The following is a 232,095-nucleotide window of genomic DNA, read 5'->3' as shown; positions in this document are numbered from 1 at the left end:
GGACGTTATTCCAAATGTATGTTACAAACATAAATTGTTCACACTGGCGTGTGCAAAAAAGGTCACAGTGTGCGTATTACATGTGCAAATATTACACATACACACGCCTGAATTACATACTATATACATACAGTACAGTGCACATCATGCAGTCTAAAACACACTCATAGTCCACATTACGTTTGTGCACGTTTACCTGACATGCATGTGCACAAGCATATCCATGACCACTTGTATTAGTTGACATACAGTCGACATCGGGAACAAAGAAATAAATTAAAAAGCTGTTGTTTGACATCAGGTCACTACAGTATGTACAAAAAGAACAGTGTCATTTGCAAAACATAATTAGAGTTATTAACTCATTCCATATTGGAAAAGCCAGCATTTTTCCATGTCGTAATTCTGTAGAAAAGGCACAGAATGGAAAAACCAAGACATTTTTGGCTTTTGGAAGTTGTATCAGAGCCGTAACAGAGGTGGGAAGATGGCTGTGTAGTTACACTTTTTTTGTGTGTCTCGGTTCGACAAAAAAAGAAACCGAAACCTGTCAATTTTCCACCGAAATACTGGAAAGGCAAGACACCTGACACTCACTTGTTCCAAGCTTGGTGTCTTGAAAGTAATGTTGCTGTTTGCCAGGTATTTTTTATTTTGATTTATAAACAGACATTGCCATTTCAATCAGCCCATGTCTTCTTCTATTCATCAAGCATTTTATTTTCCTGTCATAGTAATTTCTCAATTGTATGTATCTAAAAATAATCGTTTTCGCCCAGGTCGTATATTTGTTGTAGTTCTTGGAAGCTCATGAATTTCCCCTTGTTTACTATTCTACACCATGCGGTTATAGTACCTCTTGGGATCCATTGTTGAAAGGTCTTATAATGACTGTTCGGAACAAGGTTATAATCATAAGCTATGCATTGTAACAGACGGATGTCATAATCTAATTTAAGTTTCCGTATTAGACTGAACAATAGTTCTAGTGTAAAACTGGTCACGTTATCGGCACGGTCATACCCGTCTCCCTCTCTTGTCGTCCGCAATGTTTGCCAGGTATTTTATACATCACACCATACACCACAAATCGGATGACTGGACTCCAGAATACGGCTACAACATCCTGTTTCACTTGATTCAAAAGGTGGATGAACACCACATTTCCTGTTACGGCTCTGATATGGCAATTTTTGCGGTATAAAAAAAAAAAAAAAATCCCGGTTTGGGAATAGGTGCTGACTTGTGCTTCTTTCAAATAAAGACCAATGGACTCATTCACCCTCGTAAAGAAGAACTACTATCCAATCTGGATGAATCATGTTTCATTTTCAGTGCATTTTGCAGAACATACAATGACAGTTAACAGGCTGTGCAGCGGTGTAAAAAAAAAAAAAAAAAAAAGAGCATCTGCTGCTCTTTGAACCTAGAAAAGGCTTGTGCTGTTAAAGTTCAAGCTGAAAATAGTCTATTATACACACAAGCAATCAAAACAACCACCTCAAGTTCATTTTCTCTGCAGACGCTGATGTTTTTGGACTAAAAAGTGATGTGACATCGTTACAGTATGCATTCAAGTCAATTTGGGTCGGAAGCCCACGCTATGATACTGTGATAATGTGACAGAACAGCCCCCCCTTCTGATATTGCAAAGTAGCTTCTCCTACAGACAACATAAAACAGACCACTGCAGTTAAAGGGTATCGTCTTCATCCACAGTGTACCAATGCTTGGTAGCTAACAGTGCTGAGACCTTTACTGATGGGCAGCCCTCACCTCACACTAGGGGTGGAAGAAAATATCGTTTCGGCGATATATCACGATACTTCGTTCCATGATACTGTATCGATATTAAAAACGTTTGATATCGATATTTTTAGGCCTTTATCATAGACCAGGGGTCTCAAATACGCGGCCCGCGAGCCAAATGTGGCCCGCAGGACACTAGTTTGAGGCCCCCGCCTTGATATGAAAGTTTAATGTTAGTGCGGCCCGCGCAAGTTTGATATGGATGCTGTATGGTATCATGTACCCAGAAAAAATTATTACGTTTGATGAATGTTCATGTTAAAGGTTAAATAACTGTTAATAGTTATCCTCCCTATCCGTGTGGAAGTGGTAAGTTTTTGGCTATTTAAGTTTAAAGGAAATAACTTGAAGGCTACCGTTTAGGTCGCAATCTCTCTAGTTTGCGAGTTAGCATGTGTCTCAAGACCCTGCAGTTGCGCAATATGTTGTAAATAAAAAGAGTATCAATGTGACTATAGTCGTGTTTTGTCATGTCTACAGGGCTCTAATAATGCTTTGTTCATTTTAATCTGAAAAAAATAATTTGTTGACCCACCCACTATATGTGGTTTCTTAAGTTTTTATTATTTGCCGTTTTATTATATTATTATATTTATTTATTACTGATTGATTGATTTTCTTTATTCTTGATTTGTTTATTTATTTTTCACCTTCTTTTGTGCAGAAAAATTTAAAATATATTATATTTGAGAACAGTGGAATGTTTTATCAGAGCTTTTATTGTAGAAAATCGGAACCAAAGCACTGAAAAAGTTTGTATATTTTTCTGTTTTTAATAAATGCGTTTTGTTTTTTTTTTTTTGGAAAACCTGATGCGGCCGAGCCTTGCCCAGACCCTAGCTCCAGTGGCCCCCAGGTAAATTGAGTTTGAGACCCCTGTCATAGACTGTATATGGTATTTATTCAAGTGCAGACACGGCAAAGGTTCATTTGTGAATTGAATTTAAACCTCCGATCGTTAGGTGGCAGCACTTACGTAGTCAATTAGGCAAGGACGTTGAAGGAGATTGACGAGTGAAACGTCCTCACACATAAACACAGTTCAACATGGCAGAATGCCAGCACATAACAGCGGCCCCTGTGGCGTACAAGGCTGAAGTGTGGACACATTTTGGATTTCTACACAAAGTAGGGTGTGCACAAATTGCTAAAAACCCATGCCGTTTGGGAAAATGTGTCGTGCCCCAATAAAGTATTTGGGAAAACACGACAAATCTGCGAGACACCATGAAGACCTGCCGCTAGCAAGCAATGCGAAGGTCCTTTTGTATACTACAAAAGTAGTACTGTGATATTGCAGGTATTTTGTTTTTCAAATTGATATCACTATTTTGTTAAATAATGGTTATTTCAAGCATCCTAAAAGGACTTTTTACTGATGTTAGTTACTTTGTTCCACAAAAATACTGTTCTATGGTGGATAAGTCAGGGACTGTATACTCTGCATTTTTTCACAGCTAATAGAATGTCAACATTTGAGCAGGATCTTGACACATAATTTCATTTATTTGTTTTTTATGGTTTTTTTTTTTGTAAATTTAAAGCTGGATGTTAAAGCTTTATTTATCCAAATGCTACACTTAGGAAAGTTTGTGATACAGCATAACATACTGTTCTAATGGAATAAAAATGTGTTTAGTAAGTGCATATTGCTGGTATAATTCAGTTTTTCCAGGAAATAATCTTTAACTACAAGAAAAACAAAAAATATATATCGCCTTGTTAACAGTATCGTGATATATCGTATCGTATCGCCAGATTCTTGCCAATACACACCCCTACCTCACACAGCGTGTCAAATTGTCACCTGTGAGGAGCAGCGGGGTGGCCATCCTCCTCTGACTATCAGGTAAGCTACATGATATGTGATCTGTGCCGAGATGCTCTGCTGAACCTGTATCGTCCTGTAAAAAGTTGAGTTGCATAATAGCTCCTAAAAGCCCAAAAGCAAGGAAAGAACATACTATTGGGTGCTGTAGTTATATGGCAGACTTCAAGTACAGTACAGTGATAGCGGTGCTGTTATGTGTTTGGTCCCTGGGACACAAGCTACTGCGGGACATGTGTAGCACATTAGATTGTTAGCAGGTTTCGTTATTTGTTGTTAAAACAAAAAAAAATAAAGAAAAAATACAGTTTCAAGAGAAGGAAGCTCTGAATTAATATAACAGTTTGGTTTAGTAGGAGAGTATCAGGAAAAAAGTTAAATAATGTGTACTCTGGAGGGGTACAACTTAGTCAAATAAATAAAAAATATTCCTTCTATTGCTCCTTATTAAGTGAAGGTTATAAATGGCTTCATATTAAAATCATTTCTTTGTCAGCTTCCTCCCCAGAATCGGAGGATTTTTTGCCTGTTGTTTTCTCCTTCTCAGCATTTGGAGATGGTCCCTTGGTCTTGGAGGGGCCGTGATCATCAGAATTTGTGCGCTGATGGGTTGAACGCTGAGAAGAATCAGACCCAGAATTTCTCCCTAAAAGAGACACATGATGATGAGGTGAAAAAAATATATAAAAAAGATTAATCCCTCCCTCCCTGGTAATACACAAATGTGACAAGTGAACTTAAAGGGCGCATACTATGCTTTTCACGCTTTCATGACCTATAAATACAGTGCATCCGGAAAGTATTCACAGCGCTTCACTTTTTCTACATTTTGTCATGTTACAGCCTCATTCCAAACTGTATTAAATGAATCTCTTACCTCAAAATTCTACACAAAATACTCCATTATGACAATGTGAAAAAGTTTTTTTTTTTTACTTTTTTTGAATTTATTAAAAATAGAAAACAAAAAAATCACATTTACATAAGTATTCACAGCCTTTGCCATGAAGCTCAAAATTGAGCTCAGGTGCATCTTTTTTCCACTGATCATCCTTGAGATCTTTCTACAGCTTAATTGGAGTCCACCTGCAGTAAATTCAGTTGATTGGACATGATTTGGAAATATAATAACTGTCTATATAAGGTCCCACAGTTGACTGTGCATGTCAGAGCACAAACACCAAGCATGAAGTCAAAAGAACTGTCTGTAGACCTGAGAGACAGGATTGTCTTGAGGCACAAATCTGGGGAAGGATACAGAAAAATGTCTGCTGCTTTGAAGGTCCCAATGAGCACAGTGGCCTCCATTATTCGTAAATGGAAGACGTTTGGAACCACCAGGACTCTTCCTAGAGCTGGCCGGCCTTCTAAACTGAGCGATCGGGGAAGAAGGGCCTTAGTCAGGGAGGTGACCAAGGCCCCGATGGTCACTCTGTCAGAGCTCCAGCGTTCCTCTGTGGAGAGAGGAGAGCCTTCCAGAAGGACAACCATCTCTGCAGCAATCCACCAATCAGGCCTGTATGGTAGAGTGGCCAGACGAAAGCCCCTCCTTAGTAAAAGGAACATGGCAGCCCGTCTGGAATTTGCCAAAAAGCACCTGAATGACTCTCAGACCATGAGAAACAAAATTCTCTGGTCTGATGAGACAAAGATTGAACTCTTTGGTGTCTCCCAGACGTCTCCCATCCAACCTGATGGAGCTTGAGACTTATTGCAAAGAAGAATGGGCAAAACTGCCTAAAGATAGGTGTGCTAAACTTGTGGGATCATATTCAAAAAGACTTGAGGCTGTAATTGCTGCCAAAGGTGGATCAACAAAGTATTAAGCAAAGGCTGTGAATACTTATGTAAATGTGATTTTTTTGTTTTCTATTTTTAATAAATTCAAAACATGTCAAAAACAAAATTTTTCACATTGTCATAATGGAGTATTTTGTGTAGAATTTTGAGGTAAGAGATTAATTTAATTCAGTTTGGAATGAGGCTGTAACATGACAAAATGTAGAAAAAGTGAAGCGCTGTGAATACTTTCCGGATGCACTGTATATTTAGAATGTTGTATTATCATAATAAAAAGTTTCAGATAATGAGGTTTGTGCATTTGGAAGTGAGTCCTGAAAGAAGTTTGGGTATCCTTGGTATCCTCCTGGACCCCACCCTTTCATTTGAACCCCACATCAAACAGTTAACCCGGACTGCATTTTTCCATCTTAAGAACATAGCCCGACTCCGTCCATCACTTACATTCTCTGCCGCTGAATCCCTGATCCATGCATTCATCACAACCAGAATGGACTACTGCAACAGTATTCTCTACGGTACACCTTCCAAAACCCTCAACAAACTACAATATATTCAGAACTCCGCTGCCCGCCTCCTCACCTCCACCAGCTCCCGTGAACACATTACCCCCGTCCTCCAAAACCTCCACTGGCTTCCTGTTCCCCAACGCATTCACTTCAAAATTCTTCTCATCACCTACAAAGCCCTCCATGATCTGACCCCCCCATATCTCACAGACCTGCTCCATCCACACAATCCCCCGCGTCCCCTTCACTCCTCAGACTCAAACCTCCTGGCACTCCCTTGTAAGACCAAGCTCCGAAGCTGGGGAGACAGAGCCTCCTCCATCGTTGCCCCCACCCTCTGGAACTCTTTGCCCCATTCACTTCGTGCTTGCTCTGACCTTCCCAGTTTCAAAAACCAACTAAAAACCCACCTCTTTAAACCTGTTTTTAATGTCTAACTTTTTATATCTGACTGCTGTGCCCCGCCCCGCTTTTACTCATGTTTTAACTGTGTATTAAGAAACATTAGAAACCTGAGTGGGGGGGAGACAGTAGAGAGAGAGACAAAAACAGCAGCGACAACAACAGTGACAAACAGGACTGCATCAGTTAAATGTCAATGATGGCTAAGAATCACAATGGAGATGATATCAGTGAAATGAAACAGTCCAACTTACCAGTAGCAATAGTAACAATGAAGACATGAACCGTTATAGTAAACACAATTACAGCCATACAGTTGCAGTAATTACAATCTCACTGCTTGACATCATTATTACTGTAATAATAGCTTACCAATAGCATAAAGACATCAAGGATAAGATGGTAGATTGTGTAGAGAAGCACCCATATGGAGGTGTGAACTTCTGTTGGTGTGCATATTCATATATGTGTGTGTGCGTGTGTGTGAATGTGTAATTGTCACTGAGAATGACAAAAGGAGAGGGACTGCCTTCTAACACCCAGTAAACCCCGCCCCGCGCAGCCAGGTCACCGCCAGAGATCCACCAGCCCCGTGGGTGCAGGCAAAGCCAGGGCTGACTCCCCAAGCCCCCCCCCCCTGAAGAGACGAGCAAGCTGCCACGGAGGGGCAATCCCGACCAGCAACAGGGCGCCAGCAGGCCACACACACCCCCAGGAAGCGGAGCCCGGCCCGCCCCAGGTAACCCCATGCCCGACCACCGACACAGGACCAGTGTAGAATGTTACATCATTCACAGATATCTTTGTATACGTCGTTTGAACGCCTTACATCTACATTTTAGTTCATTTAGCTATTTTTATGCTTGAAAATGCTCAATTTAGGCAAAAAATACTTTTGCTAATAATAGACCGTATTCACCCAGGAAAACAGCACAATTTATGAATTACAGTAAAGTCTCGTTATATCGATATCGGTTATAACGAAGTACTACTTATTACGATACTATTTTCATTTCCCGGCAAATTTCTAGTCTTTTATGATATAATTAGTTCCGTTAGTACGATACATGGTTATTATGATAATCCGGTTACTAGGATGCCCTTTTCATCTCCCGCCAGCCAATTTGGTCTGCTTATATCGATACAAAAACACATGCCTGCAACAGAAGAACCAACTGACATAGCATACACACCTATTCCAACGAAGACACAAGCGTACAAATACATGTATTTAATTGTGTTGTATTCAGATATCTTTTTATCGCTTGCAATAATCACTGTTTTTTCATATGTAGTACATGCTGGAATAGAATCTATACACACGAGAGAAACCATGAACGCAGTTGGTTCTTCTGTTGCAGGCATGTGTTTGGCCAGCTATGTGGGGCGGGTTGAGCATGACCTGTGAACCAGGAAGTGCGGGAATCGGTGTGTGTGCTGTGCTCTGGTGGTGGAAGTGTGAAAAATAAAGTTGACTGGAAGCAGCCGTTCGCCGTGTTCTTTTTTGGTATTGAAATCCTTAAGCAAAGATTGATTTAAGCTGCTCGACATTGTTCTATACTATAGAACAATGTTCTATACCATAGAACAATGTCATGTGCATTATTGCCCACTTTTAATGCAGTTCGGCACAGGATCAGATATATGGATAGTCCGGTTATATCGGTATTTTTTCCGACTCCCGAGAATATCGATATAACGAGACTTTACTGTAATATATTTTTCAAAAACCATGTGAAGCTGCAAAATTTGAACATAGTGGCATGCTACCACCCAATGATTCAAATAATAGCACATCTTTCCTAACCCCCCTTCTGTTGTAGTGTCTATTAAGGTCGTCCCTCGCCACTTTGCGCTTCAAATGTCATGGCTTCACTCCATCACGTTTTTCAGACTGTATTTATGAATAAATTGTTATTGTTTCTCGGCTGACTACGGCCATCAGCTACATAATGCTACATTATGTAGCTAACAGCTGATGAGCTAACAGCCACCGCAGGAAGAACTGTCCAGAAACCAGAAAAACAACAAGGAACTTTCCCAGTGCTGAGATGTGAGTCTATATTATATGTTGTGTCATGTCTTTAGGTCAAACACATTAATAATTCATACGTTTCATAAGTTAGTTAAAATGAAAGTAATAAATAGCCAAAAGTCCTAATAAATATTGTTAAAAACGCTAAGGTTAAAAAGTTTACAGAGTGAGACATCTTCTCTAGAAAGTATCGTTTTCGGCCACTAGAGAGTGCTCTCGCATATAAACAAGCTTTGTCGTTTTCTCTCGGTGAAAAGCAGGCTTGCCTCACGGGAAAACCTCATAAACACGCTGAAAATTGCTCTAAACGCTTGTTCGGAAATTATCGTCTTTGTAAGTATATTGGAGTATAAAGCACTTACATTTCAAAAGTTGTACTTGTTTTGTCAAGTTCGCTAACTTCATGCTACTGCTAGTTTGCCTTTGCAGTTGATGTACGTGTGTTAGCTAACTGTTAGCTGATGTGTGATTAGCCTGCAACATGAGCAGTATTGGAACTTCATTTGATTTTTTTCTGTGTTTCTATGTTTCAGTTACTACGTATTTTTACAAGAAAGCTTCATGAACAAGAAAAGCAAGCCTTGTTGTGAGTGTTGTGTTTCCATTATTATTTTGTATTTTTTGCATTAGTTCTGGTAACTAAAATTTCCTCTCTTATTACAGTGTCAAAATTCCTGCTGTGAAAAAGAAAATTAATTAGAGGTAGACTTGTGTTTATTTTATGAGAGGGATTTTTTGATGATAAATGTCATGTAAAGTGAGAAACAACCCACACCCAGACTCTGCTCACCTTCCTGAGTGGATTTATTGAGAGATGCTCCTGGTTGCAGTCTGCTGTTGGCCTCCTTGTCTTTCTCTGGTAACACCTTCTTCAGTGATGGAGCTTTAGGAGACACGCCGCCACCATTGGGGGAATCCAAGTTCTCATCTATTGAGACACGTGAAGAAAAAGCAAATTATGAAAAATCCCATCTTGACCGAGGTGTGCTTTTCAATTTTTCGTAGCAGTTTAGACACAGCAATGGCTGGCACCTGTGCTCCTGCTGCTTGCCGTCCTTGGCTTCTGCGGTAAGGAGGGTCGGGCAGATAGCGCGGGTTTCGCTCCCTGGGGCATTAGTGGTTTGGGACTCACTGGTCCGCCTGAGGAGCTTGAGGAAGATGGAGCCCTGGCACGAGGAGCAGGATCAGGTTTGGTTTCAACACGAGCTGAAGTCTTCTCTGGAGAACCTGTAAAAGAGTAAGATAGTTAATGAAGAACGACATGCCGAATAGCAATCATATTTTTTTCTTAAGAAACCATATACCATTTTGACCCGGATATAAAGTATTTTTCCCTACAAAGCCTGAAAAAGAAACGTTGTGTAGAGTCCATGTCGAGAGAGATTTACATGTGCAAAGCAACAGGTGGCGCCAAATGACTTGTCTCCCATTAGCTACACACATTATGACCAAGTTATTTCTTTATACAAATTATCAACAACAAAGAGCTGAAATTAAGGTTGTTTTTTCTTAAAATATATTGTACTGCATTGTCTTTATTATAGACAGTTTGTGTTCTGAATGTACAGCGTAGCAATCTATGGTAATGGTTTTATTTTATTTGAACATGCATCAGATTCCAATTGAGTGCATCCCATAATCAGTTCACAGTTCCACATGTCCAAAAGCAGTAGGAAGAAGCAAAGCTTATTAAATCCTACCCCTCCATCTGGTACTTTTACAATCAGTAACTGTTATATTTGTTCACTTCCTGCTTTCCTAATATAGTTTAATTTTTTTATTTTTTTTATTTTTTGTCACGTACCGAAGTACGAGGTGATATGACCATCCAATGACATAATGGGTACCATAGTAAGTGTCAATATAGTGATATGTATAGCACATCATGACTGGTTCAAGACTCTTCATCCTTCATCAACTGCTTGTATTGTTTCTTGAATTGGCTCATCATTGTGCATTGTTTGAGGGTCTTACTCAATCCATTCCATAGTTTGATTCCACATACTGAAATGCTATGGCTTTTTAACGTAGTCCTAGCATAGAAGTGTTTCAAATGTACTTCTTCCCTGAGATCATATTTCTCCTCTCTTGTAGAGAAGTATTGGATGACATTTTTAGCTAATTGGTTATTTTTAGCCTTATGCATTATTTTAGCTGTTTGAAGATGAACTATATCAGCAAGTTGAAGGATTTGTGATTTTAGAAATAAGGAGTTAGTATGTTCTCTGTAGGCGGCATTATGAATTATCCGTACTACCCTTTTTTGCAGTACATTTAGCGAGTGAAGATTGCTTTTATAGTTATTAGCCCATATTTCCACACAATAAGTAAGGTATGGTAGAACCACAGAGCAATAAAGAGTGTGGAGTGATTTCTGATTGAGAACAAATTTAGCTTTGTTCAATATTGAAATATTTCTGGCCACCTTATGTTGTATATTTGTAATATGAGGTTTCCAGCTCATATTTTCATCTATTGTAATCCCCAGAAATGTATTTTCCTTCATTCTTATTCTTATTCTTATTATTTAACTTTTATGCTGCAGGGACTCAAGACAGCTGCTAGCTAGAAAGCTAACCAGTTGGCCTCAAGTGTATTTGTTCTAAACTTAGAACGGCAAAAACGTACCACTTCCACTAGGAATGGGAGGAGACCATGTTGTCCTCTCTTGTAGAGAAGTATTGGATGACATTTTTAGCTAATTGGTTATTTTTAGCCTTATGCATTATTTTAGCTGTTTGAAGATGAACTATATCAGCAAGTTGAAGTATTAGTGATTTTAGAAATAAGGAGTTAGTATGTTCTCTGTAGGCGGCATTATGAATTATCCTTACTGACATTTTTTGCAGTACATTTAGCGAGTGAAGATTGCTTTTATAGTTATTAGCCCATTTTTCCACACAATAAGTAAGATATGGTAGAACCAGAGAGCAATAAAGAGTGTAGAGTGCTTTGTTCAATATAGAAATATTGAACAAAGCAAAATCCAAGACATTCTACTGCACAACTCACCTGTGCAATTGCTGTCAGGTCTGTCAGGGCTGGAGGACTGGAAGACATAGAATGATTTGTTTATTATTAAGCATAAGCATAATTATGAGCATAATTATAATTACAAGCATAATTATAAAAAAGGTGCTCTTTGTCTCCCTCTAGAGTCTAAAGAGAGACAAGGAGCACTGTTTAAAGTGTCTGGAGTCACATAGGCAATTTAATAACACTGCATGTGCAATCTAAAAATATATAGTTACAATATAACAGTCAGGCATTATCTTGGCATGAGGGCTCAATTAAATGAAAAATTTAATTAAATGCAGTTTTTTTCCAGTTTGAATGACACCATCTCACCTTGTATGCTCTCCTCTCCTGCTTGGCCTTCATCTCTGCCAGGAGCCCACTGCCCATTATCTGCATTCCCGGGTACCGACGTCCTCCCTGGGGACTCCCTCGGCCGTCTGAGCCCTCCCACGGCTCATCTATGGAATCGGGTGTTCTGAGCTCCTCTGAACGATCTGAGCTGCTGCTGTAGTCCGCAGGCTGTGAGCGACAAGAAGAATCTCTGCAGGATGGACAGAAAAGATTGGAAAAAGAGGAATGCAAGATAGTAGACAACCACAATGTAAATCTTCCAATTGTGTATAAGACTGTGCCATACGAGTTAAGACTGATGGATGGATAACATTGAATCTATGGATCTATGTACCTGGACTTTGGCTCGGGTGCTGGGCTTTTTACTGTTGACTTTGGAGAGGAAGGCTCCTCAGGGATGATGGAGGCTGAGGCTAAAGAAGCCGTGGATGTAGCTGAAGATGGAGGGGTCACCTGATTTTTCTCTGACTTATCAGATTTGTCTGATTTATCCGATTTGGAAGAGCGTTTGATAAGGTTGAGGAAGCCTCCTTTACTCTTCTTCTTCTCTCCATCGTGAGATTCAGAGGTTTTCATGAAACGTCTGAGGAAAGAAACAGTTCAACATCATAGCAACAATAGTGAAAATATACTACCAATGAAAATAATGTTAACCACGTGAGAAGAACATAAATGGGGCTTACTTTGAATCCATCTTGGTGACTTTTTTCGAGAAGAATTCGTCCACACCCTCATCCACCCTTCCCATGAGGCCATTCTGCTCCCCGTCCTGGGATTGAGCACTGCTCATTTGCTGTGACAAAATGGCTTCATATGATACAACCCATCATAACAACACCTAAGAAATCTTCAAAAACAAGAAAAACTCACTGGTATTTTGCTGGAGTTTGTTTTTTTGTTTCTGCGTGGTCTTTGTTTAGTGAAGTGCTGCAGCTTTTTCTCCTCCTCAGACGGAAGCTCCACAATCCCTCCCTCCCGCTGCTCCGCTTTGGGTAAAGGCTGAGATGAAGTTGGAGGAGTGTGAGATGGGGCCGGCGTGTCCTCCACATGGACCGGTACATCCTCCAGCGCCTTGTCCAGGTCAAACTCCATCTCTGTGAGTAGTTTTACAACAACATTCACTACAATCTATGTTGATCTCATACAGGGGACTTTACAAAAACAATAATGCACACTTTTGTTTGGCACTGGCACAGAGGATTTACTTTACAATGTGATTATTAGAACTTTAATGCATCTTACTGAGAGCTGGTAGTTACGTTCCGTCAGAACCTACCAAAAGCACGTGAGACGGGTCTCAGCATTCGGGTATGGATGCTTTTTCTCTTGGATTTTGGCGTCATCTGTAAGAGAGGAAGATATATTTGCTTAAATTACGACTTTTGGTAATGGTTTTATTTCATTTGAACATGCATCAGATTACAATTGAGTGCATCCCATAATCAGTTCCCAGTTCCACATGTCCAAAAGGAGTAGGAAAAAGCAAAGCTTATTAAATCCTACCCCGCCATCTGGTACTTTTACAATCAGTAACTGTTACATTTGTTCACTTCCTGCTTTCCTAATATAGTTTAAGTTTTTATTTTATTTTTGTCACATACCGAAGTACGAGGTGATATGACCATCCAATGGCATAATGGGTACCATAGTAAGTGTCAATATAGTGATATGTATAGCACATCATGACTGGTTCAAGACTCTTCATCCTTGTATTTAGCAAACATCAACTGCTTGTATTGTTTCTTGAATTGGCTCATCGTTGTGCATTGTTTGAGGGTCTTACTCAATCCATTCCATAGTTTGATTCCACATACTGAAATGCTATGGCTTTTTAACGTAGTCCTAGCATAGAAGTGTTTCAAATGTACTTCTTCCCTGAGATCATATTTCTCCTCTCTTGTAGAGAAGTATTGCATGACATTTTTAGGTAATTGGTTATTTTTAGCCTTATGCATTATTTTAGTTGTTTGAAGATTAACTATATCAGCAAGTTTAAGTATTTGTGATTTTAGAAATAAGGAGTTAGTATGTTCTCTGTAGGCGGCATTATGAATTATCCTTACTACTAATTAACTTGAATTTTCTGAAAACATCCCATAATATTTCTCCAAAATATATGACGTGAACTGTGATTGGACCTTGTGGGGAACAAGTTCCCGTATGAAAGAAACCAAATCAAATCACAAAATAAATTCCACAACATACATTTTTCACTGATATACAGAATTCATATTTTGCCAGTCGTGGTACGAGTGAAGAAGCAGCATTCAGACAGACTATACTGTGGGAGAAGGTGATGGATTAAGTGTCTTCTGTATTTATTAGGATCTAATAACCCTCATTCTTCTGCGCTAAAGCCTTATTTTACTGTGGAAGGTCTGACTGAACATCTGTGTGAATTTAACATGCAAAGTGAAAATACATTGACTTAACCTTGCATTTACAGTATGGTGACAAATGTCTTGGTGCACACCTCTAGATGAATGTGTTCATCGGGGGGGTTGAACTGGACAATTGATCCTGAATCTTTTCCAGACACTTGAATGTCATGTATCCAAATTTGAAAGAAGAATGTGCAGTAGCTACATATGTATTACCTACATAGGGAAGACCTTTGTCCATATAGTACATTAAGGGGGAAACGTCATCTTTCTTCAACACTTCTAATCTAAAATCACACCTCAAAAAGAATCAGATGAGTCACATGCAGCGTTGTGGCACTTTTTTGTACAATTTTGTGAAATGCAACCAGTGGTTGAAGCGTAATAACATACTAACATACTATAATAACAGTAGAAGAAGCATAATGTGTTGATTTATGCGTTCAGTTTGAGGGAAGAGCTGCTGTATATAACGGTAATGAAGCGTTGAGGCCAAACCACAAAACCAAACCACAACTGTGAACTAAGCATTAAAATTTCACTCCTTTCACAATCATGTAGAGTATGTGAGTATTTATACGACTACTTTTCTTCTATTCTGTTGATCACAAACATTTTTATATTTCCTAGTTTTGGACTCCAATAGAAAAGTTGTACAGTTTCAAATAAGGTTTTATGAGGCAGAGGGATGCACCAAGGTATTAGTACATGTTAGCCGTGAACATTGGAGAGGCATGAGTATATCCAGCAGACCTAACGCAGCATTCTCTAGGTAACGCTTGAACGTAGAACACTGCAGGATTTTTATACTACAAAGTATTGGAACAGACGACCATCAAGCAGGCAGGTTCAGTGGAGGGAGGGCAAGGACTGACCAACATTACTTACACTGGTGCAGCACAGTGTCTCCATGGAGCCAAGGGACAAGAGGGTGAACAGAAGAAATGGGGGGGGGGAAAGAAAGACAGCACACAATAAGGCCTTAAAGAGGGGAGAACAGCCATGATGGCAATGAGCTCTAACAAGCCTTTTCAAGAAGAGAGATGAGGATTGAATAGATGGCAGAGGGGAAGTAACAATGTATTCAAGGCGAAAGACAGGAGAAACTAACAAAAAGTACATGCAGCAGCATCATCTTGCTGTTACATCAATTAAACTAATATTACTAGTACAAAAGTCTTGCTATTTTAAATGTACGAGGAAGTTAAAGGTAATGGTTTTATTTCATTTGAACATGCATCAGATTACAATTGAATGCATCCCATAAACAGTTCACAGTTCCACATGTCCAAAAGGAGTAGGAAGAAGCAGAGCTTATTAAATCCTACCCCTCCATCTGGTACTTTTACAATCAGTAACTGTTACATTTGTTCACTTCCTGCTTTCCTAATATAGTTTTTTGTTTTTTTTAGTACAAGGTGATATGAGCATCCAATGACATAATGGGTACCATAGTAAGTGTCAATATAGTGATATGTATAGCACATCATGACTGTTTCAAGACTCTTCATCCTTGTATTTAGCAAACATCAACTGCTTGTATTGTTTCTTGAATTGGCTCATCGTTGTGCATTGTTTGAGGGTCTTACTCAATCCATAGTTTGATTCCACATACTGAAATGCTATGGCTTTTTAATGTAATCCTAGCATAGAAGTGTTTCAAATGCACTTCTTCCCAGAGATCATATTTCTCCTCTCTTGTAGAGAAGTATTGGATGACATTTTTAGGTAATTGGTTATTTTTAGCCTTATGCATTATTTTAGCTGTTTGAAGATGAACTATATCAGCAAGTTTAAGTATTTGCGATTTTAGAAATAAGGAGTTAGTATGTTCTCTGTAGGCGGCATTATGAATTATCTTTACTACCCTTTTTTTGCAGTACATTTAGCGAGTGAAGATTGCTTTTATAGTTATTACCCCATATTTCCACACAAGTTTGTTCAACTCGGAGCCCATGGGCCAAAATCGGCCAGAAAATGACATTAGATCCTGAGATTATATATTAGATTATATCCTGAGCAGGTTCCTAAAAACAACTGGGAAATCCTTCGATATGGAGGATCTTTGACCAGCATGTTGCAGTAGGCTCTAAAAACCAACATAAATGACCTTTGGCTATTACCTTTGCAACAGATCTTTAAGCGCTTTTAGTGCTCACATGTCACTTTGACATGGATCTTTGACTACTGTTTTCGCAGTAGAGCTTTTAAAAACGGGAGAGCACTCATTTACAGGATCTTTGATACAGGTTTTTGCTGTAGGTGGATCCTTCACAGGTGATAATATACCTGTACAGTTTTTGTTTTAGTCTTTATTGCTTTATTCTTTACTTTTTCATCTTTTCATCACTTTTTTTTGCTCAAGTCCTAGCCTTGTGTTGATGTTGTGCTGACACAAAGAGGTCCCCCGGAACAATATCATTGAATAGCACTGTTCTAGAGTCAGCAGTCTGTTCCCGAGTCCAATCCTACCATGCATGACTCCAGGTCATCCAGTCTCTCGCCCTCCAGGATCTCAGTGGATGCCCGTTTGGGAATCCTTTCCTCTGGAACATCCATGTCTACTGACTCTTGCTGCACCAAGGGGCGCCCTCTTCGTACCAGATGGTCTGCCTGAGTAATAGCAGGAAGCAGCATGACTTTAGTTTTACTTAGTTTCACGGACAATCTATTATCATCAAACCATGTTTTCTTCTCTGACGGTGTTACATTCATTTAAAGGTAAATAAATTAAGAGCATATGATTGATTCACGCACCAAAGTGTGTTGCGAAGTGGAAAGAGCCTCTAAGATATCGTCAACAATATGATCAGACAGGAAGGAGGCAAGACTCAGCTTCACCTCACTGACAAAAAAAGAAAAGAGAGGTTAAGGTCTGAAACGACACAATATGGTATATTTTCTCCACAGCACTTATTTCAAAAGTAAGACCACTAACCTGATCTTATTGATGATGTCAATACCAGACTGTTCCAGGAGAGTTGTGGTGACAAAGCTTCTGGGGACAACCATCTTGGCTGAGCTGGCCTTTATGAGGTCCGTGCGTAGATTACTCCTCTTCATCACGTGAGGACACAGAGACTCTGCTGTATCCATCATAGACTCCAATAAGGTCTGTAAAGATTGAAGAATTACTGACCGTAACACGTTCATGTTTATGTGCTTATAGACTTCACTAATCCATAATACCATAGGAACTGCATCAAGCATCCTTCTTTTACAGAAATAAAGCTTGGATCATTTGTGATTATTAAACTGTTATTCAGTATATGAAATGAATTTATGCTGGCTACAAACGTGGACAAAATTGTTGGTAGCCCTCAGTTAAAGAACGAAAATCCCACAATTCTCACTGAAATCACTTGAAATTTACAAAAGTAACAATAAATAATAATTTATTGAAAATTTAACAATCAAAATCAGCCATCACTTTTGAATTTGAATTATTTAAAAAAAAAAATAAACTAATGAAACAGGCCTGGACAAAAATGATGGTACCTGTTCAAAAGATTTTTTTGAACAATTTGACCAGAGTCACATGATTATCTCACATGTGTCCTTTAATTGACATCATAGGTGTCTTCAAACTCATAATCAGTCAGTCTGCCTATTTAAAGGGTGACAAATAGTCACTGTGCTGTTTGGTGACTAGGTGTGTACCACACTGAACATGGACAACAGAAGGCGAAGGCAAGAATTGTCCCAGGACATTCAAAAGAAAATTATAGACAAACATCTGAAAGGTAAAGGCTATAAGACCATCTCTAAGCAGCTTGGAGTTCCTGTGACAAGAATGGCACATATTATTCAGAAGTCTAAGGTCCACGGGACAGTAGCCAACCTCCCTGGACGTGGCCCCAAGAGGAAAATTGATGACAAATTGAAGAGACGGATAGTCGAATTGTATCCAAAGAGCCCAGAACAACCTCCAAAGAAATTAAAAGTGAACTCCAAGGCCAGGGTACATCAGTGTTAGATGGCACCATTAGTCGTTGTTTGAGTCAAAGTGGACTTCATGGGAGACGACCGAGAAGGACACCACTGTTGAAAGCTAATCATAAAAAAGCGAGACTGGAATTTGGGAAAATGCACATTGACAAGCCACAGAGCTTCTGGGAGAATGTTCTATGGACAGATGAGTCAAAACTGGAGCTTTTTGGTAAGGCACATCAACTGTATGTTCATAGATTGAAAAATCAAGCATACGAAGAAACACAGAGAAGGCTCTGTTATGTTTTGGGGCTGCTTCGCTGCATCTGGCACAGGGTGTCTTGAAGTTGTGAAGGTACAATAAAATCTCAAGACTATCAAGGCATTCTGGAGAGAAATGTGCTGCCTAGTGTCAGAAAGCTTGGTCTCAGTCGCAGGTCATGGGTCTTTCAACAGGACAACGATCCAAAACACAACCAAAAGCACCCAAGAATGCCTAAGAGAAAAGTGTAGGACTATTCTGAAGTGGCCCTCTATGCGCCCAGATCTGAATCCCATTGAACATCTGTGGAAGGAGCTGAAACATGTCATCTGGAGAAGACATCCGTCTAACCTGAGACAACTGGAACAGTTTTGCACTGATCTCCTCAAAAGGTTGTGCAACAAAATATTAAGTTATGAGTACCATCATTTTTGTCCAGGCCTGTTTCATTAATTTTTTTTGTAATAATTATGTTAATCAACAATTCAAAGATGATGGCTGATTTTGATTGTTTAATTCTCAAAAAGATTTTTATTTATTGTTACTTTTGTAAGTTTCAAGTGATTTCAGTGAGATTTGTGGGATTTTCTTTCTTTAACTGAGGAGTACCAACAATTTTGTCCATGTGTGTATTTTATATTGTCTGTAGAGGGCGCCCATGCCCATAGTTTTCATCTACTACAGACACACACAATAGAGTCCATTGTCTGCTGAGAATTATGACTATATTGTAACACAAAAACCGTTTTGGCTTTGCATAATTCAGTTTAAACCCAATTCCCTGTGTCGTCTACCTGTAGCTGTTGGTCCATGACAGCGGTCACCTCTCCTGCCATCGACTCCAGTTTTTCCTGAATAGGACCCACTGAAGCCCTGTGAACCTCCTCTCTGGAAGTAGAACCTAGGTGGTAGAGGTTCGGGAGGAGCTGTGGAGATACAAAGCAGAGGATGGTAAAATAATTATATAGAAAACGGAAAAAGTAATACGCAGATCAACGGTATTGACATCTGTTCTCACCGTTTTCGAGTTCCTTGCGTCTTTGATGAGGCTTTCCGCAGACCTGACGTCTTCCAGGATGGCGTCAGTCTCCGAGTTCCTTAGAGAATTAAGGTGGTCCTGTACCTTTACACAGATCCGGTCCATCATCTAGTAGCAGAAATCAGAAATTAAAAAATTCTAATCAGTTGGGTGGTGTACACTTTACCTGGCAAATGGTTCAGATTATGTACAATTTGTGTTATAAACAATTATATACAGTACGGGTAAGATGTAATTGTTGTGCAGTTACATGCCTGCTGTGTGGTTGTGGTCACGATGCCCTGTTGAAGGCGATATGCCTGCTCTTGTTGGTATTTCCTGGTTTCATGGTTTCTGTAAAGATAATTTTCAATCTGTGGATGGTGGGAGAACAAAACAATACTATTATAAGGATAAATGAAGAAATAGTGACATATAACAGTGTTTTGTCTGTCTATTCAATTCCAGCATTCCTAACAGTACAGGCAGTTTTTTTTCTCTCCATCTTGTGTCTACGTCACTCCACGTGAAAACACATGAGACGGATTGTGACTGATAGAACTAATGGAGCTTGTTACAATACCTTAAGCAAGGCGTCCTCTGTCTTCTCTGGACTGGCCTTCAGAGCCTGGGAGGCGTCGATGATGGGGATGGGCATGAAACGAATAGTGAAGTTTCTGTTGGGCAAAAAGCCAGAGGACATCATGGTAAGGGCAAGGAGAGAACAGTAATGCAGTACAGTACTACCAATGACAGTCACCAATGATAGTACCTCTAAATATTACTTATATAATACTTACTATTAGCATTGTGTCTGACATGCTGGGAAAGCTACAAATGCATGGTTGTAGTCAACCACAGTGAATCCATATAAGACATTTGACAGATTTTCCCTTCATTCCATTTAACACAAAACCCATGAAAACATAAATGTGTAATTCTGTCATGTTCAGTTAGTAAAAAAAAAAAGTTAGTAAACCTCTGACAAAAAATTGTACTGACCAAAAGTAAAATCCCAAGAAATAAATCACACACAAAAATATTTTTATCTTCTGTTCCCAATACAGTAGATGAATATGACTACAATTCTAATAGTATTTACACAATCGGGACCATGAATATGACACTACATTATTTTTTTCTCCCATCAAAATAACTATAAAAGCAATCTTCACTAGCTAAATGTACTGCAAGAAAGGTCAGTAAGGATAATTCATAATGCCGCCTACAGAGAACATACTAACTCCTTATTTCTAAAATCACTAATACTTAAACTTGCTGATATAGTTCATCTATATAGTTCAAATAATGCATAAGGCTAAAAATAACCAATTAGCTAAAAATGTCATCCAATACTTCTCTACAAGAGAGAAGAAATATGATCTCAGGGTAGAACTACATTTGAAACACTTCTATGCTAGGACTACGTTAAAAAGCCATAGCATTTCAGTATGTGGAATCAAACTATGGAATGGATTGAGTAAGGCCCTCAAACAATGCACAACGATGAGCCAATTCAAGAAACAATACAAGCAGTTGATGTTTGCTAAATACAAGGATGAAGAGTCTTGAACCAGTCATGATGTGCTAGACTTATAGGTTATCACATGGTCGGGGGCTGATACTGGCACGCGGGGGCATGATACTTGGCCAGACAAACCATGTGATGATCTTATTATCACATACTATTTAATCATGAGCTTATTATCACTTACTATTTAATCAAAAGACCATTTTGTTTCCAGACATTTTTCAGTTTATTACATGTATTATATCTAAACGGTGTAAACTGTCTGTTCACACTTGTGCGCTGTTCTCTGATTGGTTGTTTCACGGGCACGATACCAGCTGTCCACTCGGAGTGGACAGCTACGGGGGCTGATACTGGACATGGTTAAACTCTATATTTTATCAGTATCACTGCCATGGGCATTGACACAGTATCATTTCGGCCTTTTCCCGTATCATTCATGGGCGGTTTCTAGGGTACAGGGCCAATTAATACTGTAGTATGTGATAAATATCACTATATTGACACTTACTATGGTACCCATTATGTCATTGGATGGTCATATCACCTCGTACTTCGGTACGTGACAAAAAATGTAAAAAATAAATATATACAAAATTTGACTATATTAGGAAAGCAGGAAGTGAACAAATGTAACAGTTACTGATTGTAAAAAATGAAATAAAAACATTACCATTACCAAAATCTAAACCCCTGTTTTAAATATTACCTATAACCGCAACTAGGTATCAAGACCTAATCTGCACTCTGTGGCAAGTGAAAATATTCAATAATTCAAAATTCCAGGCACTACTACTCATGATTTGGCATGGGATACAGGCTCAGGCTTGATCACCCTGGAGTTGGCCGCCTTTGATGAGGGTGTCTAGTGTTGACAGGCCGAAACACCCCCGGATTCTAAGGTACACGACTGATGATGTGTCACTAAATTGACATCCTTCCCAAGGCTGAGATAAGGTTCCCACTAAAGCTCTACTACACTTCATGTGATTACCATCCATTGACACAAAGGACAGTTTCCATCAAGTCCTGTGCATTTATAAACTCCAATGGGGGTTGGTTACTTTTGGTTCAAACAGATCTGACACGATGATTTTTTTCCCCTCAGTTCCAGTGCATGACATTGTTACCCATCGGATCAACTCAAAATAAAGGTGAGTGTGACAGTTTCCTAGTTAAACTTTCATTCTGTTTACATATTTCATCCTAGATCACCTGTACTGGAAAGTGGGTTTAAGATTGTTCAAAGATCCATATCTAAATACAAAAGATGATAAACAACCACGTTACAAATACAAAAAACACTCATTGGTATAAATTATCATCAATGTTAAATCTACACAGATATTTTTGAGCAATGACATGTCAAACCTTATAAATGATTTTTTGTGAAAATAATGGAATTGCACAAAGCACACACAGAACAGCGACAGGGAAAAACTGAAAACAGTAATTTCAATCATGAAAAACAGAAGGGAAAGGAAGTGAGGTGGCAAGGGTGTGTACCCTTAAGGGGAGAAAGAAAGGGTGATGACTGCAAAAGTGCTTTAGAGATGTGTCCCAGATGACAATTTTCCCCATTCACACGCCCATAATAACATCATTCTCAGTCAGAAGAAACAAAAGCCTGCTGGATTCCATCTCCTCTAAGACTCATCTACAGCTTATTATCTCTTCTACCGTTCTTATTTCTCAGCTGTTCAAACTCTGCTTTCCTCCTCCTGTCACTCTTCATATTTAAGACTCTATTTAAGACTCATGATGTGCTATACATATCTCTATATTGACAGTTACTATAGTACCCATTATGTCATTGGATGGTCATATCACCTCGGTACGTGATTAAAAAAAAAAAAAAAAAACTTAAAGCTAGATTAGGAAAGCAGGAAGTGAACAAATGTAACAGTTACTGATTGTAAAAGTACCAGATGGAGGGGTAGGATTTACAGTATTGACAGTTACTATGGTACCGATTATGTCATCATATGGTCATATCACCTCGGTACGTGATTAAAAAAAACCAAAAACTTCAACTATATTAGGAAAGCAGGAAGTGAACAAATGTAAGTTACTGATTGTAAAAGTACCAGATGGAGTCGCAGGATTTAATAAGCTTTGCTTCTTCCTACTGATTATGGGATGCATTCAATTGTAATCTGATGCATGTTCAAATGAAATAAAACCATTACCATTACCATTACCAACATCCCAAAGCGCTCATACTGCTGCATTCACACACAGATGCCTATTCAAGAACCGTACTTCTCCAGTGCTGCTGCTACATCCTGCAGGCCTTGAGGACCAGTGTTGTTCCTATCCCAGATCACTGTCCTGCAAAGGTAAGCACAATGTTACTCAAGCTGTTTCGGTACAGCATGTACATACCTAAACGACTATTATGGACACTCACCGAAGTTTGGAGTTGATCTGCAGCGCCTTAGCCAGCATTTTGGCACCCATGTCACCCATGGCGTTGCCGCTGATGTCGAGCCTAGTGAGTGACGAGTTGCTGCCGAGTGCGTTCAGAACGATGGTTAGATCGCTCTTTAGCCGGGAGTCGGCGAGAGACAGAGAGGTGAGGGGCTGGACAGTGAAAGAAGAAAAGATGATTGATGCACGGTCATCCTGCATTCATATGTTTTTGGGCCACCTATGCATTTTGAAGCAGTAATAGATGTGCAGTATTCAGCCAATAACATATTAGACATGATACATTTTTAATGAATCTCTTGTATGCCCGTGTGATTTTGTTTATAATACTGTAATTTCCATGTGTGTGGTGTTAAGCCAATAGAGAATTAGAATCAAAACAGACGCAGCATTATTATTTCATGTCTTGTTTGAAGAAAGGGTGCAGAGCGAATTATTTACAGCCTGCATGTGCACACAGAGGACATTAGATATGCAAATTTCAGCAGCTACAAGTCTCATTAGTTGTCCCATGTTGTAAATGATGCCGTTTTATATCGCTTTTGTCCTAATTGTTTCACAATATTGCCTCTCATTTGTGCAGGGCAGCCAAGAAAGATCTGATTTTGTGTTACATGCCTGGTAAACAATAACGCTCCAACCCATGTGTTTACCATTAAGAAAGAATCACTTAGTTTAAATGGTGTTTTTTATTAAAAATATGGCTTAAAATATAGCAACACCATCTTATTTAACAGCTAATTCTTGAGGAAAGGTGCCTGTGTCCACAAAATGTAGTTATAAGTCTCGTTTGTGACCTCCGGCAAAAGCAATTGACTCTCACATTTCCTAATTAATCACCAAAATTAAGAAATCACCGCTCGGGGTTTGCATACACGCACGCTCTGTTTAATTAGAGTGAGGAAATGAAAAAATGTAAAACCTTACACTGGCGCAAAATTAACCATTCATTAAAAAGATGGGTTGTGCTTAATAATGAAACAGAGAACAGAACAGAACATGTGGAAATACGCTTTATTTCTGGATTCCTGCCTGATCTATGAATATAGATATTTTTATTGCATTTCCCCCCCAACACATTGTAATTGTTTCATAACTACCTTGCAGGATTAGAGGTGGCCAGAAATATTTCAATATTGAACAAAGCAAAATTTGTTCTCAATCAGAAATCAACTCCACACTCTTTATTGCTCTCTGGTTCTACCATATCTTACTTATTGTGTAGAAATATGGGCTAATAACTATAAAAGCAATCTTCACTCGCTAAATGTACTGCAAAAAAGGTCAGTAAGGATAATTCATAATGCCGCCTACAGAGAACATACTAACTCCTTATTTCTAAAATCACTAATACTTCTACTTGCTGATATAGTTCATCTTCAAACAGCTAAAATAATGCATAAGGCTAAAAATAACCAATTAGCTAAAAATGTCATCCAATACTTCTCTACAAGAGAGGAGAAATATGATCTCAGGGAAGAACTACATTTGAAACACTTATATGCTAGGACTAAAAAAAAAACTATATTATGAAAGCAGGAAGTGAACAAATCTAACAGTTACTGATTGTAAAGTACCAGCTGGAGGGGTAAGCTTTGCTTCTTCCTACTCCTTTTGGACATGTGGAACTGTGAACTGATTATGGGATGCACTCAATTGTAATCTGATGCATGTTCAAATGAAATAAAACCATTACCATTACCATAGATTCATATTTTTGTACATTTAGGTGTGTTTGCAGATTGTACTGTTTATATTCATCATTAAATATGCTAACAAACAGCAAAATGTCAAACCGTCCCTGTGGAAAAGGAAGCTAGTGTTACACAATACTGGATATAGTGTTTGCATATCACTTATTTCCCTGTAATCTGAGCCTTCATGCTCAGATCCCCACACGTCTATCTCCTACACCCAATGAAGCACCCATATACACCGCTACACTATGACCATGTGACACATTCAGTAGTCAAAAAAGGACCAGCACTCCTTATAGCAGGCATGGGCAAACTTTTTGAATCATTAATAATATTGTGAAATTTAATTACTTCTAATTGTCCATATTGTACTAAGCATCTAAACCATTTCCTGTCTAAACCATCATAGTTCATTCTGAGTTCCAGACAAACCAGGAAATGAAAGACTCACCAACTCTTCCTCCTGGATCATATGGACCAAGCTGTCCAACACTGGAGCGAGGTTTCTAAATCAGATAGACGACAAAAGGAGAGGATGAAATCACACACCACATACAGTATAAGTCTAGCAATATATATCTGATCACATCATCACACTTTTTTATTAGTGTAAAACCCTGGTCTCCTTACTTGGACTTGATGTTGTTGAAGTTCTTCCCCAGAGATAAGTGTCTTATGGAACGGTTTCTAGCCAACCATATTAGCAGCGTGGACAGATCTGAGTCCAGACCTGGATTTAAAAAACAAACAAACAAAAAACATGAGAAATGTTCCATTAACGGAATAATTCCTTTTCCAGCTGGCAGGTGCCTCACCATTGTCAGAGATATCTAGGCTGGAGATATTTGGAATCTCAGCAATGCAACCTTCAAGTATTTGGGAGCCTCCAGACCGCAACTGTTGTAATAAGAGTACAAAGTGAAGTCATACAATTACACAGCCACACATAATGCACCAGACAAGGTTGAACACTTCACTACAATCTGCACAAAAACTTACACTAAACCAACTGTGACTGTTAATCAAACTCACAAAACTACTGCGAACATGCAACAGATGACAACTGTAAATAATAATGATATTTAGAAAAATATGTATTTTGCATTTCTGTGTGGAGTTGGCACGTTTTCCCCATGCATGTCTGTGTTTTTTTCGGGTACTCAGGTTTCGTCTCATATTCCAAAAATATGCATGTGAAACCTGGAGACTCCAAATTGTTCATAGGTATGAATGTGAATGTGATGGTTGTTTATCGTATGTATGAATGTGATTGTGAATGGTTGTTTGTCTTATATGTTTTAAATTAAATTAATTAAAATATTAAATGGATATAATTTGGATGGATGGATGGATGGATAAAATATGTTTTTTTAAATAATTATTGCAATGACAGGCTGGCTGAATACACTCTGGCCACAAGAGTAGGTACACTAATGTCTTAGACAACAATCTCCACTGATAAACATTTCTATTTCTCACTGACACTGTCAGAGAAGTAAAATAGTACCATCAGTAGTATCGTCTTCGTAAAGGATGAGTCTTTACATTGATTCTCATTTGAATAGGTTGGTGTACCTAATGCCGTGGCCAGCAATTATAGATACAAGGGACATATGATATAAAATAATGACATGGACAATGGAGCACCACCTCGTTGAACCAGTTCATTACACACAAAATGATGGAGAACGTTTTCAGAATGAGGATGAACACTATTAAGGAACAGTAAACTTACACCAGATGTTCAAAAAAATGGTAATGGTAATGGTTTTATTTCATTTGAACATGCATCAGATTACAATTGAGTGCATCCCATAATCAGTTCACAGTTCCACATGTCCAAAAGGAGTAGGAAGAAGCAAAGCTTATTAAATCCTACCCCTCCATCTGGTACTTTTACAATCAGTAACTGTTACATTTGTTCACTTCCTGCTTTCCTAATATAGTTTAAGTTTTTTTTTTGTTTTTTGTCACGTACCGAAGTACGAGGTGATATGACCATACAATGACATAATGGGTACCATAGTAAGTGTCAATATAGTGATATGTATCGCACATCACTATATTGACAGTTACTATGGTACCGATTATGTCAAAAATGAAGAGCGATGAGAACTTAATGAAGTAAGCAGGAGCACATTGGTACTTACACAATGGCCAAGCTTATAGAGGCATTAGGGGAAAGAAGAGGGTGTCAGACGGAAGCCAACGACGAGCAACAAAACACACAAATGCTTAATGACCATACAGTCACACTAAACACCGCTGACACACACAGATTTGGGAGTCATGCAAAAGGGTTCGTTAGAAAACATGGATACATCCCTGTTGTTTCAATGTGGGAATATTTCTATTGGCATGTGGAATTGAATTTCGGCAAATAATAATAGTCGGCAAAAGTTCTATTTTTTTGTTCCAGCAAGGATGAAAATGATGTGTGTGTGTGTGTGTGTGTGTGATACAACAATTAGAGAGGGAAACTGAACACTCCCCGCACCACCACCACCACTACCCACCTCCACCCCGCCTGCTGTCTGCCAAGTATTTCATTATACAGCCTCTTAATAATACTTGCCAGCATGTCACCAGCCTGTCAAATGGTTTTGGAGGGGCTGCTAAAAAGATGATTGCATTGCGGGAAGATCAGCTTAAAATGATTACGTACCACATGCGCCACACTTTGGTTTAAAAGGGTTCTTGAACAAAGGCTTCAGTGTAAGTCCATTTGCAAATATGTGCCTGCATTTCCATTATTATCAGACTTTTACTTAACAGTATAGATGCCTCCTCACAATAAATGCTCATTTCCATCCTTAATGCCTTATTAAATTTAGGTAAAAGATAAATGGTATGTCGGCACTGACTTTCACACAGATGTCAAATTATCAAAATGTACATTCAGATTAATCACAGTTTTCACATAAATTAACTATGATTAATCACTATGTGTATGTATTTACAGCTTCATATGAACATTCATTCATTCTTTTTCTATACCACTTATCCTCACTAGGGTCGCTTCGTATGAACAGAAAGTTGAAATCAAGCAAGTTCGGTTTTGCGTTTGCGTTTTTTCTTTCTTTGAGGGGTGTATTTTCAACTTTGCGACAGACGTTTTATCAGAAATCAGAAAGAAATTACCAAAAATCAAGGATTTTTTTTTATCAAGGATCATAAATGTTTTTAAATAATCAAAAATGTTTTTAAATTAAAATTTGGAATATTAGGTTATTTTTAATATTTTCAAGTTACAAGTATAAATGATTACTTGACAGTCGGTTCAAGTCCCAACCAGTATTTAAGCTTGTATTCGATTACAATATTTCTTTTCCCAAATATTAACAATGGCATTAATGACAAAAATAATCTGCAAACATAATAATGATTTGGAAAATGAAAAAATATGGCTTTCCATTTCTGTTGTGGTTTAAAAAAATAAAAAATTAAAAAAATAAATCAAGCTAAAAGATACCGCACGTCTGAAAAGCTATTTGCTTAGCATCGTTGTGTTAAATAGGAGAACATTTGAATCACACTTTGACCGTGCTAGGATGAGCAATACAGGCTTGAAATGCACCACATAATTCAAGTTGAATTCACATGTTTTTGTCGCAAACTGTACTTCCACATTACGACTGATGCAGTGATCTTGAATGCATCATCATGTAAACAACTCCTGGACCGCACTGAGAGCTGGTTATGTCCTGCTCTGACACAAATACAATAAATTATGGGGATGTGCATTACATGCACCAATAATTGAGTTTTGAGTGTGAGTGATAAGAATATACAGTTGTTGTTTTTCTTTGTGTAATAAAGATGTTGTTGTTAAGAGGGTCCGTGAATGCACCTTGCGCGCATGTGGTGAGGGTAAGAAAGTGATGTTCTGAGGTTGAGATGTGTGTGAGTTGCATATGGTGTCGGAATTGAGCAATGTTGTTGATGTAAGTGTCAGACTCTGTGTGACTCTGTGGGGACACTACACGGTGCCTCAGTCTGCCATCATAACAGAGACATGTTGCTTGTCATGATGTGCATGCATTAATTACATCAAATATTTTTTTATTAATTATGGTGATGGTAATGGTTTTATTTCATTTGAACATGCATCAGATTACAATTGAGTGCATCCCATAATCAGTTCACAGTTCCACATGTCCAAAAGGAGTAGGAAGAAGCAAAGCTTATTAAATCCTACCCCTCCATCTAGTACTTTTACAATCAGTAACTGTTACATTTGTTCACTTCCTGCTTTCCTAAAAAAAAATTTTTATTTTTTTATTTTTTGTCACATACCAAAGTATGAGGTGACATGACCATCCAATGACATAATGGGTACCATGGTAAGTGTCAATATAGTGATATTTATAGCACATCATGACTGGTTCAAGACTCTTCATCCTTGTATTTAGCAAACATCAACTGCATTGTTGAACACCAAATACAGCTTATTGATTATTGACTGTATTGTTTCTTGAATTGGCTCATCGTTGTGCATTGTTTGAGGGTCTTACTCAATCCATTCCATAGTTTGATTCCACATACTGAAATGCTATGGCTTTTTAACGTAGTCCTAGCATAGAAGTGTTTCAAATGTAGTTCTTCCCTGAGATCATATTTCTCCTCTCTTGTAGAGAAGTATTGGATGACATTTTAGCTAATTGGTTATTTTTAGCCTTATGCATTATTTTAGCTGTTTGAAGATGAACTATATAAGCAAGTTTAAGTATTAGTGATTTTAGAAATAAGGATGTATGTTCTGTGTAGGCGGCATTATGAATTATCCTTACTGACCTTTTTTGCAGTACATTTAGCGAGTGAAGATTGCTTTTATAGTTATTAGCCCATATTTCCACACAATAAGTAAGATATGGTAGAACCAGAGAGCAATAAAGAGTGTGCAATTAAATTATTTAGTTACCACCGTTAACAGGTTATTTTTGACAGACCTACATTGTATAAAAAGATAAACAACGAGAACAGCGTAGTGGGGGAAATGCAAATGTACAACATTTACATCCAAGAGATGCTATGTGTCATGAACAGGATGATTTGTAGGTAGAAATGAATGATGGAGAAAGGTCTCACCTCACAGCAGCTGAGGTCTAGAGATACATCTGTCACGTTGGGGTTACTTGCCAGACCAAGCAGGAGAGCTCTACAAAAAAAAAAAAAACAATTACTTTGAACTAGAAATAACATTTAACAGCCATGTTGTTGTGGTTCGCTCACTTGAGGACATCTGGCGCCAGCTTTGTTCCAGACACATTGATGGAGCTGAGAGACATGGCACTGCTGAAGAAGTGCTTAAATGATGGCGGCACCTCTTTGCCTTTCCTATGGGAAAATATTGCATGTTGTTGTTAATGTAATGTTTAGTAAAGGCACTGTTCAGGGCAGACTTGGGTTTGTACCAGGCAACTTGCGGGGCAACTAAGGGGTCCTCAGTAGGACCACAGCTAGCCATTCGGTACGTCAGAAGGCTTGCTGTTGTACCGTATATGCCTGTCTGCGTTTGTGATAAAGCTAAGTTAATGGGCTGTTAATGATCGACCATTATTTATATGCAAATTAGGTGGCAAATATCGCCTATTTTGTGTGCGCTAGTGTATTGTACTGACAGTTCAAGTGCTAGCTAACCTGTTGCCGCCCTTTCCTTTTTATTTATTTTTTTTATTATTATTTTTTTGCCACCCTTTCCAAATACAGTATATGTGTGTGTGTGTGTGTAGTATATGTGTGTGTGTGTAAATTAGCATGCGCTGTTCTAAGCTTGTGACTTGCATTTATGCTAATGTTCATTAATTACAGAAACCAGACCTATTAAGACATACACACGCGGACAAAATTGTTGGTACCCCGCAGTCAAAGAAAGAAAATCCCACAATTCTCACTGAAATCACTTGAAACTTATAAAAGTAACAATAAATAAAAATGTATTGATAATTAAAAAATCAAAATCAGCCATGTTCAGTGTGGTACACACCTCGTCACCAAACAGCACAGTGACTATTTGTCACCCTTTAAATTGGCAGACTTACTGATTATGAGTTTGAAGACACCTAATTATGATGTCAATTAAAGGACATGTGACTATGGTCAAATTGTTTTGAACAGGTAACATCATTTTTGTCCAGGCCTGTTTCATTAGTTTATTTTTTTTAATAATTATGTTAATCAACAATTCAAAAGTGATGGCTGATTTTGATTGTTTAATTTTCATTCATTCATTCATTCATTTTCTACCGCTTTTCCTCACAAGGGGGGGGTGCTGGAGCCTATCCCAGCTGTCTTCGGGCGAGAGGCGGGGTACACCCTGGACTGGTGGTCAGCCAATCACAGGGCACATATAGACAAACAACCATTCACACTCACATTCATACCTATGGACAATTTGGAGTGGCCAATTAACCTAGCATGTTTTTGGAATGTGGGAGGAAACCGGAGTACCCGGAGAAAACCCACGCATGCACGGGGAGAACATGCAAACTCCACACAGAGATGGCCGAGGGTGGAATTGAACCCTGGTCTCCTAGCTGTGCGGTCTGTGCGCTAACCACACGACCGCCGTGCCGCCGTTTAATTTTCAATACATTTTTATTTATTAAGTGATTTCAGTGAGAATTGGGTGATTTTCTTTCTTTAACTGAGGGGTACCAACAGTTTTGTTCATGTGTGTACGACTCACAAATTAATCTGTTGGATGGAAATTGGACTGTAAAGTAATACATTTCACACAGTTCTGCTCCTGTGTCCGGACTTGGAGTTCTGGTGTGGATGAGGAGCTCTAGCGAACCTACCTAAGCTCTCCTACCCACAGCGCATGACATCAACTTTAGAACTCCACAAAAGACTCCAGAATAGTCTTCCTTCAGTACACATTTATAGCTGATGCAATGGCCTGAAACCAGTGATCATCATTTCGACATAACCATTCTCCTGCCAGCGTGTCATTCCCACTCTCCACTGACAGATCTCGTCATGCTTTATTTGTCTGCTCTTTCTCTCCTCCTCCGCCTGTCTTTGCTCATGGTTCACCTTCAGTCAACCCCCCCCCCACTCTCATTCTCTGCTCTACTCACCCCTTGATAAAAACCTCAACTCCCCTGAGACTCAGGAGAAAGAGACATAACACTATGGGGCCAAAACTCCAGCCTTTACCATCTGTTACACACATCATGAGTGCAGATATATTATACACCTGACAGTCTTCATTGCTTGCTTGTCATGACACCCAGTCACCAGCAGGTGTCACACAGCAATGTACTGTAGCCATATTGATGTTATTATGGCCTTGAGGGAGCAGACCGACCTCACAGCTAGGAGACCAGGGTTCGATTCCACCCTCGGCTATCTCTGTGTGGAGTTTGCATGTTCTCCCCGTGCATGCGTGGGTTTTCTCCGGGTACTCCAGTTTCCTCCCACATTCCAAAAACATGCTAGGTTAATTGGCGACTCCAAATTGTCCATAGGTATGAATGTGAGTGTGAATGGTTGTTTGTCTATATGTGCCCTGTGATTGGCTGGCCACCAGTCCAGGGTGTACCCTGTCTCTCGCCCAAAGACAGCTGGGATAGGCTCCGGCACCCCCCGTGAGTGATCCTTGTGAGGATAAGCGGTAGAAAATGAATGAATGGCCTTGAGCAGGTGTCTCAAACACGCGTCCCGCGGGCCAAATGTGGCCCGCAGGACACTAGTTTGAGGCCCCCGCCTAGATATGAAAGTTTAATGTTAGTGTGGCCCGCGCAAGTTTGATATGGATGCTGTATGGTATCATGTACCCAGAAAAAATGATTACGTTTGATTAATGTTCATGTTAAAGGTTAAAGGTTAATAGTTATCCTCCCTATCCGTGTGGAAGTGGTAAGTTTTTGGCTATTTAAGTTTAAAGGAAATAACTTGAAGGCTACCGTTTAGGTCGCTAGCTCTCTAGTTTGCGAGTTAGCATGTGTCTCAAGACCCTGCAGTTGCGCAATATGTTGTAAATAAAAAGAGTATAAATGTGACTATAGTCGTGTTTTGTCATGTCTACAGGGCTCTAATAATGCTTTGTTCATTTTAATCTGAAAAAAATAATTTGTCTACCCACCAACTATATGTGGTTTCTTAAGTTTTTATTATTTGCCGTTTTATTATTATTATTATTATATTTATTTATTTATTACTGATTGATTGATTTTCTTTATTCTTGATTTGTTTATTTATTTTTCATCTTATTTTGTGTAGAAAAATAAAAAGTAAGATATTTGAGAACAGTGGAATGTTTTATCAGAGCTTTTCTTGTAGAAAATTGGAACCAAAGCAAAGTTTTTTACATTTTTTTGTTTTTAATAAATGCGTTTTTTTTTGGGGGGGGGGGAACCTGGTGCGGCCCAGTCTCACCCAGACCCGAGCTCCAGTGGCCCCCCAAGTATATTGAGTTTGAGACCCCTGGCCTTGAGGGAGGGAGTATTACATACTATGTAAGGCAAGGTACCTATGCTATGTTCAATCAGTGTATATGTATTTGAACATGTACAAGTAACATTGACAGAGTTAGAAATGCCACAAGGGTTCTCACCTGTGAGGAAAGACGCTCTTTGAAACGTTGAGAACAGACAGGTGTTGAACCGAGCCTCGCAACAGAGCAGAACAAACCTGAACAACAAAACAATTACAATAAAAGATAATATGTGTAACATCTACCAATCATTTACCTCCTACTTACAAGCCAGTACACCGTTTAAATGGCTTTGAAGCTGTCATTTTAGGATACAATTACTACACATTTTAGTGTTAAAGCTCAGTATCAATATCTCCGTTGGCTACATATCAAACAAATCAATAAGCTGTATTTGGTGTTCAAAGACCCTCAGTAATACATCACACACAATACAATTCAAGTATTTTCTGTTCATTTGATTACATCTTATGTAAAGACACAAACAGTCACTACAACTTCATATGTATGTTATGTTATATAGTATATCTAGAATGATGTATGTCTAAACAGTTTCTATATGTATCTCTACTAAAGTATCTCTAAACAGGACTCACATGGTCCAATGAGCAGTCAGTGTTGGAGAGGTCGAGAGTTGTCAGGTGGTTGGGCTGGCTCAGGAAATGGTACAAATGCTACGAATAAAAAATGAAACACATACACACTATTAGGGATGAAAATGTAGACTGATTTTCAGCGTTGATCTTAAAATGGTAATGGTTTCATTTCAATTGAACATGCATCCTATTACAATTGAGTGCATCCCATAATCAGTTCACAGTTCCACATGTCCAAAAGGAGTAGGAAGAAGCAAAGCTTATTAAATCCTACCCCCTCCATCTTTTACAGTCAGTAACTGTTACATTTGTTCACTTCCTGCTTTCCTAATATAGTAAAAAATATATATATATTTATTTTTTACATTTTTTTGTCACGTACGGAAGTAGGAGGTGATATGAGCATCCAATGACATAATGGGTACCATAGTAAGTGTCAATATAGTGATATGTATAGCACATCATGACTGGTTCAAGACTCTTCATCCTTGTATTTAGCAAACATCAACTGCTTGTATTGTTTCTTGAATTGGCTCATCGTTGTGCATTGTTTGAGGGTCTTACTCAATCCATTCCATAGTTTGATTCCACATACTGAAATGCTATGGCTTTTTAACGTAGTCCTAGCATAGAAGTGTTTCAAATGTACTTCTTCCCTGAGATCATATTTCTCCTCTCTTGTAGAGAAGTATTGGATGACATTTTTAGCTAATTGGTTATTTTTAGCCTTATGCATTATTTTAGCTGTTTGAAGATGAACTATATCAGCAAGTTTAAGTATTAGTGATTTTAGAAATAAGGAGTTAGTATGTTCTCTGTAGGCGGCATTATGAATTATCCTTACTGACCTTTTTTGCAGTACATTTAGCGAGTGAAGATTGCTTTTATAGTTATTAGCCCATATTTCCACACAATAAGTAAGATATGGTAGAACCAGAGAGCAATAAAGAGTGTGGAGTGATTTCTGATTGAGAACAAATTTAGCTTTGTTCAATATTGAAATATTTCTGGCCACCTTATGTTGTATATTTGTAATATGAGGTTTCCAGCTCATATTTTCATCTATTATGATCCCCAGAAATGTATTTTCCTTCACCCTTTCAATGTCTACACCGTCTATTTGTATTTGTTGGTACGTGTCCTTTCTGCTGTTACCAAAATATGATAGAAATGTTTATTCCTCAGACTCTGAAAAAAGAATACATGCTTTTTCTCAGAAGATTAATGAGATCAGTGTTGTCCTCTGTCATTGGTAGGGTACAGAATCTATCAGAAACATAATTTGATGCCTAGCTACAAATGCATAAATTAATGACATGGATGTGTATGTATCCTGTAGTTTTGAGTGTTCCTCCATTGAGCGAAATGAGTGTAGTTTATGAAATGTCAGTGCAAAAAGGAATAAGTCTGCATGAGTTTCTTTGTATGAACCTGCATGTCATCTCCTCTGAGGATGTTCCCTGAGAGGTCCAGATGGACGAGGCTGCTGGGGATGGACGGGTTGGCACTCAGTGACTGGCAAAGGCTGTTCACCCCTGAAACACACACCATGCAGAAGCAGCGTCAGCATATTTCACGTCCCTTATGTCTCCACTTGATGTTTTGCCTGCATATTGGTGAAAATATCCGGGGAAATGAAAAGCAGGAGACCACCAAGTGAATGCATTGAGAGGGAACTTCTATTGGTTAGCTTCTATTGGAAATACTACAGCTTATGTCATGATTGACAAGCAATTTAAAAATAAGATATAAAATCAGTGTCATCATTAACCTCTAGACAACATACTGAAACCTGCAACAGTGATTATGATGGAATAAAACCCATTTATGTAGGTCTATGGGTGTGCATGACACTGACATATGACATATGACATATGACATATGACATATGACATATGACATATGACATATGACATATGACATATGTCATGTCTACAGAATGACTCACATCCTAATTTATCTAGGGTTTTGAGTCTGTGAATGTATTAATTTGACAGTTTGTTACATACATAAGGGGTCGGTAATGGTAAATATTGAAAATAAAGAACAAGGTAAGTAAATGTTTGACATTGAGGACATACCACAAATCAATTTTGAAGAATTCCAGCAAGCTACACTTTTGGTAAAATACATTTAAACATACAATGGACCTTATTATACAAACTATTAGTTTACAATTTCACATAAAAAGCAAAGATAAACTATAAAAATAATTGTTTCAGGATATGACAGAACATAAATAAATAATAATATAAATAATATATTATATACTGTATATATATAATATATATTATATTATTATTGTTATAATATAATAATATAAAAATTAATAAATGTATTATGTTATTATTAAATATTCAAAGTTTGACAGAGGATAAATAAATAATAAACAGTATATTATATATATAATTATAAATATATATTATTATAGTATGTATATTATATTATTATATTATATATATATTATATTATTATTATAATGTATATATTATAATATAAAAATAAATAAATGTATTATTATTCATTCATTCATTCATTTTCTATGCAAACATGCCAACTCCACACAGAGATGGCCGAGGGTGGAATTGAACCCTCGTCTCCTAGCTGTGCGGTCTGCGCGCTAACCACTCGACCGCCGTGCCAGTATATATTATTATATTATATTATTATTGTTATAATATATATATTATAATATAAAAATAAATACATTTATTATTATTATTATTAAATATTCAAAGTTTGACAGAGGATAAATAAATATAAATAAATAATAAACTGTATATTATATATAATTATAAATATATATTATTATATTATAGTATGCATATTATATTATCATTATATTATATATAAAAATAAATACATTTATTATTATTATTATTAAATATTCAAAGTTTGTCAGTCTGTCTGAAACAGTCTAGTCAGTCCAGTTAAGGTTTAATTTGGTGTAATAAAAATTATATTTAAGCAGCTTGAAGAAATGGAATCACCTGTGGGCACCCTGGATATTGTTCTTAGCACACTGGCTCATTTGGGAGTTTGGCTTATAGATCAAGGAGGGCTTCAGCTTCTGCAGCTGAGCTGAGCTGGGCTTTGTGGAAGCAACACTACCCTGCGGAAAATGACAGCTCTTTATTGATTGGCGTCTGGCAACGCTGTTTATAGTGCATGACTATAGACTGTCTTGTGCTACGGCGGTTACTTTGATGGTTTGATGGCAAACAAAGATGAAATTTTACCTGTGAGTCATTATTGACAACACTTGGATTTAATCTCAAAATTTGCATCGCTTTTGTTATGGAATACTGAAAACGACTTCATGGACAGGACTGTGATTAGTGCAGCAATTTGGTGTCATTAGCATCACAGCAGTGGGAGCAATTAGATGAAACTGTGAAATGCATCTGATCACAACACGCATGTTAATAAGAAGTAACTGCAAGAACACAACCCCCCTCCCCCCAACCATTAACTATGGCGGACAAGGATAACACATACCTTTGGGTGACAGAGAGGTTTTCGAGAAGTTTAAATGCGTGAGCCCAATACGAAGTTTGGCAAACTGATTACCAAGGGAGGCGATACCTGCAAGATCACACACAATCACAGCGGATGCAATTATTATTATTTAACATGTGACATGTCACTGATCTTATTTCATGTATTTTATGTAGTTTCACTGTGTGTTAATAGTTAAAATAATGTTTAGACCAGGGGTCTCAAACCTGCGGCCCGCGAGACGCTAGTGTGAGGCCCCCACCTTGATACCAAAGTTTAATGTTGAAATGACAGCTTAAAGCTGTGTGCACACCGGGCACAATTAACATGATTTTGCCCCACCCATACTGTTACCCTACCCTGTTACCCCGCTCTGTTTTGCTTTGGATTAGCAATGAAGCTAAAGGCTTATGACGCTGGGTACAAATAAATGCAGGAAATGATTTGGAATAAAACGGAAAATACACGTCAAGATAAAGCATCTCATCAAACTTGTTGTTAAAGTTACGATGGTGCTCCCAGATGGAACTGAGTACGATGCTAACTTGCTAATTGGGTCAAATTATTAAGTTTCATTAATGTTCATGTTAAAGGTTAAATAACTGTTAATACTGTACATTTGAATTTGAAAAAAATATTTCTCTACTAACTGTATGTGGTTTCTTACGTTTTTCTTATTTGCTGTTTTATTATTATTTTACTTATTTATTACTGACTGATTTATTGTCTTTATTCTTAATGTGTTTTTTTTTTATCTCATTTTGTGTATAGAAAAATAAAAATTAAGATATTTGAGAAGAGTGGAATGTTTTATCAGATATTTTGGTGTGGAAAACCGGAACCAAAGTACTGAAAAAGTGTAGGGTATAGCAGAAGCAAAAGCATTGAAGATAGTTTTTTTATTGATTTTTTTCCCAGTTTTTAATAAATGCGTTTTGGGTTTTTTTTTTAAACCTGATGAGGCCCACCTGATTCACCCAGAACCTAGCTCCGGTGGCCCCCAGGTAAATTGAGTTTGAGACCCCTGGCTTAGACTGATACTGCAACTTGGTTTCAATTTATTGGTAACTGTATAATTAAGGGAATTGTTTTGTGTGTATTATATAACTCACAAAACTGCATCCAAATATTGTATATATACCTACGATAAATGTAGCCAACAGATAAACTGAAAATAATACAATATACTATAACAAACTGCCCCTTTTGTGAAGATCCTGAACATGTACAGCATATTATTGTATATAATTCACTCAATACATTCACAAAATACAAAACAACATTACAAAATACTTCAACTCATTCAGTGTCATTTTAAAATAACATTTAAAAATATATTCAAAAATATTTTAAATATAGTCAACAGTCAGATTGATGTAAACATTGTTTAAATATAATACCTCTGTCCTCCAGTGGGTTGTTGGCCAGATTGATGGTGGTGAGTCCTGAGTTGGGGTTGTGTGCGAGTGCAGTCGCAAGCTTCTGGGCAAAATCACTTCAAAGTACAAGAGATATTATAAGTGTGCTTGAATTTTGGCAACAACATAAACATTGTAAAAATTGTACGTGTAAATGTACAGTAACTAGTTCATCAACAGTATTACCTAAAAACATTAGACGTATTTAGTAACTAGGGGTGTAACGGTATATATGTTTTCGGAATCTGACTTTTCGGTAAGGAATATTCGATATTCGAACTACAGAGGCAACAGGAAGTACAATATATCTTGCAATAGAGTCAAGCGTCTACTTTATCTAAATACAGTGGAGCCCAGTATTTACTCCATTATGACAATGTGAAAAGGTTTTTTTTTACTTTTTTTGAATTGATTAAAAATAGAAAACAAAAAAATCACATTTACATAAGTATTCACAGCCTTTGCCATGAAGCTCATAATTGAGCTCAGGTGCATCTTTTTTCCACTGATCATCCTTGAGATCTTTCTACAGCTTAATTGGAGTCCACCTGCAGTAAATTCAGTTGATTGGACATGATTTGGAAATATAATAACTGTCTATATAAGGTCCCACGGTTGACTGTGCATGTCAGAGCACAAACACCAAGCATAAAGTCAAAAGAACTGTCTGTAGACCTGCGAGACAGGATTGTGTTGAGGCACAAATCTGGGGAAGGATACAGAAAAATGTCTGCTGCTTTGAAGGTCCCAATGAGCACAGTGGCCTCCATTATTCGTAAATGGAAGACGTTTGGAACCACCAGGACTCTTCCTAGAGCTGGCCGGCCTTCTAAACTGAGCGATCGGGGAAGAAGGGCCTTAGTCAGGGAGGTGACCAAGGCCCCGATGGTCACTCTGTCAGAGCTCCAGCGTTCCTCTGTGGAGAGAGGAGAGCCTTCCAGAAGGACAACCATCTCTGCAGCAATCCACCAATCAGGCCTGTATGGTAGAGTGGCCAGACGAAAGCCACTCCTTAGTAAAAGGAACATGGCAGCCCGTCTGGAATTTGCCAAAAAGCACCTGAATGACTCTCAGACCATGAGAAACAAAATTCTCTGGTCTGATGAGACAAAGATTGAACTCTTTGGTGTGAATGCCAGGCGCCATGTTTGGAGGAAACCAGGCACTGCTCATCACCAGGCCAATACCATCCCTACAGTGAAGCATGGTGGTGGCAGCATCATGCTGTGGGGATGTTTTTCAGCAGCAGGAACTGGCAGACTAGTCAGGATAGAAGGAAAATGAATGCAGCAATATATAGAGATATCCTGGATGAAAATATTGCTGCATTCATTTTTCCTTCTATCCTGACTAGTCGAATAATGGAGGCCACTGTGCTCATTGGGACCTTCAAAGCAGCAGAAATTTTTCTGTATCCTTCCCCAGATTTGTGCCTCAAGACAATCCTGTCTCGCAGGTCTACAGACAGTTCTTTTGACTTCATGCTTGGTGTTTGTGCTCTGACATGCACAGTCAACTGTGGGACCTTATATAGACAGTTATTATATTTCCAAATCATGTCCAATCAACTGAATTTACTGCAGGTGGACTCCAATTAAGCTGTAGAAAGATCTCAAGGATGATCAGTGGAAAAAAGATGCACCTGAGCTCAATTTTGAGCTTCATGGCAAAGGCTGTGAATACTTATGTAAATGTGATTTTTTTGTTTTCTATTTTTAATCAATTCAAAAAAGTAAAAAAAAACCTTTTTCACATTGTCATAATGGAGTATTTTGTGTAGAATTTTGAGGTAAGAGATTAATTTAATTCAGTTTGGAATGAGGCTGTAACATGACAAAATGTAGAAAAAGTGAAGCGCTGTGAATACTTTCCGGATGCACTGTATTAATCATTTTAAAATGATTAAAGCTTTTGTTCCCTTACTGTACCTTGTGACATTAAAACCGAGGTGTGATTATAGCATACCATTACAGCCCTACTGGTAAGATAAAAACAGTTTATTTGAACTGCACTTGTGGAAACTTTTACAATAAAATCCAAAATTGGACTGTAAAAAAAGACATACATACAAGGGTGTCACGAGATGAGAGTATACAATAGGCACTATGAGAACAAGACGAGATCTAACAAGAGTACAAGGAAGACTACTTCCGACAAGATTTTGGAGTGAGTTCATTCATCCAAAAAAAAAAAAAAAACTTAACAGGGATGAAGATTAAAGATTGTTTTTGTCTTTTTTTCTATTTTTATGGGACGAATTAAACGACAAAGACAAACAGCTCCACCCCTAATTTATTATTTAATTACAAGATGTGTCCCAAGTCTTTTATTTATGGTGTTTACATTTATACTCACGTTTTAAGCCCTGCGTTATCTAGCACCAACTCCTCGAGTCTACTGGAGCGAGACACCACCCGAAGGATTTGTTCGCACACATCTGCAGACTTGGAACAAAAACACAAAAAATATAATGTCAGTAACACATGACCTTGGAGGTTGTATGGTATTGTATTGCCTTTAATGCAAGTCAGACATTCAATGCATGTTTCCAACTTTGCTGCTATATTTAGCAAGAGTATTCAAAAACGTGACCAGTGACAGATCGAACAATTTTCTGGCATTATCGGACACTTTCAGTCTTCTCAACAATCAGCGGATCCTGATTATTTGTGAAGCACACAAAAAGAAGTGACAGAAGAAAACGACATTTTGGTTTTGGTTTTCATGGACCCACAAAAGTTACGTGTACACGTGGTAATGGTTTTATTTCAATTAAAAATGCATCAGAGTACAATTGAATGCATCACATAATCAGTTCACAGTTCCACAAGTCCAAAAGAAGTAGGAAGAAGCAAAGCTTATTAAATCCTGCCCCTCCATCTGGTACTTTTACAATCAGTAACTGTTACATTTGTTCACTTCCTGCTTTCCTAAAAAAAAAAAATTAGATTTTTTTTTTAATTTTTAATTTTTTGTCCCATACCGAAGTACAAGGTGATATGAGCATCCAATGCCATAATGGGTACCATAGTAAGTGTCAATATAGTGATATGTATAGCACATCATGACTGGTTCAAGACTCTTCATCCTTGTATTTAGCAAACATCAACTGCTTGTATTGTTTCTTGAATTGGCTCATCGTTGTGCATTGTTTGAGGGTCTTACTCAATCCATTCCATAGTTTGATTCCACATACTGAAATGCTATGGCTTTCCAACGTAGTCCTAGCATAGAAGTGTTTCAAATGTACTTCTTCCCTGAGATCATATTTCTCCTCTCTTGTAGAGAAGTATTGGATGACATTTTTAGCTAATTGGTTATTTTTAGCCTTATGCATTATTTTAGCTGTTTGAAGATGAACTCTATCAGCAAGTTTAGAAATAAGGAGTTAGTATGTTCTGTGTAGGCGGCATTATGAATTATCCTTACTGACCTTTTTTGCAGTACATTTAGCGAGTGAAGATTGCTTTTATAGTTATTAGCCCATATTTCCACACAATAAGTAAGATATGGTAGAACCAGAGAGCAATAAAGAGTGTGGAGTGATTTCTGATTGAGAACAAATTTAGCTTTGTTCAATATTGAAATATTTCTGGCCACCTTATGTTGTATATTTGTAATATGAGGTTTCCAGCTCATATTTTCATCTATTGTGATCCCCAGAAATGTATTTTCCTTCACCCTTTCAATGTCTACACCGTCTATTTGTATTTGCTGGTACGTGTCCTTTCTGCTGTTACCAAACAGCATGATTTTAGTTTTATTTAGGTTCAAGGACAATCTATTATCATCAAACCATCTTTTTAGTGTGACCATTTCTACGTACTCACTCCAGATGATAGTTGTGTCATGGCAGATTATGCAAATTAGACAATGATGTCATCTAGCGCCCTCTGCCACAGTTAGATTGCAGTGTTGTGGTAAACAAGAGTTGAACCTAATCAAAGGCCTCACTCTATTAATCCCAAATAATTATCACGCTAATCAACAAAGTAAGCTCTGAGGCAATAATGTAATTATAAAAATTAAAATGCAATTAAGCAGAATAACAGAAAATGGAAGGATTCAAGGTCAGAAAACAAGATACATCCTAAGAGTGCCCCCAGGAAGTGCTACCCCGTGTTTTTAATAATTACCAGTTTTTGGCCTACAGAATGATCTGAAGTCTACACTCACCTCCTGATACGACACCCCTTGGGACACATGGTTTCCTATTCCAAATTGCAGAGAAATCTGTCCTTCTCGGTTAATTAAAGCAGTACTAAGCAGTGAGTTAAAAATGTGGTACTTTAATGTGGTAAAGTAGCCTTACACCAGAGGAGACACCCAGGCGGGAGCTAAAGCACTCATATTTAGACAGAATGAAATATTCAGCAGTGGGATGTACATGCCCTACCTAGATGTTCACTGACCCACTTCACTGTGTGCTGTCTACCCACACTTGTCATAGAGATGCTTTAATACTTGCTTTCAAAACAGTTTTCACAGTCAATCACTAATTATCTGCATCGATACAACATTTTCCATCAGAATACCACAATTGTGGTGTTTGGTATTCTTGGTAAACAGTCCTGCTATTAGAAACTGCTTCTCCGGGGGCCAGCGGAGGCCAAAAACACTGGCAACATTGTCCCGCACAGGGCGAGAGCAAAGTGGGCAGGAAAGGAGGAGGGCGGAGAAAACAGAGTTGAGGGACAAAAAGATGGAACAAAGAGCCTGTTGTACCACATGTTTACGCCATGAAGCTGTGTTTTAGACGGGAGGATTGAGAGCGGTAGATGGCGGCAAGCACTACCTCAACTATTTAGTAATCGTTTAGTAAGATATTTTCCTTGGGCGCTGGTCTGAATCAATGACATCATACATGCAAGTCACACTTTGTATGCATGCTGCTCCACCTATCATGAGGTCATCTTTTATCTGTTGTCCTCCTACCCTCTTCTTATATCTCTGGTTCAGATCAGCAATCTGACTGCAACACAAAATAAACACTGTGATTGTGTAAAGGGCGAGCATTGTAATTACCCATTGTGATGCAGATCATACGTAAATGTGATGGCAGTAGTTGACAAAACTTCTCTTATTCATTTTCAAATGTATGTTTTGATGTTTGCAGGTATTTCATTTGAAATAAAAGGCTAATCATGTTGTGGTTACAAAATGACAGCAGTGGGGGGGGTCATGCTGTCCTGTGAATAGATTTATCATGAACATCAATTCTGATTCAGTGAGGAGAAGGCTTGTGTTTCTCTTCGATCTGATCTGCTTCCTGAAACTGACCCCCCATATGGAATGGATTGAGTAAGACCCTCAAACAATGCACAACGATGAGCCAATTCAAGAAACAATACAAGCAGTTGATGTTTGCTAAATACAAGGATGAAGAGTCTTGAACCAGTCATGATGTGCTATACATATCACTATATTGACACTTACTATGGTACCCATTATGTCATTGGATGGTTATATCACCTTGTACTTCGGTACGTGACAAAAAATTAAAAAAAAAATTAAAAAAAAATTAGGAAAGCAGGAAGTGAACAAATGTAACAGTTACTGATTGTAAAAGTACCAAATGGAGGGGTAGGATTTAATAAGCTTTGCTTCTTCCTACTCCTTTTGGACATGTGGAACTGTTAACTGATTATGGGATGCACTCAATTGTAATCTGATGCATGTTCAAATGAAATAAAACCATTACCATTACCATATTTCTGATGTTTAGTACTTCTTGCTCTCTTTCCCTTTGTAGTCTTTTCTTTTTACTATATTTACTGGTATAGGTGCATTATACTGATACTATTTGGCTACAGGCACTGAAAATATCACTGGAACCGCATCCATCCCGTGATTTTGTATATGTGTGGTATTTTTTGTTCAATTTTGTCCATTCATCCAGATGGTCTTGATGGGTGCATTCATCCATACTGCTTAAAGAGCTAAAATGATTCTACACTTAAGAATGCCTTTATGGACCAGTGCACAAGAGAAAAGAGCCTTCCTCACACTGGTTCCAGGAAGCATAGCGGGATTCAGGAGGTAGTCTCCGTTAGGTGTTTGTCTTGTCAATGTCATAACAAAGTATAAACATAGTAAATTAGCATAAAACAATACAGAACCGGCAAAATATAGGCAATATGTAAATATGTAAAGTATGCATACCTGCATAACTGACCAGTAAAAAATTGGTATTGGTATCAGCTAGAAAATTATATCACATATCACAAGTGAACATGATAAGAATTATGTATACATTTGATCTTTGACCTCCTTTACCTTAGAAGTTAAGATAAGCTGTTAAAATATGAGCTGGAAACCTCATATTACAAATATACAACATAAGGTGGCCAGAAATATTTCAATATTGTACAAAGCTAAATTTGTTCTCAATGAGAAATCACTCCACACTCTTTATTGCTCTCTGGTTCTACCATATCTTACTTATTGTGTGGAAATATGGGCTAATAACTATAAAAGCAATCTTCACTCGCTAAATGTACTGCAAAAAAGGTCAGTAAGGATAATTCATAATGCCGCCTACACAGAACATATTAACTCCTTATTCCTAAAATCACAAATACTTAAACTTGCTGATATAGTTCATCTTCAAACAGCTAAAATAATGCATAAGGCTAAAAATAACCAATTAGCTAAAAATGTCATCCAATACTTCTATGCTAGGACTACGTTAAAAAGCCATAGCATTTCAGTATGTGGAATCAAACTATGGAATGGATTGAGTAAGACCCTCAAACAATGCACAACGATGAGCCAATTCAAGAAACAATACAAGCAGTTGATGTTTGCTAAATACAAGGATGAAGAGTCTTGAACCAGTCATGATGTGCTATACATATCACTATATTGACACTTACTATGGTACCCATTATGTCATTGGATGCTCATATCACCTCCTACTTTGGTATGTGACAAAAAAAAAAACAAAAACAAAAAAAACAATTTTTTTTTTAGGAAAGCAGGAAGTGAACAAATGTAACAGTTAGTGATTGTAAAAGTACCAGATGGAGGGGTAGGATTTAATAAGCTTTGCTTCTTCCTACTCCTTTTGGACATTTGGAACTGTGAACTGATTATGGGATGCATTCAATTGTAATCTGATGCATGTTCAAATGAAATAAAACCATTACCTTTACCAAGAGTGATGCTTTAACAACCCATGAAAATGCATGAGGAATGACTGAGCTGACCTTTGACCTGAGCCATGACACATTCCATGTCAGCTATTACAATTGCTTTAACGTTGAACAATAATTATAATTGTGTATAACTGGTAGAGTGATAACTGTCGGGGAAAAATAGTATACATACCGTATTTTTCGGACTATAGGTCGCACTTTTTTTTTCATAGTTTGGCTGTTCCTGCGACTTATAAATGAAAAAAGTGTTTATGTTACATAAACACTGGACACCTTTTCTGTTCATGTTTATTTTTCGTGTAGCTGAATAAGCATTGTGTTAGCATATCTTACACCTATTCAGCCTGTTCTCTATTATTTTATTAATGTTAGAACTTGCTTTGGTCAAGTAGTTTGTAAAATAAATTACCCGCAAAAAATGCGACTTATACTCCAGTGCGACTTATGTATGTTTTTTTTCTACCTAATTATGCACTTTTGGCATTGTGCGACTTATTCTCCGGAGCGACTTATAGTCTAGAAAATACGGTAATATAAGGCAAAAGTTGTGTAACTGCTTCTTGGTAATATATTGTCGAAATACAGTACATAGTAGATGATACTTCCTCCCAAAATGTGTCCATTGGAATAATTGAAAAAACACTGGCTGAAACACAAAAGGTCTTAGTGACCATCTAATACCCACTAATCCGGGATAGAAAAGGCGCACGTTAAACTCTTGAGCCCCCGCAAGCGTTTGAGCCTAAATACGCGCATGGCAGGGTGGTGAGGAAAGGGATTAAAAATTCAATAGAAAAGGAACTGGCAATGACAGAGGCTCCAGATAATGGTTTGGACCGGGGGAAGCCGAGTGTGGTAACTGGTGAGATGGCGTGAAGCCTGAAGACAAGACGGTTGGTAATGGAGGCCTGGAGGGGGGCAAGCAGCCTGAGACATGAAGCCCCTTTGTCTCGTTCTGATTTTGGAGTCTTATCACATGGGAACATTGGACTCATCCTCACAGTCAAACAGCATGGGGGGGGGGGGGGGGTGATGTAGGGAAACAAAGGACACATAACCATACTGAGTGATGCTTTTAGCTATGCACAATGTTTTGTGCAGTCAAATAGGTTGCAGAAAGAAAAACAAGTATGAAAAACAAGTTAAATGTGGAGATGTGTTGTGAAATTATTTTTTACTTTCGTCCAACAAATTGAATTCATGTATTTTTCCTTCTCAGAGGAGAAAACCCAAATAAATCCTTAGAATTAAATGCTACGTGCAGTGAAAATCATTCCAGCAGTTTCTGCTTAATCCTGCTGGAAGCCACACCGACACAGACATGAGTGAAATTTTAACCTTCTTGGCAGGGATGATAATACTTGTATATAGGCTAGGACTGGATAAACAGCCATGTCATAGCTGCAACTCTTTTGGAATACAACATTTTTTATAAATAGACAAGGCAAATAGCTAAAAAAAAAGTAAATAAAACAAAATCTTATATCTGCATCGAATTATATAAATGTTTAAATAGCTGCATAGCTACAAGTGTGAGCACAAGGACATTTATAAAATTGACTGAAAACGCACATTTCATATTTCAATTTGACTAGTTAAACTAACCTAGCAATCTTGTGACAACCAATAATAGTGGTGAAATATATGAAGAACTACCAGGACGTGATAATAAACCTAAACAATTCAGCGGCACGGTGGTCGAGTGGTTAGCGTGCAGACCTCACAGCTAGGAGACCAGGGTTCAATTCCACCCTTGGAAGTGTGGAGTTTGCATGTTCTCCCCGTGCATGCGTGGTTTTTCTCCAGGTACTCCGGTTTCCTCCCACATTCCAAAAACATGCTAGGTTAATTGGTGACTCCAAATTGTCCATAGGTATGAATGTGAGTGTGAATGGTTGTTTGTCTGTATGTGCCTTGTGATTGGCTGGCCACCAGTCCAGGGTGTACCCTGCCTCTCACCCGAAGACAGCTGGGATAGGCTCCAGCACCCCCGCGACCCTCGTGAGGAAAAAGCGGTAGAAAATGAATGAATGAACGACAGTCTGTCACGGTTTTACCAAAACACAGAATGCTATCATCTCCACCAAGGCGGAGCTGCAGCACTAGACTGTGAGCAGAGCCAGAATCCCAAAAACAAAGTCCCACTTCACCACATGATTGCCGCCTTTTCCACTATTTGTGGACATAATGGAAGGGCACCTTAATTTATAGTCAGCTAGCAAAAACGAATGAATTGTTGTTTGGAGTCCTTGGACCAACAAACGCATCATCAGTGACAAGAGAAAAGGACCTTACCAGTTTGTAGTCCTTAGTGGCGAGCTTGGTGAACCACTGGTTGAACTCGAGCACAGCAATTATGGCCACCAAGTCTCTAAGGAGCAGCGACGAAAAAGTCATATTCATATGCTGAATTTTGCACATTGAACATGATTCTAAAAAAATCACCTGTTCTCAAGATGGCTGAAGTCCTGCAAGTTAAGTTCTCTGGTGTCCTGTGTCAAATAGATGGTATCAACGTCCTGGCATACAAAGGACATGAATGCATATATTAATACAGCTATCCTACTTGTGAAATATTTGACATTGTGCAAACAAGAATGAATACTCACCCACTGAACCTCTTCTCTGTATGGCAGCGACAACCAATCACAAACACACCTGTACATCTGTGAGAAGCCACCTACACCACAAAAGTCAGAATGAGCAAAAATGCAGAAAAAGACAAAATATTTTTCCACAACCTGACACACAATTTCATCAAAATTCATGATGTAGAAGCTCTTTGACATCCTCTACTACTTACCACATGGTCCAGGGTCAGGTTTATTAGTCTCCCACATGGTCTGGAGAGAGGTCAGCCTGTCTGCAGGCTCCACACTGAGTTTCTTCATCACTTTACTGAAGTGAGAAAAGAGCAACATTATTATTCGGTATGACATTTTTTCCATTCCGTTTTCAGTATATTATTTACGGGACGATAAAATGACAGTACAGTCTGAATCGATACTGAATCCATCCCGATCCAGTGCCAATCTTGACTTCATATTATTTGTGAGATTTTAGCTGGGTGAGCATCTAAAAGGATGTTTTGGTTGTTGGTTTACCAAAGATGGTAAAGAACCAGAAATGGAACTTTATGCAATGTGGGAAAACGATATTTATGTATGTCTCTGACTGGCTGCTCAGTTCATTCATTCATTCATTTTCCACCGCTTATCCTTACGAGGGTCACGGGGGTGCTGGAGCCTATCCCAGCTGTCTTCAGGCGAGAGGCACCCTGGACTGTGGCCAGCCAATCACAGGGCACATATAGACAAACAACCATTCACACTCACATTCATACCTATGGACAATTTGGAGTGGCCAATTAACCTAGCGTGTTTTTGGAATGTGGGAGGAAACCGGAGTACCCGGAGAAAACCCACACATGCACAGGGAGAACATGCAAACTCCACACTTCCAAGGGTTCCAAGCTCAGTTCATTATGGCTTAATCAACAATCATAATAAAAGAACAGAATTAAGCTTAATTTAGTGTTTATGGCAATAGACTCCATCAATTACATTATTAGACTCCACTACAGGGGTCTCAAACACGCGGCCCGCGGGCCAAATGTGGCCCGCAGGACACTAGTTTGAGGCCCCCGCCTTGATAGGAAAGTTTAATGTTAGTGCGGCCCGCGCAAGTTTGATATGGATGCTGTATGGTATCATGTACCCAGAAAAAATTATTACGTTTGATTAATGTTCATGTTAAAGGTTAAATAACTGTTAATAGTTATCCTCCCTATCCGTGTGGAAGTGGTAAGTGTTTGGCTATTTAAGTTTAAAGGAAATAACTTGAAGGCTACCGTTTAGGTCGCTAGCTCTCTAGTTTGCGAGTTAGCATGTGTCTCAAGACCCTGCAGTTGCGCAATATGTTGTAAATTTAAAAAAAGTATAAATGTGACTATAGTCGTGTTTTGTCATGTCTACAGGGCTCTAATAATGCTTTGTTCATTTTAATCTGAAAAAAAGAATTTGTCTACCCACCAACTAGTATATGTGGTTTCTGAAGTTTTTATTATTTGCCGTTTTATTATTATTATTATATTTATTTATTTATTACTGATTGATTGATTTTCTTTATTTGTTTATTTATTTTTCATCTTATTTTGTGCAGAAAAATAAAAATGAAGATATTTGAGAACAGTGGAATGTTTTATCAGAGCTTTTATTGTAGAAAATTGGAACCAAAGCACTGAAAAAGTTTGTATATTTTTCTGTTTTTAATAAATGCATTTTTTTTTGGGGACAACCTGATGCGGCCCAGCCTTGCCTAGACCCTAGCTCCAGTGGCCCCCAGGTAAATTGAGTTTGAGACCCCTGCTCTAGTACTTTATTACAATACTTTTAAAAATTGTCTCAATACTAATCTAGCCAGATACATTAAAGAACCCTACTGTTCCTATTCTGACACTAGATAGCAAACAGCAAAGGGTAATTCTGTACATAACGCTCTGCCGACCATGTGTGACAGGAACCCTTAAAGCTTAGCAATTTAACACGGCCCATCTGCGTTTTATACCCTGTTTGAATTTAAAAGTGATGCTATCAATCACCTAGGAGGAGAAAGGAAATGTATGACATGTTAGCTTCTTTCACGCTGCCCATAAAGGCTGGCTTTTTGTACGTGGTGGCAAGAGGGTTTAAGGTCCTGTCCACAAGGCCTTAAATGTATGTATGTATGGTGCTGTAAACATTCAACTTTTATATCAAGGCGGGGGCCTCAAACTAGTGTCCTGCGGGCCACATTTGGCCCACGGGCCGCGTGTTTGAGACCCCTGTACTAGAGTCTAATAATGTAATTGATGGAGTCTATGTATTGTCATAAACACTAAATTAAGCTTAATTCTGTTCTTTTATTATGATTGTTGAATAAGCCATAATGAACTGAGCAGCGGCTGCACGGCGATCGAGTGGTTAGCTCACAGACCTCACAGCTGGGAGACCCGAGTTCAATTCCACCCTCGGCTATCTCTGTGTGGAGTTTGCATGTTCTCCCCATGCATGTGTGGGTTTTCTCCGGGTACTCCGGTTTCCTCCCACATTCCAAAAACATGCTAGGTTAATTGGCCACTCCAAATTGTCCATAGGTATGAATGTGAGTGTGAATGGTTGTTTGTCTATATGTGCCCTGTGATTGGCTGGTGACCAGTCCAGGGTGTACCCCGCCAGTTGGGATAGGCTCCAGCACCCCTGTGTTGGCTAGTCATCAGAGCTGGTCATGTGACCGCCCAATGACAACATTGTTGTCGGCTTCCACTGTATATGTTTACTTTGGATTTTTTTTCTATGATAATTTAGTAAATACATTTCACGCTCAAAGGATACAAACACAAGGCAAACGGAACATAATCACTTAAAAGTAGGTCGGACTTACCTGGGTGGAAGACTGGGACATATTCTAAGTAGACAGTTCCCGACATGGGCAACAACCTCATTCACCTCGTCTGTGGAGAGCAGCTTCAGAGAGAAGGAACCTCGCTCATATTCTATAAACAGCTAAAGAGACACAAAATGTTCATTTAAAATTTCAGATAGTTGACAGTATAAGTAATGATAAGAGACAAATCTATTATATGATTATGTCCATTTGAATTTTATAAGCCTTCCTATTACTATGCGCTGAATCTATCCACACTAATACTCTATCCGTGCAGCTACAATTGAAGTAATGACCTTTACCAAGATGGGCTAACCATTACAGGGTTGACCGCAATTATGCAAATGCACAGGAATGCATGTCACCTCTGCCGGTCGAGATTAGCATAATCCTTGCAAGATTGTATTCAACATCCGTTTACGATGCCGCTTATTCTCAACAGGGAAGATCATTACTCCAAATATTAAGAGGACTGACATCTTTTCCAGATGAGTAGTAAAAAGGTTGAGCTGCAAGAAGTTGGTTCATTGACAGATTATCATATGCTATACAGTAGATCATCCTAACAGTTCAAAGCCAAACCAAAGAGGATCTGCAGATGAAGAAGGTTTTACTCTCACAATCTTTACTCGTACAATCTGAGCAATATATTTTTGGTGGAGTACTGTAGGATACAACCTGAACTTTCACATGATAAGTAGTATATATGTTTTTTTTCCGCAAAAGTTTTTTTGTTTGCATTGCTCTTCCATGGACAACGATGTGTTTGGTGCCTTAGAGCCTTGGGGATTTCTGCACAACTCCCAGTGAGAAATTCTCCTGCCTCCAAAGCCCTCGCACTTGTGTGCCAATGGTTACAGAGTTCAAGTGAGCAAGTAAGCTCCATACAGACATACAAAATGATCACACAATCCGCCCTGCTCTCAACATAGCATCTAAACCAGGGGTTTTAGTTTGAGGCCCCCGCCTTGATATGAAAGTTTAATGTTTGATATGGATGCTGTATGGTATCATGTACCCAGAAAAAATTATTACGTTTGATTAATGTTCATGTTAAAGGTTAAATAACTGTTAATAGTTATCCTCCCTATCTGTGTGGAAGTGGTAAGTTTTTGGCTAATTAAGTTTAAAGGCAATAACTTGAAGGCTACCGTTTAGGTCGCTAGCTCTCTAGTTTGTGAGTTAGCATGTGTCTCAAGACCCTGCAGTTGCGCAATATGTTATAAATAAAAAAAGTATAAATGTGACTATAGTCGTGTTTTGTCATGTCTACAGGGCTCTGTTAATTTTAATCTGAAAAAAATAATTTGTCTACCCACCAACTATATGTGGTTTCTTAAGTTTTTATTATTTGCCATTTTACTATTATTATTATATTTATTTATTACTGATTGATTTTCTTTATTCTTGATTTGTTTATTTATTTTTCATCTTATTTTGTGCAGAAAAATAAAAATTAAGATATTTGAGAACAAAAAACCAAAGCACTGACAAAGTTTGTATATTTTTCTGTTTTTAATAAATGCGTTTTTTTTTGTGTTTTTTTTTTTGAAAACCTGATGCGGCCCAGCCTTGCCCAGACCCTAGCTCCAGTGGCCCCCAAGTAAATTGAGTTTGAGACCCCTGATCTAAACGCTTCATTTAGACAATTTAGGGAATGCAGACTGGGGCCTGCCAGAAATATATTTGAACCGCCACAAATAGGTTTGGTGCTCACTCATAAACACATTATAATGTAACTGGTCTGCCAGAGAATAAGACGACAGATATAGTGGGATCAGTGTTGAAAACGTTGTGTGCTATGTCCTATGCAGCGATCGTTTTGAGCTGAAAAATCGGAGGTACAGTGAAGAAAATAAGTATTTGAACACCCTGCTATTTTGCTATTTCTCCCACTTAGAAATCATGGAGGGGTCTGAAATTTTCATCGTAGGTGCATGTCCACTGTGAGAGAGATAAACTAAAAAGAAAAATCCAGAAATCACAATGCATGATTTTTTAACAATTTATTTGTGTGATACAGCTGCAAATAAGTATTTGAACACCTGAGAAAATGAATGTTAATATTTGGTACAGTAGCCTTTGTTTGCTATTACAGAGGTCAAACGTTTCCTGTAGTTTTTCACCAGGTTTGCACACACTGCAGGAGGGATCTTGGCCCACTCCTCCACACAGATCTTCTCTAGATCAGTCAGGTTTCTGGGCTGTCGCTGAGAAACACGGAGTTTGAGCTCCCTCCAAAGATTTTCGATTGGGTTCAGGTCTGGAGACTGGCTGGGCCATGCTAGAACCTTGATATGCTTCTTACGGAGCCACTCCTTGGTTTTCCTGGCTGTGTGCTTCGGGTCGTTGTCGTGTTGGAAGACCCAGCCACGACCCATCTTCAATGCTCTGACAGAGGGAAGGAGGTTGTTCCCCAAAATCTCACAATACACGGCCCCAGTCATCCTCTCTTTAATGCAGTGCACTCGTCCTGTCCCATGTGCAGAAAAACACCCCCAAAGCATGATGCTACCACCCCCATGCTTCACAGTAGGGATGGTGTTCTTCGGATTGTACTCTTCATTCTTCTTCCTCCAAACACGCTTATTGGAATTATGACCAAAAAGTTCTATTTTGGTCTCATCTGACCATAAAACTTTCTCCCATGACTCCTCTGTATCATCCAAATGGTCATATGCAAACTTAAGACGGGCCTTGACATGTGCTGGTTTAAGCAGGGGAACCTTTCGTGCCATGCATGATTTCACATCATGACGTCTTAGTGTATTACCTACAGTAACCTTGGAAACGGTGGTCCCAGCTCTTTTCAGGTCATTGACCAAGTCCTGTCGTGTAGTTCTGGGCTGATTCCTCACCTTTCTTAGAATCATTGAGACCCCACGAGGTGATATCTTGCATGGGGCTCCACTCCGATTGAGATTGACCGTCATGTTTAGCTTCTTCCATTTTCTAATGATAGCTCCAACAGTGGACCTTTTTTCACCAAGCTGCTTGGTAATTGCTCCGTAGCCCTTTCCAGCCTTGTGGAGGTGTACAATTTTGTCTCTGGTGTCTTTGGACAGCTCTTTGGTCTTCGCCATGTTACAAGTTAAAGTCTTACTGATTGTATGGGGTGGACAGGTGTCTTTATGCAGCTAACGACCTCAAACAGGTGCATCTGATTCAGGATGATACATGGAGTGCAGGTGGACTTCTAATGGGCAGACTAACAGGTCTTTCAGGGTCAGAATTCTAGATGATACACAGGTGTTCAAATACTTATTTGCAGCTGTATCACACAAATAAATTGTTAAAAACTCATGCATTGTGATTTCTGGATTTTTCTTTTTAGTTTATCTCTCTCACAGTGGACATGCACCTACGATGAAAATTTCAGACCCCTCCATGATTTCTAAGTGGGAGAAATAGCAAAATAGCAGGGTGTTCAAATACTTATTTTCTTCACTGTAAGTGTAGAACTGCGATGAAAAAACTCTGATGAAAAAAAGATCTCACGTCTCATCTTCGGAGCTAACGAGTGACACTTGGAACATTGGAGCAAGGTTTATAGTGTGTCAAAAAAATCCACTATGACCAATGGGTTTCAAAAGGCTGGACTACTTTGTGATAAAGAGGACGGCTCAAGCTAAAGGGCTTATTTGGCTAGTGACAAATGGTAGCGATGAAGGAGAGAGAGACTGACAAAGTGTGTGACAAAGGAATTATGAGGGTATTCAATTCTGATGCAGAAGAAGACAACTTTAGTGATTTAAGTTGAGGAGGAGGATGACTTAACTGCGATAAATAACTTTTCTGGTAGGCTACTATTTAACTAGCCTATTGGATACACCGTTTGCCGTTGTTTAACCAGCTGTCAAAAGTTTAAAAAATATTTCTGTGTACTAAATATATTTTATGATGTAGATGATGATGATGCAGTCTATTTTTTCTCTGTAAACGGTGAGCTCTGAAGTCCAAAAATTACAGTAATCTAATCAAAAAAAAAAAAAACCTGTCGATAAAAAAAAATAATAAAGCGACAAATTCAAGAGTATGCCATGAATACATTGCAATCCTTTGGGAAACACTGAAAGCTTCTGTACCTGTGTTGGCTTGTTGCAAGCAATTCCCTGGATCTCCAAGTAATTAAAGGAATGTTCCACCTAAAATAAAAAAAAAACAGAAATTCTGATGAAAATATATTCTGACATTCAAAAATTATTTGACCATACATTAAGGGCAAAAGAATAAAATATTCATGTGGATGCTTGTAAATGCACCGACTTGAATTGTTTCAAATGTTTGCGTGTGTGACATAATGAGTATGTACTGATAGCAAATTGTTTCTAATAACAAGACTTGACAATCACAGTGTCTGAAGAATGTGATCAAAGATGTCTGTTCCATAATTAATAGGTTGAGATAGTCACTTCTTGTTTCTCTTGGGCACATTACATTAACCATGAAATAAAACACGCTTTAATGGATAGAAGGTAATATAAGATATGCCTTTATTCGTCCCTCAGTGGGGAAATTTGCAAGAAGGCACATTGTATGTGTAAAGCAGAACCATAATTCAGTAAAATGATTTGTTAAAAAGGGCAATTCAGGAAAGACAAAAGACACTTTGACAGCACTAGAGAGCTCCTTCAGCGATAGACTGCTTCACCCCAAGTGTGTGAAGGAGCGATATCGTAGGTCCTTTCTTCCTGCAGCTGTCAGACTGTACAACCAGCACCGCTCCCAATAGTCAGGTCTCGACAATAACGATGTACCGATGGCCAGGGGCAAGTTAAAACAAAATTCAGGCAAGTAAATCCAATCAGTGATATTCCCGTCGGGCAAGTGTACTTTGGCATACCATACTGTAAAGAGGTTTTTTAAAAGCGTTTTTTGTTAGGCGTTGGTAAAACACGGACTGCGTAATTCCGGTGGTAATTTGCAAACCAATCCTTGCAAATCTTGAAATGGACCAATCAGAATCGTTTATTTAGACCGTGATCCGTGTTTTACCCACACCCGTTCTTGTTCGCAATCAACCAATCAGCGATGGTTTGACTATGAAAACATCTATCATGGCGTCCCTGCCAACATGGTCTAATTCTTCAACAACTTGTGAAGGAAAACAGCAAAAAGTGATGAACCAGTGCCTCCTAAACAAGTATTTTATTAGCGGCAGCAAATCAAATGATGGCACAGGTGAGTGAATCACATTGCTGTGACAATTTGAAGTGGTCACAATGAAACACCACCCATTAGATCCAATACCAAGTGCTGATTTTGCACAAGCTACAAAATCTAGCGCTTCCATTTCTCTGTGTATTTTTCTCACCTTTGCTTCACAAATTATTGTTTGACCGTTGAGCATTTTTTTCTGGATTAAAAACACTTTACTAGTACACAAATGTGTCTATTCAATAATGTTTCATTGTGGTGCACAACTTATAAATATCACTGCTTACTACGACTACGATGTGTAAGGTAGTATGGCATGCCATGTTAACATATATCTCCACATAACCACAAGAAATGATAATCATTTAATCTTTATTTGAGATTCTCATGTGATGCCACAAAAATTAGATGATATCATTATGGCAGTCTTTTCATTTTACATGGGGCAAGTTCGGGCAAGTAGTTCTCACCTTAAGGATTCCCCATGGGCAAGTCATTTTTGTTTTTAATGTAGAGCCCTGAAAAGACTTTTTACTGCAATACATTGTTTTTTATATTCAGTATAGTTACTCCAAACTCCATTAACTGTGCAATATCTGATCAAGCTCCACATGCAATATTAAGTGCAATATATTGAGTTCTAAGTGAAGTATTTCTATAATGCCTCATATTAACTCACTAGCAAGATATCATAGTGTATAGACTGGTCATATATTTCATCTCATTTAATACTTGGGTTGTTTATATTGTTTATTTTTTTATATTGTGTATTTTGTACTGCTAAACTGATTCAGTACTGCAAATTTCCCCACTGAGGCATGAATAAAGGCATATCTTATCTTATCTTAAGGACAACACACAATAATGTGACAGTGGGAAAATCCCTGTGTCTAGAAAAATGCCTCAGACTGTTTATATTACTGGAAGTAAGCAATATTCCCGCACTTCCATCTTCCACATACACAGTGCCTGAAAGCAGGCCAGGCGAGGGCAGACAATTCCAGGTGGGAGCTGACTTTCTTAGGATTGGAAAATAGATTTTTTTCCTAAAAAAATATGCTGTGTTTTTTTGACCAAAAACACTTGTATTTGGTAATGGTTTAATTTTACTTGAACATGCATCAGGTTACAATGGAATATATCACCTAAATCAGAGGTAGGGAACCTATGGCTCGGGAGCCAGGTAGGGCTCTTTTGATGACTGTATCTGGCTCTCAAGCATTTCTTACCACAATAAAAATGTATTTTTGCTAACATTTTAAAGTAAACCATCACAGAAATGACTGTTAAAAATAATATTCAAAATCAACAACTTTCTTATGCATTTTAATTCGTCCATCTATATTCTGCTGCAATACGGCCGACCATATCTATCTTTCCTGATATTTTCCAGGTCAAACACCATAACTCGATTATTACTGGGTAATGCGGTAGTCTACCTCGGTCATTGAGATGTCAACATGTAAATATAAACTCTTCTCCTTTAGTCAAATAGTCACCTCGCTAAAGCTGCAGAACCAAGCCTTCTGGCAAAGATGGCCAAAAGAATGAAATATACTGAGTATGGTGCAAAATTATGCAGCAGCAGAAGTTGTATTAATGGCAACAAGTATTTGATTTATTATTAGACACTGCGCTGCACGTGTGCTGGCCACACCCCATTGGCGTGCAGTAGTGTGCCTGGTCTACGTAATTAGAGCCCATTATCTAAAACTGTTGGTCTTACATAAAAATGCACACATTTTATTGCATTCAATGTTTAAAAAAATGTGTATGGCTCTCACAGATACACATTTTAAAATATCTGGCCTTCATGGCTCTCTTAGCCAAAAAGGTTCCCGACCCCTGACCTAAATCAATTCACAGTTCCATATGTCTAAAAGGAGTAGGTAGAAGCAAATCTTATTCAATTCTATTCCCACCCCCTTTGTTTGTTTAATGCTGTGGCTTTTTAACGTTGTTCTCGCACATAAGTGTTTCAAGTTTAGTTCTTCCCTGAGGTCATCTTTCCCCTCAGTTGTAGAGAAGTATTGTTTTTGTAGAGAAGTATTGAGAAGTAAGACAACTGCAGGGTCTTGAGACACATGCTAACTCGCAAACTAGAGAGCTAGCGACCTAAACGGTAGCCTTCAAGTTATTTCCTTTAAACTTCAAAAAAAGCCAAGAACTTACCACTTCCACATGGATAGGGAGGATAACTATTAACAGTTATTTAACCTTTAACATGAACATTGATCAAACGTAATAATTTTTTCTGGGTACATGATACCATACAGCATCCATATCAAACTTGCACGGGCCGCACTAACATTAAACTTTCATATCAAGGTTGGGGCCTCAAACTAGTGTCCTGCGGGCCACATTTGGCCTGCGGGCTGCATGTTTGAGACCCCTGAACTAAATCATCCCAAACTCTACAGCCACTTGTCAATGAACTGCTCTGCTGGGAATAATGCATAATGGGAAGAAGTTAAAATAGCTGCATTTTTTTTACTTTAAACTCGTATTGGTATTGTCTTGTATATTTCTGAGCTACCTTTTGAGTGTTAAGTTGTTGTGCGATGATTTTAGCCTCATGATGAGTCAGACTGTTATATTGAGTAATGACCTTCTGCAATTGACGATGTGTTGACAAGCTCATCATGAGTTCCCTTATAGCTTGTGACTAGTTCCTGCCAAAGAAAGCCCTCCCATTTTCTCACTGACTTGCGAGAAAATGGTAATGTTATATTTGAGCACTTTGGTTGTGCTTCATCTGTGTTTGTCTGTGCAGGAAGCAGCTGATTGGCCCCACCCCTTTCCGGAGCATATCAATGGGTGCAGGTGTGCGCTGCACAGTCTCCCCCCCGTTTCCCGGTTTCCACCTTGCCATGCTCCAGGGTCTCTCAGCTGCTTCTTGCTGTCTGCCGGCTTCATGCTGAGCAGCAGGCTAGTTTTTGTGCGTTCTGCTTAGTTCTTTTGTTCTAGTTTGTCCTGGTGTTACCGGCTGTCCTGTTTTTGGTTTTCGTTCTGTTTAGTGGGTGGCAGGACGGCAGCCCTGTACAGGGTTGACCTATTCACCTCACCGTCCTTTTGTTTGTTTGGGCCGGCACATCACAATGTTTTCTTTGGGCACGGGATTCTCATTTCATAAAATTTGATTAACTTTTTTCCACTTCCTGTGTCCTCGTTAAATATGTTATGCAACAGGTAATACATTAGTTAAATTAATAAAGTTTACTAAAAAAGTAGCGGCTTATACACCGAAAACTACGGTACAAACTAGTTATTGATTATCTGCTAATCAACTACATTACACACATGCAACTGATTTGCATAATCACACAAGCGCAGCCAATCAGTAACAAAATATGAGCTCAGATTTTTGTAAGCATTCTATCAAATTCCTACCAATCTATGAGACAGAACATCTTTTTTCAGGAGATGATGCATACCATATGGCACATATTATTGTGTGTGATGCAAACATATCTATTTTTGCCATGGAATCGCAACTGATACTCTGCCAATGTTGCAGCAACATGCTGACACATCCTACGTGCCCATGCCAAAAGCAAAACATCATGCTGCGAGATGACCGAATGCATTAGTGTTTGCAAGGCTCATCCATTTGTTCATTGTCCACCTGTCACTTTACTAACAAGGGAAAAGATACATGAAGATGAAGACTGCACAGGTATATGTAACATATATGTAACATATGTAACGTGGAAGAATAATTGTGTTTGGGTATAGATCAGGGGTCTCAAACATGCGGCCCGCGGGCCAAATGTGTGATGTGGATGCTGTATGGTATCATGTACCCAGAAAAAATGATTACGTTTGATTAATGTTCATGTTAAAGGTTAAATAACTGTTAATAGTTATCCTCCCTATCCATGTGGAAGTGGTAAGTTTTTGGCTATTTAAGTTTAAAGGAAATAACTTGAAGGCTACCGTTTAGGTCGCTAGCTCTCTAGTTTGCGAGTTAGCATGTGTCTCAAGACCCTGCAGTTGCGCAATATGTTGTAAATTAAAACATAAAACATAATTAAAACATATAAATGTGACTACAGTCGTGTTTTTAATCTGAAAAAAATAATTTGTCTACCCACCTTAAGTTTTTATTATTTGCCATTTGTTATTATTATTATATTTATTTATTTATTACTGATTGATTGATTTTCTTTATTCTTGATTTGTTTATTTATTTTTCATCTTATTTTGTGTAGAAAAATAAAAAGTAAGATATTTGAGAACAGTGGAATGTTTTATCAGAGCTTTTCTTGTAGAAAATTAGAACCAAAGCGAAATATTTTAAATTTTTTTGTTTTTAATAAATGCGTTTTTTTGTTTTTTTTTTGAAAACCTGATGCGGCCCAGTCTCACCCAGACCCGAGCTCCAGTGGCCCCCAAGTAAATTGAGACCCCTGGTATAGATGCAGTCAGGCTGTAAGGCCTTGAGAGCTACCAAGAGCAGTCGCGGAATCTACTGTAAAACACACAAACATAGAATCTCATCAAGAAAATGGGGAGAATAAGGGAATCCAAGTATAGAAAGTGAATGAGATTTTAGACACTCCAATCAAAGGAGCAACCAACACCCATTAAATTCCACCAGCAGATGGTTTTCCAGATACTTATCAAACATGTAGTGTTCTTTCTCTTATGTACTGTTCTGACTCCTCTTTTATTTGATCAAAGCCTAACAGCTAATCTACATTTGTTGTTGGCTCATCAGCACTGCAGTAAAGATTTCTCGTTTACAAAAAATAAAAAATAAAAATACATTTTACAAGATGCTTTTGTAAATCAGAATGGCGGGTGTCGTCTTCTATGGCTGACCAGCAAAAAGCCACATTGTATATTCAATCTTAATAAAAAAAATCTGATATTGGGATGTGGGCTGCACGGTGGACCAGTGGTTAGCGCGCAGACCTCTCAGCTAGGAGACCGTGCATGCGTGGGTTTTCTCCGGGTACTCCGGTTTCCTCCCACATTCCAAAAACATGCTAGGTTAATTGGCCACCCCAAATTGTCCTTAGGTATGAATGTGAGTGTGAATGGTTGTTTGCATATATGTGCCCTGTGATTGGCTGGACACCAGTCCAGGGTGTACCCCGCCTCTTGCCCGAAGACAGCTGGGATAGGCTCCAGCACCCCCGCGACCCTCGTGAGGATAAGCGGTAGAAAATGAATGAATGAATGAATATTGGGATGTAGCACAGTATTTGTATGGCTTAATATAGAAGACAACAAATTATTTGGAATATGTGGTCACACTTTAATGTGCTATCCTTCCTTGGCTCCAAATTACACCTTTTTTACCCCCAAAATTAGCAATGGTGATCTTACAGAACAAATTGCACAAGAAAACGTCTAAATTCTTCACAATCTTGAGTTAAAATTAACTAAATTATTTCCGATTCTGTCTAGCCAGAGAAAGCTGGGAACAAACCTGCTTCATTCATTCATTCATTCATTTTCTACCGCTTTTCCTCACAAGGGTCGCGGGGGTGCTGGAGCCTATCCCAGCTGTCTTCGGGCAAGAGGCGGGGTACACCCTGGACTGGTCGCCAGCCAATCACAGGGCACATATAGACAAACAACCATTCACACTCACATTCATACCTATGGACAATTTGGAGTGGCCAATTAACCTAGCATGTTTTTGGAATGTGGGAGGAAACCGGAGTACCCGGAGAAAACCCACGCATGCACGGGGAGAACATGCAAACTCCACACAGAGATGGCCGAGGGTGGAATCGAACCCTTGTCCTCCTAGCTGTGAGGTCTGCGCGCTAACCAATAGACCGCCATGCCGCCCACAAACCTGCTTATTATATGTAATTCTATATATCCGTTTAGTTCAGCTGGGGTTGCAACTAGTCACCGATCATTATTGTTTTTGCTCATACTCCATTTTCATCTTCATTGTTTTTGCTTCACTTATCCTGGAGCTCTTGTTATTTGTATGGTGGATGCATTGCATTCATCTTCGATAGCTGTTATCTTGTTGCCAGGTATTATTCTCCTGTCTGGATGCTTTTCCTCTTTCCACCTCCTATAGTGAGCTGTGCCTCTTAGCCTATTTGTTTTTTTTTGGTGCTTTTCCATTTTTGTATATGAAGCACTCCGTGTGAGCAGACATTGATTTAAATAAAAGACTCTATCGAACGGTTATTTCTGTGTTTAACGCTGACTCAAACAACAGCAAAACACAACATCACACAATATGCACAAAGCAGAAACTGGATTAAAACAAATATTCAGCTGCAGGGGGGACATCCTCCTTTGAAAGGCCACGTTAAGAACGAGACATTGTAGGCTATGTTGACCTTTGACACAGTGTGGAACGGAGGAAGGAATGACGAGACCAAAAGTAATCTGCACTGAGCAAAGGGTGAGAGTGAAAATGCTGAATGGAGGGCTTAAAAGGACAGAAGAGCAAAGGTAACTGTGGAAAGAGTGGAAGTGGATTATGGATCTGCTTCTTTCCTGAGTGGCCCATAAAGCAGGTGTCTAAAAGAACGCACAGAGAGAAAAAACTTGCACTGCTCAAATAAACAAATTTTTGATTCACGACGAGCAGAAAATAGGATCAAACTTGACTGTTGCAGGTGTATATATATCACTTGTCATGGAACAAATCAATCACTTTGAATTGTCCCTGAAGGCAACATATTGACCGGAAAGAATACAGCTGTGTGAGGCACCGCTGTTGAGTATTTCCTGGAAATGGTACAAGCCATGATGCAATGGCGATGTCATCAGTTGACCCAGTATGCTTATCAACAGGCAATTTGAAAATGAACATCATAAAAAAATACAGAGAAAGAGAAACAGCAACCAATATTGGCTGTGCAGCTTTCATTAAGGATGAAGACTATTGAATGCTAAAGGGGTCATGGATTCAGTGCACTGTTACAAGGAAATATGAGAGGGGACAAGATAGCTTATCTTTCCAGACCAGCATGGGACAATATTTTAAGAAGATAGAAATCTTGCGTATTGTGAACCCAGTGTCCGGTGACACCCTATGTCCAGGAGTTATTTAGTTGCTATACTTTTCTCTTGGACATGATACTATGTCTAGGATTCTGCTAACTACTTCAGGGCTCTACATTAAAAACCAAAATGACTTGCCCATGGGGAATCCTTAAGGTGAGAACTACTTGCCCGAACTTGCCCCATGTAAAATGAAAAGACTGCCATAATGATATCATCTAATTTTTTGTGGCATCACATGAGAATCTCAAATAAATAAAATAATACTGTAGCGTTGCGTGTGTGTTGTATTCCGGGCTGTAGTTTCATGCATGGACGCTGGGGGGCAGTCATGTTCAGCTCGCGGTCTTGGAGCGGGCGTTTTGGGACCAAAGAAGAGGAACGAGAGGGAAAAAAAGAGAAGTTCGGTTGCCGTGCGCCCAGCTAGTTAGTTAAGTCTGCAACAGGCCAGTAAGTTGTTTTTCATGCTGCCTTGGAAATAAAAACCATGCAACGATAGAGGTTCATCACTTTTTGCTGTTTCCTTCAGAATTAGACGATGTTGGCAGCGACGCCATGATGGATGTTTTCGTAGTCAAACGATCGCTGATTGGTTGATCGTGAACAACGGGTGTGGGTAAAACGCGGACTGTTGATTACGGACCGCGGTCTAAATAAACGATTCTGATTGGTCCATTGCAAGGATTGCTTTGCAAATTACCACCGGAATTACGCAGTCCGTGTTTTACCAACACCCAACAAGAACCGCTTTAAAAAAAACTCTTGGCAGTATGGCATGCCAAAGTGCTCTTGCCCGACGGGAATATCACTGATTAGATTTACTTGCCCGAATTTTGTTTTAACTTTCCCCGGGCCATCGGTACATCGTTATTGTCGAGCCCTGTACTTGTCAGCCTTATATATGCGCCCACCACTTTACCGAGGACAGCTTTGCTACACATCTTCAAATCAAACCTGGACTTAATAATGTTTTGTGCTTTTGACGAAGATGCCTTTCATGCACATACTAACAATAAATAATATGGTAATGGTTTTATTTCATTTGAACATGCATCAGATTACAATTGAATGCATCCCATAATCAGTTCACAGTTCCACATGTCCAAAAGGAGTAGGAAGAAGCAAAGCTTATTAAATCCTACCCCTCCATCTGGTAAAATCAGTAACTGTTACATTTGTTCACTTCCTGCTTTCCTAATATAGTTTAAGGTTTTATTGTAATTTTTGTTCACGTATCGAAGTATATACGAGGTGATATGAGCATCCAATGACATAATGGGTACCATAGTAAGTGTCAATATAGTGATATGTATAGCACATCATGACTGGTTCAAGACTCTTCATCCTTGTATTTAGCAAACATCAACTGCTTGTATTGTTTCTTGAATTGGCTCATCGTTGTGCATTGTTTGAGGGTCTTACTCAATCCATTCCATAGTTTGATTCCACATACTGAAATGCTATGGCTTTTTAACGTAGTCCTAGCATAGAAGTGTTTCAAATGTACTTCTTCCCTGAGATCATATTTCTCCTCTCTTGTAGAGAAGTATTGGATGACATTTTTAGCTAATTGGTTATTTTTAGCCTTATGCATTACTTTAGCTGTTTGTAGATGAACTATATCAGCAAGTTTAACTATTTGTGATTTTAGAAATAAGGACTTAGTATGTTCTCTGTAGGCGGCATTATGAATTATCCTTACTGACCTTTTTTGCAGTACATTTAGCGAGTGAAGATTGCTTTTATAGTTATTAGCCCATATTTCCACACAATAAGTAAGATATGGTAGAACCAGAGAGCAATAAAGAGTGTGGAGTGATTTCTCATTGAGAACAAATTTAGCTTTGTTCAATATTGAAATATTTCTGGCCACCTTATGTTGTATATTTGTAATATGAGGTTTCCAGCTCATATTTTCATCTATTGTGATCCCCAGAAATGTATTTTCCTTCATCCTTTCAATGTCTACACCGTCTATTTGTATTTCTGCTGTTACCAAACAGCATGATTTTAGTTTTACTTAGGTTCAAGGACAATCTATTATCTTCAAAGCATCTTTTTAGTGTGACCATTTCTTCTCTGACCTTTCTAATGATTTCGTCTGTACTCCCTCCAGATATATATATATATATATATATGTAATATAGACACTTTTAAATAGGGTGACACCAATGGAACTATCAGCAGTGACGTAAAACAACCCACTACTCGAGAAGAGTCATAAGCATAAACTCTAGTCCAGGGCTGTGCTCTGTCATTACAGCTTTGACCATGTCATACATGAGCATGCCCAGACTGAACACTGATGATATGATGTAATAACAGCCCTTGAGACCCTGAAACACCATAGTTAAATTTGCAAAACACAAGTACAAATGTAGAAAAACGATGTGATGGACAGACTTCTGAATGCATTTGTTCTTAAGTTCAGATGAAATTTTTTTGTTTTTTTGTGTGTATATTTAAGGTTCAACGTCACCTTACCTTGGTGGGAATACGTGCAGTCAGGAGGTATGCTCGGTGAGACGCAAGAGCCTAAGAGGGAACAGAGGGGGGAAATAATGAGGGGCTGTAAATATACACTCTGTAGCAGTAAATACACAGTGCGAACAACAGTAAAAAGGAAGTGACACAGATTACAAGAAAGCTCCTTCTGTTGACTCATCAGGATGAAAATGCTTGTGACTTGGAAAAATAGCGTCAGAGAGAAAAGAGCAGATTTTTCAAATCAACATTGTCTGTCTCTTTGGCTACGTTCACAGAGTATTATCATAAGGCTGATTTAGATTTTTTTTATTTAAAAAAACAATTCATTTTATGTGGTCGTTCAGATTACAATGTACAATGGAACTCAATATTTTCTTTAAGAGATTAAGAGGGAGGCGGATAAGATTTTGGCTAGAGGTTGCAAGAGATGTGACTTGACTGTTCAGAGTGCAGTAGCTCAGATACTTTAATATATTTATATCCATATACAAACAAGACCTGAGTTGCATTTGGAAAAAAATCTGTTCATACCGACATGAAAAAAATCAGATACAGGTCAAATATGAGGGAAAAAAAAAGCCATAATTGAAGAGCAGTGTGAACATACTGTAGCTTGAGCTAATCACATATAATTTGCATATTTCATGTGTATTATAGCATAACAAAGAGCAGAAACAATTAATTAATTGATGGTTAATTAATCGATTAACTAAATAATCAACATTTTCGTAATAGTTATTTTTGTATATAATTATGGAAATCTTTTATTTTATTTTATTTGCTCAGTTCACGGCGGTCGAGTGGTCAGCGCGCAGACCTCACAGCTAGGAGACCGGGGTTCGATTCCACCCTCAGCCATCTCTGTGTGGAGTTTGCATGTTCTCCCCATGCATGCGTGGGTTTTCTCCAGGTACTCCGGTTTCCTCCCACACTCCAAAAACATGCTAGGTTAATTAGTGACTCCAAATTGTCCATAGGTATGAATGTGAGTGTGAATGGTTGTTTGTCTATATGTGCCCTGTGATTGGCTGGCGACCAGTCCAGGGTGTACCGCCTCTAGCCCAAAGACAGCTGGGATAGGCTCCAGCACCCCGCGACCCTCGTGAGGAAAAAGCGGTTGAAAATGAATGAATGAATGCTCAGTTCATATCTCTTTCTGAATTTCTGAATTCTAAAAGGCAGAAATTAAAAATACATTTTTAAATCCATGATTCATTGATTAATCAAGAAATGTTAAACTGATTAATCGGTTATTAAAATAATTGTTATTTGCCGCTCTAATGACAGCTTTGGTTATTTACACATTTGGTCAAAACCTCTGTTTGCAGAGGTTCATACTGGAATTGAACATGCCTCAGTTGCCAGACTGCAGAGGAAACACAAAGGGATGAGCAAGCAGAAATGGAACTCATACACTTAACATTCCAATGCTGAAAATCAGCCTTGAAAGGTCGCCATATGTTACTGAGATGTTGACATTACGGCATTGTTTCAACTACGGTAGTCTCTATGTCACATGTGTCACATAGTCTCATGAGTGACATTTTGACAGAAAATTACACTAATGTACCATAAAATAATTCACAAAGCTCCCACAAAGGATTTTGACATTTGAAACCATTGAAAATAAAACACTCTGTGTGCAATGATACAACCCTAAATGTATGTAGAAGTCGCTTTATCTCAGCCTACCAGATTTTTTCCTTGTCATAACAAACTGCCATACCCCACGATGACCTTTAAATCAATAATAGAAGAAGAATCCGCATACAAAAAAAAGACTCCCGACAGTAATTCTCTTTGAGAAGTTCATTTTCACTTTTCCACAGTCATTTAAAACCCATTTGGAAACCCTCAAAGATAGAGCAGGAAATCTTTCAAAACAGCAAAGTACATCCATGATGCCAATGCTTAAAGTGAGTCATATCCATTAGGAATAACTGGTAACAGAAAGGAGGAAAATAAACAAACATAAAAGCAGATTAGATGGCAGGTAGACATTAAAGTATATGAGGAATAAAATATAGAATAAAAGAGAAGACAAACAAAATAAACATCAAGAGGAAAGCGAAAACAAAAATCTGTCACTGTCTTTGTGAAGAAAGAGAGAAGTGCAAAACAAAAAAGGAAATACAATAAAACAATAGCGGCACGGCGGTCGAGTGGTTAGTGCGCAGACCTCACCCTCGGGCCATCTCTGTGTGGAGTTTGCATGTTCTCCCGGGCATGCGTGCATTTTCTCCGGTTACTCCGGTTTCCTCCCACATTCCAAAAAACATGCTAGGTTAATTGGCCACTCCAAATTGTCCATAGGTATGAATGTGAGTGTGAATGGTTGTTTGTCTATATCTCGCCCAAAGACAGCTGGGATAGGCTCCAGCACCCCCCTTGTGAGGAAAAAGCGGTAGAAAATGAATGAATGAATGAATAAAACAAAATATTGTGTCCCTTCGGGGCAGAGCTCGACAAATGGTAAGGTTTGATGTGATGAAGACAGACAGTCAGGGCTGTGTGGCCAAATGTTTCTTCAACAAAACGGCACCAGTCGCCAAAGCTTTGTACCAATCCACCTTTCAATTTGCTCTTTCATTTTTGAACTACAGTCTTATTTTCACTGAATTGATGGCAGTTTCTACAGCACAGAAGAACTGTGTGTGCAAATGGGTAAGTCTGCTGTCAAACTTCTTTGCCGTGATTTAAGACGTAATCGACGAATCTACACAATTTGCTATGACGGATTTGCAAAAAACGAGTAAGAAGCATGAAAAGCAAAACATATACGTATACAGTTCTTCTCTTTCCGAATGACTTTTCCAAAAACAATGGTATACATGGAAAGGAATATTCCAATGGCGTGTCTACATGCGCCGCTATAATCAACCAGAATAGTCAATGGGGCATGCGCAGTAAAGCGTAAACACCAACATCACGTGATACCGACTTCCTCCAGTTTTTCTTTCACTTGTTGGAATAACTCCGTATTGCCAGTTTTTCCTTCGTCCAGTCTTGAAATTTAGTTTGAATCAAAAACAAACTTTCCGCAGCAGTCCAGTGCCGATTGCTCGCCTCCATTTTTTTAAATGGAAGAACGTCTGGAGCTGCGTGTTACGTCATATCTCAGCATTCGCTGAAAGAACGCACCCGGGAACAGGAAAAGATAAAGTTCAATCTTGCTAATATTTTATAATTAAGCTCGGCACATGTTTTATATAGATATGTATTTTCTTTTTTAATAAAACTGGACTTGTGAATGGCGTATAGAAGGGTTTAGATTCTGTTCCACAGATGGCGCTAATGCATACGAAAGCTGCTTGCCAACCGCCAATAAACAACAGAAGAAGAAGAACGCAGTCTGACAACTTTCTGTTTGAGCGGGTACAAGATACCTCAATCGGATTGGGGAAAGGATTATTCCACCCCTGTGAATCCCATTATGTATTTATTCAGATTGGCACCTTTTCTTTCGGAATGAGGTGTATACAAAGGTTAGATTCTTTCCGTTTGAGCAAATAACCCGAATGGAATTGGAATATTTGGGTCCATGTATACGTGGCTAATGATACGTCAGAGCGGGAAATCAAAAGTGCCCCCAAAATCATTCTTTTTTTTTGTATATACAGCCCTCTATGGACAATGTTTGAACACCCCGTAACGAGACATAAACAGCCCAACAAGTCTCCGTCGATGTAAGTAACATCTGTTCTGTTCTTAAACGCACTAGAATTCTGAACTCTGAACTCCAAGCAATCTAAATCCTCAATCAGTAGTACTACATAATAATCCGTACTACAGCTGATCACTACATTTGGTGTCACAGTCAATAACTGATACTTGTGAGGTATCAACTAAAGGTTAAAAAAGCCTCCACTTAACATTAGCGAGTATGAGGGAGAGCATAAAAGCGTGATTCTCTCAGCGCTGACTCCTCCTCCCACCGATGCATGACTGCCTCCCTGCATTCCCAGCAACATACTTACTCCATCTGCCCCTTTGAGTGGACAAAGCCATAACACGCAGCACGTTCCCGCAACCCCCCCCGCTCTCTTACTCTACTCTTCTTAAGTGAGAGCTTTGCGCCTCCCCGTCACTTCACACTGGCCACCATGCTGCCTTCAGCGCCACTCAGCCAACCAGATGGTTGCAGAACTGAAACATGGCTGCAAGATCAGAGGGCATCTGCCATCACGCTGTCTTATTTCCCCAACCTGACACAAACAAAACTGGTGGTTGACATTCTCTTTGGCCTATTACATAACTATCATATTCCTGTAATTTTGTCGCAATATTATCTTTAGAGCTCTCCTGATAACACTTGCAGTCAAATATTGTACATCTAATGATAATATGAGTATGAGTAATATAACAAGCCTGTTGTCACAGCATAAACACACCCCTTTTCACCTTTTTTGTCTAAACTATCAACCCCTTATGATGTACACATTGAGTTTTCTAGGGTAACGTCTAAGCCGGATTCTGCACAAATTGGTAACACATAGTGTACTTTGACACTGAGTCATGCATGAAAGAGGCGTGCTGCAGGGTCAAGTCTTGCCGTGGAATTTCAATGAGCTTTTGCTTCTCTAAACAGCTTATCATGATGGACAAGAGGAACTCAAGCAGTACAGAACAGTAAATGGTAATGGTTTTATTTCGTTTGAACATGCATCAGATTACAATTGAGTGCATCCCATAATCAGTTCACAGTTCCACATGTCCAAAAGGAGTAGGAAGAAGCAAAGCTTATTAAATCCTACCCCTCCATCTGGTACTTTTACAATCAGTAAATGTTACATTTGTTCACTTCCTGCTTTCCTAATATAGTTTACAAAATTTTTTTTTTTTTTTTTTTTTTGTCACGTACCAAAGTACGAGGTGATATGAGCATCCAATGACATAATGGGTACCATAGTAAGTGTCAATATAGTGATATGTATAGCACATCATGACTGGTTCAAGACTCTTCATCCTTGTATTTAGCAAACATCAACTGCTTGTATTGTTTCTTGAATTGTTGTGCATTGTTTGAGGGTCTTACTCAATCCATTCCATAGTTTGATTCCACATACTGAAATGCTATGGCTTTTTAACGTAGTCCTAGCATAGAAGTGTTTCAAATGTACTTCTTCCCTGAGATCATATTTCTCCTCTCTTGTAGAGAAGTATTGCATGACATTTTTAGCTAATTGGTTATTTTTAGCCTTATGCATTATTTTAGCTGTTTGAAGATGAACTATATCAGCAAGTTGAAGTATTTGTGATTTTAGAAATAAGGAGTTAGTATGTTCTGTGTAGGCGGCATTATGAATTATCCTTACTGATCTTTTTTGCAGTACATTTAGCGAGTGAAGATTCCTTTTATAGTTATTAGCCCATATTTCCACACAATAAGTAAGATATGGTAGAACCAGAGAGCAATAAAGAGTGTGGAGTGACTTCTGATTGAGAACAAATTTAGCTTTGTTCAATATTGAAATATTTCTGGCCACCTTATGTTGTATATTTGTAATATGAGATTTCCAGCTCATATTTGTTGAACACATTTATATTCATATTTGTAAATGTTTTCATTTGTTACCGTAATTGTTTCTTACCGTAATTTCCAGTCTATATAGTGCAATGCCATTTACTTATTTAAGATTGTAGCTTTTTATACAAGACTCAGCTGAATTTACATTTTATATCGTTTTATATCATCATATCGTGATACAGAGTCGCAGTTTGCCGACCCCCGGTCTAAGATGATATTTTATGCTGCTGACAGAGAAGTTCACGTGTAAAACGGCAACCGTTTTCTCCATGTACGACCACAACAGTTCTCATCTTTGTTCACTACTCTATTGGATGAAATAATGCACAGCAGGTAGGCATGATGGTGCTGCTTCATGATCTGATCTGACCGTTTGCTCTTGCCAGACCACAGCTGCGGCAACCACGTCAATGAATTAATGTGGATCCCAATTATGGTATGTCATGTTTAATTGTTAGGTTAGATTTGAATGGTAGTACAGGTTTATAATATTCTAATATTTTATAACTAAACTCAGGATATATAATGAAAAACTGGACTTTTCTGGACTTATAAATGGAGTACAGAAGGGTTTAGATTCTGTTCCACAGATGGCGCTAATGCACACAAAAGCTGCTTGCCAACCGCCAATAAACAACAGAAGAAGAAAGAACGCAGTCTGACAACTTTCCGTTTGAGCGGGTACAAGATACCTCAATCGGATTGGGGAAAGGAATATTCCACCCCTGGGAATCCCATTATATATTCATTCGGATTGGCACTTCTCTTTCGGAATGAGGTGTATACAAAGGTTACATTCTTTCCGTTTGAGCAAATAACCCGAATGGAATTGGAATATTTGGGTCCATGTATACGTGGCTATTGTCTACATTCATGCTTGCTGATAGACATAATAGATGTTTGTTTGCAATTGTTAAACATAATACATAAATCACTATACCATTTTGTAAAATGAGTCTCCTCTACTCCAATGGATGTTTTGTCTTAATCATTGCCGGTCGTGATAATCCAATTTAGGTAAATAAGCGCCTCTCCCAAAATGAATGCTTTCCGATTTGGTGGTGACTATAAAGCACCACAGTTCATAGTGAAATCATTGCGGTTAACTTAGTTGCTAACCAAAACAGCAGCACCTATCACAGTTCACAGTGCAGGATGTGTACCATAGTAGAAATGATATTAGTAGTTTGCGATATATTGTCATCTATTTTTAATTGAACATTTCTCAACAGTAAAGTTAAAATCCCCTCTCGTTCTCGCAGAAATTTTTCATTTTTTACTATTGCAGTAAGTTACATTTGGAATAAAACCCGGTTACATTATTGTGCTCTTAAAATATTCAACCCACATGAAAAAAAAAAAAATCACAAAATTGTCAATGCAGCACTAAATAGCTTGAACGTCATCAGTGTTAAATATCTAATAGATTCAAAGTGTTCCTGAAGAACATCATCAGCCTGCAGGGTGTCCTGTAAAAAAAACGGTGTGTTTTGTTTCCAAAGATAAGGAATGATCATTCATCAACATACCAGTCTGGTGAGGCTGTGTGTGTGTTGTTTTTTTTTTGCGTGAAATCGGCCCATATGTGTTTGTGGGCCAAGGTTTCCTGCAAAATTACTGCAGAACATAGGGATGGTTGATATAAAACTGCAAAAAAATCAAAGATGAACGCACAGAGTTACTTTTGTATTGTATTAACGTAACAAAGAGTGAGAACTCCCTTTCAACTGTCTGAGTACAGTGCTTTGTGGAGGAGACAGTTGGGAATGACATGAGAGAAACAAGGAATGAATGAGACAAAAGCACAGTATGAACAACGGAGTGTGTGTATGGGGGGGGGTCTATTTCTGATGTTGCCAGCATCTGTGGGTTTTCCTCTCCTCTGGACCGAGTGATAACATCAGTCAACACCAAGAACACACATTGATACAGCCATCTTTGAGAGGGTAAACACTGATATGACATAATCGCTTACAAGGGTTTTAACAATACAAAAATGTCACGATTTTTGTAAACAAAATTACCACGGTTATCATTATTACGGCAGGGCTCTACATTAAAAACAAAAATTACTTGCCCATTAGGAATCCTTAAGGTGAGAACTACTTGCCCGAATTTGCCCCATGTAAAATGCCATAATGATATCTAATTTTTGTGGCATCACATGAGAATCTCAAATAAAGATTAAATGATTATCATTTCTTGTGGTTGTTTTCCTACATAGATCATCATAGATAATTCATCAGATAATAGTACTGACGCATTTAATTTGGAGGAATGTGTGAAAAATAGTGGAGATGTATGTTAACATGTACTACCTTACACATGGTAGTCGTAGTAAGCAGTGATATTTATAAGTTGTGCACCACAATGAAACATTATTGAATATCACACTGCGGAGGAGCAGTCATCACATCGATGCTAGATAAATTTAAACTACGACAGAAATGTTTTGCACATGATTGAATATTTATTCCTTTTAAAGTTGATAATGGTGTTTAAATGTGTGTTTAAGAAAGCTGAATCCTACTGTGTTCAGTGTTTACATTTCAATAAATATTTGTTTAAACTTGAGTCATTTTTTCATGTAAATTGAGGGAGCAAAAGCAGTATCGGCCACAAATATCGGCCCAAGCAAAATCGGCCATCGGCTAAGGGTGATGGGAAAAAATCAGTATCAGCATCGGCCCAAAAAACACCCATATCGGTCGATCCCTAATAAAAACACAGATAAATCAACTTGAAGGACATGATGAAAAAAAAATCATCCGTGCAGCAAAAGCATATGACAGTAGCAGGGCAAAAGTAAACTTGCTGACATACATATGTGCCAAGGAACAGCACAGTCCTCGACTGCCCAAGTAGAGATGCAAGCCTTTATGTGTCCTCCAGTTTGCTCAATATTTGAACACTTTCAAATTAAAAAATCAGGCTCAGAGCTGGCAAGCATTCAGTCAGACAAAATGAAAGGCAAAGCGCACTGGAAAGACACATTATGCATCTACATCTGTTTTGCATTTCAGCATTTTGACAGAAAACATCCAACTTATAGGGCTTGACTGTTTATATGAGAGTTGACACACTGCGCAAATGACATTATGCTCCAATCAATGCTGACTGTTGCTATGACCTACAAACCCAATTCAATTACAGAGCAATAACAGCAGACTGATACAGTGTGAACAAGGCCATATTATGGTACATCACAATGTGTTTTTTTTACATGCAATCCATGGTGACATGTTCATTTCTAGTAAATAGTGTAACATCAACAACACATGCAAAATAGGCTACATCAAATATGTGACACATAAAAAAAAAAAACGATTACACTGATGATTTTATGCAATTGCCACTAAGAGTGACTAATGACCCTGACACTGATGATATCATGAAGATGAATAACCATAGATGGTGCATCCATGAGGTCAGGCTTCACTGTGGGTTAATATCTCCCTTGGGATGCATCACTGATGGTATAGTGGGCTTCAAACACACTGAAACATGCAATAAAAAAAAATCTATACTGAGGTATGACAAACCATGAAATATGAATAAGAAAAGGCTAAACAAGGTAGGAAAGCAGGATGTGCATGTTGTACAAACAACATACAAACTCCATAATAAAATGTACAGAAAATAAAATGTCTGGGATGACTGATAACACAGTGGGATGGAAAAGTGTTAAAATTAGCTCTCAACACTTCAACACTGTTCATAAATGCAGTGGAAGTGGCAGAAGCTGAGCTGGTCACAGTGTGACATGATAAATCATCCTCAACCTCAAGTGACTCACTCAAGTGTGTATTTTTTCGGGGCAACACGTTTCAATTAATAAAAAGATAAGAAAAACAACACTGGTGTATCCGATGGGATTATATCAAACTGGGAACATGTTCTTTTATGGGCTATGTGAGAGCGGACTGAATTTTTCATCACTATATTTTTATTATTTGAATGTTATAAAATGCAGCAACAAAGCATCACCCTCTGATATGTAACTGTTTTGCACATCGTGATTATACACAGCAGGGGTCTCAAACACGCGGCCCACTAGTTTGAGGCCCCCGCCTTCATATGAAAGTTTAATGTTAGTGCGGCCCGCGCAAGTTTGATATGGATGCTGTATGGTATCATGTACCCAGAAAAAATTATTATGTTTGATTAATGTTCATGTTAAAGGTTAAATAACTATTAATAGTTATCCTCCCTATCCGTGTGGAAGTGGTAAGTTTTTGGCTATTTAAGTTTAAAGGAAATAACTTGAAGGCTACCGTTTAGGTCGCTAGCTCTCTAGTTTGCGAGTTAGCATGTGTCTCAAGACCCTGCAGTTGCGCAATATGTTGTAAATAAAAAGAGTATCAATGTGACTATAGTCGTGTTTTGTAATCTGAAAAAAATACTTTGTCTACCCACCAACTATATGTGGTTTCTTAAGTTTTTATTATTTGCCGTTTTATTATTATTATTATTATTATTATTATTATATTTATTTATTTATTACTGATTGATTTTCTTTATTCTTGATTTGTTTATTAATTTTTCATCTTATTTTGTGTAGAAAAATAAAAAGTAAGATATTTGAGAACAGTGGAATGTTTTATTTGAGCTTTTCTTGTAGAAAATTGGAACCAAAGTGAAGTTTAAAAAAAAAAATTGTTTTTAATAAATGCGCTTTTTTTTGGGAAAAACCTGATGCGGCCCAGTCTCACCCAGACCCGAGCTCCAGTGGCTCCCAAGTAAATTGAGTTTGACACCCCTGATATACAGTATAGATATGGATTATACAGTATATGCATGTATTTTTATTATGGTGCATTTCATGTGTTTTTTATGTGCATTATTGTTCCCTTCTGTATAATGTTCAAAAGCTAAATTATGTGGAAAAACACAATATTTGCTGTTTGTTTTCTATAGTTTGACTGGTTTGACCCCATTTCCAATGGATAGTTAATACATTTTACCCAAAGTATGGTGGCTGGAGTAATGGGGTTATGCTGGAGCCTATGCCAGCTGTCTTTGAGCGAGAGGCGAGGTACACCCTGGACTGGTCGCCAGCCAATCGCAGGGCACATATAGACAAACAACCAATCATACATGTGACTGCAAAATGGATGTGGCGGCTGTTTAGTACTTGTATCCGTCATGACTGATACATGGGGCGGGAAATACTCCCCCACACTAACGCTCCTTCTCTTCGATGACAACATTCATTCACATTATGTCAATTTCCACCAGATTCCATGCACACGTGCAAACTAAAACACAGACATGTCCAACAGATATTTGAACCCTCGATCTCCTGCGGAACATATTAAGCAGTAGTTTGGAAGACATTAAATGGGTAAAAGATTAACTGGTTGATTAGTTCAAGGAACTTGTGCGTCATAGAACATTGTAAGATAACGTTACAGTTGATTTCATTATGCTGATGTTTCACACTGTAATCTAATGCTGTGATAGAGTCACTCGCTTAAAGCAAACAGTGGGAGGCAATAAAGCAATCAAAAGCCTTGGTTACAGTCTCTGGTAAAGACAAACACACCACCATATATAGTCTTTGATTTGGACAATACGCTCAAGGGGGGGTTGAATTATAAAGGTTGGCGTCTGGTAACAAAGCTGTAAGTGGCAGCTAAGGATGAATGAGGACAAATATTTTATAACATCTGGCAACAGAACAGAAAAAGCTGTTGTTTTAATTGGCGTGGTCAAACTTCAAACACAACACTAAATCCAAAGTACAATAGATGTAGCTTAATTTGACAGAGTTGCTTAAACATGTCATACTGTAATGTAAACAAATGGTAACTTGGATAAATGTGGTACACTACAGCCCAGCACAAAGAATTCAACATCATTTCATAGTCTAAAAATATAGGCAATTCTCGCTCAAACAATGTCAAATTTTAGTGAGAGGTGTAAAATGGAAGTTTTAAGGAGAATCTTTGAGGCATTGGAAAATGTTAAGCAAGTCATGCTACATCATGGCCAATTCCATGCCCAAGAGGATTAAGGCAGAGCAAGATAGCAATGGTACTGTGAGGTGTATTCACTTCTGTTGCTGACTATTTAGACCAGGGGTCTCAAACTCAATTTACTTGGGGGCCACTGGAGCTAGGGTCTGGGTGAGACTGGGCCACATCAGGTTAAAAAAAAAAACGCATTTATTAAAAACAGAAAAATATACAAACTTTTTCAGTGCTTTGGTTCCGATTTTCTACCAAAAAAGCGCTGATAAAACATTCCACTGTTCTCAAATATCTTTTCTGCACAAAATAAGATGAAAAATAAATAAACAAATCGAGAATAAAGGAAATCCATCAATCAGTAATAAATAAATATAATAATAATAATAATAATAATAATAATAATAATAATAATAATAATAATAATAATAATAATAATAATAATAATAATAATAATAATAATAATAATAATAATAATAATCAGGTTTTCCAAAAAAAAAAAAAAAAACGCATTTATTAAAAACAGAAAAATATAGAAACTTTTTCAGTGCTTTGGTTCCGATTTTCTACAATAAAAGCTCTGATAAAACATTCCACTGTTCTCAAATATCTTAATTTTTATTTTTCTGCACAAAATAAGATGAAAAATAAACAAATCAAAAATAAACTAAATCTATCAGTAATAAATAAATATAATAATAATAATAATAAAACAGCAAATAATAAAAACTTAAGAAACCACATATAGTTGGTGGGTAGACAAATTATTTTTTTCAGATTAAAATGAACAAAGCATTATTAGAGCCCTGTAGACATGACAAAACACGACTATAGTCACATTTATACTCTTTTTATTTACAACATATTGCGCAACTGCAGGGTCTTGAGACACATGCTAACTCGCAAACTAGAGAGCTAGCGACCTAAACGGTAGCCTTCAAGTTATTTCCTTTAAACTTAAATAGCCAAAAACTTACCACTTCCACACGGGTAGGGAGGATAACTATTAACAGTTATTTAACCTTTAACATGAACATTAATCAAACGTAATATTTTTTTCTGGGTACATGATACCATACAGCATCCATATCAAACTTGCGCGGGCCGCACTAACATTAAACTTTCATATCAAGGCGGGGGCCTCAAACTAGTGTCTGGCCTGCAGGCCGCGTGTTTGAGACCCCTGATTTAGACAGAAATGCCCCACAGTAAATCTACAGCTTTTCAAGCTGTACACTGACCCAGTTAGCTTTGTAAAGCATTGTTCTTTGAGAAGATATAATAAAATTGTTGCTATAAGGGGTAATAACTATAAAAGCAATCTTCACTCGCTAAATGTACTGGAAAAAAGGGTAGTCAGGATAATTCATAAAGCCTGCCATACTTAAACATATTAAATACACAATTTGAGGTTTTAATGTGTATTTCAAGAATAATGTGCAAGATTATTTTTACTTAAAAATACATTTTCTTACTGTTTTGTTCGATAGGGATTTGAAACCATCATCTTTATGCGTTTTATATTTCATATTTCATTTTCATCTCTGTTCATAACTGCTGTTATATATCAACTTTAAATGGATTATCACAAGAAATAAGTTAGACAAGTTACATATGATATTTAATTCATAAAGGGACATATTTATGAGCCGCTAAGGGATGTGAGTTTCATTATATTTTGCTATCTTCTTCCTCGTTCCTCCTAAAACTATTCCTTAGCTTAACCTAAACATTCTTGTGAATAATGTGGTATATTCTTCCAAATGAGGAAGACTGCCACACAGCAAGGCGGACAGTGCTTTTTTTAAATAGTCAATGTATTTAAATTAGTGCTGTAAATCGATTATAATTTTTAATCACGGTCATCGCAAGATAACTACGCTTTCAAAATAAATCACTCCACACATTCCCTCTTGCGCCAGGACCCGGTACATCACATGCACCTGAATTCCCAAAATTGAGATATTTTTAGATGATAGGATAACAGACACTATTATGACTACATTAAGAACACATTTAAAAAAAAACAATCCACACATTCAAACCTCACACTCACTCACTGGCCAGTTACATTTGATTTAATTCATGCAGTCACTGTTAAACATGATATAAATGATGACAATTATCAGCAATCCTCATGCCAGTTATAAAAAATATATAAAATAAATGCCACATAACAGTGGTGTGTTCACTGTTTTCTCTCTGTTTGATTTGCTGTTGATGTAGTTGTAGTTTACCATGTATTGCATTTGTCCACATTATGGTACAATCATCAAACACTACCAGACTCACAGGGTGAAATTCCCCTTCATGATTGCTTTCCTTTTTCCGTTCTTCCAGAATAACTTTCTCTGTTTTACACAAAAACAACTGGCCACTGTTTATTTGTTCAGTGCGGCGAAGCAGAGTCATTCTCATGCTCTCTTGTCTGCATAGGACACCAGTTGGAATTCCTAACAGCCCAAACACGAATTCCGACGTCAGTCCATTGTTTCATCACTTTTTCCATGACTCCGTAACGTAACGGAACTTTTTCATGTTCGTGTTAAACCTCATGCTTTATCTACAGCAGGCGACGGCAACCCAAGGCTCCTATTGGCCTGATCCTCTCAGCCTCTGATTTCAATTCTTTCAATTCCCCCCCACTTTCCAACATTGGAGTGAAGTGAGGGCTCATTTCTTAATCATTTTCTTAATCAATGCCGCCTACAGAGAACACACTAACTCCTTATTTCTAAAAACACTAATACTTAAACTTGCTGATATAGTTCATCTTCTAACAGCTAAAATAATGCATAAGGCTAAAAATAACCAATTAGCTAAAAATGTCATCCAATGCACATGCATTCTGAATTGTAACCTCAAACTGTCCTGAAGGAAGGAATGGGGACTGTTAATATCCAACTGGAATTAATTATTACAAAAGGTCTAATGTTGCCTGATAATTAAAAGAATTAATGAATGAGCCTTTCGTCAGTCAATCATCTGTTGAACTGCTGGATATGCATGTTTAAGACCGCTGTCAAGCTATCAAATTGCAGCAAAGCAAATGTCATTCACACAAAGGTTTAACATACGACTGCTAGTTTGTTTCTTACTATTTGAGCTGCATTTCCAACAATCAGTGCAAAGCACCCCCAAAGGTACTAGGAGGGTAGTAGGAGCTGAAAAAGTTCCCCCACTCCCCTTGGTACTTTCTGCAAAGTTCCAGGAACTATAGACAGGCAGGCTGTGCTGAGGAACGCCAATTGGCTGAACACACTTGTAATGTTTCTAACCAGCTGCCATGCTTAAACCAGTGTGTGGCACAAACTTTTATTGATTTTTACAAGTTTAAACGGTGGATACACACACAAGGGAAATTGGTGAAAAGCTGAAGAAACTTTAGCAATATTATAAGAAGTTGAAAAACCGTTGCAGTGGGTTCAACCGCTGTATTACTGTGCCAACAAGCTGAAGGACCAGCTAGATCACTGCGACAACAAAGTAGCAGTGAGGAAGTGGAATGAAGGGAAATCATATTAAATATTCACTATTTAGTAGGGGTGTCACAAGACACATGCACAATATTTGGTCTGGGAAAACTGACATTTTAACATTACTTTTAAGAAAAGTACCATGAAAAAATACAAAGTCTATGACAATATACTGCAACTTACTAGTTACACTCTTCTGCACTTTTTCTATATGCCACCCATCAAGACATAAAGACTGTATGACTGCATGCATGCATATTGGTTTCCCCACTGAGGGACGAATAAAGGCATATATACATTTATGTATTAATATTTACAGATGAAATGGACCATAAGGACTCGTCTGACCCTCATGAGATCCCCATTCACTAAGAGGACATCTTTCTGTCTGTGTTGGACACTGTGGAACTTGGAACAAAAATTACAGCCCTAAACCTTCTTCACTGACTCCGAACACTTTGTTAATTTATTTACTGACACTTTAACTATCAAAAAACATCACCTAATCGCTACATGTACTGCAAAAAAGGTCAGTAAGGATAATTCATAATGCCGCCTACAGAGAACATACTAACTCCTTATTTCTAAAATCACAAATACTTAAACTTGCTGATATAGTTCATCTTCAAACAGCTAAAATAATGCATAAGGCTAAAAATAACCAATTAGCTAAAAATGTCATCCAATACTTCTCTACAAGAGAGGAGAAATATGATCTCAGGGAAGAAGTACATTTGAAATACTTCTATGCTAGGACTACGTTAAAAAGCCATAGCATTTCAGTATGTGGAATCAAACTATGGAATGGATTGAGTAAGACCCTCAAACAATGCACAACGATGAGCCAATTCAAGAAACAATACAAGCAGTTGATGTTTGCTAAATACAAGGATGAAGAGTCTTGAACCAGTCATGAAGTGCTATACATATCACTATATTGACACTTACTATGGTACCCATTATGTCATTGGATGGTCATATCACCTCCTACTTCGGTATGTGACAAAAATAAAATAAAAATACTAATAAAAAATTTTTTTGACTTAAATTATATTAGGAAAGCAGGATGTGAACAAATGTAACAGTTACTGATTGTAAAAGTACCAGATGGAGGGGTAGGATTTAATAAGCTTTGCTTTTTCCTACTCCTTTTGGACATGTGGAACTGTGAACTGATTATGGGATGCATTCAATTGTAATCTGATGCATGTTCAAATGAAATAAAACCATTACCATTACCATTACCTATTATTGACTGTTTATTTACATTGCATTCGTGTAGAAATGCAACATCCTCCCTGATGCCTGATTTAAATAAACAACCCTGAACTTTAAAATGTGGTGTAAACCCAAACTACACAGTTCCAGGAAGTACAGGTTCCCAAACTTTTGGTAACATAGTGGCTAAAGAGAAACAGAAAGATAATCAAGTTTCTTTATAACACACATCCCGTTGGTGTAAGTTGTCAAAACTGCACTGACCTCACTGCAACCACCAAGTATAATAGTTCAGTTTGGTTTGCCAACATGTTGTTCAGAAGAGGAAACCTCAATCTGGCAACAACTGTAGGGTGTCACGGCCAGACGATTAGCTTACATAAGTAACGAGAAAAAACAGCACACTGCAGAGGGCTGTTTATTCATAAAAATAAAAAAAGGACTTTGAATTGATATTAAGCTTTGAATTCCCTTTAACTTAACGGCTACTATTTGAGTTTTTTCACTGACTCATCAATAGAAGGAAATTTGCTTAGCTGTTGCCACACAAAAGACTGTCAAAAAGTTTAATTTTTCTCTCATTTACAATATCTGAAATCAGATTGTTTCAAAGGAATGTGGGCATTCAACCCTCAAGAAGGTTGACATGAATGGTGGGAGAATTCTCCTAATATCTGTAAAATTCATCTCCACGTTCAAGGCTCTTTGAGACATCTCACTGTCTGTGCAGGGTGCTGTCGAGAACAGCTTTTAAATGCCAGGGGGAAAAAGAAATCGAGGAATGTATGAAGGTTTCATGAACACAGACAGTCATTTCTTTTTGTGTATGCTGGAAAGCAGCAGGAGTCGACTCACCAGGACTCGATTCTCTGTCTTGTCTCCTTTGATCTCCAGTTTGACTCTCTTCCTCAGTGACAGCTTCACCTTCCTCCCCAATGCGTCCCGCACGCTCTCTACACACAGGAGACAACAGTAAATATGACTTCCCTCTGATTTATGTGTTGTCATGCCATAAATATAATAAACACAAAAGTTAAAACCATAAACTATTGCTTGTCAGTTAGTTCCCTAATCAAGTTATTTTCTCAAAACTAAGCATTTTGAAATAAACTTAGGGACTTAATTCTAACATACGTGAGAATTAAATGCTGAATGTTCTAAACTCCTATTTACAAGTCTGTGTTGCATCGAGTCAAATAATGCTACTTGGATGTCATGTTTTTTGTCTTCAGTTGAGACTGAATAAACAGCGTCTCTACTGGTTGTAGGTAGTAATTGGTTCCAGTCCTGACCGCAGAAAGTGAATTAAATGTTAATAAATTGAATATTTTCATAGTTAGAGCATAGAAAACATGTTCGGGACTTTCTAAATCAGTTTTTTTACCATTACTAGAGCCATGTAGACATGAAATAACACCCCTATAGTAATCTTTACACTACTATTATTCTTTGTTTATACCACATTGCTAATGCGCAAGTTACGGTATCATTGCAGGGACACAAAAGCATGTTAGCAAGCTAAGTAATTAGCTCCAATTTATTCTAAACTTAAGAAAAGGTTTCAAACGATAGATATGAAGAAAGACAAAACAAGAAACGATATTACCATGTTTTGTTTGTTTCTTTCGTCTTTTTCCTAAAGAACTACATTTGAAGCACTTATATGCGAGGACAACGTTAAAAAGCAATCGCATTTCAGTATGTGGAATCAAACTATGGAATGGATTGAGTAAGGAACTCAAACAATGCAAAACGATGAGCGAATTTAAGAAACAATACAAGCAGTTGATGTTTGCTAAATACAAGGATGAAGAGTCTTGAACCAGTCATGTTGTGTTATATTTCACTATTTTGACTCTTACTATGGTACCCATTATGTCATTATATGGTTATATCACCTTATACTTCAGTATGTGTCAAAAAAATGTAATTAACAAATGAAAAGAAAAAAATTATAATATCAGAAAGGCAAGAAGTAAACAAATGCTAAATACAAGGATGAAGAGTCTTGAACCAGTCATGATGTGCTATACATATCACTAAATTGACAGTTACTATGGTAACCATTATGTCTTGGATGGTCATATCACCTCATACTTCGGTACGTGACAAAAATTAAAAAAAAATTTTTTTTTTAAAGTTACATTAGGAAAGCAGGAAGTGAACAAATGTAACATTTACATCTTCAAACAGCTAAAATAATGCATAAGGCTAAAAATAACCAATTAGCTAAAAATGTCATCCAATACTTCTCTACAAGAGAGGAGAAATATGATCTCAGGGAAGAAGTACATTTGAAACACTTCTATGCTAGGACTACGTTATGCTAGCCATAGCATTTCAGTATGTGGAATCAAACTATGGAATGGATTGAGTAAGACCCTCAAACAATGCACAACGATGAGCCAATTCAAGAAACAATACAAGCAGTTGATGTTTGCTAAATACAAGGATGAAGAGTCTTGAACCAGTCATGATGTGCTATACATATCACTATATTGACACTTACTATGGTACCCATTATGTCATTGGATGCTCACATCACCTCCTACTTCGGTACGTGACAAAAAAAATAAAATAAAACTACTTAATCTATATTAGGAAAGCAGGAAGTGAACAAATGTAACAGTTACTGATTGTAAAAGTACCAGATGGAGGGGTAGGATTTAATAAGCTTTGCTTCTTCCTACTCCTTTTGGACATGTGGAACTGTGAATTAATTATGTGATGCATTCAATTGTAACCTGATGCATGTTCAAATAAAAGTCAACCATTACCATTCCTTACGGAGTCGCCACAGCGGATCTTTTTGATCGGCATACTGATTTTTGGCTTGAACCCTTGGCTTGAAAAATTTTCAAACTTTGACCGATGTCGTCTTGTGCAAGCACTGGACACTCGGTAACCACTAGAAACTAGCTTGAATGAAGATCCTTGTTTCTTACCAGTCAAATTGAATTGACAGAATATGTTAACTATCCTATTAAGTGTAGTAATGATAGAAATAGGAGTTCATCGTGGCAATAACAATGAGCAGGAGCAATTAAACTCAGACAGCAATATTATGCTGTGTATGTACGTATGCTCCGTTCAGCTTGACTGGTCACGCCCAGGAGGAGCTCCGAACTTGGCAAGCTGGCCTCGAGAGCAGAAGTGGGTCAGCTCAACAGCTTCACACATCCGCTGCTACATTCTGAGAGAGAATCTGCTGGAGCGTATATCCTTGCCTATAGGCTTCTTCAGATCAAAAGGAAACAAATAATTAGGGGGGAAAAAAGAGCCAAAAATGCTTCATCTCACTATAGAAGCTCCTCAGAACATGAACATTTCCTGGTGTAGCATTTATAAAATCTCAAGTGTGTCTCCAAACTGGAATATTTGAATGAGCTGGAGCAGGAGCAGGCAAGGCGGTTTCTAGTCATTTGCATTTTTGATTAGTTTCATCTGGAACAGCGGTGTTAATTTTACCAGCCAGCTACCATGTGGATTGAGTTACAACATCCGCACTAGGGCTAATTAGAATCACCATAAAGTGTAAAAAAAAAAAAAAAAAGAACCTTAAACTCAAATTGACTTCTGTTTACAGACTCCTGCCAGATGCAGATTGGTACAGTCCAAGTTAGATCAGAGCAATTTTACAAGCAGTACAGTTTGTTTGGTACATATAAGTTGGAAATGATCTACACACGTTTGGAATCCTTTAGTCAGTGGTCCAACCACAGTTGCGGTTGTTGGATGGTGGGTTCAAAAAGGACAGCAACAATTAGCATATCACAATTAGCATATTGGGATAATAAAGTGGGTAAGGTTCATTATTTTCTATAATGTACTGATAAACATTAGACTTTCATATATTTTAGATTCATTACACACAACTGAAGTAGTTCAAGCTTTTTAATGGTAATGGTTTTATTTCATTTGAACATGCATCAGATTACAATTGAGTGCATCACATAATCAGTTCATAATCTGTCCAAAAGGAGTAGGAAGAAGCAAAGCTTATTAAATCCTACCCCTCCATCTGGTACTTTTACAATCAGTAACTGTTACATTTGTTCACCTCCTGCTTTCCTAATAGTTTTCCTAAAAGTTTTTTAATGTTTTATTTAAGTTTTTTTTAATGTTTTATTTATTTATTTATTTATTTAAGTATGAGGTGACATGAGCATACAGTGACATAATGGGTACCAGAGTAACAAAATTTATTGTTTTAATATTGATGATTGTGGCAAGAAAGTAATGAAAAACCAAAAATCCCTATCTCAAAAAATTTGCATATTCCATCTGACCAATAACAGAAAAGTGTTTTTACTACAATATAAGTCAACCTTCAAATAATTATGTTCAGTTATGCACTCAATACTTGGTCGGGAATCCTTTTGCAGAAATGACTGCTTCAATGCGGCGTGGCATGGAGGTAATCAGCCTGTGGCACTGCTGAGGTGTTATGGAGGCCCAGGATGCTTCCATAGCAGCCTTAAGCTCATCCACAGTGTTGGGTCAGGTGACTCTTAACTTCCTCTTCACAATATCTCACAGATTCTCTATGGGGTTCAGGTCCGGGGAATTGGCAGGCCAATTGAGTACAGTAATGCCATGGTCAGTAAACCATTTACATGTGGTTTTGGTACTGTGAGTAGGTGCCAGGTCGTGCCAGGTCGTGCCAGGTCGTGGTGAAAAATGAAATCTTTATCTCCATAAAGCTTTTCAGCAGATGGAAGCATGAAGTGCTCCAAAATCTCCTGATAGCATTGAGTCTGTCCTTGATAAAACACAGTGGACCACCACCAGCAGCAGCTGACATGGCACCCCAGACCATCGCTGACTGTGGGTACTTGACACTGGACTTCAGGCATATTGGCATTTCCTTCCCCCCAGTCTTCCTCCAGACTCCAGCACCTTGATTTCCGAATGACGTGCAAAATTTGCTTTCATCCGAAAAAAGTACTTTGGACCACTGAGCAACAGTCCAGTGCTGCTTCTCTGTAACCCAGTTCAGGCGCTTCTGCTGCTGTTTCTGGTTAAAAAGTGGCTTGACCTACTCCACACTCAGTCCACTGCCTCCGCAGGTCCCCCAAGGTCTGGAATCGGCCCTTCTCCACAGTCTTCCTCAGGGTCCGGTCACCTCTTCTGGTTGTGCAGCGTTTTCTGACGTACTTTTTCCTTCCCACAGACTTCCCACTGAGATGCCTTGATACAGCACTCCAGGTTTTGAGTAATGAACCAGGCTGGGAGTTTTTAAAAGCCTCGGGAATCTTTTACAGGTATTTAGAGTTCATTCGTTGATTAGGTTAATAGGTAATTTAGAGAACTTTTTCATGTTATGCTATTTTTTTTAGATTTTTACTTTACTTTTTTGCCACAATCATCATTAATATTAATATATTAAAACAATAAAAGGCTTGAACTACTTCAGTTGTGTGTAATGAATCTAAAATATATGAAAGTTTAATGTTTATCAGTACATTACAGAAAATAATGAACTTTATCACAATATGCTAATTTTTTTAGAAGGACTAGTATGTGTAGTATGTGCGCTGAGAGTGAGGGAGCAACATTGCCTTCAGTGATTGTCTACTAGGTTGAAGTATACCTGCAAACAGTCGGTGCACTTTAAGGGGAAAAATTGAGCAAACAATCCTCTATCGCAGTAAAACTTTCTGAGCAAAACTGACTAGACCAGGGGTCTCAAACACGCGGCCACTAGTATGAGGCCCCGCCTTGATATGAAAGTTTAATGTTAGTGCGGCCCGCGCAAGTTTGATATGGATGCTGTATGGTATCATATACCCAGAAAAAAATTATTACGTTTGATTAATGTTCATGTTAAAGGTTAAATAACTGTTAATAGTTATCCTCCCTATCCGTGTGGAAGTGGTAAGTTTTTGGCTTTTTAAGTTTAAAGGAAATAATTTGGAGGCGACGTTTAGGTCGCTAGCTCTGTCGTTTGCGAGTTAGCATGTGTCTCAAGACCCTGCAGTTGCGCAATATGTTGTAAATAAAAAGAGTATAAATGTGACTATAGTCGTGTTTTGTCATGTCTACAGGGCTCTAATAATGCTTTGTTCATTTTAATCTGAAAAAATAATTTGTCTACCCACCAACTATATGTGGTTTCTTAATTTTTAATTATGTGCCGTTGTATTATTATTATATTTATTTATTACTGATTGATTTTCTTTATTCTTTATCTTATTTTGTGTAGAAAAATAAAAAATGAAGATATTTGAGAACAGTGGAATGTTTTATCAGAGCTTTTCTTTGGAAATCTGAACCAAAGCAAAGCTTATTCATTTTTCTGTTTTTAATTTTTTGAAAACCTGATGCGGCCCAGCCTCGCCCAGACCCTAGATCCAGTGGCCCCCAGGTAAATTGAGTTTGAGACCCCTGGACTAGACTATATGGAACTGTACTGAGATTCATGTTTACCAATTTAGACTGAATTGGATTAGTCTGCTCACACCTGACCAAACAGCCACACTATTGTGGTAAAACAAATTGGAGTTTGCTTTAAATGTCCCATCTGATGCTAGACTGAAACCTTTGAAAACCTGACTAAATGCATATGAATACATAACAGTGATGCAGATTAGAATAGTTTGACAATCTTTTTTTTCTAACAGCATGCTGCTGCTGAATCACTGGCACCAGTCATGTGTCATATATTGCATTACACACACTGATGACATTTTCATTTCTTTTCCAAGATGCCACAAAATTAGATATACAACTTTGACGTGACGATGTTGCACAAGACTACCCAATATGGCCAATACGGTCATCTCCATGAGTTTGCAACATTGTCCTTAATATCACATGTATCCAATAAAAGGAGTAAGTGTCCATGGATGGGATAAACAGCGCTTGTGCTTGTCCAACATTGCACCAATGTGTCAAATACTGGCTGCTTGGTCAAACAAAGACAGTTAAACACAGCAGCAGCAGTATGACTGAAGGTCAAGTAGATTTACCATCAGTATAAACAGCTGAGAGAGGTGTATTTTAAACAGTCACATGACTGTATGTATTTCATTATATAAAGGTAACTGCACTCCTGAAGTGCTGCACACAAAAGGTGTATTTGGCAAAACGATGGTGCCTGCACTATTTTGCACTATTGTTATAACCCTCGGAAGTCGGATTGACTTGAGAATTCTCACACACTCCAGTGCGCTGAAACTTTTGGGGAACTGACAAGGACATATCTGTAAAATGTTGAGCCAGTCTGGCTGCCATTAAGATAAACGTGTTTGAAAAAACTGATCATTTGATTAACTCAATGCTAATTTGTCGAATAATTATAAAACCTATTAACAGGATATCTTGGAGATGTTTGGTAGCATGTCTTACAAAGCGTAACACAACGAGGTGCTGTATAATTGTATGGAACTGACTTGCATCCTCTTCTTTATATTGTGAAGAAATAGTACAGTATAGCCTAAAATTGTACATTTGGGGTCATTAAAAAAATTGAAAAAATAATGCTTGTAGCCAAAAAATATTGCTTTTGCAATCCACCAACATTAGAGTTTTAAGGCTTGGAGGCTTCAAAACGTATTAATAAGTCTATGATGAATCTTTAGTATGGAGTCATTGATGATTAAGCAAAAATGATTAGCATATATATATATAAAGTAGCATTTTTTCCCCAAGTGAAAACAATGCTTACTTTCATACAATGAGAGACTAACAGTGAGGACCCATGCATTGACAAGGCAAGTATGTCCAGGCTTGAACACATGCTACAAAATAATCATCCTTCTTACCCATAAGCTCTTTGGGGACCTCTGACACTTCCTCGCTCATTTTGTACACACTGCAAAAAAAAATCCAAACACAACGAGAAGGATCCAGGAAAGAATGAAAAAGAAGTGTCAGGTGGTGCCACTCTTGCCGCCCCGGCGGTGCTTCTCTGGTCGGTTACATGCTCCTCTCGCCCCGCGGTGACCGAACAATGTACCGGCGTGGGTCGGCGAGCATTTCTTTGTGATTCGAGCAGCTTTAAGATGACGTGATTCGGAGAACTACAAGCATCCCGAAGCCGAAAGGAAATGCCTCTCCGGAGGATCGAAGGGACAACATCCTCTCTCGCCGTCCCCCCTGTACCGTAAAGCTGTCGGTTATTCCGTGGCAGCCAATGGTGGAGAGAGACCGGGGAGACTGAGCCCCTCCCAGGCCGGTGATGCGACAGTCTGAGAGCCGATGTGCTGCTGGAGCTCGGTGGCGTGGCAAGAGTGGGCGGTGGTTTTGACGGTGACAGACGAATAATAGTAATAATACGGTGGCTGCCTCCACGCTGGTAAACAGAAGAAGAAGAAGCCGAGCTAGGAATTTTGTTTGTTTCTAATCACTACCACAAATCTCAGTCGACGTAAACCAAATATTCTAAACTATTTTTGCAAACATAATTGCTAAACACACGATGGACTTTATGTGAATGTTTATCACTCGATACGTTGCTGTTTTCATACATAATGACTAACACGCCACAATTTTCCAAACAAAACAATGTAAACATGTCCGCTGAGCTGACGTCTTTTTCTTCATGGCATCTGGAAGTGGTAAAGAAATACAGCAGTGCCATCTTATGGTGGATGAGTGTATTGCAGCCACACACGCCAATGTTGTAATGTGGCCCACCGGACACTAGTTTGAGGCCCCCGCCTTGATATGAAAGTTTAATGTTAGTGCGGCCCGCGCAAGTTTGATATGGATGCTGTCTGGTATCATGTACCCAGAAATAAATATTACGTTTGATTAATGTTCATGTTAAAGGTTAAATAACTGTTAATAGTTATCCTCCCTATCCGTGTGGAAGTGGTAAGTTTTTGGCTATTTAAGTTTAAAGGAAATAACTTGAAGGCTACTGTTTAGGTCGCTAGCTCTCTAGTTTGCGAGTTAGCATGTGTCTCAAGACCCTGCAGTTGCGCAATATGTTGTAAACAAAAAGAGTATAAATGTGACTATAGTCGTGTTTTGTCATGTCTACAGGGCTCTAATAATGCTTTGTTCATTTTAATCTGGAAAAAAATAATTTGTCTACCCACCAACTATATGTGGTTTCTTAAGTTTTTATTATTTACCGTTTTATTATTATTATATTTATTTATTTATTTATTACTGATTGATTTATTTTCTTTATTCTTTATCTGTTTATTTATTTTTCATATTATTTTGTGTAGAAAAATAAAAAGTAAGATATTTGAGATCAGTGGAATGTTTTATCTTGTAGAAAATTGGAACCAAAGCAAAGTTTTTTTAATTTTTTTGTTTTTAATAAATGCGTTTTTTTTTTTTTTTTTTTTTTTGGAAAACCTTACCCAGACCCGACCCGAGCTCCAGTGGCCCCCAAGTAAATTGAGTTTGAGACCCCTGGTGTAAATAAACCTGACAATAAACACATCACATAATTGCAATCATTTGCAAAAACTTTCATCAGACGTCTTCATTTGTATGAATAATGAGGATTACTTCTACAGGATTAGCTCTTTCTGAACTTTCTGAATTTCTCAGTATTCATTATATTAGATAGAGGGCTGGGGATACAGAGGTCAACATAATGTGATGTAGCTTCAGTTATGAGATGACATGTGATAAACTACAATTTGGTGTCTGCACCTCAATTTCTTTGGGATGCTTGTCAAACTCATCCATCATGGAACAGAGCTGAGAAAATTTCTCAGACTGTGGAGCAGTTTCTCCAACCGCTTTTTTGGGGCCTGATGCAGCCACCCCCTAATGAAATTCTATCACTTTCTGCTTTATTGCAACATGTCAAAATCCTACTTGTGAAATCTGGTTGAAGATTTCTGGGCTGCTTTAACATTACCTCCATTTGCAAGCTCCTCACAGTGGGATGTGGAGCCAGGGAGAAGAAACAGTTGCCCGAGTCCTTGTGTTTGACATGCTCCTCCAGCGCAGAGGAAGAGACAGAGAAGAAGCCCACAGAGCACCTCTAACAGACTGTGTCATTTTGTGGTGTACCTAAAAAGGCAATAACACATTTAGCTATGCAATACTTCATTGGGTTGTGTAGTCTAATAAAGTGTAATTTACTTAGTCTTGTGTGAATACAATGTGAGTGAATACAGCAGCAATTAATTGCCATATTAAGTAGTATGGGCCTTAGACTTAAAACTCTGAAGTGATTTTTTTTTTATTGGTGACATTTTTACTGGGGCACTGCAGATCAACACTGAGGCACGTGGCCCAGTGAAATCTGTCTGGCGACGCCACTGCTTCAGTCAGGACATCCACACCGCTGGACCAGGCGGACCAAGAGGCCTGACGAGAAAGCAGCTTCATTTATTCTCCATCCCAACATGGCTAAGATGTGCATCCATGACATCTTCAGGTGAGCATGCCTTGTACTCTTTCTCTGAATTTGACCTCGGGGGAGGCTTCTCCAAAGCTGAGTGAGAAGCAGAAGCAGCAAATGATGAATCACTTGATCGTTATATTCCTGATCTTCATCTTCCTATCTTCAACTGCTTACCTTCAGGGCTAAACCTATAGAGAGCGGGAAAACATGAGCCGGTGAGAGGGGAGGATCTTCCAGGCCGTCAGCAAATCAGAAGCCAATCTCCTCCGGAAGACCTGAGACCAACACCTTACAGTTACAGGTAGTCCTCCCAGGGGTCAGAGGTCAAGGTGTGAGATGGTCCCCCAAGATGACAAACTTCCGTCAACATGGATTGGCAGCAGGTGTGTGTGTGACCATATACTGTATATAGGGTGTCCCATAAACTGTATACAGCAGGGGTCTCAAACATGCGGCCCGTGGGCCAAATGTGGCCCGCAGGACACTAGTTTGAGGCCCCCGCCTTGATATGAAAGTTTAATGTTAGTGCGGCCTGCGCAAGTTTGATATGGATGCTGTATGGTATATGTACCCAGAAAAAATTATTACGTTTGATTAATGTTCATGTTAATGGTTAAATAACTGTTAATAGTTATCCTCCCTATCCGTGTGGAAGTGGTAAGACCGTTTTGGTCGCTAGATTTCTAGTTTGCGAGTTAGCATGTGTCTCAAGGCCCTGCAGTTGCGCAATATGTTGTAAATAAAAAGAGTATAAATGTGACTATAGTCGTGTTTTGTCATGTCTACAGGGCTCTAATAATGCTTTGTTCATTTTAATCTGAAAAAAATAATTTGTCTACCCACCAACTATATGTGCTTTCTTAAGTTTTTATTATTTGCCGTTTTATTATTATTATTATATTTATTTATTACTGATTGATTTTCTTTATTCTTGATTTGTTTATTTATTTTTCATCTTATTTTGTGTAGAAAAATAAAAATTAAGATATTTGAGAACAGTGGAATGTTTTATCAGAGCTTTTATTGTAGAAAATCGGAACCAACGCAAAGTTTATTCATTTTTCTGTTTTTAATAAATGCGTTTTTTGGGGTTTTTTTTTTGGAAAACCTGATGTGGCCCAGTCTCACCCAGACCCTAGCTCCAGTGCCCCCCAAGTAAATTGAGTTTGAGACCCCTGGAATACAGCCATTAGGGTTTATGTAACTTTGGGTCTTCTCATTTTCTTTTCATGAAGGGGAATGAAAAAACAACATTGGTTTATTTGAATTTCATTTTGAAATAGAGAAAATATTGAAATTCAAAGCTTTCCACTTTGATTATTGCATATTTCATACGACTGTCCAAGTGGTTTTTGTCATGCAATGCATGCATGCATGCATGCCTTGGGTCCGTCCTCACACGGTTGCTCCCAGCCTGACATTATTTACTAACCTCCTTCTGGTCTCAACACACACAGCAGTACAATTCCAACATGTACACTATTTAGATTGCATCATGGAGATATGATGGTAACAAGCTAATATCAGGAGTGTAGCTTGAGCTTCATGTGAAGTGGTGTGCTTAATGAAGGCTCAAGACTATCTGAATGCAAAACAGTCAATGTACTAATTCATAATTAGGAATTACATTCATTCATTCATTCATTTTCTCCCACTTTTTCCTCACGAGGGTCGCGGGGGGTGCTGGAGCCTACCCCAGCTGTCTTCGGGCGAGAGGCGGGATACACCCCGGACTGGTCGCCAGCCAATCACAGGGCACATATAGACAAACAACCATTCACACTCACATTCATACCTATGGACAATTTGGAGTCGCCAATTAACCTAGCATGTTTTTGGAATGTGGGAGGAAACCGGAGTACCCGGAGAAAACCCACGCATGCACGGGGAGAACATGCAAACTCCACACAGAGATGGCCGAGGGTGGAATTGAACCCTGGTCCTCCTAGCTGATGCCCAAAAACATACAATATATACAAACGTGCACATTGCAAATTAGCGCCAATAATTGTGACAAAATCTAGGAAGTTAAACACTTGGTAGCTGTCCCATAGTCCACATGAAGCAGCAAAGTTGAAGGGAGTCCAACTGTTCAGGTGGAATTTAGTATGCGAGAAGGACCACCAGATCCTCCTTTCCACCTTGCCTGGCTTGAGGCCCAGCAGCACTCCAACAGAACCTCCACTTGATTGGGACTTGAGGTGGGCCACCTGGCCTACATTAACAGGACCAAGCAATCCATCACCATTTTGGAATTAAACAGCATAAATATTTCATGTAGCATTTAACAAAACAAGAGTAATCTATAGATATAATAGTAAACACTTTTGGCGTTTAGCCGGCATTCAAAGTCATTACTGCAGCTGAATACAAACGACACCCCACTTGTTGCTCGGCATAGCAATGGTTAATACGTGACGTAAGCATGATTGACGATTGCGTCTTCAGCCAATCACAGAACTCGGGTGGGCGGGTGTTTCCAGCACATCGAGTGAGAATACAGCGTTTGCCAAATGTTAGTACAGACACTAATTTGGTGCGGTGCACCACCTACAGGCCAGTCTGCAGTATTGCCTTTAAATGGCCATTTCCACTGTCGATATGAAAAATATCACGATATGAAAAACAGATGCTTTTGCTGTCACTTTTTCTTATATGAAATATACATTTGACGTGTAGTTATTGCATTTTGATGCTGAAAAATCAATTCCATTCTGATAAAGCAATGTTTTGCTTTTTCTGTAATTGCCATTAGTGAAAAGGAAACTTTAGCAGCTGGAGCAGCTTTAGCAACCATGGAATGAAGGATGGCAGCCTGATAAAGGTTGGAGAAAACAAATTCAGTCCATACAATAAATCCATTTCATATGAGAACTGGCTTCATAGTACCATGCACACCTTTTTGTTTATCAAATAATGTTTAATCAGATTGTATATGAATTTTTTTACACAAATCATTTTCAATAGCTTCCAGGTCCTGTGACCTTTGACCTCCAAACCACTTTATCAGTAGGGCTATTCTGCTAGTACCATATACACATTTTGCTTTTCTTCTGAACTTTGCTATGATTTTATGATTTTTTTAGTATGGACTATTATCTATGACCTTTGACCTCCAAACCACTTTGTATCAGTGGCCTGGGGCGCTGCAGACAGGCGGCCATGGCCCCCGGGTCTACTGCCCCGCCAGTAACCCTGCACATGTTGTCGTCACAGAGCCACCCGCCCCCACCCCCCACCCCCACCATCCAAGCCCTCATTACATCCCCCCCAGCCGTCTACACAGTTCTTGGCTAATGTCTCCCAAGTATGCATGTTAGCGTTACTGCATCACATGTCTTTGCAAGGTTAACTTGTCATGGTTGCCATATAAGCCAGCTTATATAAGCCAGTTTGAGCCAGCCAATCAGAGAGAGGCTGTGAGAGGGGTGCGGCCAGTCCCTGGTTATTATGAAAGGGATGTTTTTGTGTGTGTGTGTGTTGTTATTCCGGGTTCAATAAAGTTGGTCACCAGCAGAAAGTCTCCTCTTAATAGCGCAAATCAGTCTGTGATTATATAATTATATATTTGGGACGGGGGGCAGAAAAGAGTTGATTTACTCTGGTGGTTTTCAATTAGCTTACTCGTCGATTAACAAGGTTGGATGCTAAATGTTGCTTGGTTTGCATCTTAGTCGCTGTTGTCATGGCAACAAGTGTGCCGGACGGAATTGCCACAGTCCAGAGGTCCCGACTTCCTCGGGCAATCGGTCAGGTGTTTCCCCTGTAGCCATCAGAACAGCTGCCTGCTCCAGCTGTCCTAGCTCCTCCCCCTGTAGGGAGCTGAGGCACTGCCAGGTCCTGCCCACATCCACCAATCCTGGAGAAGAGTTAACATGTGACCGCTTATTTCCAGCAAGAAGAGGCGTCTTAAGTCATCTTAAATCACTTGCCACCACGCAGCGCCCAATCCTTTTGACAGACTCCAGTAAAATCTGTATGTCATCGTGGGTCATCCCCAGCTGACCGCCCAGAACATCCCGCCACTCATCCCCAGGGAGGTGAGTGTTGTGGGCGGTGTGAGGGAGAAGAGGTGGGGCAGAAGACAGGTAGGTAGCAGGGGGTGGAGCTTCGTACGGCAGATGCAGTAGTGCTGTTTGATCCTGGTACAAGAGAGTGGAGGATGAGACGGGGCCTGAAGGCAGACCATTGACAGAATAGCGTTCCATTGAGTGGGTGGGGCCTGGGGACGAGATGAGCATCACCAGCAGTTGTATAGAACCAAAACAGTAGTCCAATTACTAACCGCCACCGTGTGTGCCTGGCTGTCCATAAACGGCCCTGTTGGAATCTGGGTAGGAGGGCGACGGCTGGTACGGCCTTCGTCCCACCTCGGGATAGGAGTGGGGGGCAGCTGGGAATGGAGAGTTGAGCGAGTCAGTCCCAAGGTTCAGGAAGTACAACTATTTCCTGTTCCACCAGCTCCTGACTCAGGTAGGGGGTGTCAGGGGAAGAGGGGGTGTACGCCTGCTGTTGCTGCCAGCAGCTCTGATGGTACCACTGAGGAGACAGGTCAGGTCATCAAGATGGTCGGCTCATTTCAATGTTGGATGAAGGCCAGATGCCTCCAAAGAGCTCACCTGCAGTCCCAGGTTGAAGTAGTACTGGAGCACTCTGTAGTCTACACAGATATATATACAGTATACTACAGTAAAGTCTTGTTATATCGATATTGTCGGGAGTCGGAAAAAATATCGATATAACCGGACTGTCGATATAGCCGATCCTGCGCCGAACTGCATTAAAAGTGGGCAATAATGCACATTGTTCTTGTTCTATAGTATATAGTATATTAGTACATAGTATATTAGTATATTAGTACATAGTACATTGTTCTATAGTATAGAACAATGTCGAGCAGCTTAAATCAATCTTTGCTTAAGGATTTCAATACCAAAAAAGAACACGGCGAACGGCTGCTTCCAGTCAACTTTATTTTTCACACTTATATATATATATATATATATATATATATATATATTTGTGTGTGTGTGTGTTGTTATTCCGGGTTCAATAAAGTTGGTCACCAGCAGAAAGTCTCCTCTTAATAGCGCAAATCAGTCTGTGATTATATAATTATATATTTGGGACGGGGGGCAGAAAAGAGTTGGTTTACTCTGGTGGTTTTCAATTAGCTTACTCGTCGATTAACAAGGTTGGATGCTAAATGTTGCTTATATATATATATATGTATATAAATTGGACTATATATATATCTATATATATCTATATATATATATCTATATATATATATCTATATATATATATCTATCTATCTATCAATCTATCAGCTACCAAAAAAGAAAATACAATTCAGTTCAAGAGGTCTTGCTACTTCGTTCGTGGAAAAGATGGAACTCTTAAAGGAATGGGAACACAACAAGCTGATGGACTATATCAGCTGGACATGGAAGGAAGTCAATCTGTCTTTCACAGTGCATCAGTAGCTGCTAGTTTGCACACTACCAAGCAGAATGAACTAAAAGGTCTGGTGAATGGAGTGGACTTCTCTGCAGATAAAGAGGTGCCCTTCTGTGAAGGATGTGTTGAAGACAAACTGGCTTAAAAAGCCATTCAAGTCGATTGGAGAAATACGTACTGAGCGCAGGATGCAGCTGATTCATAGTGATGTCTGTGGTCCAATGCAGACGGAATCTATAAGTGGGTCAAAATATTTTGTCACCTTCATAGATGACTACTCAAGGTACTATAAAGCATACTTCATGAGACAGAAGACTGAAGTGCGATGCAAATTCAAGGAATTTGAGAAAACTAGAGTGTGGGTGGAGCGTCTTAAGGCTGAGAATAGACAATGGTGGTGAGTACGCCTCAAAAAAATTTCAAGAATATTTGAAGACTCAAGGCATCCACCATGAAATGACTGAATGAACGGAAAAATAGAACACTAGTTGAAGCAGCTGGGAGCATGCTGTCTCATGCAAAGTTACCAAAGATGTTTTGGGCAGAGGCTGTAGGCCACAGCAGCCTACATACAGAACAGGCTACCCACTTCTGTTCTGAAGGGAGAAACACCATATCAGAGATGGCAGGGCTCTACATTAAAAACAAAAATGACTTGCCCATGGGGAATCCTTAAGGTGAGAACTACTTGCCCGAACTTGCCCCATGTAAAATGAAAAGACTGCCATAATAATATCATATATCAATATATGCTTATAATTCATCAGATAATAGTACTGACGCATTGTATTTGGAGGAATGTCTGAAAAATTGTGGAGATGTATGTTAATATGGCATGCCATACTACCTTAGTAAGCAGTGATATTTATAAGTTGTGCACCACAATGAAACATTATTGAATAGACACATGTGTGTACTAGTAAAGTGTTTTTAATCCAGAAAAAAATGCTCAACGGTCAAACAATAATTTGTGAAGCAAAGGTGAGAAAAATACACAAAGAAATTGAACCGCTAGATTTTGCAGCTTGTGCAAAATCAGCACTTGGTATTGGATCTAATGGGTGGTGTTTCATTGTGACCACTTCAAATTGTCACAGCAATGTGATTCACTCACCTGTGCCATCATTTGATTTGCTGCCGCTAATAAAATACTTGTTTAGGAGGCACTGGTTCACTGGTTCATCACTTTTTGCTGTTTTCCTTCACAAGTTGTTGAAGAATTAGACCATGTTGGCAGGGACGCCATGATAGATGTTTTCGTAGTCAAACGATCGCTGATTGGTTGATTGCGAACAAGAACGGGTGTGGGTAAAACACGGACTGTGGATTACTGACCACGGTCTAAATAAACGATTCTAATTGGTCCATTTCAAGATTTGCAAGGATTGGTTTGCAAATTACCACCAGAGTTACGCAGTCCGTTTTTTACCAACACCCAACAAGAACCGCTTTTAAAAAAACTCTTGGCAGTATGGCATGCCAAAGTACACTTGCCCGACGGGAATATCACTGATTGGATTTACTTGCCCCAATTTTGTTTTAACTTGCCCGGGCCATCGGTACATCGTTATTGTCGAGCCCTTGATGGTGTGGCAAAAAACCTGATGTGAGTCACATGAAAGTGTTTGGCTGTATTGCTTATGCACATGCACCAGATGAAGAAAGAAAAAAGCTGGACAAAAAGGCTGTGAAACTTCGCTTCATGGGATATGCAAACAATGCCAAAGGCTATCAACTGTATGATGAAGACAAAAAGAGGATTCTCATCCGTCGTGATGCCGTCTTTGACGAATCAAACTTTAACTAGAAGCAAGAAGTGAAAGTACCCTGCACAGAGAACGAGATAACTGTGACATCAGCTCAGAGTGAAACGCGAGATGATGAGGTCACTGTCGAGAGCACTGTCAGAAAAAGTGGCAGAATCAGACATGCTCCAAAAAGATTTGGATACGATGAGTACGCTGATGTAGTGACTGTTGATCATTATGCCAACATGTGTCGTGTGACAGAGCACATCAGACCCCTGCGTGTTTTTAAGATCAAGATACGAGCTTGAGATACTTGCAGTTTACGTGGATGACTTGATTCTGATTACAGAGTCAACTGAAAGCATGAACCAGCTCAAAACGGCTCTCAAGGAGCGCTACAATACGAAGTACATGGAAGCATTACATTGAAGGCATACTTCGAAAATATGGACTGGATAATGCCAATCCTGTAGCAACCCCTGCAGATGCCAACGTCAAGCTAAGAAAGAGTGATGGTGTCAGTAAGCCAGTGCACCAACACACCTATCAGTCAATGGTTGGAAGTCTGCTCAGGGCTCTACATTAAAAACAAAAATGACTTGCCCATAGGGAATCCTTAAGGTGAGAACTATTTGCCCGAACTTGCCCCATGTAAAATGAAAAGACTGCCATAATGATATCATGTATTTTTTTGTGGCATCACATGAGAATCTCAAATAAATAAAATAATAAAATAAATAATACTGTAGCGTTGCGTGTGTGTTGTATTCCGGGCTGTAGTTTCATGCATGGACGCTGGGGGGCAGTCATGTTCAGCTCACGGTCTTGGAGCGGGCGTTTTGGGACCAAAGAAGAGGAACGAGAGGGAAAAAAGGAGAAGTTCGGTTGCCGTGCGCCCAGCTAGTTAGTTAAGTCTGCAACAGGCCAGTAAGTTGTTTTTCATGCTGCCTTGGAAATAAAAAACATGCAACGATAGAGGTTCATCACTTTTTGCTGTTTCCTTCAGTTGGCAGCGACGCCATGATGGATGTTTTTGTAGTCAAACGATCGCTGATTGGTTGATCGCGAACAACGGGTGTGGGTAAAACGCAGACTGTGGATTACGGACCGCGGTCTAAATAAACGATTCTGATTGGTCCATTGCAAAGATTGCTTTGCAAATTACCACCGGAATTACGCAGTCCGTGTTTTACCAACACCCAACAAGAACCGCTTTAAAAAAAACTCTTGGCAGTATGGCATGACAAAGTGCACTTGCCCGACGGGAATATCACTGATTAGATTTACTTGCCCGAATTTTGTTTTAACTTGCCATCGGTACATCGTTATTGTCCAGCCCTGCTGCTGTATGCTGCAATGCAATGGCCACACGACCACACATAGCTCAAGCTGTGAGTACTGTGTCAAAGTTCAATGCAAATCCAGACGCTTCACACCTGACTGCTGTAAAAAGGATACTTCGGTACTTGAAAGGGGCGGTGAATGTTGTTCTATAGCAAGGGTCTCAAACTCAGTTTACTTGGGGGCCACTGGAGCTAGGGTCTGGGTGAGACTGGGCCGCATCAGGTTTTCCAAAAAAAAAAAAAAACGCATTTATTAAAAACAGAAAAATATAGAAACTTTTTCAGTGCTTTGGTTCCGATTTTCTACAATAAAAGCTCTGATAAAACATTCCACTGTTCTCAAATATCTTAATTTTTATTTTTCTGCACAAAATAAGATGAAAAATAAACAAATCAAAAATAAACTAAATCTATCAGTAATAAATAAATATAATAATAATAATAATAAAACAGCAAATAATAAAAACTTAAGAAACCACATATAGTTGGTGGGTAGACAAATTATTTTTTTCAGATTAAAATGAACAAAGCATTATTAGAGCCCTGTAGACATGACAAAACACGACTATAGTCACATTCATACTCTTTTTATTTACAACATATTGCGCAACTGCAGGGTCTTGAGACACATGCTAACTTGCAAACTAGAGAGCTAGCGACCTAAACGGTAGCCTTCAACTTATTTCCTTTAAACTTAAATAGCCAAAAACTTACCAGTCCAGGGTGTACCCCGCCTCTCGCTCCAAGACAGCTGGGATAGGCTCCAGCACCCCAGCGACCCTCGTGAGGAAAAAGCGGTAGAAAATGAATGAATGTGCAAAATGGACAGATTGAGCTGCAGTATTGTCCAACAACTGACATAAAAGCAGATATCCTTACTAAGCCACTGGCGAGACAGATATTTGAATATCTCAGGGAATAGATCGGGCTTTTCAATATTTAAAAATGTGTATGAAGAACGAGGCCTGGTCGAAGCAATTTTTTTTGAGAAATGTAAAACAAGAGAAGTTTGAAAAAAGGTGATTTTTGTTGTTTACATATTTTTTTACATGACTATATGTAAAGGAGAGCATGGCTCTGACATATGACTTAATATTACTTTGATATATAGAGTACTTTCATCAATAGAGGGCGCTGCTGGTCTACCTGTGCTTGTTCGTGTGCTCTGCACTTCCTGTGTTACATCAGTTTTTTCGGCGTGTTGTGTCCACGGTGTGCTGTCTGCAATAAAGTTTATTAAAAACTGAAACCTACAAGTAGTTAGCTACACAGGCAAACACACACACACGATGCATGTAACGTCCAGGAAGTCATGGACACATGTTGACTAACCATTAGCCTTTAGCCACTCACCTGCTCTGAAGACAGCTCGGAAGAGGCTGGACGCGTCCCTCGCCACTATCTTGCGATAGAGGCCCAGGCTGTCCAGGTAGTCGTCCATGTTGACAAAGTACTTCTTCAAGTACTTCTTCAGGTGCATCCCGCCAGCGCCAAAACACTTCAAATGCACGAGGAACACTTGCTAGCTGACTTCAATGGCGACCGATGAGCGCGTGATGACCTGCTGACACGTTCAAGCACCAAATCAAGCTCGGGAATTTTGGCAACTCTTGATAAAATTGCGTATTTATCTTATTACACAGTCATGCTCTTCATGGAAATCGTCTATTAGAAGTAAGTATTTTTAAAACATTAGCTTGCTGGACGTGCTATGCTGTTCATGCAATTGCTCAACCTGCTTGCTATACTTTGAATCCGAATGAAATTAACAACATATCTTAAAAACAAGAACAAAGTAATAGTGAAAATAAAACAATTTTTACGAGTTGGGATATATAATACCCACTTTTACCGAGAAGTTTCTAAGTTTTCAAAGTTCTAATGGACTTTGAAGATGCTGTCGTGTGCGGTTGCAGAACGCGCATGCGCTTCGTGCTCCAATCGGCCAAACTGGTTCGCCGGAGTCTCGGCTCCACTCGGCGGGTCGCTGGGGGGCCGGTTCGGGTCCTTGTGCGCTCAGCTCACGGCTCAAGCGCATGCCCTCCGGGAGTGAGAGCCGCGAGTGTCTGGAGAACGTTCCTGGACTTCTTTCAGCAGCAACATCGACTGGTACCGTCCTCTCCGGTCCGGCCCAGAGGGGTTCCAAATCTGCTTTTTGTTAACGAATATATATATATATATATATATATATATATATATATATATATATATATATATATATATATATATATATATATATATATATATATATACACACACACACACACACACACACACACACAATAGATTTGTATTATTGTCACTTTAAGAGCAATCTTTAAACAGCAGTCAATTGAACTCAAGTTGTCAATTGAAATGCCCTTTGCAGGATGTTGACTTCAAACACATCACCAGTTCACCATTTCAAGCAACATTTTTCCCATGAACGCTAGTAAAGATTGTTTAGATTTCAAGATGCTGTGCAACACTTATACGTGTATTTCATGTCATAGTCAATTGCTTATCATTTCAGTTCAAGCCCATCTTGTTGGGCAACATGGCGTCGTCTCGCCATGTGATCAACAGTCAGACGTGCGCCCGAGCTGGAGGACGTGGGCAAGGACGTGTACCACCACACCTTTGAGATGTTAGGGAACTGGTCGTTTGGAGACTACGTCAAGGTACATCCGGCACCGACATAGCTCTAGCATCTGGTCACATCAGCAGAGATGCTCATGACTTGCATCCCCACACAGGAAGAAGCATGTACGATGGCATGGAGCCTCCTCACGGAGCACTATGGCATCCCTGATGACAGACTGAACGTGGCATACTTTGCTGGGGACACCACGTTAGGTTTAGGAGCCGACCAGGAGACTCGGCAGATCTGGTTGGACATTGGGAGGTAAGTGTGTTACCATCCTCATGTTAGACAATCACAGGAGGTTAAGATGTCAGCTGAACACGACGGCCCTCTCCTCCTCAGGGTCCCTCCCAGAACCTTTGGCAGATGGGGGACACTGAGGATCTAACGAGGAGCTAATGACTAAAGCACATACATTTAGAGTAGTTACTGGTCAACTAATGAGGAAGTGATGAGTAGAGTAGTTACTGAGGAACTAATGAGGAACTAATGAGTAGAGTAGTTACTGAGGAACTAATGAGAAACTAACGAGTAGAGTAGTTACTGAGGAACTAACAAGGAACTAATGACTAAAACACATATGGTTAGAGTAGTTACTGGTCAACTAATGAGGAACTAATGAGTAGAATAGTTACTGAGGAACTAATGACTAAAGCACATACATTTAGAGTAGTTACTGGTCAACTAATGAGGAACTAATGAATAAAGTAGTTACTGAGGAACTAACAAGGAACTAATGACTAAAGCACGTACGGTTAGAGTAGTTACTGGTCAACTAATCAGAAACTAATGAGTGGAATAGTTACTGAGGAACCAATGAGAAACTAATGAGTAGAGTAGTTACTGAGGAACTAATAAGGAACTAATGACTAAAACACATTTGGTTAGAGTAGTTACTGGTCAACTAATGAGGAACTAATGAGTAGAATAGTTACTGAGGAACTAATGACTAAAGCACATACATTTAGAGTAGTTACTGGTCAACTAATGAGGAACTAATGAATAAAGTAGTTACTGAGGAACTAACAAGGAACTAATGACTAAAGCACATACGGTTAGAGTAGTTACTGGTCAACTAATCAGAAACTAATGAGTGGAATAGTTACTGAGGAACCAATGAGAAACTAATGAGTAGAGTAGTTACTGAGGAACTAATGAGGAACTAATGACTAAAGCACATACATTTAGAGTAGTTACTGGTCAACTAATGAGGAACTAATGAGTAGAATAGTTTCTGAGGAACTAATGACTAAAGCACATACATTTAGAGTAGTTACTGGTCAACTAATGAGAAACTAATGAATGGAATAGTTACTGAGGAACTAATGAGAAACTAATGAGTAGAGTAGTTACTGAGGAACTAATGAGGAACTAATGACTAAAGCACATACATTTAGAGTAGTTACTGGTCAACTAATGAGGAACTAATGAGTAGAGTAGTTACTGAGGAACTAATGAAAAACTAACGAATAGAATAGTTACTGAGGAACTAACAAGGAACTAATGACTAAAGCGCATACAGTTAGAGTAGTTACTGGTCAACTAATGAGAAACTAATGAGTGGAATAGTTACTGAGGAACTAATGAGAAACTAATGAGTAGAGTAGTTACTGAGGAGCTAATGAGGAACTAATGACTAAAGCACATACATTTAGAGTAGTTACTGGTCAACTAATGAGTAGAGTAGTTACTGAGGAACTCGTGAGAAACTAATGAGTAGAGTAGTTACTGAGGAACTAATAACTAAGTACATATATTTAGAGTAGTTACTGGTCAACTAATGAGGAACTAATGAGTAGAGTAGTTACTGGTCAACTAATGAGAAACTAATGAGTGGAGTAGTTACTGAGGAACTAACAAGGAACTAATGACTAAAGCGCATACAGTTAGAGTAGTTACTGGTCAACTAATGAGAAACTAATGAGTGGAATAGTTACTGAGGAACTAATGAGAAACTAATGAGTAGAGTAGTTACTGAGGAGCTAATGAGGAACTAATGACTAAAGCACATACATTTAGAGTAGTTACTGGTCAACTAATGAGTAGAGTAGTTACTGAGGAACTCGTGAGAAACTAATGAGTAGAGTAGTTACTGAGGAACTAATAACTAAGTACATATATTTAGAGTAGTTACTGGTCAACTAATGAGGAACTAATGAGTAGAGTAGTTACTGAGGAACTAATGAGAAACTAATGAGTAGAGTAGTTACTGAGGAGCTAATGAGGAACTAATGACTAAAGCACATACATTTAGAGTAGTTACTGGTCAACTAATGAGTAGAGTAGTTACTGAGGAACTCGTGAGAAACTAATGAGTAGAGTAGTTACTGAGGAACTAATAACTAAGTACATATATTTAGAGTAGTTACTAGTCAACTAATGAGGAACTAATGAGTAGAGTAGTTACTGGTCAACTAATGAGAAACTAATGAGTGGAGTAGTTACTGAGGAACTAATGAGGAACTAATGAGTAAGGGTTATGTAGATGTGTTCCTCATGAACAACTGTCATGTAGTGTACCCTATGGTAAAATATATGTCCATCTTGTACTGCATTATAACAACTGCACATGGTGTACATGGTAAAACTATTGTGACAGTCACAATATGGTTTTAGTGATAAAGCATGGAAAGACTGGGAATGGTTGGAATGCCACTTGCAGTGCTGTACAACAGACAGCTTTGGCATTTAATGACAAGTGTATTGTACTGCAGTTCAGCCGCTAGTATTGAAGACCTACTAAGACTATCTCCAGGGATGACATCAAAGATTAGTTTCCCGGTCCAGAAAACTTTCTGAAACGCAGCCATCTGGTGGGTCCAGCACTCCGGATACTCAGTAGGAAACTACTGAAGATGATGCAGACCCAGCGGGTTCTGCTGTCTATCAGAGCTTTTAAAAACACAAAGCTAATGTCTTCTCTTTTTCTCGCTTGCAGCGGGTTCTGCTGAGCTACTAAACAGTCAGAAGAACCAGGCCAGACTCTCCAAAACCCTCCAAGGTATGTCTAAGGAGCCTAGGAAGCCAAACAAAGCAGCAGTAGCCCATCTACTCAACCTTGAGTTGGACTCAAGAAGACGCTTTATTATGTCTGATGTTTTGAAGCCACAGGAAAGAGCAACCAACATTTTAGAAGCTTACCCGTGTTTCAAAGAACTGGACCATGTGAGTAAAAAGATTTAGTTTCTGTCCAAATATGTGACATATACTGATATTTGTCATATTGTCATGACCTGGTCAGAGACTAGCTGTCTGTAATGTTCACAGATAATTGCATTTCATGAAGCCGCAGTAGATGACAAATAGGCTGATTTAATAATATAGCTTTATATTATGCATTAAGCCACATTACATTATTTTCAGGTAATGGATGAGATGCTGAGCATAATCCAACCGAACAGAGATAAGGACAGATGGGACAACCTTTTGTCAAAGGTCCAGTTCTATAGTGTGATGAAGAAAGCCATGAAGCCTCCAAAGACCTTCAATGGAGTCACATCCATGGAACAAATGCTGGATTATATTGCTTCCGCTTTCATTCAAAACAGCGGAACAGTGCTTCTCCTTTCAGTGCAATAGTTAAGTTTAAAAAAAGTATACAAAAAGTCAAAGTAAAAAAAGACAGTTTAACAAGATACATATAAGATATCCAAGATATACAACCATTGTTAAGATTCTTATATACAGACGTATATATATATATATACATATATATATATATATATATATATATACATTCTATGTATGTAAGTACAGAAATAGGCCCTGCACCTTATAATACGCTCCGCCTTATGTAAGTAAGTACAGGAATAGGCCCTGCACCTTATAATACGCACCACCTTATGTATGTAAGTACAGAAATAGGCGCTGCACCTTATAATACGCACCACCTTATGCATGTAAGTACAGAAATAGGCCCTGCACCTTATAATACACTCCACCTTATGTATGTAAGTACAGACGTACAGAAATAGGCTCTGCACCTTATAATACGCTCCACCTTATGTATGTAAGTACAGAAATAGGCCCTGCACCTTGTAATACGGTGCGCCTTACGGTGCGGAACATACGTTGCATGAGATGAGAATGTCGATATTTCTGCCGACCCTCCTCCTCTTCTTCTTCTGTCTTTATTAATTGGGAATCGCAAAGGCCAAGATGGCGACTGTTGGGTGGTAGGTGTCAATCAGTGCACACTCATCATTTTGGTAGATTTGCAGTGCAAGTGTAAGTACACAAGTGTGCCGATGGAGACGTTTGACTTTCTGAAATGCTTGTCAATCCAAGAATCATTATACTTTTACATGCAGAAAACTGTGTGAAAACTGTGTGAAATGCACAGGATCAAATTTGTCCACCGCTGAAGGCTCGAGGACTTCACGGTGGGCATCGCTGAGAACTATGACCTGCGGCAACCTCCCAGTGACCTCTTTGAAATGGTCAGGAAAGCGTTGGAGGCGGGAGCGCTGCTGGGATCCTCCATCGACGTCGGTTTCATCGTCACGCATGACCCTCACATGTGGCCGTTTCTCCACAGATCCCCAACGCTGCGGTCACACGCCAGAAGTTGGTCAAAAGCCACGCCTACTCGCTGACAGACGATAGGTCAGAGGTCGCATCCAGTGCATGTGAGATGGCTGCTGACCTTTGTGTGACCTTTGTGCCTGCAGGTCAACTACAGAGGTCATCAGGAGAAGCTGGTGTGCATGAGGAACCCCCGGGGCCAAATGGAGTGAAAGTGGATGTGCTAACTGCCTGCTAACGTGCTAACACTTCCTGCGTTGTACGACTTCCTGCGTCACTACTCTCACTTTGGCCCCCGACACCATCTTGGACGACTCGCACTCATTGACTTGTCAAGCACTGGAGCGTCAACAAGTTTGACAGCTCGTGGCGTCGTGGCTCCACGGCCGGTGGCTGTAGGAACCACCCCTGTGAGCGGCCCCCGTTGGCTTAGCTCGCTGATGTTGACCCCGTGTGGTTTCTCCCCCAGACACCTTCTGGATGAAGCCGCAGGTCATCATCAGGTTGGACGAAGAAGACGATGACCCTGACGACGGCGAGGTGGGCTGCCGCTTGGTGGTGGGTCTGATGAAGGGGGGGGGGGGGCATGCACACCATTGGATTGGCCATCTACAAGGTGGGATGAGCGTTTGCTCAAAGGCTGATCTCTTCTCGTCTGGCAGGTTCCCAATCAGGTGGGGTGGCAGGTCACGCTCCGGGTAAACGGGGTCTGAGACCTTCATCAACCTTCCAGAGGTCAGCTTGCACTTCAAGCTGCCACCCGGCGAGTACCTGGTGGGGCCGCCACCTAGGAGCCGAAACTCAACGGTGACTTCTCCATCCGCGTCATCCACGAGAAACGCACTGAGGCCGTGTAAGTAGTGACAGGAAACAGGATGTGTATGATGCTGGCTAACTGTGTGTGTGTGTTCAGGCCGTTTGAGGACCCGGTCAGCGCAGATCTTGATCTTCAGTAGCATTGATAAACCGTGCTATGCTAACTATGCTAAATATTCTGACAGGAAATGGAAATGGTGACAGAGGAGGAGGTGGACGCGGGATTCCGAGACCTCTTCGCCAAGCTAGTGTAATCGGTGGAATGCCGCATCTTTTGTTATTGTGTTAACAGACACCGCCTCTTTGTTTTTCTTTTGAACTACTCTATTCTTATGTAGAGGGTCAGTTACCATTTTTCGCCAGTAGGTGGTGATCTGGTCCCATTGCGGATCAATTGGAGACTATGCCTGTACCCTCTGCCCATGCGCAGGAGAAATAAAGGCGCAAGGCGTGAGGAAGATGCTAACTGGTCCTCTCTCTGTTAATCCACAGGTAATGCAAAATATTAGTTTACTAGTTCTGTACTAGTACTGTATTAAGTGTTAGGACAATGTTGAGCGTTTTTATGACATGTCCGAGTGTATTGGATACGTATGTTACAGTTAACGAGTGTTGGCTCGATGCCAAGAGGCACTCTGCGTTGCTAAGCTAGCTAAGAAACAGCCTATAGTACTTTCTATTTAGGTGTATTTGTTGTAAAATGGCATTAAGTGTTGAGTAAAATCAAGTTGTTTGACATATTATCCAGTCTTAACTAGCTAGACGAACAAGAGGCTCTATGTTTTGCTACATTGACATTTCTGTTGCTCCTTCCGGTAAATGATGCTAACCAGTCATGTGAGTGAAATATGTAGAAATGTATCATTTGTGTTGTTATGTTAATGTTAGCCTCATTTAGCTTCTGTTAAATTAATTTGGAGTCATGTGTTTTCATTTAAGGGAGAATGTCTTAAGGGATAATGTTTTGTATCATTTCTTTTTAGTGTGTTTACATAATTTTATTTGTGAAATGTTGTATGAGAGGGAAATAAGCCGTACCTTAACTGAAAAGCCTATTGTGGGAAATGTGATTGTGTGTTTGTTTTGTTTATTGTTTCATCATCATGATCATGATGCCAGGTCAGAATTAAAGGCGCAAGGCACAAGGAAGATGCTAACGTGGTCCTCTGTTAACGCACAGCCATTGTAATTTAAGGTTACTGTGTAACCTTTGCTTCCGGTGTTGTGCCGTGTTTTGCATGCCTGCCAGAATCGGCAATATCAAATTCCAACTGTGGGTTTTGCACCCCCACATGGACTAAGATGATTTCTACATGTATGTAGTTTACATGGTTTTCCCAACAGCAAATATGGGTGCATATATTCTACGGCAGGGCGGATTTTGTGCCTGCCGAGATTTGCATGCATCCCCTACTTGGACCAGCGTAACGTCTATATGTCTATAGTTCACATGACTCCTTTGAATATTCTTCTGGTAATACTGTAGCTTTCTATGCTTGATGCCTCCTTATACATCTATGCACACTGGCTGGACAAAAATAGTACTCGCCAAGTTAGTTACTGGCTCATATATGGTCATGACCCTTTTCTTGTATTTTAACAAAGAAAGATGTCACAAATCACAAACTCTGTTTTAAGAGTCTTAGAAGTCTGTAGATTAATCCAGTCCTGATTTGAGAAGTCTAGGTCTAAGAGTTTTCTAAGTAGACCAGGTCTAATATGGACGAGATGGTAAGAAAATGTCTAAATGTGCCTTTATTCACAAATACAATAGTCACCGTCAGGAAAAGGCAATGTCTTACATGAAATGTTCTCACATTAAGAAGCGTCACCAAATACAGACCATCTGGAAAAACAATACAATTAGTCATTATGTGACCTTCAATTCCACCTTATATTTACCTTCAGACAGACAGACAGACTCCCTTTATTGTCATTGCACAAAAACACAGTAGTGAAATTGCCAACGAAATGTCGTTGCCTGGCTCCCATATAATAACAGACAAAAGATAAGTAATAATAATAATAATAATAATAATGTGGAGAATAAATAGATAGAATAGACACCAAATATGAACAACATAATGTAAAGTGCAGCGTGAACAGTAAATTGCCCAAATAATTTAAATAAATAATAATAATGTAATTAAGGGTAGAGGGGCTTATTTGGCATTCAGCAGTCTGATGGCCAGGGGGAAGTAGCTGTCTCTGAACCTGGTCGTCCTACAGCGGATGCTGCAGAGCCTTCTCCCAGACGCCAGGCGAGAGAACAGTCCATGCTGGGGGTGTGTGGGGTCAGAGCAGATCCGATGGGCTCTAGATACACACCGGCTGTTTGCTATGTCCATAATGGGGGGGAGCGGGGTCCCGATGATCTTCTCCGCTGTCCTCACCACTCTCTGCAGTAACGTCCAGTCCGAGGCCTTGCCGCTCCCAGACCAGACGGAGATGCCGTTGGTCAGCAGGCTCTCGATGGTCCCTCTGTAGAAGGTGGTAAGGATAGGCGGGGAGAGGGAGGCTCTTCTCATCCGCCGCAGGAAGTGCAGTCGCTGCTGTGCCTTCTTCGCCAGAGCGGAGGTGTGGCGTGACCAGCCGAGGTTGTCCGTGATATGCACCCCCAAGTACTTGGTTGTGTTCACAACTTCTACGGCTGTGTCGTTGATGCTGAGTGGAGTGTGGCTGGGTCTGGATCTCCTGAAGTCGACGATGATCTCCTTTGTTTTGTCAACATTCAGGATCAGGTTGTTCACCTTGCACCAATCCACAAGATGTTTCACTTCCTCCCTGTAAGCCAGTTCGTTGTTGTCCTGAATGAGGCCCACAACTGTCGTGTCGTCCGCGTACTTCAGGATATGGTTGCTGCTGTACTTGGGGCGACAGTCATGGGTCATTAGGGTAAACAACAGGGGGCTCAGAACACATCCCTGGGGTGAGACGGTGTTCAGGGAGAGGACACTGGATGTGTTGTTGCCCACTCTGACATACTGGGTTCTATCTGTGAGGAAGTCAAGCAGCCAGTTGCACAGGGAGGTCTTGAGGCCCAGTGGCTCCAACTTGCGTACCAGGTCCTGGGGGATGATCGTGTTGAATGCTAAGCTGAAGTCCAGGAACAGCATCCGTACATGGGTGTTTTTCTTCTCCAGGTGCTCCAGGCTCAGGTGGAGAGCAGTGGTGATGGCGTCTTCAGTGGAGCGGTTTGGCTGGTACGCGAATTGGAAAGGGTCGAGTGATGGGGGGAGTATGGAGGTGATATGGTCCTTAACCACCCTCTCGAAACATTTCATAATGGTTGATGTGAGTGCAACGGGCCGAAAGTCGTTCAGACATGTAATAGATGGTTTCTTGGGCACTGGAATTATTGTGGCGGACTTGAAACACGGGGGGACTACAGCTTGGGCCAGTTAGGTGTTGAAGATGTCTGTGAGCACGTGGGCCAGCTGGTCTGCACATTCCTTGATCACCCGTCCTGGAATGGCGTCGGGGCCTGCAGCTTTCTGCACGTTGACCTTCCTCAGGACTCTCCACACAGCAGCAGTATCAAACTTGACTGCCTGTTCATCGGGGTGGGGGGTAGCCTTCCTCGCAGGGTTATTGTTCAGAGCCTCAAACCTTCCGAAGAAGTTATTTAGCTCATTGAGGAAGCTGATGTCATTCTGGCAGGGTGCAGGTCTGGCTTTGTAGTCAGTGACAGTCTGGATGCCCTGCCACAGTTGTCTGGTGTTGCCGGGGTCCTGGAAGAAGCTTTGGATCTTCCGGCTGTGGGCACGCTTTGCCACTCTGATGGCACGGTTCAGATTTGCCCTTGCTGATCTGAGTGCCATCACATCACCAGATTTAAACGCAGCATTGCGTTCTCTTAGTCTTTCACGCACCTCTTTAGTCATCCAAGGTTTCTGGTTGGCCCGTGTGATGATCGTCTTGGTGACTGTAACCTCCTCCATGCACCACTGTATGTAGCCTGCTACAGATGCAGCATACTCCCCCACATTGATGTGTTGGTTGTATGTTGCAGCTTCTCTGAACATGTCCCATTCGGTGCACTCAAAACAGTCTTGCAGTGCAGACATAGCTCCCTCTGGCCACACCCTCACCTTCTTCACAGCAGGCTTTCCCCTGGTGAGCAGGGGCTGGTATGCTGGGATTAGCATAACAGATCTGTGATCTGAGGAGCCAAGGTGGGGGCGGGGGACGGCTTTGAATGCTTCCTTGATGTTTGTGTAAGCCAAGTCCAAAGTATTCTCACCTCTAGTAGCAAAATCCACATGTTGGTAGAACTTCGGAAGCACCGTCTTCATGTTGGCTTGGTTAAAGTCTCCAGCAACAATAAACACGCTGTCCGGGTGTGTGGTTTGCATGTCGCTGATGGCAAGGTAGAGTACATTCAGGGCTTGCTTGCAGTTAGCATCAGGTGGAATGTAGACGGCAACAATGGTGACGCTGGTGAATTCTCGGGGAAGGTAGAATGGTCTGCATCTCACAATCATAAACTCAATGTCCACACAACAGTGACTGGAGACCAGGGTAGCGTTGTTACACCAACTGTTATTAGTATAGATGCAAACACCGCCCCCCCGGGTTTTACCCGTGAGTGCATGGCTCCTGTCAGACCTGAATGTTGTGAGCCCGTCCAGGTTAATGGCGGAATCCGGGACAGATGAGTTGAGCCATGTCTCGGTGAGGATGAGGATGCAGCAGTTTCTTGTCTCCCGTTTGGTGCTTAAGTCCAGTTTCAGGTAGTCCAATTTGTTTTCCAGGGAGCGTACGTTGGCGAGCAAGACTGATGGAAGCGCTGGTCGGAACGGGTTCGCTTTTAGCTTAGCTGTAAGTCCACCACGACAACCCCGCTTCTGGTTCCTCTCACATCGCCTTCGATGTCTCCTCGGGCGGTCTGTACTGTGATCTGTTATTCCTAACTGGCGTAGCAGATCAAGGCTTTCAAAGTTTAAGGGCTTCAAATTGCTGATTTTTCTCAGACGAAGGATAGCCTGTCTGTCGTATACTATTCTTTTACTGTTATACTGGGCATTTGATGCTGAAAACACTGATCTATGTGGTGAAATTATTGAAAAGGTGTCTGTATTACCAGGAGCCAAAGCAGCCGCAGCCGGACAGGGCGCCGTCATTTTTGTTGGACATCGTAACATAGTGTTGGAAAAGTAATTATCCTCATGTACGTCTTTCTTCCGAGTCCAACTTGTGTAGTTTACATCCATCTTGTGTTCTTTACACAGGTGTCAGAATGTACTGTCTGCCAGGTGGCTCAGCATACCATGAAGCAGAATGTCCAACATACTCCCATAAAGGTATCATTTCTTTTATTACTTTGTCATTCTGTCTTCTCCCTGCATTATTGCTCTAATAATCTGCATTTTAGTGAAGGTTATATTAGTCCATGTGGTTGTACTGGATAAGTTAGCTTTTGTCTGGTTTACTTTGGTATTCCGTTTAAATACATTTCATTTGCTCAGTTTCTCCTCCCCGTTCTGCTCCTGACCAACTTTGTTACAGCTTGCATTTGGGTGTGAGGGTATGTTGGGGTGTGGACACCAGATGCAGAGGCGGGCAACACGAGGAGCAGTTTTAGTGTCTTTAATAGCAAGTCCAAAGCAAAATCCAAAAGAGCAACAGAAGGGGGTGGCGAAGGAAAAAAGGAAAACAACAGAAAATCTCACCACGAACACCAGATCAGGTAAACAGCTTGCGTTTGGCAAAAAGCTGGCGAATGGGTAGGGAGAGCTGGGCTAACCGAGCAGGAGTCACACACAAGTAAGCTTAAGCAGTATGAACAATAGAACTGGTTGGTGCATCCATCTATTTTCTATGCCGCTAATCCTCACTAGGGTCGCCGTGTTCTGGGTGTTCTAGCTGGTGTCAAAGCTAATTTAATGTTTCACTGTTTTTTTTAGGTCACACAGCCATTTGAACTTGTGGGTATGGACCTCATTGGCAAACTGACCACCACAAACACTGGACACACGTATGTGTGCGTGATGGTGGACTATTTCACCGAGTGGTCACAAGCCTATCCCCTTAAGACAAAAAGGGCTGAGGAGGTCACGGAACAAACGCTTAAATTTGTTCATGAATTCGAAGCACCAAAACGCATTCTCACAGACCAGGGGAGTGAGTTTGTAAATGCGGTAAGCACAGAACTTGCATCTTATTGGAATCTATTCTTCTATTTGGGCTTTTCCCTTCAGGGGTCGCCACAGCAAATCAATCTCCTCCATCCAACCCTGTCTTCTGCATCAGTCTCTCTCACACCAACTACCCTCATTTCCTCCTTCAATACATCCATAAACCTCCTCTTTGGTCTTCCTCTACGCCTCCTACCTGGCAGCATCCTTCTACCAATATAGTCACTATCTCTCCTCTGGACATGTCCCAACCATCTCAGTCTGGCCTGAAGGACTTTATCTCCAAGGCCTCTAACATGTAACATCCCTCTGATGTACTTCCTCCTAATCCTATCCATCCTGGTCACTCTCAATGAGAACCTCAGCATTCTCATCTCTGTTACCTCCAGTTCTGCTTCCTGTCTCCAGACCAAACAACATGGCTGGTCTCTCCACACTTTCTTTTTAGCTGAAACTATCACACATTACTACAACTTATTGGAATCTATTACTTTTCTATTATGTGTTTAAAATAAGGTGTCTTCATATGTTTTGCAATTATGCAATACTGAAGTTGTATATGTGTTACCAGATCAATAAGAATGTCTGCAAAATATTGGGTATCAAAAGAAGTTTGTGTGCCCCCTACCATCCTCAAACCAATTAGTCTGGTGGAGCGTATGAACGCAACCATCCAGAGGTAAGTAATGTCACCTTGTCATCCAAGTTGTCCCTCACAAATTATATTGGTGAATAGATTTGCAATCTATTTTTTTTCTCTTTTAGGGCTCTTGGTAAACTGGTAGGGTCCAAACCTGAAATGTGGGATAAATATTTGGATGCTGTTATGTTTGGGTTGGGAACCAAAAAGCAGACAACCAAATTCTCCCCCTACTTTTTAATGTTTGGCTGTGAAGCCTGCTACCCAATAGAAATTCCAGAGGACTTTCAGGTTTGTGAAATGTAGTATTAAGTTGAATGACATTATGAAGAATTACTGTTGTAATTATGAAATTAAAGAAGTAATATATTTCTATGCTGTTTTATTTCATATTGAATGTATTTGTAGAATGAAAGTGTAGCATGAGCTATTGTCTATTTTACAGATGGACAGCGGTGTGGAGGATTATATCGGAGCGGAGACAGTTTGCGAGGACATTAGATGAGATCTAACCTTGATGAGATCAGGGACATAGTCCTCAAAAACGTGTCCCGATCTCAGCAGAGAACGGTGCAAGAGATTAGTTTGAAACAGAAGCAAGTCAGCTTTGCAGCGGGTGACAGAGTGGCGACAGAATGTGAGGAGCCAACAGCGTAAGGAAGCTGGAGTCCAATTTTCTTGGGACCTTCACCATCGCGACAATCCACGGGAAAAGTGCTGATCTCCTGGGGCACAATGGAGTGGATTACAAAGAAATCAGCATGACCACCTAAAACATTTCAGGCAGGAGAATCTGCGGATTCCCTCCAAAATTGGTGAATCCGCTGCCACAGTAACTGCTGTCAATGTGCCAGGTGTGTCTGTCCCCACTGCTACTGTCCTCACTGCCAGAAGACCTGCAGTCATTGTCCTCCCCGGCATAAGACCTTTGGTGATTGTCGCAGTAGCCTCAGCCCTCGCCACCACAAGACCTGCAGCCACTGTCCAAGCTACGTCTGCCGACTGCATCTGTCCCTGCCGCCATTGTCCCAGCTGCCTCTGTCCTCGCTGCCAGAGGACCAACTGCCTCTGTCCTCCCAGTCACTGTCCCAGGTGCAGCAAGACCTGAATGTAAAGACTCTCCAGCTGAAGGATGTGTTGCATCCCTAAATAGTGGCACATACAGTGAAACAGAAGTACAAAAATGTATGTTTATTTCACATTTTGCCTTTACAAACAAAATAAATCTGGTATGCATGGATGTTTAAATGTTTCTAAATCAGTGTTCAGTCTTGTAACTGTGATTAACTAGTACTTTTCACTTTTGTAGATCTACAAGCAGTGTGGACCGGGAACCATTCCAGTGACCATGTGCTGCTATCAAAAATAGAAAATTATAAACTTTTTTTGTTGGGACATTGCAAGGATCGCTCCTGGCCAAGAGCTTGAGAGTGAGGTAAAAATTCTTGACTTTCGAATTCCACACTTTAGATGCTTTATAAGAAGAATGTGTGCGTGTATATTTGTTGTTTCATTAGTTGGCCTTACTAGGCACTTCTGGGCAATATTTTAATCCATGAATACATACATTAGTGTTTAAATATGTTTCAGTGTTGTGTGGAAACGTTATCTTTTTGTTGTCTTTAAGGTGATCAATGCATATCTAACGTTGCTTGTTCAACGATACACCAACGATGTTGAACAAGCTGCTGTCAATGACAGCTATGAAATGACACGCATTTGGACTCACAATACCTCCCAGCTCAAACTTAGTAGAGAACATATTTTTCTAATTAAGTTATGATTACACAATAGCTTTTTATAGTCACGTTTTACTTTATTATCCTTCAAGTTTGGATTGATTTTCAGATGGATCCTATGCATATCAACCTCATTGTGGGGATTTTTAACAAACATCATCACTGGATGTTAACGGTAAAGCTTTGACTGTCACTTTGAATAACAATAAAATTGTCCTTATTGGGACTGATATGAAGTTTATGATTACAGTTTATGAATCATTTTAAACAAATATTAATCTGTTTTCATTGTCTCACTTGGTGGTAGTTGTAGTGGAAAAGTTGTGAAAGTTGTTACCTTCCGAAAGGTTATTTATCCCCATGAAAAGCGGACCTTGTTTGTGGATCCATTTGGGGAAACTGAAGATCAAATAAAAAGATGCCTGGAAACAAGAAGGTAAGAAGAACTTAAAGAAAGCAGTTAAAAACATCATTATCTAAACATAAACATCACTATCTGTATCATTTCTTCAAAGGGCATTCATGCAGACGAGGGACTGCAAAGTGTCAAGGTGGACATGTGCTACCCTTCCCCATGGACTTCAGCGTGATGGTACATCACGTGGTGTCTTAGCCTTGAAAGTGAGTACAGTTGTAGTTTCATATAGCCAGACTTGTAATGTTGACTCAATCAGTCTGTCTTATGCACACATAGAATATTCATAACAGATTTTAAGCTTGTATTAGTCCTGTGCTTCATTCATTGTCTGTAACGCCCCCTCCCCCCCTTACATTTTTTGCAAATGGATGACATGCTATGGGTAATGACATTCAATTGAACATATTAGGACACATACAGTACTTAACAAGCCAACTTGTACTAACTGTACTTAGTACTATTGTAGTGCTAGTAATGCCTACAGTAAAAGACAACGTATGTAAGAAGGATGTGATTAACACCTTCAATGTTTGTCATTTTCAGATTGGCTGTGACAACTGCAGCAGGTGGAACCACCACACTTGCTGAGGTCATCCATCACTAGATGCCGACTATCTCTGTCCTCTCTGCCTGTAAGGGGGGCAGAAGAGCAATGAGTGTGTGTTTATGAATCATACATATTTATCTACTGTATATAGTTGAAAATATGTATCATACAATTCAAATATTTTTATATAAAGTTTTCTTATAAAATATTTTCCTGCTATTTCTTTTTGGGGACATTTTGTGCACAAATTGTTTTAAAAGCAAATTAGCAAACTGCCGTAGAATGCATGCACCCTATTTGCTGTTGAGGAACTTTTTTGGTCCAAAGATGAAGTCCACACGAGAGGTGGATGTCTTTAAAGTAAATCATGTGAACTATAGACATGTAGAAGTTAACTTAGTCCAAGTAGGGGGTGCCTGCAAATCTTGGCAGGTCAAAAATCAGCCCTGCCGTAAAATGCATGCATCCCATATTTCCAATATGGGAACTTTTTTTGTCCAAAGATGAAGTCCGCATGAGAGGTGGATGTCTTTAAAGTAAATCTGAACTGTAGACATGTAGAAGTTATGCTAGTCCAAGTAGGGGGTGCATGATTTACTTTAAAGACATCCACCTCTCATGCAGACTTCATCTTTGGACCAAAAAAGTTCCCATATTGGAATTATTAACCTAGCATGTATTTGGAATGGGGGAGGGAAACCGGAGTACCTGGAGAAAACCCACGCATGCACGGGGAGAACATGCAAACTCCACACAGAGATGGCCAAGGGTGGGATTGAACTCCGAGCTGTGAGGTCTGCGTGCTCCATCATCATTCCATCATCACGCCATCATCACTCCATTGTACTGTGTGGTACTGTGGTAGTGTGGTAGCGTTAGCAAGCTGACTCCCTTCCCGTGAGTACAAGTACAGCACAGGAAGTAGATGGCTGGGTGAAGTCTGGTCCTGCAGGAACAGCTGAAAGAGATGGATGAGCATATGGTCAGACTTCAGGGCATGCCCAAGTGCGAACACGCCTACCTGGGCACCGACTCTGCTGGTATTGATTGCCAGACCACCCGTTGAGGTGGTCAGCAGGAGGCGGAACTCAAACGGAGAGCAGCGAAGCCACAGGACGAAAGAGCGGCGGACCGACAGGCACAAGGAGAGGCCACTGCGGGATGATCAGTCAGATATCACATCACCACTTCCACACGCAATGGGAGGATCACTTTTTCCCCACTGCAATTGCACTATTGACAAGTTCCATCATTTTTATTGCTAAATCACGAGGTGTTGGTGTTTACCATTTGATTTGAACTGATGGACGGAGCAGCATCATTCCAAGTACTTAACAGGCTGTACTGTACTGTACTATTCAAGGCCGTAGTACTGCCGTACTATTAAATGCGTGTCGTGTTATGTGTGTGCGCTCTCTCCGAGCACGCACACAAGGAATTGGAGCAGCCGTGTCTGCTTATGAGAGGTCTTTAGCGTGTACAACACAAACGTTAATGATGAGAGAAATGTTTTATATATCGTACTAAATTGTGTCCGTGTGATGTGTTTGTGTGTGTGGAGGTTGGGGGAGGGGGTGCGTCTCACTGCAATCAGTCATCACATCGATGCTAAACTTAAACGATGACAGAAATGTTTTGCACATGGTTGAATATTTACTCATTTTAAAGTTGATAATGCCGTTTAAATGTGTGTTTAAGAAAGCTGAATCCTACTGTGTTCAGTGTTTACATTTCAATAAATATTTCTTTAAACTTGAGACCTGTAATATTTGTTATCATTTTCATTTTTTCATGTAAATTGAGGGCGCAAAAGCAATATTGGCCACAAGTATCGGCTAAGGGTGATGGAAAAAAAACGGCACCGGTCGATCCCTAGTAGCCAGTCTGGGTGAGAAATGACTCATTTGTTCGTTCTCTTGTTTTTGCTTTGCTTTAGTTCACTGAGCTAACATGCTGCTAACCACTAACTGTAAGAGACCATTGTTGCCAGCTTCCCAAGACAGTAGCACACTGCGGTCAACAGGGTGCAGCACTTAAAAGCAGCAATATAGACCCTTTTACAGCTGAGCATGCATTTTGGCAACAGATGTAGTCTGTCTCCTCCAGTCATCCAGAGGAGTTATCAAGCTGCAAAGGTTGAATTAAACATTTTACCAGCACCAAAATCACTCAAATATTTGTTTATTGAGTATAAGATACTTCTGAATTGGTATTTCAGTTGTCGATATAAGTTATTCAAACTTCTGAAAAATTGTGACTATTTTAGAGCAATCAGTGACTGCAACCTATTAAACGTGTTGATTAGACTGGGAACACGATTAAAACTGCTCGTGTTTGCAATTGCCCATTGACAAGCTGCTGTGGTCGGTCATGCTTCCGTTGTCAAGATGCGCGCGCAGCTTTCTCATTGTTTACTAACTGTAAAAGTGTCTATTGATTCCACATGAGACAGATGGCAGTTTAAATCAGATGTAAGGAGAGTATCGCTTTCAATCTGGTACTTTCTGTGTTTTCTTTCTTTCTTTTACCAGCACGACCACATGCCACCGCTGTTACATTGGGAGATAGGTGCAACAACTGTAACAGTAAAAGTTCATTTACAAGCATGGCTTTTAATTAAGGATCGACCGATACATCGGCCGACCGATACAACGGGCCGATATTTGCTGTGGAGGAGCAGTCATCACATTGATGCTGGATAAATTTAAACTACAACAGAAATGTTTTGCACATGGTTGAATATTTATTCCTTTTAAAGTTGATAATGCCGTTTAAATGTGTGTTTAAGAAAGCTGAATCCTACTGTGTTCAGTGTTTACATTTCAATAAATATTTGTTTAAACTTGAGACCTGTAATATTTTTGTTATCATGGTCATTTTTTCATGTAAATTGAGGGATCAAAAGCAGTATCGGCAAAGCAAATCGCCCATCGGCTGAGGGTGATGGAAAAAAATTGGTATCTGCATCGGCCCCAAAAAAAACATATCGGTTGATCCCTACTTTTAATAAATGACAATTTCATACTCCTGAATAGAGCTGGAAAGAGGGGTAACACTATTTTCTGACAGAAAATTTACCTTTGAACAAACTCCAGTGTCCTTGCCGCTTCTTCTTGGTACTGCAGGTTGAACACATAGAAGGTTGCAAAAACTGCAGCAAGCCCTGTGATGAAGGATTTTTGGGCGCCTTCACAGATGACCTGGCTTTCAACGCTGATCATCCAACGGCCCAATGTGACTCCATCACCAGCAACTGATGCATAGACAAATAAATTTTTGATGGAAAACAAATATGGGTATAAGGGCCCCCTATCTGGGGAGACAGAGCCTTCTCCATCGCTGCCCCCACCCTCTGGAACTCTTTGCCCCATTCACTCCGTGCTTGCCCTGACCTTCCCACCTTCAAAAAACAACTAAAAACCCACCTCTATAAATCTGTTTTTAATGTCTAACTTTTTATATCTGACTGCTGTGCCCCGCTCGGCTTTTAGTCATGTTTTAACTGTATTAACGAATTAATGTTGTATTTTGGTGTGTCTTCTACTCTGTTTACTTGCTTTATTCAACTCCATTCTTTTGTAAAGTGTCTGAGTATTTTGAAAAGCACTATACAAATAAAATGTATTATTATTATTATTTATAAGAAGTTCACAGAAAATGCCACCTCTTATATAGATATATATATTGTTTTATTTTTCAAACAGTATATTTTGTGCAACTTCATGTTTGTGTGGCATTAGTTGGAAGCTATTGTGTTTTAGATGAATACACACCCAGTGAACTGTAGTGCTAAAAGGAAAGCTGGACAGAAATGTGTTCAATGTATTCATTGCAAAGTCCGTGTATTTTGCTAGATAACATACTAAAGACGGAACATAAAAAGTTACACTGAGTCTTCATTCAAGTGTGCAACACCTATCCATATATATTCTATTGTATTTACGTATATCAAGTATCATAAGTTGTGCTCTTTGCAATTAATTTGTTTCCACGACTTGAGATAGCAAAAAGAGTTATGGGGGAACTAAATCAACGACAAAACATAAGTTTAGGAGACAGAAAAAGATAAATTAGACAGATGGAGCCACAGAAAGACAGACTTACTTTGTTCTATACTGTCATGCTTTCATGACACTTACCCAGTAGAATCAGTCGTGGACTGGCTGGGACGGTCAGGGTGCCCTCAACATCAGCTGCAGTGGCAGACATCTGTATAACATCGACATCCATATTAAGAATGGAATTGCATGTACAGTCAGAGTAGACACAAAACGTGATGCAAAACAAAACGTACATCAGCAAAGAGTATCAGTTCCTCTGTTCTCTCATTGAAGTAAGCCATCAGCAACTGGATGATGCATAGAGTCAATTCCCCATCTTCAAACTGTCCAGTTTTGTCCTTAAATACTTCTCTATGCGTTGTCCACATCCTTCAATGGATAGCTCCAAGGCATGCAAAACGCAACTCAAAGTGACAGTAGATACCCTTTTGGGTAACAAGGTAGGGCCACTGGAGTCTTAAATCTTCAATGGAAGGTGCTGGAGTCTCATTGATTTGGTTACGCTGAAGAAAGAATGTTGTTTTCATCAAGTTTATCACTTCTGCCCTCTCACTGACTTGAATTCCTTCTTGCCCGTAGATGTTTACCAATTGTTGCCGCTTCTGCTCCACTGTCTCATAGGTTTCTTCAAGTGGAGGGTCCGGCTCAAATTGTGTGCATCCGTAAGAATCAGTTGGCCTCTGAAGTTGTCCAGACTGTCTTGATATTCGGTGTCGTTTGGATATCACAGTCCGATTTATGTTTTCAATTCGTGTTTTCACTTGAGAAAGGAGTGACGTAAAACCACCAGCAATGATGACACCTCCTCTTGTCATATCAGCAAAACTACAGGGGTACTGCTTAACTATGTTTTGGCAAATGATAAGACATTCTTTGCGTGTGGGGTTAACATCATATTTTCTCATTTCATCAACAAGAATTCTTATCATCTGGCGTCGCTTATCAGGAGCAGGTCCAATGAGCCCCAATGAGGATTTCACCGCATAAATACAGACATAATTCAGATTTAAGTTCTGCGCATTAAAATGTCTCCTCTCTCGTTAGCGCCTTTTGTCTGGGTAAAATGCATTTCGAAAAGTTAAGTATGTCTTCCAAGTGACTGTCGCTGAACAACAGTCCCGATAAGCAGTAGCAATGAATCCACTGGATTTAGCCACAGCGTGTTAGCTTAGCCCTCAGATGACGCTTCTTCGCTGACTGTTCAGGCAGGCGAGCTCGAGGCTGTGCGGCCTGCTAGCAAACTGCTAACTTCTGCTATCTGCTAGCGTTTAACGCCTACCTGAGCTGTTGTGATGATAGCAATGGGGTGGTTCTTGTGGTGATTAACGTAACTTTTTTTCACCAACTGAAGAGTAAATACAATTTTGCTTGTTCACAGGGAGCCAATTTGGTGAGGTGTATCCGGTTACGTCCTGTCTTCAAAATAAAAGCACACCAGGATCCCATTGCCGAGTCAGCACACCTGAAAGACACGGCAGAACCAGGCCTTGTGTTGTTGAGCCATGATTACTCCATCTGATTTTCCCATGCAAGGTACAGCACCACCTACAGGCCGGTCTGCAGTATTGCCTTTAAATGGCCATTTCCACTGTCCGATATGAAAAACATCTGCTTTTGCTCTCATTTGATTTTTCTTATATGAAATTTCCATTTGATGTGTAGTTATTGCTTTTTGATGCTGAAAAATCAATTCCATTCTGAAAAAGTAATGTTTTGCTTTTTCTGTAATTAAACTCTAGCAGCTGCTAAGTCAATGGTGTGTTTTTCCTCTGCAGATGAAAGCCATGGAATGAAGGATGAGAGACTCGATCGTCTTTTTCACAGGAACATATTGTCCAAAACACTCTTTCTTAGACTCATTCTGTCAAAAAATAAATAGACACTGGCTCCACATAATTAAAGTTACTTTTGAAAAACGTTTTTCTTTTGTGGTGAGTTTTCAGTGTGTGGGTATTGGTAGTCCTGTGGAGATCCTCGTTTTTCAGCGTATCTATGACAGTATTTCTGTCAGTTTCAGAAAGTCCAAGTGATGTCAACTTCTGATATAAGCTTGGAAAGTAGGTGAGACTGATTGATGTCATGTATTTCCTGATAATGCTCAATTATTGTTGGAACAGTGGAGGATGGAAGGAGCAATTTTGCTTGGAATTTCAAATAAAACAAGGCCAAATGTCTGACAAATTCCCCTTCACTGCTTTTTCGGTGTAGACCTCCATGTCCTCATCACTGGACTGAGTAGGATTCTCCAGCAGTGTATTGCAGTCCTCATCATTCTGATCCCTCGTGCTGCTTGTACTTGCTATGGACTCAACTAGAGTTCCTTCCAGGTAATATTTATGCTTTCTGAACACATGTGATGTGAACGTTGACGTAACTGTAAATGTTTTGTCACAATGTCTAAAAGGGCATGAGACAGTCTTGCCATCAGTTATATGACTTGTCAGGTGCAAGAGAAGACCCCGGATATCATCACACTTTATACTAAATCTCCTGCATTATCCAGTTTAGTTACATTATTTACATATTTAGGGCAATGCGTGTGAGAGCGAAAGGCTGAAAACTTACAGAAAGTTATTGTGCATCCAGGGAAACCACACTTGAAGGATGCATTGGGCAGACAATATCATGTTTTCACTGTTTTCAGGCCTTCACAACAAAATGATCTCAACTACACACAATCTTTAAAATACACTCTCAAGATATATATTACAATAGTACACATTAGAAGCTGTTATTTAGCTTTTTGCCTCAACAAGCGTCTCCCTAAACTGTTTTGTTTAAAAAAAAGAACTGGTAAAATAGAGCGATGTAGCCAGCAAATCAAATTTAAGTAGCAGTTAAGTTAAGTAACTGTTTAAAGTAACTCAAAGAAAAGCTAAACGTTTGTCCACATCTTTGCTAAATTAGCTAGTAGCGTTATGCTAGCTTGCGGCGCTAATTTTGACTCGACGTTTTCGGCACAAAAAAAACAGCTCTTAATAAATGTTAATCCAACACAAAATCACATAATACCATTCTTCGGACTTTAGCAAGATATATTTACCTTCTGGGGTGCAGGATGGATGATGATGATGATTGTACTAGTTTGGAGCGGTCAAAGGTATAGGGGGTGTGTTCAAATCAAAGAACACGGAAGGTTGTCCTCTTTTGGTGGTTTTATTTAGGTTATGATGTGGTACTGATGAGACATACATACAAAGACAAATACACAATAAATGATAAGTAACGTAATGTAACTCATATTACACAAGTATAATGATGAGCTAAAGGCACGCTACACACAGAAATTCAACAAAGAAACCAAGCAAACATGACACTCACTAGAATAACCCTTAGTCATAGTTAGCTTAAATACTGATATTAGCACCGATGAAAAGGGAGCCTAACTTTGTGAAAAGGGTGCCCAAACTACTCCACAGCTCCCACAATAAGAAAAAAAACTCACCTTTATGCATTCATGCACAGCATCAACCTGGTGATATTATGTATGAGGCGCAATAAGGCTCAGAGATCTATATATTGTTCAACCGAAAAAACGTCCCGCACTGTTGTGCGTTTACTGACCGCTGAACACCGTAGGACAAACGACACTCTAAGCCGAACATACAATGCAATGTAAATTATGGGCTTTCTAACAGTCACAATGTTTATGAAATTAATATCAATGCGTTTTCTGTATGCTAAGTAACAGAATGTAATCTTGAATACTGCCTGAGAACTAACACTGCACTCTGAGCTGAACATACAATGCAATGTAAATTATGGGCTTTCTAACAATGATGATACGCCGCGTAGTTGAGAGAGGAGGGGCGGAAGCAGCAGGTGTCGCTTCCTCAAGTGCTCCGTCCAGTTTGGTGCTTTCAGTTTAACAGTCCGTATGGAAACTAATTATTCGTTTTCTAGTTATTTTTTCCCTCGATCTCAAATTAAAACACCAGTGTTTAGACCTAGTTTTTAATTGTGTTTAATTTGGAATTTTGCAAAATAAATACTGTATTGTACCGTAAGATTTGACAGAAGCTTGCTGTTAATATTTTGTTCCGCAGAGGCGTTTGAATTTACAGTATTCAACTGTATTAATGGAGAACGGTACACTATTGTTCAAAATACCTTGTATTTTTACAGTAATTTGTTGCAGTGTAGGGCGGCACGGCGGTCGAGTGGTTAGCGCGCAGACCTCACAGCGAGGAGACTAGGGTTCGATTCCACCCTCGGCCATCTCTGTGTGGAGTTTGCATGTTTCTCCGGGTCCTCCGGTTTCCTCCCCCATTCAAAAAAAACATGCTAGGTTAATTGGCGACTCCAAATTGTCCATAAGTATGAATTAGATTAGATTCAACTTTATTGTTATTGCTCATGTCACTGGTACAGGGCAACAAAATGCAGTTAGCGTCCAACCAGAGGTGCAATTTTATAAGTACCTTAGTAGGAAGTAAATGTAGAAATAGAATACAACTGTAAATGGACAGATATATGTACTATATACTGTATATATAACTATAACAGGCTGTGACTATAATACAGTGAGGATATGTACAGGGATATAAATGACTATAATATGGCTATTGCAGATTATACAGATTATAAACAGTATGCACAGTATGGATGTGACAATATCTATAACAGTAATATGTACAGTATTGCAATGAAGTGACTATGATACAGTGTGGATATATACAGGGATATAAGTGACTAGAGCAGGGGTCACCAACCTTTTTGAGACCGAGGACTACTTTGTGAGCACGGATAGTATGAAAGGCTAAAATGACAAAACTGCACGGATCACTTTTTAGTATTCAGAACAAAAAGAATAGTAGTAGTAACACTATGTGAAGCGACTGCTCACATATCAATGTTAATTATTTTCCACAATAATGGTAACAAAAACGTATTTTTTTAACAAGAAACATTTATTTATGTGCTCACATATTTGAAAGTCAGAGGGAACACCTTTCTGTGATTTTTTTCACCTGCCTAGTGAAAAAAGTCATTTGTTTGTCCAAAGCTGCCTTTAACAAACGGGGCTTTTCCGTCCTTAATGCGCTGCCGGGTGGGTAGCTCGCATTGAAGCTTTCGTGACAAGTTTTGAAGTGTCTCTCCACATTGTGCCGTTTTGGTATTGCAACAGTCGTCCCGCATATAAGACACATACATTTTTCTTCAAAATACGTAAAGAAAAATTCTTCCTCCCAATCACTGTGGAAAATGTAAGTCCTTTTTCGCTTTTCTGCCATGTTTTTGGGGGCTCATCACCGCTGCACTATATCAGAAAAGCAGTGAGTGGACGCGTGCGCACACATGAACTTTGACTTGAGGTAAGACTTCGTGAAAAAATATTTTTGTTTTAATTTTTGATGTTATAAGATTCATTCATTCATTCATTTTCTACCGCTTTTCCTCACGAGGGTCGCGGGGGTGCTGGAGCCTATCCCAGCTGTCTTCGGGCGAGAGGCGGGGTACACCCTGGACTGGTCGCCAGCCAATCCCAGGGCACATATAGACAAACAACCATTCACACTCACATTCATACCCATGGACAATTTGTGGCCAATTAAAGATGATTAAAAAATACATTAATGTAAGCAATTCTGATTCAAAATTTAAAGCACAAAATAACAATGATAATTTGTGACCAGTGCTATTTTTAGAAGATGCCTCACGGGCGCCTTAAGTGGTTCACGTGGGCGCATGGCGCACAGCATTGGTGACCCCTGGACTAGAGTATGACTGTTGCAGATTATATAAATTATAAACAGTATGATCTATGAATGCAACAAGATAAAACAGTAATATGTACAATAGTGCAATGAAGTAGTGCAATGAAGTGATGGGGGGGGGGTGTAAGTAGTGGAAGGGGTGGGCAATGGGGGGCAGAATTCAACAAGGAGACAGCTGTTGGGAAAAAGGTGTTCCTGAACCGGGTGGTTCTTGTCCGTAAGCTCAAAATGTGAGTGTGAATGGTTGTTTGTCTATATGTGCCCTGTGATTGGCTGGCGACCAGTCCAGGGTGTACCCCGCCTCTCGCCCGAAGACAGCTGGGATAGGCTCCAGCACCCCCCGCAACCCTCGTGAGGAAAAGCGGTAGAAAATGAAATGCAATGAAAATGTTGCAGTGTATGAATGTGGGTGGGAATGGTTGTTTGTCTATATGTGCCCTGGGATTGGCTGGCCACCAGTCCAGGGTGGACAGCTGGGATAGGTTCCAGCACGCCCGCCACCCTGGTGAGGATAAGCGGAAGAAAATGAATGAATGAATGAGTTACTTAGATATAAATACAGATGATGCTGGGTGCCTGCACATATCGGAGTGGAGGGGAATGAGGGAGTGGATAGAATAGCTAAAAGAGGGACTAGAATGATGGACATGATCAATGTACCATCATAATCATACCTATGGACAATTTGGAGTGGCCAATTAACCTAGCATGTTTTTGGAATGGGGGAGGAAACCGGATTACCTGGAGAAAAGCCACACATGCATGGGGAGAACATGCAAACCCCACACAGAGATAGCCGAGGGTGGGATTGAACTCGGGTCTACTAGCTGTGAAGTCTGTGCGTGAACCACTCGAGCGCCGTGCAGCAGAATATAGATTATTCAAATTATTATTACCACTATTATGATTATAGAATATTTATTACCATTATTAGTAGTAGGACTATTATTGGATTTCTCTCCTACTCATCTGAATGTAAAAAGTCAATTGCCCATTGATATACTCCGGTACAATAGGTGGCGGTATGCACCTGGTACAATAGGTGGCGGTATGCATCTGTTTAATTGTCATGCTAGCAATTAGACCATTACAGCAAAAGACGACGAGAAGAAGAAGCAGCAGAATAAGTCCAGGCTTTTTATTCATTTTTTAAAGGTTTGTTGCTACAACAAGTTAAAAAGTTGGGACGGTGCACGTTGTCCTACTAAACAAACACTTCCCATACCAACTTACAGTGAAGGACCAAGTCCCACATGGAACCAGGCGGCGCAAGGTTCCAGCCCTGGCGGGACTACTTTGGCTTGTCGGACGCAGTTCGAAGGATCGTGAGTCGGAACCCGACAACTCCGGATCCTCCAGAGCAGATGATTCCTTCGGAACTGGACGCTCTCCTGGAAAAAAGTGACCGTCAGGTGAACTGTGAAGTAGACGATCCGACACATTGCACAAAGCAGTTCCCCATTCGTGCACCAGGTGGCGATCTGCTGGATGTTCCCGCAGAAGGAGGGCTGGAAGCAGGGCAAGGGCAGAAGCAGCCGAAGACACCCGAGCCTACACCCGCAGGTTTGCTGTGCGGTTTCTGCAAACGTAACGGGGAGCCAGAGGTGGTCTACAAATCTCATTGGCTGAAGGACCGCTCGGGAGATGTCCTGTGTCCTGTCCTGCGGCAGTACGTGTGCCCTCTGTGCGGCGCTACAGGACCGAAAGCCCACACTAAGCTCCACTGTCCGAAGGTGGACAAGGCGTACCGGTCCGTTTACTCCAAGGGTAAACGCTGAACTTCTGGTCTCCTTGAGAGGTTTTACCCTGTGGCTTTCAAACGTTTTACAGACCGGATTAAAATACATGCATGCTGTTTTGCATGGGTTCAAGCTTTATTTGGTTTGTGTTACATGTTAGCATTCAATATTTTAACACTGCTTGGAATGCTTCGTATTTTGGCTCGAATCGTTTTGTTACCCGACCTGAGCCCCCCTGTTCTGCTGCTCATAATTAGCAAGGAGATCTGTGATGACAGAGTCTGAGTCGTTCATGTCCGTCAATACTGGCGAGTAACAAATGGCACCTTATGTTCAAAACTCCATGATGTTAAAAAACATCCCTATTAAAATGCCAAAGAATTGTCGGATTATTCAGGTTTCATCCATTTTTTTATGCTTATCCTCACCAGGGGGAGGGGGTGCTGGAGCCTATCCCAGCTGCCCACCCTGGACTGGTGGCCAGCCAATCCCAGGGCACATATAGCCAAACAACCATTCCCACCCACATTCATTCACATGAATCCATCCCAGAGTAGCAGCTGCCTTCTCATATTGAAGGTAGAATACGTCATAGACTGCTAAGAGCAGCCATCCATATGATGCCCTCACATATTACACTATTACCCCCCCCCCCACCCCAGTGGTCATCCAGCGTCCAATATTGACATTCTCTTCCACCTGAAAAGTAAATCATCATCATCCCTTACTTTATGTCCACATCTATAAAGGGGGACGGGTGTCCAAATATCAGCTATAGAGGCCGACACCTGAAAGGAACAAAGAACCATATTATGGAAAATAATGGGTGAGAATAAAAATATGCCATAATTACATTCAATATGTCAGCACGTGGCAAGAACTAGAATATGAACTTCCATCTGCAAGAAGGACCAGCCCTGCTAGTCGTATTGTTTGTGTTGCTCACTTAGGAGAATCATTCATCTGAAAGGGCTTAACAAGCAGGTAACAGTAGATGATCGACCATAGACCACATCCCCTGATCTGAACTCCCATCAGGGCAAGGAAAAATTCAAAACCTATCAGGGGAAAAAGAAACCTTGAGAAGGGTCCGCAGATGGGGGGGGGGGGGGGGGGGATCCCTTCCAGGATGACCAGGCTGCAATGGATATGGAGAAGGTAACATGTGACAGTTAAATATAACAGAGTATAATAGTCCAGGTCCAAGATGTAATGCCATCAGGAGAGGTGGGTCGCCGTGGGTCTTGAGATGATCACCATCCCTCTGCCACAGCGCCTCCACAAGGTAGGCCACGTCAGATGTTGTCCAGTTGAGTCAGGCCAACTTCCAAACAGCAGCAGCCTCCCCTGGACCCCCCCTCCAACAGGGGGTGGGGATATATATGTGTATGTATATAGAGAGAGAACTAGAGAGAGAGACAGAGACAGAGACAGAGGAGCGGCAGGGAATATTTCTAACTTAACGCTAAAGTGTAGAAGTAAGACTTAAGTTGGGACTTGAACATTTCTACTGAGGTAGCAGCTCTAATATTAACAGGCAGGGCATTCCACAATGTGTTTAGAACCCATGCTATATCTTGACTAAGTTAATACCAGTATTTGTTGAATTATCGCTAGCACAAGACACCAACCAGGGAGGTTCAGGTTTATTGCCAGGCCTCGTTCATTCCCTTCCAAAAAAAAGAACGAGTTTTTTTGACCCGTTCGTTCATGACCGACACACCACTAGTGTTACCCCAGAGACGCCATGTAGGAAGTCATTCAACTTGGTTTGAAGACATCTACAAATATGAAATGAAAACATTCTTTCAGACCAGAACACCTTTACTGCATTTCCCTGCAGTGGTTAGAAATACCATACAAAACATTATAAATCATTGTAGATGTTTTTTTACATTCATAACTATGCAAATAATGACAAGTAAAATACAAAATAAAATGTTCCCAATTGTACCTTTTACATATAACGGTGAAATCTTTCAACACGCATCATGTACTGCTTCCACACGTCAGACAAACAGAACATTTCCAAATGCCTGCAAGGCATGCTGGTTAGTCCAGTGGCAACAAGAATATGAAATATAAACAATCAAACATTGTCAGCAGTATGTCAACTACTCGTCGTTTACTCCTGATGACCCTCTCAACATCTACATCTCATGTAAATATGTGAAAATATGTGAAATATGTTGAGGTACCTGGTGTCAGCAGTATGTCAACTACTCGTCGTTTACTCCTGATGACCCTCTCAACATCTACATCTCATGTAAATATGTGAAAATATGTGAAATATGTTGAGGTACCTGGGTTCGATTCTCCACTGCATCTCCGTCTGTAGTTTGCATGTTCTCCCCGTGCATGCGTGGCTCCCCCCTCCCCCCGATTCCAAAAACATGCTAGCTTCACTGGCCACTCCAAATTGTCCATAGGTATGAATGTGGGTGGGAATGGTTGTTGGTCTATATGTGCCCTGGAATTGGCTGGCCACCAGTCCAGGGTGGACCCCGCCTCTCCCCCAGGACAGCTGGGAGAGGCTCCAGCATACCTGTGAAAATGAATGAATGACTAAAGCGTATTGGTGTCATTCAGCTGTGCTGTGATCTTACCTTGTGTAAGATGTTGAGACCAAATTCTTGAGTCAACGTCCTTCAATATTCTGTGACATCTGTGACGATGGAGACATTGTTGAGGAAATCCATTATCCAACTATTTTAAATCAATAATTCCAACTCTAAAGGGAAAGCTGCCATTTACAGATTGAAATGACAATATAGGTATTATTGCAATGTTACCTTCACAGTCCGGCGGCCTAGTTGGTGCAAGATGCTGCTCTCCTCTGCTTCTTAGACTCTTTGACTGCACTAACTTGCTGTTCATGTCTGGAATAAACAACATTGCAGTGACAAATCATTACCATATCATGTGTTACAAACGTTTATTTGGATATATTTGGACACTGATGACACAAAGTAAAATATTTTGGACATGAAAATGACCACAGATGCGGTAAACTATTAGTTTAGTTTTAGAGCAAGGTTAAACCTTGCTCTAAAATCACTCATCCTGCAGTTCAGCAATTCAGTTCCGATCTTGCCACTTTTTGGTCAATTGATGACTTTTATTACAAATAAAAACTCCCGCCCCCCACTGTATCCCCAAGACTCAGGTCATAGCATACTTCAACATATATTTAAGCTACACGCGGTTCCCATGGCTTGGAGGACACTGCTGCTTCCAAACAAATACCACATAACGAATGGCTCCTTACAGGTTTAATATACTATAAATAAAGTATCCCGTCCTGCAACCGAAAACATGTCCACAAAGTTCGCAGTCGATAGCTAGCTGGATGGCAGGCTAAAGGTATGCTAATGCTAACGTCGAGTATTCCACATTTTCACACTGACTTAGTCAGATGAAGAAAGGTGAGAGAGAAAAGTCATATAAGCATATGACCTACCCATATGGCCCCACATGAATTTTCTTGTTAAACGACCGTCCATGTCGTCTTCCACAGTCTTCCCGTGAAATCATGGCGCCTCAAACTTTGCCTTGGCAAGTCTGAGGGCAAACCACCCCCTGACGCATGCGCAGAATGCCCACTAGGTGGCCAGGTTCACTGCCATTACATTTTACTTTCTGGTATCAGGTTGGAAAATCAATACATTAGTGATGTAAATATTACTTAAAATTGACATATCAATGTGAGGATACGAAGTTACAGACAATCATCAAGTCACACATTAGTAAAACAAGTGAAATAATAAATCCTTGGAAAATGTAAATTCATATTTGAGGTAATAATTAGAGGGCCAAAGAAATAATTTTTTTCAGTGTGTATGCATCCATACACTTTATATATATAATATATATATTATATATATGTATTATATTATATACATACATATATATATATATATATATATATATATATATATATATATATATATCACGGTGACGGGCTAATCTGAAGCGCGGTCATGGCTGAGAGTGAGAGGAACACAGAGGTCCAGAAGTGAGATAGGGCAGGGCAGGACCAAAACATATGAGTAAGGTTGAGAGTTGCCAGCCAGCCTGCTCCTATGACCTATGACCTCTGTGCCACCTTACACCCGCTTCTATGTCTATGTTGAGTGCCGAGGACCATGTAGTACACAAATGGCAGGGCACAGGGCGGTGTGGAAGAATAACTGTATATCGTTTGGAAACAATAATCATATATATATGGAATATGGGTTAAAGGGGAGGATAGAGTCTGTCAGAGATGCAGCTGGAATACGAGGGAAAGCGGAAATGTGCTTGCTGACGAAGTCCCTGACCTGCAGGTACCTGAAAAACTGATGTTTGTGGGTCAGCTGCTCAAAGGACGCAAACATTCCGTCGATATACAGGTCTCCGAGCGAGCGAATCCCAACACTTTGCCAGGGTGAAAAGGCCATGTCGCTGACAAAGGGTTCAAATGAAGAGGGGACAAGAGAGGAATGGTGTGAAGTCCAAATTGAAGAGAAGTTTGAACAATGATGTTATCAGAGTAAGCAAGGGGTGATGTAGTCAAAGGAAAACACCAGGGACCTAAAGTAGAATGAGTTAGAATGAGTGAGTTGCAAGACTATGTATCTATCTATCTATCTATCCATCTATCTATCTATCTGGTTTCTTCTTCTCAAATGAACTCTTGACTTTGGAGAAAAATGATAAATATATTATTATTAAAAATAATAAATAATATGAGTAGTTCCTCCTGACTGGAAATAGTGTGCAGTATATTTGAGAGCCAGGGGCCTGATGTCCATCCACAACTCTTGGATGAGGGCTACAAGAATTGCGTTTGGACAAGAAACTCCCGACTTTCTGTCACGGCAAAAGCGCATCTTTGTCCCTGTATTGGAAGCTAAAGTGGACAAAGAAAGAGGATCCTTGCCCTTCCTTCGGATTTTGGGGGGAGGATGCCATTCTGCAAGGCTGCGTTGTTCATGTTCAATAGAAGTGGAGACAGTTTGTCAACAAACACTTTGTAAAATTGGCTGGAAATCCATCAGGGCCTGGGCGCCTCCAGATCAGACTTGAATTCTTTGGGAATCAGAGGTTCATCCAATTTGGCAGATATGTCCTTCTCTCCTTCATGGGGAGGAGGAAGGAAGCCTCCAAGAATCAGGTGTTCAGAAGGAACAGCCAAGGAATGACGTACGGGCTAATAATTAGTCTGCAACGTTGCCACCAAAAATCCAGTTGGAGACAAGTTTGTTGGTTTCTTTGGTCTTTTTCCTGATTACGGCGTCGCCACAGCGGATGCCAAGTGTTTGAATAACTTTGGCCACCACTGTAGGATTACACATCTGACAACAAGACATCACTTTTCATAGGAAATGGTTTCATTAGAAAGATGGAGAAGAAAAGTCCCTGGAACTTTGTATTTGACAAGTGGAATCAGGCCGAGCAAAAACCAAAAACATGATCAAAACAAAGTCTTTGAGAGAAGTGAAAACAACATAAATAAAGAATGGTGAGGAATGTTCTCTCTCTAAATGAAAAAAGTGTACAAAATATGCACACATAAAAAGCTAATCAGATATAAAGTCAATACAAAAGCAGATCGTTGCATAGACTCGGTGAGGAACAGACAGGGACAAAAAACGGTACAAAAAGCCTGTAGTGAAATAAAGTGAATGAGAAACATTTTGGGAACATTTTGGCTTTCTAGTAACATTCCACACATCTCCAGAGCCTGAGAACATCCACTTGATGCTCCTCCGCTGTTTGACGGACAAATCACATGTCTTCCCGAGATGATGACGAGGGGTCAGCTGTGACGCCGGCCTCCTCATCGCCGCTGTGAAATGTCACCCATGGATGGAGGAAGATCTGCTCCAGGGTTGGACGCTCATGGGGGTTCAGGCTGAGACACCAGCCAATCAGCTGCCGGCATTCTGTCAAACCAAAGGAGAAGGCTTCGTTCAAAAGAGTGGACGACACAATCATCAGCCCCTTTTCCACTTCAGGCCGGGGAACTTTGTTTCCTGGTAAATGTAGTTCCTGGAACTACCAGGTTCCGATGGCCCTGTGTGGTTTGTGTTTCCGCTACATTTTAAAGCTCAGGCTGGTTGGTCCAAATCAGGTTGATTTCTCCAGTGATGCAGTGGAAATGGAAGTGAAAAAAGATGCTCTCAGCCTTTCACCCATACACAAACAATGCTCCGGGGGCCCTGAAATGGGGAAACTGCGACCTTCACCATCGCCATCACATGACAAGCCAGCAAGTCCGCAACTTAAACTGGCATAACTGCGACTAAAATGACGTCCACATACCACGGAAGAGGAAATGAACTGATTGTAAGATATTACAGTGGTACTGCTCAGTCCAATATGGCTAACGTGGCTAAGAGTGGAAGAACTGGCCCTTTAAAGAGAGCTTGTCTGACCTGCAGAGACACTACGATTGAAGCAGGGCTGTGCTCTCAGGATCTCCTCATCCCGTTGGAATGGGACGTCCCCGCACACCATGTCATAAAGCAGCACGCCCAGAGACCACACGGTGGCCGAGCGGCCATGGCACTGTCCGAGCCGGATCCATTCTGGTGGACTGTATACTCTTGTACCTGGACACAGAGGAGCACATTAGCTGTTGTCACCACAGAGCCTCCAGCACCGCTCACTGGTACAAATTCCTGGTACTGTGGGAACTCTACTTGAATAAGAACTTTGCTGATCACCCTGATTCTGATGGGAACTCACCCTCAAAGTTAGTGTCAATGCCGTCTTTGAGCAGCGCCGCAGAGCCAAAGTCGATGAGTTTGATCTGTCCAGTCCGTAGGTCCACCAGAAGGTTCTCGTCCTTGATGTCGCGGTGGACTACGCCGCACGTGTAGCAGTGGCGCACCGCCTCCAGCACCTGGCGGAAAAAGCCACGCGCTGCCACTTCATCCAGAGCGCCACGCTCTGTGATGTAGTCAAAAAGGTCCTGGCCCAACTCAGGGCGCTCCATCACTAGGAACCAGCCGTCCGCCCGCTCCCACCAGTCCAGGAGACGAGCCACGCCACCAAACGCCTCCCCCACCTTCTTCAACAAGACGATCTCCAGTGGAACAGCGACGTCGCCCTGTTGATATATACTGACATCAATGGCAGCCGCTATGCTTTACAAGAAGCTAGGAGGCTTTTTGTGGCCCCAACTTATTGGCTTTAAATGTGTCTTTGAAAGGAAAAGTACACCACTCACCAAAGAGCCCCACTCAGTCACTCTGTCGCTGCTCACATGTTTCACTGCCACCTGGTTGAACAGCAACATGACATTTCTCTTGGACATGAATAAACTATCTATCTATCTGTCTATCTTATCCATCTCTCTCTCTCTCTCTCTCTCTCTCTCTCGCTCTCTGTCTCTCTCTCTATCTATCTATCTATCTAATTGGTTTCTTCTTCTCAAATGAACTCTTGACTTTGGAGAAAAATAATAAATATATTATTATTAAAAATAATAAATAATATGAGTAATTCCTCGTGAGTGGAAATAGTGTGCAGTATATTTGAGAGTCAAGGGCCTGATGTCCATCCACAACTCTTGGATGAGGGCTACAAGAATTGCATTTGGACTTCAACTCCTGACTCTGCATCTTTGTCCCTGTATTGGAAGCTAAAGTGGACAAAAAGTTTAAAAAAAAACACACTTCATTTTGAAAAATATAGCAAATTATCATATTTTTTCCCGAGCTGTAAAAACAGCTTACATACTGTGTACTCTTATTAATAATTTGGTAAAAACTCAGCCAAGAGTGTATATTTTCCATAAAAAAACAACCATTGACCCTTGCCGACAAGTGAAAAAAAGCCATTACTTACAATATGCACCTTCCAGTTCTTAATAACGTATACATCCATACCTAAACTACAGTGGGGCAAAAAAGTATTTAGTCAGCCACCAATTGTGCAAGTTCTCCCACTTAAAAAGATGAGAGAGGCCTGTAATTTTCATCATAGGTACGCTTCAACTATGAGAGACAAAATGAGAAAAAAAAATCCAGATAATCACATTGTTTGATTTTTAAAGAATTTATTTGCAAATCATGGTGGAAAATAAGTATTTGGTCACCTACAAACAAGCAAGATTTGTGGCTCTCACAGACCTGTAAGTTCTTCTTTAAGAAGCTCCTCTGTCCTCCACTCGTTACCTGTATTGATGGCACCTGTTTGAACTGGTTATCAGTATAAAAGACACCTGTCCACAACCTCAGACAGTCACACTCCAAACTCCACTATGGCCAAGACCAAAGAGCTGTCAAAGGACATCAGAAACAAAATTGTAGACCTGCACCAGGCTGGGAAGACTGAATCTGCAATAGTTAAGCAGCTTGGTGTGAAGAAATCAACTGTGGGAGCAATTGTGAGAAAATGGAAGACCTACAAGACCACCGATAATCTCCCTCGATCTGGGGCTCCACGCAAGATCTCACCCCGTGGGGTCAAAATGATAACAAGAACGGTGAGCAAAAATCCCAGAACCACACGGGGGGACCTAGTGAAAGACCTGCAGAGAGCTGGGACCATATTAACGAAGGCTACCATAAGTAACACACTCCGCCGCCAGGGACTCAAATCCTGCAGTGCCAGACGTGTCCCCCTGCTGAAGCCAGTACATGTCCAAGCCCGTCTGAAGTTTGCTAGAGAGCATTTGGATGATCCAGAAGAGGATTGGGAGAATGTAATATGGTCAGATGAAACCAAAATAGAACTTTTTGGTATCAACTCAACTCGTCGTGTTTGGAGGAGAAAGAATGCTGAGTTGCATCCAAACAACACCACACCTACTGTGAAGCATGGGGGTGGAAACATCATGCTCTGGGGCTGTTTTTCTGCAAAGGGACCAGGACAACTGATCCGTGTAAATGGGAGAATGAATGGGGCCATGTATCGTGAGATTCTGAATGAAAACCTTCTTCCATCAGCAAGGGCACTGAAGATGAAACGTGGCTGGGTCTTTCAGCATGACAACGATCCCAAACACACCGCCCGGGCAACGAAGGAGTGGCTTCATAAGAAGCATTTCAAGGTCCTGGAGTGGCCTAGCCAGTCTCCAGATCTCAACCCCATAGAAAATCTTTGGAGGGAGTTGAAAATCCGTGTTGCCCAGCGACAGCCCCTAAACATCACTGCTCTAGAGGCGATCTGCATGGAGGAATGGGCCAAAATACCTACAACAGTGTGTGAAAATCTTGTGAAGAGTTACAGAAAACGTTTGATCTCTGTCATTGCCAACAAAGGGTATATCACAAAGTATTGAGATGAACTTTTGTTTTTGACCAAATACTTATTTTCCACCATGATTTGCAAATAAATTCTTTAAAAATCAAACAATATGATTATCTGGATTTTTTTTTCTCATTTTGTCTCTCATAGTTGAAGCGTACCTATGATGAAAATTACAGGCCTCTCTCATCTTTTTAAGTGGGAGAACTTGCACAATTGGTGGCTGACTAAATACTTTTTTGCCCCACTGTACTTCTAGTAAGTCCACGTTCCTGTCCATCCGACCTCAAGCTCTGCCTGTTTCCTTTTGCCTCCTCGTGTGCCCCTCTCTGCCTCTTCCTATCCATTCATCCATCCATCCATCCATCCATTTCTCTATATATATATCTATATCTATATTTGCAAAGATGAGTCAATTCCTCAATCATATCAAGTCAAATTCATGCTAAACAAAAAATAATAATTCTTTACGGGCACCTAAGGAAAAGACATGCGCCTTCTCTGGGAAAACAAGACAAACTATCTTTCAATAAAGCACAACCGAAAAGTACATGGCCTTCAGAATAAAAGCCGAATATCGAACTTCAACGTTAACGAATTAGTCGTGTAGAAACATTTGTATCACAATAAGCAGCGCTAATTAGCTCAAATTGTCACAAGTAGTATGTTAACTGTGCCTGGACATTCTTATAGTATAAACTGAGAGAGAAGGCTAAATAAAGTCTAAACCGGAAGTGTTGTTGCTATGTGCGTGCAGCTCGACGACGCACGACCACGTGTTGGGACCAAAACAATATTATTATTATTATTAATAATAATAATTATTATTATTATTATCATCATTATTAACCATCTCTTACGGGCAGGTTGTCGGTCATGCGGACCCCCGAGTAGACGGTACCAAAGCCCCCCCTGCCGAGCACAGACTCCAGTCGGTACCCGTTATCAAACGTTGGCATGTCTTTTTTGGCTGCGAGAGACAAAAGTAGAAGGAATATCAACCAAAGAGAGCAGAAAAACAACGCGTTTGCGGCAGAAATTACTTTTTAAAAGACTAGTTGAATTAAACATTTAGAAAAATACCATAAAACATCTCCTGTAAAAGCAAATAAACACCGACTGTAGTTTGCACGACTCTCTCCACTCAAGCACCTAGCAAAGTCCAAGTCCAAACCGGAGTCAGACATTGCATATCCTTACGCGGCGAGGCTTGCAAATGACATCGTGGACTTTTACTCGGTTAAACATGCGATAAACGACAACAAGCTTAGTTGTGACAGTTACACTGAATTCCAGGCTTTTGTGGATTAAATGGCCCACGAAATCGACGAGTGGGTAAGTGGACTAGTTTTACGTAGTCAGATTAGCGCAGGGATACCTGAAAATGGCCGGCTCACCACTGACGACAGATTGAAATAAAACCAAATCAAAAATAGAAATTGTCACAATACATGTGATTCACGTTTGAACCACTAGATGGTGCTTGGATACAGCGTACCGGTGTCAACCACATCGGCTGAAGACAGGAAGTACTCGTATGTATTTTGTTGGCTAGTTGCAAGCTAGTTACAAGCTAGTTACCAGCTAAGTAAAGGAAGTTCGAGATCAATCCTGTTGTTGTTCTTAATGTTTCACGGAAACATGACATGGTACCAGGAGGAATCCACTTCAAATCATCCAGTTAGATCAACGTCATGGAGAGTGTGAAGCCGCCTGACGCTGTTAATTGGACCGGGAATGTCCACTTTGTGGCGCTCTTTCAAGCAGCGCTTGGTGCTGTATTTGCAGGCCACAGGACTGGATTCTTCTGGAATCTTCTATATTTAATATTCTATATTCTATACAATAGCACCTGGACCGCAGGCTGTGGGGATTTCATGCCTTTGTGTTTTCTGATGGAGCTAAATGAAGCTAAATGGCATTTTGGTGGGACTGAAGTACCATTCCTTGGAGACAAGCTCACCACTGGAAAAAGTGAAAGCAATACTCCAGATGCCAAGACCAGAAGATTAAAAAGGTGTGTTGAGGTTTTTGGGCTTGATGAACTTCCTTGGAAAATCCATTCCACACCCGTCCTTGAAAACTATGTAGCTAGACGGATTGCCCCCCTGCTGTGACATATACCCTTCCCTTGTGTTTATGCATTTTCTGTTACTGCCGCCCTGTTGGTTGGGCCAGTGGTTCGGTATGACGATGTGACTTCCTCACCTCCTTTTTGAAACTCTCCTCCTCCGCTGTGTTTGAGCTGTTGGAAGACTACCAGACACTCTGTCAGGACAAGGTAGGCTCTTCCCATCTTTTCTTCATAAAACAGCATGAGATGACTAACAGCTCGAGCGGTCGGAACAGTATGACTGTGGGAGTCCGCTGGCTGCTGCAGCAGGAGAGCTGCTCCTTGATACTCATCGCCTCCCTCTACAGGTGGGTGCTCACTTCCTGCTGATGGCAGCCTGACCTGACTTGCCCAGCAACTGTCTCCTTCTGCAGGGACCGAGTTCAGGGAAAGTGAGAAGTTGGTGGTGGAGCAGCTTTTCCAGCACGATGCCGTCATACGTCAGAGTCAGGTACCAACCAGCCAGCTACGCCATTTCATATTTCTATATGTTTTCAGGATCCACATGCTTCCCTCCGGCAGCAGCGACCCCTGGCTGTCCTGGACCGAGAAGATGATGCCCGTCTGCTGAAGAACCTGTTCACTCTGATTGGAGCTGATGTCCTTGGGCATGGTCCACCAGGAAGTGGTGACAATGCCGCGAGAATACTTGGATTTCAAGTATGACACAGACGCACGTACAGTCATGGAAAACACCATTAGACCGCCCTTGTTTCTTCACTTGAATGCCTGATACAACCAAAAGTATCAGGCAGGTGTGGACAAATATAATGATGATAACATAAATCATTCATAAGAGATGATATCTAGCAACTTACATGCTTTTCTTCATTTCCAAAATCACTCCTATTCTCACAGGAAGAACTATAACATTGTACTTCCAAAAAAGTAACTCCTCTAGCTGTTATTGTTGTCATGGTTAATTACTATACAGAGTGTACAAAAACACTATTGATACTGCAAACTAGAATTGCTTCAATTTTCCAAAAACATAATTTTAGTGTTTTCAGCTAAGAGTGTCACGATTGGGCTTCACCCCCTCGTGACAGCGTTAGTTTTCCTCTTTTCCTGGTTCATGCCCTTATTTTGTATTTACTTCCTGTGTTGCTCTGTTCTGTTTTCCGTTGCTTTCCATTATCTCCCGCACCTGTTTCCCATTTTCTGTGATGTCTATTTAGTTCAGGTGCGCGCTCCTTTCGTTGTTGGGTCATTGTCACTTTGGACATGTTAGTGCGTTGTGCTGCTGCATTGCATCTCCAATAAATAAATTTTTATCTGCAATTAGGTCCTGTTCTCCGCATCCTGGGGTCGAACCGTAAAGCAATCAAGCCCGACCGTGACAGAATGACCCAACCAAACGATGACCTTGCGGAAATGGACTTCTGGAAGGCGATGGAGGAGGAGTGTGCGCAATTCACTCCAGAGGAGCTGGAGGACATGGTATGGGGCCCAGACGGCACACTGATCCCAATGGCGTGGGTGTACCCCGGACCCAGCGCTGCCACACCGACCCAGCGCTGCCACACCAACGCACCGGCGACGCCAACGCACGTCTCGGCCAGCTTCAGCGAGGCGTCATGTAGTGAAGCCGTCTCCTTCCTCACCTCCATGCGTAGCCCGGGTGCACCGCCCGGCTCACGCTGCTTCCGAGTGCCGTCCTACGAACGAGCGCAAGAAGGCTCCCACTCCACATTAGCACCTCAATCTCCCGGCGCCCTCTTCCGGATCCCTGTTTCCTCCCGTGCAACACGAAGAGGAGCACGGCACACGTTCCCCTCCTGTGCCCAAGCCACGCAGCTCCAAGGTTCCACAAACCCTGGCTCTCGTGTCAAGCTGCGTGGCGTCCCGGATTCCCCCTGTGCCCAAGCCGCGCAGCCCCAGGGGTTCCCAAGACCCAGCTCCCGTGCCAAGAACAGGTATGAAGAGCTTTGGCGTGTCCCTGTGACGTCACAGACAACCAAGAAATATGTCCGGAGTTGTCCGATCTCCCTCCCTCCGTGTACACAGTATTCACAGTATTCACACATTACATGAGGATTTCACTGCATAAATACAGACAATAATTCAGATTTTAGTTCTGCGCATTAAAATGTCTCCTCTCTCGTTAGCGCCTTTTGTCTGGGTAAAATGCATTTGGAAAAGTTAAGTATGTCTTCCAAGTAGGAAGCAGTAGCAATGAATCCACTGGATTTAGCCACTGCATGTTAGCTTGGCCCTTTGCGCTTCTTCACTGACTGTTCAGGCAGGTGAGCTTGAGGCTGTGCGGCCTGCTAGCAAACTGCTAACTGCGAGCACTTAAAGCCTACCTGAGCTGTTGTGATTATAGCAATGGGGTGGTTCTTGTGATGATTAACGTACCTTTTTTCACCAACTGAAGAGTAAATACAATTTTGCTTGTTCACAACTCAATGCAACATGCGAGCCAATTTGGTGCGGTGTATCCGGTTACGTCCTGTCTTCAAAATAAAAGCACACCAGGATCCCATGGCCGAGTCTGCACACCTGAAAGACACGGCAGAACCAGGCCTGGCAGACACGTCCGGTCAGCAACCCACCTCCGGTCCACCCGCCTCCCACCCTCTTTGCCTTTGGACCTTTTGGACGTCTAGGATCCGTCCTGGGGGGCGGGGTACTGTCACGACCCTCGTGAGGATAAGCGGTAGAAAATGAATGAATGAATGAATGAATGAATGAATGAATGAATGACTTAGCAGCTGCTAGAGTTTCCTTTTCACCAATGGCAATTACAGAAAAAGCAAAACAATTCCTGTATTCGAATGGAATTGATGTTTTTAGCATCAAAAAGCAATAACTACACGTCAAATGTATATTTCATATAAGAAAAATCAAATGAGAGCAAAAGCAGATGTTTTTCATATCGGACAGTGGAAATGGCCATTTAAAGGCAATACTGCAGACTGGCCTGTAGGTGGTGCTGTACCTTGGATGGGAAGATCAGATGGAGTAATCATGGCTCAACAACACAAGAGTGTCTGCCAGGCCTGGTTCCGCCGTGTCTTTCAGGTGTGCTGACTCGGCAATTGGATCCCGGCGTGCTTTTATTTTGAAGACAGGACGTAACCGGATACACCGCACCAAATTGGCTCACATGTTGCTTTGAGTTGTGAACAAGTAAAATTGTATTTACTCTTCAGTTGGTGAAAGGTACGTTAATCACCACAAGAACCACCCCATTGCTATAATCACAACAGCTCAGGTAGGCGTTAAACACTAGCACTTAGCACAAGTTAGCAGTTTGCTAGCAGGCCGCACAGCTTCGAGTTCGCCTGCTTGAACAGTCAGTGAAGAAGCGTCATCTGAGGGCTAAGCTAACACGCTGTGGCTAAATCCATTGGATTCATTGCTACTGCTTATCGGGACTGTTGTTCAGCGACAGTCACTTGGAAGACATACTTAACTTTTCGAAATGCATTTTACCCAGACAAAAGGCGCTAACGAGAGAGGAGACATTTTAATGCGCAGAATTTAAATCTGAATTATTGTCTGTATTTATGCGGTGAAATCCTCATTGGGGCGTGAGGTTGTTGTAACCCGGTGTAATGTGTGAATACTGTGTACACGGACGGAGGGAGGGAGGTAGGACAAGTCCGGACATATTTCTTGGTTGTCTGTGACGTCACAGGGACACGCCAAAGCGCTTCATACCTGTTCACGTCTCGTGCAAAATTGTAAAATTGACCAATTCAACTCCTGTTTAAATGGTCAAGCTAAATAAATAGTTTGCTTCATATGATTTAAAAAGTGTTGTCATTGCCACGTGGGTCCATGACCTGCTTGATGCTGGGTAAGATTATGAAAATAGGAAGAATTTACAGAATTTAGCTGGAACCATATATATGTTGCCATGACAACAAACTGTGATGTTAACTTTGTCACCTTCAGTGCTACATTTAGTTTACATACCTGGTTACCTTGGTTACTACTAGTCAGGAGTCATGTTGGACTAGTCCTGCCATGTCTACTAGTATGAGTCAATCAGCTGTTGCACTCAGTGTGAACGTGTGCTGCTGACTCAGCCTGACTGGTCCTGATAGGCCGGCATGGACTAGGAGCAGCCCAGCATAGGTCTGGTCTAGACCTCACATGTCCCAGTCGCTCTATGAGAGGAGGCTGCAGCACTCGTCCACTCTCTCTGCACTTTATTTGGATGTCTTTCACATCATGGACGCTGACAGCACTCTCTGGTAAGAAGGTGATGATGGGGATCATTGGCTATTGGATTGGCTTGCTGCTGGAGATATCTGCTTCTCGGGATACCAAGAGCTTCCCAGGAAGTGGACTTTTTACAATTGTGTTTTTCTTTGTATGTGTGTGTGCAGGTTATTGATATCTGCTAAGAAACAACATGGAGACCTCAGACGACCACAGACTGGTAAGGCAACGTGTGACCATGACTTACTGCTGGTCAATACTGACTTAGGTGCTCACCGTCACGCTGCTCGTTGTTCAGGTTCGACCCAAGGAGGGCTTGTGTTCTTTGCTGCAGATGGCAGGAGCCACCAAAGATGTCTTCACCATGAAGGAGGTAGGGCATCATTTAGAGCGCTCGGAAGACAAAGTTCCCAACATCATGTCATGCTGAAATGTCTTCTTAGGTGATGTTCTACCTGGGTCAGTACATTATCCAGAAGCAGCTGTACGACCAGAAGCAGCAGCACATCGTGCACTGCGGCCATGACGCACTGGGCCGCATGCTGGGTGTCGACAGCTTCTCTGTCAAAGAACCTCGGTGAGACACAGAGAACACTTGGTGATGAAGATGACATCAACGTTGGGTTTCAATCTTCCAGGGTTTTGTTTGCCATGCTCACCAAGAACCTGGTGGCTGTGCCCATCCAAGGTAGGACTTCCTGAGCTGCTGAAGAGACACGCCATGGATTTCATGTCTTTGTGTCTTGTAGAGTTAGATGGACCCACCGGCAGCAGCCAGGTGGAGCATTCAGAGGTCCGCCACATTCCACACCACTCTCACTCAGTGGAAGGAGTAGCTCATGATTGGCTTCTTAGTCCTGTCTTGTTGTGATTGGCATCCAATTAGGAAGCAGGAAGTCGCTCCTCAACACCAAGAAGGAGGCGGAGGAGGAGCCTCAGGAGCAGCAGCACAGGTGAGTAAAGCCTGGATTACACGTCTGGGTGGTCACTATACCCTGGGGGGGGCGCTGTTTCCCACAGCATGACCTCAGCAGTGGTGGGTTATTAGTTGGCTTGTTTGCTTCCTGTGAGCCAACTCCAGCTTTGCTAGCAGCTTTGCTAGAAGGCGAGGGTGTATCTCACACAGGAAACATTAGCATGCAAGGGCAGACTGTCTGGACGTGACGTCCCCCAACCCAAGCCTTTGGATGGGCGGGCCCTCACTAAGCACCACCTCCTAACATGTCATGAAAGGATATGGCTAACCCCCCCCATGACCTGCCCAGGCCCCTCCCACAGCATAGAGGAGGACAAGGAAGAGGACGCATCAGAGGAGGACAAGGAAGGTCCAAAGAGGAGGAGGTCAGACAGCTTCTCCCTGACCTTTGATGACAGCCTATCCTGGTGCGTGATTGGTGGGCTCAGAGGTGGTGGGGACAGACACAGCAGCCAATCATCAGACTCTCACAGTGCAGTGAGTACACACACACACACACCATATGTGCTTTACTGAACCTGTGTGTGTGTGTGTAGTCTGGGAGGTCGGAGGTCACGGCTCCCCCTGACCCCAATTCCGACAGCGACAACTTCAGTGTGGAGTTTGAGGTGGAGTCCGTCGAGTCTGATGACTACTGCGAAGACGACGAGTCCTTGTCTGCAGACAACCAGGTGAGGATGCGACGCTCTTTGGCGGCATAGAACCTTGACTGACGTTGGGATGGCGTCCAGGTGTACGAGGTCACCATCTTTGAGGGGGAAGACGATGACTCCTTTGAAGACACTGAGATCACAGAAGCTGTGGGTCTACACACACATGTGCATGCACAATGTCCTGGTGTGACATTGTGTGTGTGTGTGTGTAGGATTACTGGCGCTGTGATGAATGTGATGGGTTGAACCCGCCTCTCCCAAGAAACTGCCTTCGCTGCTGGACGCCGCGCCAGGATTGGCTGCAGGACACTTCCTGCCCTATGGTCCTGCCCCCAAAGCCAACGGACCAATCAGCTGTGAGAGATGCTGCAGGTGTGTTGAAGTCTGTTTGAGCAGAAATAAGTGATGGTTGACCTTGGCTGATGGATAGATGTCTCATGAAGGTTATGATGCCGAGGATCATGAAGGAGTTGATGTTCCGGATGGGAAGAGAGCAAAAAGTCCGGCTCTCCAGTCGCAGTGCCTCTCTGAGTCCGCCTCCTCTGCTCCCAACTCCCAGGACCTCCTGTCCAGTTCCCAGGCGTCCTCGTCCTCCTGCTGCTCCAGGCAGGAGAAGATGGCGACAAGCGGGTCCCAACCATCCTCCTCCTTCGACTCTCAGGAGCCTCTCCCGTTACCCCCCATCGATCCTCCTCCCCTTCCTGTTGCTCCAGGTGATGTCCCCGAGCTGGAACGCAGCATGTCGGCCGAGTGGCGCCTACCAGACTCATGCCTGGACCCGTGTCTCATCTGTCAGTCCCGACCCAAAAACGGCTGCATTGTCCACGGGAGGACGGGACACCTCATGTCCTGCTACGTCTGCGCCCGGAAGCTGAAGAAGAGGAACAAGCTGTGTCCCGTCTGCAGGCTTCCCATCCAGTCTGTGGTCCTCACCTACCTCGGCTGAGTCCCCCACCCCTCCAGTCCCCACCCTCAGTCCATATTGTTACAAGGACACGCCAAAGCACTTCTTACCTGTTCAAGTTAAGTGCAGCCGGTAAAACTCGGAAGTTCAACTCCTGTTTAGATGGTCAAGCCAATAAATAGTTTGCTTCATATTATTTAAAAAGTGTTGTCATTGCCACGTGGGTCAATGACCTGCTTGATGCTGGGTAAGATTATGAAGATAGGAAGAATTTAGCTGTAACCATATATATGTTGCCATGACAACAAACTGTGATGTTAACTTTGTCACTTTCAGTGCTACATTTAGCTGACATGGGTCCTGGTTACCCTGGTTACTACTAGTTAGTCAGGAGTCATGTTGGACTAGTCCTGCCATGTCTACTAGTATGATTCAATCAGCTGTTGCACTCAGTGTGTACTCCCTGTCGTCCCCATCTGTGATGAGTCCGATGATTGCTGAGTCGTCAGAACTTCTGCAGGTGGCAGGTTGGTGTGTTGTATGAAAAGTCTGCAGTGTAGAGGGCGAAAAGGAACGGAGCCTGGACCGTTCCCTGCGGGGCCCCCGTACTGCAGACGACCGTATCGGACACACAGTCCCGTGTCCTCACATACTGTGGACGGTTGGTGAGGTAGTCCAGTATCCACAATGTGAGGTGCAGGTCCACCCCTGTGTGCTCCAGCTTGTCCCTCAGAAGTGCTGGCTGGATGGTGTTGAACACACTGGAGAAATCCAAGAACCTGATTCTCACAGTGCTCCCAGGTTTCTCCAGGTGAGAGAGTGCTCTGTGCTAGAGGAAGATGACAGCGTGGTCAACCCCAGTGCCAGGTTGGTAGGCGAACTGAAGTGGGTCCATCGAATGACCCACCATGGGCCGGAGATGATCGAGGACCAGCCTCTCCAGGGTCTTCATCAGGTGGGTGCTTAATGCTAGAGCTGATGCCATCTGGTCCCGCCGCCTTCCTCGCCTTGGTCTTTCGGAGCTGGTTTCTCACCTGGGATGTTGTGAGGGTCAGGTTGGACCAGGGGGGCTGGGTTGTGTTGGTGCGGAGGTTGAGCTGAGCAGCGTGGGGTCGCTGTGTGCTGAGAGGAGGGGAAGAGCGGGTGGGGCCGTCCACTTGAGGTGTCGTTGGGGGGGTGCAGCAGGGGAATGGGCAAATGGCTGATCGAACCTGTTGAAGAATAAGTACTATGCCCTATCCCTACTATCTCCACTTTCCTTACTATCCACTATCCCTACTATATCCACTATCCATCCTATCCACTATCCTTACTATTCCTACTATCCACTATCCCCACTGTCCCTACTATCCCTACGATATCCATTATCCCTACTATCGGTACTATCCACTATCCTTACTATTCCTACTATCCACTATCCCCACTGTCCCTACTATCCCTACGATATCCATTATCCCTACTATCGGTACTATCCACTATCCTTACTATTCCTACTATCCACTATCCCCACTGTCCCTACTGACCCTACTATCCCTACGATATCCACTATCCCTACTATACGTCCTATCCACTATCCCTACTATCCGCCCTATCCACTATCCCTACTATCCGCCCTATCCACTATCCCTACTATCCGCCCTATCCACTATCCCTACTATCCGCCCTATCCACTATCCCTACTACCCCTACGATCCGCTATCCTTACTATCCCTACTGTCCCTACAATCCACTACCCCTACTGTCCCTACCCTCCACTATCCCTACTATATCCACTATCTATACCAGGGGTCGGGAACCAATGGCTCGCGAGCCAGCTGTGGCTCTTTTGATCATTGCATCTGGCTCGCAGATAAAACAAAATATTCTCACTTGTTTTAATCGCCCCCTTTTGAATCAGTCTGCTCGGTCATTAGCTCAAAGTTAACCCTTCGACAAAGAAGATGGCGAAAAGAAAAAAGATGAGTATTGTACATTTCGGGACGAATGGACCGAAGAATTCGCCTTTGTGGAGAGAGCAGGTTCTGCGGTGTGTCTAATTTGCAATGACAAAATTGCATTGATGAAACGGTCGGATGTAAAGCGGCACTTCGACACGTGCCATGCTACCTTTGCATCAAAATACCCTGCGGGAGACAGCAGAAAGAAAGTGTGCCAAGAGCTACTGAGCAGGGTGTAAGCTAGCCAGCAGCAACTCCGCGTATGGACCCGGCAAGGTGACTATAATTCCGCTAGCTTTGCTGGATCTTTAGCAATAGTGAGGAACGGAAAACCATTCACAGATGGCGAGTATGCTAAAACGTTCATGCTGGATGTAGCCAATGAACTTTTTGATGATCTTCCGAACAAAGACAAGATAATCAAACGGATACAAGACATGCCTCTGTTGGCAAGAACTGTTCATGAGCGTACCATCATGATGGCAAACAAAGTGGAGGAAATGCAAGTGAAGGACATAAATGCAGCGCCGTTCTTTTCCCTGGCTTTGGATGAGTCAACAGACGTGAGCCATTTGTCGCAGTTCAGCGTGATTGCAAGATATGCTGTTGCCAATAAAAGGGTCCACAAGAGGTGAAGATTTATTCAAGTCTTTCATGGAGTTTGCTCAAGAAAAAAATCTACCTATGGATAAACTTTTCTCAGTGTGTACTGATGGTGCTCCGTGTATGGTGGGGAAAAACAAAGGATTTGTGGCGCTTCTTCGTGAACATGAAAATAGACCCATCCTAAGTTTCCATTGCATTCTACACCAGGAGGCACTTTGTGCTCAGATGTGTGACGGGCAGTTTGGCGAAGTGATGTCGCTGGTCATTCGTGTGATCAACTTTATTGCTGCCCGAGCCTTAAATGATCGCCAGTTTAAAACACTGCTGGATGAAGTTGGAAATAACTATCCTGGTCTGCTTTTGCACAGCAATGTGCGTTGGTTGTCAAGAGGGAAGGTGCTTAGCCGTTTTGCGGCTTGCCTGAACGAAATCCAGACTTTCCTTGAAATGAAAGGCATCGAGCATCCCGAGCTAGCCGAAACTGAGTGGCTCCTCAAGTTTTACTATCTCGTAGATATGACTGAACATCTGAACCAGCTCAACGTGAAAATGCAAGGCATTGGAAATACAGTGTTATCCCTTCAACGAGCTGTGTTTGCTTTTGAAAACAAGCTAGAGCTCTTCATTATGGATCTTGAAACAGGTCGTTTACTACATTTTGAAAAACTGAGCCAGTTTAAAGATGCATGCACAGCAAGTGAGCCCATTCAAAACTTTGATCTCCACCAGCTAGCTGGCTTCACATCCAGTCTCCTACAGTCCTTCAAAGCACGCTTTGGAGAATTTCGTGAGCACGCTTGTCTTTTTAAGTTCATCACCCATCCAACCGAGTGTTCACTGAACACAGCCGACCTGAGTTACATTGCTGGTGTCTCCGTCAGAGATTTTGAAGCAGAAGTGGCTGACCTGAAGGCATCAGACATGTGGGTGAACAAGTTCAAGTCACTGAATGAAGATTTGGAAAGAATCACACGACAGAAAGCGGAGTTGGCGAGCAAGCACATGTGGACAGAAATGAAAAAACTTCAACCCGAAGACCAGCTGATTCTCAAAACTTGGAACGCGCTTCCTGTCACATACCACACACTGCTGCCTGTGAGTATTGCTGTGTTGACCATGTTTGGATCTACGTATGCATGTGAGCAGTCATTCTCACATCTTAAAAACATCAAGTCCAATCTACGATCACGTTTAACTGATGAAAGTCTCAACGCTTGCATGAAGCTTAACCTCACCAAGTACTAACCAGACTACAAAGACATCAGCAAATCCATGCAGCACCAGAAGTTGCATTAATGGTGAGTATTATAACAACATTCACTACTGTCCCTACAATCCACTATCCTTACTATTACTATTCACTATCCCTACTGTCCCGACTACCCCTACAATCCACTATCCTTACTATCACTACTATCCACTATCCCTACTGTCCCGACTACCCCTACAATCCACTATCCCTACTATCCGTCCTATCCACTCTCCTTACTATCCCTACTATCCAACCAGCTCTACTATATCCACTGTCCCTACTATCCACTATCCCTTCTAGATCCACTATCCCTACTGTCCCTACGATCCACTATCCCTACTGTCCCTACAATCCACTATCCCTTCTATATCCACTATCTGTACTATCCACTATCCTTAGTATCCCTACTATCCCTACTGTCCACTATCCCTACTGTCCACTATCCCGACTACCCCTACAATCCACTATCCGTCCTATCCACTCTCCTTACTATCCCTACTATCCACTATGCCTACTGTCCCTGCTATATCCACTGTCCCTACTTTTTCCACTGTCCCTACTATCCACTATCCGTCCTATCCCTACTACCCCTACTATCCGCTGGCCCTACTATCCCCACTGTCCCTACTATCCGTTCTATCCACTATCCTTACTATCCCGACTATCCGCTGGCCCTATTATCCCTACTATCCACTATTCCTACTCTACCTACTGTCCCTACAATCCACTATCCCTACTGTCCCTACAATCCACTATCCCTACTATATCCACTATCTGTACTATCCACTATCCTTAGTATCCCTACTATCCCTACTGTCCACTATCCCTTCTGTCCCGACTACCCCTACAATCCACTATCCGTCCTATCCACTCTCCTTACTATCCCTACTATCCACTATATCCACTGTCCCTACTATCCACTATCCGTCCTATCCCTACTACCCCTACTATCCGCTGGCCCTACTATCCGTCCTATCCACTATCCTTACTATCCCGACTATCCGCTGGCCCTATTATCCCTACTATCCACTATTCCTATTCTCCCTACTATCCACTATCTCTTCTAGATCCACTATGCCTAATATAACTACTGTCCCTACTATATCCACTATCCGCTATCCCATGATCCATACTATCCCTATTATCCACTATCCCTACTATATCTATGTAGTCTCTATATACTATCAGTCCTATCCACTATCCGTACTATCCCTACTATATCCCTAATATCCTTACTATCCCTATTGTCCCTACTATCCGCTGGCCCTATTATCCCTACTATCCATGCTATCCCTACTATCCACAATCCCGACTATCCACTATCCCTACCATCCCTTTTTTAAGATATTTTTCAGATAGTATTGTTGATCCAAATGCCTTTACATGGTAGACAGATTTGCTCTGTGTCAGGAAAGGTGTAAGCTACACCTTTCCTGTACTATGAAATGTTATTTGCCGTTATTTGATGTTTTTGTTGTGCGAATTTGGAGTGGCCGGACCGGAGCAAGAAGAAACACAGACAAGAAGGAGATGTTGATTGCCAGTTGCATTATCTGACTTTTCAGTTTATTTAATTTTTGATTGATATGAACTTTTTGCGGCGGCACGGCGGTCGTGTGTTTAGCGTGCAGACCTCACAGCTAGGAGACCAGGGTTCAATTCCACCCTCGGCCATCTCTGTGTGGAGTTTCCATGTTCTCCCCGTGCATGCGTGGGTTTTCTCCGGGTACTCCGGTTTCCTCCCACATTCCAAAAACATGCTAGGTTAATTGGCAACTGCAAATTGTCCATATAGGTATGAATGTGAGTGTGAATGGTTGTTTGTCTATATGTGCCCTGGGATTGGCTGGCCGGCCACCAGTCCAGGGTGTACCCCCGCCTCTTGCCCGAAGACAGCTGGGATGGGCTCCAGCACCCCCCGGAAAAGCGGCAGAAAATGAATGAATGAATAAATATTTTATTGGCCTTTTCATTTTTTCAGGATGATATGGATGAGCCAGACCTGGGGGATGCGTCAGTGGTCCTCCTTACAACCGTGGGTGACGATGCCACAAGCCCAGTTCACTACCACCCAGCCAAAATCTCTGTCATCCTGGAGGGTGATGTGGTGGTCGACCTCCCCAGGCTTACTGATGCCTTTCTGGTAATGTTTGGCTTGATTTATGCTACATCTACATCTCTCCTATCCGAAGGGACTGACCAACACATTTGAGTTCACACAGAAAATCCTGCTTGATCTGGATAACTCTAAATTGTCACCAAAGCTACATACTCTCAAAAATGACCTCATGTTACATGTGTAACTCTACACCTGAAAAGGAGTTTTGGGTTCTGAGGGCTCAGAAGGGCTCATAGTCCACAAGAAGAATGTCATGGTCCATGGTGACTGTTGATGTTGTCTGCTCTATAGTATTCAACTGGTGTTTAGCCAAATGGGATAAAGTTGTTGATTAACCCATATTCTAAGTGTTTACACTGACATTTTGTTTTTTACTGATTTTGAATGGGGCTGCACAGCGGTTGAGTGGTTAGCGTGCAGATCTCACAGCTAGGAGACCAGGGTTCAATTCCACCCTCGGCCATCTTTGTGTGGACTTTGTATGTTCTCCCCCTTTTCTCCGGGTACTTCGTTTTCCTCCCACATTCCAAAAACATACTAGGTTAATTGGCCACTCCAAATTGTCCATAGGTATGAATGTGGGTGGGAGTGGTTGTTTGTGCCCTGTGATTGGCTGTTGACCCCGCCTCTCGCCCGAGGACAGCTGGGATAGGCGGTACAGAAAATAGGTGGATGAATTCAATTGAAATGTGTTTTCAGTTTTGCTATTTGCTAGCAAGTTAGCATGCAATGTAATAAAGCAACAGTAACTTCCACATTTTCATCTCCAAAACAGATAAAAATGACTTGGATTTCAATTCATTTTATTCAAGAGTTCTTATATGACATCATCACATTGGTGCAATATTAAATTTGCAGATGCCCTTCCCGAAAACGAATCCCTCAAGGAGGCGTCCACAAGGTGGAAAGGCTGTCATTACCAGACTCAAGCTATGTTCTCTGTTCCTGAGTCTGTCTTTGTTGCCTTTTGCTGCAACACCATCTTCTGCACTCAAGAAGAACCATAAATGCAGATAAAAGCCAGAGAGCGAGGCAACAAAGGGCACTGCACGTGGCTGAGAGGGCCGAGAGCGGAGGACGTGCACCAGGCTGACAAGGAACATCGAGGTTGCTTGACGGACAATCTGACGGTTTGCAGGTGGAAGCAAGGGAGCTTATGTAATCCCAAGCTAATTGGGTTCAGGTGTGCACTGAAGGGTACACTGAAAGAGAAGAGCGACAACAGATCATGACATGTTGGTTCAAATGTGCTTGTATACCAATGCTATTTCCAAAAAAATGTTGTTTAGTACATTGAAAGCAAGCTGCCTGTATTTTATCATAAGCTTGGCTTGGATGGTGAAAAGTTGTTTCAAGTCAGCGTGTAGCATTTTGGCAACAATTTGACATCTTAAAAGGTTGTGCCCAGACATTTGTTTTCCTTTGTTCCAGTGAAACACAGAAGAGTTTTCTCAACTGAACGATTTGTTCCAAAAACACCATCTAGTGGCCAAATACATGAACCACTATACAGACAGGCCTGATCCAAATATTGACAATTCTAGCTGGAATTGACCTTTTGTAAGTTGAGCTATATGCAAAAGCAAGTGGGGGGGGGGGGTCATGATCTGTGTTGTTGCTGCCCGCTGCCTCTTCTCTTCCAGTCCACCCTGATTGGCAGCAGGCGGCTCCTCCTGAGCCCAATTAGCCGTGGACTACTGAGGCCTTGCTCTGAGCCATACTCACCGCCAGATTGTCCCTCAAGCTTCCTCAAGTCACGGCCTGCTGCTCGTCTTCTGCTTGCTCGGCCTCGTGCATGTACTTTGTGACTCAAACTGGGCCATATATAAGTGTGTGGCATTATTAACCCGCAATCAATTCAACTGAAGTGCTAGCATAATGAAGGTTAAATGATGACAGGTTAGCGGAACAGAGAGTGCAACAGCAAACACGGGACAGTAGAAAAAAGATGAGGACACTCCGCTATTTTGTTGTAGCATCCACTGTTTCTTTCTCTATTTACTTGGCTGACGTCGGGGTCAGGTTATCAGGGGCACAACCTGCGGGATCAACAGCTTGGGTCCGTCAATGACATCAGTTGTGACCTGCATCAGGGTATCAGGGACACAGACTTGAGAACCCACAATTGGAGTCTGTGGCACGCACAGTGGTATCTCCAGGGATAAGGGCAGAGACACATGCACCAGTGTCTCCAAGCTTGAGGGCAGAGACACGGGTTGTTGTGTAACCTCGGGATTTGTTTCCTCAGGGGTCTGTTTGATGAGGGTAGTGCACTGAAAAAAATAATCCTTTGGATTTACTTGATTTTAATGTATACATCGGTCCCACATGATAAGAATGTGAATGACTTTCATTCTTCTTCTCAATGAATTATTACTTGTTACATCAAAATATTGCAATTACGTTCGAGTATTTAAAAGAACCAAGTTGATTTAACACCAACGAATTGAGTAATATGAAAGTATTTTTTTCATGTTCAGATACCTGTTTTTCAAATGCAACTCTAACTTGATTTGTTAATGCTAATATAATTGAAATGTATTATGTAACTTGAAAGCAATTTTATTATGTCCTTACAACACAAGTTAGGTGTCTAAATTTAACTTGATTTGTTTATGCTAATATAATTTAAATGTATTATATAACTTGAAAGCAATTTTATTAGGTCCTTACAACACAAGTTAGGTCTCTAAATTTAACTTGATTTGTTTATGCTAATATAATTTAAATGTATTATATAACTTGAAAGCAATTTTATTATGTCCTTACAACACAAGTTAGTTCTCTAAATGTAACTTGATTTGTTAAAGCCAGGCAAATACATTGTAGACAATTGTGTGTGCAAATACAAAAATCAAAACTGATTGTATTGACAAAATTTAGTGTATTGATCTTTTAAACTCAGTGCAGTTGCCTAGTAACTTCAGCATAAAACCACAACTTTCAAAACACAAATATTGAAAATACAAATCGCATTAAAACACAAAAACTGTTTTCACAGTAAATTCACAACAAAAATGAATTAAAAGTAAATTCTGCATAAAGTGCAATGGATTCATCTTACAAATAATCTAACTTTTTTCAGACTACCAGGTTCACAGCAGATAACAATCTGAACCTATCACAGTACATTAAAAAATATAATGTGAGCTGGAGCATCCAGTGCATCCTCAAGAGCAAATAGAACATAATAACAGTAACAGGTTTGTAAACAAAAAGCAATAAATCCTGCATAAACTTGTCACTGAGAAACAAAACATAAAAAAAGTGCAGTCAAATCAGTCTGACCTGTTCACTGATGGAGCCTGTTTTTCGGAGCAAGTGCTCTGTTGGAAAGTTTCCCTCCATCCAGTTCCATCCAGATCTTTTGAATTACCTCAAAAGTGTAGCGGAGGTCAGCAGGATAGCTGAGGTTCAGCGCATATCAATCCAAATAAAACAGCAACACCTAATGCTACATTGTCAAGGTTTTGTAACACCTTGATGCCTTCAAGAACAATGCCAATGTCCTCTGCTTCATCACTTGAAGCATGTTCTTTGACAACATATATACCAACTGTAGTGTCTTCAATGGCCTTGTTGATTGTGTTCTGATCCAGGCTCTGTGCAAAACAGACAAAAGGTAAGTAAAGTTAGGTAAGTCAAACCTAATCAACAAGCCCCATCGAGAAAAGGATAAACAAAATAGTGACACTCGATCTAGTAAGGTCAAAGTTAGAATGGAGGCAAATTTAGAGACAACACAGGACTCTTTTTCAGCACACACACAGATCAGACTGTTGGCAGGCGATCAGATATTTAATGAATTTCACAACAAGTCTTGAGAACCTTATATTCTACCTGTAAGTTCATTTACCAGCAACAAGAAACACTGTAATGATTTTTGGTTATGAAACAGTAAAACTGACTTAAAAAACAGAATATACTACAGTAAAGTCTCATATCGATATCGGTTATAACGAATTACTACTTATTACGATACTATTTTCATTTCCCGGCAAATTTCTAGTCTTTTATGATATAATTAGTTCCGTTAGTACGATGCCCGGTTATTATGATAATCCGGTTACTACGATGCCCTTTTCATCTCCCGCCAGCCAATTTGGTCTGCTTATATCGATACAAAAGCAGCTTAAATCAATCTTTGCTTAAGGATTTCAATACCAAAAAAGAACACGGCGAACGGCTGCTTCCAGTCAACTTTATTTTTCACACTTCCACCACCAGAGCACAGCACACACACCGATTCCCGCACTTCCTGGTTCACAGGTCATGCTCAACCCGCCACACATAGCTGGCCAAACACATGCCTGCAATAGAAGAACCAACTGACATAGCATACACACCTATTCCAACGAAGACACAAGCGTACAAATACATGTATTTAATTGTGTTGTATTCAGATATCTTTTTATCGCTTGCAATAATCACTGTTTTTCATATGTACATGCTGGCGTTCGTGGCATGTGTTTGGCCAGCTATGTGGGGCATGACCTGTGAACCAGGAAGTGCGGGAATCGGTGTGTGTGCTGCGCTCTGGTGGTGGAAGTGTGAAAAATAAAGTTGACTGGAAGCAGCCGTTCGCCGTGTTCTTTTTTGGTATTGAAATCCTTAAGCAAAGATTGATTTAAGCTGCTCGACATTGTTCTATACTATAGAACAATGTCGAGTGCATTATTGCCCACTTTTAATGCAGTTCGACGCAGGATCGGATATATGGATAGTCCGGTTATATCGGTATTTTTCCCGACTCCCGAGAATATCGATATAACGAGACTTTACTGTATATTCTTTTCATCAATAAACAATTTCAACACAATGATCAAGAATGGGAACAAGAGAAGAACGGAAGAACACAAGCACCGATTCATATACATACCACATATTCCTGTAGGAGGTTATCTGGATCTTCGCCCATGTAGACATAGACTCCATCTACATCATCACACTGAAAGGACATTTCTAGATTAGCATCTTAATTCACCACGTGCCTTACAGCGATACTCCACTTTGTAAGTATAATCCACTAAATATGTAATATGTGAGACTTCGTATATCTCTCAATGGATGAAAATGCGGAAGTCTCGCAAGATCGACGCCATCTTGACATCCAGCTACAGGCTACAGTTGACATTTAGGCTAAAAACATGGTGTAAACGGCATCTTTCGCGGTCAATTTTTAATGTTGCGGCTCACAGACACTTGATTACACCACACAAGCAGGATGGAGACGTTTTGTGTTTGTTTTGTGTTCTTTTTTAACGTTTCATCCGTGGTCACCATTCACTGCCATTGTACTGGATGAGGCTACCCTCTTTCTCCTCAAACTCAAGCATTGTTTTGTGAACTGAAGATCTTCACTCATCACATCAGAATGGAGGAGAGTACATATTTAGTGGACTAATCAAAGTAGAATATCGCTTTAATCTCCTGGTATAAACTGTCCTATGGGTGCACATTTCTTTTCCTATGTATGCAAGTTTCCTATGACTGTGAGAGCCTTGCCGTGTACTCCATGTGAGAGGAGGACTGAAGGGACTTAGAAAAAGAGGAAGTAGAAAATAGAAACAGGAAAAAAACAGAAAAGAAAGAGGAGGTAGACAAATATGAAGATAAATAAGGAAACAGAGGAACAGTTTAAGTTGATACAAAAGGATGCAACAGTGAAAGGCAGTATCTGACTGCTCAACACACTCCTCACTATTTTCCTCCAATTTATTCACAGATGATATCCTTGTAGTTAGGTAGGTTTTAAAAATCAACCAATGTGTGATGGTGGTGTTTTTTGTGTGATTTAAAAGTACAATAAATGTTTGTCTTAAAATCACAGCCTAAAAACATACAAATGACCGTTTCGTTTGAGATGGGCATTTATATGAGAAAAATAATCCTTCTCTGATGCTAAATCACTACAACTACAAATGTGACAACTGAATATTGCTTCTTTTTTGTGAGTGACACCTGTGGTGTGGATTTTACTTTGGTGGACAATTAAGGCATTCCACGTCTTAAATGTGCATGGACAATGCTGGTATGTACATGGATAGCGAGAACTACGCCCAAAATGTGGATGCCTTAACTTGTAGTGGTGCAAAAGCTTGGACCTACTTGCTACAGTTTCTGTGCACCCCTTACAACTCCACATTCCCTGCACCTAATCCTGTAACATACATCAAGTTCATCATTAGTCATATCATTAATCCACAATGTGCAAGCCAAATTGAAACAAAAAGGCTCACAGCAATACCATAATTCAAAACAAGATGGAAACCTGCTATCATGTCCAAATAAATTGATATGTTTTCAAACACAAGGACTAACACTAGCTTGTTTACACCAGCAGGATAACGCAAGTCTGTATTTTCAAGTATAATCAAATGCGCAAAATACAAATAACATTTTCTATCAATAATAATAATAAACATTTTTAAATGTATCTGAAGGTAAATGAAAATGCAAATTTAGGGCTTAAAGTAATATGAGAGCACTTACCATTATAGAGCCTTCTGAATATGTATGATGTAGACAGTGAACCTGTGAAATAAAAAATAAATAAATAAATCACACACAATCATAAAGCAAAGGTGCTAGATGCAGACATTAACTTTGATTACACTTTCTAAACACAATGGCAAGTAAGGATAGGATTATCTAAAGCACACACACAAACAGTCCTAAACATGCCCTAACCTTGTACTTTGTACTAGTTCTTATTTCCCACATTACATTCTCACTCCCAGCGCGTCAAAACCCTTCGGTGTCAGTTTCTGACTCCCAATCTAAAATCATGCATAATGAAGAGCGACGTCACTTTGATTGGCAGCTGACTGCTGGCAGTCGGCTGCAAACACCGAGCTCAATCACTGAAATCCGTCTGTGTTTGCGGTGTTTTTGACTTTCGGATAATTTTTCATGTAAATACTGGATAAATAACACGGCTTGCTGTGTGGTTAATTGTACTAACAGACTGTCCAAACAGTCGGCGCTCCGTTTTTTCATCACTTCGTTAGTTAGTTACTAGTAAATAGCGAGCTAATCAATTAGCATCGGGCTAAAGCCCTCCAGCGAGCTGCCGCCGGCTGGTGGTGTCACTAGCTAACGTTCCCCAACTTGATGCAAATATCAAGGCTATACATACACACTGATAGCGAGAGTTAACATGCTGTTGTAATTGTTATATTTGCTGCGTTACTGTTTGAGAACAGCGTTCTACTTAACTATCACCCAAATTACTAGAACAGAAACATATACATTTGAAGACCTTACTTTTTCGGTGACTGGTCGGTGGCTTGCTGCCGCAGAGTATGGCAATTTTTTCCACGAGCCAACTTTGGCGGGCTTAGTGATCTTCTTGGTTATTTGCCATCCAAAGATCGGCGCATCAGCGCTAACTTCTGTTCCAGAGTGGTTAATGACATGTCCTGGCGATATTTGAATGTTTTCCATTTCCGGGTGAGACTAAACTCGATTACATTGACTTTGTTTTTTTAATTTGATCAAGTTCATTTTACATGAAAGAAACTAGCATGTTCAACATTATCCAAAAACAACTTCAGTCTGCTTGACTAAATCACGTTCCCAAGCAGAATATAATTTAATTGTGTTGCATATACAAACTTTACTTTTGTAAATTCAAAGACCCACTGTTTCTCTTTTTTTCAGTGTGGGTTCCTGCACATCCCCTTGGAGCCTGCTCAACAAGGGGTGCGGGAGAACTTCTACTTGTCACCTGGGAACTCGCTTCAATTTCACATCCTCTTTCTCCTGATCTGTGATAGCTGCCTCATCATTTTCTTGGCTTGTCAATCTGCCTCTTCGGAATGCCAGATGTACTGGATTTGAACTTCAATCTCTTCTTCTAAGGTTGAGTGGGTGAGATTTCATCCCCTGAGGATGAAGACGCAGATACGCTAAGAATAAGGTCTTCTGCCTTACGTTTTTGACGCATGTGTCTCAGCTCGTCCAAAGATGATGATTCCGAATCAGGTCCCTCATCATAGATGGGCTGCTCATCTTCTGAGCTGGTCTCTGTTGTGTCACTTTGGCTTTGAGTCCCTAAGGGCTTTGAGTCTCATCTTCCTAGTTTTATATGCCATCACTTTGTCAGGCAGAGCCACATACTATATCTGCGTGTGTGTTCCCCTTTTTGGGCAGATGGAGTTTTTTTTTTGGGGGGGGGGGGGGGGTAGGAGACTGGCAGTTCATTTTTTCCACCTTTTGTTCAACCTGACAGCAAGGTCACGGCAGTTGCACGTACATGTTGATTGCACTCCTGCTGAACTAACTGACGTGTTATTCTTTCCATTCAAGTCCACTGGCAGGCTCCATGATGGAACACCACTGTCACTGGATGCTTGGTGACTCTGGCCACTCAAGTGCCCTGGCAAGCCTCTTGAAGAAATCGTAGTGTGACCGGACAAATGGGAGGACTCTGTCACAGGGGTGGAATGCAGTCTGTCACTCAGTCCGGCAATCACACTTGTCCAGAGACCTGTAGAGGAGTTGAGACCAGGAACAGGGCTGGAAGGAAGTGGTCTACTTTTGTATTTACAAGCACAACTGGAGGAGGATGTATCGTGATGGATGTGCAAAGAGTTTCCATGTGTCATGGGGTCGGGAGATGTCATGGCGGAACGTTTGCCAGCATAGCTAGGATGACTAGACGATGGAGTCCTGTGCATTTAGTCATCCTGGCACCCATCCCTCTCCTCATCCTGGCAGCTGAAAGCATCATCCACCTGCCCCTTGTCACCATCAGTGGGCTTCTCCAATAGTTGGACATCATCATTTAGACCAGGGGTCTCAAACACGCGGCCCGCCGGCCAAATGTGACCCGCAGAACACTAGTTTGAGGCCCCCGCCTTGATATGAAAGTTTAATGTTAGTGCGCCCCGTGCAAGTTTGATATGGATGCTGTATGGTATCATGAACCCAAAAAATTATTCCGTTTGATTAATGTTCATGTTAAAGGTTAAATAACTGTTAATAGTTATCCTCCCTATCCGTGTGGAAGTGGTAAGTTTTTGGCTATTTAAGTTTAAAGGAAATAACTTGAAGGCTACCGTTTAGGTCGCTAGCTCTCTAGTTTGCGAGTTAGCATGTGTCACAAGACCCTCCAGTTGCGCAATATGTTGTAAATAAAAAGAGTATAAATGTGACTATAGTCGTGTTTTGTCATGTCTACAGGGCTCTAATAATGCTTTGTTCATTTTAATCTGAAAAAAATAATTTGTCTACCCACCAACTATATGTGGTTTCTGAAGTTTTTATTATTTGCCGTTTTATTATTATTATTATATTTATTTATTTATTACTGATTGATTGATTTTCTTTATTCTTGATTTGTTTATTTATTTTTCATCTTATTTTGTGTAGAAAAATAAAAAGTAAGATATTTGAGAACAGTGGAATGTTTTATCAGCGCTTTTCTTGTAGAAAATTGGAACCAAAGTGATGTTTTTTTAATTTGTTTTTAATAAATGCGTTTTGTTTTTTTTTGAAAACCTGATGCGGCTCAGTCTCACCCAGACCCGAGCTCCAGTGGCCCCCAAGTAAATTGAGTTTGAGACCCCTGATTTAGACTATTAATCTTTATAACAGATAAGAACAGATGAAATTCCAAATTTCACTGTCTATCATTACATGTCTGGTTGCTACAGAAAAGCCATAAAAACAACACAAGAAAATGCCAAAGTTTAATATGTGTATGCTTAGATAGACAATTTAGTAAGATAGAATGACAAAAAGCTTCTTGTCTGTACTTATTACTGAACTACAAAAAGTAAGAAAACAACTCAAAAGTACCAGTTTCATGAACCCTTCCAGGGTCCAACGAAGAGACCATGGGTTTTTCTGGGTTAGATTTCCAAAGTTCAGCAAATTGTTCCACGATAGCATTTCTTTTGGCCTGTTTCAACATTGGTTCTCGCTCCTATTGATGTAAAATGACATGTTATTCCAAAGATGGATGAAAAATTAGATTCACATCCAATCTTGTGAGATTTTTGTCACATAACTCATCATAAATCAACCCAAATGAGAATACTTACTTCTGCTGATGCCAGTTTATGTGTGTCAAGTAAATGTTTGTCCAGGCGCACAAAATTGTCCTTCCCACATGACGGACAGTTGTGGGCTCCTGAAACTCTGCGTTAGGAAATGAAAAGTAAACGAGTCCACAACAGCTTGTATGTATAAATAATACATTATTCATAATATTACATGTGCATTCCCGAATTTGATGCTTGAAGCTGGAACTCCTCTCTATTTGGGATGGTGTGTGTAGCGGAGAGGCTTCTCGGGTTGTGAGATCGTCTCCCAGGATGCACTAGTTTGGAGCGGTCAAAGGTAAAGGGCAGGGGTCTCAAACTCAATTTACTTGGGGGCCACTGGAGCTCGGGTCTGGGCGAGACTGGGCCGTATCAGGTTTTCAAAAAACCCCCCCCCAAAAAACGCACTTATTAAAAACAGAAAAATGAATAAACTTTGCTTTGGTTCCAATTTTCTACAAGAAAAGCTCTGATAGAACATTCCACTGTTCTCAAATATCTATCTTTTTATTTTTCTACACTAAATAAGATGAAAAAATAAATAAACAAATCAAGAATAAAGAAAATCAATCAGTAATAAATAAATAAATATAATAATAAAACGGCAAATAATAAAAACTTAAGAAACCACATATAGTTGGTGGGTAGACAAATTATTTTTTTCAGATTAAAATGAACAAAGCATTATTAGAGCCCTGTAGACATGACAAAACATGACTATAGTCACATTTATACTCTTTTTATTTACAACATATTGCGCAACTGCAGGGTCTTGAGACACATGCTAACTCGCAAACTAGGGAGCTAGCGACCTAAACGGTAGCCTTGAAGTTATTTCCTTTAAACTTATATAGCCAAAAACTTACCACTTCCACACGGATAGGGAGGATAACTATTAACAGTTATTTAACCTTTACCATGAACATTAATCAAACATAATAATTTTTTCTGGGTACATGATACCATACAGCATCCATATCAAACTTGCACGGGCCGCACTAGCATTAAACTTTCATATCAAGGCGGGGGCCTCAAACTAGTGTCCTGCGGGCCACATTTGGCCCGCGGGCCGCGTGTTTGAGACCCCTGGTATAGGGGGTGTGTTCAAATCAAAGCACACGGAAGGTTGTCCTCTTTTGGTGATTTTATTTAGGTTATGATGTGGTTCTGATGAGACATACATACAAAGACAAATACACAATAAATGATAAGTAACGTAATGTAACTCATATTACACAAGTATAATGATGAGCTAAAGGCACGCTACACACAGAAATTCAACAAAGAAACCAAGCAAACATGACACTCACTAGAATAACCCATAGTTAGCTTAAATACTGGTATTAGCACCGATGAAAAGGGAGCCTAACTTTGTGAAAAGGGTGCCCAAACTACTCCACAGCTCCCACAATAAAGCCAAAAAACTCAACTTTATACATTCACGCACAGCATTAACCTGCTGATATGATGTATGAGGCGCAATAAGGCTCAGAGATCTATGAATTGTTCAACCGAAAAAACGTCCCACACTGTGGTGCGTTTACTGACCGCTGAACACCGTAGGACAAACGACACTCTAAGCCAGGGGTCTCAAACTCAATTTACCTGGGGGCCACCGGAGCTAGGTTCTGGGTGAAGCCGGACAAAACGCATTTATTAAAAACTGGAAAAAAATCAATAAAAAACTATCTTCAATGCTTTTGCTTCTGCTATATATAGCAGAAGCAAAAGCATTGTGGGTATACCCTACACTTTTTCAGTACTTTGGTTCCGGTTTTCCACACTAAAATATCTGATAAAACATTCCACTGTTCTCAAATATCTTCATTTTTATTTTTCTATACACAAAATAGGATTAAAAAAAACAAATTAAGAATAAAGACAATAAATCATCAATCAGTAATAAATAAGTAAAATAATAATAAGCAAATAAGAAAATAATAATAAACAGCAAATAAGAAAAACCACATACAGTTGGTAGAGAAATTATTTTTTTCAGATTCAAATGTACAGTATTAACAGTTATTTAACCGTTAACATGAACATTAATGAAACTTAATAATTTTACCCAATTAGCAAGTTAGCATCGTACTCAGTTCCATCTGGGAGCAGCGTCGTAACTTTAACAACAAGTTTGATGAGATGCTTTATCTTGACGTGTATTTTCCGTTTTATTCAAAATAATTTCCTGCATTTATTTGTACCCAGCGTCATAAGCCTTTAGCTTCATTGCTAATCCAAAGCAAAACAGGGCGGGGTAACAGGGTAGGGTAACAGTATGGGTGGGGCAAATTCACGTTAATTGTGTCCGATGTGCACACAGCTTTAAGCTGTCATTTCAACATTAAACTTTGGTATCAAGGTGGGGGCCTCAAACTAGCGTCTTGTGGGCCGCATTTGGCCTGCGGGGATGCCTACTCAAAGTTGAACATACAATGCAATGTAAATTATGGGCTTTCTAACAGTCACAATGTTTATGAAATTAATATTAATGCGTTTTCTGTATGCTAAGTAACAGAATGTAATCTTGAATACTGCCTGAGAACTAACACTGCACTCTAAGCTGACCATACAATGCAATGTAAATTATGGGCTTTCTAACAGTGTGGGAGACCTTAAAGTGCTGCTTAAGGTTAGCAAAGCTGGAAAAACATAGTCCGCATAATTTCTTGCTTTGTGGATAATAAAACAATAACACCACCTTGGATGTCTGTGTAAAAAGGAGGACTAAATTGGCCGGAGACCATATAAGGACACTTCCGGTCTCCATTATTCACCCTGGACCGGTTTCATCAAGCAATCATGCTAAGCTCCACCCCCTCATCAAGCCGTTCAGAGTTGTTAGGCAAAGAAGTGGACGTTCGCTCCCTGATGCAAGTTGGTGGATTAACGGTGTGCGTCCTTTGGAACTGTGAGTCAGAACTTGGGGGAGAAGGGTTTGGACAATTAGACATACGACCTGTGTCATGTTGTACCAGTAATTGGACCGGGTGTCATGTTACGGATTGTCGTGTATCATACGTCGTCGTGTATTACGAAGCGTGCCCCCAGTTCAGTGGTAGATGTAGACATGTACGTGTGTTATATTTATAATATTTAGGAGTATTTATGATTGTTTTCGTCAACTTGTTCGAGGAATTCCCAAGACAGGGCTTCTGTAATGTGCAGAGGTGGCGGCACCCCTAATTAGAAGAGTTCGGATCAGTCATGCCGCCATTTGTCCTTTCCGCCACTAGATGGCAGCATAAACCCATTAATGTGCTTGGACTATTTTTCCCTGTTTAACTGTTGGCTCTTATGCCAACAGTCTTTGTGAATTGACCAGTTGATATTTGATGTTGATATTTTATTTGATATTTCTATTGCAGCTAGCTACACAGCACCTGCTTAATTTGCATTTGTATGATTTCAGAACCGCACCCATATATCACCCTGCTGTTGAGGAAAGAGCATGTGTCAAAATTGAGAACAACCGTGCACCAGCATCAGCGCACCCGATTTTACAGTCTGCATCCTCAGCAAACTTTTATAAAGTACGTCCTAGATTATTTTCTACTTCCCATCTTTCCAAACGGGTGATGCAGAAAACTGTTACCTGTGCATTTCCAGAGGGTTTGAGGGAAAAGTGATGTCAGAAAGTGGAAAACAAAGCATTGTCAATTATATTAACAACTCCATATAGCAGGAGACATGTAGCCATGTCATTTGGGTCGTAAGACACACGCTTAAGAGAGAGAGGCCAAAATGTCTGACAAAAGATGGCACAACCATCAAGAAATTGGAAGTCAATATGTGGTATGTGGAATTTTGAATTTGGAAGTCAGCCCTTGATGTGGAATGTGGAATGTGGAAGTTATCTTATGCAAGATGTCCGTCCCAACTATTTTGTGTTCCACAATGTGTTACAATTATGTCACACAGAGCATCCCACCATTTTTGGAATGTGTCACAACTTTTCTCCCTACTTCTGCTGGTACCTTCAAATGTGGACATTTCTGTACTTTCTAGCTGTTTCCAGGCTTTGGACACTCTTCTTTCTGACTGAACTGTCTGCCCGCTCGTTCTTCTAACAACATTTTTTGCTTTTCTTCAGATGTCTCTACTTTCATTCGCTGTGGTGACATCAGAGAGTAATAGAGAGAGGTTTATGTCAAAATTTTGATGGATGGCCCCCCAGATGACCTTTTTGACCCCTGTCAAAATCTGATGGATGACCGTGACGACCTTGTTGACCCAATCAAAGGTGGGTATGTTTTCCCAACCCTGTCAAAATGACATGACACCCCAGGGCACTTTGCTGTAGATATTTGTAGTCTTTTACGATGGCGTCGTGATTTACGACCCCCCCAGGGTAGCATCGCAGCCGTATCAGGATATGACATCATCACCCGCCAAATATCTAGAATCAAAAACACCGGAAATCAAAGCATAATTTGGATTAAACATTGGAGTTTGCTTAATATATGCCTGTGTGTGTGGGTCTCTTGCCCCCCCCACCCTCTTTTTTTTTTTTTTTTTTAACTCCTTTAAATTAAACAAATGGATATCAAAATTAACAAATACATTATTGAATGAAAGACATAATTCCTACATTACCTTGTAGGTCCTCCGGCGGTCCGTCCATCCAGCGTGCGGGGTATAAAGTGTGATGGAATCGCTATCGAACCCCCCTTAACCTAAGAGCCGCCCACTGACACGCCCCTTAGCTTCAGACCCTCCCACCAACACGCCCCCACCACAAACACACCCCATAGCTTCAGACCCCTCCTCCCCCTCAGCTACACGCACCCACCAACGAGCCGACCATCCATGGCCCAATGCAGTTGTAGGAGGGGGTACCACGTAATGGGATCCGCAGGACCCCCCTGATATATGAATATCCGACACATGTTGAAACAAAAACATCCGTAGGCATTCGCGGTTTGACCCCCACCCACCACAGACTCGAGTCGGGATCAAGATGAGTCTCGTAGGAGTGTAAGATATATGTGGACATATGTTTTTTGTTTTAAAAACAGCAGTGAACTCGACTTGCAGGGATCATGAGAAACTTGAAAACATGGAAAAAGGTCTCGGTAGAAGAAGACGGGGGTCCGGAAGAAGATTTGTCTTCTGTGGCAACTGAGTCAGAGTCAGAGGGGTGTAAACAAGACTTGGGAAATATACCAGGTAATGTGTGAAATTGATGATGCAATCCAATATCTGAGCGTTCTAATAATGATGGTAATGTCATTCCTTCACAGAAGGACGCAGAGGACGTGGTAAAAGTCGAAGCAGAGGAGTGAGAGACAGAAAGAGGATCAGAGCACAAAAGAGGTTGATGAAAAGTCTTCTCACCCACGCAATCTACATCTTAGCTGAAGTCTGGTAATGTGAAGCAGTTTTTTTTTTTTTGTCAAACATATGGATCTTAATACGGATGAGGATTTTCCTGATATAGTACTGCATGAATTGGAGGCTGTCATAAAGGAGTTAAATAGAAGCCCTAATGAGCAAAATGATCTGACCCCTGAAACAAATGATGATGATGATGATGATGATGATGATGATCCAATTTTTGGCTATTAGACAAATCGCAGATTTTGAAGACTTTTTTTTTTTAGTCCACTTGAAAGAGCACTCGAGCGGCTTAATCAGCCATCGGCGTCTGATTGTACACACAATGAGCCGTCCTTACAAGTCGGAGGAAATCTGGCAGAGCCTCAAATAGTGAACAGGTCCCGTTTCAACAATATGGAAATAAGACGTTTGCTAAACATCCCTCTTCCTGAACGCGTGCCTGATTTTGCAACCTGCTACACCGCTGTTATGGAAAATGTGAACGATTTAGCCGATGGAGCAATAGCAGCCTCATCTCCGGGGGATGTTGTGCAGTTGGAGTTGGTGGGGGAGGGTGTGAGACAACGGAGGACCCGCCTCAGTTTCAAAATTGACTGGACCGTCTGGTACAATCCAATGTAGATGTCATGACCGACACGGGGCTCGAACTTGTCATGCAGGTTGTGCGCGACCAGAGAGTGGGTGCTGGTGCAAAACGCAAGTTGGAGAAAACACTCGCAGTAGCTCTTTGCAGATGATGAGGATGCATGATTACGTATATATATATATATATAGTATGTATGTAACTCCTGTACTTGTTCCCCTTGTACATAGATTATGACAGCAGTTTTCTTACAGCTGAGTCTAATATAGCGACGCACTTACGGACCCCACTACCTTGCTGATGGACTTCTGTGGCCATTACAGTGCAACCGCTAACGACGGAAAAACCCTGCGATAACTTGATATTTTATGATTTTGAAACCTACGTCGATCAAAACAATAAACATGTTCCTTTCCTGGTGTGTACAAAAACATTGGATGGAAATGAGCGGAGCTGGTTCTGTGAGGATTGTGTCAAAAAAATGTATCCTCCATTTCAGGAAAAATAAGTTTAAGGGATGGACCTTAATAGCTCACAATGCGAGAGGATTTGACAGTTTTTTGGTCCTCAGTCAAATGATGGAAATGAAGCTCACACCGGCCATTATCATGATGGGGAGTAAAGTTCTGTGTTTTACGGACCAAGATTATAATTTGAAGTACATCGACTCGTTGTCGTTCCTCACCATGCGACTCGGCGCCATGCCCAAAGCCTTGGGGTTTGAAGATCAAACTAAAGGTCATTTTCCACACAAGTTCAGCTCCAAGGGGCATCTAAAGTACGTAGGCCCGTATCCACAGCCGAATGCTTACGGCCTAGAACAGGGGTCTCAAACTCAATTTACCTGGGGGCCACTGGAGCTAGGGTCTGGGCGAGGCTGGGCCGCATCAGGTTTTCCAAAAAAAAAAAAACGCATTTATTAAAAACAGAAAAAAAGAATAAACTTTTTCTACAAGAAAAGCTCTGATAAAACATTCCACTGTTCTCAAATATCTTACTTTTTATTTTTCTACACAAAATATCAAGAATAAAGAGTCAATCAATCAGTAATAAATAATATAATAATAATAATAATAATAAAAACTTAAGAAACCACACATAGTTGGTGGGTAGACAAATTATTTTAGCCCTGTAGACATGACAAAACACGACTATTGTCACATTTATACTCTTTATTTACAACATATTGCGCAACTACAGGGTCTTGAGACACATGCTAACTCGCAAACTAGAGAGCTAGCGACCTAAACGGTAGCCTCCAAGTTATTTCCTTTAAACTTAAAAAGCCAAAAACTTACCACTTCCACACGCATAGGGAGGATAACTATTAACAGTTATTTAACCTTTCACATGAACATTAATCAAACGTAATAATTTTTTCTGGGTACATGATACCATACAGCATCCATATCAAAATTGACGCGGGCCACACTAACATTAAACTTTCATATCAAGGCGGGGGGCCACATTTGGCCCGCGGGCCGCGTGTTTGAGACCCCTGGCCTAGAACGTATGGCTCCCGCTGAAAAGGCGTTGTTTCTTGCTTGGTACGGGAACGAGTGCGGGGGTACGTTTAATTTTGAGAAGGAGGCCTTGCTGTATTGCAAAAATGATGTTGACATTCTGTTCCAGAGATGAATTTCTTAGAGAAGACGGATGTAGATCCGATGAGTTGCATCACCATAGCCTCGGCCAGCATGAAAGTGTTCAGGACCAGATTCTTAAAACCGAATACGATCGCTATACCCCCACCTGACAATTACGTGCGTCAACACAAATCATACTCGCAAGCTGCCATTCAATACTTAAAATGGACGTCCCACAGCGAAAACCTGTTCATTAAACACGCGCTGAACACCGATGGAAAAAAAGATTTGCGAGTACTTTGAAGACGACTATGCTGAGTCGGGGGGTGTAAAATATGTCTGGGAGTTCCTGGGGTGTTTTTTTCACGGGTGCTCCGACTGTTTTCAACCAGATGACATTGGTCCGTTAACGAGGCGTCCCAAACTGAGACGAAATGAAAGGAATTAAAGACCAAACACGGGGGGGGCGTCTTACGGTAATGCAGGAGCATGACTGGAAAAACGTCACATCCGGGGGGTGCGGGACTTCCTGCGTAACTATAACGCCCCTGATTCTCTTTCACCTCGCCACGCTTTTTTTTTGGCGGTCGAACGAGCGCGTTTACTCTAAGGTACACGGCCGCGCAGAACGAACATGTGTTGTACGCAGACGTCACTTCCCTGTATCCTTATGTAAACAGCAACTTTGCTTACCCGCTAGGTCACCCCGTCATTACCCACAAAGACTTTGATGATCCTCAAAACTATTACGGTCTCATTAACCCCCCCCTCCCCCCTGAGAGGTCTTTTCTTTCCTGTTCTACCGCACAAAACATCCAGGGGGAACCTGGTGATTACGCTTTGTCGTACATGCGCCCAAGTAAACAACCAGGAGGGGCCGTGCCCCCACGATGATGATGATGATGAGGGCGCTGACGGGGGTGTGGGTCATGGTCGAATTCAACAAAGCCGTTGAGTTAGGTTACGGGGGGGTCCAGATTATGGAGGTGTGACATTTTGAAAGGTCCAGCGATGAAATTTTTGCGGATTATATGCACACTTTTCTGAAGGGGAAACAGGAGGCCTCTGGGTACCCGCCTGATGTGGTTGATGACGAAGGCAGAGAAAAGTACATACGCGACTACCAAACCCACCAGGGTATCCGCTTAGACCCGTATCAAATCAAATCAAATCAAACCCGGCAAAGAGGCAGATGTCTGAACTCTTTCGGAATTCTCTTTGGGGGAAACTAGGACAGAGGGATAATTTAGTTCAAACCCAGCTAGTCAGTTTTCGGGTAAATATGAGGTCAAGTACTTTTCCTTCCTCAACGATGACGTGGCAATGATACAGTATAAATACAATCAACGTTACGTCAAACCCTCCGCTAAATCCTCCGACATCTTTTACGCTTGTTTTACAACGGCGTATGCCAGGGTGTTAATGTACAGGTACCTGGAGCAGCTACAGACGCGTGTTCTTTACCTTATCTACGTCGTTAAACAGGGGGAGACTCCTCTCCAGCTGGGAGATTACTTGGGGGATTTGACGGATGAACTGAAACGGTGACAGCATTCGGGAGTTTGTCGCAGCTGGTCCTAAAAGCTACGCCTACCAAACCCGAGACAGTGGGAAAACCGTCTTGAACAGTGGTCTCAAACACGCGGCCCGTGGGCCAAATGTGGCCCGCAGGACACTAGTTTGAGGCCCCCGACTAGATATGAAAGTTTAATGTTAGTGCGGCCCGCGCAAGTTTGATATGGATGCTGTATGGTATCATGTACCCAGAAAAAATTATTACGTTTGATTAATGTTCATGTTAAAGGTTAAATAACTGTTAATAGTTATCCTCCCTATCCGTGTGGAAGTGGTAAGTTTTTGGCTATCTAAGTTTACAGGAAATAACTTGAAGGCTACCGTTTAGGTCGCTAGCTCTCTCGTTTGCGAGTTAGCATGTGTCTCAGGACCCTGCAGTTGCGCAATATGTTGTAAATAAAAAGAGTATAAATGTGACTATAGTCGTGTTTTGTCATGTCTACAGGGCTCTAATAATGCTTTGTTCATTTTAATCTGAAAAAAATAATTTGTATCCACCAACTATATGTGGTTTCTTAAGTTTTTATTATTTGCCGTTTTATTATTATATTTGTTTATTTATTAGTGATTGATATTCTTTATTTATTTGTTTATTTTTCATCTTATTTTGTGTAGAAAAATAAAAAGTAAGATATTTGAGAACAGTGGAATGTTTTATCAGAGCTTTTCTTGTAGAAAATCAAAACCAAAGCAAAGTTTATTCATTTTTTTGTTTTTAATAAATGCGTTTTTTTTGCAGTCTCACCCAGACCCTAGCTCCAGTGGCCCCCCAAGTAAATTGAGTTTGAGACCCCTGGTTTTGAAGGTGAAAGGTATCACACAAACGCAAGAGTGCTGCAAGCGAGTCAATTTTTGACAGCGTCAAAACACTAGTGGAAGGTTACATTCAATCAGGCCGCGCGCAGGCCGCTGCGCTTGAAACGCCCCAGCATGGCATCACACGCGATAAAAGGGTGTTTCATTTGAAAAACACAACATTTATGAAAAAGTTCAGGGTGGTGTACGACAAAAGACGAGACAACTCTCCCGTTTGGCTATTAGCACAAAAATGGATATGGGGCAGGTTGATTTTGACCCTAGATTAGAGGTACCGTTTTCATGTTTGATTTCAGGCCCCAGCGGTTGTGGAAAAACCTTTTTTGTAAAAAGTATTTTAGAAAACTGTGAGCATGTCATGAAATGTGTACCTCAAAACGTGGTGTGTATTTATACCTCTTATCAAACCATGTACGATGGAATGCAAAAAAAAGAATAAAAGACTGAAATTTGTGGAAGGACTGCCTGACTCCTTTGACGATGAAAACCTCTTTCCGCGCGAACAGACGACCCTCATCATCCTGGACGACTTGATCTTCCAAGCTTCCGACCACCCCGAGGTTGTAAAAATATTCCCGCAGTACAGACATCATAGGAATATGAGCGTCATTTTGATGACTCGGAATGTTTTCCACCAAGGTAAATACAGTCGGACAATCAGTTTAAACCAGGGGTCTCAAATAAATAAATAATAAATAAATAAATGCGTTGTTTTTTTTGGGGGGGGGGGACCTGATGCGGCCCAGTCTCACCCAGACCCGAGCTCCAGTGGCCCCCAAGTAAATTGAGTTTGAGACCCCTGGTTTAAACAGTAATTGACTTTCATTCCATACAAATTTCCCCACTGAGGACCGAATAAGGGCATATCTTAATTATATGGTGTTGTTTAAAAATCCTAGAGATAAGCTTCAAACTAGAGTTTTAGCTCATCAAATCTTCCCCATGAGAAAGAAATGTTTAAAAGTTAAAAGTAGTGTTAAATGTGTTAAATGAAGTTCTTTAATATTTGTAGTGAGAGAAACTAACTGGACAGTTGTAATGCTAAAAGCCTAAAGAGCAGCATTAGGAGTAGAGGATGTACTCGTAGAACTACTTACAACTAGTTTGTGTGTTTGAAGATAAATCCATCATAAGATGTACCTGTATGTTGCAAATTATATTACTAAATGAAAATACTAGTTAGCGTTCAGCTTCAAACCTGCCCGGGCTTGTTCGGCGGAAATATTCAGCTAATGCAATTACCTGCATTATTACGTTAATAAAACTTGCAATGATAAGTTTTCAACATAGTAGCTTAATTGAAATCAATATATTAGAAATATTACTTAGCAAGGGTGTATTTAATTTTTTTTACTATAATAGATACTATGCCTGAGTTTTTACAGTGTATTCTCCAACTACCAAAACATCTGATTGACAAATACGGAGTCCTACTTTGTGAAATTGACTAATATGTGTATGGAACCAAGAGAACAAAGAAGTGGAACAAAGGGGGGAAAAAATCCACTAATATTAGCCACTTAGGAGACACTAAAAGCAGATGATGTGGACAACACCCAATATCATCTTTCCTAATGCTTTGTTGTATCTTGTTCATAAAAAAAACACACACAAATGTTGTGGGTGGGTTTGACTGTTAACATAAAAATGTCTCATGTATTCATTCACGAGCCAATGTTCAGTTTTACCCGGAGTAGACAACCATAGTATATTCACCATACTATGCTAAATCAGATGCATTGATTTATTGACTTATTTGTATTATTTGTGTACTGTAGGATTATTCATACTGCGTGTTATTTATCTCCGTTACAACGCAGCATCTACAGTAAAGTCTCGATATCGATATCGATATCGGTTAAAACGAATTACTACTTATTACGATACTATTTTCATTTCCCGGCAAATTTCTAGTCTTTTATGATTAGCTCCGTTAGTACGATACACGGTTATTATGATAATCCGGTTACTAGGATGCCCTTTTCATCTCCCGCCAGCCAATTTGGTCTGCTTATATCGATACAAAAGCAGCTTAAATCAATCTTTGCTTAAGGATTTCAATACCAAAAAAGAACACGGCGAACGGCTGCTTCCAGTCAACTTTATTTTTCACACTTCCACCACCAGAGTGCAGCACACACAGCGGAAAACACCCGCCCCTCGCGCCTACACCTCCAGGTGGCAACACCTTCCCTATCGATAGTTCCGGGGTGAATTATGTCCCGGTAACCGGTAATCACTACAGCGTAAGTTTATTTTTATTTACTGTAGTACAAAATTTATTGTAGTACAAAAGCATGCTAGATACGCAATCCATGAACTCAAGGAGAAAATTACATGCCATATCAAAGATCCGCCCACTTTTAATGCAGTTCAGCGCAGGATCGGATATATGGATAGTCTGGTTATATCGGTATTTTTTCCGACTCCCGAGAATATCGATATAACGAGACTTTACTGTATTATTTAATTCCGTGCAAATATTTGTTGTTGCGTTTCTATTTCCTATTTAGTTAATTGATTATTTTTGCAGTTATGAATCACTGAAGGAGTTATCCACAAGCTGGCAAAACTGCACCATCAAACATTTTCAATCAAATTGGGAAAAATCGAGAAACATCGGATACATGTTCAACTCGGGAAAGTGAACAACTATCGGTGGCTCATGCAAAAGGACAAGGGGCGGGATTACATAAGCTCTGCTCGTTCCTACATGCGTAGTGAGTGCGTGGTGAGAAGCCATTGTTGGCAAATAATGCAACACCAACCACCTTTGCAGTTGTAGGAAAAGGGTCTCCGTGTTTATTGAACACAGCAATTATATAGACCTCATGAACAATAGCAATGACGTGGATTTACAGAATTCAGTCCTTATCTGGTCATGCCTCCTTTTGGCAGAACATCTTGGACTCCAAACATTGGAAAACATGTTGTGTAACAATCAGGTCACGTTGGCCTCCCAAAGTTCAACTAAAGTTTACCAAAAAGAAAAGTCATATGCAATGTGCAAGAGAGTAGTCATTTTACAATACATTCCCCCCTTTTGGGGGTACCAAACCCCCAAAAGACCAAACAATGTCTCTTGGTCCAGTCTGGGCCCCTCGGCACCGTTACCATTTTTCGAAGAGAATTTACATATGACGTTCAAGGGGATCTTGCTGCCTACTTGTCCTGGAGCATCAGCATGGGGAAGAGGAAGTGTTGTGGGATGGGATTCGAGGCCCAGGGCGAGGGCAGAATTGGTTAAGCCCCCATTATCACCGCCCAGAGGATTATTGTGCCTCTGTACAAACGGTGTTGGCCATCTTCAGTCCCTTTCTTCGACCACCTCCCGATGGTCAGCACGATGTCATCTGGAGGGACCCTTTGTGATGAGGGGCTTCTTTCGTCGAGATGAGGTGGTGACTTGGCACGTCACATGTAGGAGGAGGGCGCTCATCTCACCCCTTCCTCACTGCCAGCCTCCTGGATGGATGTCCTTCTGCTCGGTCTGGCTCCTTCCTCGACGGTGGCCCCCAGGAATGGCTTGTCTCGGTTGATTTTGGAATTACATAAAATTGTATAACCAAATGATTAACCTACAAAGTGTAAGATAAAATATACAGTATATACTAAAATACTGAATGTTTTCTTGTCCATAAATGCCATGTATCATGTGCTATGGCTAGCTTCGTCATGGTTTTATGTCACCGAGCTGGCATGGGCTCAGGGAAAGTGCTTGTGTAACTAGGAAGATGTATGCTTTTGTAACTTGGACAGAATATGGGAGATTTAATTAATTTTTATTCAATAATAATTTTTTCTTAATTTTTGGTTTGAGGCGATTCCTTTTTTTTGATACATCTCCACTATGCTTTATCTTTGACATCCATGTCAACAAGGGCCTCATCGTCTCTTGTTTTCTTGTGGCTGATAAAAATGTGTGCTCTTTCATTTGCACAATGAAGTTGTGTTCGTAATACTGTAATATATTATTATAATGTAGTACTATTAACCTTACCATGGATGGGTGAAGGGCTAGTTTCATCATCATGTTTGTGAAAGGCATGTTGATGCCTGAACATGGATGATGTGTTATTATTGTATCCCAATAAGCACTTCTCCTCTCAATAACAATGAGAAACAGTAAAAATACAGGTTTTGAAATGCAAACATACCATCTCTTAATAGTGTTGGATTTGGTTTATTGATCAAGTCAAAATGTTCCCACACAGGAGAAATGTTCCTCTTTCTAGCTGGCTCCAGATCTTCTCTCTCTCTGAAGTCCAAACTAATGTAACCGTAGTAACCAAACCCTCCAAACTATCAACAAACACTATCCACACAATCAACTGACTGACTCTCATCACAAAAACCCACATTTTAATGATTAAGCCTGAGGGGTTTATATCGCTGAGTGACGGGCAAACATCACGGCAAATTCTGAACCCGAATCCGTCACGTGGTACAGCCGGGCAGTGAGGCTTATGACGTCATCAATTCTGGCCCCTCCCCCCAATTAATCACACCTCGGTACATGCTTTGCGGAAGTGCCCACTCAATTACTCGACAGAATATAGCAGAATGGCACAAAAATGTAACAGCAACCAAAACGCCCATCGGCTTACCTATAACTATAGTAGTTGGGTTTAGCTGTAAATAATATAATAATTAATACCTGGTAAATGTTTATCAGAATCAGAATGCCCTTTATTGTCATTTTACATATAGTGGAATGAAATTGCAGCAGCTCAATTTTCAGAGTAAGACAGTATGAAAGTACAAAATATAGAAATTAGAAGAATAAATAGAAGAATTAGAAGAATAAATCATAAATAACAAAAGGTTTACATGGTTGGTTACGTTTCATGCCAGCCCAGGACTCGTTGAGCAACACCAGGTCGTCAGCAAATGCCAAGGAGGTCATAGACGCAGACCCCACATGTACAGTGCATCCGGAAAGTATTCACAGCGCTTCACTTTTTCTACATTTTGTCATGTTACAGCCTCATTCCAAACTGAATTAAATTAATCTCTTACCTCAAAATTCTACACAAAATACTCCATTATGACAATGTGAAAAAAGACATGTTGACATGTTTTGAATTTATTAAAAATAGAAAACAAAAAAATCACATTTACATAAGTATTCACAGCCTTTGCCATGAAGCTCAAAATTGAGCTCAGGTGCATCTTTTTTCCACTGATCATCCTTGAGATCTTTCTACAGCTTAATTGGAGTCCACCTGCAGTAAATTCAGTTGATTGGACATGATTTGGAAATATAATAACTGTCTATATAAGGTCCCACAGTTGACTGTGCATGTCAGAGCACAAACACCAAGCATGAAGTCAAAAGAACTGTCTGTAGACCTGCGAGACAGGATTGTCTTGAGGCACAAATCTGGGGAAGGATACACAAAAATTTCTGCTGCTTTGAAGGTCCCAATGAGCACAGTGGCCTCCATTATTCGTAAATGGAAGACGTTTGGAACCACCAGGACTCTTCCTAGAGCTGGCCGGCCTTCTAAACTGAGCGATCGGGGAAGAAGGGCCTTAGTCAGGGAGGTGACCAAGGCCCCGATGGTCACTCTGTCAGAGCTCCAGCGTTCCTCTGTGGAGAGAGGAGAGCCTTCCAGAAGGACAACCATCTCTGCAGCAATCCACCAATCAGGCCTGTATGGTAGAGTGGCCAGACGAAAGCCACTCCTTAGTAAAAGGGACATGGCAGCCCATCTGGAATTTGCCAAAAAGCACCTGAATGACTCTCAGACCATGAGAAACAAAATTCTCTGGTCTGATGGCTTTCGTCTGGCCACTCTACCTCTACTCTAAGGCCCTTCTTCCCCGATCGCTCAGTTTAGAAGACCGGCCAGCTCTAGGAAGAGTCCTGGTGGTTCCAAACGTCTTCCATTTACGAATAATGGAGGCCACCGTGTCAAAGGCCTTAGCAAGGTAAATGAACACTACCGGAAGAGCCTTTCTCTTAGCCGCAGAACAGCGTATAATGCCGCTCAAGAGCAGCAAATTCTCAGAACAGCCCTGGGCTTGTATGAATCCTCTCTGCCTGGGATTTAGTGTACAGACCTCTCGGACCCTGTTGTGCAAAGCACCGGCCCGATGGTGATGGGTCGCCAGTTCTTAATTTGCTCCTAAGCTTCAGGGTCACTAGACTTGGGGATCAGGGTGGTTCTGCTACGTTTCATACACCGTGGCACCTTCCCCAGTAGTAGCATGTTGTTAAAGAGGGAAGATAGTTTCTCACCCGTCTTGTCCCACAATTTGATATTATTCACTGTGACCCTGTCGCAGCCAGGCGCACTCCCAGGCTTGATCTTCTTGAGAAGAGCACAGACCTCACCCGTCGAGATTGGAATTGATAACGGGGAGTTGTCTGTGTTGGGGAGAACACCAAATCTCCCCAACCCACACTGGTCCAGAATCACGAAAAAGTCGATCAAAACTGATCTCTCCGATTTTCGAAAAAAGGGGTATTTTTCCTTTTTTTAGTTCATGAGGAACTGGGGTGTGCTTTTACTTTGGTCCCCGAGCCCCCTGATTAGGAGCAGTGCGCGTTCAAAAGTAAGGTTTTCAGTTTCCTCTTTGTACCGCTTCCCAGCAAGTGAAATGTTGGGCACTTGTGCTCACTAGTGAACGTGCGTGTTTCCAAGTTTTTGTGGTACCTCCAGTCACCCAAGGATGGCAACTGCCCAACCAGGTGGTCGTTTCTCCTTTTGAGCCAATACTGGGAGAATTCCCTTTGGTTTGAATCACATGTTGTCGAGCAGTCATTTAGTGTTTGTTCAATGGGTCATATAATACAGAAGAAGGGCCAAGCACAGACTCAAATCAACATCATGTGATACCTACGACATCACTCTTTACTTGGTTGGAAAAGGTTTTGCCACTTTTTGCAACTTTAGGAGTAAACTGGATTTTCCCGTTTCATATCCACTCCATGAGATGACGTCCCCCACCCGTCGGGGGCTTCTGGAGGCGATGCTGGGAGCCGGTTTCCTGATGTCGGACGCGGCATTGAAAGCTGGTGTCGAGTTCCTGTGTCTCTCGGTTCCTCCTGGACGTGTGCCTGACCGATCCGTCATCCGGGACGTCGTTCTTTATCAACGGAAGATGATACTTCAACGCTGGGATGCTCCAGGAATTCGACGGTCATTCGCGAAGATGCTCAACAAACATGAAGTCTGGCTTCGCGAATCTGTTCCAGTGGCGAGCCTGGAACCTCCAGCTCCCGAGCAGGACAACACGATGGATGGCCGCAGGGGCGGACGACCGTCGCAGATGCCGGCTGCCTTCTCCCTCGTCTCCTCCCCCACCCGGCGCCGCAGCGTGTCCCAGCTCCTTGACCAAGGATTTACCGGCGAGCAGCTGGCGTACGCGTCTCAGATGACTCTGAGGAAGGAGGGGAGGCACACCGAAGCCGACATCATCAAGAAAGTGATGGCAGCAGATGGCCCGGACCCTACAGTGGTGCAGGCATCGTACCGCGCACCCCCTCCATCGCTTCCGAAAATGCTGTCGGCCGACGAAGCTCTCGTGTTGCTCTTCAACACCAACATGACGCGAGCTGCGTACCAAGTGGTCCGTGAGACATCGAAGGACCACGTCGCCGACATCTTCCCGCCGTACAACTTCGTATTGGATGCCAAGAAACGATGCCATCCGGCTGGAGTTGCTGTCGACGACCGTGGCGCTTCTGTCCCCGTGCAGCAGTTGGTTGACCACACGGCGTCAAGGCTGTGCACGCTCCAGGCTTCGGTCATCCAATCGTCGGCAGCTCAAGGCTCCTTGATCCTGACCTCTAAGTACGGGTTTGACGGTGCTACCGGTCAACAAGTCTACCGCCATCGACAGTCAACGGACGTCGACGACTCTACCATGTTCCTGGCGAGTATGGTCCCTCTGCGGCTCCGGACCGAGGATGGCCGAGTGATCTGGGCAAACCCGAAGCCAAACTCCACTTTCTTCTGTCGTCCGATCAGCTTCATCTTCGAAAAGGAGTCCAGGGAGTTGACCACCTCCACCTACGTCCAACTCAAGCAGGAGGTGGAGTCACTCACGCCGTCAACCGTCCAACTCACCAACGACGCCACCATCTCCGTCCGCCACGACATGGCATTAACCATGATTGACGGCAAGGTCCACAACGCCATCCAGGACATCCGGTCGCAACAGGTCTGCAGCATCTGCCTGGCCAAGCCTACCGAGATGAACGATATCGACGGAGTTCTGGCCCGGCCCACTGGAGACCGGACCCAGCACGGAATCTCCACCCTCCACTGCTGGATCCGGTCGATGGAGATGCTCCTTCACATCGCGTACAGACTCCCGTTCTGCGAGTGGCAGGCCCGTGGAGAGGAGAAGCAGCGGATTGTCAAGGAACAGAAGCAGCGGATCAAGACCGAGTTTCGTCAGCGTTTGGGGCTCCTAATCGACCAACCGCTTCCTGGCGGATCTGGAACAACCAACGATGGGAACTCTGCCCGCCGCTTCTTCTTGGAGCACGAAACGTCTGCGGACATTCTGGGCCTTGATTCCACCCTGATCCGCCGCTTCAGCCACCTCCTCCGCGCTGCGTCCTCCAACTTCAACCTCGACGAGGAGCGGTTCGGCGTGTACGCGGTTGAGACGGCCAGGATGTTGGTCAGCCTATATGGGTGGTTCAGGATGCCACAGTCGGTCCATAAGCTCCTCATCCATGCTCCCGCTGTCTCCGCCGGCATGCTCCTTCCCCTGGGGGCGATGTCAGAGGAAGCCCAAGAAGCAAGAAACAAGGACTTCAAGGCCATCCGGGAGCACCATTTGCGCCAGATGTCCCGGGTTCAGTCGAACACCGACCTGTTCCACCGTCTTCTTGAGAGTTCTGACCCCTTGATCAGCCCCCTCCGGATGCGGAAGCTGAAGACTCCGACGAACAAGGCCACGGACCAGTTTCCGCCAGAGGTCCTGGCCCTCCTTCGAGCTCCATTGGTAGAGCTGTAGACCCTGGGTGATGGTGGTGGTTGTCTTTCAGGTCGCGGGGGATAAACTTTTAGTGTGTGATATGATGTGAAGTGGAAGGCGTTAAGTTACCAACTTTCAGTGTGTTTTATGATGTGACTTATAAAGTTTTGGTACAAGTCAGTGTTTTTGTGAAAGTTGGCCAACTAAAGTCATTCGTTATTTTCGGTTTTTGAGGTAAAATGAAGAGATACGGTCATGTTTTTGCTTATAGATCATTTTCATGCTGATTTACAATGAATTCACTCAAAAATTAGTTTTGATTTTTCGTGAATCTGGACCAGTGCAACCCCTTGAAATTCACAGAGACTTCCCACACTCTTCTGTAATGTTCCTCCACTATTCTAGTGGGGATCGGACAAGATGTTCTAACTGTGCCTTCAAGGATTCTATTCGCCAGGGCTTTCCGGTCACATATTCCGTCTGCGTTTTCGAATACTCAGCTCTCCGGCTGGCCCACTTTGGAGCTCGGGTGCTTCTGGTTATTCGAGTCGGTTTGGTCTTCCCTTTAAGCCCGCCCATCTGCCGAATGGCAGTCTTGAGATCTGCCCCGACCTTGTTGATCGTTAACTTGTCCAGGTCTCTGTGTAAACTGGAACAAGTACTCAACACGTTCTTGTGGAGGAGAGCTCGTACGGTGATTACAGGTGTTTCTGTAACGAGTTCCTCTTTAAGCCATTCTTTAAACCTTCCATCACCATCACTGTCGGGGCAAAAACTCTTTTTCTGTTCTGATTTTATTTTGTTGACAATCTGGGCTCTTGTGAATCTTGGCATAATATGTTTAACCGACTCGACCAGATCAGCTGGTCTGGACCATACGATTTCCCTTAACCTTTTGGTCTCCATCTCAGACCATCTTACTCCGGCACACATGCTTTGCTCTTGTCCCTTTAAACCAGTGAAGTAGACGCTGGGATGCTTGCTCCTCATATGTTCCTCAGTTGTTCCGAAAAATCGGGAACAGTGAGCACAAAACTCCTTTTCAGGTGTAGAGTTACACATGTAACATAAGGTCATTTTTGAGAGTCTGTAGCTTTGGTGACAATTTAGAGTTATCCAGACCAAGCAGGATTTTCTGTGTGAACTCAAACGTGTTGGTCAGTCCCTTCAGATAGGAGAGATGTAGAGCATAAATCAGGCCAGAAAGGCATCAGCAAGCCTGGGGAGGTCGACCACCACATCACCCTCTAGGACAGGGGTGCTCATTAAGTCGATTGCGATCTACCGGTTGATCGCGGAGGTGGTACTGGTCGATCGCTGGTCGATCGCGGCGTGACATTAAAAAAATATCATCCTAGCATCAATGCCGTCACTTGATTGATATACAGGGCAGCCATTCAGATGACAACTGAATGTCGCCCTTCGGGTGACCAATCAAATCAAACAACGTCTCTAAGTGCAGCAGAACTTACGAAGTCAGCCTATCATCCATCCCCGTTACTTGATTGACATACAGGACAACCAGTCAGATGACAAGTGAATTTTGACCTTTGGGTCACCGCTCATGCGTAAACAACGATGCAAAGTGCTAAGCTAGTCAGATTTTAAGCCCTCGCTAAAGTTTATGGTCACTAAAATGAGTGAAGTAGCTGGACCAAGTAAAAAGGCAAAAACATATCACTTCCATACAGAATGGGAGGTGGACTTTTTTTTCACAATGTCTTTTTTGAAGTGCGTTTGCCTGGCTAACCTGGCTATCAGCAGCTACTGTCCGGACTATGCATCCCTGGCTGATTCAATTCAGTGCCATCATCAAGTCATCAAAGTAAACTCAGGTAATTACAAAAAATGTTAATAGTTAATTATGTGTGTTTTGCAATATTGGCTCATTTGGTTATGTAAGGTACATCAACATACATTGTACGTACAAATAATCCTCAATACATTTGAAAATAAATAGATGTTTTGCATTTTTGTAGTGGGTAGATCATTTTGACTCGGTCATTTTAAAAGTAGCTTGCATGCTGAAAAAGTGTGAGCACCCCTGCTCTAGGATGACAGAGATTTTGGCTGGGTGGTAGTGAACTGGGCTTGTGGCATCGTCACTCACGGTTGTAAGGAGGACCACTGACGCATCCCCCAGGTCTGGCTCATCCATATCATCCTGAAAAAATGAAAAGGCCAATAAAATATTTAAAAGAACAAATAAAGATGAAGAACAGAGGTTGACTGAATGAGCTGTGAAAAAAAAGTATGAAAAAATATTTCTCTCTACATTTCTCTATTTCTCATTTTTAGAGCAGTTGTTTTGAGTGGACAAAATGTCCTTACGGGTCTCAAAGATTTTGAAAGACGGTTAAGGTTTAAACACCTTGCCAAATGTTTGCAGTTGAACACTGGCCCATTTACAGAAATATTAATGTGTGTTTTCCTTATACATAACTAAATGAAATGAAAATATGAATAGGCTAATTTACAGTACAATAGACTTGATATTTCTTAACTGGGACTTACCACACATGTTCTGAAAAATCCAGACACTTCCTCAGATAAACAGGAAGGGCATGGAGAATAGTGACCTGCCTTGTGTGGACATCATGTGACTCCTAAGAAGATTAAAATGGTGTAAATACTGTGACAAGTTTACTCATCAAACCCAATGCCAGTCAACACATGATATTAGCTGCCACAATAATATCTGCTCAAAATTCTCACTAAATTCCCAACATTACACAAAGACTTCACCTGTGAAATGTATAATCCCCTGTGTATCATGGACTTTGAAAAGGTCGGCCAACATGTCTGCAGTTTTGCCCGTTCTGGAAGCTTTCTGTCGAAATAACGCCATTAAACGAGGAGTGTGACGATCAAGTTCGGCATAGAAAGTATTGGGAAGGTTCTGGTTAGTAATGCGTTGAAATTCTGCATACACCTGCATTGTGGATAGGACAGTACAGAAAGAGAGAGAAAGAGGAAAGAGATTATTTAATCTAGGATGAATGCATGGATAGCACTGCACACAATGTGATATACAGTACAGTCTGATACAGATGCAAACAGATGAATGAGTTGATCAACATTACCTCGGACAGCATACGAAGAGCCCACCAATCAAAAAGCTCATGGAGCTCTGGGCATCGCAATAGTCTGTCGTCTGCATCATCTTGCTAATAAATGAGAGCAATTTCATTCCCCTGGAAATGAGAACCATCACAATGACACATAACAGACTCTGAAAATGGTTGCTCAGATGTGCATAAAGGACACTTAAAAGTCACAAGTTCCTGGTTTTCCCTTGCACTGCTGTTTTCTTTTTGAATATGATATCTTGACAGGTGAGTACCAAGTGTCTGAAATGTGCACATGCAATCATCATGGAGGCATGGGAGTGAGCTCATTTTTGAAAAGTGGCTGTGCTGCAGTGTTTAAATAGATATGTTCTAGTGGTAAAAAAAAAAAAGCTGAACATAACTTACAGTGCCGAGTCATGTTCGTTGCAGCGACCTGAAAACACACAAAAAAAATATTATTTTACAGGGCACCAGTTATGAAGTTTAAACCTCTATCAGAGCTATCAAAGTACAACAAAACACACCACCAATGCTTAAAATAATATTATATGTGTTAGCCTGTTAAACTATTCAATCTGCAACATTTTACACACACACACACAGAGCCTGACAGTTGAACCTGCACATAACCACAAAGAAGAAAAACAATTTTATCTAACCAGATAATTTAACTTTTAGTTAGACACAACACATGGTGCTAGAGTTAGCTTTCTGCTTTCACACACAGACACAGCTTCAACACAGATAAAGAGTTGAAGCTGCTGCACCCCTCCCGCCACACACACACCGCCTGGCAGTTGAACCTGAATTTGCCCACAGGGCAAAAAAGACATATCACATATCTGTGCAGTGAACCAAAACCACTCATTTGAACTGCAGAAAATTGGGCTGGTAGCATTCCTAAATTCTAATCTTAGTCAAGAAAAAAACGATTTTATTTTACCAGCTCATTTAACACATGGTGCTAGAGTTAACTTTCTGCTTCCACACACTGACACAGCTTCAACACAAATAAAGAGTTTTAATTTTGAGCAGTCACTTCATGTTTGGCATCACCAGTTTTTACAACTACATAACATTCACAGTGCAACACAGCTAAGATTGATTGGCAACATTGCATGCTAGCTTGCTGCTAACCTAACGTTACCATTTTTACATTTTACATTACGTGACTCAGTCCGTTTAAAAACACGTTGAACCGCCTGAAACAAACATTCAAACGAGATTTATGTCGACTACTTACATTTAACCCAATGGCGCAGCGCAGACTACTAATGTTGTCTCCTTCGGTTAGTTGGTCCGTTGATCCCGCCGTTCTCTGCCAGTCCGCTTCGCGGTCTTCTTCTTCTTCTTTTGTTTCTTGGCAGTTTCGACGCTCCAAGGCGTATTACTGCCCTCCACAGGTTAGTCCGTGAGTCACAGTCTTATCTCATATTCTCCCATACAGTCTTGTATCACACAGGAAGTGTAAAATTGCTGTCTCAGTCTGTTGAAGATTGTTATGGAAGCCAAATAGTGTTAGAATAGAAAATGGAACTAATCCCAAATCTGTTAATGTTTTCAAAAGGTCTCTCAGCACAATACTACATTCAAGCTAACTATGTTTCACTGTCCACACTCACATAACCCAGTACTATGTTTCCCAATTATATTAAAAAATCATTGTTTAATCCACAGTGCCCCAATCTTAATCTGCACATTTTTACAGAATCTTTTTGGTTTCCTTGACAATAAATTACCTTTTAAATTTTGGGGTGAAAAGAGAAATAGTGTCTTCCCTTGCTTTCTTTTTCGCATTGTCTCTGCCATGCATTCTCCATTCTTTAATTTTCGGTCTCATTTCAACTCTTTCCATACGAAGAAGGTGTGCATGTGTAACCTACACAGTACAAAGCTATCTGATTCTATGGATTTATTCTTAATTGATTCTTGGTTTGATTTATTCATGTTTAATAGATACCTTTTTATAAGTAACTACGAGTTAATTATTTTAAGTAGGTCATACAAATCTGCAAAAGGTCATTCATTCATTCATTTTCTACCACTTTTCCTCACGAGGGTCGTGGGGGTGCTGGAGCCTATCCCAGCTGTCTTCGGGCGAGAGGCAGGGTACACCCTAGACTGGTCGCCAGTCAATCACAGGGCACATATAGCCAAACAACCATTCACACTCACATTCATACCTATGGACAAATTGGAGTGGCCAATTAACCTAGCATGTTTTTGGAATGTGGGAGGAAACCGGAGTACCGGGAGAAAACCCACGCATGCACGGGGAGAACATGCAAACTCCACACAGAGCTGGCCAAGGGTGGAATTGAACCCTGGTTCACACTCACATTCATACCTATGGACAAATTGGAGTGGCCAATTAACCTAGCATGTTTTTGGAATGTGGGAGGAAACCGGAGTACCGGGAGAAAACCCACGCATGCACGGGGAGAACATGCAAACTCCACACAGAGCTGGCCAAGGGTGGAATTGAACCCTGGTCTCCTAGCCGTCTGCGCGCTAACCACACGACCGCTGTGCCGCCGCAAAAAGTTCATATTACTCAAAAATTACAAGTTAAATAAACTGAAAAGTCAGATAATGCAACTGGCAATCAACATCTTCTTCTTCTTGTCTGTGTTTCTTCTTGCTCCGGTCCGGCCGCTCCAAATTCGCACAACAAAAACATCAAATAACGGCAAATAAAATTTCATAGTACAGGGAAAGTGTAGCTTACACCTTTCCTGACACAGAGCAAATCTGTCTAGCACAGGGGTGGGCAAACTACGGCCCGGGGGCCACATGCGGCCCACCAAGTGTTTGAATCTGGCCCGCCAGTTGCTTTTTCAGTATTTCAACTTTTAACATACAAACTGGCAACATGTCTTATTTAGTCATTTTTTTTTTAAATGTAAAATTTAGTGACATAGTTTGATGTTTAAAGTGCTCCTGAAAAAAGCCACATGAGAACATACAGCTACAATTAGACAAATCATTCAAGGAAAATGTGTGTGTTAAATACATGTTCTGGCCCCCTGGACAATTTTGTTAACTCAATGCGGCCCACGAGTCAAAATATTTGCCCACCCCTGGTCTAGCATGTAAGGGTATTTGGATCAACAATACTATCTGCCCCAATGGCTGGACGACACACACACACACAAAAGGGATGGTAGGAATAGTGGATAGTCGGGATAGTACGGATAGTAGGGATAGTACGGATAGTAGGGATAGTACAGATAGTAGGGATAGTGCAGATAGTAGGGATAGAAGGAAAATTGGATAGAAGGGATAGTGGATTGTAAGGACAGTAGGGATAGTGGATATAGTAGGGATAGTGGATATAGTAGGGATAGTGGATATAGTAGGGATAGTGAATATAGTAGGGATAGTAGGGACAGTGGATCTAGAAGGGATAGTGTATAGTAGGGACAGTGGATCTAGAAGGGATAGTGTATAGTAGGGACAGTAGAGATAGTAGGGATAGGAGAAATAGGAGGGATAGTGGATCTAGAAGGGATAGTGGATAGTAGGGATAGTAGAGATAGTAGGGATAGGAGGAATAGGAGGGATAGTATGGATAGGGATAGTACGGATAGTCGGGATAGTGGATAGAAGGGATAGGAGGGATAGTACGGACAGTAGGGATAGTAAGGAAAGTGGATAGAAGTGATAGTAGGGATCGTGGATAGTAGGAATAGTAGGGATTGTGGATAGGAGGGCCAGGGGATAAGAGGTATAGTGCGGATAGTGGATCGTAGGGATAGTGGATAGTAGGAATAGTCAGGATAGCGGATAGTAGGGATAGCAGGGACAGTATGGATAGCGGATAGTAGGGACAGTAGTGATAGTGGAGATCGTAGGGATAGTGGATTGTAGGGACAGTAGTGATAGTGGAGACAGTCGGGATAGTGGATAGTAGGGATAGTGGATAGTAGAGATAGTAGGAATAGTGGATATAAAAGGGATAGTGTATAGTAGGGATAGTGGATCTAGAAGGGATAGTAGAGATAGTAGGGATAGGAGTAATAGGAGGGAGAGTAGGGATAGGAGTAATAGGAGGGACAGTATGATAGCGGATAGTAGTGACAGTAGGGATAGTGGGTTGTAGGGACAGTAGGGATAGTGGGGATCGTGGCGATAGTAGGGATAGTGGATAGAGTTGGGATAGTACAAATAGGGATAGTGGACAATAGGGATAGGAGGGACAGTAGGGAGAATAGAGATCATGGATAGGAGGGCCAGGGGATAAGAGGTATAGTAAGGATAGTGGATCGTAGGGATAGTGGATAGTAGGAATAGTCAGGATAGCGGATAGTAGGGATAGTGGATTGTGGAGACAGTAGGGATAGTGGATTGTAGAGACAGTAGGGATAGTATGGATAGGGATAGTACGGATAGTCGGGATAGTAGATAGAAGGGATAGGAGGGATAGTACGGACAGTAGGGATAGTAAGGAAAGTGGATAGAAGTGATAGTAGGGATCGTGGATAGTAGGGATAGTAGGGATCGTGGATAGGAGGGCCAGGGGATAAGAGGTATAGTACGGATAGTGGATCGTAGGTATAGTGGATAGTAGGAATAGTCGGGATAGCGGATAGTAGGGATAGCAGGGACAGTGGATGGTAGGAATAGTCGGGATAGCGGATAGTAGGGATAGCAGGGACAGTATGGATAGCGGATAGTAGGGACAGTAGTGATAGTGGAGATCGTAGGGATAGTGGATTGTAGGGACAGTGGTGATAGTGGAGACAGTCGGGATAGTGGAGACAGTCGGGATAGTGCATAGTAGGGATAGTGGATATAGAAGGGATAGTGTATAGTAGGGATAGTGGATCTAGAAGGGATAGTGGATAGTAGGGATAGGAGGAATAGTGGGGATAGTGGATCTAGAAGGGATAGTGGATAGTAGGGACAGTAGAGATAGTAGGGATAGGAGTAATAGGAGGGACAGTAGGGATAGGAGTAATAGGAGGGACAGTATGGATAGCGGATAGTAGGGACAGTAGTGATAGTACGGATAGTGGAGATAGTACGGATAGTGGCGATAGTAGGGATCGTAGCGATAGTGGATAGAGTTGGGATAGTACAAAGTAGGGATAGTGGACAGTAGGGATAGGAGGGACAGTAGGGACAATAGGGATCATGGATAGTAGGGATAGGAGGGATGGTAGGGATCGTGGATAGGAGGGCCAGGGGATAAGAGGTATAGTAAGGATAGTGGATCGTAGGGATAGTAGGAATAGTCGGGATAGCGGATAGTAGGGATAGTGGATTGTGGAGACAGAAGGGATAGTGGATTGCGGAGACAGTAGGGATAGTGGATTGCAGAGACAGTAGGGATAGTGGATTGCAGAGACAGTAGGGATAGTGGATTGCAGAGACAGTAGGGATAGTGGATTGCAGAGACAGTAAAGATAGTGGATTGCAGAGACAGTAGGGATAGTGGATTGCAGAGACAGTAGGGATAGTGGATTGCAGAGACAGTAGGGATAGTGGATTGCAGAGACAGTAGGGATAGTGGATTGCAGAGACAGTAGAGACAGTTGATTGCAGAGACAGTACAGACAGTGGATTGCAGAGACAGTGGATTGTAGAGACAGTAGGGATAGTGGATTGTAGAGACAGTGGGGATAGTGGATTGTAGAGACAGTAGGGATAGTGGATCTACAAGGGATAGTGGATAGTAGGGACAGTAGGGATAGTAGAGAAAGGAGTAATAAGAGGGACAATATGGATAGCGGATAGTAGGGACAGTAGGGATAGTGGATTGTAGGGACAGTATAGATAGTGGGTTGTAGGGACAGTCGTGATAGTAGGGATAGTGGCGATAGTGGAGCTAATAGGGATAGTGAATAGTACGGATAATAAGAATGGTGGAGATAGTAGGGATTGTGGATAGTAGGGATAGGAGGGACAGTCGGGACAATAGGGATAGTTGATTCGTAGGGACAGCAGGGATAGTAGCGACAATAGGGATAGTGGATAGTAAGGATAGTAGGGATAGTTGATTCGTAGGGATAGTAGAGATCATAGGGATAGTACGGATAGTGGATAGTACGGATAGTAGAGATAGCGGATAGTAGGGGTAGTAGAGACAGTAGGGATAGTAGGGATAGTAAGGATAGTGGAGATAGTAGGGATAGTGGAGATAGTAGTGTAACGCTGCCTTCTTCCAGCCTTAACTTGATAAGCTGGAATACTCACGGGCGTGGGTTAAGGAAAGCACGGGGACAACCTTTCTCCGTTTCTCACTTACTTTAATCTCTTCATGGTCAGGACGACAACAACAACTTTGCACTCTCAACATAGCGAAAACGATTGGTCACTTTACATCCCGTGATCTCCACTATCCTTGAGCTTAAAGGGGAGGTGCATCAAATTATGTAGCACATACTCTTGAACTCTCTGGTATTTGAATTTCACCTTTAAGGAAATTAAATCATTTGTCTGAATAAGTCATAGAATAAAATAAAACCATCTATCAAATAAAACAAATCTTCACAAAAAGAAATCTCATCTTACATTCTTCCCCTTCTTCAAATGAAATGTCCTCATTTCAAAATTTCCTGAAAAAGAAATCTCATCTCAACCTGAAAAGTAAACACCAATATTACACGTTCTTAATAACTGCAGGGCAAATGGAAATAAGTGCACATCTCAACAAGCACATGAACAGAAATAACTGGTGAACTCATCCTGTAACCAATGCCAAATATTTACCATATGCTTAAACACATTACCCCCATCACAAATTCACCTGAATTATCAGTACTCATGTGAAGAAAAAAAACATGAAATACCTGAATCAGGAACTCACAAACATAAGTACCAACATTATGATATACAATACAGCATAACATACAGATTTCTTTTGTCTTGTCTTTTGTTTTTGTTTTTTTTGTTGTTTTTTTTTTTAACAATCCATCAGCATAGGAAACCTCAATAAATGAACAAATGAATATTAACAGTCCATATCTGTCCCTTGAGCACATGGGTGTGAGCGTGCAGTTATGTGTTTACTGCAAGAGTCTCTGTGGTCGGCGAATTGTACGACCTGAACGAGTCATTAGTGGGCCACCAGAACATGTCTGAAAAGGCACCGTGGTAGCAGTGTCAGCCAATTGGTTCCGTTGTGTGCGGACTTGCGAGACCCGACCTGAAGGTCTACGCAGCAGGGGAACAGAGGGGCAGGCAGGGGCAGAAGCCTGTTCAATGTCAGCTGGTCTTGTGTGTATGGGAAGTGAACCAGATAGTGCTGTATACCTTGGCAGAGCGTCCATAGGCATCTGACTCACAACTTGAGACACAGGTGCTGAAGCAGTATCCCAAGAAGATCGATAAGGCTTCAACCTATCATAATGTACAATTTTCGATCTAGCTGGAGGGTGTCTCAGATCCAAGAGTTTGTAGACAAGTCCATTGTTGTCTGATGAGACAACTTTGTAAGGTCCAGTCCAGTTTGGGTCAAGTTTCTTCCTCTGTGTAGTGGGATCATCCATCCACACCAGATCTCCTGATTGATAGGGATTAAACTTGACATGTTTGTTGAAATAATACTAACGCTTGAGTCTCTGCTCCTCACGATGAGCGCGAACAGCTTGGAAAACTGTGTCCAGACGATTTACCAGTTCTGATCCGTAGTTCTGTGGAGACCATGATACTGTTGGCATAGCAAGATCAACATTTGCAGGAACACGAGGCTCTCTACCATGAGCAAGGAAATACGGTGAGTATCCAGTGCTGGAGTGTGGGGTAGAGTTGAAGGAGAGAACCACTGCTGGCAAATAGTGGTCCCATTCACCACCATTCTGATGAACAAGTTTAGCCAACTGTTCCTTTAAAGTCCTATTAAATCTTTCAACCATCCCATTTCCACGGGGGTGGTATGGTGAAGTCCTTTTCTTTTTAATGTTCAGTCTCTGACACATTGCGTGAATGATGTCTGATTCATATTGTCGGCCCTGATCTGAAAACAGCTCTTCCGGAACTCCATGTTCAGTAATGTATCTCTCACAAAGTAGCTGTGCTACGGTAGCAGCTGTCTGATCTGACATGGGGAAAGCATTTACATACTTGGTAAAATGATCTTGAACTACGAGTACATACTTATGTCCACCTGAGGTGAGTGGGAGCTCAGTGATAGTGCACACAAACTGGAATGGTCTTTCAGCTTGAATGGATTGCAGGGGTGCTCTGTGTCGTGGCACAGGCTTCCTGTAAGCTTCACAGGTTGAACACGTATCACAAAAGTTATCAATGTCAGTCCTCATGCTCGGCCAATAGCACATAGACAGGGCTTTCTTGAATGTGCACTCAGCACTGTAATGACCAGAGCAAGGATTGCCATGGAGAATGTTCATAGTCTCTGTGATGAGTGAGGGTGGAATCAGTACTTGATAGACAACTGGCTGTCCTGGGGCTGTGTGAGCCTTTCGACAAAGTATGTCATTATAAAGCACAAGTTTAGGAAATTGCCACCAGAGTTTTCTTTGAGTCTTACTTTTAACATGTCTGAGATATGGGCGTCTGTTGTGCTGTACCCATTTATATACGTCAGAGAGAATAGGGTCAGAAAGTTGTTTAGCCACAATGTCATTTCCTTGGCTAGAAAGCGTGCTTTGCAACATGTCCATACCTGAGTCAATTGTCTGAACAGTAGCAGTGTCTTTCCCTGAACAGCAAACCTGAGCCGTCATGTTTGTGACTGAAGAAGATTGTATAGGAAGATCACACAACTCTGGGTCCAGAAGTGACATGTTAAGTTCAGCAGAAGAGGAGTGGTTGTGTTGGGAAGGAGATGCTGTTTCTTCCAGATCCACTGGGTCTTGTCCGGCGAGGGGAATCCGTGACATAGCATCAGCATTTGTGTGTTTCTTTCCTTCCTTGTGTATTATTGTCCATTGATAGGGGTCCAACTCCAATGCCCAACGACCTCTTCGACCTGTAGGGTCGTGTGTGACATCAAGTTTGCGTAGACTGAGGAGTGGACGGTGATCAGTGATGGTTGTGAATGGATTACAACTCAAGTAGTGTCTGAAGTGTCTAACAGACCAGACTATGGCCCAGAATTCTTTGTCATATGTAGACCACTTTTTCTCTGTGCGAGTCAGAAGATGACTTGCATATGCTACAACTCGTTCCTTACCATTCTGAATCTGTGAGAGCACTGAGCCGACTGCATAGTTAGATGCATCTGTGCTGAGAATGAAAGGCTGATGAAAGTTTGGAAATGCCATTATTGGAGGGGATGTGAGTGCATCCTTTAATGTCTGGAATGCCAGGGAACATTCTTCAGTCCAGTCAAATGGCACAAGTTTTTGTGTGAGTCTGTGAAGAGGATGAGCAATAAATGCATACTTGTGAACAAAACGTCTATAATATGAACACAATCCAAGAAATGCTCGGACCTCAGTAGGTGATCTCGGGACAGGCCATTCACGAATACGATGGCTGTTGACTGGGTCCAGTGCCAGTCCATCCCGTGAAACTATGTGTCCCATGTATTTGACTGCAGATTTAGCAAAGTCACATTTCTTTGAATTAAGTTTCAGTCCTGCTTGTCTGAAGCGTGTGAGAATGTCCGTCAAGTTTTGAAGATGATCGTCAAAGTCCTTCCCCATACAGATGATGTCATCAAGATAAATGACACATTTTGTCCAGTGAAGGCCTCTTAACACAAGCTCCATTAATCTCTGAAATGTTGACGGTGAGTTCTTCAGACCCATGGGCATCACTTTAAACTGGTAGAGGCCATCACCTGTGGTAAAAGCTGTTTTGGGTCTGTCAGCAGGATCCATTTCAACTTGCCAGTATCCGCTCGACATGTCCATGGTAGAGAAAAACTGAGAGCCAGATAGTGCATCCAAACTATCATCCACTCGTGGAAGAGGATGTGCATCAGTGATCGTGACAGAGTTTAGCTTTCGGAAATCAACACAAAATCTGTAGGTGCCGTCTTTCTTTTTCACCATGACCACTGGGCTGTCCCAGGGGCTTGTACTGTCCTCAATGAGATCTTGAGCTTTAAGCTCCTCCACCTGACGATGAATTTCCGTTTTCATGGAAGGAGAGGTACGGTAAGCCCTTTGTGAGATGGGTCTGTCACAGCTGGTTTGGATTTTGTGTGTGACCAAGTGTGTCCTGCCATAGTCATGTGGGTGTTGACTGAATACATCAGAGAATGAGTTTAAAGTGTCACTCAGTGTCTTTTGTTGAACACTTGTGAGGTCAGGGTTTACAACATTAGGCAGCATAGTGTGTTTGGATGTCAAAGGCATCTGAATGTTAATATTACAAACAGAATGTTGCATCACAGTATATTTGTCGTAGTCTTTGTCAGATGTAGAATGAAAAGTCCCTATCTGAGTGCCCTCATGTAACATGACTGCCACGCTGGAGGGGTTTGCTATTTTCACATGGATGGAACCTTGTTCAGCTTTAGCTACAGTCCATGCAAAGCCAGTAGATGTTTGATTAGTGTAGTGTGGTTCAAACACACCTACATAGTTGTGAGGTATGAGTCCCTTAAGTGGCACATCAAGTTTAGCAGGGATGACCATCTCTGACATGGCTGGAACTGTCACTGTAGAAGAAACTGTAACATTGGTTAGTTTAGGGACATACTGGTGTGGGCTAACCAGTGGCACTACGTTGTCATCAAGAATGAGAGTCATGTTGCGGGTGTTAACAATAATGCCATTAGCAACCAGAAAATCCCAGCCCAAGATCAGTGGTTTCGTGCTGTTTCTAACAACTTGTAGAGTATGTGTCATTGGCTTGTGGGCAACACTTAGATTGACTGAGATTAAACGAACTGAGTCAAGAGGGTCACCTGTAACAGCAGTGAGAGGAGCAAATTGTTTGATGATGGGCTTTTTGTGAAGAGCAGTTACAGACATTCTAAAATCTTCACTGATGACAAACATCTGCACCTGAGTCAACAAAAGCATGTACAACCGTGTCCTCAATAACAACTGACACATATCGTTTTGACACATCAACCTCAGATAAACTGTCTCTGGTAAAGTCAATAGATGGGGAATTACTGTCCTTGTGGGCCTGGTTGAAGGTAGTAGCTGGCAATTGGCCCTCATTGTCAACTACTTGTAGTTTACCTTTGTTCGAGCTGAGGTAAGAAGGAGAATGGAACCTCACATGTCCAGGACTTGGAGAGCGATGAGAGGGACGTCTTTCCTCACGGCGTTCAGGAGAGCGAAGAGAGGGACGTCTGTCCTCACTGCATTCAGGAGAGCAGCCACGGCGTGTGTAGTCTTTAAATGATGGGCTGTAGCCACGTGCATGGCGCTCTGCTGATCCAGAACGAGTGTAGGAATCCCTTCTGTCGCACCGGTCTCTTTCATGCCTTGGAGGTCTGTAGGAGGTGTCACGTGATGAGTATCTACCGTAGGATGAATCTCTGTAGCCGTGTCTGTTTGGGGAATAGTGACGGCTGTTGCATCTGTCACCATCAGGAGTAGGGCGCCACTGACGAGATCTGTAATCTGGTGAGTCGTGTCGTATGTCATTTTGTTGCCGTTGCACCTCTAATTGTAAATGTTCCACTTTTTCTGAAAGTCTCTCCAGTGTTCTCTGCATTTTCTGGAAGTCACTTGAGGTGGCAGAGCAAACACCAAGAGCAGTTGAAGATGCAGGAGGGTGAGTGGGCATGAAGGAAGGAACAGCAGGTGAGAAAGGGGACTGAGAAAAATTTGGCACAGTGTTCAGAGGTGAAAACACCTTGTGTTGGAATAATTGTACATAAAGTTATTCTATTTTTACTATATTCTTATGACCTATTTTTACTATATTCTTATGACCTATTTTTCTTTTTGACCTACAAACATTTCAAAGTAAGATTAACGCTGTACATGTGCTTCATATCACTCACATAACAATGTAAGATTAACGCTGTGACGCCTGCACTTGTGGTGTACATCATGATTAAGGGAAAACAGAACATGACAGAACATTCCTCAGCAGATAGTTTTAACACCCTCGTGGGACATAGGCACGGGTCAGAAGTAGATATGACCTCAAGGTGTATGTGTGTGTGTGTGTCCCCAGAGAATCACATGCCAAGGATGAGATATCCACACATTATTGATAACATGTTGTGCGAAGAAACTGGTTTCAACTGGAATAATTAAACCCCCCTTCCCTCAGAAACCTGATTGTAACCAGGGCCTTCCTTCAATAAAAAGGCAAGAGGGCAGGAGCTGCTTCAGAGTGAGGTGGCGAATTGTTACTGAACGGTTCCTGATCACTCTCCTTGCAAGTAAAAGAAACTCATCTCTCTGTGTCTTCTTTTGTACAGGCAGTGTTTTTTACAAGTGTTGGGGTTTAAACCTGACATTTTATTGGTCCTTCGAGCCGGATTCCAAGACACCTGACGATCCCAGCGGGCAAGCGAGATCCAGGCAAGACTGTGGCCACAGCATTCAGACCCTTTCCGGGACTGGTCCCTCACTTGCGGGCTGGGATCCGAAGGTTGAAGGAAATCCAGAGACACAGAGACTGTGAGTACAAATTTTGTTTAAAAGGGATGAATGTAAGAAAAAGCAAAGTAGAAGACAAACCCTGCAGGTTAGAAGAAGAAGAAAAGTAGAAATAGAGAAAAAGTATAAAAAGAAGAAGAAGTACAAACCCTGACAATTCTAGACTCTATCAGGTCCGACAGTTAAATTCCGTGGAGGGTAGACTCCCCTAGTTGAAACAGACTAGTTAAACTCTATAGGATGGCGGAGTCCTCTGGGCTGGAAAAATAAAGACGCGCGAAGTGTGAATGTGAATGTATGAATGAAAATACAATTACCACTAGGTAACTGTGTTTTATACCAAACCAACAAGAAGCAAATGGTGAGCCTTTGTGGATGCTTGTAGGCAAGAAAATTCCACCTGAAAAGGTTGAAGAGAATTTTACCACAAAAGGTTGTTGATCACCATCTTGTTGAAAATAACCCCAGTGTTAGAACACGACAGGTGTTAAGAACCACTGGGTCCAAATTTAGTTCAAAATGGGGAAGGGACAAAGTAAAGAAAAACAAAAAGTCCTTGAAGAACTCTCGTGCAAGGACTGGAAGGTAGTTGAAAAAGAGGATAGTCTAGCAGTAGAACCCCTATATTATTGGATAAAACAGCACAAATTCAACGGAAAATTATCTACGGCATGTATTAGGGAGTTACAACAAAACATAAAAAAGAAATGTAAGCAAAACGAGATGAAAATGAAAAAAGAAGGCTATGAGCAGACACAAGTCTGGATGAAAATAGCAGGACAGCGAGAGGAAGGTGAAAGAAGGGCAAGGCAGGAAAGAGAAGAAAAGAAAAAGCAGGAGAAGGAGAGACAGCAGAAAGAAAAAGAACAGATGGAGCAGAAAGTGAAGGTTGTAAAAAAGAAGAGTTATAAGATAGTAAGGGAAATTTTACTTCATGAGTATCAGAAAGATGAAGAAAAAGTAATGAAGGAGAAAGACTCAGACACATTTTATATACAAAAGGAAGGTAACGAAAGAAGGGTTATGCCAACTCGGAGAAGATTTGGAGGAAGAGGTAGAGGAACAGGTAGACAGAATATACAAAACTATCCCAACAAGGTTGGATGTTGGAATTGCGGTGAAGGTCACTTCGCCCGTGATTGTGTCAAAGGCCAGTACAAAAGGAACCAAAAGCTATATTCAGCACGACTAGGCTTGTCTTAACAAATACAACCAGAACCAAATGATGAACCAATAGTATAAGTACAAGTACACCAAAAAAATAAAAATAAAAAAATAAAACTAAATACATATGAAGGAATAAAACCATCAATAGAAGATTTGTTAAAAGCTAAAGTCTTAGTAGAATGCGATAACCCACCATGTAATATCCCTATTTTCCCAGTGAGAAAAGTGCCACTCTCTGTGGGATGGAGAATGATACAGGACAAGTTGTAAATCAAGCTGTGGTGGCGAGAGCACCTTGTGTGCCTGACCCACACACATTGTTAAATTCTTTACCAACAGATGTCACATGGTTCACATCAGGCATTCTTCTCCATTCAAACAGAAAAAAAGAAAGTTCAGGTTCGCATTTACGTTTGCAGAAAAGAGGAATAAATAAATAAATAATATATATATATATATATATATACCACAAGAATATTGTGAAAGCCCGACAATTTATTCACGAGCAATGATGGCCAGTATGTCCACGTTTGAACCCCCAAATGGAAGCCAGAAATTATTATATGTAGATGACATCCTACTAGCATCACCAGATAGGAAGTCATGTGAAGAAGACAATAACCTTATTGCACCATTTAGCGAAAGAAGGCCATAAAGTGAGTAAAGACAAACTACAATTTTGTAAGCAATCAGTGAAGTATTTAGGCCATCAGTTGACAGGACAAGGGCGAACCATTCTAACAGACAGAAAACAAGCAATCTTAAATGAAGCTAAACCACATTTAACACTTGAGCGATGCACCACGCTCAACCCAGCTACCCTTCTACCATTCCCTGAGGAAGGCCAACCACATGATTGTTATGAGCTAACAACACAAACTGCAAAGTGTAGACCAGACTTATTAGATCAGACACTAACAAAAAGGGGTGATTTTTGTAGATGGTTCTTCAAAGAAAAAAAATATATATATTTGGGAAAAACAATAACAGGCTATGCAGTCATAGCGCTTACAGAAGCATGCAAATTAATGAAAGGTCAAAAGGTGACAATTTATACTGATAGCCAATATGATTATTGAACAGTACATATCTTTGCACAATATTGTCAAAACAGAGGTATGATAACATAAACGGGAAAACCAGTAACTCATGCATGATTATTAACAGCATTACTAGAAGCAGTGCAATTACTAAAACAAATTGCTGTATGTACGTAAATGCACGGCACATACTAATAATACGGATCCAATATTTTTAGGAAATATGTTCGCTGATAAAATGGTAAAACAAGCGACACTAAAGGAACTGAACCATCTTAACACAGAAAAAAATAAATAAATAAATAAATTATTACAAGTACACTTTGAGATCCTGGCAGACATGCAACAACAGAGTCCAAAGCAAGAAATTGACCACTGGCTAAGGAATAAAGCAACCCTGGACAAAAATGTTAATATGTCGACAGATAATAAAACAATCTTGCCAAAAAATTGCATAAGTGGGACGCTATTTTGAGCCATGGTTTTACACATGTCTCAACAGGAGGGATGTGCTGTGGCACAATAGTGTGCTATTAACACCCACTTTACTACGTAGGGATTGAATTCTTATTCAAAAAAGAAAATTTTTGTAGAGCGTGTTTAACGTGTGCAAAACACAATGCCCAGGGCAGCTTGCGACCTCGGCGTGGCCAATTTCAAAGAACCACAATACTTATTTCAAGAAATACACATGGACTTCATTGAACTCAACAACAGTGAAGGGAAAAAAATCTGTTTAGTGATAATAGACTCATTTTCAAAATGGATAGAACTGTTTCCTACAAAACATCCAGATGCACTAACAGTAGCTAAAGCTCTATGCAAAGACATAATTCCACGCTATGGTATTCCAGAAAAAATTTACAGTGATAAACTATGACTAAATTATCCATCTCCATCTTAGTATTTACCCTAACTATACCTGTTTGCGTCATGATAATAGCATGGTGGTATCTGCTGTAGATTTGTAGCTCCTCAACAACCTTCAGAGGAAGTCCGGCTACAAAGGGGGCTGTAATTCTAGTTTGCAGTCGTCTCAAACCGGTGAAGATTGTCCACAACTCTGTTGCGTTATTAGGAGGGGTTGCAAGCCTGCTGGTAAGATGATCACTCAGACGCATAAAAATAAAAAAATAAAAAATAAAAATAATTAATTAGCAGCAGTAGGAGGACTGATCGGAGCAATAATAGTGATGTCACTGCCACTATGGAAAAAATAAAAATAAAAAAAATCTTAACATGCAGAAAAGAAGGGTGGGGACCCTTAAAACACCTTGGATAATTAGGTGGGCATACAACAACTCCAGATGTATGACCATAGCCCCAAATTCGACTACCGAACTCCAAATACCCATATCATCATTGAAAGGATTTACAAACAGACGTCAGGTGTCAGGGGAGACATATGCTAGTTATTGGTGGTATGTTACTGGACACGTGTTAGATTTAAGTTGGGACACATTGATTACCACACAGGAAGGTGATTATTGGGCACCTGGTACCACATTAGAAGCCAGGCATTTCCATAATGAAATTACTATGTTAAAGAAACATGGGGCCATATTAAGTATGACATTTGCTTTTAGCTCAGCTAAACTCAACCCATATGACCAACCATTGGGCACTATTTTAAATACCCTGTGTTGGGGTTTCCTTTTATGGGCCTACTCTTCTGGGGCAGATCCCTACTTTCCTATAATTATTTGTGAAAATAAAACCATGACCCCTGTTGAACTGCCAATCACAAATAACTACACACGTCACGCTGGAGTTAAAATAGCCGTAATTCGAAATACAGATGATTGGTTTCATGCCACTACGGGCATTTCACAACAAAGCAATAACTGGCTGCTGCTAGTGGAACAGGCAGCAAATATGTCAAATCCAAGGAGATTATGTAGTATGTATGGGAGCCAGACCACTGTTACAAGTAGTGCCTTCAACTATGGGAATAGATTGTCTGATCGAAGTAATGAATAAAACCATTGCATAAGAAAGAAAAAAAAAAAAAAAAATTGTTCACAATGGGATAAGGTCTATCCTCTTACTTCCACTGAAAAACAAAAACCAGTATTTTCTAAAAAGGTAGCTATAGGAAACTTCTCATGCATAAACAGAACAGGTGTTGGAATCAAATTAGGAAGATTGAAGGATATTCAGTGTCAATCAATAGAGATGGTAGACATAACATTCAAACCCAGAATCAAAGAGATCAGTGTCAGGGTGGGATAAAATGATCCCACCTACATAGACAGTATTGGAGTTCCGAGAGGAGTCCCTGATAAATACAAATTAGTCAACCAGATAGCAGCAGGTTTTGAATCATCGATTTGCTGGTGGTGCACACCCTGGTGTTGCATTCCCTGCATTAGAGTTTTTGTGCACCAGGCTAATCACCACTGCTATCCAACCAATTAAGCAAGAGGTGTCAGAAATATATGCGCTCCTTACTCCAAAAGGGGAGCCCCAAGAAGACAGCGACAATGAAGACACCGAAACTGAAGAGATAAATGATGAAACATCATGGCATTTTTCGGACTTGCCAGGACTGAAAATCTAAAAAGAAGAGGTCAACGGAGGATGGGAGAATATATTGCAAAATGAATAAACAGGAGGGAAATGTTGGAAGAATTGTACATAAAGTTATTCTATTTTTACTATATTCTTATGACCTATTTTTCTTTTTGACCTACAAACATTTCGTATCACTCAAATAACAAAGTAAGATTAACGCTGTACATGTGCTTCATATCACTCACATGACAATGTAAGATTAACGCTGTGACGCCTGCACTTGTGGTGTACATCATGATTAAGGGAAAACAGAACATGACAGAACATTCCTCAGCAGATAGTTTTAACACCCTCGTGGGACATAGGCACGGGTCAGAAGTAGATATGACCTCAAGGTGTATGTGTGTGTGTGTGTGTCCCCAGAGAATCACATGCCAAGGATGAGATATCCACACATTATTGATAACATGTTGTGCGAAGAAACTGGTTTCAACTGGAATAATTAAACCCCCCTTCCCTCAGAAACCTGATTGTAACCAGGGCCTTCCTTCAATAAAAAGGCAAGAGGGCAGGAGCTGCTTCAGAGTGAGGTGGCGAATTGTTACTGAACGGTTCCTGATCACTCTCCTTGCAAGTAAAAGAAACTCATCTCTCTGCGTCTTCTTTTGTACAGGCAGTGTTTTTTACAAGTGTTGGGGTTTAAACCTGACACCTTGCTAGCATGATGGGCAGCCTCAATCTGTAGTGCAAACTGAAGAGCGGTATCCAGTGTCTTCACACCCTGTTCATGACAACGCAACTGAAGATACGGTTCAATTCCAGCAATGAAGCGTCTGAATTTTTCTCCATCCTTAGCATTTTGTCCATATGTGGGAAAAGCTTCCTCCACTAATCGGCTAATGTCAGCAGCAAAAACTGGGAGGGCCTCACCAGGTTGGCGAGTGCGAGCATTGACATAACTTTGAAAAGTAGACAGGTAAGTAGTTTGTCCAAAAACAGTTTTTAGTTTGTCTTTCACCGCAGCATAATCAGATTTTACTGCATCAGACAGGCTATCCCAGTAACTAAAAGCAGCGCCACCCAGGCGTGTGGGCAGCAGTTTAGCCAAACTGTCTGCATCATAATTCGGAGTAGCTTCCACAGCAACCTCAAAGCGTCTGCACCATTTAGAAAAATCCTCTTTTCCATCTCCCATGAAAATATGGGGGGAATCTCCCTTACAATACTGTGGTATGACATGGGTAGGACCAGGATGAAAAGGCAGTTCATTCCAAAAAGAATTGTTACTGGCCATAGCTGTCAGGGATCAGACAGAACGAGGACCACACGAGCGTCACAGTTCAAGATGTTTATTGAAGCTCCAGCAGAGATCAGGAACGAGTCTTTATTCGGCAGAGGCACAGGCAGGGGTCAGGCGGAGATCGTGGTCAGGGCAGGTCAGGTCGTTGTGGCAGGTGGTCAGGACAAGGCAAAGGTACCGGCAGGGGTCAGGCGGAGATCGTGGTCAGGGCAGGTCAGGTTCTGGTTCTGGAGTCAGAGTCGAGCTGTGGGCTGAAACAGAGAGCAGAGCTTCGTGCAGGCTTGCAGACGATCCGACAAGAGGCACTGAGTGGGGAGGCTTATGTAGAGCAGGCAGGGCAGGTAATCATTGGCTGCAGGTGTGCAGAGTGTGTGTTGAGGGAGCTGGGTGTGGGGTTGGCTGGCCAGGCAAAACAGAGGGAGAGACTCACCAGGAGGAAAATAGCATGGGGAGAATGGATCATGACAGAACCCCCCCCTCAAGGGACGGCTCCTGAAGTCCCCAAAGCTGGTGGTGTGCTAGAATTCCTCTGACAGGTCAGAGTCGGCTGCAGACTATTGGGGTTCAGGTGGTCTTGGCTGGGTGGCCTGGCGAGGTGGGCGGCCCCGTCGAACGGCAGGCTGGTCAGGATGCTGCTGATGGAATTCTCTAATGAGAGTTCGGTCCAGGATCCTGTTCGATGGCACCCAGCTCCTCTCCTCTGGACCGTAGCCCTCCCAATCGACGAGGTAGTGAATGCCTCGACCCCATCGTCTGGAGCGGAGCAAGCGCCGGACGGTGTAGACAGGATCTCCATTGATGAGACGAGGAGGAGGGGGAGCAGGTGTCGGGCGGACCAGTGGACTCTCCTGGAAAGGTTTCACTCTAGAAACATGGAAAGTTGGGTGTACCTTCATGGATCGGGGAAGTTGAAGTCGGACTGCCGACGGACTGATGACCCTTTGGATGGGGAAGGGACCAAGGTAGCGAGGAGCCAGCTTCTTCGACTCCACCCGAAGAGGCAGATCCTTGGCCATCAGCCACACCTTCTGGCCAACCCGGTATGATGGTGCTGGGGCTCTCCTGCGGTTGGCACTGGTGGTATAGCTGCTGACCGACTTGAGGAGTGTAGCACGGGCTCGGGACCAGGTTCGGCGGCATCTGCGTGCATTGGCCTGGGCAGATGGACAGGTGGCCTCTTCTTCCTGACTGGAAAACACAGGTGGCTGGTAGCCATAGACACACATGAAGGGTGACATGCCAGTAGCAGAAGAGATGAGGGAGTTATGGGCATATTCGATCCATGTCAACTGTTGTGTCCAGGCTTGAGGTTTGCGAGAGGCCATGCACCTCAGTGCTTTTCCTAGCTCCTGATTAGCCCTCTCAGATTGGCCGTTAGATTGAGGGTGGAAACCAGAGGTTAGGCTCACAGTAGCTCCTAGGAGATGGCAGAACTCCTTACAGAAAGTGGAGGTGAATTGTGGCCCTCGGTCTGAGACAACGTCTCTTGGCAATCCATGAATGCGAAAAACATGGTCAATGACCAACTGTGCAGTCTCTTTGGCAGATGGTAATTTAGGTAGCGGAATGAAGTGTGCCATTTTACTGAATCTGTCAACAACTGTAAGAATGACTGTCATACCGTTAGATGCAGGCAGGCCTGTGACAAAATCCAAAGAGACATGGGACCAGGGACGAGTGGGCACAGGCAGAGGCTGGAGTAGTCCGGCAGGAGGCTGGTTGGTGGACTTGTTTTGGTTGCAGGTTGGACACGCTCGCACAAATTCTTTGACATCCCTCTTCATAGAAGGCCACCAGAAGCGCTGAGTGAGGAGATGGTTGGTGCGAGCGGAGCCAGGGTGGCAGGCAAAACGGGAGTCATGACCCCATTGTATGACCTGGGATCGAAGATTTTCTGGGACAAAGAGCAGGCCGTCAGGGCACGCACTAGGACCGGGCTGATCTTGGAGGGCCCGTCGAACCTGTTCCTCCACCTCCCAGGTCAGAACTGCTACCATGCAGGGATCAGGCAGGATTGGGGCAGGCTCTGTGGAATGTGTGTCATCAATCTGGAACTGGCGGGAAAGAGCATCTGGTTTGGTGTTACGTGAACCAGGACGATATGACAGAGTGAAGTTAAAACGGGTGAAGAATAAAGCCCAGCGGGACTGCCTTGGGTTCAGGCGTTTAGCAGAGCGGATGTACTCCAGATTTTTGTGATCGGTCCATACCAGGAATGGGACTGTGGTTCCCTCCAGCCAGTGGCGCCACTCCTCCAAGGCTAGCTTGACCGCTAGCAGCTCACGGTTGCCAATGTCATAATTGCGTTCTGCAGGGGACAGTCGACGGGAAAAGAACGCACAAGGATGTACTTTATTGTCATCACCTGCCCGTTGAGAGAGGACAGCCCCGACTCCTACATCAGACGCATCCACCTCCACGACGAATTGTTGGTCAGCATCCGGCATCTGGAAGATGGGAGCTGAGGTGAACCGGTCCTTCAGGGTGGCAAAGGCCTTGTCAGCCTCTGGGGTCCAAGCGAAGGGCTGCTTGGTACTGGTCAGTGCAGTCAAAGGAGCAGCGACTGTGCTGTAGTTCCGGATGAATCTCCGATAGAAGTTGGCGAACCCCAGAAACTGCTGCAACTTCTTTCTGTTCTCCGGAACAGGCCAGTCTGTCACCGCCGAGACCTTCGCTGGGTCCATCTGGATACTGCCATCCGCCACGATGAACCCCAGGAAGGTTGCTGACTTGACGTGAAACTCGCATTTCTCCGCCTTGACATAGAGGGAGTTCTCCAGGAGGCGGCGGAGGACCCGCTGAACATGGCAGACGTGTTCGGACATATCCTTGGAAAAAATCAAAATATCATCCAGGTAAACGAAAACAAACTTATTCAGCATGTCTCGCAACACGTCATTCACCAGGGCCTGGAACACAGCTGGAGCGTTGGTGAGGCCAAATGGCATGACCAGGTACTCATAGTGGCCGGATGGGGTGTTGAAGGCCGTCTTCCATTCATCCCCCTCTCGGACTCGGACAAGGTGGTAGGCGTTCCTGAGATCCAATTTTGTGAAGATGGTGGCTCCCTGGAGTAGCTCAAAAGCAGAGGTCAAAAGAGGCAAAGGGTACCGGTTCTTGACTGTGATGTCATTCAGTCCACGGTAATCGATGCAGGGTCGAAGTGAGCCATCTTTCTTCCCCACGAAGAAGAATCCGGCACCGGCTGGAGAGGAAGAAGGGCGAATGATCCCAGCAGACAAGGAGTTACTAATGTAATCGTCCATAGCCTTTCGTTCAGGAGCAGACAAAGAATACAGACGGCCCTTGGGTGGAGTGGTACCTGGGAGGAGGTCAATGGAACAGTCATAGGGACGGTGTGGTGGCAGGGACATGGCTTTGGATTTGTTAAAAACCTCGCGTAGATCGTGATAGCACTCAGGAACGTTAGAAACGTCAATAGCGGAAGCAGGTGGGACTGGGCAGCGGTGCAGTGAGGCAGAGTGTAAACAGGTCTGATAGCATCTCTCACCCCATTCCTTGATGGTTCCAGAGACCCAATCAAGGTGAGGATTGTGCAGGCGGAGCCAAGGGGAGCCTAGGATGAGAGGTTGATTAGGTGAGCGAAGTAGGTGGAAGCTGATTGTCTCACGGTGGTTGCCTGAGATCATCATGGAAATGGGTGAGGTGATACTGGTGATGGTGCCCAGAAGATGGCCATCCAGAGCGCGGACGGGAATGGGTTCGGGTAAGGGGCGACTCTCAACTCCCAACTGGCAAGCTAAATCAGTGTCCATCAGGTTAGCTTCAGCACCAGAGTCTATCAGAGCGGACAGGGTGTTGGTTACATTGGGAGAGTGAAGAGAAACTTTGAAAAGAGGTTTACTGAAGTTGGAGGGTTGCAGGTTTGTTGGGCTCAGCCGGACCCCTCCTACTTCCGGTGAGCCCCGTCTTTTACTGGACAAGTGGCGAAACGATGCCCTTCTCCTCCGCAGTACAGGCACAGGTTGAAGTCGAAGCGATGTTGGCGCTCTTCGGGAGAGAGCGAGGCACGACCGATCTCCATGGGTTCAACGTGATCAGCAGACGCAGAGGTTGAGTGCGTGGTCAGAGATCGGCGATCACGAAGAGTCTGGCGCCCTCTCTCTTGACGGCGGGTCTGGATCCTGCGGTCAATGCGGACAGCTAGGGCGATTGCTTCATCCAGGGTGGAAGGTCGATCATGGGAAACCAGCTCGTCCTTCAAGTAGTCTGCCAGGCTATGGAGGAAGACATCCACCAAGGCCTCCATATTCCAAGAACTGCGTCTCGCCAGGGTTCGGAAGTCGATTGAGTAGTCTGCCACTGACCTTCGACCTTGACGGATCGTCATCAGAGCCTGTGATGCTTCATCTGTAGACGATCCCAAGTCGAAGACCTTCAGCATCTCCTCAGCGAACAGGTTGAAGGAAGAGCACACAGCTGTCTGGCGTTCAAATTCAGCCGTTCCCCAGAGTCGTGCACGGCCAGTCAGATGTGTGATTGCAAAAGCCACCCTCGCTCCCTCCGTAGCGAAGGTTCTAGGTTGCAGAGCAAACTGTAGTCGACAGCTGGTAAGGAATGCCCGAACCTGTGCAGGATCACCATCAAAGCGTTCAGGGTTGCCGACCTTGGGTTCTGGAGCAGTGGTGGTGAAGAATGGAGCAACAGAATCAGACATGTTCGGATCAGACTGATGTGGGGTAGGTGCAGCAGGCGGTGGCTGGTTGGAGAGCAGATTAGCGATCTCAGCCAATTGCTGTTGTTGTTGCTGAATCTGCTGCTGTTGTTGCTGGCTGAGCTGAAGCAGAGAGGACATGTCAGCAGCCATGCGGCTCACCTTTCCCTCAGTGGATTCCAGGCGTTGCATAGCGGAGGGTATTTCGGATCCTCTGCTGGGAGAACTGCGCGCTGGGTCCATGTTGGTCGGATCGTACTGTCAGGGATCAGACAGAACGAGGACCACACGAGCGTCACAGTTCAAGATGTTTATTGAAGCTCCAGCAGAGATCAGGAACGAGTCTTTATTCGGCAGAGGCACAGGCAGGGGTCAGGCGGAGATCGTGGTCAGGGCAGGTCAGGTCGTTGTGGCAGGTGGTCAGGACAAGGCAAAGGTACCGGCAGGGGTCAGGCGGAGATCGTGGTCAGGGCAGGTCAGGTTCTGGTTCTGGAGTCAGAGTCGAGCTGTGGGCTGAAACAGAGAGCAGAGCTTCGTGCAGGCTTGCAGACGATCCGACAAGAGGCACTGAGTGGGGAGGCTTATGTAGAGCAGGCAGGGCAGGTAATCATTGGCTGCAGGTGTGCAGAGTGTGTGTTGAGGGAGCTGGGTGTGGGGTTGGCTGGCCAGGCAAAACAGAGGGAGAGACTCACCAGGAGGAAAATAGCATGGGGAGAATGGATCATGACAATAGCTTCTTAAGTTACAGCATGTACTTTTAAAACTCGCAAAAATGCAGCAAAGTTCAAAATGGGCACATGTTTCTGAATTGTCTTAGCTTCTAAGAGCCAGGCAGTTCCACTTGAAAGCTGTAGTAACCACAGAAATGGGTGAACGACTTTACCATCCGTCTCAGGCAGACAGGTTCATCGGCGACACACATGAGCAGCGCCAAAATCCACAGAGAGCAGGAAAAAGCACAGTTCCATCCACGACGTCTAGCTGTGTTACTCACAAACGTATGTACTTGCACGTATCTTGATGAACAGTTCCAGTAGTCACTTTTCTTCCCGCTGGTACACAGACCGAGTCGCCATCCAAACGTTAGCTACACGTTAGCAGGAGCAGTCCACAGCCACGAGGCGAAGAGAAAAAAAACTCCACAAAGCCGCTGCCACCAGTGTAACGCTGCCTTCACTTGCCTTAACTTGATAAGCTGGAATACTCACGGGCGTGGGTTAAGGAAAGCACGGGGACAACCTTTCTCCGTTTCTCGCTTACTTTAATCTCTTCATGGTCAGGACGACAACAACAACTTTGCACTCTCAACATAGCGAAAACGATTGGTCACTTTACATCCCGTGATCTCAACGATCCTTGAGCTTAAAGGGGAGGTGCATCAAATTATGTAGCACATACTCTTGAACTCTCTGGTATTTGAATTTCACCTTTAAGGAAATTAAATCATTTGTCTGAATAAGTCATAGAATAAAATAAAACCATCTGTCAAATAAAACAAATCTTCACAAAAAGAAATCTCATCTTACAGTAGGGATAGTCGGGAGAGTGGATAGTTGGGATAGGGGATAGTATTTATTCAACAGGTTCGATCAGCCATCTGCCCATTCCGAGGAAGGCGAGGAAGGCGGCGGGACCAGATGGCATCAGCTCCAGCATTAAGCACCCACCTGATGAAGACCCTGGAGAGGCTGGTCCTTGACCATCTCCGTCCCCTGGTGGGTCCTTTGATGGACCCACTTCAGTTCGCCTACCAACCTGGCACCGGGGTGGACGACGCTGTCATCTTCCTTCAGCACAGAGCGCTCCCTCACCTGGAGAAACCTGGGAGCACTGTGAGAATCATGTTCTTGGATTTCTCCAGTGCGTTCAACACCATCCAGCCAGCACTACTGACACGAGCTGGAGCACACAGGGTTGGACCTGCACCTCAAAGTGACAAAAGTTAACATCACAGTTTATGTTGTCATGGCAACATATGTTCAGTTCACTGAAATACGACCAAATATGGTTACAGCTAAATTCTTCCTATCTTCATAATCTTACCTAGCATCAAGCAGGTCATGAACCCATGTGGCAATGACAACACTTTTTAAATCATATGAAGCAAACTATTTATATAATATATATATAAACTTGACCAGCTAAACAGGAACTGAACTTCCAAGTTTTACCAGCTGCACTTAACGTGAACAGGTATGAAGTGCTTTGGCGTGTCCTTGTGACAATATGGACTGAGGGTGGGGACTGGAGGGGTGGGGGGGACTCAGCTGAGGTAGGTGAGGACCACAGACTGGATGGGAAGCCTGCAGACGGGACACAGCTTGTTCCTCTTCTTCAGCTTCCGGGCGCAGATGTAGCAGGACATGAGGTGTCCCGTCCTCCCGTGGACGATGCAGCCGTTTTTGGGTCTAACAGACTAACAGATGACACACGGGTCCAGGCATGAGTCTGGTAGGCGCCTATCCCAGCTGTCTTCGGGCGAGAGGCAGGGTACACCCTGGACTGGTCGCCAGTCAATCACAGGGCACATATAGCCAAACAACCATTCACACTCACATTCATACCTATGGACAAATTGGAGTAGCCAATTAACCTAGCATGTTTTTGGAATGTGGGAGGAAACCGGAGTACCGGGAGAAAACCCACGCATGCACGGGGAGAACATGCAAACTCCACACAGAGCTGGCCAAGGGTGGAATTGAACCCTGGTCTCCTAGCCGTCTGCTCGCTAACCACACGACCGCCGTGCCGCCGCAAAAAGTTCATATTAATCAAATATTACAAGTTAAATAAACTGAAAAGTCAGATAATGCAACTGGCAATCAACATCTTCTTCTTCTTGTCTGTGTTTCTTCTTGCTCCGGTCCGGCCGCTCCAAATTCGCACAACAAAAACATCAAATAACGGCAAATAAAATTTCATAGTACAGGGAAAGTGTAGCTTACACCTTTCCTGACACAGAGCAAATCTGTCTAGCATGTAAGGGTATTTGGATCAACAATACTATCTGCCCCAATGGCTGGACGACACACACACACACAAAAGGGATGGTAGGAATAGTGGATAGTCGGGATAGTACGGATAGTAGGGATAGTACGGATAGTACGGATAGTACGGATAGTAGGGATAGTACAGATAGTAGGGATAGTACAGATAGTAGGGATAGTGCAGATAGTAGGGATAGTACAGATAGTAGGGATAGAAGGAAAATTGGATAGAAGGGATAGTGGATTGTAAGGACAGTAGGGATAGTGGATATAGTAGGGATAGTGGATATAGTAGGGATAGTGGATATAGTAGGGATAGTGGATATAGTAGGGATAGTAGATAGTAGAGATAGTAGGGACAGTGGATCTAGAAGGGATAGTGTATAGTAGGGACAGTGGATCTAGAAGGGATAGTGTATAGTAGGGACAGTAGAGATAGTAGGGATAGGAGAAATAGGAGGGATAGTGGATCTAGAAGGGATAGTGGATAGTAGGGGTAGTAGAGATAGTAGGGATAGGAGGAATAGGAGAGATAGTATGGATAGGGATAGTACGGATAGTCGGGATAGTGGGTAGAAGGGATAGGAGGGATAGGAGGGATAGTACGGACAGTAGGGATAGTAAGGAAAGTGGATAGAAGTGATAGTAGGGATCGTGGATAGTAGGAATAATAGGGATTGTGGATAGGAGGGCCAGGGGATAAGAGGTATAGTGCGGATAGTGGATCGTAGGGATAGTGGATAGTAGGAATAGTCAAGATAGCGAATAGTAGGGATAGCAGGGACAGTATGGATAGCGGATAGTAGGGACAGTAGTGATAGTGGAGATCGTAGGGATAGTGGATTGTAGGGACAGTAGTGATAGTGGAGACAGTCGGGATAGTGGATAGTAGAGATAGTAGGAATAGTGGATATAAAAGGGATAGTGTATAGTAGGGATAGTGGATCTAGAAGGGATAGTAGAGATAGTAGGGATAGGAGTAATAGGAGGGAGAGTAGGGATAGGAGTAATAGGAGGGACAGTATGGATAGCGGATAGTAAGGACAGTAGGGATAGTGGGTTGTAGGGACAGTAGTGATAGTACGGATAGTGGAGATAGTACGGATCATGGCGATAGTAGGGATCGTGGCGATAGTAGGGATAGTGGATAGAGTTGGGATAGTACAAATAGGGATAGTGGACAGTAGGGATAGGAGGGACAGTAGAGAGAATAGGGATCATGGATAGGAGGGCCAGGGGATAAGAGGTATAGTAAGGATAGTGGATCGTAGGGATAGTGGATAGTAGGAATAGTCGGGATAGCGGATAGTAGGGATAGTGGATTGTGGAGACAGTAGGGATAGTGGATTGTAGAGACAGTAGGGATAGTGGATTGTAGAGACAGTAGGGATAGCGGATTGTAGAGACAGTAGGGATAGTAGATTGTAGAGACAGTAGGGATAGTAGAGATAGTGGGGATAGGAGAAATAGGAGGGATAGTGGATCTAGAAGAGATAGTGGATAGTAGGGACAGTAGGGATAGTAGAGATAGGAGTAATAGGAGGCACCACTCGGCCGACATGCTTCGTTCCAGCTCGGGGACATCACCTGGAGAAACAGGAAGGGGAGGAGGATCGATGGGGGGTAATGGGGGAGGCTCCTGAGAGTCAGAGGAGGACAGTTGGGACCCGCTTGTCCGCAGCTTCTCCTGCCTGGAACAGCAGGAGGACGAGGACGGCTGGGAACTGGACAGGAGGTCCTGGGAGTTGGGAGTAGAGGAGGCGGACTCGGAGAGGCACTGCGACTGAAGAGCCAGACTTTTTGCTCTCTTCCCATCCGGAACATCAACTTCATGATCCTTGGCATCATAACCTTCATGACACATCTATCCATCAGCCAAGGTCATCCATCACTTATTTCTGCTCAAACAGACTTCAACACACCTGCAGCATCTCTCACAGCTGATTGGTCCGTTGGCTTTGGGGGCAGGGCGATAGGACAGGAAGTGTCCTGCAGCCAATCCTGGCGCAATGTCCAGCAGCGAAGGCAATTTCTGGGGAGAGGCGGTCTCAACCCATCACATTTATCACAGCGCCAGTAATCCTACACACACACACACACACACAACGTCACACCAGGACATTGTGCATGTGTGTGTGTGTGTAGACCCACAGCTTCTGTGATCTCAGTGTCTTCAAAGGAGTCATCGTCTTCCCCCTCAAAGATGGTGACCTTGTACACCTGGACGCCATCCAAACGTCAGTCAAGGTTCTATGCCGCCAAAGAGCGTCGTGTCCTCACCTGGTCGTCTGCAGACAAGTCGTCTTCGACTCCACCTCGATCTCCACACTGAAGTTGTAGCTGTCGGAATTGGGGTCAGGGGGAGCTGTGAACTCTGACCTCCCAGACTACACACACACACAGGTTCAGTAAAGCACATACGGTGTGTGTGTGTGTGTACTCACTGCACTGTGAGAGTCTGATGATTGGCTGCTGTGTCTGTCCCCCCCACCTCCGAGCCCACCAATCACGCACCAGGATAGGCTGCCATCAAAGGTCAGGGAGTAGCTGTCTGACCTCCTCCTCTTTGGACCTTCCTTGTCCTCCTCATCCTCCTCTGATGCGTCCTCTTCCTTGTCCTCCTCTATGCTGTGGGAGGGGCCTGGGCAGGTCATGGGGGGGTTAGCCATATCCTTTCATGACATGTTAGGAGGTGGTGCTTAGTGAGGGCCCGCCCATCCAAAGGCTTGGGTTGGGGGACGTCACGTCCAGACAGTCTGCCCTTGCATGCTAATGTTTCCTGTGTGAGATACACCCTCGCCTTCTAGCAAAGCTGCTAGCAGAGCTGGAGCTAGCTCACAGGAAGCAAACAAGCCAACTAATAACCCACCACTGCTGCGGTCATGCTGTGGGAAACAGCGCCCCCCCAGGGTATAGTGACCACCCAGACGTGTAATCCAGGCTTTACTCACCTGTGCTGCTGCTTCTGAGGCTCCTCCTCCGCCTCCTTCTTGGTGTTGAGGATCGACTTCCAGCTTCCTAATTGGATGGCAATCACAACAAGACAGGACTAAGAAGCCAATCATGAGCTACTTCTTCCACTGAGTGAGAGTGGTGTGGAACGTGGCGGACATCTGAATGCTCCATCTGGCTGCTGGCAGTGGGTCCATCTAACTCTACAAGACACAAAGACATGAAATCCATGGAGTGTCTCTTCAGCAGCTCAGGAAGTCCTACCTTGGATGGGCACAGCCACCAGGTTCTTGGTGATCATGGCAAACAAAACCCTGGAAGATTGAAACCCAACGTTGATGTCATCTTCATCACCAAGTGTTCTCTGTGTCTCACCGAGGTTCTTTGACAGAGAAGCTGTCGACACCCAGCATGCGGCCCAGTGCGTCATAGCCGCAGTGCACGATGTGCTGTTGCTTCTGGTCGTACAGCTGCTTCTGGATAATGTACTGACCCAGGTAGAACATCACCTAAGAAGACATTTCAGCATGACATGATGTTGGGAACTTTGTCTTCCGAGCGCTCTAAATAATGCCCTACCTCCTTCATGGTGAAGACATCTTTGGTGGCTCCTGCCATCTGCAGCAAAGAACACAAGCTCTCCATGGGTCGAACCTGAACAACGAGCAGCGTGATAGTGAGCACCTAAGTCAAGTGTTGACCAGCAGTAAGTCATGGTCACACGTTGCCTTACCAGTCTGTGGTCGTCTGAGGTCTCCATGTTGTTTCTTAGCAGATATCAATAACCTGCACACACACATACAAAGAAAAACACAATTGTAAAAAGTCCACTTCCTGGGAAGCTCTTGGTGTCCCGAGTAGCAGATATCTCCAGCAGCAAGCCAATCCAATAGCCAATGATCCCCATCATCACCTTCTTACCAGAGAGTGCTGTCAGCGTCCATGATGTGCAAGAAATGCAAATAAAGTGCAGAGAGAGTGGACGAGTGCTGCAGCCTCCTCAGACCTCTCTGGAGGTCGGCCAGGGTGGCAAGGCCACACAGGAGGGCGGCCTGAAGGAGACCGGGCTCCTCTGGAGGGCGCCCAGGATGGCAGGCCCAGCGGAGGCCATGGATGAACCCTTCTGGGGGGCGGCCAGGGTGGCGGGCCTGACCGGGTACGTGGGCGAGGTGACGCCGGATCAGGAGGCGTGGCGTCCCGCTGGGCTTGGGCTTCCGCTGGGCCTGCCATCTGCCATCTGTTGGACATGCTAGTGCGTTGTGCTGCTGCATTGCATCTCCAATAAAATAAATTTTTACCTGCAATTGGGTCCTGTTCTCTGCATCCTGGGGTCGAACCGTAAAGCAATCAAGCCCGACCGTGACAAAGAGACCAGAGTTCAATCCCACCCTCGGCCATCTCTGTGTGGAGTTTGCATGTTCTCCCTGTCCATGCATGGCTTTTCACCGTGTATTCCGCTTTCCTCCCCCATTCCAAAAACATGCTAGCTTCATTGGCCACTCCAAATTGTCCATAGGTATGAATGTGGGTGTGAATGCCTGTCTATATGTACCCTAGGATTGGCTGGCGACCAGTCCAGTGTGTACTCCGCCACTCGCCCAAAGACAGCTGGGATAGGCTCCAGCACCCCCGCGACCCTCGTGAGGAAAAGCGGTAGAAAATGAATGAATGACTTAGCAGCTGCTAGAGTTGCCTTTTCACCAAAAACATTGCTTTATTGGAATGGAATTGATGTTTTTAGCATCAAAAAGCAATAACTACACATCAAATGTATATTTCATCTAAGAAAAATCAAATGAGAGCAAAAGCAGATGTTTTTCATATCGGACAGTGGAAATGGCCATTTAAAGGCAATACTGCAGACTGGCCTGTAGGTGGTGCTGTACCTTGGATGGGAAGATCAGATGGCGTAATCATGGCTCAACAACACAAGAGTGTCTGCCACGCCTGGTTCTACCGTGTCTTTCAGGTGTGCTGACTCGGCAATGGGATCCTGGTGTGCTTTTATTTTGAAGACAGGACGTAACCGGATACACCCCACCAAATTGGCTCCCATGTTGCATTGAGTTGTGAACAAGCAAAATTGTATTTACTCTTCAGTTGGTGAAAAAAGGTACGTTAATCACCACAAGAACCACCCCATTGCTATAATCACAACAGCTCAGGTAGGCGTTAAACACTAGCACTTAGCACAAGTTAGCAGTTTGCTAGCAGGCCGCACAGCTTCGAGTTCGCCTGCTTGAACAGTCAGTGAAGAAGCGTCATCTGAGGGCTAAGCTAACACGCTGTGGCTAAATCCATTGGATTCGATGCTACTGCTGATCGGGACTGTTGTTCAGCGACAGTCACTTGGAAGACATACTTAACTTTTCAAAATGCATTTTACCCAGACAAAAGGCGCTAACGAGAGAGGAGAGAGGAGACATTTTAATGCGCAGAACTAAAATCTGAATTATGTCTGTATTTATGCTGTGAAATCCTCATTGGGGCGTGAGGTTGTTGTAACCCAGTGTAATGTTTTATCCGTGGTGGGGGGGTCACACCAACTGTGAATACTGTGTACACGGAGGGAGGGAGATCGGACAAGTCCGGACATATTTCTTGGTTGTCTGTGACGTCACAGGGACACGCCAAAGCTCTTCATACCTGTTCTTGGCATGGGAGCTGGGTCTTGGGAACCTCTGGGGCTGCGCGGCTTGGGCACAGGGGGAATCCGGGACGCCACGCAGCTTGCCACGAGAGCCAGGGTTTGTGGAACCTTGGAGCTGCGTGGCTTGGGCACTGTAGGAGTCTGGGGCATCACGCAGCTTGGCATGGGAGCCGGGTTTTGGGAACCTTTGGGGCTGCGTGGTTTGGGTACAGGAGGGGAACGTGTGCCGTGCTCCTCCTCCTCCTCGGAGGCAACGGGGATCCGGAAGAGGGCGGCAGGAGATCGGCGTGCTAATGGGGAGTGGGAGCCTTCTTGCGCTCGTTCGTAGGCCGGCACTCAGAAGCAGCGTGAGCCGGGCGGTGCACCAGGGCTTCGCATGGAGGTGAAGGAGACGGTTTCACTACATGACGCCTCGGTGAAGCCGGCCGAGACGTGCGTCGGCGTCGCTGGGTCCAGGGTACACCCACGCCATTGGGATCAGTGTGCCATCTGGGCCACATACCATGTCCTCCAGCTCCTCTGGAGTGAATTGCGCACACTCCTCCTCCATCGCCTTCCAGAAGTCCATTTCCGCAAGGTCGTCGCCTGGTTGGGTCATTCTGTCACGGTCGGGCTTGATTGCTTTATGGTTCGACCCCAGGATGCGGAGAACAGGACCCAATTGCAGATAAAAATGTATTTATTGGAGATGCAATGCAGCAGCACAACGCACTAGCATGTCTAACAGAAAAAGCGACAATGACCCAACAACGAAAAGAGCGCTCACCTGAACTAAATAGACATCACAGAAAATGGGAATCAGGTGCGGGCGATAATGGAAAGCAACGGAAAACAGAACAGAGCAACACAGGAAGTCAATACAAAATAAGGGCATGAACCAGGAACAGAGGAAAAGAGGAAAACTAAAAGCTGTCACGAGGGGTGAAGCCCAATCGTGACAGTACCCCCCCTCAAGGACGGATCCTAGACGTCCAAAAGGTCCAAAGGCAAAGAGGGATGGGAGGCGGGGGGGACCGGAGGTGGTTTGCTGGCCGGACCTGTCTGGAGGTTGACCAGGGTGGCAAGGCCACGCAGGAGGGTGGCCTGAAGGGTGAGCGGCCCGAAGGAGACCGGGCTCCTCTGGAGGGCGCCCAGGATGGCAGGCCCAGCGGAAGGCATGGATGGACCCTTCTGGGGGGCGGCCAGGGTGGCGGGCCCCCCAACAGGGGGCATCATCCCCACACTCCACGGACAGGGTGTGAGGTGTGTCCTCCGACGCACAGCTGGTTGTACTAGCCTCCCCTTCCGAAGGAAGATTCTAGACGCCGTATGCCGCTGTATGTGGAACCTGGAAGAGGGTTCTGAGTTCCGGTTGCTCTGCCTCCGGATCTCCAGAGGGCCTCAGACGGGGTTTGGGCTCTGGAGGGGTCTGGAGCATCAAGCCGCTGGGCACGGGGGCCAGGTTTTGGGAACCTTTGGGGTGTGGTTTGGGCACAGGAGGGGAACGGAAAACAGAACAGAGCAACACAGGAAGTAAATACAAAATAAGGGCATGAACCAGGAACAGAGGAAAAGAGGCAAACTAAGAGCTGTCACAAGGGGGTGAAGCCTAATCGTGACACTCTTAGCTGAAAACACTAAAATGATGTTTTTGGAAAATTGAAGCAATTCTAGTTTGCAGTGTCAATAGTGTTTTTGTACACTATGTATAGTATATAACCATGACAACAATAACAGCGAGAGGAGTTATCATCTCTTATGAATTATTTATGTTATCATCATTATATCTGTCCACACCTGCCTGATACTTTTGGTTGTATCAGGCATTCAAGTGAAGAAACAAGGGCGGTCTAATGGTGTTTTCCATGACTGTACGTGCGTCTGTGTCATACTTGAATTCCAAGTATTCTCGCGGCATTGTCTCCACTTCCTGGTGGACCATTCCCAAGGACATCAGCTCCAATCAGAGTGAACAGGTTCTTCAGCAGACGGGCATCGTCTTCTCGGTCCAGGACAGCCAGGGGTCGCTGCTGCCGGAGGGGAGCATGTGGATCCTGAAAACATATAGAAAAATGAAATGGCGTAGCTAGAATGGGAGAGGAAGCGTTGTCATCGTAACAGGCCTCACCAGCTCAGTGACCAGAGGGACGGTGAAGGCAGTGCCCCTCTCCCTCCTCAGCTTTTTCTCCCTAACACACACACCAGTCTAGGAACCCATTAAAAGTATGGCAACTATGGCAGCATCGACACACTTCATTGAATCCTAGGAGCTGTGACAGCCGTTTGCGATTGAAAAGGTCAAATAGTTAGCATGTTAGTACCAGTCCGTGGTAGGCTTTGTATGGCTTGGCTCCCTTGAATATGATGAACAAATGCTGCCTGTCCCACAGAGGTTGGTCATTGACTGTCAAAATTGTAAAACATGAAGAATTGTAGGGAAAGAGTTGTCATTGGGCAGACTTGAATGGACATGTTGGTGCAGGAAATACTAGAGATGATGAAGAGGTGACGGGCAGGTTTGCTATTCAGGAGAGGAACGCAGAAGGACAGATGGTGGTTGACTTTGCCTGTAGTGAATACGTTCTTCCAGAAGAGAGAGGAACATAGGCTGACCTATAAGAGTGGAGGTAGGAGTACACAGGTAGACTACATCTTGAGTAGACGCTGTCATCTGAAGGAGATCAGTGACTGCAAAGTAGTGCTAGGTGAAAGTGTAGCCAGACAGCATAGGATGGGGGTGTGTAGAAGGACCCTCATGGTGAGGATTGTGTCTTTGTAGATGTGGAGAAAGCCTAGGACAGGGTGCCTAGAGAGGAACTGTGGTATTGGAGGAGGAAGTCTGGAGTGACAGAGAAGTATGTTCAAGTGGTGCAGGACATGTATGAGGACTGGAAGACGGGGGAAGATGTGCTGGAGGTGGGACTGCATCAGGGATCAGCTCTGAGCCCCTTCCTGTTTGCTATGGTGATGGACAGGCTGACAGATGAGCTTAGACAAGAATCTCCATGGACTATGATGTTTGCAGATGACATTGGGATTTGTAGTGAGAGTAGGGAACAGGTGGTGGAGATGCCAGAAGAGTGGAGGTTTGCCCTGGAAAGGAGAGGAATGAAGATCAGCAAGACAAAGTATATGTGTGTGAATGAGAGGGACGAGAGTGGAGGAGTGAGCTTACAGGGAGAAGAGATACAGAAGGTGGAGAATTTGAAGTACCTGGGGTGACCAGTCCAGAAGAATGGAGATAGTGAAAAGGAGGTGAAGAAGCAAGTGCAGGCAGGATGGAACGGGTGGAGAAAAGTGTCAGGCGTGATGTGACAGAAGAGTTTAAGCTAAAAGGAAAGGAAAGGTATACAAAACTGTGGAGAGACCAGCCATGTTGTTTGGTCTGGAGACAGGAAGCAGAACTGGAGGTAGCAGAGATGAGGATGCTGAAGTTCTCATTGGGAGTGACCAGGATGGATAGGATCAGGTGGAGTACATCAGAGGGACGTTACATGTTAGAGGCCATGGAGATAAAGTCCTTTAGGCCAGACTGAGATGGTTGGGACATGTCCAGAGGAGAGATAGTGACTATATTGGTAGAAGGATGCTGCCAGGTAGGAGGCGGAGAGGAAGACCAAAGAGGAGGCTTATGGATGCATGAGGGAAGTTGATTGGTTTGCTGTGGGACCCCTGAAGGGAAAAGCCCAAAAGAGAAAGAAGAAGAATTCATTTGAGATAATGCGGTTTATGCATTTTGAAGTGAGCCCTCAAAGAACTTTTGGATGGCTCAAAACGCTGGCTTCCAGAGGATGTTGTAAAAATGTACTTTTGTGATGTCACAAAGGGCGGGCTTCCTTATATGGGCCTGGCTATAGGCGATATGCTGATACACTCCTCTCTGCCATCCCCCAAGCTGTGCTTGTGTGTTTACGGGGTTAGCAATGTCACCAAGGAAGTGTTTCTTTGGGTGTAAGGGAAAGCTACATTTGTTTACAATTCCTTAAGACGCCACCATCTGGCACCAGTGCTTGGCGTTCCTGGTTGCCTAATCTGTCAAGGGCATTTCCCACTGGAGTGTTTAGTGAACATGGGCCACTATGCAGCTGGACTAGTCCACAAACTCGCCTTTCCAACGTTAGGGTGTGCAAGAGTCAGAAGGGCAAGCAGTCGGTAGTAATAGTAATAGTAATAGTAATAGTAACTGTCACGGTTTGGTTTTATGGCCGTAGCGTTGCGACCCCAGGATGCAGAGATGAGGACCCAAATGCAGGTAAAACGTGTTTTAGTGATGATGCAATGTAGCAGAACAACTAACATGCATGAACAGAAAAACGACAATGATCCGACAACGAAAAGAGCACACAACTGAACTAAATAGACGGGGTGAAAAGTAGAAGCATGAGCAGGAAAAGAGAAACAAGGCAAGACAGGAAGTGGACACCAAAATAGGATCATCAAAGGAAAACTAAATGAAGTGTCATGGGGCTAACTCCTTAACTTAAAGGGAAAGATCAACGGATTTTAACCAGCTTTCAGCCTTTTCGAGTTATTTTTTAATGTCTATTCGTGCGAACGATGCCAGAAAATAATTAACCTTAACTAAGTAATCATTTTAATTACCTTCCGGAAGTGACGCACCGGGTTCATCTCGCCCAATACAACAACAACATAACACACTGACTGCCATTGACACGCTACACACGACCGACCAACTTCACTTGCCATATGAGACTATGGCGTCTTCTGGGAATAGTTCGTCTTCTGAAGATGAATTTTTTCATCGAGGAACCATTCGGCCTTACCAATTTGAGCCAAACTTGACAGCAGAAGAAGTAGAAGCCAGGAGAAGAGCGGCTGAAGAGGCGGACAGAACAACCACAATGGCGGCCATACCAGCCGGCCGGGTTACCGGCGACTACTGGTGCACATGCCAGAAATGCCAAGCCATGCCGACAGAAGACGAATGTGTGTGCTGTCATGAAATCCAACAAGCACAAACAATAGTGGACCAATTCGACCCTGAGCCAACCGATGTGGAAGAAGACGACGAGCATCCAGGCTATGTACAGAAGTGTGTGACTGAGCACCCAGATTTCGTGGCTCACCTAAATGAAGCTGTGCTAGACACCTACTTCAGGAGCCACCAGTACAACTGGAGAAGATTTCCAAAGCCAAGAGGACCTAGAGGAACTCTAACAAATGCGTATGTATTTACAGAACTCTACCTCTTCGTGTAACTTGTTCAGGACACTCTGGATCAAACCAAGCATAGGTATGAGAAGTTTTAAGATCACTCACTCGTTACAAGTGACTTTTAAATGGAACAAGCAGGCAAGCAGGCATATTAGAAGTAAACTTGCATGCGATCGATCAACTGTGTAGCCCGCTGCAGGTAAGATCAGTGTGTTATGTTGTTGTTGTATTGGGCGAGATGAACCCAGTGCGTCACTTCCGGAAGGTAATTAAAATGATTACTTAGTTAAGGTTAATTATTTTCTGGCGTCGTTGGCACGAATATACCTTAAAAAACAACTCGAAAAGACTGAAAGCTGGTTAAAATCCGTTGGTCTTTCCCTTTAAACGGCGCTTTGGAAACGACATTTAAGTCAGTATTCTTTTTGTCCACGAGAGGCCGCCAGAGTAGCAGGGCTAGAAAAAAGCTTCTATGCTGTGACCAATATAGCAGACTCAGCGGTTCTCGCCATAAAACTTCACAGCCAATCACTATACTAGTTCCCCACATGAAGAGTATACAAGTTGATGTCTCGGCTTTGGAATCAACTTTTTGGACTCTACCTGGAACCTGACTCCGGTGCCTCATTTGGACTTAGAATAGAAACATTTCATTAATGGAAGAAACTTTAACCCGGACTTTAATTATATTATGAAGGAAAATTACTTCTAGTTTTCACAAAAACAACTTGCGATGGACTGAAAAAAGATGGTGTGGGCTCATCCACGGGTGGGCCTAGATGCCTAGACGTCCCATGTATAACAGTGACGCGCCGTCACTGACAATTGCAGAAACTAACGACAATCTGAAGAAAAACAACCTGAGAGTCAGGCGGGCTACTGGATGAGCAGGAGACGGCCGGAGAACAGAACTTGAGGGCTACGTCCAGATGGAAGCCCCTGCTGATGAATAATCCCACGCTTTCCTGCAGGTGGTTAAGTACAGGTGTAGGTGGATTGCAGCTGTGCTCCAGTAGCTCCGCCCACCTCAGGGGAATTGGACTCTGGAGCAGACAAACAGAGAGAGCAGTACGGGGCCCAACCAACAGGGTGGCGGTAACAGAAAATGCATAAACACAAGGGAAGGGTATATGTCACAGCAGGGGGGGGGGCAATCCGTCTAGCTACACAGTTTACAAGGACGGGTGTGGAATGGATTTTCCAAGGAAGTTCATCAAGCCCAAAAACCTCAACACACCTTTTTAATCTTCTGGTCTTGGCATCTGGAGTATTGCTTTCACTTTTTCCTGGTCTGGTTCCACCAGCAGCGGTGAGCTTGTCTCCAAGGAATGGTACTTCAGTCCCACCAAAATGCCATTTAGCTTCATTTAGCTCCATCAGAAAACACAAAGGCATGAAATACCTCCACAGCCTGAGGTCCAGGTGCTATTGTATAGAATATATAATATTAAATATAGAATATAGAATCCAGTCCTGTGGCCTGCAAATACAGCACCAAGCGCTGCTTGAAAGAGCGCCACAAAGTGGACATTCCCGCTCCAATTAACAGCGTCAGGCGGCTTCACACTCTCCATGACGTTGATCTAACTGGATGATTTGAAGTGGATTCCTCTTGGTACCATGTCGTGTTTCCGTGAAACATTAAGAACAACAACAGCATTGATCTCGAACTTCCTTTACTTAGCGTGTAACTAGCTTGTAACTAGCTTGCAACTAGCCAACAAAATACATACGAGTACTTCCTGTCTTCAGCCGATGTGGTTGACACCGGTACGCTGTATCCAAGCACCATCTAGTGGTTCAAACGTGAATCACATGTATTGTGACAATTTCTATTTTTGATTTGGTTCAGTCTGTCGTCAGTGGTGAGCCGGCCATTTTCAGGTATCCCTGCGCTAATCTGACTACGTAAAACTAGTCCACTTACCCACTCGTCGATTTCATGGGCCATTTTAACCACAAAAGTCTGGAATTCAGTGTACCTGTCACAACTAAGCTCGTTGTCGTTTATCTCATGTTTAACCGAGTAAAAGTCTACGATGTCATTTGCAAGCCTCGCCGCGTAAGGATATGCAATGTCTGACTCCGGTTTGGACTTGGACTTTGCTAGGTGCTCGAGTGGAAAGAGTCGTCCAAACTACAGTCGGTGTTTATTTGCTTTTACAGGAGATGTTTGATGGTATTTTTCTAAATGTTTAATTCAACTAGTCTTTTAAAAAGTAATTTCTGCCGCAAACGCGTTGTTTTTCTGCTCTCTTTGGTTGATATTCCTTCTACTTTTGTCTCTCAGCAGCCAAAAAAGACATGCCAATGTTTGATAACGGGTACCGACTGGAGTCTGTGCTCGGAAGGGGGGGCTTTGGTACCGTCTACTCGGGGGTCCGCATGGCCGACAGCCTGCCCGTAAGAGATGGTTAATAATGATGATAATAATAATAATAATTATTATTATTATTAATAATAATATTGTTTTGGTCTTAACACGTGGTCGTGCCTCGTCGAGCTGCAAGCACATGGCAACAACACTTCCGGTTTTGACTTTATTTAGCCTTCTCTCTCAGTTTATACCATAAGAATGTCCAGGCACATTAACATACTACTTGTGACAATTTTAGCTAATTAGCGCTGCTTATTGTGATGCAAATGTTTCTACACGACTAATTCGTTAACGTTGAAGTTCGATATTCGGCTTTTATTCTGAAGGCCATGTACTTTTCGGTTGTGCTTTATTGAAAGATAGTTTGTCTTGTTTTCCCAGAGAAGGCGCACGTCTTTTCCTTGCGTCTCCGAAAGGAAGGAACGTTTATGTTTAGCATGAATTGGACTTGATATGATTGAGGAATTGACTCATCTTTGCACATTTAGATAGATATAGATGTACATGTAGATATAGATATATATAGATATAGATAGACAGATAGATACAGAGATAGATGGATAATATGGATGGATGGATAGGAAGAGGCAGAGAGGGGCACACGAGGAGGCAAAAGGAAACAAGCAGAGCTTGAGGTCGGATGGACAGGAACGTGGACTTACTAGAAGTAGTTTAGGTATGGATGGATACTGGAACGTGCATATTGTAAGTAATGGCACTTTTTCACTTGTTGGCAAGGGTCAGTGGTTGTTTTTTTTTTAGAAAATAGACACTCTTTCCTGAGTTTTTACCAAATTATTAATAAGAGTACACAGTATTTAAGCTGTTTTTACAGCTCGGGAAAAAATATGATAATTTGCTATATTTTTCAAAATGAAGTGTGTTTTTTTTTAACTTTTTGTCCACTTTAGCTTCCAATACAGGGACAAAGATGCGCTTTTGCTGTGACAGAAAGTCAGGAGTTGAAGTCCAAACGCAATTCTTGTAGCCCTCATCCAAGAGTTGTGGATGGACATCAGGCCCTTGACTCTCAAATACACTGCACACTATTTCCACTCAGGAGGAACTACTCATATTATTTATTATTTTTAATAATAATATATTGATTATTTTTCTCCAAAGTCAAGAGTTCATTTGAGAAGAAGAAACCAATTAGATAGAGAGAGAGAGAGAGAGAGAGATGGATAAGATCGATAAACAGACAGATAGATAGTTTATACATGTCCAAGAGAAATGTCATGTTGCTGTTCAACCAGGTGGCAGTGAAACATGTGAGCAGCGACCGAGTGACTGAGTGGGGCTCTTTGGTGAGTGGTGTACTTTTCCTTTCAAAGACACATTTAAAGCCAATAAGTTGGGGCCACAAAAAGCCTCCTAGCTTCTTGTAAAGCATAGCGTCTGCCATTGATGTCAGTATATATCAACAGGGCGACGTCGCTGTTCCACTGGAGATCGTCTTGTTGAAGAAGGTGGGGGAGGCGTTTGGTGGCGTGGCTCGTCTCCTGGACTGGTGGGAGCGGGCGGACGGCTGGTTCCTAGTGATGGAGCGCCCTGAGTTGGGCCAGGACCTTTTTGACTACATCACAGAGCGTGGCGCTCTGGATGAAGTGGCAGCGCGTGGCTTTTTCCGCCAGGTGCTGGAGGCGGTGCGCCACTGCTACACGTGCGGCGTAGTCCACCGCGACATCAAGGACGAGAACCTTCTGGTGGACCTACGGACTGGACAGATCAAACTCATCGACTTTGGCTCTGCGGCGCTGCTCAAAGACGGCATGGACACTAACTTTGAGGGTGAGTTCCCATCAGAATCAGGGTGATCAGCAAAGTTCTTATTCAAGTAGAGTTCCCACAGTACCAGGAATTTGTACCAGTGAGCGGTGCTGGAGGCTCTGTGGTGACAACAGCTAATGTGCTCCTCTGTGTCCAGGTACAAGAGTATACAGTCCACCAGAATGGATCCGGCTCGGACAGTGCCATGGCCGCTCGGCCACCGTGTGGTCTCTGGGCGTGCTGCTTTACGACATGGTGTGCGGGGACGTCCCATTCCAACGGGATGAGGAGATCCTGAGAGCACAGCCCTGCTTCATCGTAGTGTCTCTGCAGGTCAGACAAGCTCTCTTTAAAGGGCCAGTTCTTCCACTCTTAGCCACGTTAGCCATATTGGACTGAGCAGTACCACTGTAATATCAGTTCATTTCCTCTTCCGTGGTATGTGGACGTCATTTTAGTCGCAGTTATGCCAGTTTAAGTTGCGGACTTGTCATGTCGCGGTTTCCCCATTTCAGGGCCCCCGGAGCATTGTTTGTGTATGGGTGAAAGGCTGAAAGCATCTTTTTTCACTTCCATTTCCACTGCATCACTGTAGAAATCAACCTGATTTGTACCAACCAGCCTGAGCTTTAAAATGTAGCGGAAACACAAACCACACAGGGCCATCGGAACCTGGTAGTTCCAGGAACTACATTTACCAGGAAACAAAGTTCCCCGGCCTGAAGTGGAAAAGGGGCTGATGATTGTGTCGTCCACTCTTTTGAACGAAGCCTTCTCCTTTGGTTTGACAGAATGCCGGCAGCTGAACCCCCATGAGCGTCCAACCCTGGAGCAGATCTTCCTCCATCCATGGGTGACATTTCACAACGGCAATGAGGAGGCCGGCGTCACAGCTGACCCCTCGTCATCATCTCGGGAAGACATGTGATTTGTCCGTCAAACAGCGGAGGAGCATCAGGTGGATGTTCTCAGGCTCTAGAGATGTGTGGAATGTTCCTAGAGAGCCAAAATGTTCCTAAAATGTTCCCAAAATGTTTCTCATTCACTTTATTTCACTACAGGCTTTTTGTACCGTTTTTTGTCCCTGTCTGTTCCTCACCGAGTCTATGCAACGATCCGCTTTTGTATTGACTTTATATCTGATTAGCTTTTTATGTGTGCATATTTTGTACACTTTTTTCATTTAGAGAGAGAACATTCCTCACCATTCTTTATTTATATTGTTTTCACTTCTCTCAAAGACTTTGTTTTGATCATGTTTTTGGTTTTTGCTCGGCCTGATTCCACTTGTCAAATACAAAGTTCCAGGGACTTTTCCTCTCCATCTTTCTAATGAAACCATTTCCTATGAAATGGTTGTGAAAGTGATGTCTTGTTGTCAGATGTGTAATCCTACAGTGGTGGCCAAAGTTATTCAAACACTTGGCATCCGCTGTGGCGACTCCGTAATCAGGAAAAAGACCAAAGAAACCAACAAACTTGTCTCCAACGGGATTTTTAAGATTAAGATTAAGATATGCCTTTATTTTGGTGGCAACGTTGCAGACTAATTATTAGCCCATACGTCATTCCTTGGCTGTTCCTTCTGAACACCTGATTCTTGGAGGCTTCCTTCCTCCTCCCCATGAAGAAGAGAAGGACAAATTCTGAATCTGCCAAATTGGATGAACCTCTGATTCAAGTCTGATCTGGAGGCGCCCAGGCCCTGATGGATTTCCAGCCAATTTTACAAAGTGTTTGTTGACAAACTGTCTCCACTTCTATTGAACATGAACAACGCAACCTTGCAGAATGGCATCCTCCCCCCAAAATCCGAAGGAAGGGCAAGGATCCTCTTTCTTGCCGTAACTATCACCCTATATCTTTGCTCTCATCTCAAACCATCAAACTGGCTTTATCAGGGATGGACAATCCCTTCATAATGGGAGACGCCTCCTCAACATGTTGTACTCCACTTGGACATCTCCCACTCCAGAAGGGCTGATCTCCATGGATGCGGAGAAGAATGGAATGATTTTTTTTTTACAGGAACAAAATGTGGTTTTGGTGGCAAATTGATGGATTAGGGTTAGGAGCACAGGTGCATATGCGGATGACCTTTTACTTTTTTACTTGGCTGAGTTTTTACCAAATTTTAATAAGACTACACAGTATTTAAGCTGTTTTTACAGCTTGGGAAAAATATGATAATGATTTTCTATATTTTTCAATATAAATTGTGGGATTTATTTTACTTTTTGTCCACTTTAGCTTCCAATACAGGGACAAAGATGCGCTTTTGCCGTGACAGAAAGTCGGGAGTTTCTTGTTCAAACACAATTCTTGTAGCCCTCATCCAAGAGTTGTGGATGGACATCAGGCCCCTGACTCTCAAATATACTGCACGCTATTTCCACTCAGGAGGAACTACTCATATTATTTATTATTTTTGATTATAATATATTGATTATTTTTCTCCAAAATCAAGAGTTCATTTGAGACGAAGAAACCAATTACAGTAAAGTCTTGTTATATCGATATCGGTTACAACGAATTACTACTTATTACGATACTATTTTCATTTCCCGGAAATTTCTAGCCTTTTATGATATAATTAGTACGATACCCGGTTATTATGATAATCCGGTTACTACGATGCCCTTTTCATCTCCCGCCAGCCAATTTGGTCTGCTTATATCGATACAAAAGCAGCTTAAATCAATCTTTGCTTAAGGATTTCAATACCAAAAAAGAACACGGCGAACGGCTGCTTCCAGTCAACTTTATTTTTCACACTTCCACCACCAGAGCGCAGCACACACACCGATTCCCGCACTTCCTGGTTCACAGGTCATGCTCAACCCGCCCCACATAGCTGGCCAAACACATGCCTGCAACAGAAGAACCAACTGACATAGCATACACACCTATTCCAACGAAGACACAAGCGTACAAATACATGTATTTAATTGTGTTGTATTCAGATATCTTTTTATCGCTTGCAATAATCACTGTTTTTCATATGTACATGCTGGCGTTCGTGGTTTCTGTGTGTATAGAATCTATACACACGAGAGAAACCACGAACGCAGTTGGTTCTTCTGTTGCAGGCATGTGTTTGGCCAGTTGACTGGAAGCAGCCGTTCGCCGTGTTCTTTTTTGGTATTGAAATCCTTAAGCAAAGATTGATTTAAGCTGCTCGACATTGTTCTATACCAGGGGTCGGGAACCTTTTTGGCTACGAGAGCCATGAAGGCCAGATATTTTAAAATGTGTATCTGGGAGAGCCATATAAATTTTTTTAAACATTGAATGCAATAAAATGTGTGCATTTTTATGTAAGACCAACAGTTTTAGATAATGGGCTCTAATTACGTAGACCAGGCACTCTACCCCACGCCAATGGGGTGTGGCAGCGCAGTGTCTAATAACAAATCAAATACTTGTTGCCATTAATACAACTTCTGCTGCTGCATAGTTTTGCACCGTACTCCGTAGACGTATTTAATTCTTTTGGCCATCTTCGTCAGAAGGCTTGGTTCTGCAGCTTTAGGGGCCATCCATAATTTTCAACATTTTCACAAGAGTACTCTTTTGAGTAGCCCCCCTCCCCCCCTAAAAAGAGTACAATCCCAAATGAAAAATGTTGATAGGTCCATGACCAACTGACCCAATACAGCCAGGAAATTCGAACATATCCAATCCAATCCAATAGTGTTCTCTGGCTGTATTTTGGGACTCTGGTCAATCAGTCACTGCCCATCAACATTGTATTGAATATGAACAAGATAAAAAATTATATCAAATGCCTCTTTTTTTTATTTTTCTTTCAAGAAAATACAAATGTATTACAAATTTGGTCTTTTTGTATTGTTCTTTCTATCAAATGATACATGTAGAAAGGTCCTGATGCAACAGCTGTTTTCCACGGGATTTTTTAATCAAGGGAATACTTCTTGTATACACACATGATTACTCAAGGAGCAGAAGAGTTGCCCCTGGTTTCCAAAAGCCTGAGGAGATAAAATCTTCATTGAAACGATGGACACAACCCTTGAACTCAACTCTATGCGAAGTACGCAATAAAGACGCCACAACTGTTTTGAAAAGGCTTAACAATCACACCTGTAGTCTAGTTAGTGTATTACAAGAAGTGAAAATCACATTGATTGTTACTGCACTGTCCACAAAGTCAAATTCACCACCACAGAGTCATTCAGAAAATGGCAATCACAGCCAGGTCCATGCCCAAATATAGAAAATAAACACAGAGCTGGCGAATAGATTCAGGATGGTTGGTTTAGTTTTGATCTTCTCCATTTTCGCAACGGCACTTCGGAACAAATCCGCCCCGCTCGATTCCTTCGATTTGGAACCTTTCCAAGCCACCTGGCCAGCCGCGACAGCGTCCTTCCGCTTTCTTTCCGAACGCACAAAGCAGTAAACATTGATTGTTCGTATACATTGCTCGGTGAGCGATGAATGGCAGTAATTCTCTTTTGATGAACGAAAATAGGTAATCGAAATCACCGGGGTCAGCCATTGTCTGATTGTTGTGTTGGAATGCGAGTATCGCGTGGACTGGTACGCTCTCGCGCTAGCATACGACGACAGGGGACCAGTCTATTTGCGCTAAAATTTGACTGCGTCCCGCGGTTCGAACATACAGACATTGACATTTTCTGGTTTTCAAAAAAGCGTACGTTGATGTCTTAACCCCCTATCCCCCTCGTACGGTTTGTACGCTCGTGAAAATGTTGAAAATTATGGATGGCCCCTTAGCTATTTGACTAAAGGAGGAAAGTTTACATTTACATGTTTTTTTGACATCTCAATGACCGAGGTAGACTACAGCATTACCCAGTAATAATCAATTTTTGGTGTTTGACCTGGAAAATATCATCAGGAAAGATAGATATGG

The 232,095-nt window shown here is 41.8% G+C and overlaps 7 protein-coding genes, 3 long non-coding RNA genes and 2 pseudogenes across 15 annotated transcripts; 7 read left to right on the top strand and 5 right to left on the bottom strand.

Annotated features, from left to right (window-relative positions):
• Window positions 1–2,918: 2,918 nt before the first annotated feature.
• On the bottom strand, window positions 2,919–90,220 carry LOC131137422 (F-actin-uncapping protein LRRC16A-like). 4 transcript variants are annotated; one of them, XM_078798320.1, is made up of 40 exons: window positions 90,122–90,220; window positions 83,211–83,308; window positions 66,163–66,213; window positions 55,620–55,679; window positions 51,532–51,653; window positions 48,914–49,008; window positions 48,720–48,790; window positions 48,556–48,629; window positions 48,406–48,481; window positions 41,309–41,397; window positions 38,936–39,030; window positions 37,536–37,622; window positions 35,469–35,572; window positions 34,038–34,115; window positions 33,562–33,638; window positions 30,234–30,338; window positions 30,090–30,159; window positions 27,152–27,163; window positions 25,817–25,898; window positions 25,632–25,731; window positions 25,453–25,507; window positions 23,285–23,457; window positions 23,137–23,205; window positions 19,927–20,020; window positions 19,619–19,717; window positions 19,344–19,472; window positions 19,120–19,251; window positions 17,072–17,247; window positions 16,891–16,978; window positions 16,606–16,746; window positions 15,022–15,039; window positions 13,029–13,095; window positions 12,623–12,846; window positions 12,436–12,545; window positions 12,087–12,335; window positions 11,732–11,942; window positions 11,396–11,432; window positions 9,416–9,610; window positions 9,174–9,311; window positions 2,919–4,283 (listed from the first exon to the last, which is right to left on the bottom strand). In XM_078798320.1, the coding sequence occupies exons 1-40, from the start codon at window positions 90,159–90,161 to the stop codon at window positions 4,108–4,110; spliced, it is 4,167 nt and encodes a 1,388-aa protein (XP_078654446.1). In that variant the 5' UTR covers window positions 90,162–90,220; the 3' UTR covers window positions 2,919–4,107. The 4 variants fall into 4 exon arrangements, with proteins under 4 accessions (XP_078654446.1, XP_078654447.1, XP_057941349.2 ...); XM_078798321.1 differs by lacking the exon at window positions 15,022–15,039; XM_058085366.2 differs by lacking the exon at window positions 27,152–27,163.
• A 12,542-nt stretch (window positions 90,221–102,762) lies between these two features.
• On the top strand, window positions 102,763–109,484 carry LOC131137445 (calpain-2 catalytic subunit-like; annotated as a pseudogene).
• A 4,849-nt stretch (window positions 109,485–114,333) lies between these two features.
• On the top strand, window positions 114,334–115,245 carry LOC144901943 (uncharacterized). The gene is made up of 3 exons (XR_013630141.1): window positions 114,334–114,493; window positions 114,747–114,956; window positions 115,097–115,245. It is a non-coding gene; the product is annotated as an uncharacterized LOC144901943 (long non-coding RNA).
• A 23-nt stretch (window positions 115,246–115,268) lies between these two features.
• LOC144901970 (uncharacterized) lies at window positions 115,269–116,472 on the top strand. Its single transcript, XM_078798020.1, has 4 exons — window positions 115,269–115,330; window positions 115,899–116,006; window positions 116,093–116,258; window positions 116,413–116,472. Exons 1-4 carry the CDS (start codon window positions 115,326–115,328, stop codon window positions 116,470–116,472), a joined length of 339 nt encoding a protein of 112 aa, XP_078654146.1. The 5' UTR covers window positions 115,269–115,325.
• Window positions 116,473–118,032: 1,560 nt separating this feature from the next.
• LOC144901942 (uncharacterized) lies at window positions 118,033–118,808 on the top strand. The gene is made up of 3 exons (XR_013630140.1): window positions 118,033–118,142; window positions 118,222–118,327; window positions 118,668–118,808. It is a non-coding gene; the product is annotated as an uncharacterized LOC144901942 (long non-coding RNA).
• Window positions 118,809–119,482: 674 nt separating this feature from the next.
• LOC131137432 (uncharacterized) lies at window positions 119,483–126,386 on the bottom strand. The gene is made up of 6 exons (XM_078798017.1): window positions 125,776–126,386; window positions 122,966–123,019; window positions 122,811–122,880; window positions 121,750–121,924; window positions 119,693–119,825; window positions 119,483–119,629 (listed from the first exon to the last, which is right to left on the bottom strand). The coding sequence occupies exons 2-6, from the start codon at window positions 123,011–123,013 to the stop codon at window positions 119,483–119,485; spliced, it is 573 nt and encodes a 190-aa protein (XP_078654143.1). The 5' UTR covers window positions 123,014–123,019; window positions 125,776–126,386.
• Window positions 126,387–129,679: 3,293 nt separating this feature from the next.
• LOC131137439 (nanos homolog 3-like) lies at window positions 129,680–130,564 on the top strand. The gene has a single exon (XM_078798016.1). It carries the CDS (start codon window positions 129,703–129,705, stop codon window positions 130,225–130,227), a length of 525 nt encoding a protein of 174 aa, XP_078654142.1. The 5' UTR covers window positions 129,680–129,702; the 3' UTR covers window positions 130,228–130,564.
• A 1,989-nt stretch (window positions 130,565–132,553) lies between these two features.
• Window positions 132,554–133,068, bottom strand: LOC131137443 (uncharacterized). The gene is made up of 3 exons (XR_013630199.1): window positions 132,981–133,068; window positions 132,795–132,844; window positions 132,554–132,733 (listed from the first exon to the last, which is right to left on the bottom strand). It is a non-coding gene; the product is annotated as an uncharacterized LOC131137443 (long non-coding RNA).
• A 2,343-nt stretch (window positions 133,069–135,411) lies between these two features.
• On the bottom strand, window positions 135,412–140,714 carry LOC131137434 (serine/threonine-protein kinase pim-3-like). Its single transcript, XM_058085410.2, has 6 exons — window positions 140,512–140,714; window positions 140,289–140,398; window positions 137,405–137,455; window positions 136,921–137,284; window positions 136,608–136,784; window positions 135,412–136,115 (listed from the first exon to the last, which is right to left on the bottom strand). The coding sequence occupies exons 1-6, from the start codon at window positions 140,519–140,521 to the stop codon at window positions 135,958–135,960; spliced, it is 870 nt and encodes a 289-aa protein (XP_057941393.2). The 5' UTR covers window positions 140,522–140,714; the 3' UTR covers window positions 135,412–135,957.
• A 3,974-nt stretch (window positions 140,715–144,688) lies between these two features.
• LOC131137427 (E3 ubiquitin-protein ligase Mdm2-like) lies at window positions 144,689–148,543 on the top strand. 3 transcript variants are annotated; one of them, XM_078797733.1, is made up of 13 exons: window positions 144,727–144,758; window positions 145,597–145,746; window positions 145,882–145,934; window positions 146,013–146,087; window positions 146,158–146,291; window positions 146,353–146,402; window positions 146,464–146,507; window positions 146,601–146,667; window positions 146,980–147,167; window positions 147,227–147,361; window positions 147,422–147,490; window positions 147,556–147,715; window positions 147,787–148,543. In XM_078797733.1, exons 3-13 carry the CDS (start codon window positions 145,908–145,910, stop codon window positions 148,287–148,289), a joined length of 1,452 nt encoding a protein of 483 aa, XP_078653859.1. In that variant the 5' UTR covers window positions 144,727–144,758; window positions 145,597–145,746; window positions 145,882–145,907; the 3' UTR covers window positions 148,290–148,543. The 3 variants fall into 3 exon arrangements, with proteins under 3 accessions (XP_078653860.1, XP_078653858.1, XP_078653859.1); XM_078797734.1 differs by lacking the exons at window positions 144,727–144,758; window positions 145,597–145,746 and adding an exon at window positions 144,689–144,706; XM_078797732.1 differs by lacking the exon at window positions 145,597–145,746 and having other exon boundaries at window positions 144,719–144,758.
• Window positions 148,544–211,567: 63,024 nt separating this feature from the next.
• On the bottom strand, window positions 211,568–216,004 carry LOC144901969 (E3 ubiquitin-protein ligase Mdm2-like; annotated as a pseudogene).
• Window positions 216,005–225,188: 9,184 nt separating this feature from the next.
• Window positions 225,189–228,123, top strand: LOC144901968 (serine/threonine-protein kinase pim-3-like). Its single transcript, XM_078798012.1, has 6 exons — window positions 225,189–225,227; window positions 225,342–225,451; window positions 226,682–226,732; window positions 226,853–227,216; window positions 227,353–227,528; window positions 227,875–228,123. The coding sequence occupies exons 1-6, from the start codon at window positions 225,218–225,220 to the stop codon at window positions 228,121–228,123; spliced, it is 960 nt and encodes a 319-aa protein (XP_078654138.1). The 5' UTR covers window positions 225,189–225,217.
• The last annotated feature ends 3,972 nt before the right edge of the window (window positions 228,124–232,095 follow it).

The sequence above is a fragment of the Doryrhamphus excisus genome, linkage group LG17 (genome assembly GCF_037039965.1).
Source record: "Doryrhamphus excisus strain RoL-2023G ecotype Guam linkage group LG17, RoL_Dexc_Guam_v1.1, whole genome shotgun sequence".
NCBI classification, from domain to species: Eukaryota; Metazoa; Chordata; class Actinopteri; order Syngnathiformes; family Syngnathidae; genus Doryrhamphus; species Doryrhamphus excisus.
The sequence above is the reverse complement of the archived record's forward strand: the minus strand, read 5'-3'. Positions and strand labels throughout refer to the sequence as shown.

Excerpts from the sequence above, each read along its gene's own strand:
- LOC131137422 (XM_078798320.1), bottom strand. The coding sequence starts at position 90,161 with ATGAGCGAGGAAGTGTCAGAGGTCCCCAAAGAGCTTATGG. Across the intron at positions 49,009-51,531 it reads TGTCCCAGTCTTCCACCCAG|TAAAGTGATGAAGAAACTCA; the intron begins GTAAGTCCGACC and ends TTCTCACTTCAG. Across the intron at positions 19,718-19,926 it reads CAGAGGACGCCTTGCTTAAG|ATTGAAAATTATCTTTACAG; the intron begins GTATTGTAACAA and ends CACCATCCACAG.
- LOC144901970 (XM_078798020.1), top strand. Across the intron at positions 116,007-116,092 it reads ATGAACGCAACCATCCAGAG|GGCTCTTGGTAAACTGGTAG; the intron begins GTAAGTAATGTC and ends TTTCTCTTTTAG. Across the intron at positions 116,259-116,412 it reads AAATTCCAGAGGACTTTCAG|ATGGACAGCGGTGTGGAGGA; the intron begins GTTTGTGAAATG and ends TCTATTTTACAG.
- LOC131137432 (XM_078798017.1), bottom strand. The coding sequence starts at position 123,013 with ATGGCTTACTTCAATGAGAGAACAGAGGAACTGATACTCTTTGCTGAT. Across the intron at positions 121,925-122,810 it reads TCCACGACTGATTCTACTGG|TTGCTGGTGATGGAGTCACA; the intron begins GTAAGTGTCATG and ends TCTATGCATCAG. Across the intron at positions 119,630-119,692 it reads CCAGCAGAGTCGGTGCCCAG|CTGTTCCTGCAGGACCAGAC; the intron begins GTAGGCGTGTTC and ends CATCTCTTTCAG.
- LOC131137439 (XM_078798016.1), top strand. The coding sequence starts at position 129,703 with ATGGAACCAGGCGGCGCAAGGTTCCAGCCCTGGCGGGACTACTTTGGC.
- LOC131137434 (XM_058085410.2), bottom strand. Across the intron at positions 137,456-140,288 it reads GCATGACCGACAACCTGCCC|GTGGCAGTGAAACATGTGAG; the intron begins GTAAGAGATGGT and ends CTGTTCAACCAG. Across the intron at positions 136,116-136,607 it reads CAATCGTAGTGTCTCTGCAG|AATGCCGGCAGCTGATTGGC; the intron begins GTCAGACAAGCT and ends TTGGTTTGACAG.
- LOC131137427 (XM_078797734.1), top strand. The coding sequence starts at position 145,908 with ATGGAGACCTCAGACGACCACAGACTG. Across the intron at positions 146,668-146,979 it reads CCTCAGGAGCAGCAGCACAG|GCCCCTCCCACAGCATAGAG; the intron begins GTGAGTAAAGCC and ends TGACCTGCCCAG. Across the intron at positions 147,491-147,555 it reads ACACTGAGATCACAGAAGCT|GATTACTGGCGCTGTGATGA; the intron begins GTGGGTCTACAC and ends GTGTGTGTGTAG.
- LOC144901968 (XM_078798012.1), top strand. Across the intron at positions 226,733-226,852 it reads TGACTGAGTGGGGCTCTTTG|GGCGACGTCGCTGTTCCACT; the intron begins GTGAGTGGTGTA and ends ATATATCAACAG. Across the intron at positions 227,529-227,874 it reads TCATCGTAGTGTCTCTGCAG|TTCCAGGAACTACATTTACC; the intron begins GTCAGACAAGCT and ends GGAACCTGGTAG.